This window comes from Salminus brasiliensis, chromosome 19 (assembly GCF_030463535.1).
Source record: "Salminus brasiliensis chromosome 19, fSalBra1.hap2, whole genome shotgun sequence".
Taxonomy (NCBI): Eukaryota; Metazoa; Chordata; class Actinopteri; order Characiformes; family Bryconidae; genus Salminus; species Salminus brasiliensis.
In genome coordinates, this window is record NC_132896.1 from 24,963,690 (window position 1) to 25,252,047 (window position 288,358).

A 288,358-nucleotide genomic window follows, 5' to 3' on the forward strand; every position below is an offset into this window, starting at 1 on the left:
TATAATAAAATCTACGATAAGTACTAAGCGCTTTTAAGTGTGCGCTGTTGAGAGTGAAAGACGCAGTCATGGGAGACAATTTAACTTACAGTACATGATTGAAATTGTGCTTGTAACTTGCTCCAGCCACGGTGCTGCTGTGATTTGATTAACAAATTTAATTATGTCAGACTCTTGCAGAGCGTCACACTGGCTGGGGCACAAATGTCTGTTCTGAAAATGTATGCAAAAGAATCATGGCAATTAAAATGCAAGAAGAATTACAGTGCATAAGGCATTTAAATCTACCAATTTTATCAAAAGTATCACAAGCCTGCAATTTTCTGACTATCTACATGCAGACGCACACCCAACAGAGTGACACTATCAGAGCTCTTGCCTAAAGCTGCAGAAACCACTTTGTGCTGAATTCTCTGTGGCAACGGTGAAGAACATTCATGTGTCTTGAACCAGAATAACTTTGAATTGCATCATCTGCACTGTACATGAAAAAAACTGTAAGAACTGGGATATTTTATATGCACAGCAAACAGAGAAGCAGCTATTTATGCACTGCCAGACTCATATGTTCTCTAAGAAATCAATAGTCATCCTTAATATCATACATCAGACCTCTTTCATAGGTTTTTAACATTGCAAAGCCAATAGATGGACATATCACTTAGGACAAAGTCATTATAGATTTATTTAAACATTCATATATGCTTTAGTGATTTATACTTACATGACCAAAAATACATTAGGGCTAAATATGTTTTGTGTATTTTTCAATTAGTTTTTAATTTGTTCCATGAATGGAAAAACAGGCTTATGTTACTTACACTTTTAAAAATGGAACAAAGTGTAACTAATGTGAACAAAACTAATGTGCCAAAAATGGCTCAACAGTCTAATGCACTACAACTATGGCCCAGGGTCGAAGCCTGAGCCATGCCACTTTGCCATCAGCGGCCGGAGACTGAAAGAGCACAATTGGCCGTGCTCTATCCCCTCATCACTTATAAGTGATGTTGGCCGGCACAGGTGTCTGTTAGCTGGTGCGGTGGAGCTGGGAACCTGTCCCTTTACATTAAGAGCATTGACTACCCAGTTCAAAAAGAGGTGGTGTCATTGCTAGTGATAGGGGGAGTTACAAATGGGTGGGTTAAATGGCAAAACCAAAAGAGAAAAAGAGAAAAAATCAACACATTGACAAACTGGTTGTAAAGGAACTCCCTGCAATTGTGAGCAAAAAATGTTTAGGGTTCCCTCATTTGAAAACTACTGCCATAAAAAAAACTGCCTAAGAAACAAACAATAAAATCAATAGATGGTTCTTTGAAGTGCATTTTATGCATTCCTTCATTCCTTTGAAGGTTTAAAGTAACTACACGTATTGTAAAGGTTCTAGACCAGTTTATAAGTTCTTCCTAAAAAAAAGGTTTTTGACTTCTTTTGGCACCTTTATTTTTTGGTGTGTAGTGTTGGACCAGTTAAGGGTTAAGTGACTACCTAAATGCTAAAGCCAACACTTATCATGTCAATATCTGATCAACTGCATTCAGAAGTATACATCTTCTGTGCAAAAGCATTTCAACAGTGATGGAATGTTGTTGTGCTCCAGCACAGTTAGATTACAAAAACTATAATGCAGGAGTTTAAACATGTGTGTGGTTTAAAACCTGAGGGGTTCATTCTCTTTTAAAGGCAGTACCCTCATTTTAGAGGCCTGTAAGTAAATTATAAGCAAATAAATGAACAAACAAAATCATATATTCATGTTTAGTACTTAGTAACAGGTTCCATTTCAATCAGTTCTTGCCTGATGTCTGCAAACCATAGATATCACCTGGAGGCTGGAATGTTCTGGCAGGTGTATAATGCAGCTATTTTCAGTTCCTGCTTGTTTCAAGAGGCTGATTAAGGTCTGCTGGGACAGAGTTAAATGGATGCTTAATGGGGTTCAGGTCGGGTGATTGATTTGGCCAGTCAGTCCCATTCCACTTCTTGGCTTTAAGTACATACAGTTGCATGAGAACATTTGAGCTTGGCCAAACTTTTTTTTTAAGTAGAAGTAGTAAACACAGCCTCTGTAGCTAATCCAAAACCTAAACCACAATATTTGTGGCAAATCCTATTCAGCACAGTTCCGCTGTCTTTCATAATATAAAAAAACAACACATTCCCTGACTCCTACAGCCTATAAGAAGAAGGTGTCTAACTTTTTTACAGTGCAGAATGTTATTAAGAATTGGCAGCTCAAGGGAACTGTGGAGTTTAAGATGACATCTGGAAGCTCCAGACAGTTCTCTCTTAGTCTCTTAGGCTGGTAAGAAATCAAAATCATAACCCTCACATGACTGGCAAGAACCTGCAGCAAGGTTGAGGTCAGTCAGGAGCAGTCAAAATTTAACTCTTTGGCCACAGTGGCCAAACACTGTCTTCAAATGTATGAGAAGGATCTATCAAATGGTGTTGATACCAGTGCTGTTGGCAATAGTAAAGAAAAGAATGAATTCCACAATACCAGAAACGGTTGGATGCAAATGTCAAGCCGTCTTTTGAATAGCTGAAACTGCAAAGAGGATGGCTTCAACAACAGGATAATGATCCAAAATATACCTCCTCCTCCTACCCGAGGAGAGTGCCTTCAAAGTCCCCTAACCTAAACAACGTAAAAATGAATAGTGAATGTGTGTGCATGCAAGCCTACCCAAGAAAATCTCTACTAAGAAGATAGAAACTGAAAAAAGAACTGAAAAATGTTTAGTTGCTACAAAAAAACATGTGCATGCTATGATTTCTACCAAAAGGAGTGTTCCTAAGTTATACTTTCATTTTTTTTTTATGTCAGGGAATATAGTAACTGTGCAAAAATATTATTACAATAGTGTTATATTGGATTGTCTACCGAGCTGTTTACCAGAAATCACGAAACGTGTCATTTGACCATGGGTTTCCAAACTTTTGCATACAATATACATGTAGTTGTTTTAGAATCATTTGTAAAGTCATTTGCATGCTACAATGTGATGCAACATACACCATACCACCAAATTTGAAGCATCTGTATGCATCTGAGCAGGTAAGATGCTTCTGTAGACTTCAACCTTAATTCATCCTTCTGCTGCTGTCAGTGGTGTTATCAGCAGTAACAAGCAGTCAGCCTGTTCCACTGGCAGCTGTCTTTTTTTTAATCATGATTCGTTTTTCTCCATATACCACTACTGTGGTCCTCCGGCTCTGCCACGTTGCTTCTTTGCTAAGCACATCAGTTTCCTGGACAAGGGATTAACCCTAGTCCTGGACTACAAAGCACTCTGAATGGAGGTTCTCCAATTAAAGGCAAACATAGTCCAGAACTATTGCCTATATCTTGGTTCAGGAAACCAGCCCTAATGTCAACGCCTAGAATCAACTCCAGCCCCTTTGTTAGCTCCCTTATAAATGAAGGATACAAAAAGACACATTTGACAAAAAAGGAACTGAGCGAGGAACTGTCCAATTACTTATGGCCCCATGAAATGGCTGTGTCAAGTTGCTGTGATTATTATATGTAATAAGCAGGTGTTTTACAGACATTGCTCTTATCCAAATTCAGAGTGCTTTAGCAACAAAAAAGGCCTATTACTCCACTGCAATGTAAACTCCTAAAAATAAAGGTGCCAAAACTGATTCTTTGGACTGATGCCACAAAAAAATAATTTGGCTTCTTAAGGAAGAAAAAGATCCCTTTTTGTTATTGAGTTGAGTTGGAAGGGTATCAAGGGTATCTTTAGACTCTATGCTATATTCATCACCTAGGGATTAGTAAACAGCGAAGCACTTGTGTAAGTCGCTCTGAATGCAAGTGTTTGCTAAATGCCATCAGTGTAAAAGAGATTTTAATTGGTTAAAAGGTTCTTCACACTCACACATCTCTTTAACAAACATGCTTCTTTATGGAACCAAAAGTGGTTATTGTATGGCATCCCTCAAATAACCTTTTGTAGCACCTTTGTTTCTGAGAGTGTGCTGGTAGTAGTGTAGCCAATGTGTGTTTGCTAGGTTTCAACACAGCATGTGGCGACCAATCACATGTACTCTTAAAGGTGCTAAAAATGTGGGTACTTTATGCGATGCCATACAAAAACAACATTTGGGTCATTGGTTCTTTAGAGAACCATGTTTGAGTAACAGTTCTGTAATCTTTTGTTTATGTTTTTTTGGGTTGCAGGTAGAACTCGTAAAATCTTTAGATTAAACCTTAAAGAGGACTTAAGAAGGATCTTTAGGGCAGGGGTCTGAAGCCTTTCTGCTGTTTGTTCTGAAGTGCACACAGACTTCATTTTAGCACAGCCCAGTATCTTTGCTTGTCAGTCGTATGGGAAAATGTGAAAACTCAAAATTTTAAGGCAACATTATGCACTAAGATATTTTGTGCTTGTTCAAACAATACTGGTTATTTTGTGCAGGCTGTTACATTTACATTTACATTTACGGCATTTAGCAGACGCTCTTATCCAGAGCGACTTACAAAGTGCTTTGCTATTTACCCAAGAAAACCTTAGCTAGTTAGAATAGGCTAATAATTCAAAAGATACCTCTAAGCTTAGACATTACTAAGGTAGGCAGGCAGAACTTCCTTTTTGTTGAAAAGTTGCAGTTGCAAGGCACTTAGCAGTCTTACAGCCTTCAGAACTGAGGTCAGGCAGTCGAGCACTAGATAAACTCCAACTGCATACCTGAGAGAATGTAGCCTGTGGGGAACGACTACACTCTGGCACCCTGTTGAAGGGGTGCCAATGGAAAGGTTTCATACACTGCATGTGGGAGCGCTGTTCAAAGCCCCTGGTGTGCAAGACTGAGTTCGTCCGTGTGCCTTGTGTAAACATAAACCAACCAGACATGTTGTGAAACACAACACTGCTTGAACAGGTAACACAGATAATCTTGTTGGCACAATATCAGGGTGAAGTCCAACAGCCTGACATGTTTTTGCTTGTTCATGCAAAGTAATTCTGATTTCCTTATCTCAGTGACTCAAAATCCTAAATCCTAAAGTGGCTTATTTATTTATTTACTTATTTAACCCAGTTTTACTCCTTCTCTTACTATACCTATATTTATCTCTGTTTTTTGTATTCAATTTAATTCAATTATGTATTAAGTAACTGTGTATTATTTATTTATTTATTTACACATGAGAATTTAGAACAAATACTAATGTGTACTATACTATTAGAAAAAACCCCAAAACACTACATGCCAGTTGTATCATTTTGTTTTTGTATGCTAGACATCACAAGCTTGAAAATGAGCAGGTATTAACAACACGATGCTCTTTCACTGGAGCACTAAACACAGTGTTCTTTGTGTATTCCATTCAATTAGGCCAAATAATAGCAGTGGCTAACTTAACTACTGCCTATACTTCTAGATACATGTAAGGCTGCAAGTGGCCAGTCATTTGCATTACTATTGTCTAGTCTGTTCCTTGGCTGGCTTGTTGTTAAATACTTACCTACTGCTACCATATAGCCTGACATCATTGATACTGAAAGCATTTAAAAGAATTGTGCTGGGGCATTATGTGAAATTTATTGTCTGTTGTGAATGATTAAATAAATTGAAAGTTACATTTATGTAGCGTCTTTCTAAAACCAAAGAACGATTTACAATCAAACTATTAATTGTCATGATCCACTGTTATAGATTTTAACCGCAGTGATAAAAACATACAAAATGATATGATAAAATAATATGCATGGTAAGACGGTGGGAATAATGGGCAGAAGAGGAGAATTTCAGTGCTACGAACACAACACAGAGATTTGAGTGATATATTTGTATACCATATCATATATTCGCCACCTGTGTGTTTGGCTGAAAAACTAAAATAACCTTACATTACAAGAAACATACATTACTGTTTTGTGGAGGAGAAACCAACACCAGAACGTCCCTATCCAGAGGATCCTGCTCTGTTATGCAGTTTTTCTGTCTTTACCTATTAGCCTCACAAACACCTGATAACGTCAGCATAACTGAGCCATTTCTCTGGGTAAGAAATGTTCTGGTGTTGGTTTCCTCTCCATGAAACGAAAAGAGCAGGCATTTGGACGTTTGGGTTTTAAATTTAGCGCCTTCAATCAAAGGAGCAGGTCCTCTTCTTTGGATATAGTGCACCGTAGCACTCCAATGTGTTGTGTTCGAAAGCTGGTTAAATAGCCTGCTGGCCTGTTGAGTTTGCACTGTGAGCTCCTTTATAATCATGCCCTCAGCAGTAGCCTGCTTCAGACTGCATTCACTTCAACCACGATACGACCACAAACCATTTGATAAGAAATGACTGGAAATTCTACAAAATACATGTTCATTTGTTTTTCTACTTATTTTTAAGGGGCAACACAGCAATATTTTACTGGTGCACATGCCCCAGTTAATTGGGACTAGAGACACCCCTGGGAATAGTTGTCAAACCTTTCTTCAGGGAACCCAAGATAGTCCAACCCAACTTAATACACATAATACATAATACATAGGCTTAAAGCAACATTGTGGACCGTCTGGGGAAGGATTTAAGAACCACTGCTTTAAAGGAAAAAAATGTGGTTCTTCTGTAGCACCGACCAAAGAACTACTTATATACTTATATTTGAAGATAAATACATATATGACTTTTGATGCATTTATTACACTTTATTAAACAAACCAGCATGAATAATTAGATCACATCTTAACTTGTTTGGGAGGACGTCTACATAATGAGTCACTATTCATCAGACTCCATTCTCATCTCCAGAACTCCACTAAAGTTCCCAGCACACCAACTCTGCAAGTTAAATAAGTAAGTGCTCAGTTTCCTATACAGGAACACACTGCATATCACTACGTATTGTCAGCACTTTATGATCTTGATGTACATGTATGGGACTGTTAGTTTACTAGTCTGCAGTTACGGCAGTGTCAGTACGGACTATACTGAAATCCACGGTAGGTGCTAAGCATTAACCATACTGAACCCTTTAGGCACACAGTTGAGAGTGGTAGTTTTCAGATTAGGGCAGGGGATTTCCTCTGACGGAAGAGAGGCTTCAAATAAGAACCTTTTCTTTGTCGAGGCGATGCTGTGCTGCGTTAATCAAGCAGAGCCCAGTAAAATGCAATATTCCTAATATTTTTGAGGGGAAACTTTGAGGTTCTCACTGCACCACCTGAGAGTCTAATCCAAAGGTTAATTACTTAGATTAGTCACAGCAACACAAGGGCCGGGTAATCTGCTTTGAGGGAGCTGGTTATACGTTTGTCCTGGTTTCTATTCTCGCCTTGTCTTTTGGTCAGCCTTTGAAGTCGCCACAGAGAGAAAGGAGAGAAATGAGCGAGAGCAGGCGCGAAAGAGACTGTGATCATCGCTGGGAGGAGAAGTGCGCTCAAGAGAGACAAGCAGGATAAAAACGTTTTACAGCTCCTGTCTCTTTCCATTCCTTACAGTTGGACTACATACATACAGCACATGGCAACATTATGATATAACCTTTTTCAGGACAAGAAAATGACAGATATAAATTCCACAAAACCAAGGAAAAAACAGCTTTTCTCCACAGACTTTCTCATGCCAAATAAATATGCACTGCTTTTTCTGTTCACTTTGGTTGTAGGTTATTAACTGAATGCTTTATTTCCTTTCTACAATGCATCTCTCAGATGAGATGATGAAAAACGTGCTTCCAGAGCGGTACGAGAGTAATACACAAATGAAAGATTAGCAAATTTAATTCATCACAAAGTACATCTTCTGTAATTGCGGTTTTATTCATGCTCAGTTAATGACATTTTGCTGCTAACCTTTTACAACACGTAATGCTTTCACATGAACTTCAAATGAGAGTATAGGTTTAAAATGATTAATAAGTCATTTCGATGAATGACTACATGTAGAGCACATGTGTGCTTGTAAAATACTATTGGCTGGAACCTACTGCTGAAGAGGGCGGGTAGTGAAAAATATTCATTTTAACAGAGTTCATATTTGTGCCTTAATAGTTCATATTTTGTACAATTCTGTCCTTAAGAGCTGAGGTAACAACTGCTGTGCAAAGCCACGGCTGTCCTGAGGGTGTACCTGAAAATGTCTCTCCTTCTACTTGGTTTATCTCGCTCTCTTTTTTTTCTCACACCCTTGTTTTCTCTTCGTGTTTGGTGTGCTGCTGCTAATGTGATTGATTTCAGTCATATTAATAGGGAATTCCACTGCTCTTTCTAAATTCCTGCTTAAGTCAGAGGTTGAGATGTAAACAAGGTTATTGGTGTAAAGCAGTTCACTGTAAAGAAATGTACTGACATTACAGCTGTGGTGATGGCAACCAGGGGTCTCAATATCTACAAAGCAAATGCAGATGTTTAAATATGCAAAACCAAAAGGGGTACATGCCTGATCATGAGAAAACAGTAATTAATCTGATAAACCAAGATTTCTTTTTGGACTATTGTCTATTGACTATTGACCTTGTCTCATAACCCAGGCAGCTTATTCATGACCACATTTGGTGAAAATGTTCTGTAAGGAAACTTCTGTAAGGAGACAACACCTGCTTCAGACATCTGATTCCATTCACCACCAACGTCAACAAGCCTGGCTTAAATGCAACACCTCACACTGAAACCTTCTCAATGACTTTGTTTACATCTTAATAAGTTACCTGTGCAGAAATTCAGTGAAATCCACTGCACTGAACATTTCTCACTTTACCAAAAATAAGCACGGATTTAAAGTGAGTTAGTAATCCAAATAAGGTTTGCTTACACAAGCATATTAAATTATGTGTTGGGTCCTTCTTATGACAAAACTGGAACGTGGTTGTACCATGACTTATGTGCACATGTGGTAAGAAACTAAATGATTTCTTTCAGAAAAAGCCTATCAAAGAGTCTGGCTGGAAACCAACCTCGGAAATTCAAGAAAAAAAGCGTAAAGAAAAACACATCGGTTCTGGTGTGATGCCCGACATCTCTGCTTTCAATACTGAACGCTCATGTCACTACTGATACATCTCATCAGCCTTTTCAGGCAAAGTCGTAATCCTTTTGTGTTGGTGCCTTCCTTGGGCTCCTTCTCTGAACCCACCTCTTTCCTTGCTGACCCGTTTTGGCAACAGAGCAAATTCCCTTCTCGTTTAACGCTATTTACTAGTTACACATACCATAAAAGAGTATAGCACAAGGTTAATTTCTTGCTAAAAACTGCCTAAAAATAATGAATATCAGTTACTCTTCTGGCTTCATAGTGACAGATGAAGATTATTTACATGCAGTCTCATTGCAGATTGAGAGTGACATGCCTGTCCGGTAAATAAAGAGAGATTTACTGTATGGCTCATACAGCTATCGTGTCTATGTGCTGGTTTCCTACTAATTTTGGTCCTCCCTCCAAAAAAAACCCAAACAAACAAATAAACAAACAACCCCCCGACACACTTTTCATAATGCCAAAATGCCACTCGGCCGAGGACGCGTCTTTTTCACTAGGGATGGACAACATTCCAGAAAGCTTAAAAAGATGTCCGGCTTTTTGGTTGACAGAAGGCAGAAGAGAGCCATCATACAGGGTAGAGCCGAAAGCCCTCTTCCGAGCCCTTTCAACTGGCCCTTTCATCACCTCGAACAGTTTTGTAGCAAAATGAACACCACAAAATAAACTCTACAGTACAACACTGTACTTCACGGAGGCCAGGAATTCTAGAGGTGGTTACACAAGAACTGGGAGCAGTCTCTGGTTGAGGGGAAGGCTGTGGTTCAGAAGGGGTGGTGAGCTTGAAGGGAGGGAGGGGAGTAGTTGACCACAGCAAGGGTTCTGCTGAGGGAAAGAGTCTGGATGGAGGTGTGTGGGGTGATGAATCTAGAAGCAACTACATCAACTACATCTCATCTCAGAGAGAGCGAGAGAGGAGGCAGGAGGCTGGGAGGAGGCGCAGGAACAGAGGTCTGAGCTCACTCACGGTAGAACACATATTCAGTGTAGCTGGTCCAAATCTTGTCGTCTGTCTGGTCGTGAGCGAAGGCGCAGGTCCCCGTCGAGTTGCAGGCCACCATATGGAAGCCGGCGTCAGCCAGCTTGTCGAAGGCCTGCTCGAGGAAAGTAAACTTCAGGTAGTAGCGGGAGGTGTAGCGCTCCGGGGGCCGGTCAGGGTCCCGGCTCTCATTTAGAGTCTCCCCAAAAACCTCCTTGGCCAGGGAGGTCTTGCCACACACCATAATCCGAGCCACTCGTCGAAACTTGGCGTCTGTTTGGCTGTCGCGGCCCAACGTGTAGGAGCCCCGGTAGCCGATGGTGATGAAGCCCGAGCGCTTGCCGTCACCACCGGACACTAGGCTGGAGCAAGCAGCTGCAGCTGCCCCCAGGTTGCGGGCAGTATCTGCGCTGGGTGACGACTCCTCTGGGTCACTCTGGCAACCCTCATCCCCCAGTGAGTTCTGCTTGCTAATCTTTGGGGCCAGCAGCTTGACCAGCTCCGGAAGGTTGAAGTACTCAGCTTCCCGCTGCAGTCTGCCCCGTTCTGGGAAATGGTCAGGCAGGACAAGCTGCTGGTCTCGCATATAGTCCAGGATATAGCGGAAGAGGAAGCCATCGCGGTCGACGAAGAAACGACCCTTGGTATCTCGAGCCAAGCCTTTCGGGCTTTTCTGGCTGAACATCTCCCACAACAGGGAGTCTGGCACGCTAGTAAGGGTAGAGTAGCGGGTTATGTACACCTGGCCCCCTACATTTAGTTCAATAATCTCTGGAAAGGAAAGGTCCTCAGGAACGCCGCTGGAGTTGTCAGGTAAAGCCATGGCTGAGGAGGCTGAGAGAGGAGGCTGAGAGGAGGCTGAGAGAGGAGGCTGAGAGAGGAGGCTGAGAGAGGAGGCTGAGAGGAGGCTGAGAGAGGAGGTGTGGGCTCCTGAAACAAAGCCAACTCCTTCAGGAGAGGAGTACGAAGCCTAAAAAGCCTCCCTCTTACACTCTGGTGACTAACTGGTACTGAATTTCACACAGAGCTGAGGAAAAGACCTATATTATGAGAAGTGTATCTGCCAGCCAGCAGGAGGATGGAGACCGAGTGTAGTCTCACACACACTCACACACACTGCCGCTTCACTTCACAAACGCAGTCAAGAGTCAGGGTTTAAACCGTCCATCAGGAAAGGGAGTTAGGAGAAGACGTTGAGAGCCCAAATCGTCTCTGCCGTTGTGGTCTTCAGCCCTGCTTCGCCGCTCTGACAGAAATCAGTCTACATTCTGCTCGAAGACTTTAGCAACTCCCGGTTCCTCGCTTCGAAATCACTCCGCGCTCATTTAACTATGTCCATCGCCGCGTTCAAACTTCGCTCCGGTTAAAGATAAGGACGAGGCTGGGATCAGTTTGGAAGAGAAACGTGAACGCCGAAGCCTCCGACTCTAGTCCTTCCATAACTGACGGGTCTGAGGCGACGGTCCTGCCCTCGCGAGCTCACGAGCTCTGCTTCGCGCTCACGCAGCTCCAACTGCCACAGCGTTCTATCCTCTAAGCCACGCCCACGCGCGCGCGACGTCACGGCCACGACGCTCCAGGTCCAAACGGTCCACCGGCCTTAACACGCTGTGAGGAGCCCCTCTCCAGGCTGAGACTGAGTGCAGTGTGAGCATGACATAGAACATGCTGTTCAGGAAAGCCCACAGAGCACAGTCCGAGTGTTTATACCGCAGCTAATGTCAACGAGCCAAATGACTGTCGATGAGAAATGAGTGTCTCCTCTGGGTCTACAAAATACCGCCAGTTAGCAGAATGTCTAAATACGGTGCGACACTGACACCTAGTGGAGGAAATCAGTAGTTAATAAGTTCGTTAATAAGGTGCACAGAGGATTGGGTAGTTGTAAACAGTCAGTCTGAGTGGTTTGACGTGAAATGGTTAAAGGTGGAAAATGTATCGACTGGAAGTGATCGGAATCAGGGGTGAGAAAATGATCTTATATGTAATATTATTATGGTAAGAGACACTCGACTCAGGCATAATTTTGGTTGCAGTTTTGGAGTGTTGGGATCCAGTTTTCTTAACGTTGCCAAAACATTAAACATTAAATTAGAAAAATAATCTTTGTTACATTATCTCAACTATACTTGCACATTCCACATTAACATTATCTTTAAATATATATTATATATATTATTATTATTATTAATTCCATTTTATTATATTCTAAGAAAATTCATTAAATGTTAAAAAAGACGTAGGTTCTCTAAAAGATCTTGCCAACCTTTATTTTAACAATCAAACATTTTTAAACAAGATTTTGTACACTTTAATAGTGCAGCCAGCAGCTCTCAGCGAAAAACCCGTTTTTTTAATGAACCATTAAATGTTTTAGTCTGTAGTTCTGTTCATTCTTCATAATCCTGTTTTCCATAAAAAAAACTTTCTTTAAATATATGTATGACTGATAATATTTGCTATGATATTTAAGATATTTAAGATTCAATAATGACACAACTCCCACTGCTAAATCAACTCTAACATAATAAAATAAAATGTTGTTGTTGAAATGAATAGTAGTAGTGCTGATGTTGTTTGTGTATTTACACATATATTGTCCTAACTAGGCCATACTGGGCAGCTAAAAGCCAAAGGTTTCACCAACCCACTCACATGTGATGGAGTTGCACTGCACGCATAACAAGTTTCAATAATGCTGATAAGCCCTACAGACCTTCTAGATTCAAGATGTTTAGTTCAAGGTCTGAAATATTATAAATGTGGAGCACAGAACAAGAATTCAATATATAGTGAGCAACTTACATTTTCCCAAATTTCACAGGTTTTTCTCCACCTCTCTGATGATAATAAGATAAGATAAGATAAGATAGTCCTTTATTAGTCCCGCAGGGGGGAAATTCACAGTGTAACAGCAGAAAGGGATAGCAGGACACTCAGTTACAAAAATTTAGATAAATAAATAATTTACACTATATACACACAATATAGATAAGAATTAAAAAAGCAATAAACAATATTATTTACAGTAAAAGACTCTTAATTGCACATGGGGGTGCGATATTGCACATAGTATTCCCTGAACATGAACATGTGTGTGTAGTTAAGTGTGTGTGTATGTGGTTAAGTGTGTGTGTATGTGGTCCGCTGGGAGCAGTGCTGGTTGTGTAGTCTGACGGCAGCAGGAAGGAAGGACCTGCGATACCGCTCCTTCACACACTTGGGGTGAAGCAGCCTGTCGCTAATAACAAGCAGAACGACCATCAGAGGTGGCAGAAGTACACCTCTGTCCCATACTCAGGTTTTGGGGCTTTGTTTCATGCACCTGTATGAGAATGCAGTTTTCTGGAAAAGATGGAAGTTATAAGGATTTTCTTTCACCACTATAATATTCATTTTATGGAATAATAAAGTAATTTAGCAATTAAAATAAAAAAATAAATAGTAACTGTTAAATAAATAGTTACTGTTGCTTCATACATATTGTGCCAAGTCTTAAACAAATAGTATTATTAATAATATTATTTATTACTATTAAATAACAACTGCCAAATTAAAAATACTCTATATGGACAATAGTATTGGGACACCTTCATTCTGTTTCAAAAGTTACAAAAAAGATTTTAACCTGCTTTTGTTGGAATGAAAAGTCTGTAAAACAAAAACACAACAGTGACAATATATTGCAGCAGTTACAGCAAAGATAAAAAAAAATGTATAACATACACACACACACACACACACACATTGTATACCTGCATACCCCGCAGGTAATTATAGCCCAATCATCCCTATGCAACACCATCTCCAGTCTGAAGTTACTATGCAAGGTGAGCTATTACTGGTCACACAATATGCTTATAAACTCACAGTCTTCAATCTTCAATACTGATAGCAATAATACTGTAAATAAAAGTATTTGCATGTTGTACCACCGATTTTCATACTTTGGACACAATTAATTCTCCAATATAGACAGAAAAAATAAAAAAATATCCAGCAATACCACTGTGTCTTACACACTTATACCGGCATCATCCATACACATCACCATACCATAATGAATGGATAGCATAGTACTGTGGCCAAAATCTTACCAATAATTATTGGAATGGGGGGGGGTAGTAAATTATACAGCAGCCATTGACTAATCAGTTATTGTATATATATTGGCTGGATAATATTTAGATAGTGTATCTGACGTTGCATCTTCCCCTAAAATTGACAGCTGAACACAATTGGCTTGTTACTACATTTATTCTATATTTATTCTAACAGATGAAGTAGTGTCAGGAGTTAGAACTGATATCCTGCCCATTTTCTCTGTCCCCTGGGGGGGGGGGGGACGACTTTCCCTGGACTTTCAAACCCCCGCCATAGAATGTAACACTTGAAAAGTATTTGGCTTGGATTAAATTTTTTTAAGAATAATTGACAGAACTTTCAAAGAATTAATGTCAAGAAATAGACCTGCCATGTTGACTCTGGCTAATCAACTCCTATTATACAAATCTCACATATTCTCACATATGCCTAATGGCACATTGCACCTATAAGTAATCTCATACTTGAGAATGATTTTTTTTTGTTTTTTTGTTTTGTTTGGAGAACTGACCCTTCAGATAACTGACTTTTCAAGTCGTCCACATTCAGCGGCTGTCTGAAACAGGACTGGAGCCTTGCAGCAACCTTGTGTTTGTCTGGCCTTTTAACACTGGGGCAAAGGATATCTGGTACATCTGGTATGTGCTAAATATGCTCACAGAACACCTCAGGCTTCTCTACCACAGGTCAAAAGGCTGCATATGTTAACAGCACAAAATGCTCATAGGAAGTGTACAATGTTGCATGTGTAAAGGGCAAACTGTCTCCGTTCAGTGGCTTCCAACTGAATCCAGGCCAGATCTGGTGTGAATGGACTGAAACTGAGAAGCTGGGAACTAATCTTCCTGATTTGGCTAGATGATAATCTGATCCCACTTTTTTCACAGAACCACAGAAAGAATTATTTTCATACATTTGCATTACCCCAAGAAACAGGGAGCTGCTGAATCGTGTCCATTTGTAACATACACAAATGTGTTACAACTGAAGGCAGGTTGTGCTCTTCCTGATACTGCTCAATGAAAAAATGCATCTGTACTCAGAGTTAGATCAGTGTTCTCTGATAAATGATTCAAATGCCAGTCCAAGGATTCAGAATCCATAATAACCAGAGTAATGTTTTGTGCACTAAATGAGTGCTTTAGCCAGGGCACCACATGTTCCACAGTGCAGATGAGTCTCATGTCTGTCTCCAATAAACTGTACAATACTTCTTCTTGGCTGCAAACATCTGTCAGAAAATCAAGACTGTCTGGCTTTGACATACCAAGGTGTCACTGTGATACCCCACAGCTGCACAGCATAGCTTAGCGTAGCCTATCGAGCAAAAATTATTATTTTTCTAACTAAATTATTATTAGTCTAGTGATCATGATAGCTGAAGAGGTTGTACCCATGGGGCCCTTCCCCCTACACAGTTCCTTTGGCTTCTGCAAGTCTTGACATGGCTTTTCAGCAATGTGGTATCTCAGACCATCACGCATGGCTGTCATCTGGCTGCCAACACAGTTAAAAAGTTTAACAATGCAAAGAGCAAGAGAAAAAAACAACAGGTAGAGATAAATGTAAATTGCAGAGAACAGGCCACTAAATCACTGTTTAAGGGAATGTCAGGGTTTAATATCGGTCTTGGTGATGGAGCTACTGGGGTACTGTACATTACATGTTAGGTATTTGAACATCTGCTTCCTGCTACCAAACTACAAATACTTCATGCCAGATTTCTCCTCAAAGCTAACAGTCTACCAAGTGCTGTTCTTAATGATTCAAAGTTCTGGGTGATGTTCTTCAAGAATCTTAAGAAGACCACACTCAAGACTGTCCACTACATTGTGTTTGACCTGAACTCCAGTGGTCCAATGTGCAAGCCTGTACTTTACGTCTGGACATCCAGAATTGTACTTGCACAAGCCTCCTGTAATTCCAGGATTACCATATTAGGCTTTACATGCAGACCACGGAAAGCTGACCCAGACTCCTGACCAAAAACACTTCTGAGTCAGCCCTCCCATTTTACTTGAGGGTGTGGGCTACACTAGCACATTTACAATTTACAATCAGGGCGGCCCCAAACTGCACTGGTAGAAGATCGGAACACTAAAGATTATAGACATCCCACACTATGGAATAAACCCTGATACTGGGAAATCTCTGTAGTTAAAGGTCAGACAAAAACTGTTAAGAGTTTATTCCATGCTAACCACCTCTGACACCACATTCTGAAAGTGTAGTCATTTTGCTTTGCTGACTAATATAGCTGTGCTAATGTGTTAAATCTCCACCCACACAAAAATCTTACCCTAGCTAGTAGGCCAGAAACCACAGCACACTGTCTTCCAGCTAACTGAGGCAAATAAATGGTCTTGGGAGTAACTCAACAGCTGATATCAAATATGCTCTCAACATTGCACGTAACTTAAAACCATGCTTATCCCTTGACAGTGCACACACTGGCTGGTTTACATCACTGCGATGCCCCATCGATGCATAGCATAGCTTAGTGTAGCCAACAATTTAGAACAAATAATTGTTTTGTAATTATTCTTGAGTCCTACCAGATAGCATGGTGCACAGTTAGCTAGCTGAAGACACTGTACCCGGTCGGCCCTTCTCCTTAAACAGTTCCTTTGGCGACATTCAAGTGGTGACATGGCTTTTCAGCACTGTGATAAAAAAAAAAAACCTTTTTATATCAGCTTATTTTTTTTTATATAATCGGTTTTGTTAAATAAAAACTATATAATGTTATTTTTAAATGAATATTTTAATGATATATTTTTTAATAGTTCAACTCACCCTGCCATGTGGAGACTTTAACCTGGCTAGCACTCTTGGATGCATGATTCAGAACAGTGTTTTATTAAATCCTTAAATGGTTCTTGGTCTGGTTAAATAATTCTTCAAATACAAGAATAACTTCCTGTAAATGGTTCTTCATAGGACCTTTAACAAATGGTCTGCTTTTCACTCTTGTTACAAGTCAAAGACCGCTTTGACTCTGTACTATGTAGAACATTTCAAGAGTGTTAGGCCTTTAAACAGTCAGCTTTATGAAGAACTTACACTATGACCCTGTTTACAGCTGGTCACTTGATGCCTCTTGAGTATCAGGATTATATCTAGGTCAAGTCACTCAAAGATGCATGTGTAAACTATTGGGTAATTTACCACAGGCTGACTAAGATAAAACTTGAAAGAGAGAGACAGAGAAAAGCACACTGAGGGAGTAAGAGTAACATCCCCTCCCCCTAACCAATACACCAAGACTTCTTCAAAAACATTATACCTTTACGAAAATGATATGTAAATCAAAGGTATCTACGATCAGTCATTAAAACTTAATACTAATGCTTAAACAGAAAACTACTGGATAGCATCTATCAGTATGACTGTGTCAGCAGTGTCAAGCATGTTCAGCTCCACTTTGGCATTTCCCACAGCTTAAAGATGAACACAATAAGTTCTTATCTAATGTCACCGTGTTCTTCTCAACAACCAGTCCTTGAGTGTCCGAGAATCTTTAAGTGTCTTAGAGTCTCTGAAACGGGGAAAGAGGGGAAATGAAAAAGGTGCCATACACTTCACTCAGATAGCTTTGTGTCTTAACGCCAGGACTGTTCGCAGAACAGCCAGGAGCTGAGGAGCAGCTTCTCTGCTCTTCAGGGCCACGTCGTCTCACAGCATTCAACAACAGAAAACACCCCGTCCTTCACAAGATTCCTGTATCAGCTTAAACAGCCTCCAAAGCTGCGTGCCCTTGTCATTGAGACCGAAGTAAACAGAGCTAAAGAGAGTGTATATTACATATCACATCGCTGCTGTCAGATGAAATACGTGTATCTCCATTTCTTTCTGTTTTTCAGTTTTCTCCGTCATTTGAACTCTGTAGTTGTTCTATACATTATATGAATAATTCTGGAAAAATAGACCAATAGAATTGCTTTAAATTACTTGGAATAAACTTTATAATTTAATAATTTACATTAAACTTAATAATTTACCTTAACTTTCATTCAGAGTTGAGAACATTTTTGCCTTCTCCTGTAAAGTCAAGTCAAGTTAAGTGGGTTTTATTGTCATTTCAACTACATTCACAGTACACAGTGAAACTCACCCTTTTGGAGATACATGTTTTTCACTGGACAGTGATGATGTGTAACAGGACAGTGACTCTTGTCTCCAACCTCTCCCATCAAAATGCACCTATGATGCATTAAAACGGATATATAAATCTGAACGCTCAAACCACTCAGGACCAGGAGGTGGTCTTAGATGCATTGTAGCTACTTGCTGTAGCAGTGTCCCAGTAAACACCTGTAATAATTGCCACACAATGACTGAATTTGCATTTTCTGTCCCACACAGCAATCATATTTCAGTCTGACTAACTGGAGATGCCTTTGACTACCTAGTGTAAATGCTTGTGGCTATCAGGATACAATCCAGATACTAGTTACATGAAATGAAATGGTCTATGAAACAAAAAGATCAAAAACTGTTACAAATCAAAAATAATGATATCAAGGTAAAGAACCAAAAGCAATGAAACAATGATTAAAACAAGACCATTAGCGATTAATAGATTTTGGTCTGCAACTGATATTGATCAAATGTCCATTTTAGTCAGTGGCTGGAATTTGCAAAGCGCAAAGTGAAATGATGTGTTCAGCACCAGACATGACATAAAATAGACATAAAATTCAACTTCATCAAGTTTGTTGCTTGTTCAATCTGTGTCGGCTGGCTTTGACATTTACATTTAAGGCATTTTGCAGACGCTCTTATCCAGAGCGACTTACAAAAGTGTTTCGCTATTTACCCAAGAAAAACCTCAGCTAGTTTGAATAGGCTAAAAATTCAAAGATACCTCTAAGTTTAGACACTACTAAACACAATAAGGTGACCATAATACTCTACTATTTGCCCAAGTACTCTGGGTGCGGATTGGCTTTTGTCCATTGCCATCAAGTACTGAGGGGCTGGCCCATTCTTGGCTTTATAGGCCAGTGTCAAGGTTTTGAATCTGATGCAGGAAGCAGCTACAGTAAGCCAGTAACATGGCTGAATTTAGGAACGTTGAAGACGACCCGTGCCGCTGCATTATGGATAAGTTGCAGGGGCCTGATGGTGCACAGAGGGAGACCAGCCAGAAGAGAGTTACAGTAATCAAGTCTCTAAGTGACGATAGACTGAACGAGCACCTGGGCGGCCTCTCTAGAGAGGAAGGGTCTAATTCTCCGGTGTTATACAGGAGAAATCTGCATGACCGAGTTACGTTTGCCACATGACTTGAGAACGATAACTGATCATCCCTGACTACACCAAGGCTTTGAGCTTTTGTAGATGGAGAGACCAGTGAGTTCTCAAAAAAAAGATGGCCAGATCATTTGGAAGTCCAGCAGTTCCCGGGATGTACAGCAGCTCCGTCTTGCTGGGGTTAAGTTTATATTATGTTATGAATTAACACAGAGACTCAAAAGCCCTCAGCTCTGGAAACACACTAGCACCAAACAAAGCATGGAAAACTTGCAGCCACACTGGCCCTTTGCAGATAAGATTTGTGACCCCTGATGTATTGCACTGTACCTTGTTTAAAAAGCAGTCTCAGAGACATTGGAAAACTGTACACTGTCTGCAGCACTCCAAACGCAAGACATCACAAGCATGGGAAATTGAAAACACACTGCTTTAGGTTCCAGATATGGACGAAAAAGAGAACTGAAAATGTTGAAACTTGTAACAACGTATCCACAGTGCATCAAACTCAAAGATTTTTCCCACAACATGGGCTCTTTAAAACCCAGAGAACCAAATGAAATATGAGAATATATGCTGCATACAGGATCACTGCTCCTATTACAGAAATAATCTACTAAATAGTGTGTCAGATATTGTGTACTGGTGGGAGAAATTCATGTATGCCTTTTCCTCCATTCAGTTCACTGTGTAGCAAGTACTATGTACAGACCTGGATTATCAAATTATCAGCCCCTTTGGCACAAAGGTGTAGTGGGCCCCTATGTTTTTTTTTTTTTTGTTTGTTTTTTGTGGTGTGGGTATCAGGATTCATGTTAATTCTAACCCTTTATGTTAATTCTAGCCTTTCTACCAAATAGTCAACACCTCTGTCATATGCACTGATCTATTCAGATCAAATGTGACCAAATGTTTTATCTATAAACAATCAACTTCCTCCTGGCTTTCCTATTAGCAAATCCCACATCACATCAAGCTCAGATTCAACACTTACCTCAGCCCACCTACTTATGCTGTGGAATGCAGTGGCCCTACACTTAATAAAAATGTTGTGAGTTTGCTTGTTGATTTTTCCCAATAAAGCCGGATGAGACACAGTATCAAACCATGCAGACCCCTTCTGTAACCTCACTGTTTGGCCCTTCACTTGGTTGCTGTGTGAAAATATACGTTCTGCAATAGCAGTGCCTTCCTATCTTCTTTTTTTCTTTTTTGCTTAGTGCCTCCACTTTTTTTACTCTGTGCTGTTAACGTATTTCACATTTTATCAAAGTTCACTATATAGCAAACACTATGCTCAGGCCTGGATCATCAAATTATTGGCCCCTTGGCACAAACGTGTGTAGCTTTCTACCGGGTTTGGAAGGCCAGTGACTCAATTACTCCATTTATGTTCAATTACTTGATTACTCCCCCATCACTATCACTGCCCCCAAAACTAGGAGGGTGAAGACTAGCACTCCTCCAACATGTCAGCCTCCGCCTTTTTTCAAACTATCGCTGATGCAGTATTGCTAGGTAGCCAGGGCACTTGGAGGAAAGCACGACTCCCCAGCTACGATGCGACAGCTAACAGATGCCTGTGCGGACCACCTCACAGTAGGAGTGTTGTGGGGGAAGAAAGTGCCCTCAACCCACCCTTAAGAAGGCAAGGCCAATTGTGCTCTCTCACACTCTACTTGCTGATGGCAAGCAGCACAACCCAGGACTCGAACCAGTGATGCTTGGATCATAGTGCCAGCTCCTTAGTCCACCAGTCCACTAGCTTTATTTACTGCCAAGTTGCTTGCATGGGCCCTCTAGTGTCCTGGGCCCCTGGGCACATGCCCATAAAACTCATGGGATAATCTGGGCCTGACTACCTGGTCAATAGAAATACAGCCCTACATTAATGTTTGTTTGTTTTTTTCCCACCATAAATATAGTAAGCAGCTACAAACTCACAGCAAAATTTCTGAAGAGTTGCGTATGAGGATAAGGTAGGAAAACAACAGTCATTTGGAAATGTGCTTCAATTTTCTGAGCAAAATACAAGCAAAAAAATATTAAAATCACTATGCAAATATATATATAGGAATATATATATATATATATGAAGCTGTGTTTTTATCTGTCATGCTTTTTGTCATAAATTCCATACCACTGGCTTTTGTGACGTGAGCTCTTTCCATTCAGAAAGGCTGCACCCTATTCTAGACATATACTATATCTTTAAATGTTTGTGGAACTTCTAATGAATGCATTCAGCCACATTAAGCTGTACTTGTTGACACAGATGTGACACTCATCTTGTCTAGTCCTTGTAGAGAAGTGTTGTCAATAGAATAGAACTCTTTGGAGCAGACAGACATGAGCCTGTTGGTACCATAATACCAGGCCTGGGCTAGATGGATATAAAGCCCCCAGCAATGAGCTGTGGAGCAGTGGAACTGTGTTCTCTGGAATGATGGTGCTCCTTCCAATACTTTTGGGATAAGGTGGAGATGTGATCGCCCAACATCCTGACCTTAGTAATGTTCTTGTGGCTGAATGAAATAAAATCCTCATAGCAAAACTCCAAAATCTAGTAAAAAGCCTTCCCTGGGCAGAATACCCTCGATTTCAGAAGAAACAATTAATGAGCAGGTGTCCCAATACATTTGTCCATATAGTGTAAAATATATACTTTTGTCTTTGTGGTCCAACTACCTCTGCTGTGCTGGTCTCACTTCACTCTTGTGTCTCATCACACAAGATATCTCATCACACCTTACAAACACTCTCCACCCCATACAAACACTCTCTGGACCCTGCACGTACTTGAACTGTGACCTCTGCTCAGTCACACTGCACCCACCTTCTCCCCATCACACTACACTTGAATTCACATCTTACCCCGTGTCTGTATGTAAATAGTAATGTAAACACTTCTGTTATATATTAACCTGTACATTGTATGTATGGTTTATGTATAGTGTGTGTATGGTGTATGTATAGTGTGTGTGTATACTGTACGTATGGTGTATGTATAGTGTGTACAGTGTATGTATGGTGTATTTATAGTGTATCTATAGTGTATATAGTGAGTGTATGTATGGTGTGTGTATAGTGTATGTATAGTGTATGTATGGTGTGTGTATAGTGTATGTATGGTGTATGTATAGCATATGTATAGTGTATGTATAGTGTAAGGTGTGTGTGTATATAGTGAATGTATAGTGTATGTATGGTGTGTGTATATGGTGAATGTATAGTGTATGTATGGTGTGTGTGTATATGGTGTATATATAGTGTATGTATGGTGTGTGTATATAGTGAATGTATAGTGTATGTATGGTGTGTGTGTATATGGTGAATGTATAGTGTATGTATGGTGTGTGTATATGGTGTATATATAGTGTATGTATGGTGTGTATGGTGTGTGTATATAGTGAATGTATAGTGTATGTATGGTGTGTGTGTGTATATGGTGTATATATAGTGTATGTATGGTGTGTATGGTGTGTGTATATAGTGAATGTATAGTGTATGTATGGTGTGTGTGTATATGGTGTATATATAGTGTATGTATGGTGTGTATATAGTGAATGTATAGTGTATGTATGGTGTGTATGGTGTGTGTATATAGTGAATGTATAGTGTATGTATGGTGTGTGTGTATATGGTGTATATATAGTGTATGTATGGTGTGTATATAGTGAATGTATAGTGTATGTATGGTGTGTATGGTGTGTGTATATAGTGAATGTATAGTGTATGTATGGTGTGTATGGTGTGTGTATATAATATATAGCTTTTTCCACTCACCTTCACACCTGTGTTAATATGATGTGTCAATACACCTTTAATTTGATTTGATTCGATTTAGATTTTTGACTTTTGCTTTGGGTCTTTTACTTTTTTGTTATTTTGATACTGTAAAAGATGGAAACAAGCGTCCTGTTGCATAAAACGTTAAAGAAATGTTTCATCTTTAATGTTACGCCTTTTGGAAATCAGGTCAAAATGTACTTGCTTAGTTTTTCACAGTAACAGAGATTTTGACCAGGTGTGCCCAAATGTTTTGCATGCCTCTGTATCACAAATGCCAGTGATATACAGTATGCATTGGCATTCGTGGCCTCACAGAAAAAAAAGGCTTTTTAAAGCCTAGTTTAGATATATGGAGTGCAGAGTGAACAGTACATTTTAAACATTAACAGTGTTTGTGTACTATATTAATTAATTTTTTAATGAGGACATTGATGTTTAATGATGAACTAATGAATAAACTGACATAAACTATTATGTGTAATAACCTTTCCCAGACTGAATAGCTCACTTCACGGCGTGTTGCGTCCTTGGAAGGGCGAGTTCGGTTCCTCCACATGTCTACAGAACTGTCCTTCCCCCGCAAGTGCCCTAAGTAGGCCTCGTATCCGCCACGTGGCGCGTGTTGACATTCCCCCTGCAAGTGACGAGGGTGACGTCAGCACGAGTGGCTAGCGTGTGATCTCGCGCGCCATCGGGAGACTCGTGAGACCAACTATGGCGGAAAGGTAGGGAAGACGTTCACCTAACGGGGGGAGTTCAACATCGGGCAACAACATTTCACCGACATAACCAAGCTCCTCGCGCTCGAAGGGAGGCTGCCTTTTTAGTGCAAAGACCATTTTGTCATCTTCCTTTGTCACGCGCGCCACGAGTCTCCGGAACGCGGGAAAAGATGCCTAACATCAAGATTTTTAGCGGGAGCTCCCACCAGGATCTGTCTCAGAGGATCGCGGACCGCCTCGGACTCGAGCTGGGGAAGGTGGTCACGAAAAAGTTCAGCAATCAAGAAACCTGGTAAGTTAAACGCGGAGTTCTCGAAACCTCGCCTGTTACTTTGTTGCGTTGGCTACAAGTACCGTCTCCCGAGTGCGGCTGAGTTTCCAGCGCCATCGGAACTTGTAGTTCAGATAGTGCGGTCAGTCACTCCACGTGGGCTGGCGGAGACTACAACTCCCAGAATGCAGCGGGTACCCAGCCCGCTGCCTCTGCCGCGTTCAGGGAGCAGGCAGCGTAGTAACATGTCTGGAAGCGAAACTGCTTCACCCAGCTAGTGGTTAAGAATCCGGCGTGTGGTTGTGGTTCTCCTCGGTGTTAGGCCTGCAACGCGTAACTGCTACCCTTTTTAAAGTTTTATCAGCCCGTTTATAGACCAAAGCTGCGTCCAAAACCGCATAGCCACTTCCAGACTACTGAATGCGCTGCTTGTATGGGGTCTTTAGCCACAGTATGGTAGATAGTGTGTGGTGTTGAACACTGCCCGAATCTGCTGAATCAGTTACTGTGCAGTTACTAGATCAGCTTTTCCGATAGAAATAACATTTAGCACGTCTCGTGGCTTAACATCTTCTAAAATTGAGCATCAGGAGTTCTGGGTTGTCTAACGGTTAATTTTCGTTAATAGTGTGGTAGGTGGTTTGTAACGTTTGGTGATGGATGGGCGCGTCCTGAATGTCAGGAGCAGGCGCTGAGGGTTTGAGGGACCCGAGGGACACTAGTTTAACTAAAGCCTCATCTGAGCTGATGAATCTGAGGCTATTGTGGTTGAAATGATCAGTTTGTGTAGTAGTAGTATGCTGTGGCAGCTGAATTGGTGAAATTGAAATTACAATTGACTACAACATTAGTCCCTTATGGAGCCTTAATATAGAAAAGACACAACGGTACAACCACCTGAGAAGTGTAAAAGTACCATGTCAAAGAAACGTAATACTTCAGGAGTGAGTAAACCTTTAAAACTGCAGTGGAACAGGAATCGTCTGGCCTTTAATTCATTCTTTCATATAATTCAGTTCATACTGAGCGGTTTGAGGTGAAAGGTTTATTGTAGAGGCTCTATTGTAAAGAGAAGTCAGGGATGCGACGTCCACAAGGCAAATAGAGACGCTTTATTTGCTATTCAAAACCACCTGTAAACCCACACGTCACGTCTGAGCTTTAGGTGTAATGTTGGTGGTAAAATAGTGCTGTGCTCTTGATCAAAGCTTTCTCAAAACGGCCAGGCCTTCAGCAGCTTATTCATAGGTTTCCTATAAGTGGAGGTGTTGGAGATTTCAGAGACATTAGGCTCTTCAGACTTCTGGTTCCGATCACCACCCCTGTGGCCAATTCGGACTCAATTAGTGGCCCTAGAATGAACCGTTTTACACCAAACCACTCTGAATGACTTTTACTATTGAACTATTTAATTAGGCAAAAACAGGGTGGCATGCAAGCTGAATTTTAGCAATAAAAATATAATAATAAAAAAAAAAACATTCATCATACTTGTAAATGTATCTGCCCAACTCTGCTAACCACTAAAAAGTGTATTGACCTGACTGGCTGACTTTTATTTGAGAACAATTACTTAATTATGCAATGAATTAATTATAAATATTTAAATATTATAAGTGTAGAGCACCACACCAATAGCCAGATAATAAGTAAGATATGTTAACTAGCGTTCACACAGCAGGTGAAAGTGGCCCAGTGTGCAAAGCAACACTTCTCCACGTGACATGTTCATCCAACACACACAGCCAACATCGGTCATTGCTTACGATTAATGATCCTTTTCCAAGAGGTGAAGATTTGCGAAGCTAACTGCTGACTTTACTTTGAAACTTGTTGGAGGACAAACAGTAAAACACACTCAATTGACTTAAATAAAACACACTCAATTGAGCATCCAGGACAAAGTAAGTATGATGGAGAGTTTTTGTGTTTATCTTTGGTAGATGAACAAACTGAGAACAGAACCTCCATTACTTTCACTTACTTACAGTGACGAAGAACGTTATGGTAACAAAGGCAAAAATAAACCCTCAGACTGTGCATCGTATACGTATTGGATTTCATTACCACATATTAAAGTAGCCCAAATTGGAATGTAGTGTTGTTGGGGTTTTTTACTGTTCACGCTACCATGTCGTAATGCAATCGATGCATAAAGAACAAGACCAGAAGTAGGCCACTTTTTCCTGCTATGTGATCGTTCGTTATATTCAAAAAGAGATGAACTATTAAACGACTTACCGCAATTATGCAGTTTAGCTTTGCTTGTTTTGAATAGTTGGCATTAAGAATTGCATTATATTTTGTTTTGTGCAGCTAACAAAGTAAAGCAGCAAAATTGGTGATTAGCTGCTTTTCTTGAGATATCCTTACTTTGTAGCTAACATTAGCTTGTACTCATAGATAATGATATGCTAATTATTCAAATGTCCAGAGTTACACATTTCTCTTGAGTGTAAAAATATAAACGCTTGTTCTGCAAAAATAAATGATAACGGTATCATTAGCTACCTAAATACAAAACAAATAATTGATTCTCTTGCTTTGTTGCAGTTCCCAGTTAAAGGTTGTAGAACTGCTGTTTTCTTGAGCCCCGTGATTGCCTAAACGTAACTAATCTGTTTAAGCTGAGGGGGTGGGGTCAAGTTGCACCATTGCAACTTTGCTGCTATGTGATAATTGTGATTAGATATTTAGTACTAGCTAATCAGTGTTTTGCATACAATTGTGACAAGACTATGTTGTTTCACTTTTTATTACATTGTCATCATGACCCATAAGCTTGGCCTTGTATGTCATTCTGTTTGGGCTACTGTTTGCCGTTGCAGTGTGGAGATTGGAGAGAGTGTCCGCGGTGAGGACGTATACATTGTCCAGAGTGGCTGTGGTGAGATCAATGACAACTTGATGGAGCTTCTGATTATGATCAACGCCTGCAAGATAGCATCCGCCTCCCGTGTCACTGCAGTAATCCCCTGTTTTCCTTATGCTCGCCAAGACAAAAAGGACAAGGTAAGGCTGGACGTGGATCTACCCAGTAGCTGCTGAGTCGTACCCTGGTTAACTATCCATTATTCCCAGAGTGTGAAGGTCATTGTATGCAGATTGATTCCTGAAATTCAGGAGGGCTGATTTGTCAGTTAATGATTAAGTTATGGATTTAGACATGGGGAGCTGGTCCTTAATCAACAAGGTCTGTTTTCTCTGATGAACAACATAGAACCAAAAGAATGCTGATTCAGGTCTCTTGTTTTTAGAGGCCTGGTCTTTGCTTGAAACTCACACGGTTATGTTTGGCAGGGTAAAGATTCTTACAAAGGGAGCACTGCTAGGACTTAAATAGCTTTTGGTGCTTCGCATCAGTGAAACTGTTTGTCCCTGTTGAGGTCAGCGTTGAGGCATTAGAAGTTGCTGTAATTGCAGTAAGCTATTTAGGAATGCGCCAGTGTGGGATGTTTTTCCACTTAAACGTCTACAGATGCTGGTCCCAATGCCAAAACGCAAAAAAGGTGATCCTGGAAACACAGATTTGAGACCTAACTTAAATTAACATTAATCCTGACTGTACACTGTTTTTGGTGCATGAACCAAAGAAGACGACAAGAAGTAGACCCACGGTGGTCCAGTGGATAGAGCACTGGGTTACTGATCACAGGGTTTGGGTTCAGTCTCTGGGTGCACCAAGCTGCCACTGTTGGGCCCTTTAGCAAGGCACTTAACCCTCTGTGCTTCGGGGTTCACTGTAGCATGGTTGACCCTGTGCTCTGACCCCGGCTTTCTAAGCTGGGATAAGAAAAGAAGAAAATATAATGATGTATAAATATATATAAATGTCAAGAAAGTGTCAGGAAATGTGGAATATGAACCCTTTCTTTTTAAAGATAACTGTCCACCATTATTGTAATTATTGGGGTCATGGAAGCATTTCTAGCATGGTGGTACATATAAACAATAAAAACTTGACTTTTATTCAGATGTGTGCATTTATCACGGCTTCTAATCAGACCTGTCATCAGTCATTTTTTTCTTTTTCCCTCTGCAGAGCCGAGCGCCCATCTCTGCTAAGCTTGTAGCCAACATGTTGTCGGTCTCTGGTGCAGATCATATCATTACCATGGACCTGCATGCCTCTCAGATACAGGTGAGTTTAATGAAGCCAGACTAAGTTGCCATTTAACTTTACTTATTTTACTATTTCCCCCCCTCATTCAGTGTGTCTGTTCAGTTTTCTGGTGGTTGTTCGCTGAACTTGGGGTGTTTTCAGGGTTTCTTTGACATTCCTGTGGACAACCTGTATGCAGAGCCTGCTGTGCTGAAGTGGATCAAGGAGAACATCCCTGAATGGAAGAACTGCACTATTGTCTCACCAGATGCTGGAGGAGCAAAGAGGTCTGCATGGGCTTGTTTTTAATGTGTTCTTATATGCAATTACTCTCAATCACAGAAGAGGGGCACACTAGTACAGGGTGTTTACCTTGCTACCCTGTAAGTGTTGTTTTGCTCGCTTTGACGTAACTCTCACCCTAAATGTGTTTTTCCATGGGCAGGGTCACTTCCATAGCAGACCGGCTGAATGTTGACTTTGCCCTCATTCACAAAGAGAGAAAAAAGGCTAATGAGGTGGATCGCATGGTCTTGGTGGGAGATGTGAAAGACCGCGTGGCCATCTTGGTCGACGACATGGCCGACACGTGTGGCACCATCTGCCATGCAGCTGACAAGTAATTCACATCTTATGTCCTGATGTGGTGTTCTGTGTGTTAATTGTTTGAGCAAACTTAATGTTGAATTATAATTATAAACTAATCTGGGAATTGTGGGATTACAGCTGCATCCTGTATTTTTCATCTATATATACTGTAGGCCAAAGGTTTTTGGACACCTCCGCATCCAGTGTTTCCGCTACAATCAAGAGTTTTAAAAGGAGTTTGTCCCTCTTTTGCTAAAGCCGTCTTTTTAGAGACTTTCTGCTAGATTTTGAAATGTTACTGTGAGAATCTTATTGCATTCAGCCAAAAGAGCATTAGCGAGGTCTGGTAATGTTGGCTAGAGAATGCAGTTCCACTGATCTATGGCCATGTGGTGTGGTGGGATTTGACTATGTGAACTTAGGCTCAGGTGTGGCTTCTCCAGAGTGTTACATTCTATTGACTGTGCTTTTCTATGCATTCGAACACACATCAGCTTTGGATTCACAACAGAATTAAATAATATGTAGCTGTGCATCCCTAAACATTGTAGTGTGTATTAATGATCCCAGATCCTAGGGTAGTTATGCTTTTCCTCCTTTCTCTTTTGTATTCTTCTAGGCTGATATCAGCAGGCGCCACCAAGGTTTACGCCATACTCACCCATGGCATCTTCTCCGGCCCCGCCATATCGCGTATCAACAATGCATGCTTTGAGGCCGTAGTTGTGACTAACACCATTCCACAAGAAGAGAAGATGAAGCATTGTCCTAAAATACAGGTCAGACACCAGTGTTCTTAATAGAAATAGAGATGCACATTTAAAGGGCTATTTACCCTAATATATTTGCAAGGTTTAAGTAATTCAAAGTTCTAAATGTCCAGTATTACTGTACCATAGACCGTTTAGTAATGAGGTGAATTTGTGGTGCTTAGAGGCTTTGGTTAGGTTTATTACCTAAAGTTATGGTTAACTTTATTGTAGAAGAGTATTTTATTACGTTAATGCTAAAAAGAATAATAAAGAACTAGCAAATGAGTACATTTGACCTGCAGGAGTAGGATAATTCCTTTTTTAAGATGGCCAGCCTGCAGAAGACTGCAACATGTAAAAGGCAAAACCATACCAGAATATATGAAAATACAGTTTACATATTGAGGGCAAATTTTTTTGTGTTTTATAGAGAGTGTTTTATAGAGAGTATAAGGATCACCACTCCTGATCCGAGGTCATTTAAGGGTCTTCATATTCTGCAACGAGAGAGAGAGAGAGAGAGAGAGAGAGAGAGAGAGAGAGAGAGAGAGAGAGAGAGAGAGTGAGAGAGAGAGTGAGAGAGAGAGTGAGAGTGAGAGTGAGAGTGTGAGTGAGAGTGTGTGAGTGAGAGAGAGAGAGAGAGAGAGAGAGAGAGAGTGAGAGTGAGAGTGAGAACAACCTCTCCTAGAAAGATTAAATCAAACATGGTCAGATGGTCAATAGTACAACAATTCAAGCTCTATCGGGGGGGGGGGGGCAGTATCTACCACTCTTGGGAGTCTACCCTTGATCTGAGCAACACACCACTGCTGGTCTCAAGTCCCTTATAAACCAGTAGGTCCCAATTTACTCCAGGTGCATCCTCTAATCACTATCGCCTACACCTATTCCACTAGTGGCCAGCAGAGGACATGCACAGAGTTGTGTATAGTTATGTAGTTATGAGTTATGTTTAAAGGTCATCGAATACCTAGTACTGAGGCACCACTGTATCAGATAAAATATTTAGTTGTAGTGTTATTGTAGATGATTGTAGCTGATTTTACATTAGACACCTAAACTGTACAACGCAGGTTGCCTCAAAATTACAGCTCTCTTTACCAATGATGAGCAAATCTGTGGTATTGCGAGCAATTCACCATAATGATGTTTTTCATTTCCCTTTTCATGCAGGTTATTGATATTTCCATGATCCTAGCTGAAGCTATTCGTCGGACCCACAACGGCGAATCTGTCTCCTATCTTTTCAGCCACGTTCCTTTGTAACCTTGCCTTCTTGGTGCTTGTCCATTTGCTTTGTTACCAAAAAGAGTGGGAGCCTGACCCCAGAATCCTCAGCAGTGGTGTCCTGCTGCAACCTCACGTTGTCCTACCCCAAAGGGAATCGACCTCCAGTGAAATCACAGCGCCGGTCATGCCACCCATGCCCTCCCTCCATTGGAGTGTTCATCTGTAGTTCAGGATTCTAGCAAGACTTTCTAAATTCTTTTCATTGAGGCTGAAACACCGGACTATGAGTTCCTGTCTCGCATCCACCTTTTTGTTACAGTACACCGACTGTGTAGATGACTTGTTACAGTTTAATTTATTGAGGCCTAATTTGTATCAGTGGCAGGAAAAAAGAGGTCTGAAGGTGGCATTGATGCCGGCAGCCTGTTTAAAGAATGTTTGTATCTGTGTTTTGTGTTTTGTTTTTTCTTTGGCATAGATTTTCGTCAATGCTGGGGATTGTAGCTCGGGGTCTCTGCAGGCTGGAGCTTCCTTGACAGAGTCTGTTTGCCATTTTTTTTTTTTCCCTTTTTTTTTTTTTTTTTTAATTTGTATGGCTTTTTTTCCCTGAAATCATTTAGTCACACTTTTCTTAGGATCCATCTTTTATATATGTTGATTTTCTTTGGTTGGATAATCCATTTCAAATTGTGTTCTTATTAAAGAATTGTGACAACAAGCAAGGAACTTTGCTTTGATGGTCTGTGTTAATCATTCAGTTTTGCAGCATTTACAAATATTTGTAGATCTCTGCTTATCCAACATTTTTAATGAATCAAGGAAGATTAATAGGGAGTTTGTCACCCTTTTGCAGCTGTAACTACTACTATTCCGGACAGTGGTGGCTCAGCGGCAAGAGCACTTAGCTATTGATGGCGGGGCTGTGGCTCGGCAAGCTGCCATTGGTGGGCCAAGCCCTTAACCCTGTCTTCTCCATGGGCGACGTGGCAATGGCTGCCACGCCTCTTGAGCGTGTGTTCTCACAGTCCTCTGTGTGTGGATTGAAGTTGGAAGCCAAATTTCATTTGTATGTCCAGTGTGCGACACAGAAGCAACAAGGAATTCAAACACCGAGCCCACCAAGCAACTTATACAATCGTTCTTTGATCATAATCGAGAAGAAATGTCACGTTTATTTGAGGTCATACCGTCCAGCGCTAGTTGGAACATTGCTGTGAGGATTTGATTGCATTTAGCAACACAAGCATAAGTGAAGAGGAAACTGGTGATTGAATGGTTAGCTGTGGATCACAAACAGCACCCCAGCTGATTGCTCTGCTCCACAGCCTAATTCTGAGAGACTATATTTCCCTCCAGCTGGCACAGGGCTTTGGTGACCTTATGCGTACGTGAACGTCCCTGTCCATTGATGGTGCTTTCCTTTAATATCAGGAAAATTATAACTCAGAAATGGGTGAGATGCTGTTGGATATACAATGTACCAGTATTTCAGCTATTATTAGTTGGACTTGGTTAGTCAGGAAACTACTTTATTCTTTAAAATAGACACCAGATGGTTGCCCTCTCACTACCAAGCATGGAACAGTGAGATAAACTCTGAATGAACTCAACAAATATATTACAACTTCTCCAGGTTTACCTAACATTACCTTGTCTTATTTTCAAGTACAGCCATACAGCTGCAAAAAGAGAACTCTTGGGAATTCTGTATGGATTACTAATGGAATGTGGTCTGATCATCATCCAATCATAGACGAATACAATCTAACTACACTAATACCACACAGTTGTACAGTTCATGTCCTTCACTGATCAAAATTAATTAACATCCACAGTGCCGGCTAGAAAAAGTAAGTGAACCTCTGAGTGAAGGACTTCTACAAGAGTTAATAGGTAAGCTCTGTTTTGATTGAATAAATGTAATTGGTGTGGGTTTCACACATGCTTTGCATTAAATAAAGACACACAAAGCCTGATTGCTGCTATTTATTTTCAAGAAAGATTGATAATGTGAACATTGCTTTGAGGCAACAGCTTTGACTCCATATACCTGGTCCTTATACCTTATACCTGGTCTTTTTATGCATCTTAAATATCAGGATTATATCTGCATAAGGCCAAACAAATTGTGATGCCAAACCAAATCCAAGTGTAAACACACCCAAGATCCATTTAAACCAGAGACAAATCCCTTCACTCAAACCACTTCAGGAGTTGATCAGAGATGCATTTGAACCACATGTTATAAAAGTGACTCATTCAGCAACCAAAGCTCCTCCCAGTACAACCAAAACACCAGTAATAATCGCTGTGCTGCAGTCAGATTGACTAATCGGAGATGCAATTTACTATGAAGTGTAAATGCATGTGGATAAAATCTTATCAGGATACAATCCAGATACTACAAGACAACGCCCTGATGAGGGCTGTGAATGCAAGGCATGCTGGAAATATTGATAAACTAAAACACATTTTTAGGGAGGAATGGTCCAAAAGTCATTATCCATGTTGTGTACATCTTATTTGCAGCTACAGAAAACATTTGGAGGAGGTGAAAGAGCAAGAGCAAGTGAAAGAGAAGATAATCAGACGGAAATTGCAGGGTCACTTTACAGAAATCGTTGGTTTAATTAGTGCAACGAAAGGTGAGGCGTATAACGGAATGACCAAATAGAAATGTGTGTAAAATCTAATGTAATCTAATCTAAATCTAGTGTTTTAATTGATATTTGAGACCACCAGGCAAGTCCCTTAAGAAGTGATGCTGGAAGGGCACACTGCCACAGAGAAGGCCGGTAAGAAAGGTACATGGGTTTAAATCTCTTTCTTTCTCTTAATGTAAATATATATATATATATATATATATATATATATATATATATATATATATATATATATATATATATATATTGTATATAAAACAACCCTGCAAACTGTATTTCATTTGGTTTGATGGGGCCAGTGATTTAACACATTTGCTTTAGGCTAGGATTGGCTAGTGGCTTTCAGGGAAAACGCTTGTCAGTAAGATAGGAACCTCTAGCCAATCCTAAAGCAAATACGGTGTGATCAACTAGCCAATCTTAATCGAGAGGGCGGGTTTTGAGGGGTTTGCCCATATTGGTCGATGCAGTAACGGCAGCGTCAGAGCGAGGCTGAAGAGAATCACAACACCGGTACATCCAAGATGGGCGAGTAGGGAAGTGAAAGAGAAGATAATCAGACGGAAATTGCAGGGTCACTTTACAGAAATCGTTGGTTTAATTTGTGCGACGAAAAGTGAGGCGTATAACGGAATGACCAAATAGAAATGTGCGTAAAATCTAATGTGTTTTAATTGATATTTGAGACCACCAGGCAAGTCCCTTAAGAAGTGATGCTGGAAGGGCACACTGCCACAGAGAAGGACGGAAGGAAAGGTACATGGGTTTAAATCTCTTTCTTTTTCTTTATATAAATATAAATCTATAATGCATTTGGTTTGATGGGCCAGTGATTTAACATATTTGCTTTAGAAATAATCAAAATATCCAGCAAAAGGTTTTTAGTTTCCTGTGATCAGGTATGCATGGGTTGTGTGTGTTCTTGTTTGTTGAACCATCCTCATGAACCATCCTCATGAATCATTTAACCACATACTGAACAGACACTTATTTTAATCATCTTTCCTTGTGAACCAGTGAGGGAAGAGAGATGGGGCGGAGTCCTGCAGACACTAATAGAGAGCAGGGTCGAAAGGATGCGGACCCTGCATCCTGGTTCCGCAGCTACATGCATGGTGGGACGTCCAGCCTCATCTCCACTCTGACCACAGTGGTGACTTTCCCCATCTACAAGACGGTGTTCCGTCAGCAGCTGCACAGCACCATGGTCCGTGAGGCGGTGGCCCAGCTGAACAAGGAAGGGCCATTGAAGTTGTACCGAGGTGTGGCACCACCCCTGCTGATGAGGACCCTCAATGGAACCCTCCTTTTTGGCCTTCAGGATACCTTCCTGCAACATCTGTCCTGGGCTAACCCGACCTTGCCTGGGAGGGTCCTTCCTGCCTTGGCCGGGCTTGGGACAGGTGTGGTTGAGGCTCTGATTTTTACCCCCTTCGAGCGTGTGCAGAACATACTGCAAAACAGCAACAATGACCGCAGTCTGCCCACCCTCAGGAGCATCCTGGTCCGGCTAAGGTCTGAAACCTTGGCTTATGGCTATTACCGATCCTTTCTGCCCATACTCGCCCGTAATGCCTTAGGGAACAGCCTTTACTTTGGTCTGAAGGATCCCATGTCCAGTGCCTTAAGGGAGCAGGGCCTTTCCCCCGTAGCATCCTCCTTTTTCTCAGGTGTGGCCAACTCCATGGTGATTAGTCTGACCCTGTACCCTCTGTCTGTGCTGGTGGCCAACATGCAGGCCCAGGTTGGAGGAGAGAAGCTGGGGCTATGGTCCAGTGGCCAGAGGCTGTGGAGTGCCAGGCAGCGACGGCTGACCCTACTATACCGCGGAGGCTCGCTGGTCATTCTCCGCTCCTGCATTACCTGGGGCATCACCACTGCCATATATGACCAGCTGGCAAGACGACCAAACTGATGGTAACGCTCCTCAACAGTAATGTTATCTGGGTTCAGGGATCAACCTGTGTTGTTGTATACCAAGTAATATATTTTTTTTTTTTGCAAATGAGTACTGCCCATTTATATTGCTAAAAACTTGACTAATACATCTGTATCACTGTAAAATGCATCACTAAATTGTGATGCCTTTGTGAGTATCATCACAAAAATCATTTTCTCAAGAACTAATCATCAGAAATGTACACCCTTGGAAAATATGGTTTACTGTATTGTTACATGTTTGTACTTCAGGTTAAGGAATACACTCAGGTGTGGAGTATTGGGTATTTGTCTTTTTTTGTTATGTGAAATAAATATGCATGGATGACAAGGTACTATAATATGGTATTAATAGCCTTAACGGGATTAGTCGAAATGTCTACTATTGCTCCCTTTACCTCAAACATAGTTGAACAGCCTAGGACATGTTTGGTGTGTTAAAGTCTACTGCTTTAGTTTTGCACTGGAGCTACAAGGCTAATGTAGCTAAAACACTTGTCATTAGTTTTAGCCATAGACCTCTTGTATCTCCAGTGCAAAACTAAAGATGTAAACATTAGAAACCAAACACAACTTGGCTGGTAAGCTTCATTTGCAGTAAAGGGGAAAGTGTGTATGTTTTTGGTAAGTTTCATTTGTGGCTTTAACATTTTACAGTTTATCGGTAGTGGCTTCCAGTGGACATCAGACAATACCTCTATATCTACCACTGTTCAGTAACTATATGAGTACCTCAGACTTCATCAGCGGACAAATGCAGTATAAATATCCTAGGTCATATGAATGCAGATATATGTGGATATGTGATGATGAAGCTTTGATTATGTTATAATGTTAAACAGAGAAGAACAGAAGAGAACGGCATGTATCTGTACCGTTCTGTATTGTACTGTGTGGCCATTTCATGGTGAATGAACCAAATAGAAATGGTCCATAAAGCTTTCTTTTTTACATTAACTTACATTAAAAAGTTACTAACACTTCTCCTCTATAGTTACAAATTTGGAGATACATTTTCTGACAGTGACAGTATGCCTTATGACTGATACCCTTATAGTGAAGAGTAACATAGCTTAATTGTTTTCATATGACTTTTAATATTATTAATATCTACTAACCCATTTTGATGCCCTGTACTATTAACTTCTGTTCTTATTGTGATATGTGTTATATGTATTTGTATTCTCATCCAATGCAGAATTCCATCATTTTATTTCCACTTGTTCTTGTTATTTTGCTATAGTTTGTTATTTTACATGGTTATTTATTTTACACAGTTTATGTGTTATGGTGCTCTGAGAATAAATAAATAGAACATTTTAAAATTATTATTATTATTATTATTGTTATTATTATTATTGTTGTTGTTGTTGTTGTTGTCTTTATCATATTACCACAGACAAAACGAAACCCCAGTATAGGGGGTATATAGGGATATAGGTACAGTAGCTCGCCGCATGGTGGTGCTGTTGCTCCGCCGCAATTCACCTGATCCGTCCTCCTAAAATTATAAAAGCACCAAAGCTGTTTCTTACATTTTTCTAGACTGATTATGGACTTTTTGTTTACAGTCTGTCTCAGTTGACCGAAACTCCTTCTCCTCCACCGTGCTGCAGGTACAGTACAAATGGAGGGTTCCTCTTATAGTAGTCCTGCAGTAACAAGAGGAACAGCGAGCTTCCCCAATGATCAACTCGGGGGCTTTAGGAGGACCAATGAGAGCGAGCCGCCCTCCTCCATGTTAGCGCGAGCAGGGCGTGATTTACTATTTAAACCGGCCGTCTTCCGCTGATTACACCACGGCTCCATAAAAAACGCACTTCGGGAAGGACTCACGGCGAGCACAGTACCAGGTAAGGCAGGTCGACCAAACCCCTAGCTAAATTCCTCTGCAGGTAACTTACATGCAGCTACCAGAGCCTTCTGCTGCTGCACCTTTCTTTTTTCTCAGACAGACTGGGGTACTGTGTAGTGGGAGAGTGATGGTAGGTAGGTTAGCTACCGCTATGCAGGTGCCCTGCCCAGTAGATTTACCTTAGGAGGAACATCTTCTGCATGTGTATATAACCCCAAACCTGCTTGGGAGGTGGCTGTGAGGACTGGTTTAGCTCCCAGCTGTGACGCCTGAAACTGTTAGTGGGCTAGTCTGTTAAAAATCACGTAAACTAAGACTAAACTGTGCCAGCTCGTTGGAAACTGAAAGCCAAAAAACTGGGCAGCATTCCTCTGTGCAGACTGGTACCAGTGCAGTTCCACCAGGCTCTGTTTTCAGTGCAATCTTTAACAGATCTGCTCTTCGTTTTAATGCATACATCTTCCTTCCACACTGGCAAAACTGCTTCTTTAAATGTGCTTTAAATGTATGTATTTCACACACACACACACACGCACGTGCATTTGTAACAAACATTGTAATGCATGCTTCATTAAGTGTATTATAAGTGTATTACCTCCTGTAAGCCAGTTTACCCTGATCTTTTTACTACAGGTAATTTGTCAGTGCCACCGTGCTGAGACTACAGGTCAGGTCTACGAAGGGAAGTGTTAACTAACTGCTCTGTGCTGTTAGGGTGGGGTGAGGCAGTGAGCTTTTTGGATGAATCAACACCTTGTATGTGCACTAAATACCTTACATGCTTCTTTAACAGGTCAGCCAATAGTAAGACCACTCAGTTACGGTGAGGATTGACAAATAGATTTCTTATTGGACTTATCTGTGCTTCAAAAGTACACTTGATCCATTGTGTTTGTCTCCACCTGCTCCACACCCAGCTCAGCTTGTGCAAGGGCACCTGCAGATAAGGAACTATTAGCGCTGTTGGGCTTTTCTTCCTGAAGAGTAAGATTAGAAAGATTGCATTTGCATCTAGCTGGCACACTGGTCCTGTTCAGCAGCACATCTGCATACAACAACAGAGGCCCTTTTGTGCAGGACCGTTGATGCGGAAGCAATATAGCCATGGAGTGTTGACTAGAAGTGGATGGAAAATGCCTAACACGGTTCAGTCATTTGACACATCAGGATCGAGACTGTGGACTGTGGTTTCGATGTGTCCCTGAGGATCATTTGAGAACCACTGTACTAATCAATAAGTCCCTTAATAATCATCACTCCTCCGGCCTTTCAGGTGAATTGTCATGGCCTGTGTTATGAGTGCATTGGCCATCCTCAGGAATTTCCACTAATCACTGATCTACACTTTATATAATCTTGATGAATCAGGTGCAGTTAGTTAACAATCCAGGCCTCAATTCAACAGTTACTTACAACTTTTATACAAAACTTTCACCATTTAGTCACAGTTGTCTAGATCTTCTAAGTTCTAGGGATGCACTGATATGAAAAGGCTGTTTATCTACATATCTGCCAAAACATGAACGCTTATAAAAGGCAGAAACTGGGACTGGTCAGCATTACAAACTTGTGTAACCTTAACATTTGTATGGTTACAATAGCATTAGCATAAAAAAATGACATGATACTGAACACTGGATAACTCTGCTCTAGCAGGTTACAACAAATGCATAATAAAATATCAGTTTGAAATATCATCCAAATCTACAGTTATTAATCTACCATTTTTAAAAAATGCAATTATAGGCGAACAACCATATGATTCATGTACATCCGTACAAGTACTATGCCACGACTGCAGCAACTGCAGCAACTCCCTTTCTTGTGAAACTTGTGGCGCGAAAGGATTTGGAAACTGTACTTCTGCTTTATTAGTGGGGCTCTTGCTTCAACTGCAGCCATTGACCATTATCTGCAGTCTTTGTCAATGACCCAATGAACCCAAAAACGAGGGGCAAACAATCTGCAAGGCGTCATTTGAATGTTTACATTTAAACTTCACTCCTTTCACTGATAGGAGGGTGTTATGTAATGTCAAGTTCACATTGGTGCTGGGTGGGGCAGCGCTACATGTCCCGACAGTCAGTGGAAAAGAGAGGAGGGGCGTGAAGTAACAGAGAAAAGGTGACTGGGTCTTGGAGGTAATGAAGAATGAAGTTCTCCTTGATCTAATCCGATTTACCACTCCAAATTGTCCTGATTGCATCTGTAGCTTTAACCCCAGAGCTAGCTGAGGAAGAACTGTTTATCCTGAAAACCAACAACCGCTGATCAAGGCCTGATCCTTGGAACTCTGCCACGATTCAATTAAATCCATCTCGCTCTTTCTTTCTCTCCCCCCAGAGCATCCAAAATGAGCGACAACCCAGTCAAACAGGAGGTCCAGAACTTCGACAAGAAGTGTCTAAAGAAGACCAACACGGCGGAGAAGAACACCCTTCCCACTAAGGAGGGTAAGCGAGTTTTGTAGCTTCCCATTGCATTCACCTGTGCCATTGTTCCAGCGTGGGAGCTGTGTCCACACACGCCTTTCTGTGAACTTTGTGGAGGAACACAAACAACAGATCGCAGGAGTAGATACGTGATTCATTTGGCTCGCACAAGACGTACTGAGAGTAAACAGTGGAAATGGCTGTTTGTCCTTGTTTCACCCGGAGCCAATCTGTGCCAAGAAAGCAAATCAGAATATAGAAAGGCATGTCCTTCGATTGTATTGTTGTGGAAGATCCCTCATATTGTTAGCGGCACGTAGCCAGCAGAAGATGTATCGTACAAGATTGTTTCAGACCAACGTTTGATGCTATTCTTGTCGCATGGTGATTATTTAATTCTCGGTAATAGTTCCTGTTAGCCTATTGGCCATATATTGACTTGTAGTTACAGTGTAACCTATTAATACTAGCAGACGCATTCCCAGCCAAAAGGAAGTACCTTAAGCGGAAAGAATTCCACCTGCTTGCAGGTGCCCAACTATTGTCCTCAAGTTTGCACATATGCATGACAGTTGTGATGACGGCAGTGTGGTAAATCTCCCGAGGGTTGCTGACTAACATCAAATGAAAGAGTCGCCTGCAGGAGAACTAACTTCATGACGCAAGCGGCTCTACTCCTCAAGAGTGCAGCGTGACATGTGTGATGTGACGGGGAGGACAACATAATAGTGATGTAGTACGGATGTGTCAATCACCGCTGCTGTGATGGAATTCACTGTAAATGATGCCTGGGCTTTTGAAAGTTAAAAAGCACATCGCCAAAACTTCCATAGGAGTCCATAAGGCTACTGGTAGCACTGTGTGACACAGAAAGTGCATTTTGAGGAGCATTATACCAGTTTTTGTTTGATGCATGGCAGGCTGTATTTATGATATTTGTGGAACAGAAGAATGAATAGAACTTGTCAGAACATCGACCACACTACCAGATTCTCACACAGCAACCAATTATAGAACAATCATTCAACAGACTTTCTGATGAGGTGGATTGAGATTCAGACTTGGTGTGTTGAAATTTTACTTACAATCACACAAGCCTAGGGCTGGCCAAAGTGCCACCAGGAAATTACCCCAACCCAGTTCCTTCACCCTGAACTTCTTGACCATCAGCTCACTATAAATAAGCATTATGCTTTGACCCAAGCGCTTGGGCACTTCTTGGCTTCACGTATAAAGTGTGTGACCAAAGCTGGACCAGAAGATTGACAAGAAATTCTCACGTTTGTGGATTTAGCAAGCTCCCCAACTTTCAACTCAAAGTGTTATATCCGATACTCAGTGTAGGCATGACCGGAAGCAGTGGGGTGACTTGAAGGTCTGCTCAGCTGCGATTAACCAAGCAGCTAACCTAGCAGTAAGCAAGCTATCTACCTCACCTGCCAGACACAGCAAAACTATAAAAGTAAAGATAACAACATGGTTTGCAGAAGGACTGACTGCGTATCATGCAGTCTCTCTTATCATACACAGATGATAACTTCTACTCAGAGGAACTTTTACATTTTAAATGAATTGGTTAATAATGATAAGATAAGGATTAAGCTTATTTAAATAACGGCTGTGGATATCACCCTACCAGTCGGTCAGACACAAACAGTTGCTATCATACAAAACATCCTCATTAATGGATCATTAATAGTGATTAATGGCCCAATAGAAATGCTTCGAAATGACTAATAATAATAATACAAATTTTAACATTGACTTTCATTGATTGTTGAGATGAACATTTTTATAGAATTAAAAATAGATGTGTGTAAGTGGCTAACCTACCATCTGAAACTTACACTAGTAAGTCATTTGCTCATGTCCGAAGAGAGAAAAATGTTAAATGGTCAAGCTGCTTGATGAGTGTCAAAGCCAAAGTTGGATTCAGGGTGCATTCGCATCTTCTTTCATGACCATGTTTGATTCAGGTCAATTGCACCAATGGGGGCAGTGGTAGCTCAGTGGTTAGAGCACCAGGCTATTTATGACAGGGTTGTGGGTTTGATGCCTGGGCTTGACAAGCTACCACTGTTGACTGAGCAGTGCCCTTAACCCTTTCCACTGCCCACCACCCTGAGCACATGTGCTTTGAACCTTTTTTTTTTAGGTTGGTCCATTTTGACAGGTCCATCAAAACCAAAAACCATGGTTCAGTTTGCAGGTTCCTTGTGGGAACATTTTTTTTCGATGGCCCGCACCAAACAAAGGAATACAACATCAGAGCATGCTTTTCTCACTGCACCTCAATGCTGTACTGTGCAGATAATCTGCTTGTTTTAATGTTCTAGTTTTCATTACTCTACTTATTGTGGTAGCCTACATTAAGCATATCTATTATTATGCAACATAAAACATCATAATGGATTATAATATACGTTATTTTCCCATCAAGAGTGTATTTAAGGGATAGATCTGGGTTTTATACAATGATAAACAAATGAAAGTTAATAAAATAAAAAATGAAGGATGTTTTCAGGCAGAAGTGGACGTAAGCCCTTGCCAAATTCCTGACCCATGCACATACACCCACATGTACAATTTGGTGCACTTTCGCCGAGCAGTGAGAAACCAAGCGAGCCAAATGAAATAAATACAGTGTCACATAAAACCAGAAAAGGTGTGGACCTTAGCAAACAAGCTGGGTGTGAAATTGGCCTTAGACAGGCAGAACTATTGTGCTTTCTTTCAATGTAATGGTGATGGAAGTAGAATTAATTCAGCAATCCTGAAAACAGTTCACTTCTTTTCATGTCAGGAGTTTCGTAGATTGAATGAAAGCTCTGAATGGCCTGAACTATTGACTGTTATAGTGATAGTTATGTAACCTATTGTCAAATGTCCTCTTTTACAGAACATGCAACTTCCAAAAGGTTGTCACATGCACTCATCATACTAGTGTTCATTCTGCATCTAGATCCAAACGCCTTTGTTGCCTTGAGCTCTTGTGAATTTTTAGAAAGATTTGGTTGTAGACCTTGTCAACAGTGCCTGTCTCTGTTGTTGCATCACCGTTGTTCTTACACGCGCTTCCCTTTTTTTCTGAACAGATATTGAGCAAGAGAAGAAGGCTACAGAGGCCAAAAAATGAAACCCATCCGCCACGGCTCCTGTGTCCTTCTCTTTCTCTCCCTCTCCCACCCTCCCCCCTCCCCACTTTCTTTACCCTCCTCCATTTTAAGAGATTTCACATGATCACCACCTTTACCTTCTGCATTTCTGAACCCCGTGTTTAAATCATATCACATCTCCCATGGCGCCACGGGCAAGGAGGCGTACCACTGAAGGGGCGGACGAGAGCAGTTGTAAAGCCATGCGTAATTGCAGCTATGGATATTATGAAACTTCTTATCTTGCATTCTTGAGAGTGGAGAAAGACGACATGGGAGCAGTTGAGCAGTCAAGCACAAGCACGATGTGCGTCACTCGTCACTAGCTGAGTAGATCTGCCAACCACGCCCATGTCAGTCTCTGTATCTGGTACCATTCTGGATGAGATGTTCTATAAATGATGTGTAAAATGATATTTTTGTTTTAAAAAAATAAACAATGTTTTAAAACATGTACCTGTGCCTCATTACTTCACATTCATATTATTTGTATCTGCGTGGCGCTACTGTCTAAGAACTGGCCCTATAATTGGGACAATGGGAGTCCAAGAGAGTATAAATGGCTTCTCTCTGTGTCTTTCATGCTAACAATCACTCCCCTCTATCACTCGATGCTAGCCAACACAAGTGTCTTGACATAAGAATATGCAAAATAATCAACAGAAATGGACTAAATTATGGAGAAAAAATCTACTTTTTTGAATTTTCAAAAAGTAGCTAATAATATGAAAACGAAATATTGATGATTTGGCACTTCTTAGTAAATATAACAATTTAAGCAATTTTCTATGCCTTAACCCATTTTAAAGCAAATAAAGGTCTTATCTCCTCTATTGCAGCACGAATACATGCAGTCAGTATAAGGAGGGCTACACCACCAAATACTAACAGAATGTGCTAAAAGTGCAAGCTGTGATATTTCTAAGAAAATGTTGACATCTAAACGACTATATGAGTGAAATCTTGGAACTTTACATAGAAATTAGAATTTTGTAGTATGGGTCCCCCACCTTTAGCTCTACTCACTGCGTGCACTGGGGCCCCATAAACTCCACAAGCTTGTACAAAAGCTTTTGGGTAGCAGATCAAATCCAGATGATCCACCTCATTTTAATTGCCAAAACATTTTAAATCATTCTGTTTCATTCTTCCAAGTTTACATGAATAAATACCAGATTTTGTAGATGCTTACTTGGAACTCACTGTACACTCTTAACAAAACGTGTTCTATATAGTAATGAGGTCTTTCATTCTTAACAATAGCAATATTTGCTGGTGGTATATAAAACAATTTCTTAGATTTAGATTTTTTTAACCTTATTAGAACTTTTTAAAAGGTGTTGTAAAGAACCATTTATCCAAATTGTTGAATTGAATCATTTACATATTCAGATGATTCTCCTAATCCTTTTTCTTTATAGAATCATTGCATTTACTAAAAATCCTTTAGAATTGAGGGGTGTGTAGAAAATGAATGCAGTTCTATCTTTCAGTTTCTTGATGATCAGTGAGGTAAATTTAATCCTTTACTTCTCCCATTGTGTAAATGTGCTGGTTGGTGCATTGCAATGTCTGTACATTTTAGAGCTGTAGGGCAGACAGGTGAAAATTCGACTTCATTTTGTGTGTCCTTAACTCACACTGCGGAAAAGGTTGATAAGACTGAGGCCTGTGCTTTGCACTCCTTCTCTTCCTGTCAGATTCTATACTAGGGTTATTAAAAGAGGTGGCTTGAGCCAAAGGGTGTGGTTAGAGTAAACTTTCACACCGAAAGCCTGACGTTTCCCAGCTTACAAGAGCTTTCTGGATAGGGGTTAAACCCAGCGTTGAATTAGGCACAAATGATTTAAAAAATAATAATAAATTCAACAACCTCAAAAATATATATTTAATGTTGGTTTATAGGCTAAAAACTTGTTCTGTTAAACCATTGAAACATATTATTCTTAAGACCTGGAACTGAATTAGGAACCATCCTGAACTAATAAGTGACTACTATGAAAACAGTATGCAAAACATTGGTTCACATTTACATGTTTTAGCTGAAGTGTAGTCCAAAGTCTAAAGTTTGATACTTTACGTTTTATAATAATAATAATAGTTTACACCCCTCCAACCCCCCATATCTATGCCTAGGTGTAACTATTAGTGACAATACTGTTTTGGGAATAATGCCAGCATATTAAATCCCTTTGTGGTGATATCATCACTCTTCCTTTCGGCTGTTTAAACTATATTTCAATACATACTTTTAACAATAGTTTGGAAAATAAAAGTTGAATCATTATGTAAACAAAACCTGCTCCTCATACCAAGCAAAACACTGCGAGGGACACAGCTGAGCAATGCAAAATGTACTTTGAGTATCAGCCAATAGCTGTTTTATGTAAACCAAACATTTGATTGTATTTTTTCTTACTTCACTGAAAAGTAACAGGAAGAAAAGTCAGGGCAAGACCTCTTCAAACTTACGCAAAGTTCATGTCTAAAGCTTAGACTGCTACAGCAAAATTATTCTACTGCAAAGATATTGCAAATTGTTCTTTCTGAAGGTGTCGAAGTTGACACACCTAGACAGCGACAAGTCTTTGCATGCAAAAATGATAGCCTTTGACATTCCCACACAGTAAAGACCTCTGTGTGCCTGCTCGAATAGTCTGGAGTTGCTTAAGTTGTTATATCAACTAGAATATGTCAGTGCATATTAGAGCATTTGGCATAGCCTGGAGGGAGCTGATGAAGATCATTCTGTAGGGAGACTAGCAAATAAACATGCACACACACACAAAAATACATCTGTGGGTGATGAAGAACGTATCCGGAGTGTTGTACCAACCAAGAATGTTTCGGAACAGTTGACTTGCTCAGGCATGATTGCAGTTAAGCATGTTTTTGCATGTAGGAAGAGTCTACAGAAATGCATTCTGAAGTGGTTTGATTTCAAGGAGGGAAGAAACTGTAAGACACGTTTAGTAAAGAGTAGCATTTATACAAATGTTTGAGAACCAAGGAGATTTGAAGGGTAATGGTTGAGATGCGATTTGGTGTAACATACTGCACTTGGAACTTGGCTTCCGCATTAGACCCATCCATGCATTGAACACACACACACACACACACACACACACACACACGCAGTGATCGTAAGCCTTGCTCAAGGGCCCAACAATGGCAGCCTGGGTATCAAACCCACAACCATGTCATCAATAGTCCGGAGCCCTAACCGCTGAGCCGCTGAACAGTGATGATTACAGGAGCACAATTCCTTTGTTTAGCAATTTGCTATCCAAATCAGGACTGTGTTCTGAATCTATATGTGTATAATGGGGCCCAAAGCATTGTGGACTATTTTTCCTTACAATGAGCTGCATGTACCCTTCCACCATCAATGTATTTGATCGCTAAGGCCTCACTAGTGGCCTCAGTGGCCATGGCTGTAGATAGTGTGGATCCACCTGTGTGATTTGAACATTTGGAATTGTTGAGAATTTCCAACCAAACTCTCTATGCGTTTGTTCACATCTTAATCGGCCCAGTGGCATAGACATGTATTAATAAATGTAGCTTATCCTAGCTGTAGCATATCTCCAAGAAGACAAAAACCTTGTTAACTGTCAATAGTCAATGTAAAAAGATTTTATTCAGGCATTTGGGGGAGAACATTCAGCTTTGAACATGACACAGCAGGCAGCTTTAATTCTACTGGTCCATCAAACCTGTCTGCTAATTGCTCTTCCCACAACATACAGTGCATCCCTCAAATTCTGCCTAAACAGTACTGTGACTGCAGTTTGTGTTAATCAACCTAAATTAGCCTCTCATACTGGGGGCAGGTGGCTGCCCTGCTTGTAAGGAACTACTCTCAAAATACACTACCTCCCTGTTATCATTACTCACTAAAAACAGAACTTCAATGTTTTGCTTTTCCATCCGTGCTTCTGATCACTTAACCATTGTGTTACACAATCTCAGTATAACATTTATTCTATCAAATGCAGAATTTTGCGACATTGTGAATAAACTTGGCTGCACCCAAAAGGCTAAAGGTACTTTCTTCTTGGAGTTTTCTGTTTCACCTCAAATAGTGCAGAAGTTACGAAATGTCCCTGCGGCACCATTTTAAGGTGGATCTTTAGCTTTGTGCCCTGAGGTTTGTGCACAGTTACATTTCCATTTAAATCAATCTTTTTTTTTTTTTTATTCTTTAAAGCAATATTTTATAGCACTTTTGACAAAAAGTCACAGTACCACCACATAAGACTGACTGTTATGCTTAGGCGTACTAATATAGTCATAGCAGTGGTGATAATTAGATAATTATGGTGGCTGGTTATTATTATTATTATTATTATTAGTATTACAACAACAAATCAGCAATTTCAAAATAAAATGTCACCACTTTATTAAACTGTTAAATAAAACATAAAAACACCACAGGATCTATGATCTGATCTTGCCTGCACAGTACAGTACAGTCTGCTGATTCCTGTTCTGAAGATGCCACAGATTCGAAGCTGTATAAAGGTCACATTCTAGAACTGGAGCTGCACACGTGCTCAAAGAACTAGGTGGACGGTTACAGATGGCCAGAACCTACTTTGCAAAAGGTTTAAAATTACAATTTTATCCATATTTTCATTACTAAAATGACTCAAGTTAAAAATGTCTCAGACGATGTGGTGTAATAGGTTTTAGGGAAGTCGCTTTTAGAGTCAGTAAATGCTTCAGACGCCTGTTTCCTATCACAACCACTGTGAACAGTTCTGACTCTGCCCCTGTTTAGAATTCCACACCAAACTCTCTATGCGTTTGTTCACATCTTAATCGGCCCAGTGGCATAGACATGTATTAATAAATGTAGCTTATCCTAGCTGTAGCATATCTCCAAGAAGATAAAAACCTTGTTAACTGTCAATAGTCAATGTAAAAAGATTTTATTCAGGCAGTCATTTTGGAGCATTTCTATTGGTCGATTCAACATGGACACTGGAACAGCTGCCAGATTCACATTATTTCAAAAAGTCCTGGTAAACATGAAGATACAGGGAATTTTCCAACAACAAAAGTGGCAGCATGCAGAGTGACTGCATCTTGAAACTTTGGCCTTATTGCAGAACGCACTCAGCAGCTCAGCCCACTGAAATATCTGAGCGTGCCTGGACAATGAAAATCCTTTGTATTTTTTTCCTATCTCATCTCGACAGCGTAGCTTTGAGTGCCTGCAAGACTGATCTGGAACCAGTTGTTTGGCCAGATAGCATCTGGGAGCTATGTGCACATAGAAGAACATGCCAAACTGCTACATTTTTTTTCTTCAGAACCATAGGAACTCTGAGATACACCATAGCTTGCATAGGTATCATAGGTAGAGGTTTGGTCGATTCTTGGGATGTTTTTTTTCTATGTATTGCTGTAGGATTTACACTGTTATATGATTTTATTAACAGACGAGAAATCCTGATGTTCACCTTGTAAATGAGAGTGCATGCCTAAAAAATGTAAACAGAGTCATAAGGTTACATAAGCAGGTTGAGCAGGAAGTATGCAGTGCTGTTTTGAACTGTCCATGCCTGTATTTAAATGTTTTTGTGCCCATGTTGCATTCTGTATCCTGAAGTTCTTTGTTAAAGTGAGCTGGGATAGCATTTTGAGCCATTTTAAAAAAAAAACTGCAGCAACCAAAGGGAAAAAAGACAATGAGGGTGGGAAGTGATGCAGCAGCAAGATGTTAGAACTGGCCCATAATTAAGACAAGCAGCAGAACTGCAGTTATTCAACTGGACAATAAAAGGAATAAAGTAAATGATTACAAAGTGTATAGTTTAGTCAAAAGTTTGAGTTCTGCATTACAGTTAACAGTAAATGTGCTGCAGTTAAAATTGAGACTTTTAGACTTTTAGACTTTTAAACCTATGATCTTCTGACAAACAGGCAGTTAGACAGTTGCGCCACTCCAGAGCTGTAAAACTATTTACATTTCTTTGTCTAAGAAAGAAGAGAAAAGCAAAAGATTTACTGAGAAGTAAATTTAACACTTAGGGTGACACAACAGCTAACCCTCTTAATGCAGCAAGGCTTATTACACACTAAGGCGTATTACTCAGTAACTACAGGGACTTCTGTATAAACTAGTAGGTCTGTTCTTTGGTTAAACAACTTTGTTTTAACACTTTCGGCCCGTTGGCAGGCCCTAGCCTTTTTAAGGGGTTAAGTGTGAAGGAATCAAAATATTATACACAAAATAGAAGCAATTTCAGCTGCAGCTCATTTAACTATGTTTTGGAGGCTCAACTCAATATGTATTGTTGACCAAACTGAGAAAGTTCAATCTAAAGAACTCAATCTAAAGAAAATTTTTGACAGCGTAATTGGTTTTAAAGAGTTTCCCCAAAACATCATCATTCCGTGATCTTTTGGGCTCTCTCTAATGTGTTTGAGCACCAACTTGTGTCAGACTGCGGCCTTTCGGGACTGACTGTGAATATTCCTCTTATATGGCATTGCCCCCGAAGGACAGTTTTGACTATTTTACAGTGCAGGCATGGCTCACAAACTCAGCATTTGGGTCGGTGAGCTCTGGCATTATCAGTTCTTGTAATTTTGAGGCTCCATCTGTTAGCCCTCTTTTTAGGAGAGTCTCTCTCACAGATTAAAAAGCCAGTAATTTTCCACAGTCATAGATCCTGGAAATGAATAGTGCTCACGTAGCGTTATTGGTGTCCAAAAAGAAGTAGATGGGTTTTCTCTCACAATGTGAGCAAAAGGACATATATGTTAACTTGACCTATTATACTCTTCACCTCTTTGAATGTATTTTCACAGCTAAATCAACACCCTGCCTACAGTGAAGTGTGGTGGTGGCTCAGTGGTGCTCTGGGGCTGCTTTGCCTCCTCTGGCACTGGACATCTACAGAGTGTGGAGGGCAAGATAGATTCAATCAAGTATCAGGAATTCCTAAGAGAAAACGTCATACCTTCTGTGAGGAAGCTGAAGCTTGGGTGTCATTGGACCTTCCAACAGGACAATGATCCCAAGCATACCTCAAAGTCCACCAAGGCTTGGTTTTAGAGGAAGTGAAGTGGCCATCACAGTAACCTAATTTGAACTTAGTAGACAATCTTTGGTGGGGTTTAAAGAAGCTGGGTGCAGCAAACACCTTAGAAGATTAAGTTAAGATTAGTTATGTTGAGCTGTTAAAAATGCTCTTGTTTGTTTAGTTTATTGCAAACAGCTGAAAGTTTGTACGTTTTGCTGATAGCCGTAATTTGCAATGGGGTAATTTGCAACTGTACTGTAAAACAGCAGTTTTAAGAGCAATATTTATATATATCTGTATATATAGATATGGTTTGCATAACATTTACATGACATCAGCAGTAGATATTACACTGGAGGTGGTTCATTCTCAGTGATTACTGAGATAAGAAGCACTAACATCAGCCTATTGTATAAAATGAAAGTGGGAGTGTCATGACAGTGCAAGTGTAAGAAACAGCTTATGTTGTACAGCACAGTGCAAATCAGTTTGTTCAGTTTGTTCTGAGCATTTTTGTTGATACTGTTGCCCCAGCACCCAACAGCATAGAGGACTGCACTTGCAGACCGGTGGAACATCCAAAGGAGTGTTGTGCACTTACTGAAAGACCTCTGCTTACCTAAGGGAGCACAGGTGGCTCGGGCCTTTTCCTAATACACTGCATGGGAACTCAATGCAAACACCCTAATACTTGTATGTACCAATCTGCTCCATGTCCACTCCATCTATGGTGACAGGAGCGGTTTGGACTTCGTAAAGTAAACCACCAACCTTAGTAACATTAGTAAGCCTGGTTGTGCAGATTTACACAGCTATCTGAACTCACCTTAGGGTTTGTTTACTTTTTTCCAATGAACAAGGTATTTCTAGTTTGACAAACAATACAAAGCTAAATCAAACATGAATTTTACATACACAGCAGATCTAATATTTGATATAAATCCAATGGGTGAAATGGTGAGGTCCATGCAGAGCTACAGTATGTATGGAAATGTTTCAAACTGCACTGCCAATGAGATGGGATGCTGTGAAGCAGCCACAGATGATCCTAAGTGCTCCAAACCTGATGCCAGGCATCAGCTAGAAGTGTACAAATACCACCAGTATTAGTTTATAGAGCAGTGGAACTGTAGAGCGATGGCGCTCGGTCCAATACCCTCCTTGTGGTTCTTGTGATCCATAACTATTCCTCAATCTGGACGTATAACAGCACAACAAAAGACGCTATTCCATGTGAATAGTTACAACAATGCACTATGCCTAGTCTGCAATAACTTAAACCTGCACAGTATCAAAGCTTAAATACATGTTAGCCATCCATCTTTATACATTTACCATTGGAAACTGAAAACTGGGGCTCTTGGTCGATTACACTGGCCTGGGTTCCAATCTGTTTCCAGTGTGTTAGCAGTGTTTGTCTCATTAAGCTGAACAGGACATGCGCTGTTTACTCTCTTCCACTTGCTATGCAAAAGGGAAACCATGCATGCAGTTCACCTCGTCATTTTAAATGTTACTGAAGAGAGGTTCAGATGGTTCAATGGTACTGCGGGTATTGTCACATTAAATACAGAGAAAAATCCTGAGTCTGCAAATGTGCAGTCAACTCGTATGAGGGTGGAACATAAGAGCTACTCATGAAATTATGCTTCACGCGTTAAGAAGATGGCTTTAATCTCACAGCCTATCATTCAAATGCACCTGGCAAAGCTTCTGCAACATGGGGGAGGCACTTACAAGCACAGACATGAGTAGTCCACACCTCTTGCACCCACATACATTCCAAGACACCAGACTCATCCAGTGCTATGGAGTTCATATTAAAGCGTTGGATGTTTAGAAGCACTCTAAACTCTTAATTCATTATTTCAACTAAGGCACAGCATTATTTCACTCAATAGTTTAACCCTACTTTAAAAGTAATTGGCCTTCTTCAGCTCTGTCTCTGGCCCCCCTCTGTTTTAGCATTGGCTGATCTTTCCGTGCTCCACCCACCAGTGTATTCTTTTGTAAGACCTGTTACAAGGTTGAACAAGCTTAAAAAGCAGTTGGCAAAACTACTTAATGAGACATTGTATCACATATGCATGCTAACAAGTCATAATTCATACATGTATAATGCATTTGTATACATGTGAAAGGGCATGTTAGGATAAAGCAAAGGAAATGTATTTGTTGTGTTATAAGTCTCATGTTAGCATAGTGGCACATTCGTCGTTTATTGTTTCCAGACTGCCTAGTTTGTGATTTTAGCTCAGTAAAGAAGCAGAAGTATTATACACCAGATATACACTCACCTAGCACTTAATTAAGTAAGACAAGCACACCTACACATTGATGCAATAATCTAATCAGTCAACCATGCTGCAGCAGTGCAGTGTGTTAAACCATGCAGATACGGGCCAGCAGCTTCAGATCAACTATCAGAATGGTGGAAATATGTGATCTCTGTGATTTTGGGCCTTTTGGCATGACCAGTGGTACCAGATGGGCTGGTTTGAGCATTTCTAGAACTGCTGATCTCTTTCGATTTTCAGCACAACAGTCTCCAGAGTTCATTCAGAGGGATGTGATAAAGAAAAAGTTCTGCAGACGGAAATGCCTTAATGAGCGAGATCAATAGAGAATGGCCAGACATGTCTGAGCTGACAGAAAGCCTATCTTAACCACTCTGTACAACTGTGGTGAGCAGAATAACATCTCAGAGTGCACATCAAACCTTGAGATGAATGGGTTACAGCAGCAGAACACCATGTCGTCTTCCACCTTTGTTAACCAAGAGCAGAAAGTTGAGGCTGCAATAGACACAGGCTAACAAAAACTGGACAGTTGGAGACTGAAAAAATCTGGTCTGGTCAGATGGATCTTTATTTCTGCTGAGGCGTACAGATGGTAGGTTCAGAACTTGACAGAACCTGTTAATATCAATCCCAAATCAAACATTGTTTGAATGCCAGTATTGCTGCTGACCATGTGCATCCCTTCATGGTCACATTCTGATGGCTACTTCCAGCATTATGATACATCATATCACATCAGTGTCTTTAACTGATTTTATGAACATGTGTACTGTTTTCTTTAGTGGCCTTCCCAGTCACTGGATCTGAAAACAACCTTTGGGATGGGGTAGAGCGCGTCTAGTGGAATGTTTTGAGAGCAAAAGGAGGGCCTACATAGTATTAGTATCATCTTCTTAATAAAGTGTTCTGTGAGTGTATACCCCGCTAATAAATAAACAAAAACAAACAAACAAAAAACACCATAATCCAGCATAGTGGATTATGCAACAGCCAACATATGCTGTGTTTTGAACACTGGTACGCTAGCTTGCATCAGAACAGCATAATCCAGTTCAGAGCATGGAATTCATGCAGGTCTTTGCTGTTTTTTTTTGTTTTTTGTTTTTTGGCCAATCTTATGATTGCCACCTTCAGGAAACACAGCCTACTACAAAATCAGCCATCTGCTACAGAGTAACTGAAGTAATATGAGCCACAATATAGCAGCTGAATGCAACACGGTGCTTTTTGTACTGGATTGTATTTCACTTGTATATATTTTTTTTCTATATTTTTGTGAATTATAAAAAGTGATAAAAGGTTTCTTGGGCTTCTGAAAAAAGGAAAACAAAATACATTGTAACGTTAGAGACACTACTCTTGCTGCAGAAAGAGGCATGGACTCTGCAAGACCCCTGAGGATCTCCAGTAGTATCTGGCACCCAAACATTTAGCAGCTTAAGTCCTCTTAGCTGTGAAGTAGTAGACAGACCTCTACAATGTATGCCATTAATCAGCCTCGAGTGCCCTTGCCCGTTCACCGGTTGTCCTTCCTTGGACCACTTTTGGTCGATCCCATCCACTGCATATGGGAGCAACCCATAAGACCTGCCTAATGTTATGGGGATGCTCTGATCCATCACCCATGCTCACTAGCCATTACCATTGGGCCCTTGTCAAAGATTTGAAGCTTGGCCATTTTTCCTGCCTCCAACACGTCCCCTTCTGGTCTGAACTGACTGTTCACTTGCTGCCTAATACTCTATGTATATCCCACCCCTTGACAGATAGCACTACCGCTGTAACGCAAAAATCAGCGTTGTGAACTTCACCTTCACCTGGTTTTAATGTTATGGCTAATCATTTTAAGAACAATAGCAGAAGGAAGGTGGCATAGGCCATTGCTGCCATCTGTCGTATAAACGGTGGTGTTGCAGCTTTGGAGGACCAACACAGGGCAAGTTCCTTGAAGTATCCAGCAGGCGGGGCTACGACTCCTGGCAAAGCCACCGGGCGACTGCAGTGGGCGGGAGCTCGAGTCTGATTGGCTCAACTGATGTCCGTCAAACTCTGCTCGATAACAAACTGGCTTGTTAGTGAGACGGGGGGGAAAAGCTAACTAGCCGACCAGCTGAAGGTTGCTACCCAGATTCTTGCATAGCAACGGGAGGTTGGCTGTTTTAACTGGAAACGTAGCTATTTATTTTTAAATGTCGGAGCTAGAGGGTCGTTGACTGAAGAACTGGGCGAAATTGGCTAGGTAAGGTGTTTGGCTGTAGCATTAGGTGTCTTATGCAGCTAACGAGCTAATTGTAAAAGCCATTGGACAACGCGGGTCACTTCTCCAGCACTGTCTGTTACATTAGCTAGCCTGGTTTTGTTTTGCTGCTTTCTAGCTAGCTATAGTTCTGACTTGGCGAGGAAATATTCATTCTTGTATAATAATAATAATAATAATTGTATAATGCTCTTAATAAAAATGGACTGTGGCATAGGGTATAATGTACATGAATTTTTCGTGTATTGCAGCGCTGCAACAAACATGTAGCTAGCGCTAGCTAAGGCTTATTTATAAACCGACCGCTAGCTAGCACTGTATTAAAAAAGACTTCAGCTCATCTGTGCCGGTGTACGCAGCTAATGGTAGCTAACTTTAAAAACGTAGCCGCACTCGTATTTAGTTAACGTTAAAATAATCTGCTCAGTAAAAAAGAGATTAACCCACGAAGGCGAGGTTGCCGCGACCGGCTTTTAGAAATGGAGCGTAATTTACGTTGCATTACGTTAATTATTCTGTATTCTCAGACGTGCGCGCAGACACGTGTTACGATGCCCAGTGTTTTTAATACAAAAAGGCGCCGCTGATCATCTGCAGAAACTGGTTGAAGCACCGCTCTTTTCACACAGTACACTTAGTAGATTATCTTCGCTGCTTTAACATTAGCTAGGTTTGTTAGACGATGGCTAGCTGGCATGCTGTCCAGAAGTTTGGTGATCAAAAGCTCTGGAAACGGAAATAGTAGCTAGCTAGACAGCAGCGTTAACCTATACGGAGAACGACACTGTTTAGTTTGCCTTTGCTAATATTCAGGATTTGCCTAGTAAGCAGGTTCATAGCTATTCTAACCCCAAAATGAATCCCTGAAGTTGGGGTCTTTTGAATTTCCCGGTCCACAGTGCAGCGGTTACATTGCATTTGTTTGATTGTACACTTGTATAATGTAGCTCTAGCTAAGTGCTCCACCATTATGGGTGGAACGGAAAATCTCTATCTGGCCTAAAACTGAGATAAAACATTACATTTCATTCTGTACCCTAAATCCATATCTAAGGTCGTGGCATTAACGGTCCAAGGTGACCATTATGGTTCCTGTCTTGCCCTAGACAGACCTCTACAAGGTGTCTGTCTGAGTCTGATGACTGCAGGATCTGTTTACCCTTTTATATTGCATTCAGTAAATTAGACGTGATGTCCAAAAAAGGTGGACTTTGCTTTTTCAGAGACTTTTTGACCCTGCCGTTCTTATGTGTACATGTAGTAATTGTGTGATCTGATCTTCACAAGGAATTGTGCCAAACTGTACACCCTCTTACGTCCATAGAACAGGAGAATGGTGGTTCCGGACAGCGGGAATGCGGTCCAGCAAGCAGACAATGGCAGTAGCAGTGGGCTTATGGCGAGCGCAGAACCAGGATTCGAGGCAGAGCAGGACATGGCTGGGGTGGAACTAGAGGAGGTGCGCAAGCTGCAGGAACTCGTGCGCCGGCTTGAGGTCCAGAACCAAAGCTTGCGTAACAGAGGAAGCAAACATCATCTCAGGGGCACCAACAGCAACCACCCAGCAGGCAGCAACATTAATGAAAGGACACTGTGTGAAGGGGTCACAAACTCTTCTGTCAGACCCGAGGATGGTGGCAGCCTCACAGGCAGAGACTTTGAGCTGTCCCCGCCTCCGCACAGCAGTAGCAGTGAAGATATGTCTCCACTACCCGAAGCAGTAAGGCTGGAAGGTGAAGAGGAGGAGCAAGGGCAGCGTGCAGCATTCTTGAGTCTTCCATGTGGCGCAGGGCCAGAGCAATCGCAAGAACACTCTCAGGCTAGTCCTTCTCCTGATAGCTATGATTCAGAGACGCTTGGTGGGAGCGATCCAGGCATGGACCAGTCCGCTCTGGACGAGGTTGACGTGCTTGACTTGGAGGACTGTGTTGAGACTGAAGACGAAGACAGCTGGTATGTATTTGTGTTTTAAATTTGCTATTTGATAAGCTGCACAAAATGAGCAGAGTTATATTATTGCAGTTTTTTTAACATGTGCTTTGCTGTCCCCTGCATGTGTTAGAGCTACACAATATATTGTTAAATGTCATCACCATTTTAACTCTTGCCATATTAAAATAGTCAGCGTTCTGAATTAGGTTGGTGAAATGGCATAAAAATAGATTTTAAAGTTTCATGATACACCATTACACTATTCATAAACATCTTAAGTTGTTATGAACAGAAAGAATCATTGTTTAAAAAAAAAAAGTAATAATCTATAAAAACTCTTAATATACATTTTACACTCCTCCAAAACTGAGTAATCAGGACTAATTATCTTCTCCCTGTATTAAAATTTGTAGCTGGTCAGTGTTCTGGAAGTACTATGAAAAGTTGAATGAAATGCTCGGAAATGCATGTTGTGGCTCATTGTGATGTTTTTTGTCACAATATCAATGCATATCGTTTTATTGTCTGGGCCTACGTTTAAAAATGTTGACAAACATGGCTTCCTAGCATGTGATTATACTAAGGAATATCACATGTTTCAGTTCTGCGAGTGGCTTTTCACATCTAGGTATTTTATCAATGAACAAAGGACAGAGTTTTGCAACTTCACCACTGAGACGCATGTGCAACCAGGTGGCAGAAACAGAAAGCGCTAAATGACAAAAGGTTATTGTGCAGTACACCAACCACATAGATGATGGATGGAAAATGTCAAATATGGGGTTCACATCCCTTTGCCAAAAACTGAACAAAGAAAAATAAATAAATAAAAAGTCAACTGACCCTACTCTGAAATTGTACTTGAGTCAACAAGAAACAAGCAGTGACTAAAGTGACGATCGCCTTTGCCAAGTATATACCCTGTAAACCCCATGTAAACGGGAAACCCATCTATTGAAAATGCTCCTGCTAGCTAGCTTTTAGCAATATTCACCATTGTATATTTAATACTACATAAGATGAGTTAATCATCTCTTCATATATATGCATGGACCTGCAGTAAAACCATCCTTTTTTAACATTAGGTTTATTTTCAGATGTTTGCTTTCAGAATTTGATGGTCTTTAATTACGTCCATTCTTCCCTCTACCAGCAAAATGTTCCCTGTGCCTTACAGTTCTATTTTACATAGATCTAAAGGACGTCCAAAATACATCAGGGTTGTTTGGATGTTCCTTTGAAAACATCTGAGGGTGAATTTTGTGGTAAGGATGCAGGATAGGTTTACTCCTGATGACTCTTCCACAGAGGTCATATTAGGGCAGGTGTCTCTGCCTAGTAGAACAGTGCACCCCTACACCAGTGTCTGGTACATCTTCCTGAAGGTCTTTTGCATCATATGAGCAGGTCTTTTAATTATTTTATGGCCTTTCAGTCCTTAATTTGATCTTTACTGATCAGACTCAACTTGATTGTTTCTGTTACCGGTCATTTCTTAATTACATTGCAAACTGACTGTCTTCTTTCCTGCCACTTTTGAATGCGACCGAATATGTTGCTTATAGCTGTTTGCCTTCAGTCAGCTTTTGAATTATTTTTGCTGATGAGCACTGCAGTGAAGAAATCAGAACATATAGAGTGGGGCTAGACTACATCGAGTTCTCATAAGCTGTCGGACCAAAGCTTGTGCTGAATTGGCTTTTTTCCTCTTCCGACTTTGTACTTGAACACAGTGTGTGTGTGTTTGGGGAAAGTATGATCATTGGCTGAGCTGTAATCCATGTTGCGGTTAACATAAAGAGTGTGTGGCAGTGGTCTGATTGCATGCCTCGCTGACCATTCGCTCTAAAAGAGGGAGCCTCGCTCTGTTTGCACGGCATGCCCAGGCAACGTCATTCTCTTAAGGCGTTGCTCTGTGTGACTGCCCAGCTGTGTCAGTGTGGGTGTGTGGCGAGGACCCTTCATGGCTGAGTTGACTTCACAGTGAGTAATCAGGCTGTGTGGTACTTCTTAGTGTTTTAAGGTAAAGGTGCACGTATTTGTCACTGTACAGCGAAATGCGTCCTCCGCATTTAACCCATCTGTGGTAGTGAACACACACACAAGTGAACTAGGGGCAGTGAGTGCACACACACACCCAGAGCGGTGGGCAGCCAACTCCAGCACCCGGGGAGCAGAGTGGGTAAAGGGCCTTGCTCAAGGGCCCAACAGTGGTAGCTTGCCGAGCCAGGGAATCGAACCCACAGCCCTGTTATCGATAGCCAGGCGCTCTAAACGCTGAACCGGCACTGCCTTGTTGCCGAGCGAACGCGCTACAACTGCGCCACCATGGCAGCACCGTGTTATTGTTGTGTTGTGTCTTCAATATCACTTTTTCAGTATGAATGGGGGGGAAAAAACCTTACATTTTCTTTCCTGATAGTGGTTGTTTTACTTTAGGGTATCAGCTGATACCAAGCACCAATCCATACTCTTAACTTTTATTTAATGCATGCTTGATTACCAAAAATGCATGATTTCCATCAGTAACGGAATGCAGCTTATCCATGTAATCCAGCTTTTGCATTTGGTTCTTAGTTGCCTAATATGTCCCTGGCTGCAGTGGCCCCATAGTTTAAGCTGGTTTGGGTGTTTTTTCCTTGCGTACAGGCCTAATTTGGATACAGGTAGCATATTGTCTTTCTGACGGCCAGTTAGCAGCTTATCCAAAGCTGGTCTGCCAAAGCAGCAATCGCTTGTTCTCCGTTTTGCATTAGTAGTCTGGCCATATGCAGTGCATGAGGTTAACATGACCACAACATTGTGTAATCTGTTTAAGGGCCTGGTGTAATCTGCTTTGGGCTGGCTGATTAAACTGCTTTGGCTAGACCTGGGCCACATGTGATACAGTGTGGGGTGTGGTGTTTATTTATTCTTCCACCAGAGGAATGGTGACCAAACTGAGAAGCAGTATGTGGGAGAACAGTACATTTGCAATGTCAAATAACAACATGCCTTGTTTGTGGTGGTATTTTGCATACTGGCAGTTCTCCTTCTGATTCCTGACTAAAGGCTAATGGAGACTGCCCCAAGAGTGGCAACACCATTGACCTACCTTTCAAACTAGATCTGTGACCTCAATGCTACAGTCTATATTATTGTTCCTCCCAGTGGGAGTCTAGTGCCTTTGTATGTCTCCAAAAGGGAGGAGGAACCCACCAGAGTAGCTCTTTGTCAGTACACACAGCATTCACCCACAGCCACAGCTTTTGAAGCATTTAATGAACTTGGCTCTCAGAACAGAGATGCAAATACGCACAAGCCACTTATTGATTCGCTCTGTATTTACATCAGAGAGACACTATGTATAAGGACCGCTTTCTGAGCTTTAGGATTAGTCATCTTCTGCTGAAGGGCATAATTCTTCAGCATGAGTGTTTAGGGGCTGGGTGGTGAGCCTAATGCATAGTGATAGCTAAGCAAATTCACAGCTCTTTAGAGGACTGTTTGGTAGGGTTAGGAAATGCAAGCTACCGGCATTTTGAGACTGATACCAAATGTTTCACTGCTAGATACCAAACAATACTAGAGCAAAAAAGCTATAAATCAGCAGTATGCTTCAACAGTTTACTGAGAAACATATTCTGAGGTTAATGTTCAATGTGCAGACCATCATAAAAAAAAAAATTCGCATCAGCAGCCAACTGAACAGTTTTTTTTGAGGCCCCCCGGCCCTCTTGTTTTGTGCACCCAAATATAGGTGGAGCTTTCCAACCTGTCAAAACAGACCAAATTAAAGACTTTCAATTGGTCCACACCAAACAAGGTTGCTGCGAAGCCACCTGTAGTCTAGGCTTAACCTTAATATGGGTCTGGGAAATTGGCTTCAAATGTTCATTGGATTTAATTGAACTCTTTTAGCTGATTCAAATAAAGAAGAGAGGATGAAATTGCAGCATTTGATATAAATAAAATTATAATATTAATACAATGATGTTTGCAGTATGAAATTCGATTCAATGTCCAATAGATATCAAGATATTAAATAAAAATACTTTGAGCTCTGCAGATCCATCAGAAAGTATTGGCTTATCTGCTGCTCTAAATAAGTGTGTGTATATGTAAAGACATTATGTGCATTGGGAACACTCCTTTAGGAATGACTTTTTCATTGTTCTGGTTCTGGCAGAATTTGCCTTGGGGACAAGGCTGTGACTGAGGTGTTTTTGTACTCAGAATATCCATATCTTGTGACAACACCAGTTTTCACTTTTATACCTCTCACTCCTACTGTGCAAGGTGCCAATCCCCAGAGGAAATGAATCGGAGTCTGTAACCGCAGCGCTAGCTCATTTTCCCACCAGTGGAAAATGCTGGGTTGTTGGTATGGCAACATTAGTAGTCTGTGTGTAAAGGCTGGTATCCTGGGCTGGCTGTTGGTTAACATGAGCATTCTTTCTCCACAAGTGAAAGCAAACTGGTTTTGGTCTTGATAAAAATAATTAAGGTGTGTTCTCATGCTCCGCCACCTTGTCACTCATGCATATCCTACAGCTCATAGTCAATTTTTAATGCTCTGTTGTGCCTAGACAAACTGGCTCAAACTAGTTCTGTTCCTGTCGTTGTCCGCAGGTTGTATGTGTCCCCAAAGAAGCAGGTGCTGGTGGCTCCAGGCCCGGAGTCTCCACTCAAATGGTGCAGGAAGGTGCTGGATCACCCAAGTCCAGAGACTGAGGTGGCCTGCAGGACACTCATCAGCCGTCTGGACCAAAGTATGTTATGTTGATAACAAAAGAAAGTTTGAACCCCAACTTGGTCGTCCATCATTACAAATCAAAAGAATGTTACTCATGTTTGGTCTGCAGTCTGTACTCAAAAAGGTAGGCATAGCATGAAGGTCCCAAGAAAGGGACAACTTGATGCAAGTGGTGTAGCCAAGCCACTATTCTCATCATATTGCATAGATTACTACACTTTGTGTGTTGTTATAGTATCACATGGCTTGTCCTACATTCTGGCACTGCCTGCGGAGCAGTGTACTTTAATGTTCAGCGACATTGTGTGTGCATCTGTGCGTTTATCCCAGATACACCTCAACCCAGCAGCTGAGCCCGTCCCAACAGTATTGCGCTAACACAGCACACAGAGGTGTGTGTGTGTATGTGTTCTTTCAGCCTTATTTGATCAGTGATGATCACATGCACCTGTTTACATACTCAAAGTTAATTGCATGATGAAACATTTGGTTAAAATTAGAGCTGCACTCCTATATATTTCTGTAGGCCAAACTGGCATAAACAAAACGATGGAAAAAAACAGTTGCCTAGATTTTTTTTTAATATTTTATTTTTATTTTTATGTATTTCTTTATTTTTAATAACATGAAACTAAATCCGAATGTAGAGGACAGGTGCAGCACAGATCTGCCAAAATATTCATATATTGACTGCGCTTATGTAAGCAACCAGAGGTCAAAGATGGGCTTAGATGATCCAGTCCTGATTTAAGTCTTAAAAAAGGAATGATATATCACAATTACAGAATCTTTATGCAAACACGTCTGTTAAGAAGGCAGTGGAGCAATAATGGACTCTGCACTGCAACAGCAGTCGCTGGTTTTACTCCTGGAGATCATCCTTCCTGGAGATAATATAATAATAATTGATAATCTAGTACATCAGAGGGCATTGATTAAATGATCTAGAGCATGTACTAGAACTTCCAGTCACCCAATTCACTGTGTCTGTAATTGTGTATCAACTGATCTTAAGAACAGTCAATCATGCATGTATATTAATTTATTATGATAAATAAGCGGAAATTTAGGATCTGTCCTAAAGCAACATATATCTTTATAACATATGTTTCTTTTTTTTTCTTTTTTTCTTTTTTTTTTTTTTTAAAGACTGCACTTTGAGAATATTAGCTTATGCTTTGAATTCTAAGATGTGTCGGTTTTAATGTAATGGAAATCAGTGCCTAGAGGATTTGGCATATAATGCTAATTCAAATACTTATTTTTATGCTAATCTTCCTGTTTTCTGTCTCATAGCCTCAAGGTGGAGGAACATGTACTGCAGCCCGTCTCAGAGCTCGGCAGGCTCATCAGCTGAGGCTGGTTCCTCGGGCGCCCCGCTGCTTTCTCCTGGGTACCACAAATCAACTAACAAATCCCTACTAACCTGTGGCAGCTCAGGTATGGCATGATGTTAACGCAAAGCTTCACTGGCTTCTATTTGACCTTGCATTGTACACACCGCCTCCCTCACTGTAAACATATCAGTACAAACTCATAAGTGCACACTTGCACACCAGACATTCGTGTGCTCTACAGTAACCTTGTGGGTGTCTGCCACAGCTACGCATTGTTTGTGAGGTGTTTGATTATTTAATCTTTAAGATGCTTGTGTGCAATTTGTGTGTCTCAACGTATGTGTACTTAATTTGTGTGTACTTAATGACTAATAAGATCAGGTGTCATGCATGGGGGGGTGTGGCAAATGTTTCTGCTGTCAACAAAATGAGCCACAGACCAACAAAAGTCCCTGACTAACATGATTACGAAGCAAATGCCATCCTGAACCATTCTGTTGGTGGTAACATTGTGTGATGGTGGTAACATTGTGTGAATTAGTACTAGGTGTGGGAATTGGAAATCAGTAAATTGGAGGAAAAACCTTCAGTGATCTTTTCTGTACAATAAATACATTTTGGCGAGCACTCTAAGTGGTACAGGTGGAGGTTTGTTAACGCTGCTGTTTGTGAATGTGACGTAATAAGTAACAGAGAAAGGATGATCTCCAACTCATCCCAAAAGTATAGACCCAAGTCCTGACCTCACTAACGCGCTTGTCGCTAAATGCCATCAAATACTTATAGCAATGCCTTTAGAATCTAGTGGAAATATGTCCTTGGGATTTTGTGCAAGCTAAGGGTTTGCTATTCAACCTGAAATTCTGTTTTCCCCAAGTATTAGTACATCATATCTAATCAGTGGTGGTTATTAATGTAACTACAATGGGTTATTTTGTGGTCCTGTAAGTACACCTAAAGTAAATGTTCAGATGCGCCTTGCAGTTTTACTGCTGGGTACAATATACTGGAGTTGTGATTCACACAGATATGGCAGTGGTGGACACTGCAGGCCAAGTTATGCGAGTTCATAGAGTAATGTTTACTTGTCTTTAGATTTTTTTCAATGAACACTAGCTAAGCCTTGCAGGGACTGCAAACCTGGGGCATTCTTTATGAAACATTTTTTTCAAAGGTTTTGTGTGTCTAGAGTTTATTTGTAATGAGCGTAATATAAAAGCACAAATTCAACATTCTGTGTGAGATTATACAAGCTTTTATTTTACTTCTGCAAGAAACAAAAATGTCAGAGCAGCCAAAATCATCCCATTATTAAAAGAAGCCTACATGAGTATATCTTTTTCTCAGTGTAAATGCGTTATACAAAAGTATGATAAAGATACAAGTGTGATCTAGATCTGTCTAGTTCCATGAATGGTTTTGGTGCAAACTATGCTTGCATCGTCATTACAGTTCATTAATGACAGTTCATTACAATATTTCAATTTAACCCTTTAATCAATTATAAATGTAAAATTATTCATTTAAAGTTTGCAGCAAATTATTGTATAATAATAATAATAATAATAATTGCAATCATTACGATAATTATAATTGCCCTTGATATCAGCTGAAATTTAAACACGGCAAACATTTAACACTGTGGTTTCTGCAACTGTGACAAATGACATTGGTGATTCTCATACTTTGCGTTATGGAGGACAAAAACACTAGATTTCTACTTTCATTTCTGATCACACCCTATTGCTCTGTCTAGTCTGTTTTTCCTAGCTTCATATGGTGGTGGCTGGTGTGGATGCCCATTTAGAGGTGAATTTGAGTGTAATTACAGGCCTGCTGTTCTTGTATGTTTTGTGATTGTAGGTTACATGGGCATGCAGTCTGCACTGAGCTCCCAGTCCTCCATTGACAGTGAGCTGAGCACATCAGATGACTCCATCTCCATGGGCTACAAACTGCAGGACTTGACCGACGTGCAGATAATGGCCCGGTTGCAAGAAGAGAGTGAGTGTGGACATCTCTTTTAGTTCAGGAAACTCCAGAACTTCTTGTTGCCATTTCCGTTACATGGCAAATGCAGTTTGTGTGGTTATACAAAGGTTTAGAAGCAGTCCCTAGATGAGCAACACTGTGCTTGCAAAGTTGTTGTGTAGTTCAAGTTATTATTTTAGTGACCTTTAAGTTATGTTAACGTAAAGCATATTGTCACACACAAAGCTTCTGTGTCTGTTTTTGACGTATATTACATTTGACCTGACTTAAATCTGTTAGTTGTTTTTGTTTATGTTGTCATACAGTTTATGTACTAAAGTTTCACACACAATAGACCAATAGAAATGTTCCAAACTGACTTGGAGTAAAATCTTTTTACTTCAGTTGATAATTGACTTCAGTTGAAAGTCAATAGGGTGTTTTGGGGTTTTTTCTTTCCCCTTCTCCTGTTAAGTTGCCATTTTGGGAATGCAAGGTTTTTGCGTTATATATTCATTAGATTTTTAGTGTCAAGTATGATTACTGAAGAATTGCTCACCGTACAGGTGATTTTATTTGCTTATTTACTTTTCATAACTCAGTTTAAGGCTTGAGTAGTCATTTTTAAGAATTTTAATTGGTGAGGTGATCTCTTTCATTATTCGGTAGCTATACTGGCGTCTAAGCTTCAGGTACAGATTGTGTCTTGGCTGTTTATCAGTGTTGGAGTAAGGGTTGGAATTGCGCATGTGTTTGTGTGTCCTATGGCCTTATATAGAGGAGTATGCTTGTGTGAGCATGTTGTTCATTTTCATGCCTAGGTTTGAGGCAGGACTACGCTTCCAGCTCTGCATCAGCCTCCCGTCGGAGTTCCACGGCCTCCCTGCAGTCCCTGAGACGGGGCACCCACAGCGATCAGGAGTTTGACTCCTACAGCCTAGAGGACGGCGAGGACGAGTGCTCATCTCTGCCCCAGCGCCTCCATCGCTACTCCCCTTCACCTCGCGCCTCGCCCCGCTGCCTGTCCCCCAGCACGCTTGCAGAATACAGTCGCCTGGCTGCACCTCGCACTCGCACACCCAGGCGCTGCCAAGGGCCCGGGGCAGAACTCTTCAAGTTCGCCAAGAGTGAGGGTAGGACATGATGTCATGTTCATATACAGCATGACCACAGAGTAGCCTTCGCTTGATGTTGCTACCATTTTAACATTTGTGTAACATTTTGCTGATGTTTTGCTTAATTATTAATAGATCAGTAGGAGGCTCATAGCCCCATGGCAGTAGATTGGCTAAAGTTATCTAACCTTAGCATCACTTATTTGTGCTTTGTGTGGTTAAGTGCTGTTTCTTTTTGGTTTGGTTGCTTTCCACACATTTGATTATAACCGTAGTAACTTCCTGGTTGTTTTGTAGTTTGCATAGACAGTGCGATGAATGATACAGACATGAGCATTAGCCAAAAAGCCATTTAGATGAAAAGAATAGAAGGCATAGCATTTTAATAAAGGTTTAACAGAGAACAATCCATACTATTACACAGAGAAAAGCCTTTATGAATAATATGTCTTTAGATGAGGAGTCTAGAAAGAACTTTGTTTGCAGAGCCCTGAGGCAGTGAGGCAGGGCTTTACACAGCTGAGAGGCTGCTGATTTTTATTTATTTATCTATTTATTTATTTATTATTATTATTATTATTATTCAAAACACACTATATGCATTTTAGTCCTGGAAAGACAGAACATGTGGTTTGTGTTGGACTAACGATTCACATCTGAGATTCTAGAGTTTAAGACATTCTTAAGCTAATCAGGTGCGTTTCTGTGAATACACTGAAAAGTAATAAGAATAATTTAGTAATTCTACATGAAACATGAAGCAGGAGTCCAGAGAATGTAATATTGGAGTGAAGTGATAATACTTTCGTCCCCTCATCAGTATCTTGGCTGCACAATTTTAAATATCCTGAAGCTTCTGGACATGCTTGGCTGAGACTCCAATAAGAAGTGCATTACAACTACCCTTCCTCTCTAGAGAGGCTGCCCAGGTGCTCATTCAGTCTCTTGTCACTTCAAGACTTGACTACTGTAACTCTCTTCTGGCTGGTCTCCCTTTGCGCACCATCAGGCCCCTGCAACTTATCCAAAATGCAGCGACACGGGTCGTCTTCAACGTTCCTAGATTCAGCCATTTCACTCTTCACTGGCTTCATGTAGCTGCTTCCCGCGTCAGATTCAAAACTCTGATGCTGGCCTACAAAGCCAAGAACGGACCAGCCCCTCCGTACTTGATGGCAATGGTCAAAAGCCGATCCGCACCGAGAGCCCTTCAAGCTTCAAGTACAGCTCTGCTTGACCCGCCATCCCTCAAGATCCACGGAAGACAAGCGTCCAGGCTTTTTTTTTTTTCTATCCTGGCACCATAGTGGTGGAACAAACTTCCCCTGGGTGTCCGAACGGCAGAGTCGCTCACTGTCTTCAAACGCAGACTGAAGGCCCTCCTCTTCAGAGAGTCTTTGGGCGAATATTAGAGTATTATGGTCACCTAATTGACTTGTGTTTAATAGTGTCAAAACTTCAGGTCTCGTTGAATTTTTGTCTATTCAAACTAGCTGAGGTTTTTCTTGGGTAAATAGCAAAGCACTTTTGTAAGTCGCTGTGGATGAGAGCGTCTGCTAAATGCTAAACTGTTAAATGTAAATGTAATCCTTCAGTCTGGATAATACTAAGGCATGGTCAAGCCCCTCCGCATCAGCCGTGTTAACGTAGGGCAGAGTTTAAAATGTATTAATTTATTGATTGATTGGCAATGGTCTTAAGTTTTACACATCCTTGATGCAAGCCTCAAAGTTCAGATAAGAGTCAAACCTCACACATAAACTGGAAACTGCTAGAAATAGGATGGCCTGGCCAGTAATGGTTAGATAAGATAAGGAACATTTTAGACTTTATGTGGAGTTCCTGTCAAAAGGGCCTGAGATTAATCTATGTTTAGCTCCAGGACATTGAATTAACATGCTAAGTTTAGACATTCAGTTCCAGATCAACATAAAAGACCTTTTTTTCCCAATTCAGTTGAACCTTTATATAAAATCAGAATGCATTGAGGGTTTTAGACTTTACATATACAATGTAGCCAAGGCGCTATACAAACATAAATAAATGCCATGTGTACTGATGGTACATTAAAGGGCAAGTATATAAATTGTAAAAAGACTGGGTCCAAGGACAGAATGTTAAATGCACAGAACTATCAGTTTTGATAGTTATAGCGATGTAGAATATCCACACATCTGTGGCACCTACATTTTTGTTCTTTGTTTTGGTTTGTGGGCTGTTGCATGTCTGGTATGCTTGAGATGCAGGGGTGAGCCACAGACCTAAGGTTCTTTGCTGTGGTTTAAGGTACAGCTTTGGTGTGTACTAGTTGCGTACCGAATTTGTGGTGTGTAGTATAGATGTCAAAATTGACTCAAAAATCTACAATGGACACTTGTAACCGGATGGTTTTTGAGTATGGTTTTGATGGACACCATTGTCCCACGGTGCATTTTGAACATTTTAAACCGTGGCGCACGATGATGCAAGTGCAGCGGTAAAGGCTACATGAGGAACACCTATGTTGGCATTGCAAAGATTCTTCACTTCCTCTTAGTACGAAATGGATTAGTAGGTTACTTTTTTGTGCACTAACTTTCCAAACTTACACCAAGTCTATACCTCATAGTATTGGTGTATAGTACGCACTTGGGACACCGACCCCTTTTTTGTGCCACTTCATGTTCACCAACAGTGTTTGAGGAAGTTTGGTCTTTATAGGTCTTTCCAAAACAAGTCAAAAAGTTTTAGGACGCATCATAAATCATAGAGTGAAATTGTACTACATTGACTTCACTTATTAGAGTGATTTTGGAAATAACTGACTACAGAAATGTTAATTACTCAATAAGCTAATAAGCACCATGCTAATTGAAATTCTGCAAGGAAAAAAGGTTAGGAAAATTTTGAATGCTGACATGTACTGTGTTGAGTTAACTGTGATCTTTTTCAGCTCACCAAATAGTCTTTGTCTTTGATGGAAAATAACTACTGTTTACTATGCATACACTTTCACTGAGTCACTTATCAGTAACGTATGACTTTTCAGGGATTCATTGTTTGGTAAAAATCAATTGGTGTAATCTGCATGCATTTTTAAGTGGCAGTATTTGTCATTCTAGCTTTGAGCAGTGGTGCTTGTAGAAAGTTATACAAGCTTATTTGTTCTGAGGGCTTTTGCAGATGTAGTTATAGTGCTGCATTGGATATGCTCACAGTATATAGACTAATCTACAAACTAAAAACTTCAAATCATGAGCTGAAACAGGTGGCAAAAAGAAGACCATACATTTTGTTTCATTCAGATTTAGTTGTGTGTCATTTGGCCCCATTTTAAGACTTGTTTTCTGTGTAAATTACGCTTTAAAATATATTTATCATATTTCCATTCTGCAGCTCACGGCACTCTAAACACAAAACAAAAATGTCTCCACACGCATATGTAGTGAACTGCATTAGGAATCCATGAATGCACACTAACCCATTTTGATTCATTGTCTTGGTCACTAACATCTTCTGTCTGTGAAACGAACAGCTACATCCGCTGTTACTGCTTTTCAGCTCTGGAAGCAGAAGGATGGATCAAATGGAACAGGCTGTGCATGTAGTGTTTTTCCTTTTGGACCATAAATGAGTAGTGACCTTACCAGAGTGTGTGTATGTGTATAAAAAGCAGACTTTGTGTGTGTGGATTTCAGAGGAGTTAAGGCACAGCATGCCTAACTTGGCCCCGCGCACCAGCCTTCGCTCCTTGGAGGCAGTCAGAAACAGCCGCAGCATGGAGGCTAACCTGCAGAGTTCAGGCAACCGCATGTCCCGTCTGCCCCAGTCCCCCACAGGTCGGTACCCCTGCACCCCGCTGCCTTACCCTCACCTGCTCTCACCCTTAGTCTTGCAGGTTAGGTGGATTACTCAGTACCCTCACCTCACTCCCTTGGAAACATCTGCACCCATGGTTTTAGCACCAGTGAGGACCGGTGAATTCCTGTCTTTGCAGCAAACTTCTCCGTGCTGGTGTAGCTCACGATTAGACTAGTGGGGGGAAGAAAAAACTTGGAGTAGGACTTTTTATAGACCTGTTATCCTGGAAAATAGGATGATGTCCTAGAATGAATTCTACTTCTGTTACCCCAAGTATCCACTCACTGGTCCCACCTTCCTCCTGTGAACCACACTCTGCTGTACAGCTTGTCTCTGAATAGGCTGACTCTGAAATCATGCTGACCTTGCAGTACGTTGCAGGAGTGTGGATTGTACTAAAGTGTGTGTGGTAAAGCTGAGGATGTGGTTACAGGCGATGCAGTGCCCTCTCGTGGTTCATTTTGAAACTGAATTGTGTTGAATGTAATTATCTTTCCATGCAGTCGTTTATAAACTGTTTTAATTGATGAATTGTTTAATTGGTCCATACTGTCTTGTTAAAACATTGTGTAATGGTCTTTAAGAATTAAAGCCCTAGTCAGCATTTTTAAATAAACTTTTATTATCCACAGACCAGTGAAGCACAGTGTACATCATGATTATTCTCTTTAGGTTTTAAAAAAGGACAAATGAAAAAACTGACTGGGGCTTTAAAACATTGCTGTTCACCTACAGTCATCCTTCTAAAACTGTTAGTAACTGCTTGCTCTCATAGGGGTATCCTCTAGCCGAATGAGAGGCAACGGCCAGTCACCCCTCTCATTACGGGCTCCTATGAAAGCTCTCAGCCCTGTGGGCTCCATGGCTGCAGCGCGACAGTCTGCAAAAGGGCTCCCTGGGGCTCAGGGAGGTAATGCGACAGGGTTGCGGAGAGTACAGTCACCAGGGCCTTCTAATGGAGGGGCTTACTCAGCATGCAGGACTGCTTCCATGGGACCTAAGCAAACTCCAGGCAGAGGAATGGCGCCTGGAACACCTTCCTCCAGAGGCAGGCTTGCCCAGACACCCAGGAGGTAACTAATTCTCACATGCACACTAGGAATGTACTTTTCAAGTTTTTATTTCCCAGAACTGATTCTGGTGACTGAATTGTGCTGATATCAGTACTCTGCTTTTAGAAACAAGCAAGTGTCTTAACAAAGCACAGTAACCTGGGAGAAGAAGCTCTCGCAAGTTTTTGTAGCCAACTTGTTGTTCAGTTTGTCAGCTCCGCTCAGCATCATCCACCAGTGGAAAGGAGCCACTGTCGACAAGATATTGTTTGGGTAGTAAACCCTTCATCAGTTGTCAATTTCTGACCACTTGACCTTTGGTTGACTGATCTGTCTCAACTCGGCAGTGACATTAGGAGGTCCCACGTGTCCTGAATAATCTGGAAATGTAGAGGCTTATTTTTCCACTGCAACTCCTGGAAAATAGAAGAGAACATTACAAAAATTCATGTTTACAGTATTACCCGTTTTTGCATGCCTTTGCTGTTTGTGACATCCTTTTTAAGGCCCTGTCAACACGCATCTAACCACATGAAAACAGCGTTTTTGGCCACAGGGTAGCTGTTGTGTGGACAGGAATAACTAAGCTTTATGAAATCACTGGCATCACAACACATGCACGTTTCTGGCTGAATCTCAAATAACCTCCTTACTCCCTATATAATGAACTATAGGCAGATAGCACTAGATTTAGCTGCCTAACTTGCAGCTTCTTTTTTTTCTATATATGTGTAGTTTAACCAGTGCCTGTGTGTAACCCCAATCCATACTGTGAGGCTTGTAATATGTTCATTGTACAGTATGTATGTTGACATGGAAAATGTTTTCCTAAACACAACCCTGTTATACTACTGCAGCAATGCTGCTGTGCTTGACACACTCCTATCAGAATAACGTGTCGCCATCATGCCAGTGTCACTGCAGTGCTAAGAATAGCATGACTGGTCAAGAACACATTTCTTCAGGACAAAACCTTTGAATCCTACATTTGCTGTTTTCACAAACTCTCTGTCCAGAGAATCAGCATTTCACAGAGTACCACAGTTTTTCTCTCTCTCTCTCTCACACACACACACACACACACACACACACACACACACACACACACACACACACACACACACACACAGTGTACAATCAGAGATTTTCCATTTCAGATGCATTCTCACTACAGGAAATGTTTTGTGTGGTTTCGGCAAGGAGTGGTGCCTGTGGTATGGCATGACCACTGAACCACTGAATTTTCGGACATTACTCAGACTTAGTACTAGGGGGCGTGCAGGATAAGTCCGGTACAAACTATGCGCACATTTGCGTTCACACATGGAGCTCCTCGGGATAATGTCAGAAACGTTTTAGGTTACCGTGCATATCTGAAAAGAGCTGTGATGGCAGCATAAGCCTTTCATGACAGTTGGCATAAACTACATGGACATTTTTAATGAGTACATGGACATTTTTTAATCAGTTGTGATGTTTTATGTTATGATTATCTGACTGTAGATGGAATAAGCTTGTACAGAGAAACTATAAGGGTTGATATTGGGTCTCTTGAAAGTCTCATGTAGGTGTCCTGCAGCCTTTTGAACACTGCACTTCAAGTTACTGAATTGTATAACCTCTGTGATTATGAAACTGTGCTAAATAAGGAAAGTTCATGTCCAACAGACCATTTAATAAGGTTGGCATCCATACTAACCCAGTCTATCCTAGCGATTCATCACTGATTTTAAATGCGCAATCTGAACCCCCATTCGTTTTTGCTATTTCTCCCGTCAAACATAGCAGGACGACTTAATGATAAATGTTATCAATTCCTTATTTTCCATCTTTTGACAGCAGGTCTCTGGGAATGACAAAGACGTGTGGCCCGATGGCAGACGATTCCTGGAAGGATGGCTGTTACTGAGGCTTCTACCATCTCCCCTTCTCTCTATACTAGGAAATCCCACTGACTCTGAAAACATGGCCGGGCAGAGGACACACTAAAGAACCAGAAAGGACACTTGCACACTATGTCCAGAAAGTTTTACCCCAGCATGAATCCTCTTACCCCACTGCCACACTAGCCGGAGGAAAGCTGATGCAAAAACTGCAAGATAACACAATTTGCTTCAACCAGACTGTAAAATAATAAGTTGTGAATTTATTTTTCTTTTTAAATCATCAATCTGAATTATTTTTATGACTGGAAACGCTGCTGGAAGAAATTAGGCATTTTAGTATATGTTGTCTTGTAATAATAACACAAGGAACATGTTACATTGTTTGTTTTAACTACTAGGTCTGGAATCAAATTCCTAGACTCCTTATTTCAAATAACTTGAAGTGAATGCTGTGTTTTTGTTCTTCCAGTAAGGAATAATTTAAACTTTACGGGGGGTGAACTTTCTAATTCACTTGGTGAGGGAAGTGTTGTACTCTGCCAAGAAGGATAATGGACTTGCTTTTTTTGAGGCACAACAATGCAATACACAAGATATCCTCTTCTTGGAAGAGGGAGGAAAAATGTTTGTAATAAAATTGAAGCCGTGTCTGTGCCAAGGTACTGCTGTAACAGTTGTTCCCTCTTAGTTAAAACATGTATGTGAACTTGATTCTGTGCTATTTTCACTACTCCCTGATGAGTATGTTGGAATAAAGATTTTTGAATGCCTGTAATATGATGGGGTAACTATGCAAAACACGCTAGAGATCACCTGAGTGTAAAACGTCAAAGGGCATGCCTCAGGAAATTGGGACCTCTAACTGTAATGGACTTCCAACAATTAACATTAAGGCCAGTTTGCTCATTGGAAGATTGACCAGATTGACCATAGCTGGAAATGACACAAGAGCAAGGCACGTTTGGGAAAAGATACAGTACGGATATAACAAATTCCATATTTAGAGTGTCCCAACAATTCACTTATGCTATTAAGTTGCACATTGAGTGGCTTGTAGCTGAACACAAACACCAGTGAGATGAAACTTCATTAAAAAAAATACCATTCATTTACCTTTAAGACAGTGTTCAACTTGGTTCTCAGGAACCCTCTGATTTCTGTTCCCACAAAGCACACAAAATGTGCACCATTTAGGACTCATGAAGACTGTTTTTAGAGGCATTACATTTACACGTTTAACTGTTTTATTCACCATTCATCAATTTCTGGTCTACATAATCAATGATTAAAATTCCTTCCAAATTGTATGAACTTGTACAGTATTTAATAATATGTTCCAGCATGCACCCAAAATGCTGCACAAGGAACTGTTATTTGTTTAATTATTTTAAAACCCCAGGGAGCAAAATCACAACTGTGTCAGCATCTCCTGATCTAGTCCTGTAGTCTAGTCCACACAGATGCAGTTCAGACTGCTGTGTGCATGAAGCGACTCCAGCAGCTTGCGCCTATGATTCTCTATGATGTGACGTAAATGGACAGGGCTCAGGCCGCGCGCATTGTCTCCCCCCTCCCCCCTCCGCTGTGAGCGCGCAGCCTGATTGGCCGAGCCAGGCCTGGAAAAAAACATTGCTCGGGGATTCAGAGAATGTACAGGCCGCAGCGGCGCAACCGTAGCAAAATAAAGCAAAACCGTGCAGCACATCGTCGCTAGCGCCGGAGTCCCGTCGAACACGCCCAAGGGAGTCTGCAGCCAGGTAAAAAAAACGTCTCCATCAATATCAGAATGGCATGAAAACTCGAGCCGCGGGCCCGCACGGCCTGCGCGGGCCTCGCCGAGCCTGGCGGGACGAAGCTCAGGGAGGAAAACGGGGGGGCTGGCCTACAGCTCGGAGAGCTCGAAACGAGCCGCCAACATGGCTCGCAAACGAGAAACGGGAGACTAAGAGGACTATGCGCGGGGAAACTTGCAGTGGAAATGCGTTGTGTGGAGTTTTAAGCCGACCGTTGAGCCGAGGAGCCGCCTTTCTTCTGCTTGGCTAACGCCGCTGATGCTAACTAGCGTTAACTAAGATGGCGGAACACAAGATGTCGGACACGGTCCGCTCCGCAGCTGCTTGGAAAACGGACAGCCTTCTCCTTCACTAACACTCGGGGCTCCTGGCTCGGCGTGTGATTTTAGCATCGCTGGTGACTTGGTTGTGGAAAAAGAAGAAAAAAACCCCAAAACCAATAATGTTAATATTTCGTTAACGCAACGGACCCGCTCGCGTCATAACGAGCTACGGCTTCGCGTTCAGCGCGCGCGCGCGCGCACGCGATGGCCATGATTCCAGCGATGTCCGACTCACGAACGAATCGTTCATTAGAACCGGCTCTTTTTTCAGTAAAACCGGCCGAGCCGAATCACAGTTGAATCGCCCTTTTTCTAACTAGCTATCTCTAGCGTCTGCCAAGTGCTTGTGCCCGTGTATTAGGATGAAGATTTCTAATCGGTTATGAGCGTCCTGTAGTTTTCTAGTGTATCATATGTTAAATACTTTACACGTTGTACTGTTTTCAGAACCACACCTCTTTGTGGACTGTGACGGATTTAGCTAGCTAGCTAACTTGCTGTTTTTGTTGTGTTTGGGTTTTATGCAGCGGTGGCTTACTCGCTCAACCTATTCGCGTTGTGTCTGCAGGAGAGGATAGATGAAGTTGACTTGGCTTGTGAATCAACAAGACGTTGAAGCTGATGCTCGATTTATTGAAATGAAGCCTCCAACGAATCGGTTCGTTCAACTGAATCGAGCCTTCTATGATTTGCGCAGCAAAGGGCTGTCTGTGGGAAGATACCGGCGCTGTCAGAGGAGGGGGAGAAAGGAGGGGCGAGATAAATAAACACACTAGCTGGTTTTCATTGATAATGACAGAAGGATTACATATCGCACAGCATTTATTTGACGCCTGAGATTTAGCTATAGCTACGTGATGCGAAATCGCCAGAAATGTGTTTTGGCGAGTTGGCAAACGTCCTGTCTTTATTATGGGAGGCGGAGACATTACGTCATTTTGGAAATTCCCTCCACAGCGTTTGAAACGGCTCTGTGGCGAGGAGTAAACACACTGCCTGACTGTTTGTATGTTTTATGTGATCTTAATTTCCACACACTCCACAGTTTTTTATTTTATTCCAGAGTATACCTTGTTTTCGTACAACGACAGTAGTAAAGACCACTGGTTCGCTTCTGATTAGATGCCTTGACTGCTGCTGCTACCTAAAACCTTCACAACCAAACACTTACATTCAGTTAAATACACACTGCTACCCTCAGGACTTCATAGATTTCAGCATTGTGTGCATAATGTATATGATGTCAAAACTGTATTCTTGTTGTTCGGTTGTTGTGCTATCTGGAGGATGGGTTTCTCTCAAGGTTTCTTCCTCTCGGTGTGTGTCACCCCTTGGTTTGCTCAAAAGAGAGCTTGTACCCGATCTCTGTAGAGCTGCTATATGAAAAGCACTATAGAAATAAATTTGTTAAATTTAGTTCATTTTAATTAAATGAATGCAATTTATTATAATTTGTCCTGCTCTCTCTTTCAGAAGATTTCCTCCCAGATGACACGAGTACAGTGTTGCTTAGTGTTTGACACTTGTACAAGAATTAAAACGGGCATCAAATGTGAAGGTATGTTGGCAGCTTATAAAAAGTGAAATACCTTTTACAGTCTTTTTAAAAATCATTTAATATAAATAATTAATCTTATATTACCAATCACAATGAAGTGAGAAATAATGTTTATGTATTGTGATGTTTTGCTCTTCTTTATCTTGGTGAATTTAGTGCCGTGAAAAGTCCATAAATAATGGATCAAGGAGGAGGGGTCTTGGAGCTTCACTCCCAGGACTTGAAAATGCCCCATACAATGATAATGCAAGACTTTGGTAAGGGAAGGCAGTGGAAAAATGTTTGCATTTTTTATGGCATATGATCAGATCAGAGTGTCAAACAACTGATGTTATGCTAATTATTTCTAATATTTTAGGGTAATGTTATTAACATGCAACCATAAAACCTTTGCAAAATGCATGATACGCTGCAGGTTTTAGGCAATCGTCTCCTTATATTTAGGCATATATATATATATATATATATATATATATATATAATCAAACGTTTTCTTCTTTTTGTTTTCCACAGTTGCGGGGATGGGCGGCATGGCACACATAGATGGTGAGCACATTGTGGTGTCTGTCCCTGAGGCGGTTTTGGTATCAGATGTGGTGACCGATGAGGGCATCCTGCTGGAGCACGGCCTGGAGGCTGAGGTGGTGGAAGGCCCCGACATCGGCCATGAAGACGTTATCACCACAGAGGGCGTAATCATGTCTGAGTCCATTCTGGGGTCCGAGGTAGCCATGGAGGAGGCTCTGGATGCAGAACACCACGTCCTCACCGCTGACCTGATTGAGGAGACTGTACCTGACCAGGTTTTTGTGGCCGACCTTATGTCCGGACATGAGGGCAGTCCTCTGGACCACGAGCTTGTGTCAGAGGAGGTGATGGTCACAGACACGGAGGCCGTCATACAGGCTCACGAGACCATGCCTTCCAGTGTTACCCTTAAGAACGATGAAGATGATGACGATGATGATGAAGATGGCAAGAGCACCTCAGAAGACTACCTCATGATCTCATGTTAGTGATTGCTAACCTTACACAGTGATGCCCGTCCATGCACCTGTGGATCTACTAATTTGCAAAGTTTGTCCAAGGTCTAATATTAAGGGACCTTACGTTAATTCAGTTGTTAAATTAGGGTGGGTGCTAATCTCCAACAACATCAAAATAATTCTCCTGGGGCAAAAGTATATATGACTGTTATGTTAAGCACATTGGCAGATGCATCTGGTTGTACAGTCAAATATTTATATACATATTTGTCCCCGTTTCTGCAGTGGATGATGTTGGGGAAAAGTTGGATATTGGTGACACACCTTTAAAGATCAGTGCAGATGTGGTTCAGGATGATGATGGATCCAAGGAGGATGAATTTGGCTCTGAGGTCATCAAAGTGTACATCTTTAAAGCAGAAGATGAAGATGTCGAAATAGGTGACTTTATTCAAATATTGGACATATCTGTAAGTGCACTGATGCTTTTTTTGGTGCTGTACTCAGTGGTCCACACACACACACACACACACACACACACACACACACATTTTAAACTACAAGGTGCTCTGAGTTTGCTTTGGAAATGTTTTTTTAATGGGTGTCATTTCTGATGTTTTTTGTAGGTGGAACAGAGGTGGTTGCCGAGAGTGATTTTCCCAATGGGCACGCAGTTTTGGAGCCAGCAAGCACGGGTCGAATGCCCAGAGAGAAGATGGTCTACATGGCAGTGAAGGACACCAGCCAAGGAGATGAGGACATCAGTGAGTTTAAGCGACAGCAGGGTAATGATGTAACCATAGAGCACTACTTAGAAAAACATAACCAATCATGTTTTTACACTGGTTCAGCATGCAGTGTTCTGTGATCTGGTTGGAGCGATCTTTCCGTTTCAGCAGCCTCATTGAACACAAGTGCATTTTAGGGTTGACTGAAACTGATCTATTGCTATTGTATTCAGCATCACTGTTAAATTAAAGCAGTTACATAGCAGTAAGTTTATACTTTATCACATGGTTCTGTCCATAGATATTGACGAGATGACTGACCAGGTGTATATGGAAGTAATTGTTGGGGAAGATGAAGCTCCTGTCATTCAGGAAGCACAGTTGGAGGACACACCATGTAATAAGAACTTTGTTCCTGTGGCATGGGCTGCTGCTTATGGTTTGTCATTTTTCCACTGATAGCATGCAGGCATTTGATTGGTACCATAAAATGATTCATGTTTGTTTCTGCAACAATTAAAAATGTAAAGATAAACACTTAAAAATCATTCCCTCACTTTTAATGCTCAGTGGAAGTGTTCTAACTGCTGTTCTTTTAATGGGTAGGTAACAATCTGGAGACTCGGTTGGAGAGTAAGAATGGTGCAGCCACTCCCTACCTGCAGATCACCGACAACATCAGTACAAGCCGAGCTCTCAAACAAAAAATCAAAAAGAAGAGGAAGGGAGAGACACGTCAGTGTCAGACTGGTACGGTTATTGAAGAAACTGTAGCTGTGGAAACGTATTTTTTTTTAAATTTATTTTAAATTTCTAAACATATAAAGAAATGTTTCTCTGTTTCAGCTGTAATTATCGGCCCAGATGGCCAGCCACTGACAGTCTACCCATGCCACATTTGTGGAAAGAAGTTCAAGTCACGGGGATTTCTAAAGCGTCACATGAAGAACCACCCGGACCACATGTTCAAGAAGAAGTACCAGTGCACAGACTGTGACTTCACCACCAACAAGAAAGTTAGTTTCCACAACCACCTGGAGAGCCACAAGCTCATCATCAAGAATGAGAAGATCCCTGAGTACACGGAGTACACGCGGCACTACCGTGAGGCTAGTCCCCTCAGCCCCAACAAGCTTATCCTGCGCGACAAGGAGCCCAAACTTCACAAGTGCAAATACTGTGAGTACGAGACAGCTGAGCAGGGTCTGCTCAATCGGCACTTGTTGGCTGTGCACAGCAAGAACTTTGCCCATGTGTGTGTGGAGTGTGCAAAGGGCTTCCGCCACCCGTCCGAGCTCAAGAAGCACATGAGGACGCACACAGGTGAGAAGCCCTACCACTGCCAGCACTGCGACTTCCGCTGCGCTGACCAGTCAAACCTAAAGACTCACATAAAGAGCAAACACGGCACCGACTTGCCGTTTAAGTGCGGCCACTGCCCGCAGGCTTTCGCAGACGACAAGGAACTGCAGAGGCACATGGACATCTTCCAGGGCCACAAGACTCACCAGTGCCCACACTGCGACCACAAAAGCACCAACTCCAGCGACCTGAAGCGGCACATCATCTCTGTGCACACCAAGGACTTCCCGCACAAGTGCGACGTGTGCGAGAAAGGCTTTCACAGGCCTTCGGAACTCAAGAAACACTCTGAGAGTCACAAGGGAAACAAGGTGCACCAGTGCCGGCACTGTGACTTTAAAATCTCGGACCCTTTTACGCTGAGCCGGCACATCCTTTCTGTTCACACCAAGGACCTGCCCTTTAAGTGCAAACGCTGCAAGCGTGGCTTCAGGCATCAGACCGAACTCAAGAAACACATGAAAACGCACAGTGGCCGCAAAGTCTACCAGTGCCAGTACTGTGAGTATAACACGGCGGACGCTTCGGGTTTCAAACGCCACGTCATATCTATTCACACTAAGGACTATCCGCACAGATGCGACTACTGCAAGAAGGGTTTCAGACGGCCCTCAGAAAAGAACCAGCACATAATGCGGCATCACAAAGAGACACTGATGTAACACTTAACTTCACCCCCTTTACCACCCCAAACAAATACACACTGAAACACACACCCACACAGCTCCACCTCATAACCAGAGCCCAAATTACACTGCAGAACATGAGGATGGAATAGGACCGCATAGCCTGCTAATATCAACTACATTACAACTGTTATTTACTCTTTTGTAAAGCATCTTCAAATAACCCATCAGAAGTAAAGCAAAGCAGGATTTGGTGTAAGTGAAATTATGACCAGAGTCACAGTTGTCATTTTATCATTGTCCAAGAATTTCTGCAAGGGTAAACTCTGATCAGCCGGGGTTTCTATTTTTGTATTATGCTCAGATGCTTATGAGTAAATAATGTCCTTAATGTTAATTGGCTAGGTGGTGTTTAAAATGTGCTCTAATTTGAAACAAAAGTCTAGTATGACACCTTAACAAGCCTCCCTGTAATCATTTTGATATGGGCAGTGTTGTAAGTCATTTTACCAACTGATGTGCCCGACTTTTACCCTAACATTTATTTTTAAAGATAATTTCAATCATGCTATCAGTTTCAGCAGGTCATCTGTGCTATTTAAGTGATATCCGTTAGCATCTTTACACGTGTGTTGCACATTTGTAAACATGCATATTTTTGTGCAAGAGGTTCGTCCTTGTTTCATGTTCACTTGGAGGTAGTCTCAAACACCAACCAGTAAATTTCCATTTCCCAGAGATTTCTATGCTGATGTATGCTGGGCTCTCAAACTTGGTCAACAATTAAACTCACTGTAGTTGGAAAGAAAATCAAACATTTTAGTTGTTACCTTTTGTGAATGCCACTACAAGACTTATTGTATATGTATAATCACGTGTAACGCGTAACTGGCAAACATGCACATATGGCCAACTCTTTCGACTTGCAGTCATGCCTTACCTGTATTGTATTTTTCTTGCACTGAATTCAGTAAATCAAACGTGATTATTTTTTTTACACATGTCTCAGTTGTGTGGTTCAGGTCTGCTTAGTGATGGGTGAAAAGTTAGCAAGCCTCTTTGTTTTTGGTTTCTTTTCCTCTTGAAGACATGATGACAATCCTGACATAAGCCCACTTCTGCAGTTCTGTTATCAGTGATGGTGTGGTGGCGAATGGCCAAATTGTCTTATTTCCTTGGCATATAGAAATATTCTATTACAATTCAATTTCACACCAACGTTGCCTGCCAGTTCCCAGTTCCAGTCCAGCAGACTCCATATGCTGCACTTTTGTCACAATTTGACACATCTCTCACACCTCAGTAGGTAAATATGAAGCTGTTTTTGAGCTGGGCCACACATCTTAGACCGAAACTCCTGAATTTGCATTACGATCCAATGTATCCAATGTGTCACTTACAGTTTTTGATGCTTGTAGCCCCTTTAATTAAATTGGGTATTAACTGAAACACTTCAGTAGCATTGCTTTAGTGGACCTACATACCATCACTGTCGCACAGAAACCTCCAGTTTTTACTTTTTGACATCATTTGAAGTTGCAGCTGATCTTTTACGCTTGATCAGAATCTAATGCTGAATTGACCAATACAAATGGTCTGTGAATTAATTGGATTCAAATCTTTTTGCATTGACTTCCATGGAAAGTTAAGGATTTTTTTTTCCTCTTCATTAATGTCATTTTGGAGAGTGAAGGATTTTTTTGTGCGACAGTGACTATTAAGTTTGTGTTGGTGCAATTATTAGGAGTGTAACGATACATTACATTACAAACATGTTCAGACTGGTTTGATTTTAAGTGTGTTTCCTATAAAACTTGCAGACTCAAATTTTGTAACGATGCTGTTGACGGGGACATGTCAGTGCCACTGCACTCACCCTGCTTGTGTCTCTTGGTACCACGGATGGGTGTAAACAATATGAAACAATGTTGGTGCTTTTAGAGGTTCTAATTTCTTCAGAACATTTCACATTGAACCACTGAATGAACTCTAACTTAGTCTTCATATTTCTGCAATTATATATTGAATTATGCAACCTGTTTAAGAACTTCATTGCCCTTTTATTTATTGATTTAATTATGCCATCTAATGCAAATGCTTTATTGACTGCCACCAGCCTGTTCAGTGTTCTGTTGCACTCCCAGGTAACTGCCTCCCCATCTCTACAAACCCAGTAATGCCAGTGAGTTTAGAAAGGGCATGTATTGTGACACCACTAATATTTAGGATTGTTTAAACTAAGGTTTCTTAATCTCTGTTCTTCCTGCAGTAGGACACAATTGATTGCTTCAGGACTGGGATTAACAACCACTGTCTTGGATAAAACATCCATTCTCTTTGCGACTGAAGTGAATTAACTGATGTAGAATTTATTTTCATTTCATTATGCGTGATAAATGGTCTTTCCATATGTTTGTTTTCCCCCTGTCAGATATTTTTTTGTTGTTGTTATACCAATGCACATTTGGCTGCTTAGAAATGTCTAGCATAAGGCAAATTTCACTTTTTTTATTTTTGGTATTCTGGATTTTTTTTTCTCATTTTTATAGTGAGGTTTTTAATGTGTATTCCCATCATTGTGGAAACGGGGGCCTCATTTGTCAGCAGTATATTACTGAAATACATTTTGCTATTAGCATACAATGCAACCATATAGAATTGACTCGGGAGCATTTCTACAACTTGCTGAGTTGATGTTTAAATGCATCTGCTGGCTGGAGACAGTTGTTACACAGTATTTTTACAAGAGATTCAGTGGCCACATTAACATGGGCTTGTGTTGCATTATCATTCTTCCTCACCACACAAAGAATACTGTTATGCAGACTTACCTCAACAGTCCAGGGTCCTTATTTTGATAGACAACAGCATTCTGCCGGTGAATTTTGACTGTTCTTACCTGTTTCATCTTCATCACTTTGAAACACCCTCTCCCCCCACCTGTTTTTTAGGTAACCTCTAATGAATTCTTGCCATATCAAATGGAACAATGTATGCTGTGACCAATTTCTTGACTGATAGTTAACATACTGCGGGCAAAACTTGGCTGAAAAAGTTGAACTTTAGTATTCTTTATTGCTTTTAAACATGACGTTGCACACAGACAGAAGACCACAGTGAGGGCAAACATATTGACAGAAACTCAAAACGACTTGGGATGACCACATATACATAAAAGGAAATGAATGAAAAACAGGGACAAACCACACTTTGCGATGCTACCAAAACCATAACATAAAATGTCCAAACTACTTTCTGACCCATGAGGAACTGTAGCATTATAATGTATTTTATAAAAATAAACATGTCCCATGCTGTATATTTATAATATACTCTTTAAAATATAGATACTATTTGTCTCTATGATACATTACTACTATAAATTATAGGATACAGTTGTGATATTTTCCTTTACAAAACAGTGAAGGATTTGGGTAAATCCTCACAATGCTAGTATTGAATATATTCTCAAAATGGTTTTAAGCTTCACAAATATCTCATATATCCTTTACAATGTTTGTACAAGTTAAATAGAGAAGAGTACATATTGGTGAGAAAATCCCACCTCGCAAACATTGGTTTTGTGATTCACTTCGACTTAAACAAGATCGTACGCCCATCCGTATCCATTAACAGTCATCCAGCAACATGTTGACTTGACAGTGTCCGCTTCTTATAAATCCAGAACAAAGGATTGGGGGGTTTACATGCAAAAACACCAGAACAATAGAGGGGTTATTACGATGATTGGTACTTGGGTTATTTCAGTCATGAATTGCAAGAGGAGGAGGAGACAGACGTTTTCAGACAGAAAACAGCCGTTGATTTTATTAAAATACATATAAAACTACTCTGTGGGTTTCTTTAATATTCTCTGGAGTGCACAATGGATGACAACACAAGAAAATTCAAGAAGAATGGGTTCAAATAAGATATAGAGGAGAAGCTTAGATACAGGGAAAGCTGAAACGTTGTTCGACATTAACGGTCTTTAGAAAAGCAAAACCTTTTGGCCATCGTTACATCTATACAAGTATACAAACAAGTTTAATTGTACCATAAAGCTCAGTGTGAAATGCAGTGTATGTGGATCTCATGGATTTCATTGTCACACTGTTCCCTGCTGAAACTTGCAGCTACCCAAGCTGTGGTCCTAAAATCATCTTGTGTATTTGTTTGTGAAAGTACACGGTTTTGTGCATTCCCAAGTTTCCTTTCCATCTTTTGTTTTGGTGTGAGGTCAAGCACATGTGATGTATTTCATGTTTGGGGGGGCAGGGTGAGTGCCTGAATGTATTTTGAATGAATTTACAGTAGTGACTATAGTGGATATCTGGATATCTGCTACATTGTCTGCCCTGAGCAGGTGTTCCATTCCACCACCCTAGTGAGTGGGCCCCAGTGTGTTCATAGGCGTCCTTTTCCAACGTGGCAATTTAGACTCTGGTGGGGATATATATATATATATATATATGTAAATATGTATATATGTCCAAACACTGACCGTAATATTGCAACAAGGGAGTACTCAATTTCATGTCACAAGAATCAAAACTGTACAAACAAGCACATCACCAAATAACCATCGCTTTCACTACCTACTTCACAGAATCTGCTACTTAACATTTTCTCTGCAGTAGTTTGCCCCAGGGCATGTATTTGAGATAATGTGTGACTCCTTTGTAATATTTGTTACAGTTTTTACATAATGTATGCTTACCCCAGATTTTTTTTTTTTTTTTTTTTTTTTTTTTTTTTGTAACATTCAATCATTTGAGTCTTTTGACAACGACAGTGAACCACATGTTACAGAGCTTTAGGTGTGCAGCTCTGTTGATCATCCATACTGCAGTGAGGTGAAGAATGGTTCTACTGGTCTCCCCGCTTGGCACAAACAAGTGCAAGGTAGTCAGAGGTCCTCTGCTAGGACAATAGAGCAACTTGGTGCTGGCACAACTTTGTAAACATGTAATGGACGTGTGTGTCGTTTTGGCTGACCGTGAACTATGGAAAGATCTGTTAAAATGTAAACAAAATGTTTAAGAAATGACTAAGAGTGTCATACAACATGACTCATGCTCTCAAATCCTCTTGTGCAAAAAAGAACGTTTTACTTGCTGGGCAAAGTCTTGATGGAGCGAGTAAGAGAGCCCATGTTGGTTGAGGTGGGGAGTTGTGGGCTTGCACTCTTTGTGGGCAAGCTGCTAGAGTGTCCCATTGCCTCCTCAGCAGCCCGGAGTAGCAGAGTGTAGTTCACTGCAACCTCTTCTACCTTCCGTAAGAGCTGTAGCCTTTGGGTTTCCGACCGTACACCCCGCACTAACCGAATGAACGTCTGAGTTAGGCTGCACAACACCTGGAAGCTGGCTGTGACAGCACTTAACATTCGCGAGGGGCTTTTCTCGACGCTTGCCACTCGTCTACACGATGCCCTGAACTCTTTAAAGCGGACCGCGAGTTCTTGCTTGTATTCGGCCAACCTCGCAGGAGGCATGCGAGGCTCACCTTCAATCTGGGGACTGTTGGCACACTGACGTAAAATAGTAAGCAGCTCATTGGCATCAAGTTGTGCGTTTAGAAAGCCATCAGGCAGGCAGAAAGTCTTTCCCTGCAGGGACTGCACTCGCGCCAAGCTCATCTCCAAGTTGCCACAGGCCCGCAGGTCAATCTCCTGAGTTTGTGGTTCCTCCTCCTCTTCCTCTTCCTCTCCACTGCAATCTTCAGCATCGAGGACCTGCAAAGTCTTGCTGACTACAGGCATAGCTCTTGAATCCAGTTGCATTCCAGGCAAGACCTGGAGAGGAATCGAATACGACAGCTCATCTTTCTCACTGCTCTCGTCCGCTGCCTCACACTTGCGATAACAGAAACAAAAGGAGCAACATTTTTCCCTATCCTCATTGTCTTCACTCGGTAAGCCAAGCAGAACTTCAGTGGCTCCCTCTCGACACTCGCGAAGAAGGTCTTCACCTTGGATGAAGAACACGCCCTTCTTCTTCGCGTCTTGAGTGTGAATGGGTTCCACTGGAGTTGGGAGTCTTAGTCCAGTAGCTCTGACTCTTTCCATCTCCTTTTCTAAGCTCTTTGTTTTGGTAGATTTGACCTCAGCATACAGGGGTGTGCTGTCATTGTTGTCAATCTCCCCTATACTATATCTCCGCTGTAGCTTTTTGTACTGTGGTGCACCAATGCATTCTGAGCGGGAGGTGCATGTAGGCAAACATGATGTAGGTGTATCTCTGGGTTCCCTCGACTCCAGACTTGTGGAGCGGATTCGTGTGGTTTTGATCTCCAAAGTCTGAGGTCGCTTAGCCGCCCCCTGAACGTGTGGGGATTTGAGTTTTGCGCTGGGACTTTGGGAGACGGTCCTTTCTCTTCCTCTCTGCTCCATTACAGAACCTACTGGAGTATCGGGGAGACGCATTCCTCTGCACATCCTCTTGCAGTCGCAACTGCGTCGCTGCTCTCGTGAGATGCCAGGGACTTTTTGTACTGGGCTTGTGCGCAGCTGGCAGGCACATGGAGTACCTGAGGGGATAGGAGAGGACCCCTGGGGCATGAACTCCCCCTGTGATGTTTTAGGCTTCAGCAGCTCCTCCAGGAATTCAAGTTCGTACTGCCTCACCTTCTGAAGTTGTGCACGCCGTTCATCTGTCTCCCGCCTCAGACGGGCAGGGAACGTGGCTGAAATCAGATTCCGAATGCTTAAAAATGGAGCGTTCCGCTGTGACTTGGCTTTGTTGTTTGCCTGCTTCTTATACTCGGCTCCAGGAATAGTCGCACCCTTTTCTCCACTGCTTAAAACATGTGTTGTATCCACTAGGACAGGCATGCTTTTAGAGCTTTTCTGTGGTTCGGTGGAGACTTTACTTTTGGAGCTCTCTGTCTTGGCCTCAGGTATGTCTTTCCGCTCTGTTTTCACAGGCATGACTGGGGAATACTTCGCTGGAGGAAGGACTTTAGGTTTAGGTAAATTTAGATCTGGGGTTCTAACTGCGCTGTCTTTGCTGCTGGCTAACTGCAGTCCTTTGGCACGGAGACGCTCATCATCAGTTGGAGATGATGAATGGAACACAACCACCTTTTGGGCCTGTGGGTCTTTTAGTCGCAGTTGTGGCCCGGGCTCTGGCCGAACTGGACAGGTGCAGAACAAGTCATCAGCTGGCAGTAGGGCCTTTAAACTAGAAGGCTTATTGGTCTCACTTGAGGCAGTCTCGGCATCTTGGCACATGTTTGTTGGCAAAATCTTGGCAGAAGCAGTTCTGTCCACAGGCAAGAGAATAGGTAAGGCTTTGTTGGTAATTTCTGGGGTTGAGGGTCCAGAAGTTTTCTCCTTATCTTTTTCAGAGGTATTAGGGCTCAGTTTACCCTCCTTAGAACATAGTGATCTCTCCTCGTTGCTGACCTCAGATGTTCCCTCTTGATCAGGAACTTTCAGCTCCTCAGTGGCTTGAAGGTCAAGCTCTGCAGAGCACTCTTTGGTGGGTTCTAATGCCGCTTTCTCTGCATCCTGGTCATTCTTTACTACATCCAGGGTCTTGCTTTGCTCCACGGGAGTTCCAGAGGGAGTGGCACCTTGACTGGAACTGACTTTCAAGGGCATAGTTTTAGTAAGAATCACAGGCTTTGGTGGGCAACCACCACGGATCTGACCCATGGAAAAAGCCCCTCCTCCGATTGCCTGTGTTGTGCAGCCAGGGATTGTCAAGGGAAAGTCGCGTCGGCTAAATATTCGCTCCTTGTTGATGTGGTGGGCCAAAAGGTAGGCCTGATTCTGATGCTGTTTCATGGCAGACACCATCTCTGACACATCTGTTAGCTCTGATGAGTTAGTCTCATGCCCAGAGTCGAGAGAAGACTCTGGAGTAATGGCTGCCAGAACAATCAACCCTGCGAGAGATGAGAAACACAATTAGAGTCCGTAAGTGTATTAGCAAATCTTAACACGAATATATGTCACCTTGCGTGTTTAGTGGTAGTGGTAAGGTGGTAGTAACTTCAGGTATAAATTCCTGCAGGTGATAGACGGGATTGGGAAGAGGTGGTACAGTGCAGTGAATGTTGTGTTGGATGTGTGGAAAAAGGAGGTGTGAAGGAAATAGCTGAATTTGCAGGTTTTTTGAAGCGTACGGTCATATGGGTCTACCAGCAGTGGCAAAAATACCAGTTGAATGAGACATTTACTGCACTGTACAACCTCTGGATATGAATCCCATTACACAACAAGCAGGATTTTATAGCCCAATCATCCCTGTGAAACACCATCTGAGCCTGAAGTTATTAACACCTTGAATATGTAAGGTTACCTCTTTTTATATACATACACACCAAACACAAAGAAAAGTAGCATGCATATTTATGCTGAAGTGATAAGAAGTAAACAATTTTTTGTATTAAAAAAAATAATGGTAATGGTAAAAGCAGATATGCTTTTTATTTGGTTATTTTAAAAAATGAACTCTAGTTGACTCCTTATATCTCTTTAGACAATAACTGTTCTTAGAAATTGTCAGCAGATGAACATTCCCTCTCTTCAAACCTTGTGTAACTCTCTAAATAGCTAGCTACAGATCTAAAGCTGAGGCCAAAGCAATGCCTCCGTATTAGAAGTACAAATGAGGGCGTGGATCTGTTTTCTACTGTAGTACAAATGTGGCATACAGTTGCACAAATGTCGTTGTATGGGTACATAGTATTATGGATTTTACTAATTATCAGCGAATTCTGGAAGCAAATGTAACGCAAGGAAATTGTAAATTATGCTACTAATTATGCTTTAGAGTGTACAGAAGTGTCTCTGGAGAACCCATGTAATTTAACTGGGGGGTGAGGGGGGCAAACGTTTCCATGAGCATACTCACAGAAACTGAAGCTAATTCTGGAATTGGCCTCAGAGTCCTCTAACCTAAACATTCTTGAAAATCTAAGGTTAGTAAAACTAAATTTTAAAAGGTACAGCTACAATAAAAGAGGGTGCTAAAGAGGCTGTCATTATGTACTAACTTTAAAAGTGTCCAAAATATAAATATCTGTACAGTCTACATTCCAGGGGCATTCCTGGACAACTTGTTGGAGTTTAGAAGGGCACAGCTATACCCTCTGCCTGCCTAATAATATTGCTAATAATAACAAGTTAATATGAATAATATTATATAATATTGTTAGTAATAAGTATCACTAGACATTATTTATTATATTACTTTAGTAATATTCCTGTTACACAAGCATGAAATAGTTGCTTTGCAGCATAAAACTACAGATGGAATTGGGATTATCTTTGCATTATGAGTTCATGTTAGCTAGATAACACAGGCTTGGAGCAGTTTACTGTTATATCGGCTATAATCACAATGCTCATTTTGCAAGCTTGTGTCATCAATGCCCCTTTTACTAGCTAGCTTAAATAAAACCTATGCTTACGTAAATTATGCCAATACTGGTTTAATTAATGCCTTTGCCTTACTGGTCTAATGTGTATTTTCGGTAGGTTATACAGTTATAAGAGGCTAAATACAAATAAAAAAAAAAACTAAATAAACTGTCTGTGACTGAAAGCATTAGCAGAGGCATAATGAGAGATGTTTACCTCTGTGATTTAAAAAAGGGATTATGTCTCCTTCTTTTCACTTCAAAAATCAACAAATTATTCAGTTTGGTTAGGGGCGTTTGGCAAGATGCATGGTGTAAATTAAAAAAAGTGTACAACAGGTGACGTCGAACTCATGCAAAAACATTGTCCCTGAATATGCAGATGCTGACTTTGTCATTATATTGAGCTGGAACTACATGATGTGTTGATAGCCACACCTCTGTAACAACCTGCTGTATTTAAAGCCCAGGACAGCTAATTGTAGTTTATTATTTAATCACATGTAAAACATTACTGTGTATTTTACACTATGTACTTAATGTACCAATTTAGCCTTTATTCGTCCTGTCTTTGCTTAACTTTCGCATGACCTTTAAACTATAAATACAATGAGAAGTTAGTGGACCTCTAGCACTTGTTAGGAAGTACTTGTTATGTCCACCTGCTGTCTGTGGAGTCTGCTGATGATGATGAGGATAATCTTCTGATGCAGCTAGTGCCTCTAGGGCCTGGAGAGTGGACACTAATGCATCATCTAGCTCCTGGGCATGGTCTCGCACTGTCCTGGTTGCCACATTATCAATCAGTGTCACTGGTACTTCCTCATGACTGTCAGCTGTAGATGCTGCAGCTGTGCTGGCAGCGGCTGCAGCAGCAGCAGCGGTGGCCGCAGCAGCTTTTCGGTTCTTTTTAGAGTCATCCTCATCAGAGCTGTTATCTCGAAACCCTGGGGGTGGTGCTGCTATAGCAGGAGGGGGAGGTTGCAGCTTCCCACCTCCCTCATCCGTCTCCTCATCCTCTTCGCTCCCAGGAGGGGGAAGGGCAATGAGATCAACAGCTCCTCCGTTGCGGGAGGAGCATGCATTTGTGCACTGTAGAACAAGCTTGCCAGACATTCCCTTCTCTGACGTCACTCCCACAGCCTTAAGTCTTGCTTTGCAAGAGTCACAGAAGAATCTCCCTGTACGCTGTGAGTTCTCCATGGTCTTGGCCCTGCCCCTGAAGCCTGAGCTCTCCTGATTGGCGCTTTCAGGTTCAGCCACTGACTCGGTGCTCTTAAGGGTGGGATCAGACTTGGTACGTGAGCGGTTCTGTCCCTGGGAGATCAGGTTCTCGTTAATATCCAGCTGCTCATCTGCCTGCATTTGGAGCTCTTGAAGCTGCTGCTGCTCTTTCAAATGGATATGACAGAGGCCAAGGTGTTGCGACGGTGGCGGTGCCGCCGGTGTCTTCGGTTGCACCTCTCTTGACGACCCCTCTCTCTCTTCTCGCCGACTGTTACTTGCCGCAGAGGCTCCAGAGCGGGAATGAGGGTGGGAGCTTCTGAAATCTGAAGGACAGAATCGTCAGAAGAGTTGAATAGACAGGAGGAGTCACATGGCAGATGGGTGTGAGTCCAGATGGCAAAAGCAGAGGCTGAGGGAGATCTCAGAGATGGAGGCTGAATAAAAGTCTTTTGCAATGTCATGAGATGTTGTGGCCATCCTCGTCGGTAGACCACAGTAGATGGTGACAGCATCCAATGTATGGTTGAATTGTATGGATTTAATGTTCGCAGGTCACAGAGAAATGAACAAATCCAAGAATGTCATTTCAGTTGGGAACAGAAAATGACTCAAACGTCCATGAGTTAACTCGATAATGAGGATGGAAGAATTAAGAACAGCAGGAAGAAATGAATGAGTCCCAGAGACCATGAAAAGCCTGATGCCTTTTGATGACTTGCTGATCATGAATGCAATTAACTTTCCTCATCATTAACACGGTCATCATGCACAAAAAATGGGAAACATCAGGCTGTTTCTCAATTGCCAGCATTGAATCTTCAACTCTGACATTCAGGGATGTTTTCAAACAGCACAATTAAATTGCAATGGAATAAGAAGGGTATGTGGGTGGGAACAAGTAATCTCAACTCAATGCGTTGCCCTTATTTTTCTTTAAAAACCAAGGAGGTGACTACTAACATACCTGCCTTGATCATATGAGACTGACCAGGTGTCCTGTAGTAGATAGTCCTTTTGGGATCCACAAAGAGCTTGTAATAGCCAGAAATCAAGCAGGCAAAGTTTGAGGCGTCTGGCCACTCCATCAACAAGACCAGGGGCTAAACAATTAAGCAACAAAGAAAGTCAATATACAGCATTTTCCATGACATTCTATGAAAACAACTACAATCACATTTGGTCAAATTTTTTCTACCTAATTCAAAAGGGCAATTACATACTCCCCCTGTCGCTAGCCCACAAACACTAGAAGAGAAGGAAGACTTCTCCGATACACGTGACCAACATCATACTGGGAGAGATGTGGGGAGGAAGTGCCCTCAATGCACCCCTGAGAGAGCAAGGCCAAGTGTACACTCTCTGACTCCTGCTGTTGATGGCAAGCAGCATGACCTGGGATTCAAACCAGCGATCCTCGGATTATAGTGGCAGCGCCCTGGTCTGCTGGGCCACTCAGAGAGATATTTGAGATTATTGATTAGTTGCTGTGTATCGTACCTTAGCTTCAAGGATAGCCACCTCGACACGGGCCACTCCCTGATGTTCCCGGAAAAGTTGGACCTTTGCTACGCGGCTGAACTCAGCCAAGACAGTTGTGAGGTTATTTTTAAGGTCGATCACATGACTGATTCCATGCCTGGGGCCCACCAGCAATGTAGTGGCTGTATGTTTCTCATCCTGTGGAAATAAGAGAGAGACATAGAGGGACACTTGATCTTGAGGCGGATTGAACTTACTGCAACTGTACCTGAAGCAATTCTTATTTCTTATATAAGTCAACATTACCAGTCCAACTGTGTGAAACAGCAATCCTCCAAATGGTGGAAGGTCATTTAGCACACGCATGTACTGTAACTTTCCTTGAAGAGGTGGCACCTGAAAAAGAAAAAAAGGGAAAAAAGTCTATCCAGTTTATCCAGCAGGGGGCAATGTGTTTCTACAGTGAGATCTACTCCTCTTCTCCTGGTTCTGTGCTCATGCATGGCTCTGCTTGACAATTAGATGTACCACATGTGCTTTTAGGATATCTGAAAAGATCTTGCAGTATCAAATAAATGCAAATATAGCTTTTGTCACATTCATAAGCATATTGTCTGGTCAGCCTAATTTTAACAGGCAGTATAAGTAGCTACATAGACAAAACCTTTCAAGATAATCACTGAAGAAGGTCATTTCAAGACTGAAAAAATGACTTTCGAACAGAATGCCTTTGAATTACATGTGCAGGCCTTGTTACATGTGATCAAACCAGTATGCAGCTGGGGGCCGAAGGTGAGTAATGCAGGTTTTTACAGATGTCTCCAGATTTGCTTGCTGCATGTATTATCAAAATCTGCTTTAATGGACACATCTGTGTGTAAAGTTACTGAATTTCAATGTTAACCATTTAACCAAACCTATTATACTGTTTATACTGCGTGTTTGAAGTAAAGCTTAACTACATATTCAGATTCCTGAAATCTGTCTGAGTAGCTTCGGGTGGATTGACTGAGGGCTTCACATCCACTGCTATAAATCCTGGGCTTTATCTGTACTTTATCAGGGTTGGGCAGGTGCAACCTAACATGGGGTAAAAAAGCCCAAAAGTAGCCTGAGCTTTTTATGTAGTCAAGAGATTCCAGTGGAACATATTTTTGGTCACCTTCTTATGTTTCCATAGTAACATTATATGCAAATTCTGACAGCAATCAGGCACATATTTCTTCAGATTCACCCTGAAGACTGTTTTTTGTACCAAAAGTAATTTTTTTTTCAGATATCATGTTATTTAGTTACTGTGTAACATGTTATTTAGTTACTCAGCTGTGTGTAGTTGGTTATTTCATCTCCCTCTTGGTGGCTGTGATACTGCAACTCACAGCCAGGCTAAAGTGAGGCCTCCATGCAGCAGGGTTAGTTACAGCTAAGCTTACCAAGGTAAAGAATGAGAGAAGTTTATATAAATTCAGGGGAACTTTTTGGTAATATATGTGTAATATATGTAATATATGTTTATTGTATGTAGATGAAAAGCTTGTGTCATTAAAATAACATTGAATTATATTAAATCAGGGGTTCTATTCACTGACTGGGCAAGAACACCATGCTACACCAATAAGAGTCCTCGAGAAAAACTCCTAACACTGCATTTACCTACAGTGGCTTGCAAAAGTATTGAACGTTTTCATATTTTGCCACCTTACAACCACAAACTTAAATGTACTTAATTCAAGTAGCACATAATTGTGAAGTGGAATGGAAATAATTCATAGTTGTCAAAATGTTAATCAAATAAAAAATCTGAAAAGTGTGACGTGTAAAGTATTCAGCCCCCTTTACTCTGATACCTCTAAATAAAATCCAGTGCAATCAAATGCCTTCAGAAGGCACTGTTCTGTGAAGGCCTCAGTGGTTTGTTTGAGAACACTAATGAACAAACAGCATCATGAAGACCAAGGAACTCACCAGACAAGGTCAGAGATAAAGTTGTGGAGAAGTTTAAAGCAGGGTTAGGTTACAAAACGTATACCAAGCTTTGAACATCCTAAAGAGCATTGTTCAATCCATCATCCAAAAATGGAAAAAGTATTTCACAACTGCAAACCTGCCAAGACATGGCTATCCACCCAAACTGACAGACAGCAAGGAGAGCATTGGTCAGAGAAGCAGCCAAGAGGCTAATGGTCACTCTGGAGAAGCTGCAGAAATCCACAGCTCAGGTGGAAGAATCTGTCCACAGGACAACGATAAGTTGTGCACTCCACAACCATGGCCTTTATGGAAGAGTGGCATGTTATTTAGTTACTCAGCTGTGTGTCGTTGGTTATTTAATTTCCCTCCTGGTGACTGTGATACAGCACTGTTTTGAAGCATGTAACCAAGTTACAGCCAGGCTAAAGTGAGGCCTCCATGCAGCAGGGTTAGTTACAGCTAAGCTTACCAAAGTACAGAATGAGAGAAGTTTATACAAATTCAGGGGACCTTTTTGGTAATCTATGTAATATATATATATATATATATATATATATATATATATATATATATATATATACCCTGAACACCATCCCCACTGTGAAACATGGTGGTGGCAGCATCATGCTGTGGGGATGCTTTTCTTCAGCAGGGACAGGGAAGCTGAGTTAGAGAGCAGAGTTGATGGGAAGATGGATAGAGCTAAATACAGTGCAATCCTGGAAGAAAACCTTTTGGAGGCTGCAAAAGACTTGAGACTGGGAAGGCGATTTACCTTCCAACAAGACAATGACCCTAAACATACAGCCAGAGCTACAGTGGAATGGTTTAGATCGAAGAATATTCATGTGTCATAATGGCCCAGTCAAATGGCACAGGCCTAAATCCCATTGAGCCTCTGTGGCAAGACATGCAAATTGCTGTTCACAGACACCTGGCTGAGCTTGAGCTATTTTGCAAAGAAGAATGGGCAAAAAATCTCAGTCTCTGATGTGCAAAGCTGGTAGAGTCATACCCTAAAAAAACTTGCAGCTGTTATAGCAGCCAAAGGTGGCTCTACAAAGTTTAGATGTAGGCTGAATACTTTTGCATGTCACACTTTTTAGTTTTTTATTTAATTCAAATTTTGAAAACCATGTATCAATTTTATTCCTCTTCACAATTATGTGTATTTGTGTTGGTCTATCACTTAAAATCTCAATAAAATACATTAAGGTTGTGGTTGTAAGGTGACAAAATGTGAAAGGTTCAAAGGGAATGAATTCAAGCCACAGGACCTATGTAACAAGTCGCTCTGAATAGACTGTGAAGTGATTAGTGTTTCAACTACATCCTCAATTTGTTGCAATGAACTACACCTACTAGTTTGCACTTACTCTGCTATTAGCCAAACGGTTCACAAATGGTTAGTGCTGGAAATGGAATTTACATTTACGTTTATAGTAAAGAGTTCCAGTTTCTTAGTTTTGTAACCTAACCCTGCTTCTTTCTATATTACATTCCACATGTGTTTACAAAAGGTATAAACATGCTGACTTGCAAAAAGATTTATAGGCAACCACATTTTCACATTAGGCCTATACCTTGTTGCCAGCAGGTGGGGGGTGTTGATATGTCTTCAGCAGCTGGGAAAGGGTCTTGCAGACATTCTTCTCCTTGACAGTTGGCAACAAGGTAAGAGGAAGGAAAGGTTCCAGACCCCATTCTTTCCTGGAAAGGTAAGACAGGTCTGCTGTCAAGGTTTTCATGGATGCCCTGGGTGATGTTATTAGAAATACTATGTTCAGTAATAGCCTGTGGCATACATATTTTTATATAAAAAAAGGACAGATTTGAATGTATAAAACCGTAGCCGCTGATTTACGCTTTTCACAAAACACAGAAGGCACATTATTTGATACCTTCTTGCAGAGCTTAGACTTCAACCCTAATCAACCCCAAACAATGGATCAAATCATTGTCCTTCAAAAGTGCTTGATTAGCTGAATGTGGTGTGTTAGATAAGGGCTGGAGGTGAAACCAGGGAAAGGGTTGATGACTACTCTGTGAGGTGGTATCTCTCATTCACAAAGAGTAGCTTCAGAACAGTAGACTTCGATTTTTGATGTGTTTCCTTAAAACCTTCAAAAACTTCAAAGACTTACTCCACGTGCTTGAGGGAGATCTTCTGATTTGGTCTTGCTATTGACACTGTGATGTAAATATGGAGGGCTGCCAACCTAAGTGTGACATCAGCTTTCCAGTCCATTCCAAATCGCTCTTTGATGACGTCATTGCGGCTCTGTTATATAAGAGACGCAGTACGAAAGGTCCATTTGGATGTTGTTTACATATTTCTACACTGATTGTTTCTCCTGACAAGCCCATAGCAGTCAAAAAATCTACCTGTATGTAGAGGTATTCAAACGCAGCAGGGTCCCTCCTTAATAAGTCAGCTGGGTCTTTGGGGAAGAAACATATCCGGAATAGACACTTCATCCCCTGGAAATAGGTTCTGTGCACCACCTGAAATAATAGAACGAAAGGAATTTCCTAGAACATAAAGACTACCTTATGAGACAGTAATAAAACTGTTGACTCCAGCATTTTTCAATTGCTCTGGCGGGGTATCCATGATATTTCTATAATTTAGCAGCTTCTTAAAGGTATATCTCTTTACTAGTTTGTCGATTTTAGCAACTTTTTGAGGAACTATTAAGACTAATTGAGATTGGAATTGTGATGTAAGTTTGTGTCCAATTTTGCGCCCAATTTGTCTTCTTAATTGAGGATGCTATCAAGGTGGCAGAGTGAAGGCTAGCATGTGCTTCTTTTGAGACCCATGAAACCAGCCACCACATTTTTTCTCAAACTGCTGCAACATTTTTGGACAGCTGCTGAATGTGTTTGGATGAAAATCTGTTTATGTCAGGAAAAAAAACACCTGTGTTGGCTACCATTACACTAAACGATGAGAGGGAGTGAGAGCCAGTTATGCTCAGGTGGTACCCCATTGTTCTCTCACATTTTTCCAGAATTTAGGGGGAATTTAACTGGAATTTCTGCTCAATATTTCTTCTCAATTTTGCTTGCTAGGTCATTGGACAGCTGAACGTGTTTGGAAGAGAATGCTAACTGACAATTTCTTTTACGTCAGCCAACAGGCACCTGTGTTGGCTAGCATCACACTTGGAACCCTAGTTTTCTCACATTTTCCTAGAATTTAGCAGGAATTTATCTGGAAAGTTGTTGTATTGTTTTCCCAATTTGTTACCTGTTAAACTTGTTAGCTAGGTCCTTTTTTTTTGTCTCAAAATGCTATCAAGCTGGGAAGGTGAAGGCTAGCATGTGCTTCTTTCGAAACATGTGAAACCACACACCACATTTTCTTAAACTGCTGCAACTTCATTGGAAAGCTGAATGTGTTTGGAGAGAATGCCAGTCTAACTGACAATCTTTTAGATCAGTGTCAGTTAACAGACACCTGTGTTGGCTAGTGTCACTCCTGAATGATGGGGGGTTGAGGGCCAGTTATGCTCACTTGGAACCCCAGAGTCTTCTCACATTTTTCCACAATTTTGCTGGAAATTAACTGGACTGTTGGATTTTACCCAATGTTTCTTTTAATTAGCTGGATAGGTCTTTCCTGTCACAAGATGCTATCAAGCTGGAAAGATAAAGGCTAACATGTCCTTTTTCAAGACCACCCAGCACAACTCCTCAAACTGGACATGCTGAACGTGTTTGGAAGAGAATGCCAATCTAACTGCCAATCTTTTTATGTCAGTTAACAGACACCTGTGTTGGCTAGCGTCACACTGAATGATGGGAGGGAATGAGGGCCAGTTATGCTCACTTGGAACCCCACAGATCCTGATCTCTTTACAAAAGGAGCTTTTACAATGCTTTTACAGTTCCGTCCACTTTGGAACCTCTAGCAAAAACCCTTCAACTTTGGGTAGAGTTTAGATTCCAACAACTGAGCTTTTAATGTGTCCACCGACAGTATAATAGCCCACCACTGCTCAGCTATTCTACAGTTAATTAGATGGCTGGACATTAATATTTGATCATGGCTTTCATCAAAAATCTCGTGTGAATATGAAGAATTTCATTTGTGGAGCACAAGAACAGACTCACATGCGAGAGAGGCTGGTTCTCCTGTAGCAGGTGCAGTCTCTGGTTCTGGTCCAGCCCTCCGGACTCCAGAACCAAGGCGAAATGCTCAATGTAGCGAAGAGACAGGCGGTCTTGGAGCGAGGACATCACGTCCTGTTGAAAGGGTAAGGAAGAAACAACAAGGCTTTTGGTATTCTTTAAGCCAGTGGTCCCCAACCCTGCCCCTAGAGTTCTACCTTCTTGCAGAGCTTGAGCTCCAACCTTAGTCAAAGCCCAACTGATGCATCAAATCATCGTCTTTAAAAGTGCTTGATTAGCTGAATGTGGTGTGTTGGATAAGGGCTATAGGTGAAACCAGGAAGAGGGTTGGTGACCACTACCTTAAGCAGTTTGACCTTTAATTATGACTGTGTTTTAAAAGTTGTGCTTAAGGCAATAGGTACTCACTTGTCATCTACCACATAAAGGACCTGACCATGCATGGCCTTGTAAGATATTCTGTATTTTAATGTAGTGGAAAAAGAGGGTGAAAGAGGCATGTATGCTTCGTAAACACGTTTGACATTTGCTCCACTGATGCAGCAGCGAAATCAATTGAATTAATGATTGGAGCTTGCCCGGGGCTTGCTCCTCTAGAAACACATATACAGGAGGCTTCTCAGAGCCTTTTGGCTATGCCTTAGGAAAAGGTCTTGGAATAATAATCAGGGAACCTCATTAATACTGGTATGCAGACGTTGTATACTCAGAACCCTGCTGGGGCTTAAGCACACTTAACGTGGCTTGTGGAGAGCATCATGGAGGTCTGTGGAGCCACACTGATATGAAGTGATCTGTTACATGGGTGTTTTGCTGATAATCCTGGAGGTGGGACATGGATTATTTAGTGAGGGCTACACAGACTCATTCACACTCAGTCTACAGACAAGGTGGCTGGAGCAGCTGCCTGCCTCTTGAATGGCCATAATCTGTTTTGGTAATATTGACCAAAGGCTAAGTGAGTGAGAATGCCATTGGGTACACACTGCAGGGGAGAATGGAGACAGAATAGGATTTTGCCTCACACAACTTCACATCCAAACATTTTCCTGCGTAGTTTATTTGGTCACGGTTAGCTGTAGAACGTGTGACATTTGGTTCAATGTTAATTTTGTTGCCCGAATTCCGTTAAATATCATCACATACAAGCTTTTGACTTTTACTAGGACTCATGCCACATTTGATCATCCTTCATTCAGAGCTAGACATCCATTCTGCAGAAAACAAAGAGCCTTTGGGAGCAAATGTGATTGATTTTGTGATCATCCATTGCACATACTGTAATTGACTTTAGCTGCTGGATACATTTCTTGATTTGCATTTTATTTTAATTTTGTCTGGCGTAATTAGCCAGACAGATGTGAGCCTTCTCGTTCTTGCTCACGCTTTTAGAGTACGAAAAGATCTTTGAAAAATCTAATAATGCAGCCTAATGAGTCTGCTATAAAATGTCGGTGTCCTCCTGGTGCCTGAGCTGAAAGACACTAATGGCCTTTCTCATCTACTTTCAGTTATGTATCATTGACAAGATTCGATTCCATTTAAATACTGGTAATTAATTGCATTAGTGCACCAGGAATCAGACTCATGACAAATTTAATGGCTTTGAGCTTTTGAGTTCAGAGACCAGGATTTTATGAACTGCAAATGCTGTGCTATTCATCACCCGTTATCTACGAAGCTCTGGCACATAAAGGCGTCTCATACCGACTCCAAAGGGAATAGCGGAGGGATCTGTGCTCATTTATTCTTACTACGCTCACTTTGTCTCTTTGTCTTTTTTGTCTGTCCAAAATGTCAGCCATGCTATGGTATCAATCATGACGCTCATGTTCTGATTGTAACAAAAGCAGGTTTGAGAAACATGTCCACCATGGGACATGGGAAAAAAAACGACACTCACCCTGACTGTGGTGCGGCTATCGAACGTGAAGGACTTGATCTGTCCGTTCTCCAGGAACACCTTCAACACATTTGGTATCAGTAGCAAGGAGTCGTCCTTAAGCATGGTCTGACGGAGAGCGAGAGAAAGAAAAGAGTAAAGAGATGCCTGCAGTCAGCGACTTTTGGACCCGAGGGTTATTGAAGACAGAATGAAACATCAGAGAAAGTGCTTTAAAGGTCCAGTAAGGAAATTAAATCAATTGCAAGGGGTGGGGTGGATACAAAAAGGGACATGAGCACTATAATTGGATGGAGAACTTAGGAATGAGGAGGGAGAAGTAGGCCTACATCCAGTCTGCAAACAATTCAAAGGACGAGGTCTCTTACAAACTCACGAGGCAAATGCCTTAATTGAACTAGAGAGCGCAGAATAGGGACAAAACTCTGCTTTAGGAGTCTTCAGGAGTACATTGTGGAACGATCAAAGAGCAGCTTATTCAATTTCTCCAGTGCATCCCTTTAATATGTATGTGCTGCCAGCACAATTGGACACTGGGGCTGAATTTGTTCACGTTGCAGAGCACGAGCTCGGCTCAAGGTTAACTCTGTTTCCACAACTTAAAAAAAATACAAATAAAAAAATCAGTTCAGCGCTTTATAACTTCTGTCATTTATCATTATCAAAATCTTAAATATTTAGATAACTGGTTCTTATAACCTACCTAGTGGAAGTGCTTTAATATTTTTATTTATGATGTTTTAAAGAAAGATTCCATGCTGCCAATATGGCTGAGTGCTGTCAGAAACTGGGAAATTGCACACAAGCAGGCAGTGAAGATGTGTTCTAGATAATAAACAGGTTTACGAGATGTGACATACCTGACGTGACCTTTCACCTTTATTCATGTTTTTAAATTCAGTTTTTAAAGCCTTTTTTATTTTAACAGTCCAACGCTCAGCTGAGTAATATTAAATCTCTTCTATTGATATTCCGCTGTGTATGTGGATGACTCAATGTCGCAGTTTTCTGATATCCTACAGATCTCCATGCTTAGTGTGCAGATTGTCCAACAAGCTCCCGAACAGAGCTGGAACCAAGTTGTATTTACTAGTTATCCATCTGGTAAATACAACCTTCAGATGAGCACTCAAACACAGCATAGTTCCCTTACAAATCACATGAAAGTGAGAATCAAACTACTTAACTGAATCTTAATGCTCCTAGTGACATATAGTCTTTTCATAAAATGCCAGATAAAGTGATTTGCTTATCCAGCGCAACAGTATTCCCTATATTGTATTCCTCAACTGCCGTGTTGAGGGTAAACTCAAATTCATTAACTGTACTTAATAGGACTTTCAAAGTTTATGCTTTGAAGCATGTGGAAATGTGTTACTGAAGTGCAGCATTTTAAGACTTAAAGAAGATTTCAGTAAACACCAGTTGTCATAGCGGCAGCATTTTCCATTTTTATGTCATTTCAGCTCAGCAAGTGTCGTGACAACTGACGGTAGTTGTAATAAATCTATAAATGTCTGTGTAGTTTTATGCCAGTTGTCTGGCATAAGATTTATGTAGGTATAATACTGGCCCCTTAACATTGTATTAATTATACTGCCTGCTATCTACATTTAATTCTGTCATGGTTATTTGTCCCCTATTGACATTACAGTATAACTTACCCCACTTTGCATTGACTCTCTGTTAAATCCCAGAAAAGGCCAGATGAAATACTCTTAGAATTTAATTATTACAATAATTAATTAAAAAATATTTTGGCAATGATTGTATTTTTGAGCCAAGATGTTACCATTACAACCGTTGTGAAATACTGAGTGATAGCACAGCTCATCAGTGGCTAGAGGCTAAAAGTGTGAAAACAGGAAAGTTCGTGTGTGGCTTCTTTCTGTAGTAGCTATTTGGCAACAAAGCCCAAACACTTTAAGTGCTGACAGTTCTTGTGTTAACATTGTGTTGACTGATGCTACAGGTCATGGGATGCACTTTCCTTTGAGTTTTCATTAATTCCGTTCCCATTAATATCTCACCACATTGATAACTTAGCATGTTTTCCAATATATATTATTAGTTAGAATCTTCTTTGCTGATCATTTACTTTTACTCTGTAATACAGGACCTCAACTGATGGCACCACACAATAACAAAACAACTATTTATATTACTATTCAAATTTCCAGAACTCAGAATATTTAGATCTTTTAATATGTGAATATATTATATTTTGCCAAAAGTCATGCAATGAATGGAGGTGTAATCAAGTGATCTGGTTCCTAATCACACTTTGGTGCTTTTGGACTTGAGAACATCAACATGAAGTGGTGGGCTCATTGAGAACAGAAAGACGAAGCGATATGATCATGAAGCCTGACCCCACTCCCTTTTTCTCCTTCTAATCCTCTAACAGAGGCGACATCTGGCAAGTCGGATGAAGCGGCCCCCCTGTTGGCCCTTTGCTGATCGCACGAGATGGATTGACATGATTAGGGGAGGCTCAGGTGAGGTGGTTTGATCTTTACCGATTTGGGCCCTCTAGGCCTGATCAGCAAGCTTCTTCTTCCAGGAGAGCTGCACGCCCCTCCCATCGTTCCTCTTTTTAAAATTGGTGTGGGCAGCACCCGAGGGTGTTGTGTTCACTCTTCCTTGCTCGCAAGGCAGATATGAGACTGTATAGGACATAACCCATGGAAGGAGATGTTAACATGGGTGCTGCCGACCCATGTGCAGCTAGAGGGGATGGCAGCTTTAGTGCTAATGAAAAGCTACAAATGAATGGACTTCTACAAACAGCATTAGCGGTTATTGGAAAGCTACAGGTTGTGGGCTGGGTGCATTTGCTTCTTTGGTCTGTATCTAATTACACTCGAACAGGCTCAGGCTGTGAGATTGTACCTGAACTGGCTGTATATTGGCTATATGGTTTTCACACCTTCCTTGTTTGACATGGACCAACTGAGTGTTTGATTTTATTTTAGTTCTGTTCATATATGAACATTTGCGGAAACTGTGCTTTATGACACATCTGAATGATGTCCTACACTAAATAAGGGTATTTTAACATCAGGGCATCCAGTTCTCTTCTTCTTGAAGCACATCAGTGCTGTACTGTGGATATAATCTGTCTGTTTTCAGGATGAGCTGTTGTAAAATAAACAGAACAATAAAAGAACAGCCACAAAATGCTTGTGATTTTGGCACATGGACTATGGGAGGTAGGTTTGATAAGTGTGGCAGGCACCATGGAACTCATTAAATATATATTCAAATAAATAATTCTAAAAAACTTCATGGAGGTATAAGTGAGTGTCACCGCTACATGTTTCATTGCAAATGATAAGGATGCAATGTTACTAAAACCCTAGCTTTGTAAATACGGTGCCTTTAGCACTTAATGTGGTCTAGAACCACCTACTTTGACAGAAAGAGCCTATTTACACCTAGCATTTGTGAACTTACGCTTCATACAGGATAGTCTCTGGATATACATACTGTATTATGTTTACACTTTCCACTAAAATGCATCCCTAGTGTTACCAGAGAGAGAGATCCGATTTACTTTCCCATGTAAATAGTATGTTGTACATGACTTCCTTTTTACTTCCTGTAACCGTCGGTTTCTCACCATACGGCTCTGGAAGACTGTGAATGGTTTTGAAGAATGGTGGGGGTTCCACAATGTGGTGAACCAATAAATGGTTTGCACATTAGAAAATGGACTATTACTCTGTAATATTCCCAAAATCCAGTACCAGTAAATAGTAAACAGTAATAATTAATAGCTTTTTTAACTTAACAGAAACGCCTTCAGTTTACACTTGAGTAATTTGTGTCCTAGAAGTGGTTCCTAGAAGGCTTTTCATGTGGTCAAGTGATCACACACTCACCAAATATGTGTGAATGCCAGATGTGCCAGGTGTACACCTCAAAGAGACTTACATTAAACTCAATTCAAAACAACCAATCCTGACCTGTTGTTTTGGTGTGGTGTGCAGAGGGCGGGTGATTAGGGACTTAAGTAGCGTTGGCTGGAGGGAAGGCTATGTGGACATACATATATCTGCATTAGCGCCATAGCCATGGAAACCAAAGTCGCTAAGCAACAACTCTAACACACCAGCAGATCATAGTGTTTACACACATGATGGCACATCTTCACAAAAATATAAATAAATGACATATTATTACTTTTGAAATGTTGTGTCAAATGTATTTATATATTGCAAATAAAATTCTCCTTCAAAACACAATGAGAAACAAGAATTGACATTTAAAAAACAAACTTATGTCTCATCACTGTTTAAAGTCTCTAATGTGAAAGATACCATGAATATATCTTGCTCTGAAAGACCAATTTTTTTTTCAGTGTCCAGTGCCAGCAGATGTTCGCTGTTGACTGAAATTTAGCCAACTGTTTCCTGTGGAAGTGACAGAAAACACTGCATAGAAGTGTGTATATGTGAACATGTGGAATTCTAAGCCAATTAGAATACTACTGAAAAAATACCAATAGTCATCACCAGCCTAGCAAATAATAGATGTTAGATGCTTTATTTATTAATAGGCATGCAGTTGCAAGAAAAAGCAAGTGAACATTTTGGAAGTATCTACATTTTATTTTAATATATATATTTAATATTATATTTAATTAAATGGTGCCTGATCAAACATGCCGGATGAAGTTAATCATAGACAATTGCAGTCTATAAGTACTGTTCATGCCTTTTATTGAGAACATTAAGCAAACATCCACAGTGCAGGCTAGAAAAAGTAAGTGAATTTTACCCTTGAATTTAATTTAGAATTCATCATATGAGCAGTTTCCTGTAGCTGAAAATAAGATTTGCACAACATTAAGGAGAAATTCTGAATTATGGACCATTCGTCCATGAAAACGTGATGTACTTCATCAGTATTTCTGGAATGCCTTGCTTTCACAGCCGTCTTTATGTCATGCCACAGCATCTTGATAAGCTCAGGACAGCCGTTCCAAAACATAATTCAATTCTCTTTTTTTTTTCTTTAGTTGATTTACTTGTGTGCTCTGGGTCATTGTCTTCTTGCATCATCCAGCATTGGATTTGGTGTGGGAAGAGCCTTTTCCTCCAAATAGTTTGCCTTTTGTCTCATTTGCCTCTGGAACATGTTCCATGTGGAACATCCAGGTCGTCCTGGGCAAACGTGATGGGCCGCAAAGTTTTTTTCTGAACAGCAGCAGCTTCCTTTGTGGTGTTCTTCTGTCAACACCAGCAACAGTCCTGATTTTTTCTATTTGTTGACATTTTTAATGCATATCCAGGTCTTTAGCAATATTTTTGGAGCCTTTTTTTGCTTCATGTACCACTATTACACATTGACACATTGGTCACACCAATCAATCTTTCTTGAGATGAACAGACTTATCAGTAACAAGGATTTATGTGACTTTATTAAATGGGCATAGCAAATGTGAAATCCACACTTCCAATCCCATCTCCTTAATTGAAAAAAAAATTGACCATTAGCTTTTGGAGAAGTCATTAACACAGAGGTTCACTCATTTTTTCTAGCCTGCACTGTGCATGTTTACTTAATGTACTCAATACATGAACAGTACCACTGTTGTACTGTTTGTGTGTTTTTTAGTTTCATTGAATTGTGTCTGTAATTGTGACTTGGATTGATGATCAGATGACATTTTAATTGTAATTAATGCTGAAATTCACTTTCACTTACTTTCTCTTTCAACTGTGCATATATGAGCACCTGAGGCTGTTACTACAGAAATTCAAACCCTGGTTCAGTCTTTAGCAAACAAACTAGGTGTGAAAACATCCCAAGACTTAGCTTTTGCCTGAAGTTACATTATTCATTATATTCATCCTTTGTACAATTTTCATATTAGATATTTGTGACACCACCTTCGTTGCTTGGTGTCAGTGTATTCTAATACCTCTCCCTGAACAACAAGACAAAGGGACTTAAGTCTTGTATGCAATTCATGAAGTGCACATCTGTCAATAGCTCCCAGTGTGGCTTCTGTGCCAAACTTTTCTGGTTTGAGTGACTCCAAGGAAACCTCTCAAGTCCACAGCCATCTATTCTTCTTTTTTTTTTCTTACATAACCTGTTTTTTCAACATTTACGACAAGCTGCGAGAGTTCACAGTTAAAGGAGCACTTCAGTGAGAGTAAGGGGAATTAAACAGAAGCTCAAAAGGTTCTGGGCTATTCCCCTTAGTTTCTTAGTATGGTGAAATGGGCCTACACTGAAAGGCAACTATCTGGGAGGGAATTCAGGCTTGGCCCCTTTGGGTAATGGACCAGCAATCTGATGCAATGAGATGAAGAGGGTAGGAAAAGTGAGGATTCGGTTTAGTCTGAGGGTCTGTAATGACAGCTACGTGACATCGTCAAAGTTGACAAAGGCCGTCCACTTGAATAAAATATTAGCACTTAGACTCGGCAGCAGAGATAATCCGCATGGGCCGCATGACCTTGTCATAACAAATCTCACCATTTACAATTTATAGCTGCTTGCTTGGCATTAGCAGAAGTTGGCAACTGCCCTTGCTTGCTCTGTTCCTTAAAAAAAATGAGCAGCTCTCATTTCAGACCCTAGCATAAGCATGTTACCACAGATGAGTCTGGGGGGAGGGAAAGGTGAGCATGCCAGGCAGCAGGACATACTGAGTCTGGGTCGCTGATGGACACTTGCTCAGAAAAGCGCACTTTTGGGGGATTGGTTCGCAGGCGAGCTTTCTTGGCTGCACTTATGAAGGCAGATTTAGGTGACTGGGGGAACAAAACAGAGAGAAAAGCAGTCAAAATCATTATTTGGTCATTATGTTTTCTGGTTGGACACATGCAAGCTGTAGACAGTTTCACTGGGGTCTGATTTGAGAGCAGTTGTGCAAACAGGCTCATGAAACAAACGAAGAAAGTTTGCCTACTTGATCAGTAATTCAGTTAGACTTCTAAATGAATGGGACATTTCGCTTTAAAGTTTCATTACATGCATGAAAGCAGACGGCTCAGTAATTAGGCAAACTTGGCAGAAAAAGAAGCGTGACATGCTATTGTACACAGAAGCGCTCTTTCTAAAATTACAGAGGCCTAAAAAGCCATTCGCCAAATAGTGTTTACAGACAGCATTTAGTATAGCAGAACAGAAGAGGCTGTTGAGGAGGCTGAAAAACAAATTGCATGGGAAGATAATAGATGAAATGGATATCATCACCTGTTGGGGCTGCAGCACAGTGAGAACAATAGAGTCCTTGCAACGTCTGCGGAGAGGAAGAAAAATGGAGGATGGGCAGTGAGACACAGCAAGTCAAAACAGACGTGTCTAATCTGAAGAAGACATGGTAGATCACCAAATACAGAAAGCAAAGTCAGTCATGCGTCCTGACACAAGGCCTTTCTACCATTGGCGACAGTAAAGGATGTTACCTTACAAGGTCTATGACTCTCTCCCTGGGTGCGTCGCTGACAGGCTCCTCGTTGATGGCTAGGATCTGATCTCCAGCAAAAAGCTTGCCGTCGGATGGCCCGTCTGAAATTCAGGAGCATACCAGAGGCATATATGTTTTTTTGAGCAGCTGGAGAAGTTAATTACTCATGTAATCAAACATGGTTATGCATTAATGTTATACCTAATGTTCATTATTTTACATATCATAGCAATCTAATAATACCAGACAATCTAATATGAGCTTGACTCTAAACAAGCTTGATTTGATTAAATGATTTCAAATGGCGACAGCAAACAAGCAAACAATCAAACAGTGGCCAGTTTTTCAGTAAATGAGACTGGTTGGCCTGGTGGACCAGATGCCTGTGTTATCCCAGTGGGTTGCAGAAGTCTGGTCCCCAGGTCCTGCTAGAGACACGCGTCCTACCCGCAGAGACAGAGCGTACAATGACAGGCCGTTCACTGCCGGCGATGAAGCCAAAGCCGTGGGTGGGATGGCGCTGGATGCAGACCTGTCGAGCTGTGCCAGGGGTCAGACTACCACTGTCCATACCATCCTGACTCTCCTCTAACATTGCAGGGCTGGGAGAAAACAGCACAAAAGATAACAGACAAACAATTCAGACAAGCATGAAAGTTTGTGAGTAACCCCCTCAAAAGTGTGTTGCCAGGTTGTTACCAGTTATATACAATCATGCTAACCAGTTCCTACTTTTACTGTAAGATATGTTCACATTTTGGCCAAACTTGCATGGGCTATGGATTGATAACAATTGAGAATTGAAAAAGGACCAGGCTTTGTTTTGGTCTTAAATAAGATTAGTTCAACCTCGTCTTACACAGAACCCATTTTATTCCATCTCATGTCACAGCTGGCTTTGTTTTGAATTTGAGAGGGCTTTGCTTTTGCCATTGCCTGCTTTATTAGGTGTGTCGATAAGCTTGTTTACCATGCATATTTTCCAAATGCTCCTCACCATTGTAAGTAGGACATGAGAGAATTGGGTGACGCTTCCTTGCATAATCTATTACACCCTCCTAACCCACTTTACATTCAATGAATGTTGATTAGGCAGCACACCTGTCGCATTCTTTTGGATGTCCATCCTGGACCTGGGCCATGCCCTGAGAGGAGAGGACAGGATGGGGCGAAGTCTCGCTGCAACAGGATTTCTCTGTTTCACACTCATTCACCTAAAGAAGGGCAGAGGAAAGAGAGGAGACAAACACAGCTTTACGTGAAGAGGTTCTGAAATGGCAGCTCACACAGATCACTGAGTAACCCCCCCAGTCATAATTGCGAGTCAACTTGTAGAACACTCCAGAACTCAGTTGGCTCATCTGCCAATATTTGCTCTCCCTGTTAGCCCTTGCGTGGTCATGTATTTTAATGGCTGTCTTATTTGCCACCCCATATATGGTTAAGTTAGGCAGTACAGTGACATTTTGCTTTCCTGTCTCTTGGCGAGAGACTCTGGCCATGTCATAATTCAGTGCCGCATAAATGCAGTGAGAGAAGCTGCTTGGAACAGGAAGCAGGGGGGAATGTCTGCACTACTTATGATGTGTTCCAGCACGCATTTGTCAAAAAAGCATTGCTATTTTTCAGGTACTGTTGTGAACCTGGACAACCGTCTAATGGCTGTGGTGATGGATAGGCTGCTAAGTGGTCTAAACAACAAAGCAGAGCTAGCTTAGCCTCCTCTTACTCCGAATAGACACAGCAAAACCTTTTGGCCTCTTTTGCGGCAGCAGTATGAAGAGTTTCTGTCATAACCAAAGGCAAACAGAGGGAACAGTTTGGTGCAGCAGTGGTGTGAATTAGGGCTGGCAAAAATAAAATTCACAATTCCACTGTTCATTAAATTCAATGGGACAAAATACACAATCAAATGCAGAAAATGTCCATTGGAAGGTCTAAAACTACAGTTGCACTCTTGTATAATTCAGGATAGTTAGTGGCACACAATGGCTAACAAACACACAGAAACGCATGCCATTGCTGTCCATAAATAAGAGAAAACAACAATCCATTTAGGCCATAATTACGTATTTAAATCTATATGGAATATGCAATATGCTTAACACTCCACAGCTCTTTAGCAACTCAGCCACTCTGAACAAAGCAATATGTTTAATTCAACAGGCAGAAATGCATTCTCAAAAGGGTTCTGTGACTTGTAACAATAACGGATCCCTATTTGGTACTGTATAAAAACACCTTTTAAAAGGTTCTAAAAAGAGCCATCTGTGAAAGCTTTCCACTGATGCAGAGAACCATTTAATCAGACAACCATTTAAGCATCCAAAGGGTCCTGAGATGTCATAGTTCTATATAGAACCATTGCCTCTGCTGAAGAATAACTGGTGCGGGAACATTGGGGTGGAGGGCACCCCAGCCACAAACCTGACCGACTTCCAGGCCTATCTCTGCAGTCCTTTACTGGTGAGGTCTTCTGTTTCACACTAGAGCTTTTTTTCTGGACCCAGGTCCACTTTCTTAGAGAGCACATTTGTACATTTGGTCAAGGGTGAAAGCTGTTTTTGAGCATGGTAGTGGTCCAGTGCACCGACCTCTGGTCCTCTTGAAATCGGTGGCCTGGGATTCGCTTACAGTGAACTCCGGTGTGGTCTGCTGCAAGTGTGGAAGCTATCTGCTCCTGGCACCATGTGTAAGGGTTGTGTGATTGGTTACTTTTTCATGTGACTACTTGGACTTATCGTTTGCATGGCTAAAAAATGCTCTAACCAACGAATCCATGGTGAAAAGCCATGAACACACACAAGCGCTTTTCCAAGTGTTTTTATCTAAGGGAAATAAGAAAAATCAATCAACAGCGAACCTGGGTCCTACTATTTTGCAAAAATGCGGGCCGAAAAGTGATGTTCTAAATTGTGCAATCGATCCATGGTTTGTATGCAATTCTTCTGTGTGAAAGCAAACCAGCGATAATGAGCCTCTTCCACACATACACTCCCAGACTTGTATTTGGGATAACGCGTGAAAGCGGACATATTCCAAAGTGCAAAAATAAAGCCACAAATAACTATATTCTAAAAGCAATCGAAACCAGAATGATCACAAACTAGAAGTAACACAGAGAAACATGGAGGATCAACATCTGCATTTAACTGTAGAGGTTCTGGACACAAATGAGAGAGGCGTGAGGTTTCCTTCTGCTCTAATAAAGCACTGAAAGATTTCTTGAGTTGTTAAAGAGTTGTTAAAGAGCGATAAAAAACAAAACTATGAGATCTTACAGTTTTTTGATGTTAATATTATTTAGCTGAGATTGATCCAAAAAGAGTAATGCCTCCTGTGAGACAATATTTTTGTGACTAGGAGAACTGAATGAGTTTTCAAGAAGATCTTAATAAGAACACCTCTTTACTCTGGTTAGACAAAGATAAGCTAAGAATATGAAACTACATCCAAAATCCAAATGATAAACTACACCAACATTACACTGACCCATGAACACAACATAAAGGCAGCATTACCACCACATAAGACACCACAGATGCAACAGTCCTTTTAAGTCAGGAAGTCAGAGAAGCCAAAGGTACATGCAATAAAATATACATATGTGCATAAAAATGACATGAAATTAAAGATAGATTTATAAAAAATATAGAAACTATATTGCGAACTAAATAGACATGAAATTAGCATTTCTTTAAAATCTTTGAGTCCTTTTGATGGAAATAGAAAACTGGAGATGCATCCTACAAATGATTCGATTTGACCAGTATTGACCAGCCGATATTTGATTTGGATATTATATGTGTTTGTTAAACTCCTGAAGACAGGAATATTTAGGTGACATTGTGCTACTGCACTAAAGTACCTACATTTGTTCATTTTATGCAAATGTTTGGGCATCTCAGTCCACAAAATAAGTCTTCAGAGACACAAACATAAATAGTGCCCAGGATTTAGGTAATGGATTTATTCCAAATTTTCTACATTTTCTATAACTGTGTTAGTTGCAGCATTGGCGGATGTGTGCATGCATAACATTAGATATTCAAAATTCCCATATTTGTGTATTGCTAATGAAAAAGCATTAGGCCAAATATCATGTTTATATATTTACATGTTGGTATTTTAAGTAAACATAAGTATATGTCACTTATAAAGAATGCAATGCTGCACACATTAATGCACAATCACTGTTTATTAACAGAATTAACATATTGGGGGAAAAATCAAACACAAAACAGGGCATGTTTTATTTGTTCCCAATACATTACAGAGATAGAATATACACTATAAAATGTGCAGAGCAAATTTATACAGAGCAATGAAATAAGCACCACATTTGTTTTTCAAAATACATGTAGGAAAGCCAGGTGCAGCATTTGATAAAAATAATTCTATTCCACATATTGCATCCTACAGAACATAATCCACCCAAATTCCTGTTTCTCTTTCAATCCAGCTATGCACTGCATCTAGAAACACACTGCACCTGAAAGCAGGCATCTGCACGCTTCACAGTGCGGTGCTGCTGCCTCAAGCTTGAGTTGTGGAGTAGAGAGAGCGAACCAAAGTGTCACGGAGGGCAAGTCATCCGTCAAGTGCCTGTGATGTCTGCGTGCCATTATGCATGTCAGTGCTCCTTAAAGCCTCAGGTGTGGTGTGGAGAGCAGGCAGGATTTGTGCCACTAACAACGAGACCCCATAAATATCTCTGAGAAGGAGAGTGGCCTCCAGTTATCTCTCCAGCCACAGCAATGATTCACTAGAACTGGGTGGTCAGACGGGGTTATGGCATGGTATTCAAGCTCATGAGGATTGAACGAAAAGGGTTTTAGATGTTCCAGTGTTAGTTTTGCGGAGCTTTGTTCGCTGAATTTAATCCGTTTTGACTGTTCCACCTTTTGATGTGCCGTGAAGTTTGGAGCTTGGTTAAATGTTGGAGGGGCCCAGTTATATTCGTTTTTTGGCAGTGAAGGTTGAAAAGCATAGTCACATTCATTGTGATGAATGTGTTTGTGTCACAGACTTATAATGATTTTTTAAAATTATTTTATTTATTTATTTATTTTTTTCCGGAGAACACCTAGACCAATTATTCAGACACAGTAACACAGGACATGTTTGGTGTTGCATTTCTGCAGTAGTGCCTGGAGAACTCTCCAACACAGAAGCTACTAGGAATGCTTCATTGTAGCAGTGGGCACTTCTGAAACAGCACACACCTGAAAGAATTCTGCATGGAGAAGTGGGACATTTTGTAGTTTGTGCTTGTAGTCCTGTGGAAAATGCCCAGAAGGTGGTCAGAATGCTTTTGAAAAATGTTCAGATTGGAACACTTAAGGTGCCAATGTTTTGTTATGGTTGCTATGGTTACAAAGTGTGCATGGATTTTTTGTTTTTTTTATGATGATAACAAAATGTGCTTTCTTTCAGAGACAGAGCTCATTTAAATCCTGTTAATGCAATTCCCCCCTAAAATAGTGCTACAAAAGGTTCTTTGATTAATACCTTAGAAGAACTACATTTTGCTTCCATAAAGAAACATTTTTGTAATAGAGATTTGACCTTTAAATTAATACATAACCTTCTCACTGTTCACACTCACACATCTCTATTACAAACATGATTCTTTACGGAACCAAAAAGTGGTTCTTCTATGGCATTAACTAAAGAACCATTTGTAGTACCTTTATTTTCAATAGTCTATATAGCTTAAAATTGACCTCAGATAGTAGTGATCCATGTAGTATGGAAAGAGGAAAAGGAGCAGTGTTCATACTGCAGCAGTATAGGTGTGTATGATTACATGTGTGTGAAGAACCATTAAAAGATCCAAAAAACCTTCTCTTGATGCAAAGGTTCTTTATCAATTTAAAGGTCAAATCTGGCATTCAATGTGTGTTTTGTTCCTTACTGGGTGTAGTGAAATGTGTCCAGTGTTAGTTAAGCTAAGTAGCAAACAAACAGTAAAAAGGCTGTTCCACTATTCTTCATTTTGCTCTTAAGCTCCATAAGGGTTTTCTCACATCCATTCACATTAATCCCCTCCCCAAATCCTACGAGTTACAATAACAAAGACATATGTTGGTAGCTGTTTACTTAGCTACATTGACCACATATCTTGGATTGTGGACAGGTTAAATAGATGATGCAATTAAGGCTGCGTTTGGAAAGCTGATGTTTAACTGGCTTTATTAGTTTACTGCTGCGCCACCTCGTGGCATGTTGTTGCTGATTCTGTAATTACACTAAATGTTACACAGAAACAGGACTGCACCATTGCAAGGCTAAAGCAATGTAAAACAAAACACTGTCTAATACAAAATGAATTTTCATGGATATATAACACATAAATACCATAATATAATACCTTTATAAATACCATGTTCCTAAAGTTTACTTTCAGGGATTTAGATTTTGATGTATTTGGGGGGGTTCTTAGGGTAAATCAGAAGGTCTTGGACCCCCCCCAGGACCTTTTGTATTTCACGCTCTTGTATTTCACATTTCTAGGTGTGAGTTACATAATCAAGCACACTGTAAATGCACTTTGGGCAAATACACACAATCCCTCTGAGAAAAGAGTGAAAACTTCACTCTGCATAGAAAGAAACCCGTGGTCAAGAACAAACTCCAGCATGAACGGCTGAAGTTGGAGACCGGCAGCTGGAGGACATGCAAGCCTCTTACCCAGATAAACAACAGTTCGACAATAAGCCGACCTTTGCAGTCAAGGAGACAGAGGAATGCTGTCAAGAAACCACATCCCAAGGGCACTGGCAAGCTAGAGTGTTGCCATGGCTACCGCTGCACAAGGCTTGACAGGGAGCGAGGTATGATGAAATGACCGCTCCAAATGATGACTTCAGTCTCTCTCACGGACACTGTGACCAGAGCATCACAGCCTGCTCGGCCTTTATCTAACCTGAAGAGACGAATTTGAACACCCCCCCCCCCCCCACCCCCAACCCCAAGGGTTGTAGAATGCCGCCAAGTCAAGACAGTCTTTTCAGCAAGTATGGGATAGAGATGATACGGGTCAAGATTTTCTCTCCAGCGTCTTTTACGTTTAGGCTTAAAGAGTGCTTGTCGTTTCTCCCTAAGACTTAAAATGCAGTCGTGCGATTAGGGATAGATTCTTCTTGGCGAGCTCTTCAGGGCTCTGTAAACAAAATCTTGTGCGACCAGATGCTTTCCAACTTCTTGGGAGCTGTCCTCCATTGAGGATTCTTTATCGACATTTTGTGTGAGTCATACAGCCCAATCACATATCTTCTTTAAAAAATAAAAAAAAAACAACTTTAAAAATTCCTGCCAGTTTCACTTTATCACATCTCTCAGTAAAGGCCAGTTTCAGAAAAAGCTTATCCTAAACAAATATGTCACACTAGACTTGCTTAAAAAAGGCAGCATATTTTCTGTACTCTGTCCTTGAAGATAGAATGTTACATCAACATGGACTGAATCTTTAAAAACCAATACAACTTTCATAGCATGCGTCACTTTCTGTCAGATGAAAAGTAAGGCATTTAGATATAACAGATCTATTCAAGAGGGAGAGCTTCAGAACTAACAGAGGTTCTTTCTAAGAACAGTGGAAGAACAGTGGATGTTCTAACAGTTTTAAGAATGGTGGAGATGTTTTCCATACTTGGTGTTGACCAAAGTTGATGTACAGTATGCACTATAGCAAATTTATGTCCATAGAGATTTTTTTAAGTCATCCTCTAGCTCCTTTATCAACCCATTGTGTTGGCTGGATATTTTTCATTGGAGGACAACTCTCAAATATTTAATTATAAAATCTTATATATATAAGCCTTATACTTGCTATATATATATATATATATATATATATATATATATATAAGATATTACACATAGTATATATCCTATACTATATGCATTATAATTGCTCAGATTTTGGTCTTTATACACCTATGTCAATGGAGTACCAATAAGATGGACTTACTAAGTTAGCTGACAAGATTAAATATTCACACCCTCAAATTGAAGTTGTTAACATTTAAACTTGCGTTTCAGAAACAATTTGACTTAGAATAATACGAAGATAAAGTTGGCTTCTTGTGCTAACCATAGACTAGAATCAGCTTTACAAAATCAGTAATCAGTATAATGACATGAAAACCTAAGACCCCCAGTGAGCAAGCCAAAGATGACAGTGGCATAGAAAAAAGCCTCAGAGCTGGAGATAGAAACCTTGGGAGGAACCAAGAGTCACAAGCGGGACTTTTCTGGATTCTGAAAATACTCTGAGACTCTGTCACATCTTAAGACAATGTCATCCGACTTGAGTTGTACAAAGATTGATAATCATGCAGGGTCACTATTTGCAAGACTAGATGATTTGAGATTATTCACCATCATGCTCCTGTTGGAAATTTACAAGCAGAGAAACTGTTGAAAAGTGGAACAGAAACAAAGGCAGTAGCTTGTAAAAAAAAGGCCCTCCAAAAAAACAAAAAGATGCCAGAGAAAATTGACAACATCCTGGTTAAATGAACAGGAACAGAAAAGTGTTACCTGTTTGGTGCTGGAGAGAGCTCACCGATTGGTTATTCACAATGTCCACGTCACAGTTTGCATGAGCCACGACTAAAAACGTGTGTTCTAAAAAACATCAACGTCAACACAAGAAAATCAGCTATCCTGACCACCTTACACCAAACGATCAAGATGCCGGTAGCTCGCTGCAACTCTAGCACTGAGACTCACTGGAGATTTCTCTGGGACATTGAAAACGCTTGAAAGGTTGATTGGTGTAAGGCTGCATTATTTGAATTGTGTGTATCACCTTTCACCTGAAGCTTCCAACTTAACAAGACAACTTAAGACTCATTACTTGGGCTGCATAGGACAATCCAGTTTATCCAGGATACTCACACTTCTAGACTGCACACCATATTGGACTGTTTTTAGATACTTGAATGCCTCAGCCTATTTGAATATGTTTGTTGACCCTTTATGGACACAATTTAAACTAATGGCACATTCCAGCATGATAATGCACCATGTCAGCAAAAGTTGTCTCAAACAGGTTTCATGAACACAACAATGAGTTCAGTGTTCTCAGTCACAGGGACATAAACCTACCATAAGTGGTCATGCACACCGTAGGCTCTTTGATGCTCCTGGAGGCCCCGCCTTAAAGATACTACAGGATGCCTTCAGAGGTCTTGTGGAGTTCATGTCTCAGATAATCAGATCTGTTGTGGTGGCACAAGGGGGACCTACTCAATATTAGGCAGGAGGTGCTAATGTTATAATACTTCCATATATACATACATGTGCATACAGCCTTCCAAGAAGATATTCTTGGTCAGTTTGCCAGTGTTCACTGTTTGACTTTAAAATGCCTTGAACTCAGTGTGGTTGGTTATACACAGATAGAAGACAAACACATAGATCTCATGCTTCATTAAGATTGTGGGATTTCTCTCACATTTCAGTATAACTCTCCATAAATCGTGTTATTTTCATGAACAAGGATGCATAATCACTAATCTCTCCAGAGCAACAAATCTCCTGTTGTGCATCATTGAGCACACGTTCGCATAAATAGGGAATATATCGTTGTACATAATGGATACACAGAAGCTGGTGCTGCCAGGTAGTTTCAGATGGTACAGTGTGTTTAACCCTGCAGTACACAGTTTGGCACCTTGTTGGGAGCTTAGGGAGCTGCATCACAACAGCAGTGGAACATCATTAATCGTGTCAACACTTAACAGAATTCCCTCTTTCTAATGGAATTGCTTCACTTTTTTTTGTCACCCATTGCAATCTTGCAAGCGGCAAAGTCATATATTTTCCCTCTCAGTACAAAACAGATGGAGTTTGTATTTAGCTTGGCTCTTTTTTGCCTCTAGCTATCTGCACAGGACAGATCCCTATCTCAGGCCGAAATTGGAATCCTATCACTGACTCGAATGTAAAGCCTCGAGAGCTCTGCACTGCCTCCTATCAGTGCCCACAAAACTCTTTCCAGTTCATTCTACACTGCCTGCAACACAAAAGCCCCCCCAAATCCTTCCTCTATAGGATCTCCCTCTCTGTATGCCCCATCCAGCAGAGTGAAAAGGCTTATGGTCTGGCTTTATTATTTATTTCACTATTTGTCTCTCAGCTTAGCATGAATATAAACATTACCTGTATCTATTTAAAAATGACAAGTTTAATTTTAGTTTAATTTATTTTTTTTTAATTTAATTTTGCTTTAGTATTCAGAATCACATATGTAATTATATAAGTTATGAAATTAATTACATTCAGAGGTGGACAAACACAGGTGGCCAAAAATTTTAATGCTTTAGGACAGTAGTGAAGTGCATAAGTGCAATATAGAACTACATATACTTCATTACTGTCTACCACTGTTGTCAATTCACATACAAGAGCAAAAATGTGAAGGACAGGGCCACGCAACAAGAACTATTAATCTGATTTAAAGTATTACAACTTACTCTTCTACTTTTGAACACAAATTAATATTAGTTGATTGTTAAGAATGTACAAGATACTGTGCAGCTTAAAGCTTAAGTGTTAAAGATCCAATCTAACAGCCAAACGTGAAAAATAACAGAACAGCAGTACGTAATCAGGACTGAAAGAAAGGTAAATAGGAAATGTATTCATTACTTAATTATTCATTAGTATTTGGATTTACAGTGTAGAAATTTGATCACTTTTGATAAATATAGCCCCAGACATTTAGGTGTCATATTCTAATTTGACACCTGATAGTTACACTAATTCTAGCCTGATTGTATGTATTGTCATATAGCTTATCAATTAGGCTAGCAGTGGTAGATTGGTTGGGGAAGTTACAGTAGTTATATCATGTATTTCTATAATGCATGCTGGGTACTGTAGGACGAGAGCACTAAACACTGATATGAAAATATCAAAAGATGAAAAAAAAAAAAAATTATTAAAACTAATGAGGGATATAATGCTGCGCCACAGAATACTGCAAACACAACATTTACTTACTGCTAGGTCTGTGTGCCTACTTAACATCGTTCTAGTTGACTCACAGAATGATACATTTTACATAGTTTTCCTTTATTTAATTTTTGCATATTTTAATATTTCTGTATACTGTATTACTCATTTACATTTATATGTTTTTGTGACACTTAAAATGGGCTAGTTATCTAATTTCTACAGGTTTAAATCTGTCCCCAGAAGACTTACAGTGCACACATATTTAGACATGTTGTTTGCATGTTGTAAAAAAAGTTACAAGTTAAACTTGATGTAAGCTGTACTTATTGGATGCACTGTGCATTTTACACTCTCATTCAGTAAGTGCATAATTGATTTACAAGCACAATAATTACACAATAATTAAAAAGTAATTATAATTACACATAAACTAAAAGAAGGGACTTGTGAAACTGCATGATCGCTGCATTGGAAACCATATCCACCTCTTCAATCTCTAAATTCAAAGGCAGTGCAAGAGAAAGTTTTGAATTTCTCAGCAGCGTTTCTGAAAATCTCAAAAATGTAGTCAAATAAATATAGCCAGTATCTAATGTTATGCTATATGTATATGACTATAATGACAGCAAAAACAAATGCATGGTGCATGTCCTTTATCAGACAGTTCATGGCTCAAATGTTGCCTCCATAAACATGATTTGTTTATTTTATAGAGGTGACACAATGATGTTTATACTGATCTAGGCCCAGTTCCCTAAAAGCTTTGTAGTATGAAGATCATATTAAGATTAACTGATAGAGAGAGTGTTTAATGTGATTCTCACTCTACATTTCAACAGTGATCTTTGATCTGAGTATTGAGCTATGGACTGAACAGCTCTCTTTTCTCTGTGCAACACTTTCTTTCTGAAAGAGTATTTTTCTCCCCCTTCTTTGTGGTTATTCTGCTGAATGTGCTGTAGCCTACTAGAATATTCACCCTTATTTGAGACACATTTACAGACAGTGTTATTATATGTTTTATATAGAGTCAAGGCTCCATTCCAATTTTCCTTCAATGCCTCCAGTTGCTGAGAGTAGAGTAGTTCAGCAGTCAGGAGGTATGCAAGTTTGTGTATGTGTGTGTGTGTGTGTGTAGGTAAAGTTGACAAGCATGTGTGCTTGCTTTGTTAATATGTGTGTGTTAGCTGACACACATGAGTATAATATCTTTATAGCCTTAAAAACCATATTGGAGGGGCCCCTTGAATTTGCCAAGCCACATGACCCTGTGTGGTGTAATCTGGGCCTGTTACATTATTAATAGAGGAAAGTAGATTACACAGCAGAGATGGTGGCCTGCTGAAGCCGTTTTAGTGAAACTGTTTATCTGAACATGTGTCTTTAAAAAGATAAGTGATCCAAAAGTAAGAAAGAGTAATCAGATTATATGACTTTAATATAGTAATGATTTGGATTAGGTTGGAGGTAGCTGAATCTCTAACAGAGCCAATTTTCGAAGTAAACCTCCCAGCCCTGCTAACAGCACGACCTGCTAACAGTTACAGTTCCATGATTCATAATTCTCATGTAAAGTCGCCGCAAGTATCACTCATCACAGTAGGTGATGTTATTGTTTGGTGGAAACACCGAGTTGTAGTTGGACCAGAAACACAGCCATGTGCCTGGCTCTATCAACAAGATGGCAGCCCTTCACCTTCTTCACTGTGCTGCACAAATTGCTCCCCTGCCATTGCCAGATGGCGTCCATTTAGCCAGAGCCGCTAAGTGAGTCCTTGCTTGCCTTCTGAAGCTGTCGCTTGCCTTTTAGCCGAATGGCAGCCTGAAAATGGATCGTGCCAGCTCTGAGAGGTGGCAGCTCAAAACATGTGATTGATGTTTTAGATGTAGGGAGTATAATTTGACTAGAAATTGCACAGCTCATGATAATGTTTGGCAGGGGAATAACAGTGGAGCTGCTGAGAACTTGTGACTCTGCATAAGCCTCATCAGGTTAAGCCTACTGTCAAGGTATTGACACTCTTCTGCTGTATTTTCTGCTGTATTTTTCATGTATTTTTTCATATACAGTGTCCTCCATAATGTTTGGGACACATGTTTTCTTGATGTACCTCTCTGCTCCACAGTCTATAATTTGAAAACAAACCAATCTGACATGAGTAACGTACACTGTCCAGAATCAAATCTAATTTAATACTTGCATACATTTCAGTTTCATCATGTAGAACTTTCAGAGCACCATAATGTTGGGGACATTTGGCTTCACATGTGTCTATGATTACTTAGGTGTGATGACTGGTTCCAGGTTTGGTTTTAGAGAGAACAAAGGCAGTAAAGCAAAATGTAGTCAGTTTAAAGGTCCTAGGTAAACGAGGCCATGAATCTGCTGACAAGCACCGTATTTATTCAAGTGAAAGAAAGATAACTGGCCAAGGCACCAGGTCATCTCAGGGTAACCACAAACCCATTCACTCACACTCACACCTAAAGGACAATTTAGCCTAGCCTATTCACATACCATGTGGGTTTTTAGGAGGTGTGAGGAAAACAAAGCTCCTGGAGGAAACCCTCCTGCACGAAGAGAACACACCAAACTTCTTTTAACAGTTCGACTGTATTCATATAATAAATCTGTGGGAGTCCATCGATTTTTTTTTTCACACACAGAAAGGGGTCCCTGGCTGCAAAATGCTTGAGAATCCCTGCTGTACTCTACTTGCACCTGTGACTAACAACACCTGTTCGTCTCTCAGTTTGATGTTTTGCCTGCTTTAAGTGGAAGCTGCCATCTTCTTTTATCATCACCTTTTTCAGAGGTGTATCAGTTGCTTCACTGGGTCCAGGCACCGCCAATAATTGAGAAACAATGATGACAAGTGCCAAAAGCAGTGAGATGATGTAGAATTAACTTGTTTTAATGTAACCCTGCTGCACTACCAAATTGTTTAATATTACTGACTCCAGACACAGCAAACTAAAACAAACCCCCAAATGTAGACTTTATTCAGTTCTTAATCCTAAGACCTGTTAAATTAATAAGCCACTTGAGGCTGGATGTTACAGTGATTGCACTACTGTTAAATGGTGCTACTCAGTAAGTTTATCAAACACAGAGAAAATATACCATCATAAAATGCACCAAATCATTTGGTTTATCAAAGCTAATAATACATAATGTGATGCCATGTTGGAGCTTATGTAAAACGATATTTGCTAGTGCAGACCATGCCCTGAGGTAGAATGGAAGGCGGAACTCTGGAGTATTTGGGTTTTGAGTCCTGGTTGACTATTTTCCTATGTTCAGAGCATTAAACCAGGTCCCGCCCTACACCATTGGTGTGGTAAGTAATGGAAGAAAAGGAGGAGATGGGGAGGAGGTGGCTGCGTAGTTTGTTTGACACATGGTTGGGCTAAGAAGTGGGGTCTACAACGTAATTTATATTTATATAAAATATACAATTGTATTTAATACTATATTTATATTGTTGCAGAGATTAACTGCAGTGTAATTTAAACAACAATCTGCTAAAATAAGCTGTGATTTATTTTAACCTCTTGAGACCCAGACTTTTGCTTGGTGTGCATTTTTTTATTTTTTCTATGTGGGATTAGTAGGACCTAACAAGTCACGACAAAGACAACTTAGTCTTTGTACAGAAAGAAATGTTCCTTTTTTGCAAAATGAGGCCAAAGGGTCAAAGTTTTACAAAATTAAGTATCATGGTGCAGAGAAGCAGAAATGTAATGTTCCCATATGAGGACACAGGGTCTCAAGAGAATAAGTAATATTAACCCTCTACTTTTAAAATCATCTGATTCTTTTAACCATAATGTATACTCAACCCAGAAGCTCCTTGTATGGGAGGTCTTTGTATAGAGTTATGGCAAAATACCATCCAGTTTATTTTTTTTGACTAAACTGGACATGTAGTAGCCTTGCCTTCAGAAATTGCCAAATTGCCAAATATGTGGATAGCATAGCAGCATTGTTTTTGAATGCCAGTGTATCATGATTCATTCGTATGCAAGACTTTAACCCCTTTCAGCAGTGTTCTGAATGTCTGCCATTTCTGCCATTTAATCTGTTTTTCTATATTATTTTAAAAGGTCATATTTGCCACTACTCCACATAAAAATGATAAATCATCGTACTGTAATTGTTGTGCTGTTGGCAGGGCTGGGTTACATTAAAAATATAGATTACAGATAAAGCTACAGATTACTGGTAAACTGGTAAAAAATTGTGTGAATGTTTAGGTGCATAAGTCTGGACAGGTTAGGGCAAAGCTGATGAGGCTGCATAGCTGGACATGCTGTGTTAGCACATTACAGGCCATGTTCCATGTACACATTTATCATCCAGTACTCACCGTGAAGAGCTAGCCACTAGCACAGCACTCATCTAAGAAAGACAAGCTGCAGCAGCATGCTGAGGCCCAGAGGTTATCTCTTTATAATGAATAGATCAATTACAGACAATGGAGCCGAGAGGGCAATCCAAGCTTCAGATTACTGCAAGTAGTGTCATCTTCATATCCTTCACACTTGGCTTTAATGAACTACACGTTCCTTGCTGTAATATCCTGATGACCTCTTTATATGAAACAGCTTATACAGTACGCTCTCCAGTGGAGCCATAAACTCAGCTAACAAGCATATACTTCAGTTCACAGTGGGAATAGGCATGCATGTCTGTAGGATGGCATACAAAGGTTTTGGGCAACCCTGGTCTGATAGCCATGAATAGTTAAGGAAGTAGTAGATGAATTGATCTCCAAAAGGCAAAACATTTTGTGCAAGATTAGTTTTGTCCTGTACAATTGTAGAGTGAAAAAAATAAAGAATCATGCAAATGTTTATGCAACCCAAGAAATTTGATCAAGGTTTCAGACCTCTTAATTAGCTTGTAAGGGCTATGGCTTGTTCATAAGCATTGTTAGAAAATGGCAAGTGATTCTAAAGCTTTATTAAACCTCTTCAAACCTTACAACCAGCAACAACCACCAACAAACAGCAGCCATGAGCCCCGCTATGCAGCTGCCAAGGACAAAATAAAAATAATTGATGAACACAACGCAGGAGAGGGCTATAAATAAAAAAAAAAAAGCATTTTCAGGTAGCATATTCATCAGTAGAAATCCTTTTTCTTGCATTCTTACCACATAAAAACAGTGGTGAAAGAACAAATCTGATGCCTTTCGAAAACATGATGAAGTTAAAATAGATCCTTTTGGCCACAATGAGCAAAGGTATGTTTAGAGAAAGAAATGTGCAGACATTTTGGGAATGCTGGCACTGGGAACATTTCACTGGTAGAGGGATGAATTAATTCAATTAAATTCTGCTAGGAAACATCACATGATCTGTAAAAATGCAGATGATAACCAGAACCAGGTGGCTTCTTTAGCAAGATTATGATTCTAAACACATCTCAAAATCCTTCATGGACTACCTCAAAAGAGCTAAAGGCTGAGAGGTTTTGGTTCTTCTGGTCTTCTGACCTTAACATCATCAAAAATCTGTGGATAGGCCTCAAAAGAGCAGAGCATGCAAGACATCAGAAGAATCTTACAGAACTAGAGGCATTTTGCATGGAAAAATGGGTGAACCCCCTCCCAAACCGAATTGAACGTCTGGCATAAAAAAAAATTACAAACTGTGATTATTGCTATTCTTAATTTTAAATCATAATCTTAATCCTTACCAAAAGTCTAACCCTAGTGAGAATCAACTGATCTTCTCCAGATTTCTTTATTTCCGATTCAGCTCAACGCAGCTCATTGTTAATGGACTGTCGCTAAAGCATTGCTCTGTTGCATGCAGCTGGACTAGATGACTTTGTTGATTTTAAAGTGATGGTTTGTTGTTGCTGCTTGGTCACAGTGCTTTGTGGCAGGACAGCGTATAAGTGGAAGTTAAGAATTTAACTTAATTTTGGGAGAAGGACCACACTCTAACCCCTCCCTCCTAGGTCTTCATCCCCTTTATATACCCACACCTCACAGTCTATCCCCATCCAAACAATCATCGCACTTACCTCCTCCCTGTCTCCTCCCTCTTCCTTGGACCACCACTCTAACGAGGGGCCAGGCTTCACATGTAGAACACAGAAGGCCGACCCAGACTCTTCACCAAAAAAACACTTTGGAGTCCCCCCCTCCGGACTGGCAAATTGGTTATAGTTCTTATAGTTCTTTTATAGGCCTGTTTAAGCTTACCTATGATTTTTTTTAACGTCTGGTGGTCGCTGATACTGGTCTGGTGGTCGCTGGTAAGATTTGTGCGGTCAAAACCTTTTAATGTAAAACATTTAAATTAATATTTTATTTTTAAATTAATATTATAATTTTAGGGGTATATTTTGGGGGTCCTGAAAAAAATCTTCTTCATTAAATTCTGCAATTATATATATTTTTTCATAGTTTTAATGGGCATCATGTCTTTGGTTTCCCCTAGATTTATTTTTTGGGCAAGATGGCAAAGCCTCTGTGCTCCTGACAACATATTGAGTATGAAAGTATAACGCGACAACCTTTATTCTGAGCTGTGAAAGGTGCTCAGACCAATAACACCCTAACAGCTGTGCAAATATGAAATTAAGCATTAGATCACAATGTGGCAGCATAGTGGGAGCTTGTGAAAACAGAGCTATTCTATCAATATTGTGAAACTGCAACATGTTTAAATAAAATGCAGTGTACATCTTCCAACGTATCTTGTTGTGTTTGCTAAATATTGCAGTATACTTTAATATTGAATATCAGAACAGCCTAATCCCAGTGTACAACCATGTATCAGTATGTAAGCAGTTTAATGACTCTGCTTCACTTAACAGCACAGGTTTCTGTAGGTTCAGGTCTTAGACGCTGTGATCTGTTAAGCCTGCATGTGTTAAGTACATTTTTTATTAACCTTTTAACCAGCCTATGCTCTGCCAGAGGGCTAATAGTGTTATTACAAGCGTCTATTACCAAAGGATAGTCCTACCAGTTAGTACAGAAGTCTCTGTGGCTACTGAGTAATATGCATTAAGGGGGTTAAACTGACCTGTAGGTGCTACAAAGAGAGTTTTTGCTACAGGAGAACCAGTTTTAACAATAGAGACGTGTGTGAAGAACCTTTTGAAGGTTTAAAGGTTCTTCACACTCACATCTCTTTAAAATCTCTCAAAAATGGTTCTTCTATGGCATCGCTTAAAGAACCCTTTGTAGCACATTCATTTTTGTATGTAAACTCCATCAGTTAAGCAACGGTCAACAGGCATTTGCCTTTAAGACCAACAACACCTGTTTCAAGTTTTGTTTTTTCAATCCCACCTTATTTCTATCAATTCATTTGCTTATAATTGAATATGATTTTAATGGCATTATTTTTTCAGATGAGGTCATTGAACTGCCATGCCTATTTTGAGAAATACCAATTTCCCCCCTGTCCTTTATACAAAATATGCAGTGGATTTCCTGCCAAGTCCCTAGTACTCTGACTCATCCAAGGCAATTATTAATGCAATTACGTTTCACCGCGACCTTCACCAGCAAAATAATAAAGCGACTCCCTGCAAGCACTTTCGCACTGAAAAGCTACTGTGGGCACCCAAACCTCACACACATGGATTTTACTAGTCTTCTTTTCTCACAGCTTGGTAAAATACAGAGATTGTTTATGGAGACGAAACTGATGTCTGATGGAACTGCATGTTGTGATGGTAGTGTGATTAGTTCTGTCCATCAGAAGCAGGAGAGTGGCTGCACTTTGCACCGTACTACTCAACCTGCCAGTTACATGGTTTGCCAGGCCAAAAATGTGCTGCATTTTAAAAAATAACCCTCACTCCTGCCACGAAGAGAGGAGAAACACAGTTATGCGGAAAGCGCGTTTGGATCTGTCACATTAGAAGGGGCATCTTGGGTTCTTGATGGAATCTCAGAGGAGGGGAAGAGGTCTCGATCCTCTTTAAAAGTGCCTGTTATTATTAACAACGGTAAATTTTAACAGTGAGTGCTAAATGTTATTGCAGAGAAGCATTTCATTTATATTCTTAGCCACTTGTCAGAGTTGTGGTTGATCCAGAGCCTAAATGGAAACACTGGGTGTGAGGCAGAAATACACATTGGAATGGCACCAGTCAAACACAGGGCAACACACACACAATTAGTGTAGGGGCAATTGGCCAGACCACCTACCGGCATGGATTTGGCAGGTAAGAGAACATGCCAAACTCCTTATAGACAGTGACTGAAGTGAGGCTCAAACCCACAACCCCAGGCCCCTCGAGCTGTGTGGCACACGCTACCTTTTGTCCTAAAAACTAAAAGACTGTCTACCGTTCAGTTTATTTTAATTTAATAGAGGCACCAATCCCAATACAAGCTGTAGGCTAGCTAGGTTTCAGTCAGTTTGCACTCAGCTACTTTAATTTGCACTCATTGCTGACACAGGTTGTGCAAATGCATACACACACACACACACACAGGTTGTCTAGTCTTTGTACAAAATTATTGCTCTAATAGAATAGGAATCTCTGGAGCAGTTCCCCAGAGTTGGGCTGTGGAGCAGTGGGACTGTGTTCTCTGGATTTCTGGGATGAGTTTGGGAAGTTTGGGAAGGAGAGGGGAATCAAATCTTTACAGCAATGCTACAAAATCTAGTAGAAAATCTTCAACGGACAAAAGACAGTTACTCTAACAAAAGCAGGATAAACTATACAGTGGGGAAAAAAGTATTTAGTCAGTCACCAATTGTGCAAGTTAAAAAAATGTGAGAGGCATGTAATTGACATCATAGGTAGACCTCAACTATGAGAGACAAAATGAGAAAAAAAATCTGAAAATCACATTGTCTGATTTTTAAAGAATTTATTTGCAAATAATGGTGGAAAATAAGTATTTGGTCACCTATAAACAAGCAAGATTTCTGCCTGTCACAGACCTGTAACTTCTTCTTTAAGAGGCTTCTCTGTCCTCCACTCATTACCTGTATTAATGGCACCTGTTTGAACTCAGTAATAGTATAACAGACACCTGCCCACAACCTCAAACAGTCACACTCCAAACTCCACTATGGTGAAGACCAAAGAACTGTCGAAGGACACCAGAAACAAAATTGTAGACCTGCACCAGGCTGGGAAGACTGAATCTGCAATAGGCAAGCAGCTTGGTGTAAAGAAATCTACTGTGGGAGCAATAATCAGAAAATGGGAGACCTACAAGACCATTGCTAATCTCCCTCGATCAGGGGCTCCACGCAAGATCTAAGCCCGCGGGGTCAAAATGATCACAACGGTGAGCAAAAATCCCAGAACCATACGGGGGGACCTAGTGAATGACCTGCAAAAAGCTTGGACCAACGTTACAAAGGCTACCGTCAGTAACACACTACGCCACCAGGGACTCAGATCTTGCAGTGCCAGACGTGTTCCCCTGCGTAAGCCAGTACATATCCGTGCGCGTCTGAAGTTTGCTAGAGAGTATTTGGATGTTCCAGAAAAGTATTGAGAGAATGTCTTATGGTCAGATGAAACCAAAGTAGAACTGTTTGGTACAAACACAACTCGTTGTGTTTGGAGGAGAGTGAGAGAAGCATTTCAAGGTCCTGGAGTGGCCTAGCCAGTCTCCAGATCTGAACCCCATAGAAAACCTTTGGAGGGAGTTGAAAGTCTGTGTTGCCTGCCGACAGCCCCAAAACATCACTGCTCTAGAGGAGATCTGCATGGAGGAATGGGCCAAGATACCAGCAACGGTGTGTGCCAACCTTGTGAAGACTTACAGAAAACGTTTGACCTCTGTCATTGCCAACAAAGGATATATAACAAAGTATTGAGATGAACTTTTGTTATTGACCAAATACTTATTTTCCACCATTATTTGCAAATAAATTCTTTAAAAATCAGACAATGTGATTTTCTGATTTTTTTTTTCTCATTTTGTCTCTCATAGTTGAGGTCTACCTATGATGTCAATTACAGGCCTCTCTCATCTTTTTAAGTGGGAGAACTTGCACAATTGGTGACTGACTCTTTGACATGAAGTAAAATGAGACAACACAGATACACTACACTAGTCTTTATGATAAGTGTAAGATGTGGAAGAAGATGATTTTGAAGAACTGCCTGCAGTGGTTTTGGAGCATTGGATTTCTGTTCTGTTTTGTTAATACCATTGATTTCAGAAGAAACTATGAATGAGCAGGTGTCCCAATACTTCTGTCCATATAGTGTAGCTTATCAACCTGGCTGCATAAAACTGGACATGATGACTGAGGACAGTAGCTAATGTTTGCTGTTGATGAATTGATGTGAGGGTTGTTGCAAGCTGCACATTGTCAATGCTATGATGCTTGTGTACGACTGGAATATTCTGAATTATATAAAATCGAAATCTTACTGTTTGATTGAGCAGTGGCGGCTCAGCGGTTAGAGCGCCGGGATATCGATAACAGGGTTGTGGGTTCGATTCCTGGGCTTGGCAAGCTGCCACTGTTGGGCTCTTGAGCAAGGCCCTTTACCCTCTCTGCTCCCCGGGCGCTGGAGTTGGCTGCCCACCGCTCTGGGTGTGTGTGTGTACTCACTGCCCCTAGCTCACTAGTGTGTGTGTGAGTGTGTGTTCACTACCACAGATGGGTTAAATGCGGAGGACCCATTTCGCTGTACAGTGCACGCTGTACAATGACAAATACGTGCACCTTTACCTTTGCTATCACTGAATGTACCAACAGAACAGATAGGGGTGACCAATGCACATTGTATACCAGAAGCCACACAGCACAGAAGTACAGCTGAGAGTTTCAGGGTTATTTTCGCACCAGTAGCTCACTGTGGGAGTGTATTTTCTACATGGCTAGAGACAAGTGGCATAGAAATTTGTGCACGTGTACACGATGTTGCAGTGCCTGCTGTGCAGATGGTTCAAAAGTCCACACTAATTAACACAGGAGCATACAGTTCTGCTTTAACACAGCTGTTTTCCGTGTTCTCACAGAGAAGAATGAGTAGGAGAGGCTTTGTACTTGTCTGGTCTTAAATAAGTACATTTCCAAATTCCCTTTACCTCAAGACAAGATTCGAGTCAAAATATTTGTTGAGACTGAGACAAGACCAGATTCAAGCACTACAGCACTACTAAGTGATATTGCCCATTCATTGACGCTTCAGGGAAGCCCCTTTTCACTTGTGTCTATGAACTGTCAAGCAGAAATGCATGAATACGCAGGAGGTGGTTTCATTCGCAAAGCACAATTGGATATAAAGGCTATTTAGACTAATTGCACCAATGCTTGTCTACATAAGCCTTGGATTGTATAGACCCCACGATTTCACATTGTTTGTGGAAGAGCTGGCAATCTAGTCACGGTGGGTTGCTTGCTGAAGCTGTGAAGCTTTTCAGGGCATTCTGTAAGCGTTTGATGGGCATGAAGATGAGCATGTAATGACAGCTTTAACACAGTCTGCCAGTCAGTAGATTTCGCTCACCATCTAGGCCAGAGCGAGCATTTGTTCAGGTTTCATGATGAGGGGTAATAATCGTGAGCATGTGACATAAGTCAACATAACCACTACCACCTGCTGTCTTTCTGTCTGTGTGTTCCCAAGACAGTGGCCTAATTTGCTGCAATTGGTTTGGTTAATGCCAAGAGAATAGCAGTCAATTTAAAAGGCTCAGCACAACTGCAGTACAGGGAATGTGCAGAAGTGTGGACCAGGAAGTAGTTTGTTTTCTCATCAAGTCTTGATGTGATACATACCATGTGTTCAATATTACATGTCACAAGTGCTAATGGACTGTTGTGACAACCTCTGGACAATGTCACAGCATTGCTCTTGAAATTCTTCAGAAGCAGTTCATTCACCATAAAGCCTGTAGCATCTCTGTCAAATGGATGGCAGGCAGCCAGTGGACCAGAAGCTCCTAACCCATGTACTTCATATAGCATGCTCACCCCAAAATACAACACTTTGTACCCTTTAACTAAACACAGGGTGCTTTGTGTGATGGTCAATCTTGAGGAACATTTAAAGAATGACTACGAGGGCCTTTGAGGTTTACGCTCGGCTGGTGAAAGATGTGTACACAGCTATAACGTGCACCTCAGGGAAATCAAAGACACATCCAGGCTTAAAGCTAAAAAGGTTGATGCTCAGAAAAGCGAGCCTGGGCAGGGTTGGCCAAACATGTTTGCCCTATCTCTGCAGGTCACTGGACATGATTCTGATGCAAGGGAACAAGGTCAAAAAAATGTGTCTATTCATATAATTGCTCAGCACATTCTTCGCCACAATATAATGCAAAATTAATGGGCCTGGTTGAGCAGTCTGGAAACAGAGCCTGTCACTGCTCTGTAAAGTGTAAATATTGACAAATGATATTGGATAAACATTGTGTTGAAACTGTTTGACCCTTTTTGCACTACCCAATTCAGACAATAAATAAAGCACAATAGCATAATGAATATGACTTCCCTATATTAAAAGTAATACACAGTACAAAGAAAATATCTGAGACTACCCTTGATTTATTTATTCTCCAGTCAAAACAGTCATTAAGTACAAGTTATTTCTTTTTTCTGCTCCATGAAAAAGTAGAAACCATAAATTACACAGGAGCCTACGTAAACAACTAAATTATTCAGTATTTAGTGAGTCCACTTCTTGGCTTTATTGAACTTTCCATTTATTTCAGGAGACTCTTCATCATCAGTTTTTCTGCAGAAATCAGCAGGGAGACTTTTCCACTCCTCCAAAATTCAGTCAGCTTCTCACCATTCAAGTAATCGCAATCCAGTCGTTTTATTAAAAAGGTGCCATTTCTACATTGCGATGAGCATGCGATTGCATGAGCAAATCTCTGTTGTCCAGTGAAAACTATGTATGTCAATTTTTTGTATGTATGTACGTTTATAATTTCCTCCATCATTTGAACCCTGTAGCAACTCGGTATACTGTGTAAATAATTTTAGGTGAATGGACCAATAGAAATGCTCTAAATTAATTTGAATAAACTCTCATTTCCATATTAACTTCCATTTAAAGCTAAAAGCATTTTTGCCACCATGTTTTTATTTAACAGCAACAAATACTTTAACATGAAATTTTTTTTTTTTTTTGGTTTTATCCAGACATGGGATTTATATTCACAACCAAATGTGACGGGGTGGTAATTTCATCCTAAAATGACCGCAGTTTTTCATGTGGTCAAGTTTCTGACCAAGCACACATGCCAATCAATTTGAAATCTAATATTCTTTGTATTAAAAGTGTAAAAATGTTTATTGTCACTGTCAAATGTCATTTGTACAATCAACAGTACATTATTGACAAAATATATTAGTGGAACAGGGTGGTAAACCTAACATTTTAACCAAACTATTTTGAATAATGGAAGATTGAATAATTTTATGTAAAAGAGGCACAAATATAATCATAAAGCGTTGCAGATGCAAATGGCACCCATTGAATCAAACACAATGATACTGATGTCTGGAATATAGGGTGGCTAGTCTATTGGTCTATCTGAGGACACCAACAGCTTCTTTGTTTGATTTGAAATTGTTATTTTCTGTTAGTTTCTATTTCTCAGCAAAGGGTTTCTTGATCAGCTCTATACCCTTTCAGACCCACAGCACTGAGTTGCTTCTTACAGTGGAAGGATGGACAGAAACATCTGTAATTGTCTTCAGATCCCAAGTGGGAGCTTGATAGTCTTATCTCTTGCACAGGTGAAAGACAGCAGGTGTAAGTGCTGTCTATCTAATAGGGGCAGCTTTGGGGGCCTACCAGGTTTGATACAGTTGTTAGAATTAAATTTTCTCTGTATATTTTAATAATTTAACTCTACTCTTGGAAACATCTGCTATTTCACTTTTTATGTTTCACTTTGGATTACCTTATTTCTAGCCTGCTCAGAAAAATATCCCGAAAAATAACGGCTAGTGGCTGTTTTCACTGAAAATTAGGTAAATGGCAGGTGTTTTCGATATATCATACTGATATTCTCTAGTTGAAAGTCAATTGAAATGCATCTAACCTCAGTCACAGATGGGCCTGTAAATATTGTTCCTGCTGAGTCCCAGATGATGTGGATGCCCAAAGATTCTGTTTCATTATTGTCCACTTTACCCCTACAGGAAGCTATGCTTTATTGGATTAAGGGGTGCTTCTGCACTAGTAAATCACATATATATGACAGATGGATGCAAATTACATAATCACCCCAGGGTGCGGATACAGTAGGTTCTCCTTATTAGAATAGTGATGAGAGAAGCATTGCGCACAGTGGTTTATGCCTGCCGCAGAGTCATACCCAACTGATGAACTAGCAAATTAAATGCAAAGTCGACAGATATTAACTCTTGATCTGTTGTAGCATCTCCATAGTCGAGGGTGGAGGACATACTTCCGAAGAGCACACTGGAAGTAGCCCCACGTTTGTCAGAAAGGACAGTGGGCTTTTGAAGAGAAGTGCAAAGAGTGCAAAGAGTTTGGATTGTGGAATAGGGACAAGCCACCAGGGCCCATGACTGTTATTGCCTATGATGAAAGTATGCTGTAGTTGTAAATGAATTATTTCTCACTTCTAGCTCACTGCAGCAAAGTGGACAATTTCTGTTTTGTTCTATTTCCACATTAAATTAGTGATTAATTTGTTTATCGATGTATAATACCTTAACATGGTATGACTACAACTATGTAGTTACGCATGTAGTTGTACATTTAAATATAGTATGATGAAAGAATAACGATTTTAGACTTCTAAGAATTAACATAATGTCTGTATAACCCTGTATACAAGCCTATGTTGTATAACCCAAATCTATCCTGCATATTGTTGCTGTCATGCAAACTCTTGTATCTCCTTTTTTGTCATTTTTTTAACCCCTCAAACAGCCTATGGCCCACCAGGTATTACAAACTTCTATTACCAAAGAATAGCCCGAGAGTAATAGCCAGTTTGTGCAGAATCCATGTAGTTAACAAATAATAGTGTATAATAAGCCTTTCTGTGTTAAGGGGTTAACTTATTAACACAATTTACAGGACAGTGATGATATACAGGACAGTGCCTTGCAAAGGTACATGGATTCCAAAGAACTATGTCTATTGGGTAAATATATACAATGTTCGCACACTGTTTGGGAGTGATTTTCATTTATTCTGGAGCAGATATGTTCTCAGTTGTTCCGCTTGGTTGGATGATGCTTGTGGATTGCTATTTTCAACTAGTTTTGAATTGTTTTGGACATAAGTGTTTTATCACTGTCTCGCTGAAAGATGAAATTTCTCCCAATGTTAAGTTTTACAGCAGACTTGCCTTGCTGCATCTCCCAATGTTTTGCACCATCAATTCTTCAATTCATACTTCAATTTCAACAAGATACCCAGATTTCCTGTATAGGGAATGCATTCCGCCACCACCACAATTCACTGTTTGGATGTGTTTATTATGGAATGGGCATTGTTAGATTTGCACATTTTTTATTTTATTTTGATTTGAACATTTTAGTTAGTTCAGTTTAGGTCTGTGTCATGTTCTGATGTGTTTTTTTCTGTTTTTTCATAACAGCTTTCATCTAACCACCCTCCCATGCAGGCCAGCTGTATGTAGAACTCTTTACTCCAGTCTAGTCTCAGCCACTGAACTCTGTAGCTTCTTCAAAGTTATCGTTGGCATCATTTTGGCTTTTGTGCTCTGGTGCTGAGTTTTGAGAGAAGGTCTTGTCTATCCAGGGCCTGGGTAGTATGATGCTGTTTCCTCACTGTTGAATAGAATAGAGCTAACATGAACAAGTGAGCATTAATTTAGGTATCCAACCGAACACTTTAACAGGACTCAACTGGATATCTAAATCTAAATGCTTTGTTTCTCATTTCTATAGAATGCTATTTTGTTTTCATTTTCACAGCTTTTCTTCAGAACAATAGTCTAACCAATAGTACTTTAAGAAAGGGGGTCTTTTATCCAAAAAAGATTAACTTTTTTTATGCAATGTGGGTAGAGACCTGTTGTTAGCCAATAAATTTCTCTCTAGGGCAATGCTTTTAATTTATGAAGCTTTTAAAGCACAGGGGTTCAATGTCTTGAAATTAATTTACCACCGAAATATTTTCTCACCAACATCACTTTAAATATATTTATTTTGAGGGCTAGTATTTTTAAATAAAATATCAAAGTGTCATTGATGAAATCTGATGACTTTTAAGGTGTCCGAATACTTTTGCAAAGCACTGTATATTGTTGTTATGAATTTACTATCAAATGGTGAGGAGAGCCGGGACGAATTCAGTTTCACTGGCAGAAGTTAAGATTTCCCTTGGCTGGGTGCCCCCACCGCCGCCCGCTTTGTTTAGAGCCCGGCCGTTCCTGCATGTGATAGCGTGATGGAAGCATTGGTGCAGAACAGATTGAAAAGATGCAGGCCCCTGCATAACGTCACAGCCAGTAACGGCAAGCCGGGGCCAGACTGAGAGTGACACGAGCCGCCTGACTCGCTTTCATGGCTCTCCTGCTTGGCGAAGGGGGCCAGTCATCCTTCACGATTGCCGGCAGACTCTTCCCCATCAGCCTTGACCTCGCACATGACTGGCAGGGAGCCTGCTGCTGACTGAGAATGTGAGGGCAAGTCGTAGTGACTGAGCTTCGAGGTGAGACACTGAGTTAGGCTGAAGTTGTAAGGTTAGGCTACCCTGGAAGGATGTGGAAGCCCAGTACTGCTGTGAGGGTGTGAGATACAGTATAATGGAACTCTCAGATTTATCACTGTGTCAGAAAACACTCTCGGCCTAACAGCACAATAGCACATTGCTATTTAACCCTGTTGATATTTCCAGTAACTACTTTTTGACCTATCCAAGCACAAATGCATTCCATTGTAACAACCATTCAGAATGTAAGCAGGTTTTACAGAATTTTTGCACAAATCAACCTAATCAGAAAAACTTCGACTGATAAACATTACGTTTACTTGTAAAAAGAAGGAAACCGACTGCTTTACTTATTATAAATAGTTAAACAAATCAAATATGTGAATTAAAATCAGGTTTACAAATAGATGTTAACTTAAAGCAGCAGTATGAGAGAATCATTTTTTCCCCGCTCCTGAGCGTCCTCTACAATCAGCAAGTAAAATTCACACTTTGAGACTCTTCTAAAAGACACTTTACACATTTCTGGACAAGCTGAGAGACATTGAACCATTACTGAAAGTGACAGAAGCACTTGGACTGATGTGGTAGAGTAATATTGCAGGATTTTACATACAGCGTTACACAGTTTTCTTGAGCATTGTCCTGCCTGTTTCATCAAAGTTACAAAGCACAGAAGTGGTGTGTTAAGCCTGGAATAGCAATAAAAAAATGCTACATAATGTTGCTTTAAATAAACTGTCCTGATTTTATGTCAACAAGCCCCTGTAAATAGTAAATGGATAACTATCTAATATTTTGTTACCGACAGTTTATTATTTCATTGTTCTGCTGTAACAATTATGACCATTCAATATATTCCATTCAACATCTTCCATCTTAAGACATACAGATTTTAGGCTGCTATACATTTGAAAATAGCAGACTAAAAATAGCACCATTACAACTGTATTTCTTTCAGTACAAATGACAGATGGATGTGGCTCAAATTCTTCAAATGTAAGGAAAACCACTTGCAGCTGGTTCTTTAAAAATGGTTCTATATAGCCTGGGAAAGAAATCCTTTTGCTTAGCATGTTTAAAAGGAATATGTACTGATGTTGCTAACAATGAATTGCAAATGATCACCAGTTAGCATAATGTTGTTTGAGTAAGGCCATAGCCTTATAAGCTTATAAGCCAAAATAAGCACATGGACTAAGAACACAAATATGACTCTGGTTATGCAGCGTAACACTGCTCACAATCCTTATTCTGCCTGCTTCACCAAAACTACATAGTGCAGTTAGCAGCGTGCTGAGCAGGAAGTAGCAACAATAGATGCTATTCTCCCTATTACAGGTTAGTGGATAATGATTTTAAACCTGTTATTTTAAGGTACAGGTGCTAGATCATACTACTTTAAGTGGTAGTTTCAGGGGCAGGTGAATGTGTAAATATACTACAATTAGGAAATATTGCAGATGATATCGAATACAGTGAAACTAGACTGTAAAACAAACTATTTATTTAGATCCACTTACATACATATGGCATTTTTTGCCCACTATGTACAGATTACAGCACTATTTGTGCAATATTTTGATTTGCTGTGGTTTTCAGTGGTCTTGATATGGCTTTAATTTAATGTAGCTAGTTCTGTCAATATGCTGTGTGGCACATTGTGGCACACTGATGAATGTGCCGCATGCTGGTGCCAGTGCACTTGACTGCATTACAAACATGGTTGGGCCTTCATTACATCACGAATGTTATTTTCAACAGTAAACCCTGTCTAACTTAATGTTAGTTCTTTCTTTTCTCCTCTTCCTGTCTTTCTTATTTCTTTCTCCCTCTTGTCGGGTTTAGGCGTCATCGTGTCTCCACTTCCTATATCCATCGTTTCAAATAAAAAAAGCCCTCTGTCTGAAGCAGCGGCGGCAGTAATTTTGCAAAATATATTTGATGGAAACACTGATTTGTAATACGTCAGTAAAGAGTCTCTCAACTAAAGAGCTCTAAAGAGTTCCTCTGTACTTCAGGACTGCTAGTTTATTGAAGAGTACAGACTCTAATCAGAAATCTGATGCTCCAAAACCATTGCAGACTGTTCCTTAAAATCAGCGAGGCATCCTTACACATCTTACACTTAAGTCATAAAAACCAGCGTAGTGTATCAGTGTTGTTGTCTTTTACTTTTACCTCATGTCAATGTGGTTTTATACGCTATATGGGCAAAAGTATTGGGACATGCATGCTCATTCATTATTTCTTCCGAAATCAATGATTTCTAAAAAGAGTTTATCCTGCTTTGGTTGTCTCTACTGTCTATGGAAGACTTTCTACTAGATTTTGGAGCACTGCTGTGAGAATTTAATTGCATTTAATGACAAGAATGTTAGCAAGGTCAGGATGTTGGATGATTGCTACCTCATCTCAACTCTCTAGCTCATCCCAAAAGTATTGGCTTGAGCTCCATCCTTCCAGAGAATTCCACTGCTCTACAGCTCAATGCTGGGGGGCTTTATACCCATCTAGCCCACACCTGGCATTAGGCATGGTGCTAATAGGTTCGTGTTTATCTGCTTCAGAGAGTCCTTTTCTATCTGCGACACTTCTCTACAGGGGCTAGAGACAAGCTGTGTGTGTTTATCTGTTTCAGCAATGGGTGCGACTTAAAGTAGTTAAATACATTCATTGGAAGGGCTGTCCACAAACATTTGGACGTACAGTGTAGCCTGCAAAACATTAATCTACATCATGCGCATCCACGGGCCATTTTAAAGTTGTCAGCAGCCAACGCCTCACTTCTTCAAGAAACATTGGTCAATATTGCTACCCACTGACTGTGACTACTTTTTGAGTTGATGATTATAGCACACGCGGTGCTGCATATCTTAGTTACGATTGGGGCCTCTTCTGTGAAGCTTGCGGCTTGGATTGGTGTTAGAGTGTCTGTTAGGTCCTGCATTCTTGAAACAGAAAAAACATGACTGCCAAGGTTATAAATGTGTGATGTTGCCTACCCAGGCGTTCCAGCATGGCAGAACATCAAAAACTCATTATTTAGAGGAACGTTTCATTCAGAATTCGAAGTACAGAAGTGAATGTTGCTAAAGCACCAGAAAACAAATCATACAGAAGAGAAATGTGAGGAGTGCCATGGTTATTCTTTAAGCATTTAAAGTCCCGTTTTTGATTGAATCATATGTACATTTTTGAGACAGTATTTGAAAGAGAGTTCTTGGGAATAATGACATACCCCACACATCCTTTCAGGTGTTTAGCTGTTTAACCCCTTAAAAAGCCAATGGCCCGCCGTCGGGCTAAAAGTGTTATTAGAGACTTCTGTTACCAAAGATTAGCAATACAGTGTCAGTGTTGTCACTTTGAGCTCATATTTTTTAGTTATTATTTTCAGTTATTATTATTATTATTAAGTGTTAAGTTATTATTTTTCTCCATACCATTTCTGCATTTTTCTACTATCATCATTTAAACACAGCAGCTGCTCTTATCATTGTGTGTACATTTTATGATGATCAGAAATGCTTCAAAATGACTTCATAGTAAAATATTAAAATAAAATTCAAACACAATCTCATTACATTTAATTTACAATAAACATTTTGTATTTGTTTATTTTCTGGACTTTAATAATATGAAAGGAAAATAGTAAGGTAGCAATATATAATGTTGCCAATGATCCAACATGTCACTATATTAATAATGTAATCCATGTATCCAAAATTGGAATCAAATAAAAAAAGTAAATTTGCCTCACATGACACTGCGCATCCTGTGATGTGACTGTTGCATATACTGTGCAGCCCTAGTTGTAACTGACATTTAAATTTGATAACATATTGTGACCAAGTGCGGTAGTAGTGCATTGAGATAAAAACAAAAAAGAAAAAAAAAAAAAAAACATATTTACCAGATGAGTGAGCTGCAGTTGTTTTCATTTTTAGAGAAATGTTCCAACCCACTAAGCTGAAATAGTCTCTGCACTGGATTTGACTATTGGCCTGTTTATGCCTAAAGGTCAGCTGTCTGAGCAGTTTAAGGAGTGTATTTTGATGGAAGCAGTCCAAACTGGTTGTTTATTAATAAGGATATTGATTCCATAATACGAAAACACCAATCACCCCAAAAGCAGCAGAGACAACATGTGCTACTTGGTTGCAAGTTTGGGCCTGATCAACCCCAGCTGGGTTGTCTGAGTGCCAAAACACCCTAAGACCCTAAGTTCATACCTGGCATTAACATGCATCCTGGGTGATCTGATCACAAGTGGCCAGCACGAAGTACTGGTTTGAACGGGTCTGGTTTTAATGTGTCTCATAGACACAGTGGAATTTGATCACTCCACACCACATTCAGAGGTGGTCAGAGACACATATGACCACATTATTCTTGTAGTGTGACCACCAAAGTGCGTCAATGCGTCTCAAACAGAAGAACACCACCTTCATCAACCATGTCACTGTCCCACCCGGGAAATTCGCCATACCTTCGAGACCACAGCATCTACAGCTGGCTGAGCATGCTACAATAACAAACTAACCAACTAACTGCTTAACTAAAAACTGCAAGCCTCTGCATCAAAACAAAAGCGGCGGGAGGCTGACAGCATTAAAGTGCACCATGCCCCTCCTTCAGCGAAAACAATGTGAGGAATCCAATCACAAGAGGCACAATTAAAATGCCAGGTGTAAACAGCTATGTGTTTTGCCAGCCATTTGTAATCAGATCACCCAAGATGCATATTAATACCAGGTGTAAATGGGACCCAAGACCCTGGCTGATCCCTTAAAATGTCACCAAGTGCATCTTGAAAATTGTTATTAAGCACTATGTGTAATTAACATTAGTTATATTAATTAACATCACTCATATTATACACATACTCAACAATATACATATTTCATGCCCTACATTAAGGCTTAATTAAGGCTAAATGAAATGCACTACTAGGCTTGGGTGCTAATGTAAAGACAAACCATTATCAACTAAGCCTTAATCAGTACTATTGGGATCTGAATTCACTGACACAATATAATCATATTCTAATGTTATTAAATGACAGTATATATTGTGAAAAGATGGCTCATTGGCATCTTTCTTTTGGACAACATTGTGCTCTTAACTGGAGAGCAGATCTCGCATACCAGAGTTTCGTTGTTTCATTTGTGTGTACCCCATAATTGTCTACCAGACTGAAAAGCTATGTTGCAAGTGCCATTCTAAAGGCCATTTTCACACCAGGCGCACATTATGTGCTGGAATCATTTCTCAGTGCTTGTTATTTTATCTGACACACGTGTTGCTAGCAGAAAGTATGCGACACACGAGTTTTGCTGAAAGCGGTTTTTATTTGTCTTGCATGGAACACAAGCTACAAGTGACTTTTATGATCCATGCATTGCTTAAACAATTTTTTATTTAGGCAAAATTACAGCACTGCTTTTTAATTACAGACCTCACTGCTATCTGCATATTTAGATTTGGTTAGCTAGTTAGCTGTTAAAAATATCCGTTGGCAATGGGAAATATGAATAAATACATACGCACGTATGTTCAGATGCTTATTGGCCAAGATTATACATCGTCGATGTCTATTGAGGTATCTCCAAAATGGTGACTTTACAGGAGAAGGCAAAAATGGTCTTAACTTTGAATGGATGTTAATGCAAAATATTTTTTTTTTATTCTAAATGATTTAGAACATTTCTATTGGTATTTTCATCCAGAATGATTTATGTAGAAGTAGCTACAGGGTTCATACACTGGAGAAAACTAAAATCGGACAAAAATGGGGATGGTTTTCAGTGGAAAGCAGCGATATACACGACCAGTCAAATGTTTGGACACACTTCTCATTCAATCTTTTTTCTTTATATTAATTATTTTATATCTTGTCGATTAATACTAAAGACATCCAAACTATGACAGAACACATGGAATTAAGCAGTACTCCCAGGCTATGTGAGGGCTATCTGATCAAGAAGGAGAGTGATGGAGTGCTGCCTCAGATAAAGGTAAAGGTGCACGTATTTGTCACTGTACAGCGTACACTGTACAGTGAAATGTGTCCTCCGCATTTAACCCATCTGGTAGTGAACACACACTCACACACACACATGTGTTAGGGGCAGTGAGTACACACACACCTACTCCAGCACCCGGGGAGCAGAGAGGGTAAAGGGCCTTGCTTAAGGGCCCAACAGTGGCAGCTTGCCGAGCCCGGGAATCGAACCCACAACCCTGTTATCGATATCCCAATATGACTTGGCCTCCACAATCACCTGACCTAAATGCAATTAAGATGGTTTGGGAGGACTGGTTGGTTGGACTGCAGAATGAAGGAAAAGCAGCCAACAAGTGCTCAGCACCTCTGGGAACTCTTTCAAGACTGTTGGAAAACCACTCCAGGTGCTTGAGAGAATACCAAGAGTGTGTAAAGTTTTCATCAACATATGGAATTTGTTTACTACATAATGCCACATGTCTATAATATCAGTCAAAAATAGAAACAACAAAAAAAAATGAGCGGTGTGTCCAAACTTTTGACTGGTACTTTATAATCATGCAAACACTGCATTTTGTGGCCTCAAAACTATTAGAAATCCTGTGTGCAGCATGCGTACATGGTACACCCAGCACAGCTTTACCGGATTTACAGTGTCTGGTGTTTTATGGATGTAGCTAATTAGTTGCTGACTTTCTGTCTTTTCTATTCTAAACAAAGGGTTAAATAAAGCAGAAACAACAACCAAGGGAAGCCTGGGTTGCACGTTTGTCAGGGAGGGTCAGCCTCCATACTCACATGCTGTCTCTGAAGAGCTGGTTTATGGTGGTTAGAATGTGCGCACACGCCGAGTCACGGTGTGACCTGCACTGCAGTGTAATTTCAGGTCGTCTCTCAGTACATTACGAAGCACTACGTGAGCCGTGCCGCGCTTTGTGCCACAACCTCCCCCCTCCTCAGCCTTCCAGCTCAGACAGGCAACCTCGGAGACAGCCTCGCGTACCATTGCACCACAGAGGGGTGATGGATGGCCTTTTTCAGCAGCCTTATCTGGGCTGTGTGTTTTCTGTCCGTGTGCTGAGAATACCAAGTGCCTGGCCTGCCAGTGTGCAATTATCTGGCAGGCTGAGCAGGCCAAGCTTGCAGAGGCTGGCCCTAGCCTCCGTCTGCATACACACACACACACACACACACACACATACATACACCCTCACACGCCAGCGTATGCTGACGCTAATGAAGGTGAGTGTGCGTTAGTCACATCCACACCAGCTACCTTGCCTCCCCCTGAAAATGGCATGGGCATAGCATCTCATTAGTGCATTTAGCGGTCGACTAACGGAGAAGCGCGAGGCGGTTGGTTTCGCGCCACGTCGCTGAGGCCGAGGGACTTATGATCTCTCTCTCTCTTTGCTCTCAGGCTGAGAGGGTTATCGCGCACACACAATGCCCAGGCAAGGAATCAATGGGAGCAGTTTAAGACGCAATGATGATGCACTAATCACCAGATGCGATTGTTCAGCAGGCCAGCGGGATATGCCATGGCCATGCAGAATTATTTTGGATAGGCCGAGAAATCCACCTGTTGAAACAGAGAGAAGCTACAAGTTTTTCTACTGTACATAGGTGGTGCTGTATATCCCACTGTGTTTATCGCTCGCTAAACATTCTTCAAGTGGAGAGGCACTTTTCATGGAACACACACAGAATGCTAGCATGGACAGTTGAAAGAACAAACCTTTGGAAGGACAAACGAACGAAATAAGGAAGAAGTAAACACTGCTTAAAAATGTCTGGACATGGTCCCAATATTGTAATGAGCACATCTGACTGACAACCCTCTGTCCAACAGTCCTAACCTGCAACAGAGCAGAATTAAACACAACAGCTACCGAAACCTTGAGAAATAGGTGCAGCAAGCTATTCTACATAGGTGGTGCTGTAGATCCCACTGTGTTTATCACGCTCTAATATGTTTTTCACATGAAGAAGGTAAGATTTACTTGCTAGCTTTTGGTTATGCTAGATGGGGTAGTGTTGTAATTCTAACTAATGATCACTATATCTAGCATGAAATGCTAATGCTAGCTATCCAGTGAAAAATGAATTGTCTTTATGATAAAAATCTATCAAAATGCATTCACACTTGGTATTCAAATGCGTTCAGACTGAAAAAACAATTGCTGTGTGGGATGAAATATGCAAATTTGCTTGTTGTGCAACAATTATTACAGGTGTTTTCATTGTACTGGGAGAGGTGTTGGCTGTTGAATGTGTCTTGGAGAGTGGATGTGTTTACACTGCTAACATGTGGCTCAAATGTCTCTCGGACCACCTCCTGAAGGGGTTTGAGTGATCAGATTAATATCTAGTTTAAATGCGTCTTGGGTGCGTTTACACTTCCATTTGTTGCTTGGCCTTATCCAGATATAATCCTGATATTTAAGAAAAATAAAGTGACCCGGTGTAAACAATGCCTTTGAGATCTTTTGCCCAGTGTCTGGGGGAACATATTGCACCACTATGTCTGTAGTCGATGTATAGCTCCCTCCCAAACACAAAAGTGATCTTATTGAGAATCATCAACCAGCAACAAGATAATAATAACCAGGATATGACATCTTTGTCAATTTGTTGAGAAAGTAATTTAAATTGAGTAAATACATTTAATTGTCTAATTGTTTACATTGTACCAACAGCTTGTACATTATGCATAGAATATCATTGCTAACAGTATGGGCTGAATCTGGAGCAGCCCCATATGACCCAGAAGATACCACGATCAATGCCAAACTAGAAGAAAATAAAGCCATTAAGTGCAAATTTGTATTCAACATGGTAAAAGCATGCATTAATTAACACATTACAGATTATGCACTTGACTGACTTGACTTTTAATTGGCTTAAAATACAGTATGTCTCATGTGAATATCATCACAGCACGACAATGTGACATAAATACATTAATAATGTGTTGGATTTGAATAAAATTTATATAAATAAGGTCTTTTTTAATACATTGTGAAAATATTTAATAAATGCACTGCTTTCCGTATGAGTCATATACCTTAGGCCTCCTTTTCCAGACACAGGCTACAGAGTACAGTCTGTTGATATTCTAGTCAGTTGACATTCTCATAAACCCAGCCGAAGAGAAATTACAGCTCACTTTTAGCAAGATGCTTTTGTCTGAGGAAGAGAATTTAAATTGCTAATGCTGGTATCAATTTGCAGACTAATATGGCTGACTATTTTAAAATGCCGCCGCTTCATAACAACCGAGCATTCGCTCATTCCTTTGTATACTTATCTTAAATTGCCACGTTTTATTGTGCCCTTGACATTAAAATCTGTCTTAAAGTTAAAGCACCACTTCTTAACTTCGGAGGAACAAAGTGGCAAGTGGTTGCTGGGTCTGCTTTCAAGCTTTAAGAAGATGAGCGGCATGTAGGCCCACTCAGTGTCTGAGAACTGCAGATTAGAAGACCTTTCGCCCATGATGCTAATAACAATATCATTTACTGCCTTATATTTTGATCCATTATTGATGGAACAGAGGTGAACAGCACACATACTGTTGATAAGGTGTTGTATTCTGAAGATAAAGAAGATATTTCAAGGTCACCACAAGTCTCACAAGATCCCCCCTTTCTCCATACTGCTTAGCAACTTTGCTTACTTTGTTTTACTTCAACTTAAAGTCCATATTTCATTTCCCTTAATACCATTTGATAAGGTTCAACTTTGTTGGGCAAGTTTCACCTCATTATCCCAGTCCAGACTCATGAACGCTGTCTGATGGCATAAAAGTAAAAATGAAAGGGGGGAAAAAGAATCTAACTGTTCATCAGATATCTCTTTATTCTCTTGTAATGATAGCAGTGATGGTCCTGAGGCTTTTCTCCGTTGCTTAATATGTCTGCCATCTGAGCCTTCAGTGCGAGGGAAATGAGTGAACGCTTGGCTACCCTCAACACTTTAATACATTTAATGCACAGGATGAAGGTATATGGGGTCTATTATCTCCTTGATAGGGCTAACACATCTCACATGAACTGAAAGAAGCATCTCCTTGCAGCATGGCTAGAACATCTCAGCTTCTTTCCTTATTTCTGTGATTTTAAACAATGTGTACCCTTTATAAAGCATTATCTGCAGCTACAAGATGGCCTTGGGAGATTTTACGTAAATGGCGCCATGCTTGTGGAAAGTGGACAACTCTCTCAGCAGGATATCAGGAACAGCACACTGGATGAAGGGACATTTTAATCAGCATGAAAGCGTGATGCATTCTTTTGCATTTCTGTAGCCATTTCAGTGAACAAGTAAGGCATTTTTTTTCAAGATTTGTGCTTCCTGAGATGCTAAAAAGCTCCATACTAGTTGCTAGCCGACAGCACTGTCAGCAGGCTATCCACAAGCCTATGACAGATGAAGAGAAAATCTTAACTGGTGTGTAGAATACACTCTGGGAACATGCTGGACTATGTTAAGGAGTGGGTGGCCAAATGAGTAAGAGACAGACTTGTCAGCTCCCATGCGCCATGTTCTGTTTGAGCGTAAGTCCTGAACATAGTAATCTATATTCCTAATGATCTTGGAACAGTAGTCAAAATTGCCTTAAGCACTCGCTAAATGATGAAGGAGATGTTACAGAAGAGAACAAGAATCAAAGAGATGCAGAGAGAGTTCGCTGGTTTGTGCTAGCTGTCGTACAGGGACTTCTGCTGAATCCCTGCTCTAGGAAATTGAATCACAAACAAAATCTGGTGTTGCTCTTTGCTGTGTTACAACAATGTCGTTCCTCAGGCATATCAAGGGAAGCTGGAAGATTCAGAAAGAAAAAAAAATAGCTTGGACTCAAGTTGCTTGGCATGAAGTCAGACCTATTTCACAATTGGACATTGCTGGAGTGCTGCCTATATACAGTATGTGTATACATTTCTTTGGATGCTAGAGATGTGTAAGGGTATGTGTAAGTACTCCTTTCACCATTGTGGTTCCAGTATACTTACACTGAGACCATTCTTTGGGTATTTGTTACATTCCATTATAGTGAGAGAAAGAGATAATCAACAGTTTAGTAAAACACTGAATTGGACTGTAACTGGATGGTAAAATGGGAATTTTTGCTACTTAAAATACTTATGTGACTATGAAACACTCGTAAATCCTGTTAGTTGTCCAACTTGTTATTCAGCCAATTTCCACTGGTTATGTTTGACTAACAAAATATGTTATAAATGTATTCTTATTTTTTTAGAGGTAATTCTTCTATAGACACCAGTGCTGGCACTCTATGTGCAATACTATCCCAAATCTGTAGGGCACTGTATCCATATGAATATGCTGTATATGAAATAGCTTAGGGTAGTTTATCATCCCTCTGTCCTGGAAGACCCCAATATTCCACAGTTCAGTGTTGTCTTAGCCTAGAGACATTACATTAAACTCAGGCACTGACGAAATTCTTCATGACTCGGGTTGTGTCAGAGGATGGGAAAGATCAAACTGCAGCACTGAAAAGTCCCAGGACTACACATAAGGAGCTATGTTCTAATTCTTTGAATATGGCTCAGATCTATCAGATATTGAACATGAACCGAATATGTTCTGACATGTTTTGTGGCCTGTGCCATTGTTCTCGTAACCATTATCTGACAGCCGGTGCTCAGAGGTGCATGGGAACGGCTGGCACGACGATGGAGCGAAAATAAGGAGAGCAGAGCCCAAGCTCTTGGGCATTCGGATGTGCTGGGAGGTGTTGTGACAAGAAGAATCTCAGCAGAGGCCGGGCTGCGGCGGCTGATTTGCAACACACCACCCTACACCCCCCACAATGCAACTGCAACTCCTTCATTAGCCTGCGAGTGCAGAGATAATTAACAGCTCTGGTTTGTGAAAAATGTAAAATGCATTTATCAGCAGGGCCTTGTTCACCCCCTCCCTTTCCTTCCTGTCAGCCTCTTTACATTCTTAAAAATAAAGGTACCACTTAAAGGTGCTCCTTTTTGTGATTACATTTTTCATTATTCTAGTCAATAGCAATTACACAGCTGAGAAAGTAGTTCTGATTGGCGTATTCACACCAAACTGTACCCTTGTAGTGTAGTAGTAGTGTAGACTAGTCTCAACACTGCAAATTAATAGTTTCTTGATCAGGTCTCAAAATTAGTTTGACTCAGTCTTGTCTCATGGAAAGGACTTCATATACTGCACTGTAATTGACTAATTGGAGAAAAAACATGTCTCTTCTTGATCCGTATCTGATCAATGAATAGGCTTGATTGGCTACAGCCTGACATCAAGTTTTGGGCAGACTGGACAGAGAAATATCGTTTAATCTTGTGATTTTCTTTCAAAGGTCAGAATGCAGAGTTTAATTAAAACAGATTAATTAGCTAATTTATTTATTTTTGTATTATTTTTCAGTTTATTTATTTGTTTTTTTTTTCAGTATATTTATTTGTTTGTCAGTCATGTATAATACATGTATAATGAATTCCAAACCAATTTCTTTTTTATTATTTTATAATTTCTTTATTTTATTTTTATTATCTTTTTTTATTTTAATCTATTCTTGGACTTGGTTTTGGCTGGGACTTGACTATTAAAAAGTCTCAATTCTATCTTGCCTCTAATGGCGTTGACTACGTCACTTAGTCGAATGGGATTGACTACAACATGTGGCCAGTGTTCGATAATGCAGAGAACTAATTGTATATCTTTAGAGCCCGAACTCTCTCATACTACAAGTAAAGCTGAGGCTTCATGTTCATGTTCCTAGCTGGTTCCTTGGTTGGTGTTCAGAAGAACACTGCCACCAGTATTTTTTTTTGGTTAGAATGTTTTTATAATGAAAAAAATACTCAATAGTGTTACTGTTATGGTAACAGTGTGTTTGTCACATGAGATATGTGTTCTCTCTCCATATGAGCAAAAACCTACAGGTAGTAGAGCATAGTGTGAATACGGCCTAACGAAAAAAAAAGTGATCAGACAAACACCAGTGAAGTACTACAAACTGTAATCCCACACAAACACACAAGTGTTTCCGGAAGCATTTCTGAAAGGAAACATAAAAAAGTTTGTGCTTGTGCACATACATTTACGTGTCTGGGGAGCCTATGAACCCACAAACTGTGAAATAAGGCAACACTATCAGACATGGGGCTGCCCATGTCTAAAAATGTGAATCGAATGATTCTAAAAAGATGTTTTTATTTTGCTCCCTTCAGGCAAGAGAGAGAGAGAGAGAGAGAGATGAACTCAAGGTGCAGTAAATGTTACCTTGCTACTGCAAACAGGGACAAAATAAAATGAATTTAAAATTAGTGTAGTCAAGAAGGGGAGTGAAGGGAAATGAAAGGGGTGAAGAGTGGCAAAGCAAGTAGTGGCGCATCATTATGTAAAGGAACAGGCACTGAAATACACTGTTTTACACAGGGCTGTTTAGAAAGGGTTTCAAAAATGGGTCACAGATATTTAATTAAGATGTATTAACTTGGGGACAAAGGGGTATTGTATGCCACCCCTCACAGAGATCTAAATGCCCGGCATAAAGCTTGGACACAGGTCTGTTGGTGTGGGCAGCAGGGTGAGAAGTTTCATTTGCTGTCGAATCTTTTGAAGGAGCGAAAAAGCTGCCTGCTGTTGCTAAGCCCAGGGTGTGAAGCACGGCTAACGGAAAGATTGTGTTTTCAGAGGTCATCTTCTCAGCAGGCATCTACTCAGCTCCAAAGAAGTGGCTTGAACACAGTTGTTATGTACGAGTCCTAATGCATGCAAAATGGCCTGTTGACGCCTCCAGCCAAACCCTCTTACAGAAACATTCACTTTTCCTGCTCCAAGAATGCATACGGGATACTGGCTTGGGTCCCAGCTCATTAGAACCAATTCCAGTCCAGTTCAGTTAAGTTCTACTTAAGTGTGCACATAGCAGTGATAAAATCAACATGACAGTATGACAGTAGCAGTGTTCACATGCAGACCAGTGCTTCGATATTGGCTGCTGGTCTATTGATTTTGTGCAGCACAGTTCAACAGTCAAAAGTTGGTTTTGTTGCGCTAAGCTTAGCCTGATTAAAACATGCAGTCCAGGTGCTATTATCCAGATTACTCAAGATAGATTTGATGATTAGAACAGCCCACACTGTTTTTAGTTGTAAGGAGCATGATGACAGCTTTTAGACACCAAAATAAATGTTCCGTTTCTGTACATTTTTTATGTCCTTACCTACTTCCACTTAGCACTCAGATCTTCGTCGTATCCAAGTGGCCACTCATGAAGAACAAGCGGAGTAAGAACAAGGAATAGATTTTTCAATCAGAACGCACTCAAACACGAGTAAAGTGCCACACTTATTTGGCGAGATGGAGATGTCACCCATGTTAATCACTGTTAATCACAACAAGAAATAGGTAATGTTATATTACATTTGGTGCATTTACCATTATAAGTAGTAGTTTACCCTTCTAAAATTAGGCTATGCTTGTGTGCATGCAAACTGGATAACTAGGGTGTTAGTCTTTAGCTACTATAAACATCTTGGTTTGCTGCAGTTCTCCAGGCTGCAGGCTAAGAAATTAGTCAGGCTATTGGTTGCATGTAAATCTGCAGTCACGTTCATTATACTTGTTTGTTGAGTTGCACATTTAAATGAAGATCACTGCTGTGTGTCCCCCACCAAAGGTCCTATGGCGATCCCTTTGCACTGATGGACAGGGTACAAAGGACAACAGATACATTTAGTAACTGTAAACCAACAAAGTACCCCCTAAGTATTGGAACAGTGACACATTTTTCTTCCATTTTGATATTATTTGATATTGATATTTGGTATTTCATATACTTGAAATGAAGCAATGAAGATGCTATAAGTGAGGACAAACAAACATTACAAACAAATTGACTGTTTAAGAGCCCTTTTTCTTTACATAGTCACTCAGTTGTCACAGACTTGAAAGGCATTGGACTGATGAGCAGTTTTATGGCAGGTGCACTGCAACCTCATTAATTCATGATAATCAAGGAAATAAAAGGTCTGGAGTTGATTCTAAGCTCTGAATTAGAATTTGCTGGCTGTTCATAGGAATACGAAGTGAAGGAGGCCATCATTAGGCTGGAAAACAAATCACACCAAACTGAGAGATGAATGTTAGGGGTGGCCAAATCAACAATTTGGTCCATTTTTTAACAGAAGGGATGCTTTGGTGAACTCTGAAACAGCAGAATGTAGCTAAAGTAGATGTATGTAGAACCCTCAAACAGAAAAGCCAGGTTAGACTACTAGACAACATAAAAAAAACTGCAGAATTCTGGAACAAAAGTGTATCAGCAGATGAAACCAAGATGAAGTATGGAGCAGGAAATGACAAGCATATATGGCTGCCAATTGAACTGGGTCACTGGTGTTTATTAATGTGACAGGAGTAGCAGTATTAATTCTGATGTGTATAGAGTTATGCATTCTGGTCCTATTCAGTCAAATGCTGTCCAACTGATGACCAGTATTTGACAGTACAGATGGATAATAACCCAAAACATACAGTGAAAGCAACCAAAGAGCTTCCTAAGGCACAGAAAATGAAATATTCCTAAATGTCAGCCACCTGTCCTCAACCCAAATGAGTAGGTTTTCTCTTACTGAGGATAAAACTGAAGGCAAAAAGACTCACAAACAATCAGCAACTGAAGGCGGCTGCAGTAAAGGCCTTGCAAAGCATCTCAGGGGAGGAAACATTTGGTGATGTCCATGGGTTCCAGACTTCAAGCTGTCTTTGACTGCAAAGCATTTGCAACCAAATTAAATTAGAAATTGAGGGACTATGTAACAAATGACTGTAATTTCTAAACAGTTATGTAATATTTTTGAGAAACCCTTTGAATAAAAGACTAAACCATATTCTGATTGCTTCATCAATCAAATCCATTGAGGTGGTGTACAGAGAAAACACTACAAAAATTGTGTCACTATCCAATTAAGTACGGACCTGACAGTATATGGCAGGTGTTCCTGAGAAAAATGTCAAAGGTGTTCCAAGAGGTGTTTCCGTTATTTTACACAACCCCTGTATGCGTCAAGTTCTCTGGCCAGATTCCACCCCCACTATGTCTATATCACTCTGTCTCATCTTCATTGTTTCTTCTTAGCTCTACGCTCGATTTGTCTCGCTCCACCTTGCCTCCGCCTTCTCAATTAGTGTTTTCACCTGTTTGTAGTTAATATCTTGTCAGCCTCTGTCAGAGATGTTCACCAGTTGCTTCATGCGAGTCTTGAGCCTTTAGGTGTGACTCTGAGTGGAGTCTCAAGTCTGTTGCACACCAGATGCAATGCAATGATGCGCAGAAGTGGAGTTCAAATTGAGTTCCAGCTCAAGTTCAAGATGGTTTGTGGTTGTCTTTAAACAAATCTGTGACTAGCGGCACTTGGTTCTGGGTATTTCACCACTTAGTTGATCAGCTTCTCCTCATCCATCACCCACAAGGGAGTTTCTTCTGGGCAACACATGACATCAATAAGCTGTACAGAGCCGCCTACTTCAAGTGAAAAGTTTCTTTTAAAACATGGGAATTGTTGCATTTAATGTGAATTTCAAATCACATCAAGTCATATATATATATATTTAATATTATATATATTTATATATAATATATATATAATTTATATATTAATATATATTATATATTATATATATTTATATATATATATATATATAATATATATATAAAATATTTAATTTTTGTGGTCTCGTCTTTGGTGTTAATTGAATATAATAATAAATAAATCTTGTGTGTCACGCTGAGGACTTGAATAGTTCTGAGTCCTTGAGCAACACTGCATGTTGATGCACTGTGCTGGTGCCAGAGTGCGTACCAATGGTTTTAATTCTTTGCATGAAGTCCGCCCAATGTGTGATGACCATTATGGGTGTAAGTACAAGTTAAGTCTGAAGTTTATGGGCTGCACATCTTTACTAGATCCTTTTTGTTTAGTTTTGTTCGTATTATTAGTTGCAACCACCCCATTATACATAAGCAACTCCTACTCAAAGACTGTCAGGTTGGACATGGCTTCAAATAATGAACTTTTTATTATAGAAAAACCTTCAGTTTACATAGCTATTAATGCCTGTAACGCTATAGCTAGTCGTATAGGAATTTGCCCTTCAACTTGTTAGAAGTTCAGCTGTGTTAGCTGACAACATGAACTTTTTACTTTGGCCTTTTTTTTTAATGCAGTCTGAAAGACAGAACTGAAGCACTAAGGACCTCAGTGCCTGAGGAGCAATTGGGGTTTGAGTAACCTTGCTCAGGCGTACCTCAGCCATTGATGCCAGTCCTGGGGATTGAACCAGCAACCTTCTAGTCCCAAGTCTACTTCTCTAACATTTAGGCCACAGCTGCCATACTACAATTAGACAATATAGTTTGTATAGCTAGTATAGCTTGTAACACTATCTTAAAGGGATTTGATCTGTAACTGTTAGCTGACAACTTCAGCTTTCTACTTTGGACTCTTTTCTGATTTTTTTTTTCATTCAAAATGTAGTGCTTTGTCTCAAGTTCCCATCTCTAGTCTCTGTGTATAAGTAGCACTTTAGTATTATCTTTTGTCTTTGCCAAGTCTCAAGTGTTTGCCACCATGTGTTTTTGCTGTGTTGTATTTGCTGTTTCTTTTTCTTGTTTTAGTTCTGCTGCCCTGTTCACCATCACCTTTGTTCTTGCTTATTATTAGTATTACTTCAGTATTCTGTTCTGTTTCTAAAGAAGTGAGCACTTACATCCAGTCACCTCCAGCCCTAGTCTTTGTTCTGGTTGGGTATGAAAGCTCTACGTTTGATTTATGAGAATTCTCGAGATGTTCTGCTAGCAGTATGACAGATTACCTGTTTCTGTGAACATTAATTCATGAAATGGCATTTTTATGGATGCTGGATTGTAGAACATAGAAATATTGGTATGATGATTGTACAGGAAGTGAAATTTATCCTATTATCCAATCATTAAAAAGTGTTGCATTTAGGGCAGCTCATCTGTCAGCCACCCTGCCCCCTGTCCATCTATAGAACAGGGCCACCAAAGGACCAATGCTCATTAGAAATTATTTGGATTGTGGGCCATTCCCAGTAGTGGCACGGTAACGTATGTATGTTGCACTCTTAAAAATATAAAAGACGATTTAAAAATGCTGTCAAAAAGACAAGGTTCCATTACATAAATGACAGAAAAAACACTTTAGAATGCCTAAAGGACTTTTTAAGAGATCTTTGGAAGTGTGTTTAACGAATGTAAAGGGCAGAACTATGTTCTTTGCTTTTATAGCAAAGTGGAGCAGAAACACTTTTGGTTCCTAAAAAATCTTTCAAAATATTCAATCACTTTTTTTTTCAAAAAGGTTTTTCCATAGTTTTTCAATGGCACTACTCAAAACCCTTTTGTGGCGTATTGCAAATGTTTTCCTATAAATTGCACCTATTGTGGTATGCATCCCCAAAGTACCTATAAATTAATAGCTAGGCAGGTAAAAGATAACCTGATTTTCAAAATATCCAAACGTAAAGATGGTGCAATTCTTTATATTTTAAGCAAGGTAACTTTATTTCCATTCTTTCCAGTTTCAAACCAACAAAGAAGCTTAACAGATGAAAGTCTGCGCCTTTTACCCCAAACATACCTTTGCTCATTGCAGCCAATAAGTTCTCTTATAAAGCTTTGAAATGTGCATAACCTGGCCATTCCTAATGATGCTGAAGCTGAACAAGCTGAAGCCCTAACAAGCTAATCACAAGGTCTGTGATTAAAAACAAAAAGTCTTTTGGGGGGCTCAAACCTTTGCATGATGCTCCTTTACATTTTTTTGCCCTTCAATTTTGCAAAACAAAAATAATACACTAATGTTGCTGAAAACAGCCTTTTGAATATTAATTAATACTATTCTCTTGAGTATTCATATCTGCAGTAATTATGACCAAAGTGTGCATGCCACTGCATATGGTATGTTTACCCACCTGATAACATAGCCAGTAAGTGTAGGTACAACACCAGCATTCCTGTGTATGTACTGTACTGAACATATTTTTCTTGCTTTGTGTGTTCAGTCTTTTGAACAGCACACACATGCAGTTATCTGTCACCTCTCCAGCTCAGCAGCTCATAAAGTGTATTCTCTTTGTTCTGTGTTTTTGGGACACACTTATTTGAATACTTTCTTTTTGAATCCCAAGACATGACTGCGGGGGCAGTGCACTTAAACACACGCATCCTCCTCCCCAAACGCATTTCTATGTATGAGGACTGAGATTAATAGGCAGATGCTCTATGCTGATCTGCTGGACATCTGGCAGGAGTTTCTATCAGGCCTTATATTATACCGTGCTCCTTATTTCCGATCACACAGAAAGGACTGAACGGCTGCACCTGTGAGCAGGTTGCTACACGTAGAGTATAAATTAAATGAAATGAAATTATGTACATACCTTACTTTAACAGCCAGGGGCAACTCTGTGCTTTTCATTGACACTGTGGCAGCAGCGCCATTTGCAAAAATCCTTACTCATTAAGGACCAAGACGCTTGTGAGCGCTTATTTAAATCAATTAAACTGGAGTGGGTTGCCATATCCCCTGTTTTCACTTTCTGAGATTTTTTTAATGGAAAATTTGGATCTGTGCAAATTAGTTGTGGTGGCAGACTGGCCTAAAGAGTGGAAGAAGTGTATGCATAAATGTGTGTGTGAGTCAGAATGGAGAGGTGTATATCCTTAATTAAGAAATAGCATGAGACATCAGCCATCATCACCCACAACCCCCATCACCGTTCTAGAGGAAAGCTTATTTCATGCATCACTGAATCTCTCTCTCTCTTTCTTTCTCTCTCTCTCATGCACTCTCTCTCTCACCCTCTAGAACTGTTGACACCTTCAATTACTAGGAGCATAAACGCTGGATAAAATTAGCTTTTTTTTATTCTTGCAGCACTATGAGAAAATATACAATATAATATAATATAATATAATATAATATAATATAATATAATATATGTCATGTGAAATAGTTGACACACATGAAAAGGTTTTTTTAACAATATTGGGAAATGAAGGTAATGAAATAATACTGAGGATATGAATTTGACAAATAATGCCCTAATAGTTGGTATTTTCCTCTTTGGCTGAAATAATCTCTAACAACTTTAACATTTCTTTTTACCACCTGCTGGTCTCTTACATCAATCAGGAGAAAGCTTTTCTCATTCCTCCATGCAGAATTCTTTCAGCTATGTGATGTTTTAGAAGATCACCCCAAAATCACCCCACAGCTCTGGGCTCTGACTTGGCCATTCTTTCTCTCTCCATGTCTTTTTTGACACATTTTTTAATAGATTTACTGGAGTGTTTAAGATCATTGTCATGTTGCATGGTCTACATCCACTTCAGCTTCAGTTTTTGGACACATAGTCACATTAAATATATTAAAAATAGGGGCAGTGGTGGCTCAGCTGTTAGAGCTTCAGGCTATTGATGACAGGGTTATGGGTTTGATACCTGGGCTCGGCAAGCTGCCTCTGTTGGGCCCTTGAACAAGGCCCTTCACCCTCACTGCTCCCCGGGGCGCCACAGCAGTGGCTGCCCACCGCTCCGGGCATGTGTGCTCACTGTTCACTGTGTGTGTTTTACTGGTGTGTATGTGTGTGTTCCCTTCATGGATGGGATAAAAGCGAAAGCCACATTCCATCTGTGTTTGTCACAAATGGTCAATGTGGTTGTTTAATGTTAAACAACCACACACAACGTTTCATGGGGTGTCCTAACTGTTATATTGTGTTATGATACATTGTGAGGTGCCATAAATCATCCCAAAAAGTAGTACAAATATTTAGGTAATTCAACAAAACATCATGTTTATAGTTTCTATACATCTCTTTTTTTCAATGGTTTTTCTGCGTCATTTGAGCAGATTTCTTTTGCATTGTGTGAACATTTCTTGATGAATGAACTAATAGAAATGCTCAAAGTGACTAGGAATGTACACTCTTTACATTAAGCTACATTAAAAGTTACAAACACTTTTGCCTTCTTCTGTAAAATGAGTTTTTTGCCTTGTTTAGACAACAAGCTGCTTAAAATTACAGGACCTCAAATAAAAACACTTTCATGCATCCCTGCACTTATAATTAAACAGGCTGTTTTTGTCATGATGCCTTTACAACTGATTTATGCAAATAGATTCTGTTTTGATCGACTGTACTGTACTGTGGCTCATTCAAAAAGCCGCCCTGGTTGGACACAAAATTGCACTGGCAGAGCCAAGCTGCTGCAGCCAATCAGGTGAATATATATGTAAATGCTTTGGTTTCTGTGATACCACAAAAACAATGGGATGCAAAACAGCAGCTTTATGGACTGGACAGACTGGGGAGTAAATGGCTTGTTTTGAAAAGTAAGCAATGTTTACACACTGCATCCCATTCATTTACTTCAAAAATAAGAAAGAAAATGGATCCCCCTTTATATTAAGTGTCTGTAAAAACGGTGTAATTACATCTTAACAATCCATTCCAAAACATACTGTTTCTCCAGTTACAGATGGATTGCAGTAGTACAGTTTGTGTAAAGACAATGTATATCAAATTTAGTTTGACTCCTGTATTAACACTAGTTTATCTTGGTAGATGTATCAACATCTGTAATTGCTTTGTAACAGTGAACACATCATCAGTAGTTAAACTGTTTTTGCATGGATTGTTAATGTGTAACCAAAAGGTGTGCCCGAAACACCACTTTGACTACGAAGACCACTGAGGAACATTGAACTTATTGTCGTGTTTATGAAACCAGTTTGAGATAACATTCGGCATTATCATGCTGGGAGTACCCATTAGAAGATGGGTAAACTGGGGCCATGAAGGGATGACCATGGTCAGCAACAATATCTATAAAGGCTGCTTTATTCAAGTAATAATTGATTGGTATTAACAGATTCAAAGTGCAGCAAGAAAACATTCCCCGCACCAATACACTACCTCCACAAGTCTGGATGGTTGGCACAAGGTACGTACGGTCCATGGATTCATGCTATTGGCACCAAAATCTGACCCTACCATTTTTGTGCCTCAGCAGAAATAGTGTGTATAATATATTAATTATTTTATATAGCAGGTACTTTTATTTTCTGTATTCATTTTTGGCTTGTGGGGTTGTGCTAGACTTGATTTTCAGGTTGAATGCTTTTGGAGAAGATGTGATATTCTAAAATGTACATATACTGCTGGTTTAGAAACTGTATAATTGAGTCTGAGCTCTTAGTTATGTGTAGTGCATCACAATTTGACTGATTATTAGGGTTTTGACATCAAGGTCTGGGCTAATACTTTTTTTTACATTGTATACATTTGATCTAGTTAGTTTTGGTTCCATGTTGTGCGTGCACTAAAAGCCATGTGGTCTGTGTCTCCCTATACTTAACATTGATTGTTTTGTAGAGGGGCACGTTTCAGCGGGTTGCCTGCACTGAAAAAATAAATGAACAGATTTAGTATTTAGTATAGTATTAGTATAGTATTAGTGGCCTACATGTTAAAGTTAACTTGGGACCAGAAGGTCACCGGTTTGATCCACTGGACCAGCGGGAAGCATCCTGCGGTATCAACCTGTGTAGTAGCAATCAAGTGCATTTCCAATTCTATTCAGAATACATCTGAATGTTTAGGGAAGCATTAATATTGATTGTATTAATGAAATATTAATGAAATTGTTACATTAATCCATGACATTGTGCAAAGAGCTATTTGAAGCACTTCTGTTTTTAAGAGTGTGCATGTAATTTGAAGAGGGGGCCCAAACTTTTGCATCCTATTGTATCTCAGTATTCCTGAGCTATTTTAAGGGTCGATCGAACTTGGTTTACCAAAAGCATCTTAACGCAAATATGATTCTTGAAGGGTTGAATCAAACGGAGTACTCTCTCTTTCTACCAGTTTCTACAAGATACTAAGAGGCTTTTGGGAAACTGGGTCCTGAATGGTCTAGCGTACATGTCGTGGATATGCTCTGCATAACAAGCTCTGCATTGTAAGGCAGTTGGTAAAATAATAATAAATAATAAAATGACAACAATGAGGAATAAGATTATACTGATAAATGATGCTGAATAAATATAGCAGGGCGTAAAGTATTCTGCAGTTGGTTGTCTGGAGTCGGTAGTAGCTTATGCTATGATGCATGAATGGCTAAGCACATTTGTTTCTTTTTAACTTCATTCACTTAATTCATTTTTGAACATCTGGTGTAAATGAGGCATACCCACCTTACCCATATTTGTATGATATATTTGCGTTTGCAAAAGACATAAAAATGAAATCATGAGATCACATTAGCCCATGGCTAATCCACTGCTGGTCTGGAAGGCAAATACTGGAAGCGATACAGTACTCTGTGATGCCAAATGCATCTGTATGCCTAGGAATCCTCTGCAGCTGTAGGGTACCCATACAGCATAAGTGTACAGCATCAGGCCAGGAGTCCAATTTATAGGTCATGTTATAAGCATCTATTCAATGCCTTCCATTGTTTGTTTGTTTTTTCACAACGTACAGTACACTGCCATAAAGCAACCTTGCGGATGTCTTGGATGTTCAGGATGTTTAGAATGTTTAGGCAGCCATTTGTGAGCAAGCCAGAGGCTAAACGGGGAAGAACAAACCAAAACATGTGTGACTTACCTTTGCCTACAGGTATACCTAACATAAGAACGAATACATTTGATGAACTTTGCGATTGTTCATGCTTTGAACAGACATCAGGTATAGCATATATTTTTCGAACAGGATTTTATCATCAATATATGGCCAATTGTTTATAGATATATGTATTTAATCTACTTTAGCAACGGTACAATACAGTGTATATGTAGTGGTGCATATGTAAAATGGCTGTAATACAATGCAATTAGGAAACAAAATATCAGCTGCATTACATTTCTATAGGGTGTAAAATGTAAATAAACTGCTGTGACATCACTGTGACACTACTATGACACTACAGTGACATCACAGTTACACTACTGTGACACCACAGTGACACTATTGTGACATCATAGTTACACTACTGTGACATCACAGTTACCCAACTGATATCACAATTACACTACTGTGACATCACTGATACACTACTGTGACATCACTGATACACTACTGTGACATCACTGTGACACTACTGTGACTTAACTGATACCATAAAAACAATGGGATGCAAAACAGCAGCTTTATGGACAGCATAAGTGTACAGCATCAGGCCAGGAGTCCAATTTATAGGTCATGTTATAAGCATCTATTCAATGCCTTCCATTGTTTGTTTGTTTTTTCACAACGTACAGTACACTGCCATAAAGCAACCTTGCGGATGTCTTGGATGTTCAGGATGTTTAGAATGTTTAGGCAGCCATTTGTGAGCAAGCCAGAGGCTAAACGGGGAAGAACAAACCAAAACATGTGTGACTTACCTTTGCCTACAGGTATACCTAACATAAGAACGAATACATTTGATGAACTTTGCGATTGTTCATGCTTTGAACAGACATCAGGTATAGCATATATTTTTCGAACAGGATTTTATCATCAATATATGGCCAATTGTTTATAGATATATGTATTTAATCTACTTTAGCAACGGTACAATACAGTGTATATGTAGTGGTGCATATGTAAAATGGCTGTAATACAATGCAATTAGGAAACAAAATATCAGCTGCATTACATTTCTATAGGGTGCCAAAGCCGTATCTATATTTCCTACACACTGAGCACAACTCAGGGAACTGCAGTCAATCAAATAGGTTTAATATAAATGTGCTGCAACATTAGCATCAAACAAAAAGCAACAACTACTCTTCAGCAGATATGCAATGACTGCTGGATAAATATTCCTGCAAAGTCATTGTTCACTACAAAGTTTGTGGTTAGTGATTTGGAACCACCCCTAAAATGGCTGAATACCATGTGCGGTCCATTTCACAGGGACATACTAGGGTGATTGGAATAAGCATGTTGTCTGTATTTGGTATTGATTTGAAGTGGGTTAATGGTTGCTTTAAATGGCATCTCATTACTAAGAATGATGTTAGTGGAAAGAAAAAAATAAGTAATGAACATTTACGTTAAGGTATTTTTTTAATGTGTTATGTATGTCTGTATTGGATCACACGCAAATTAGCTTGTTTAGTTTTCCAGTTGGCTTAAAATGTTTTTACATCCCAGCTACAAGGCTTCCCGGGTTGGCTTCCAAAATGGCTTGGATCTTTCCACGACCGTCTGCCATAGCAGATATACATTTGTTATGATATTTGATATTGATATGGCTGTTACAGCATTGATACACTACTGTGACATCACAGTTACACTACTGTGACATCACAGTTACACTACTGTGACATCACTGTAACACTACTGACATCACAATGGCACATCTGTCACATCACTGTGACACTACTGTGACATCACAGTTACACTACTGTGACATCACTGATACTACTGTGACATAACTGTGACATCACAATTACACTTCTGTGACATCACTGAAACACTACTGTGACTCACAGTTACACTACTGTGACATCACAATTACACTTCTGTGACATCACTGTTATACTGCTGTTACACCATTGATACAATACTGTGACATCACTGATACACTACTGTGACATCACTGTGACACTACTGTGACATCACTGTGACACTACTATGACACTACAGTGACATCACAGTTACACTACTGTGACAACACAGTGACACTATTGTGACAGCACTGATACACTACTGTGACATCACAGTTACCCAACTGATATCACAATTACACTACTGTGACATCACTGTTATACTGCTGTTACACCATTGATACACTACTGTGACATCACAATTGCACTACTGTGACATCATAGTTAAACTGCTGTTACACCATTGATACACTACTGTGACATCACTGTGACATCACTGAGACACTACTGTGACAGCACTGATACACTACTGTGACATCACAATTGCACTACTGTGACAACACTGTTATACTGCTGTTAAACCATTGATACACTATTGTGACATCACTGTGACATCACAATTACACTACTTTGACATCACTTTGATACTACTGTGAATTCACAGTTTCACTACTGTGACATCACTATGACACTACTGTGACATCACATTTACACTACTGTGACGTCACACTTACACAACTGTGACGTCACAGTTACAGTACTGTGACATCATAGTTACACTACTGTGACAACACAGTGACACTATTGTGACAGCACTGATACACTACTGTGACATAACAGTTACCCAACTGATACCCAACACATTTACACTACTGTGACGTCACACTTACACTACTGTGACACCACACTTACACTACTGTGACGTCACACTTACACAACTGTGACGTCACAGTTACAGTACTGTGACATCATAGTTACACTACTGTGACAACACAGTGACACTATTGTGACAGCACTGATACACTACTGTGACATCACAGTTACCCAACTGATATCACAATTACACTACTGTGACATCACTGTTATACTGCTGTTACACCATTGATACACTACTGTGACATGACTGATACACTACTGTGACAACACAGTGACACTATTGTGACATTATAGTTACACTACTGTGACAACACAATTGCACTACTGTGACATCACTGTTATACTGCAGTTACATCACTGTTGTACTGCTGTTACACCATTGATACACTATTGTGACACCACTGTGACACTACTGTGACAACACAATTGCACTACTGTGACATCACTGTTGTACTGCGGTTACATCACCATTGTACTGCTGTTACACCATTAATACACTATTGTGACATCACTGTGACACTACTGTGACATCACAATTGCACAACTGTGACATCACTGTTATACTGCTGCTACACCCTTGATACACTATTGTGACATCACAATCACACTACTGTGACATCACTATGACACTACTGTGACATCACTATGACACTACTGTGACTTCACAGTGACACTATTGTGACATCATATTTACACTACTGTGACATCACTGTGACACTATTATGACATCATAGTTGCACTACTGTGACATCATAGTTACACTACTGTGACAACACAATTACACTACTGTGACATCTCTATGACACTACTGTGACATCATAGTTACACTACTGTGACATCACAATTGCACTACTGTGACATCATGGTTAAACTGCTGTTACACCATTGATACACTACTGTGACATCACTGTGACATCACTGAGACACTACTGTGACAGCACAGTTACACTACTGTGACATCACAGTTACCCAACTGTGACATCACAGTTACACTACTGTGACATCACAATTGCACTACTGTGACATCACTGTTATACTGCTGTTAAACCATTGATACACTATTGTGACATCACTGTGACATCACAATTACATTACTGTGACATCACAATTATACTACTTTGCCATCACTTTGACACTACTGTGAATTCACAGTTTCACTACTGTGACATCACTATGACACTACTGTGACGTCACAGTTACAGTACTGTGACATCATAGTTACACTATTGTGACAATACAGTGACACTATTGTGACATTATAGTTACACTACTGTGACATCACTGTGGCACTACTGTGACATCATAGTTACACTACTGTGACATCACAATTGCACTACTGTGACATCACGGTTAAACTGTTGTTACACCATTGATACACTACTGTGACATCACTGTGACATCACTGAGACACTACTGTGGCATCACAGTTACACTACTGTGACATCACAGTTACACTACTGTGACATCACAGTTATCCAACTGTGACATCACAGTTACACTACTGTGACATCACAAATGCACTACTGTGACATCACTGTTATACTGCTGTTATACCATTGATACACTATTGTGACATCACTGTGACATCACTGAGACACTACTGTGGCATCACAGTTACACTACTGTGACATCACAGTTACACTACTGTGACATCACAGTTATCCAACTGTGACATCACAGTTACACTACTGTGACATCACAAATGCACTACTGTGACATCACTGTTATACTGCTGTTATACCATTGATACACTATTGTGACATCACTGTGACATCAAAGTTACATTACTGTGACATCACAATTACACTACTTTGCCATCACTTTAAAACTACTGTGAATTCAGTTTCACTACTGTGACATCACTATGACACTACTGTGACATCACAGTTACACTACTGTGACAGCACTGATACACTACTGTGACATCACTGATACACTACTGTGACATCACTGTGACACTACTGTGACATAACTGTGACATAACTGTGACACTGCAGTGACATCACAGTTACACTACTGTGACATCACAATTGCACTACTGTGACATCACGGTTAAACTGTTGTTACACCATTGATACACTACTGTGACATCACTGTGACATCACTGAGACACTACTGTGGCATCACAGTTACACTACTTTGACAGCACTGATACACTTCTGTGACCTCACAGTTACCCAACTGTGACATCACAGTTACACTACTGTGACAACACAATCAAACTACTGTGACATCACTGTGACACTACTGTGACATCATAGTTACACTACTGTGACATCACAATTGCACTACTGTGACATCACAGTTATACTGCTGTGACATCACAGTTACACTGCTGTGACATCACTATGACACTACTGTGACATCACTGATACACTACTGTGACATCACTGTGACTCTACTGTGACACTACTGTGACATTACAGTTACACTACTGTGGCATCACAATTGCACTACTGTGACATCACTGTTATACTGCTGTTAAACCATTGATACACTATTGTGACATCACTGTGACATCAAAGTTACATTACTGTGACATCACAATTACACTACTTTGACATCACTATGACACTACTGTGAATTCACAGTTTGACTACTGTGACATCACAGTGACACTACTGTGACATCACAGACAGGTTTTTCTGCACCTGTTTTTGTGCTTTTTTTTCCTACATGGGTGCGAAAAAAATTCTAAAAACGGAAGTGCCCGAAAACAGGTGCGGGGAAAAAATTCCCGAAAACGGGTGCGTAAAGAAATTTCACGTTGCGTCCGGGAGTTGGCGGATGCTTTAGTCCAGGTCTGGGAGGAGATCCCTCAGGAGACCATCCACCACCTCAATGCCCAGGCGTTGTAGGGAGGTCATACACAATACTGAAAGTCTGGAAGTTGTTCTTGCCATTCATGATGAATGGACCAATTAAGTTAAGTTGCCATGAGATATTACTTTTTTGCATGACAGCAACAAAATCTTACTTTTCATGTATCATGACATAATATATTATTGAATCTGTTTAGTTTAGTGTATTCAGTTTCCGGTGATCATTCTTTTTTCTTTTTTCAGTATTCTGTCCAACTCTGGGGATAAACTTGTGAAGATCTTAAGGCAAGCACTGAAGAAACATGTCCTTTGTTATTGATAAAAGAAAAGCTCTAAAAAAGACCTTATTTTCTTGATCCATGCCTCAAGCTGGCTTTGTGAACAGACCTTCTGTAGTGTAGAAGTGAAAAACATTTCTGAAAACTTTACCAGGAATGAGGACGAAAGATCGCATATCTCATTCAGCGGGCTTACCGGAAACCCTCTGGATAAACTGTTTGGCTGCATGGATCAACAGAGCAGAGACCCTAAAGAATCTCTTGCTGTCAAACTGTGTCTCGCTCCAAGCTCCAGTGTCTGCCCGCAGATTGTCCGGTACAGTTCTCGCTACGTCAGTCTCGGGTAAGCTATGTGACATTAAACCCTCGAGCCACATCAACTTCTCTGTTTGTTAGTCACTGGTATTGGCTTCAGTTTACAGCATGGTTCTAAGTCCTGGTCCTGGAGCATCAATGCTTTGTGACTTTTTACAGTTTCACTTGCTCCCAAATCACCTTATACAACAAATGAACTACACAAGCCCTTCCTAAAGGAACCTGGGTGGGCTACAGCAGGGAAAACACAGCAACAATGCAGAATAGTGATTCTTCAGACCCATCCTGCTAAAGAAAAAACAGCATGAATAAGATAGCTGGTCACCAGCATGAAGCAGCATGTGTTGATGGTCAAACGGCTCCATACCATCACTACACCAGCAAAACCTAGCATTTGTTGTGTTCTGAACATGGATATGCTGGTCAGCCTGCACCAGTATAAACCAACATAAACCTAATGCTAAATCATTTGATGCTTTGAAGCATCAATATCTAATAAGCAGACTTGCAGACAATGTGTAAATCACCATGCAAGGTCATTTCAAGTGAGTCCAAGTCGAGTCTCTAGTCTGTGGGGTGCAATTTCAGTTGAATCTCGAGCCTCTGGGGTGCGAGTCCGAGTGGAGTCGAGGGTCTCTGCAGTGTGAGACCTTTCATTATATTATATGTCTGAAGGACAGAACTGAAGCACTAGGTGCAGTAGGTGTTCAACTTCACAAGTCTGTAGCTTGTATACCAAATATGTTAGCTTGAAGCTAAAGTTTTAAGAAAGATCTATAACTTCAGATAGATCAGATAGATAAATGATCAACTTCAGATAGCTGATAATTTTAGCTAGATGATCTGATCATTTGAGATAGATTATCTGATCACTTGATCTAAATTATCTGATAATTTGACCTAGATTATCTGATAATTTGACCTAGATTATCTGATCATTTGAACTAAATTATCTGATAATTTCATAGATAACCACATTCTAGCCAAAATACAAAAGTGGCAAGTAATGAAGGTATTAGTACTGTGTTACAGTAAATTTTTGAAGTCTATTTTACTTGAGTATTTTTGTCACTTGCAGATTTTTACTTCTACTTACTACATTTCAACAGGAAAATTGGGATTTTCACAAAACAAGCACGTTACTTTAAAATTGTTATTCGACTTTTTAATTCAGTCAGTTTTACTTTTGCTTTGACTATTTTATATGATGAACCATGCAGACAGATAACCTTTAACTCATTTGAGTAAGTTCTGTAAGTACATACTGAAACCATTTCAGAGGTGTGTAGTCGAGGCTGCTCTATCAGATATTTATCATTTTTTCCATTGTGATACTTAGTGTTGTCAGTTAGTGATGTGATAAAGGCTCTGGTTTTCAGTGGTCTAAGAAGCAGATTTCTGGCTTTGACAGAGGTAAACATTTACCATTTACATTTTCTGGATAAACTGTATCTTTACCATCAGTCTCTTAAAACCAGTTAGTAACAGAAACAGTTGCTCTGAGCTTAGAAGGTTAAACAGGAGAGGAGGGTATTTTAGATGGGTGGCATCATTTAATATTTTGCTAGTTTAAAAATTACTTAACTGAGATGTCAAAAGAGACACAAAAACTATAATAATAATAATAATAATAATAACAATAATAATAATAAACTAAGTGAAAAGACTGCAGTGGTGGCTCAGCGTTTAGAACTCTGGGTTTGATACCCAGGCTTGGCAAGCTGCCACTGTTGGACCCTTCAGCAAGGCCCTTCACCCTCTCGGCTCCCCGTGTGCTGCGGCGAAGGTTGCCCACTGCTCCGGGCATGTGTGCCCACTGTCCACTGTGTTTAACTGGTGTGTATGTGTGTGTTCACTGCACGGATGCGATAAAAGTCGAAGCCAAATTCCATCTATGTCCGTCACAAAGGGTAAATATGCTTGTCTTTTCACTTACCATCAATGCGATGAATACGAAACTGCCAAATGTAGTAATATTACATATTTTACATAACAAATATTACATAACAGTAATGCTATAGTTATATTTACATTAGTTAAAAAAAAGAGATTAAAATGTCATTTGCATGATACAGATGATTTTGCAGTTCTAGCATAAATTGCTATTTAGTGGTTGAGGGAAAAATTACATTTTTAAAAATTGAAAAAAAGAACCATTTTTTCCCTTTAAGTACATTTAGGAGTGTGTACTTTTATACTTTCACTTAAATGTAAACCATCCTACAACTTTTACCAAAGTACTTTTATACTGGAGAAATTATACTTTTACTTAAGCATGGGACTTTTACCACCCTTGCCAAAAGCTTGTTTTGTCTATTTCTTCTAAGCACCACATATACTGCATGTAGCTTTTATGTTCTGTCCACCAGACAGAAGGTCTGTCCATTAAAATAAAGAGTACAGGAGAATATGACTGTGTGTGATGATAGCAAAACTGTCAGGCACAGACGTACTTTTAAATAAAAGATTTCATTCGTTTACAATGTCGGCTGTCTTAATATCAAATCTTATTGTAGCTTTATGTAAGAAAGCATGAATTCTCTTAACTGTAATGAATGTTACTATATTACCTCTATTCCTAGTAATTTATTTTAGTCCAACTGTAAATGAGCATAAATAAAAACAACATACTGAAATAAGCAATTATAGGATTGTAATTATAGGTAATTATTGGATAAACCTTATAAATCTTATAAAAAGTATGTTGCATGAATATAGCAGAGAAACTGCTGCATATATTGTATATAATGCTCGGCAGCAGAATATGCTATGAAGCATGACTAGTTTTGTGCATCTTTATGTGTTGAATAATTAATTTTTCCGAACATCTGGTGTAAATGATGTAAAAGCCGTAACCATATTTGTATGAATTTGTTTTGTTTGTTTAGCAAAAATACAAAAATGAATCACAAGATCACATTACCCCCATGGCTAATCCACTGCTGGTCTGAAAGACAAATACTGGAGTGTGTCCAGTACTCTGTGATGCCAAGTGCATCTGTATGCCCATGAATTCTATGCTGTTGTTAAGCACCTATACTGCATAAGTGGCCATGTGTTTATGCCATACTATTACTTGCCGTCAGCTAAACTTGAATGTCATTTGAATTTAATATATTTTTTTCCACTGTGCGTATTTTACCACAAAGCAGCTTTAAAAATTTTTAGGTCCCAAGCCGTTTGTGAGCAAGCCAGAAGCTAAACTGGAAAGGAAAAAGGAAACATGTGCAATTTACTTTCGCCGAGAGGTATGCCTAACCTAGGAACAAATTAGTTTGCTGAACATTTGCACTCATTTTAAATAGACATGCTTTCATTACACTTAGGTAGATAGAATGTGGCTCTCATTAGTTTTGGGTCTCTGATATTTTTTAATTGCCCTCTTAAACTTAGCCACAGCAAATGCAAACAAATGCTCCCTTTACATATAGATTAGTCTTTCACATTACTGACTCATCTTTCTGTCAGGATTACCATAATTAAACCACATTAGGGACAAGCATGAATTGCCCATTTAAGACCCTGCCTCAGCATTTAAATAAAGTCAGGAATATGCCAGGCCAAAACCTTAATTTTGTTTCAGAGGTGACTTTAAACATGTTCTTTTGCTTTGGCAATTGTCTTGTTACATAATCCATATGCGCTTGAGCATCAGATAACAAACTGATTCTCCTGCAGGATCTTTTAGTACAGAGCAGAATTCATAGTTCAGTTAAAGACTATGGTTACATGAAAAGATTTCTGACTATTCAATTAAATGTATTCAGATTATAGATTAAGACTGGGGTGTTAATATGTATACTGTACTCGACAGTCTAATGAAAATCTCAGAAAATCTCTTTACGTGTAGAGTACCACTTAGAGTACATGTTACCATGACCATGAGCATCACGTGACTCCAGTCAGAGTTAAAGGAGCAGCAGTACGTTACCTATTTTTTTTAGCTAGTGTTTTAAGCAATGACTTCAAAGCAATGGCAGATTCAGGAATACATACTTCACATTTACTTATTTTATATTTACAGGTCATGTCCTGCAACATTTTGAGCCACATATGAGCTGGATGCCAGTCCCACCACATGCCGCATGACAAGAAACCTCTGGATGAAAGGGTGCAGTAAAAACTGGTAGGAGAGAGTGGGACTGAAGGAATTCATAGATTTTAAGTGGAAGCAAAATTTCCATATGACATGCCACACATTTATGATTTAATATGACTAGATGAAAGATCATCTTGTCCCTGCAGAACATGCTGCAAGAACCCCTATTCCAGTAATACAGCGTGTTGATGTTGCCTTGTACAAGATAGGCTCTTGCGTCAGGTACGGTGTTATCATGCGCAGAACGTGCTTCACCTCTCCGAATGGGAATGTAATCGGATACAGGTGTTTATATATGATTATATTTCAATTTAACAGATTATTTAAAAAGATTACTCACCTTGTTCAATCAGATAGAAATTGTATTTGGAATGATGGCCTTAATCGGATGTCAATTGCCATTGTGGTGTATACATGAACATAATTACCTAATCCACGAAGCAGCAAAATATCCCCACACCATCAGACTATCACCACCACTGCTGGCACAATGTTTTTTTTTATTATGGAATGCTGTGTTTATGTCTGTTTCTTCTGTTAAATTTAGTAATAATGAAAAATGTAAGAAATTCGTAAAAGGTGAATGCTTTTCCACAGACAGTACATTTCTTATTTTCAGAATACTATATCATGTAGTTCCCACAATAATTCTGAAATAGACAGGTTGAGGTAGTGTTGGACTGCATATTGCATATGCCCTCAGGTCTGTTTACTTCCTACACACAACCCTACTTGTTCATGGCTTCTCATTTTTAAACATACCAACAACGGAAAAAGGGATCTTTGGTGATTTCTTTAGCAAAACTCTACATGAAAGCTTGTAAACAATATTCAAGTACAAGCACACAAAGTTGCTGTAAACAAGATCAGCCATCATTTGTGGTTTTCTGTGGTGTATTTTTCTTCCTTCTTTATTTTAACAGGGAGACAGAAAGTAGTGATGTGGGAAGTTGCTAAAGCTCAAAATAACAATGACACCTAAGTACATCTACAGTATGTATGTAAGAAACCTGTGAATACAAAACCGTTTTAATTTCATATGGGGGGGGGGGGGGTGTAGGGTCTTCTTGTTTACTTTGGGAGTCATAGTTGGAATACTGTGTTGAAACTAACTCTGCCATGTGAAGGTTGTACTGTGGCCTGGATAGATATCACTGAGATGTGTATATGCTTCACACCAGTACTTACTTACAGCCCTCAATTAAAAAAACAGTTGCATTATAAGGTACCACAGTCTTTAGGGCAAACTCTAAGAACCAGATAGCTGTGAAAAGTCATGGATGATGATGGAATGTATGGAAATATGGTCAGAAACAATATACGTTTTTTGTGTTATTCTGTCCTTGTGTTCTTGCCTGATATCATCTTCCAGTGCCCAAGTTGCATTGTCAATAACAAATGATTAATGAATGGGTAAAGTTCTGGATATGTTCTATCTCTGCCCTGAAAACCTAAATTCAGAAAAAAAGGTGTTGGTAACTTGCTGGCGAGAACAAATGGAAATACAAAGCATTCATTAAGAATTTAGTGCTGATGCATTGGCAGAAGACGCTGGTTCTGGTATTTTAAATAAACAGTGCCGCTAAGTTGCTGGTGGAATATGAATAAATAGTGCACCTGGTTCTGCTTTTAAAAAATGGGGTAATTTAATATATTTTTATATTAAATTAATTTATTTTTTATTATAATCTTAGTTAATTTAATACAAACAACAATTATTTATACTGTTATGACATGAGGCTTGTAGACCATCCTGTTGCAGCCTTAGATAAGCTGGTTAGCATTGGACTAACATTTGGGCTCATTGTATTGTGCAATAGCAAGTACACAGCATTCTTTTTTTTATTCTTGGTATTAGGAAACAACCCATGTTGTACTCCAAACTGTTCAAAGCAGCATTATGTGAGAACTGGTATTTCTTGTTCCTGGGCTCCAGTTACAGTAGAGAAGTGTAATTTGCGCTTTGAGACACTTGTTTTACACATGCATTTCTGAACAAACTAAGAGATACAGATACCAGCATTGAAAGTGAAAGAAAAATGTGGACAGTAGAGTAATATTACAGGATTTTACACAAATATGATTCGTTACGTAGTTCGTATAAGCGCTGTCTGAGCCTGCGCACTGAGCCTGGAGTAGTCCTGATAGAAAACCTATTCTTCATATTACAGGTCAGTGGAGCATCACAATGATTTTGAAGCTGTTACGTTAAGGTAAAAATGCTACATACTACTGCTTTAACTGTAGAAAAAAAATCATTTATATTTCACTCCACATTAGGTTGTCTCCTCTACTCTGTGCTAAAATTCTAAGCCCTATTCAGACAGCATTAAATTCATATGGGGTCCTGGGGTAAGTATCTCTTTCACAGGTGCTCCTCTGTGATTTTATTTCCGTCTGGACCGGTGTCTGTGTTTTTCTTGCTCCCCCTCTGAGAAAATTACAGTCTGACGTACCTAATGTTTTTCATGGAACTCAGCAGTGGTATGATAATTTTAGTCCCATCCAGATACACCTCTTCATGATTTTCCAGACAGATGTTGCCTCACAGTGACAAAAAAACACTGTTTGCATATGCATCAGTGATCTTCTGCTACATATTAAACATGTGTGAAATGAAAATGGATGTTTCATGCATTTACTTGCTCTGGGTGGCAGAACTCCATGGACAAATACTCGCGTTATTAAGAAGTACAAACTGAGACTTCATGTTGCAAATGAAGTTTTGGTAATGTGGACATGAAGTCTTATTCAACCATTTTTTTTTTATAATTGGTTAAACCTGGAACTCTTTTAGTAATATTCCTGTTTCTAAAACAACCCTACTCTAACATAATATACATGCTTACAGACATGTCTTTTTGAACATCCAGGCTTTAGCATGGACTATCTGTTATAATTTGGAGAAATTACACAGACACCTTGTGCTGCGGTCAAATCCCTCACAGATTACATTGCAGAGCCTTCCAGGGTAAAACTAGTCCAGATTGAATATGGCTCAACACTCACCTAATAAAGGGCTTTACATAATGAGCTGAATCAAGTGTTAGAGTAGTGAAAACATAGCAATATGCTCTGCATGGGATACTTGTGGTTGGAAACCACCGTGATTGCCTTGTAAATAGCTTGTTACTTAAGAGAAATTAGTGAGCAAATGTATACTTTCAAGTGTGCTACACTATCTCTGCGAATGCAGACTTTTTAGATATCTTTGTCATCTGGAAATTCCTGAGTGAATTTGACCTATCTGCACTAACTGGTGTATTAGTTACCAAGCAGAGCATGGTCTGCAAACAGACTTCAAAAAATGAACTTAATGGTGTAGTACATCACTTTTATTCTGCAGATAGCTTTCTGTTGTGGTCCATTGCAACGGTCAAATAAATAATGTGGAATGTCAGGATGCTTTGATCTACCATTGGAACCATTGTTTCTAGCCACAGCTTGTTGGCCTTATTACTGGTGCTTTGAAGTAGAGGTGTATCAGCTGAGTGTGGGTTATTCTCTTTACTATGGAAATGGTTGTTGACAGTGGTAGGCCTGCCCACAGCCACCCAGCAATACAAATATTGGATCGTAATGAAAATGTTTTGCAATACAGGGCCTGAATCTTGTATTTAAACTCTGCACTGTAGTAAAATTCTTAATTAACTGTACTTAATTTAATTTTGTGAGAGCTGTAACAGGTAAGAGTTTGAAACATTTTCCATTCAGAATTACGGGATCAAGCCAAGCAAACTACCCCATTGGTTTCTAGATTACCCCATTGGAATCTAGATTACCAACTAATCACTTTTGACCAGTTTTGTAAGAACATCTTCACTCCAGGCTTTCTGGACATTCTAGATGTGCCAAAAAAAAAAACTTTGGCAGCACTGTGCCATGACTCTTTACTGAGAAAGCCACAGCTAAACAGCTTAAGGTATGGATAAGGTAAAATACACTATATGGACAAAGGTGTTGGGACACCTACAATATAATTACAGGAGCTTGTATGACAGCTAAATCTATAGGCATTAATGAGGTTTTGGTCCCCCTCTTCTGGGAAGGCTTTCCACCAGATTTTAGAGTGTCTCTGTAAGAATGTATGCCTATTTATCCAGAAGAGCTTATGTAAAGTCAGGGCTCTGTCTTCCATGGTTCTTCCACACCTAACTCACCCAACCATGCCTTCCCCAAACTGTTTTCACAAAGTTGGAGGCATCCAAAATGTTTGGTTTGGTCTGTTGAATGGTCTATAGGCCATCCCATGAAAACCAACCCCACAGCATTATCCCTCCTCCACCAAACTTCACAGTTGGCACATTGCAGTCAGGCAGATAGTGTTCTCCTGGCATTTGCCAAACCCAGGCTCGTCCATCAGACTGTCAGATAAAGAAGCATGATTAGTTACTCCACAGAAAATATTTCCAGGGTCCAGTGGCGATGTGTTTTACACCACTTCATCCTATGCTTGGCATTGTGCTTGGTGATGTACGGCTTACATGCAGCTGCTTGGTCATGTAAACCCATGCCAGGAAGCTCCTGGTGCACAGTTTTTGTGTTGATGTTAATGCCAGAGGAGGTTTGGAACTCTGCAGTTATTGAGTCAGCAGAGCTTTGGAGAGTTTTATGCACTATGTGCCTCAGCACTGGACGATCCTGCTCTGTAACTTTACGTAGTCTGCTACTTTATGGCGGAGTTGCCATGGTTACTAAAAGCTCCCACTTTTCAGAATACCACTCACAGTTGATCATGGAATACCTGGGAGGTAAGAAATATCACGAACTGACTTGTTGCAATGGTGGAATCCTATTACAGTACCATGCTGAAATTCAGTTGAGCTCTTCAGAATGACCCATTCTTTCACTAATGTGTCTAAAGGCAAATTGCATTGCTAAGTGCTTAATTTTATACACCTAAGGCAATAAGACTGAATGAACCACTTCAATTCAATGATTAAGAGATGTGTCCAAAAACTTTCGTCCATATAGTGTCATACTGTCTTAGGCATGGACTAATAAATTGTATACCGACAAGTGTATACTGACAACTCATAATAATGTTTCTCGCAGGTAGCAGGGCAGTCATGTTCACCTTAGAACTTCTGAACCTCAGAAGCTCTGATGACTTCCCCTGACCTTTAAGATCCATTCTCTCTCTGAGGCCACTGGAGAGTATTCTCAAAGCCTCAAACTCAAACACACACACACAGGCTCCACCATGATCAGTGCTGCTCTACTGTGTTTGGTCTAATCCCTATTTTCTGGGCAAGATTAAATGGCGCAAAAGAAAAGCCCAGATGTAAATAATGGATTCACTATCATGTGTAAGGAAAACACAGTAATTAATCTGGGTGGCGAGTCCCTAGCAATGACAGATTGTCTCATTAGGGACTACGGCGTGTCAGAGTGTGCGTGTTTGCTGCCGATTATATCCTCAGACAGGGTTTGTGAAGACAGCTGTTCAAGTCAAGCCCAAAAGTACCTTGCACTTTGGTGTGAACCTGTGATTGCGTAGGAAGTCAACAGTTGCTAAAAATAAGATGCAATATGGCTGGAATGGCAGACCACGGAAAAATGTCAATTCCAAACATGGTGTTATGTTGTTGCAGGATTTTAAGGTTAAAAAGGCATCAGAAAGCTTTAGGAGCTTTGGATTTAGCAATAAACATTACTTATAGCATCCTTTATTCTCCTCTATTCTCAGCAACTGCACCTACCTCTGCAATTGGCCTTCTTTGGAGATTTCACATTTCAGCTAGAGATCTACAGTAACTGTTTAACCCTTTTCAGGCAGCTTCTACAGATACATTGCAAAGGGTAAGAAGAGTTTGCAAGCACTGCAGTTTAGCATTAGAGTTTACTGTGTTGAATTCTGTGTCCTGCGTTAAACCATAAATGCCTACTTCTACTTCAAACCCCTGAAACCAAAAAGAAAGAGAAAGGTTTCATTGCATATATTACCCTTGTTTATTTATTTGCTATGACAACAAGCGTAAATTAAGATGAATCGAGTGAAATGCTTTTAAGGCTGAGAAAGCTTGAGACGGAATAATGCACATCAATAAACACCCATTCAGTCATTGCGTAAGCAGTCAAATTACTGTGCAAATGCACTTTGAGAAAAAAAAAGGAAAACTCCTCTGCATATATTCCAAACAGCTTCTCAGCCTCTCCCCTCCCCTGCTTACTCTCTCTCTCTCTCTCTCGCTCTATTTTTTTTATCAGAACATCAGAGCCAGGCACAGTCACCGCAAATCTGTCAGCACATCAGACTTTGGCTGCCTCGGGGGAACCGAAGCTGAATGTCAAAGCTTAGCGCACCTCTGTGCTGGGACGTGCATGGAGCCAGCCTGAAAAAGGCGCATAAAGAGTTCTGGAGATGGTCCCTCCTCTGGAGGCCCAAGATGAGAGTGTTTCCTGCGGCTGATGAGGTCTGCTGCAGTGAAAGCTGTGAATGTGGTCTTGTGCAGACCCTGATATCCTATTATAATGGGTCACGTTTGTGCAAGTGCATGACCAACAGGGACTGCAGGGAGAATCCCAGCTGAATGTATAAGAATCCCAGAGGGAATACGCTATACTGGTTTTGATCACTTAAATGCTCTTCCCGGGTGGTTGAAGTTCGCCTTTGACTGGCGGCTTTCGTGGAGTGCTGCCTGAACACCTCTGAACATTTTGGCACGAAGCGAGACCTGCGGGAAATTGTTCATAGAACATCACTGGAAAGGTGTGGGCGTCCTGGTGAACAAAATCCCTCTTCATGTTCTGCGAGAGAATCAATCCTTTGCTCTTACCAACAACTGTAAGCATGCAACCACAGTGGGAAGCAGCTGGCTAATGTATCTGGGCATGCACCAGAGTGTTTACATCTGATCCAGGCATGTTTTTTGGATTGGGTGTCAGCTATTTTAATTCCAATCCAGTCAAGGCCACCTACAGACATTGTTTCTCAGCCAGCAACAATAAGGTGGTAAATAAAAGTGTTTAAAGTCTGCTGTGTGAAACTATTTTACAGTGGAACATGAAAACTGGTCCATTTTATTTGTACAAAAACAAAGATTGGACTGGATCGGCATTGGCTGATACTCAACATTAAGATACTCGGATCAGATTGGATCAGGGGGCAATAACCTGATTAACTCTAAATCTTTCAATGATGGGATTTCTTGCAGGAGTGCACTCATCAGTGAAGTATTGACAGACATCTCTGCAAACCTAGGTGGCCTCTGCCATTCAGCTTTAGCATTCTGCCCGTACTCCCTGCTCTAATAAAGCATTCCTGATGCGAGGAACCTGGTGAGCCTTTCACAGTGTTAACTCCTCCGGCGTCCGCTACAGGCACTTGAGGTACACTTTGCTCTGAAAGACATTATGCATGGAAGTCTGAAATCCCTCTAAAGAAGTGCAGCTGGTGGCACTCCTCAGGCTCACGCAAATAAGGAGCTGTTTTTGGAGGGAGGGAAAAGCTTGCCGTGGGATGTAATGGTCCGCCACTGAGCATTTGGAAGGAAATGAATTGGTGTTTGTTTCTACGAGTGACAAATCTGTCCTTTTAAGCTGGCAATCTATGGCTGATTAAAGATGCAAAAAAGGGGCTTGATGCATCGGGGAAGCAGAGATGGCCGACAGCAACAGACACTGATTCCTCGGAGCGTTCCCCTTATTTTTGTCTGTTGGAGCAAAGAGCACATGCTGCTAGATGACCGTGTTCATTTCGACATGCCTATCCACTAATCTTAACAAACAATGTCCCCTAGAGAGCTGATGCTACTTTTCATCTATTCAGACCCCTCTCAGGCTTTTATAGCTGAGGATATGGTGCCATGACCTGAGGATGAAGAGGTCTGGCCCTCAGCAAAGCAACATGAAACAGTTGAGCTTCTGCTTGGAAAAGTACGCTACTATAAATTTCCGAGGCCTGATCCAGTGTGCTCGGCTAGGAGTGACTCATTTTTAATGCACCGTGTGAAGTGAGAAGTGGTGGCAAAAGAGAGCATGTAGAGCAGAAGAATGAAATGCAGTGGCATTCTTACGCTTTTGAGTAATCCGACGTCTGACCAAAGATAAAGTGTGGGGATGCTGAAGCATGCACATGCTGTCTCATTGCTACAGATCAATATATCCTTCAACATGGCTCACAAAGTGAAGGTGATGTATCTTAAGACTTACAGTTTCTCAGGGATCTGGGCAACAGATGGCTTGTAGATATTTCCTGATCTTTTTTCCCACAAAACCTCTGTGCACACAGAGAGGGCCGCTGCGAAAAGACACAAAAGACATTTCCTTTTAGGGCTTGAAATCAAGCTTCCTAATCAAACCTAGACAACCGGGGAATTAATTAGTTGAAGCAAACATGATCTGATGGGCACTCAGTCATTAGGTACTGCAACAAATTTCAGAGAGTTCATAATGAGGTAATGCGTCAGGGGACATCAACAAGTTTGGTATTTATAAATACAGGCTCAGTTTAAGCAGATAGCTGCTAATTTCTGACATGCAAGCAGAAAATTAATTCAATTTGTTCCAGTCGCATAACCAAGCGTCAAGGTCCGCCAATGATCTGGTAATTGTGCGGTGCAAAGGTTGACGAGGTGTCTTTTGCCACAATGATCTATTTGTTGATCAAAATGATCTGAGATGTAATTAGAAACAATACTGTTTAAAATGTTGGTTATAGTTCTTTTCCTTTTTGCCTGCTGAGAGACCACTTCTTTTGGTTCTTACCATGAAAGAGCCTGACAGCATTCAGACCAACAATATCTCATACAATTCATACATATACTACTAAAGTGCACCCCTAGACATTTGTAACATATGAACAAAGACATTTGTACATATATTTTACAATTTACAAGGAGCTCCTGTCCACTGGTGGTGCTGTTTTGCCAAAAACAGTCAAAGAAGAACTGAGAAAATAGCGGCACCACAGCAATCTGCTTTTCTCTGTTAAGGAGCTTCTAAATAGGGATTATTGGATGGAAACTTCTACAGAAACATGTAAGCGCCTCACGTTCCACTATGATTAAGGTTAGGGTAAGGGTTAGGTTATTTTTAGCCTACACTTAGGTTAAAATTAGGCTTAGGTCTTGAAGGTTGTAAAAAATAAAACATATTCTTAAATTGTACTGAAATAGTTATGTGCTTTAATTATATTATTTTGAAAACACTAATTTGTACCAAACCAGTACAAACAAGTAATTAAAATTATATTTAGTTAAATTTAATATATACTAAGAATACTGGTATGTTATCTTCAACACTTTTTTTTAATACAGTTTCCGTATATTGCAGCTCCCGACTGAAAAGCACTTAAAAAGTGTGCTTAAATGTTTCTTGAAATACCACTGCTGTGCAAGTAAGTGCTGTGCTCTTCACAATAAAGTTTTAGTATCCTAAATTATATACTTACTTAAGTACTTCAGTGTACTTAAATACATGCCTATTGTAGTATATGTCATATACATCTAATTTGCAAGTAGTATCATTTCTAATACTATATATCATTATATAATAATAATAATAATAATAATAATACACATATATCATTGTCACAAATGAATTACTTTCTCAGAAATGGCAACTTTACTTAAGAAGGATAAAAACCTCAACACATTTTATAAAAGTATAGATTTGTCATAAAAAAAAACACATTTACTAATTATATATTTTATAAAAAAAACATCATTAGTACCTCATTAATACCCGCACAGACAAATAAAGTATACTTTTTCAAAATACAACAATACAACAATATCTACAGAAATTACACTTCAAAAATCAAAGTGCTTCAGATGTTTCTTTGGAACTGGAACTGGTAAAAGTGTGTGAAGAACCTTCAAATTGGTAAAGAACCTTTACTTAAAGTGAAGATACTTTAGACCTTAACCCCTAAAACACCTATTGCTCATTGGCAGGCCAAAAATGTTATTACATTATTCTTTTGTTACCAAAGAATAGCCCCACCAGTTTGTACATAAATCCCTGTAGTTACTGAATAATACATCTTATTGTGTAATAAACTTTTCTGCGTTAAGGGGTTAAAAGGTTCTTCACACTCACACATCTCTTTTACAAAAACGTCTTTTTAACAGAGGACCCCATGAGCTTTAAAGAGAATATAGATTCTGTCAGTCATTTGTCAGATTCTTGGATGAATTACATGCACAACATGCATGTGTGTAGTCAGCTTGCGTTCACACATGTCAAACTACATTATCCGAAAGTTAGCCACTTGCATGAAGGCTTAGCTCTGCCACATTCCCGCGCAGCCGTGCCATGTCATATATAGCACTGAAAAGCAAACAGGATCTGAAAAGCTTGTTTTCCTTCTTCTAGAACATCCAAATTTATCAGCGCCCTTGGAACTAAAAAGAGCATTCCCATAGATAGGCATGTTTTCTGAGCTCACGCAGGGTAACACAATCCTGAGACCCATTTGTAAAATCATTTTTCTCAAAATCAGCTTTTCTCTGCATTCAGAACCAAACATCTCAGCTTCTAAAGAACACACTTTCATGAAATTTTACATGGTCATTCCTAATCTTAAGGGACATTACAGAAGGGTTTGTATGTAATACATGGATATAGGGTTTATGCTAGGTTTCCTACCTCAAATGACCTAAAAACATTTCCTAATAACAATTTTAGGCTTGATTAATGCTCTAGTGAGATGTGCTAAGTTACAGGCTTTAGGCTTTTGTAGCTCAAAGACTAAAACATACAGATAAATCCCCCATATATACCTTCACTGGAAAAGGAACTGTGGATCGACCAGACTTGTGCTACAGTCAGCAACTACCTGGATGTAAACATGTGAAATCAGCAACTTATGAGACCCTTTTCCATTAACAGGTTTACCTACTGAAGAAGCCATTCAGTGCTTGCATTAGCTGATATCTAGTAGCATGTACTCTTGCTGACACCAATAATGCTAGAGATGGAAAAAATTATTGGCTGTGTATCAGGATCTACCAACTTTCAAAATATGTGATTGAAATATGCGGCCAATGTTGTTCTGATTATTTTAGATGAAAATCTGAGAGCCGATCAGATCATATTTGTGAGATAAGTATTACAGCAGCCCTGTGAGAAGCTCCTGGTCACAGGACGCTACAGTTCCTCGTTCAACCACTAAAGAGTTTGCACACGACTGAAACAGCCCATTAGAGATAGTGTTGAACTCCGCTCCATGTGCGCATAGGTGTAATGGCTCAGCTCTGTCAGTCCTTTTTTTTTTGTTGTTGTTGTTGTAACATATCTGACTTGACCTCACATTATTGTAGATTGTGTTAAACTACCATGCCTCGTGGAGGAAGCAAAGACTTTTAACACCACTAACCCGATAATTCTCTCAGGAATACATCAGTCAACCCAGTAACGTTATAGTGACTAAGTTATCAGAACACAGCAGAGCTAACAAACACCGCTAACCACACAAAACAGCAAACAGTGCAGACTACACTTAACCACCACCAAAAGCACAGCAGCAACAGTCGGGAAGCTAAAGGAATAGCATCCAAAGTGATGGAATTTTAAGCACTGGATAAGCAGCCCTTTTCGGTTCTGTTTCTACACAGGAATTCATGGCTCTCTCAGCTGGTGCTCAGAGTCTGACAGTTTTAAATATGGTTGATTCCAAAAAGTAAAGTACATTTCATCTTGAGAGACGGGGATGCAGGGACATTACTGAAGCCCTGTGCGATGACGCATGTAGCATCCAGCCCTGCCCTTGATCGTTGCCGGTGATCGACTGATCGTACTGACAGACGTCAAAAACACTGATCGGTCCATCTTCATGTAGAACCCAATAACACCCAAAGAAAAAGCACTTGCAACACTCTCATATGACTCTCATACATAACCAGTGTGTGATTCCTTAGAGTGGAGCTGTGTCACGCTTGAAGCTCAGATAACAATCTAATGAAGTCCGACAGCGAGGAAGCCTCCCTTTCACATCAGTCTTTCTAATGTGACAATGCAGGCTTCAGCGGGTTTTTTTCCCTCAGAAAGAGATGACACACTGCATCAATGGTGCGTATATATTAATTATCGCGAAAGGAGAAGCAAAATCCCAGTCTTAGGGGAGCAGAGTGGATGCTTTATTAGCCTCTGTGTTCCCACGGCCAGGCAGATTGCATTGCGGCCAAGGAAACTGATCAGCGTCTGATGAAGATTAGGGCTTGTTGGCGTGACACTCCCCAGGCACCCATTTGTAAAGCAGGAGCTTGGATGTGCACCTTCATGTTGCTGAGAATTAGAAGTGATGTGGTGGGGGAAAATGTGGGGGGTGGGCAGTCACATATACTCTCTGTCAGCTCTTTGGGCTCTAAACCAGTGAGAGGTGAAAGAAAACAATCTCCGGCCACTAATGGAAAAAAAGAGATTCTTTTTAGGTGGCACACACATCCATCCAGGGCACTGTTGTATTGAAGACTGTCGCATGTGGCAGCAAGTTCAAGAGAGGCTGTGTTAAAAAAAAAAAAAACATACTTGTAGAAAAGCCCACTGATGTGTGCATGAACAGTACATCATGTTTTTGTTGTGTGAGCGTGTTAGCCTAACAATTTCTATGGATAGGGCCTCGTCTTGCCCTCAAAGCAGCCTGTTCTTTGTGCCATAGATTCCACAAGATGTTAAAAACATTCTTTTGAGATTCTGCTCCATGTTGACATGATTGCATCACACAATTCCTGCAGACTTTTCAGAAACAATTTCATGCTGTGAATCACCCATTGTACCACATTTCAAAGGTGGATTCAGATCCTGAGACTGGGAAGGTCCTGAGAAACACTGAACTCATTGTCACGTTCATGAAACCAGTTTAAGTCAACTTTTGCTTTGTGACATGGTGCTTTATCTTATGGGAAGAGGATTAGAAGATGGGTTAATTGTGGCCATGCAGGGATGTATGTGGTCAGCGACAATACTCAAATAGGGATTTATGGGAGGATCGATTGGTATTAATGGGCCCAAAGTGTGCCAAAGAAAACATTCCCCACATCATTACACAACCTCCAATAGCCTGGACTGTTGACACAAGGAAGGATTCATGCTATTGCCACCATATTTTGATTCTACTATCTGTGTGCCTCAAAATCAAGATTCATCAGACAAGACTATATTTTTCCAGTCTTGAAGTGTCATGTTTTGGTAAGCCTGTGCCCACTGCAGCCTCAGCTTTTTGTGCCATTTTCCATTGACCTCTGTATATAATGGACCTGTAAGGTTAGCGAACTTCATGAAGTACTCAGTAAGCAGAAGTATTTCTGATAAAGTGGGGGGTGAGTGTATTTTTTTAAAACCATTTTTAAATTATTCAGTGGTTTTGCAAGTTACAGTGGAAATTTTCAAGTATGAACGAATATTCATGTGTCTTCAGTGAAGCCTCCCCTTGAACCACAGCATAAAAAAGGTACTATTGAACTTTGAGTGCCAATCTATCTGCTGGCTTTATGTGATCCAGGGTAAGTTCTCTTTCACTCAAAGGATGTTTTATACTGATTCATAGTGCTATGGCCTGAGATTTCTTTTTTTTAGATTGCATACTCGAAAATGCTTCCAAACGATAAGGCGGGATGGAAAAGATAAGGCCCAGTATTGGGCTATAAATAAAAATGGAAAAATATGAAAAAGATAAGCATTTATCCTTCCCTCTATTTTATCCGCTTGCAGACAGCACACAGCGCTCTTAATAATTCAGCTGTCTGGCTCTGAAGCGCTGGAATGTCTAAAAATTGGACTATACACTTATGGGCAATTTTGGTAACCAACTGGTGATGCACAAGTCCAAAAGAACACAGTTGGTTCAAAAGCCAAATTAGAAAGTGATTATCCAAATACTCTATTGTTGTTGCATTTAGCCTGGAAAACAATGAGTGGCAATCGTACAGCATTAATTAAGCTCTGGTGAGAAATCCCATTTTCCTTGTTATTGTTTAAATAAAATACCATGATCTTCTGTGGGAATGAATAATCTCCTGTTCACTGGAATGTAGAATTCTCAAAACACATGGTCTCAAAACAAGTTGCTGTGCTGCATTTATTAACCCTGTAATCAAGCCAAACCCCTTCATAATGCGGCCACTGTTACTTTGATATTTAAAGGATTAGTCCAGCAAAACAATACATCTATTGGAGTAAGTGATAAATTTCTAATAATTATTTATCATTTACTCCAGACGAAGTCCATCAGCCAAGACATGTTTAATATTTGACGTGTGCTTTTGAAGTGTACAACAGGAAACGCTAAGCAAATGATGCTAAGAAACATCAGGGTTTGAAAGTCACCAATTTAATTATAGTAAATCAATGGGAAAATGTCCTTTATTTGCTTTACTATTTCTCAAATACCAATTTTAGCAAGTTTAAAAGCAAGAACAATTTAGTAAAATGGCATGAATATATATAAAAATGAACGTTTTAAAGCTAAAATTGGAACTACATTATCATCCACTTAACAGTCCACCTTCTGGTTTGAACTGTTCCACACCACAAATTGTGATAAAGTGGTTCTGGTTGCTCCACATAGCTGACCCCCCCCCCCAACCCCCCCATCCCCCACACACACACACACACAAACACACCCTCTACTATGCAAAGATATAGTCTTTGTGGAAAGTCTTACAATATTCTAAACCACATAATGTTTTTCCTGCAGGTTCAGAGCATGTATTTACAGGTAAAAGAGTTGATGACAGTCTAGGTCCAGTGTTTGGTAGCAGTGTCAGCCAAGGATATTCTACACTAGAATTAGAATTAAACTTTAGAGACAACACAAGAGACAAAAGGAGTGAGGATGGTCACTTAAGAGGATGAATTAATAAATGAATCCATCACTGACTGAGATGATCTCCACTGTAGGATTTTTAGACACTGTCTAACTGTAGATTATGGAATGGTCTTCTTCAAGAACAGACCTCATATTGAGATAACTATCAAGATAAGGCTGATTGGTATATACACAGATATACACATGTACTATTTCGAAGTGTTACAATTGCTTATTAGTGTAAATAAATTAAAATATATCAACGATAACAATATTTTAGGCTATATTAGAGCCCAATGAAAATAATATGTAAATGTTATTAATCTTCTTGAGACATAATAGTGAGTAAACAAACAAGTTCCAAACATTATCATTGCTTTCAGATATTCCTAGGGGGTACAGTTTTTGTTATTACATTTTTTGCAGCCTATAAAATTCTAGTTACGCCATGGAGAAGAAATACTGTGTCAAAATCTTTCACAGTAAAACAAACGTAGACGTAACAGGACATATCAGTTAACATATTCAAGTAAAAGTAAATGTTGTACTAGATAATTTAACCCCTGAATTTTCTCGGAACCACCAGTGGTCCTGGATTTTATTGCCCACTGTTATGACTTAGAAACAACTCAGTTAGTTTGTGTTGCTTCACATGTAGTTACTGGTATTCTTTCATTTGTAATAACTACACAGAGCAAGGGGTTTGAAAGCATGTGATGTGAGGATGTGTGATGCAGAGGTGTGTGATCAGCAGTACTAGTTCTTAAACAAAGACAAATTAGCATAGTGACTGGCAGTAACATTTAGGAACACATTGGAAGTACACTTATATATATATATATATATATATATATATATATATATATATATATATATATATATATTATATTATAATTTCCATAACACAATTTCCATGAAGAAATCCTCCAAATTAGTACAGTAACAAGGTACAATTACGGTGCAAATAAAGGTAAGTATTATTTTTTACCATGGTAAAGAACATGATATTATAAGGGCACAATGAACATATGAATAAGAACTTTTCACACTTCAGTTGCCTCTTATTGTTAGTCTGAAGGAAATTCATAATGCATCCATAATCCATCACAATCTGTTCCTAATGTATGCACATGTTCACTTAGAAATGATCACAGTAAAAAATATATATATATTTTTTTTAAGACCTGGTAGGCCAACAAAACTGCTCCATCAGATAAACAGCACTTTCAGCTTTCATCTTTGAGAGACAGGAGAAGATCAAGCTCCACTCTCACTTCAGATCTGGAACAGTCCACAGGTGTTTCTGTCCACTGTGAGAACACAACACTGTGGGTCTGAAAAGATGTGGAGCTGATCAAGAAGCCCTTACAGACCTGAACATCTTTCACTGTGTTTGAGATGCCTTCGATGATGTGATGCACGAAAAGCTCGTAAAACTTTTAAGACTAAAATTTGGGGGTGGGAAAAAATCTCCTTGCTGAATTCTGCAGAGTAAGATTTTCTAAAAAATGAAAGAAGTAGTTAAAGGTAAAGGGTGGATGCCTAAATACCTAAATACTGCAAACTTGGAAGTTGCATTCAGTTGCTGAGGCCTCTATGGAATTACCTGTGAAGTACATGGTCCACTGTTTTACTGTCACTGGAAAATGAAGAACTAAATAAATAAAAGGTGATGTACTTGCTAGTGTACATTATATATAGACTATAATTTTACTGTACACTCTTAAATACTAACATTACAAATGGAGTTATAAAATAACTATCCTTCTTCCAATCAGATGTCCTGTAAACTCCATCTCTGGCTTGTTCAGGTGTTCCTGATGAAGTTTTTAGGCTTTTAACTCTATCATATCTCATATTAGTCTTAGCTTCACTTATCAGAGGGGGTCTGGCCATCTGATAGCAGAAGCCACCCTAACCTGATAACCAGATAGCAGAAGAGTTATTTAAGCAATGCCATAGAAGAACCACTTTTGGGTGAAGAACCTTGATAAAGAAGAGCCTTTTACATCAAGTGAAGGTTCTTAAAACTTCTCAAAGGTTCTTCACTCTCACACATCTCTTCAGAAATGGTTCCTCCAGGATGGAATAGTGGTTCTACTATAACTCTTTGTAGCACCTTAATTAAAGTATAATTTTACCTGCTGTCAATCATAAGCCTCGGCTGTTGCAGTAAAACTGTATTCATGACCATGCCTTTGTTCGCTACAACTCAGTGGGCTTTTTTCTATTGTGGCTTGCATGATGCTGTTGGTACACAGTGCAACCCGTTTTTTTATAGACTGGTGTCCTGCTGATCAACATCACCTATGTGGCTCCACCAGCTACAGGCATTCAGTGAAGCCTGTTTGGAAACAAACGATGTAATTGCACGATGTAAGTGCACGATGTGAGATGAAGACCTTCATGTGTTTTGAAATGGAAGTCAATTCCATATGCCCACATTCGATAAGTGCTCCGTTTGCAAAATAACACCAGAACCGCTCTAGCTCAGGCATGTTGCCTGCATGCAGCATAGAACAGCAGAGCTCAAACATTTTAAATGCTTGACGGTTCTTGAAAAAAGGATAAAGGTGCACGTATTCGTCACTGTACAGTGTGGACTGTACAGCGAAATGTGTCCTCCGCATTTAACCCATCTGGTAGTGAACACACACTCACAAGTGTTAGGGGCAGTGAGTACACACACACAGCGGTGGGCAGCCAACTCCAGCGCCCGGGGAGCAGAGAGGGTAAAGGGCCTTGCTCAAGGGCCCAACAGTGGCAGCTTGCCGAGCCCGGGAATCGAACCCACAACCCTGTTATCGATATCCCGGCGCTCTAACCGCTGAGCCACCACTGCCACCACTGCATTGAAGCTGCAATCAGTACAGCTATTCTTAGAGGCAGGCCATAATTACGGTGTGTTACCTGTACCCAGCTCGAACGAAGTCTAAGAACACATTGATCAGCTCCCATTACTCTCACCACCTACAGTATTGACATGACTTACTAGCATACCCAGCCCTGATCTGGCCAATCCTGTTGTCGATCAATGTCTGGTCACACTTTGGTAAACGGAATGCTGCAGCTTGGCATTTCATGCCTTGTCTCCATAACAGTCTTTGAGGCTCATCCTAGTTTGGGAGACAGCTTCCTCTCTTTTTCTGACAGTCGCTACGGCCTGGGTTAAAGCCGAATATTCTGCGGTCAGGCCATGCACTTATTCTTTCAAAGTGCATCTTCTTAGCCAAGACACATATTGATCTTGGGAGTTGTGATAGAAATGATGGAAGCAGAGAGGCGGTGAGGGGTGCTTGAAAAGGGCAGACATTTTCTGCTCTCTGGACACATACTTTCACAGAGGCATTGATTTGCAGATGCATGCAGATAAAGCCACAGCCCAAAGCCGTGGCATGTCTGTGAGAGGCATGCTGCAGAACCCCAGTGGAAAAATGGAGGGGGTGTCGATTTTAGCCCTGCAGCTCAAGTATTATTATACCAGTAACCCAGGAACATGTCAATGCACGGACAGTGTTCAGTAAACCCCATAAAGTCCACTGCTTGTAGGCACTGCAAACAAGAAACATTCACCAAAGGAGCTTTTTTTTTACCACTTTTTGACTCAAACATGGGCCTAGCAGCTGAAGGTTGAAGCGAACTCTTGCTGAATCTGTAAAATTGATTTTGGGATTTGGGCTCGCTGGCAAAGTCCCGTCAGGGTGCTAAATACGATATCTTTATCTCTGAGTGGAATGATGCCTCTACCTCTGCATTTACACATGTTTAATCTGCAGATACCTCTCACACACACACACACACACACACACACATATATATATATATATATACAGCCATAAGCAATAAGCTGGATTAATATATGTATGTGGCATTTATAAACAGACATTTTGGCCCTTCTTTACAGTTCCACAGTACCACAAGTTCACTATTCCAGAGTATATGCTTTCCCTTCATCAAAACAAGGGTTTGCACTGTGCTTATGAATATCAAATAACCAAATGTCCAGATTTAATTGAATTACCTTTTTTTATCATTATATTGATAATGTACAACCAAATTGTTGGAAAATTTGCATATCAAAGCTTGGCAGGGTCAGTCATTGCTCAAGGGTCTGACAGTGTTAGCCTAGAGGAGACATGTATAGATCCCACAACTTTGTCATTAATAACCAAGTACTCTAACCACCAATAAACAGTGTCTCATAAATCATAAATATTTGCTTGTGATGGCAATGGCATTGATATGGGTGATACTTCTTTACTAACTAGGATGCATCAATACGCTTTAGTCCATCACACTCCAAATGTTATGTGGTCACTTCAGATAAGATCACCAAGATCACCCAAGATGCATGTTAATGGAAGGTGTGAACAGCATGCCATGAATGGCCTCTGGCATCACCAGGGATTGGATGGATGGCTGTGGCATTACCGGGAATTGAATTTGCGACCTCCTGGTGATAAGGACAACAATCTTCTATTGGAAGTGGTTGTTTTCATCCACTTTCCTTTGCCCTGCCCCCTTCACTTCCTTACACAAGTGGATTTTCTTATATTTTAGAAATATCTAATGTGGTTATTTTTAGATGCACACAAAAAAGAAATGTGCACAGCAGTTAAGCACATCAGCCCAATGCATAGCCTGATCATCCTTAAGCAATGCCATCTGCAGGAGGTTGAAGTTGCTACCATCCTAAACACGGTGACGGTGAATTTTTTTAGACAGTACTGTACATTCGTGTAGCATGTTTTTGGACTATGTCTGTTGGTCCATTTGTTTTGGTGTTAAAAAGCTGGTGTTAAATATATTTTGCATATCATCACTGCCAAAAACCTTGTATTTCCATTTTTTTTCCATTTTTCATGTTTTGACATAATGTGAATGTGCCAGCTGTTAAGATTATTCCATTAAAAGTTATGAAGGTTTTTTTCATTCTCCTGTAAAATTGCCACAAGGTTTGTACATGACAGCGACAACATCCTATTCAGATGTGGTGTGACTGTGATACAATAATGGAACACAAACACTGGAGTTAAGTGAATAGAGCTGGAGGTCTTTGCTGCTTTTAAAATTGGAGCCTGGCGTCTAACGCTAACTTTCTCTTTAATGAACCTATTTGGAAAGCACTTGAAAGTTCTAGGGAATTCTCTCAGGACAGAGAGATGATGAGATCTTGGCTGTATCTTGAGAGTGAGAGAGCGAGAGATGAGGCACCATAGTGAAAACGCATGGCAAAAAATACAAACCCACTCAAAGAGTGGCATGGGAATCCTTCAGTGAGAGCGGATTTAAAAGGCTCTCCCCTCCGATGCTTAAGCCCTTCGATGCGTTGTGCCAAGTAACAAGAAGTAACCAATATGCTCTCACTTAAATTAGATTATGCTTCGATTTTGCAAACACATTCTTTTCACATTCATGTGCAGCATAAACTGAGGCCACATGCTGCTAACACATAGTCTAAGGCAGAAGAGCAAGTTTCCATCAGAGAATTTGGTAGATCTTTGTGAAAACCTGTGTAGACAAGAAATGACAACAGCAAATCTAGGAGAGAGCGGTGCAAAGCATTGTGCTTCCTAGTGCTGAAGCTTAATTAGATTGTCCCTTTGTGGAGAGGCTGATTTTACGGAGATAGCGAGAGGTATTTGGAGGGTTTTAATTGGTGTGTTCTCACGGTGCTCCGCTAATGTGCAAAAAGCTAAAACATTTGATCTGTTAAATGGCACACGGACATGGTACACGGCTCCTCCAGCTCTCTCCCCTGCCATTAAAAAAGTCAAAGTGATGTGATCTAATTCCTTTCCTAAGGGTTTAAAAAATACCTAGAGCCTGCAGGGTTACTTCACAGCCCAGCAGTTAATTAACAATTTTAGGTTATCTGCTATCGGCACGGCTCATCTGGCTCTGGGAGGTGTAAATCAGATCGGGATTGTGTGAAATTTTGCCACCTCAAATTATAGGCTGTGGAGATGCCCAGGGGATGCCGTCCCCCTGCAAAATAATTAACTCAATAAGTGACATCCTGCAAAGCTACGAGCTCCATGTGCTTGCAAACCACTGCGCTTGACTGGTCTCAGCAGAAATTCATAAGATCAGCCCTGAGATAAAGCAGGCATTTGATTCATGTGAATCATTCATTTCTTATCTTTAGTTCATATTCATTTTGTGTCATTCATTTCTTATCACCTGCTTGTGTTGATTTACGAATGAAAAAAAGGATCCTTTATAAGCAGTTCCAGTCAGTGCTGGTAATGATGTCTTGCATGATCATCTATACTTTTAAAGAGCTAGAAATGAATGTAATGAAAGATACAGAACAGATATGAACACATATATGTGTGTTTCTTGCATTTAAGACCCATCACACAACACCACAAGATTTACCTGTCAAGATAAACCACACTTGGTTAAAAGCTTGCTCAGGTTCATCTGCCACTTGTTAGACCCTTTCAGACCTCACAGTGGCCTCCAGAATCTTAAAGATAATCCTATCTATGATAGCATGTAATTCTATATGGACTAAGCAGCTAATTAGTTATAGGCGCTGCTATATTAATCTCCAAATAATCCAACAGTCCTACATTAACTATGTTGCTAATCAGACCTATCCATGGATTCACTGTACAATGTACAGTGACAAATACATGGACCTTTACCTAGAAATAAAATGCTTTATCTGAACTGATCTGCGAACTAGACCTAATGGCAGCTTTATTAATCTTTATTAAACACTGTACCAATATAAACTGCCCTTCTAACCAGGTCTCATATCTAAAATGACCCCTGTAGTTCTATATGAACAGAGCAGCTGACTAGACCAAACCACAATGTGTATAATAATAATTCTCCAAAATAATCCCATAACCCAAAGGTTCAATACAGACTGATCAGCTAACCAGACCAAACCACAGTTGTATTAATCCCCGAAATAATCCTATATTCCCATGGTTTTAGAAGAACTGATCAGATAATGAGTACTAACCACAGCCTTATTAATTTCCAGAACAATCCTATAGCTCTATATGGATTCATCCGCTAACTAGACCTAACCACACCTTTATTCATCTCCTAAATAGTCCACTGTATCTATATGAGCTGAACTGCTAAATAGACCAATCACAGCCTTATTAATCTCTAAAATAATCCCATGGTTTCTATGAGCAGATAATGAGCAAATAACCAACCCTAACTACACCTCCATCTCTAAAACAAAGAGATCAGCTACTGATCTCCACGTGCACAATTAAAATATTCATATATATCTACATAAACTGAGCTGTTAACTAGACCAAACCACCTATTCATCTCCAAATTAATAAATCTGGAACAAAATCTGAAATGTACAATTTTGTGTAATGCGCTACGCTTCACACAGTGTTGGGCCTTTGTACATTCACCTTTCACAAAATGAAATAACATCATAAAATCTGTAGGATCTGCACAAAACGTCTGTGTGAATTTCCACTAATATATGACAGCAGTCACACAGAGATGCACTCTATGTCCATAAGCATCCAGGCACCTCTTCTAATTAGTGAATTCTGCAGCTTTAAGGTGCACTCATTGCTGACACAGCTGATTCCTTGTGCACATATAGCTTGAATAATCTTCCTAGAAAAACACTGCCAATAGCAGTAGAGTGGTGGGGCAACACTGAATACATTTAAGATGAGTTGCACTGGTGTTTATGATCTAGAAGTAATAACATAACATACATTATATGTCCACATGTATGTGGACACCCCTTTCTAATGAATGCATTCAGCAACTTTATTTAGTACCTATTGCTGACACAGATGTCCTAATGCACACATATGGCTTGCTTAGTACCCGCAAAGAAGTATTGTTAATAGAATAGAAGACTCTCTGCAGCAGATTACCTACTGGCACCATTCCCAATGCCAGGCATGGGCTAGAGGGGTATAACGCCCCTCCAGCATTGATCTGTGTAGCATTGGAACTGTGTTTGCCGAATGCTCTCTTCAATACTTCTGGGATGAGTTAGGTAGTTAAGGATGAGGGGTGTGGGGGGGGAGGGTGTTCATCCAACATCCTGACCTCACTAACGCCCTTGTCTCTGTATGCAATTAAATCCTGGAGCAATGTTCCAAAATCTAATAGAAAGCCGTCCATTTGCAGTAAAGATAGCCCCAACAAAAGCATGAGAAATTCCTTTTTCATACCCCTGATTATGAAAGAAACCATGAATGAGCAGGTGTCCCAATACATTTGTCCATATAGTGTATGTACATAATTTATTTTGTTGCTGAATGTCATCAGATATTCACAACAATGTTTCAACATCTAGTGTAAAGCTTTCCCAGAATAGTAGAATCTGTCACTGCACCTAAATTGGGACAGTTTCCTATAATTAGCACTCTTCAAATTTCAGAGTAAACACTGGCTCAGCACGTACACGAAGGGACCACCACATCTTTGAAATCTGCTGTTCATCATAGGGCTCAAGATGTTTTAGGGAAGAACTGCCTAGTGAGCTGACAAATGCCTATGACTGGTCTTTAGTGTTCAAGATTGACAGGAGTGAGGTGCTAAGCCATGTCTCGCATCCTGAGAGTGGCTAGGTCAAGCTGCAAAGGTATCATAATCATCATGGTCTCAGGTCCCTGCAATGTGAGGCAACCCTTTCAGCAAAGTTACACCAGACTGGAGCCCTCATAATAAGTCCAGTTCTGAATGAAGTTACTGTATGAATGGGAATTGACCACAGAAGATAATTTTCAGTCTTGGCCTCAGGATAATCTGTGTCTGGAAAGCCAGCCTACCACATGTCATTTCTAATCTAATTATACACTGACATATTTGCAAGCATTTTTCTCAGTAAGCCTTTCTTTTTTCTGTGTGGGCACCAGTTATTTTATTAAAGTGCTCGCTACATTTGCTATACATTAAATCACTCCACTAAACGTTTCATGTTTATACACCAATAACATCCTGGAAGATCTACTCTTCTGCAGACCTCACCTGATCCATCTAATGACTGCATTCAGAAGTGATCGATTACCATAACAAGGTGTGTCAGATTTGGGTTTGAAACTTGTAGAAGAATGTTGATCTTCAGAAGGTCCAGAGTGGGTGACAGCTGATGTAAGGTGTGTATCAAACGTTCCGGTTCATTATCCATGTTTTTTAAAAATAAAAAACGTACAGTTGAAGAGTGCACTGTGATCCTCACACCATGCTTTTTTAAAAGCAAATCCCAGTTTTCAGAGCTGTTCCTAAAGCTTGCAGACAATATATCCAGCAGGCTGCTGGAAACAGAGGTTGCACAACCCTTTGTGATATTATTAGCCTCCCCCTCATTCGAATTGTGATATGGGCTCAAATTCTGAGGGTATTGAAAACACAAGAGATTTCTGAAGTGCAATAGTAAACCTACATAGTGAAGGTGTGAACCCCTCTAAATGCAGTTCAAGCTTGGGCAATTTACTGAGGTCAGAATCAGAATCAGAATCAGAAAGAATTTTACTTGGTGAGAGCAAGACAAGTATGACATTTAACAGGCACACATACGATTAACAAGTATTACACTAAGAAAGAAAAGTACACTAAACAATAAAAAGAATAAAGAAAAATATGTTTAAAAAATAACAGGGAGCTACGAGAGATGTAAAAATCTATACTGTACAGGTATGAATGCTAGGTATCCATTTGAAGCCATATAGACACAAACTATTATAAACTGAAAGTTACAGATGACATAAACATCTACAGAAAATTAACATCTGTAAAGCTGTGCAAATAATCATAGTGCAAATAAGCAACATGCTATGTAGCAGTACTGTCCAGTTTGGTTCAGAGAAATTTAGAAGCTCAGTTCAGTTATAGATTAGGGTGTAAAGTGTCCACTGCGGTTAAGGAGCGCTATAGCTCTGGGGAAAAAGCTGTTAGCATGTCGTGTTGTGCTGGTTTTTATGGTCCTGAGTCTTCTACCAGAGGGGAGTGTATGGAAGAGGTGATGCTCAGGATGAGAGGGGTCATCCGTAATAAGCCAGTGCGCTTCCTCACCCTACATTCAATGATCCTGATCCTCTCTGCTGTGCTGTTGATGCACTGGGGTTTGGCTTGTTCTTGGGAGGTGGAGGAACCAAACCAGATGGTTATGGATGATGTGAGGATGGACTCGCTGATGGCTGTGTAGAACTGGATCTTCAGGGTCTGCGGCAGGTTGAATTTCTCAAGCTGTCTAAAGAAGAACATTCTTTGCTGTGCTTACTTAGAGATGGAGACTATGTTCCTCTGTGTTTAGGTCTCTGGATATGGTGGTGCCCAGGAACTTAAGTGACTGGGGTAGGGAGGGTGGGTTGCGTTACGACCCACATTTTAGACCTTAGAGGGTTAGGTGTCTTGCTCAAGGGCACCTCCACTGTGACTGTTCAGTCTCCCAACCCAATACTTTCTGCCAGCCCACAGGATCGAATCAGCAGTCTTTTAGTCCCAAACCTGCCTCTTTAACCTTTAGACCAAGGCAAGGTAGGGAGGGTGGATTGCGTTGGAAATCTATCTCTAGAGTCTTCTCTGTGTTTAGCGGCAGGTAGTTGTTGCTGCACCAGGAGACTAATTGCTTCACTTCTTTTCTGTAGGCAGATTTGGCCCCATTGGCTATGAGGCCCACCAGAGTTGAGTCACCTGCAAATGTCAGGATCTTTATGGCTGATTCCTTGGAGACACAGTCCTTGGTGTAGAGGCTGAAGAGAAGAGGTGAGAGAACACAACCTTGTGGTACTCCAGTACTAAACATCCGTGGGTCTGAAATGTGTTTCCCCAGCTGCACCTGCTGTCTCCTTTTTGTCAGGAAATCTACAATCCACTGACAAAGTCCGGCACTGACAGCTGGGACAGTCTGGCTTGAACAGAATGCTTTGCTATTCATTATCAATGGATCATTGCTCAGCAGAAATCACTTTCAATGCTTTGAGTTGAAAACAGCAACCAAATCAGTTCCCCTGAAGTGTGTCAATAAAATGCCTATTTATTAATTCTAAGATGGATTTCAGTCGTCTGTGGACTAAATTGTTCTTTGTCAAAGCTGTATGTATTATTAATGCGCCCATTTATGGCTGATAATACTTTTATGGATGCTACATTAATGATTGATGATGATAACTGGGATGCCTTTGAAGTCTGAATGCCACTATGGCATCAGAACATAACAGCAACCCTTATTATAAATATTTCTAAAGGTAAGTTCTTTAACGAACTACAAAAACAAACAAATGTTGCCATGGAAAGCTTCAGTTTTCACTCTGGTTTTGCAACTTTAAGAGGGCGTGGGTTTTGTGACGGCAGCTAGGTTACTTTGTGTGCACTTTGCCGCTGTGCTCCTGAGTGTGTCCCAGTGAAAGCATAGAGGAGGACAAGTTAAATGCACTCAAGCAAATCGCAATACTTCACTGAAGGTCAAAGCTTTCATTTTCGTTTGGTTTTGTGATGGAGATGCGCTAGAAGAGCATTGTTGGGCCTGATTGATGCATCTCTATGAACAGCACAGACAATGCTGTTAGAAGTGCCAGGGTTTGAACTAGGCTTTGTGACAACTTTATAAGCAAGGCTGACCAGCGGTGCACATTTTTTTAGTGACACTTGCATTTTTTCTCTGCTTTAAATCTTCCTGTAGCCTCAAGGGAGACCCATTTCATGGGAAAACAAACATTATTTCAAATTAAAAGAAATTGATGAAGTACGTAAACATTGTTGATCTATTATAAACCTCTTATATGCATACAAAATAATTTAGCTCAAACTGGTGGGGCTATTCTCTGGTAATAGAACACTTTCGGGCCATTTTTGGGGGGCTTTTTAAGGCGTTAACCCATCTATTGCAGTGAACACCCACCCACGCATGGAGTGGTAGGTAGCCGCCTCAGCACCCAGGGAGCAATTAGGGGGTTAGGTGTCTTGCTCAAGGACACCTCTGCTGTGACTGTCAGTCCACAGGATCAAACTGGCAACCTTCCAGGCCCAAACCTGCTTCTTTAACCTTTAGGCCATGCCAAGTTTCAAAACATATCTTTCACTCTCCAATCCATATAACGCAGTAAATAAAACCTAAGTTGCAAAAACATCCCATTTTGAATTCTTTGTGTATGTGATGTCATGAAAATCAACATATTTAAACACACCTCAGATTCCTACGACAGCCAAACTTTGCTCATTGGTACTGAAAGTTAAAAGGAGTGTTGCCATCTTGCTATTTGAATGAGGCACAATTGAGGGCAGGCATTCAGAACAGAGGTCATTTAAACCCACACAAATGTGATAAGTGGACCTTGAGTCATGCACTGTCACCAAAATATGCACTTACTGGCTGTAATCTTGACATCACAGTATTTACTGGTAACGTCTCTTATTTACATGTAAGCCTTTCTGGCAGTGGCAGAGGTATATTCACAGTTATTCCACCATATGTTTTCCACCCTTTATTTCACCATCAAGTAATGCAGGGTTGAGTTGAAGTGAGCTATTTCTTATTTCTTTTTCTCTACAGCACTGCAGATTTGTGTTTAACCACTGGTTTCCAAAATAATGACTAATTTACTCTTTTATATAGATTTTTATTACACCTTAAGGATTATTAATCAGTACTTACATGCAAAGCATGAGCAATGAGTTGTTCCTCATTTATAGTTGTAGTGATTGTTTGTGGGCATATTTAACATCAACAACAATCTAAATGAACTAATTTTCTTTCCAAACACATGCACAGCCATTTTATGAAATATTTTTGATCTGAGTGATTTTATCATGTATCTAATGTGAACCATTTCAGTACATAGGTGCGGTGTTCTGTGTTTTTTGTTACTGTGCCTGTTTAAATAGAATTAAAGATGGTGTTTTATCTATACTGGCTATTGTAACATCTGAAGCATCCCTCTAAGCATCCCTGTTAGCATCTCCACAGCCTACTAGAACAACCTGTACTAACATAGAGCATGAGATACTTCCAAGCTTTTATACATTCTCTGCTGCTCTTTGTGTTTTACTCAGTGGAAAATACCAGGCTGAAGAAAGCTTTCCATTACAGCAGGTAAGGCAACTTTAATATACCTGCTGCACCATTAAAGGTGTAACTGGAAATTGGAATTAGATACTTCAGGCTCATGTCAGAAACTGACTTCTGCTAGAAATGTGCTGGGACACATATAGTAAAGGCTATAAGAACCATGCTTATATGGTAGGTTATCTGTGGAAATGTACACTTTTCTGAACATTCTGTCTGAAATGCAGCACATCCAGGCTTCTGTTAGGACTGTGTATTGCATTGGTGTGTTCATTTGGCAGCAAAAAGCGAGCTTTGGTGGGAAACGCATATTAATTATATAAATCTTTGTTGCTTGTTACCATAAAACCATCAGCAAGTTAAGAAATGTGGCTGAAAAATGTGTAATTGGTGCATCACTAGTGTTTGTGTAGTTTCTGTTTAATGGGGCAGTGGTAGCTTAGGGGTAAGAGTGCTGGATTAGTGAATACAGGGTTGTAGGTTTGATGATTGGGTTTGCTAAGATGCCACTTTTGTGCCCTTGAGTAAGGTACTTTACCCTCTCGACTCCAAGGGTGCTGTAGCACAGCTGACCCAGCCACATAGTGATGCTAATGCCACAATGCTGGGTGACCCTGGCACACTGCTTATGCTGTGTGAAGTAGACATGCTATCACTACGAACTTTGACACACACATTAATGCCACAGTATGTATTTGCTCCTCGTCCATTTACGATTATATTACAATCAAGAAGACAAAACTTACCTAAGATTAGATCTCATTTTAGCAGCACACACACTTGTTAGCTTTGTGGGACAATGTAGTCCTCAGGCCATCAGTAAGAGAAAATGTATTTTCAAGGCAAACAAGAGGCAGATCCTTGCACATCTGCTTTTTAACAAGATCTGTCAGTCAGTCAGTTAGTCACTTAGCCAGTCAGTAAGCGGAATTGCCTGTTCTAGGCCGGACCGCTTTGCAAAAACACAACTCACCTCAAAAGTGATTCAAAGGACATTTAAAAGATTATGTCCAAAACCCCTGTTGCTGAATTAAATAAGCGAATGGTGATGTTCTCAGTTTATAATAACTGTTTTTGTGTGTTGTATATTACATACACATTGTATACTTTTGTTTCTTAATACAGTAACACAGGGCTGCTTCTAAACATCTGGGGCCTAAAATGACATCCAACCTGCAGGTGACACAGAAAACCATGATATTTCCTGAATAATAAAAGAAAAAAAAATTGCCTCCAAGTTGGATGTTTAGAAGCAGCCCTGCATATAGAAACATGGCAATGATATCCCTGGCTTTGTCTAACTATATGTATAGTTTTATCCAGGTAGCTCATGTCCATTTTATTCAAACTGACATTTTATCGCAGATTACTGCGACTAGCTGGACCATTTTCCCTATTTTGACAGAAGCAGCAAAGTATTTCAGCAAGCATGCCAGTCAAACACTCGTCTCATTTCCTCCATAGGAAAGTGAGCAATGCCAAGAGCTCACACACTCATTTGTGTATGGAAAACCAGGGAGCCATTTTGTCCATGCATGCTAGTCCTCAAAAAGCTCTCCCAAGGATGCCAATGGGAGACAGGCCTCAGGCTTTGCTGTTGCTTTTAGCATTCTGCTTAAAAATGTATTCCAGCAGCTGTGCACTTATTACTGTCTAACTACAGAGCAGCATGAAATTCTGATGACACAGAAATCTCATATGCAACCATACCAATCCCTGCGATCAGAGTCCCAGCACTTCATTCAGATTTAGTCCAATACAAATGCATGAGCTTGAATTACATGCAGTTGACGAATCAGCAAATATGAAACTGGTAAACATTATTTTCCTTCCCTCTCAGCAATTTTAACATCGACCACATCTGTGGACGTTTAGACAGAACTCAATATAGCCCCAACAGCATGGTGCTGAGTACTACTCCTACATAAAAAGAATATTAAATTATGGCCATATATGCACATATGATACAGAATCAGGCATATGCAGTCAGGTCATAAGTATGTGGACAGTGACAATATCCGACATAAAACTAGTGATAAGATCCGATTTTAGGACAGTCACTTTAAAGGACAATGAACCAACAGTTAAAGGTGCTGTATATGATTTCAATCCAATACAATTTTATAGCGAACCATGAGGAAACATTTGCTGAATTTTATAAATAAAATATAATTATAAATATAAATATATATTTTATTTATAAAATTCAGCAAATGTTTCCTCGCAGTTTGCTAGCTCTCCAGTATGTTTGCATGCTGGGAAGAAGTCCAGTGTTCACACGCTGCCCCGGCTCCAGCCACACAATGCTATTTCAGCCAATCAGCAAGAGGGGGCGGTCGGGCTTGTGTACAGGACGGAGGAAAAGAAGGGAAGAGGGAGACTGTGTATCTGGTACTTTCTAGCTACATGTTGATCTAAAATCATTGTCAATAAGGGATGGCCAAGATCCAGCCAAAAAGGCAAAGATCTGACAAACAAAAGCTGAACAAAGTTTTTCGATTAGGCGAGGGTAAAGACACGTGGAGGCATTTGGGCGGTGGAGAGACCTCTGAATGCTGAAAGGCATTGAAAGAGACAAGGATGTTGCTTTTCTCCTTCAATTGTAGCAGCAATTGTAGCAACTGTTTGCTAATACTAGCCTAGCTTAAGCTAATTACTTGCCATGGCGTTGCTCTCTCTCTTACTGTATAAACCTATACACCCTACACTTTTCCTTGTTTTTAAACTAGCACTGAATGGAGCATCCAGAACCGAACACTAATGCTAATACACAAATGCTATAGAAATCTAAATCACAGCACATTCATCCACTATAAAACAGTTATTTCACAACAGTGGTGGACAAACAACAACAGATATCAGCCCACACACACACAATGTAGCTTCACTGCAGTGTTGTAATGGAGCTGGGAGCTGACTGGTCAGGGAGGAGAGTCAGACTGGATTATAAGATATTAAACACAGTGATTTTAAGAAAAGTCTTTACTAATCTAAATACATCAGTCCTGAATGTCTCATAAAAGAAACTGATATAATTACTACTACTACTATTACTACTGATTTTACTTCAGTAGTAATCAGCAGCTCATCTACTATGTAGCTGTATTGTTTATACCAACACAAAGATTGTATTACATCGGTATCGGCTAATACCCAGCATTAAGAGACTTGGATTTGAACAGGGGGCAAAAAAAAAGAGGTAACAGCTGGTGTGTACACTTGATGATAGGTGAGGATGGTGGTGGTGGTGGGTAAAATAACCAAAATCACTGGTTAATACTGATTATGACTGGTTGACATAGATGCGCTCTCCCCCTTGGTCATAAATGTCAGCCAAATGTGAGGAAGAATGAGCGATCCTCGCCTCACAACTTACAGGATTTAAAGGATCTGCTGCAAATGCCTTGGTGTGTGTGTAAACATGCAGTGCAGTCATGTCAGCTGTCTGCTTTACTATGTTTCCAGTGCTCATTCAGGACTACATTCAGGAATAAAGTATTTATTTCCAAGTAATCACAAGTGTACCAATCTCAAAACACCATTCCCTCCAACGTTTATTTCAGATTTATGGGAAACAGTGAATGACTGTTACTACCAAAAGGAATTTCTAGTGCATCCTCTTGTTTTAGTGTAGATTATATGAGACTATAAATATGAAATGCATTACTGTCTAACTTTCTCCACTGCTGTGAAGCCATTCTGTAGCAGACCATTCTCTGCTAAGAAAGTCTTTTTAGTCTTTCACCACTAAAGAAAATCGAGTACTAAATGTCCTCTAAAATGGCTAACAAGTAATAATAATAATAATAATAATAATAATGAATAAATTAATTCAGGTCAAAACATAACGCTTTGACATTTTTGGTGTGGGACACCAAAACAACATTTGTCTTAATCTGTAATTTCTCAAAGGACAGAGCAACACTTTTAGGAGGTCATTCCATCCCTTCTTTTAATAAGTGTCTTCTTCGAGAGATTATAATAGGAATCTGAATGAGTGATGACCTCGAAATACTATACTACAGAGTGCCGTAACACAGTTCCTACACTGATTTTATGTAGATATGTAGGTAAATTATAATTTATTAACATTAACTGTCAAAGCCTGATTTACTTATATTGCAAGAGACTGGCTATAAGCTGTTAACCAATGACTTCTTTGGCCTACATAACATAATTTTTCAGTTTTAATGTTTTTTCCACCTTCACTTTAGGTATAGAAGAGTACACTTTAGGTACATACATCATGACCTTACCCTGCTTGGCATTCACTCCCAGTGGAGTGTGGAGGCTGTGCTGCACTAGGCCGACTACAGTGGAAAGAGTGGAATCTCCTGTTTTGCAGCAGTTGTAGACGTGTGCCTATTTCTAGAGCTGTATCCAACTCAGAATTTTGTCAGCCGAATCATAGGTTTTTTTTCCCCACACGGCAACATATTTTTGAGCATTTAAAAATCAGTAAAAGAGACGCTGCATATGGGGAAAAATCCAAATCTACAAGGATTTGCGGAATATTAAGACAGGCAGGATGCATGTGCGTTTCAAATATACAAGCTCTTATAGCTTTATTTTAAAATCCCCCCTATAATTTAGATCCGCTCCTCCTAACCCCTTGTGTTTTTCCCTCCTCTCTTTTTTCTCTCTCTTTGCCATGTATTGAGATACCCAGTTCCAACTGTTCCATCCCAGTACTGCATGACCTGGCTCTCCACTACCCTGCAGCCCACTGTCCTGCTCTGGCTCTTGCATTTACTCATCTTTGCCTCACTGCATGATTATGCTTGTGACTGTTTATCTGCATGGACTTTATCATCTCACCTCTTTTATGGCTTGATTGCACATTTTCCGTTTTTCTCTTAATTCAATTTTGTTGTATTGTTGTCTTTGTTCTTGTTTTGCTTATTATTGTTATTATCCGGTGTCGGGAGTTTTTCCTTGCCACTGTTGCCACTGGCTTGCTCAAAAGAGGCTCGGACCCGGATCTCTGTAAAGCTGCTTTGTGACAGCATTTGTTGTGAAAATTTTTTTTGATTTAATTTGATTTAATTTTAAAATAAAGACTAAAGAAAAAAATCCCCCATCTCATAGCTGCTTGAAAAATACATTAGCTCCAAAATGAGAACTTTACAGGGAAAAGAATAAAAGCTTACATTTTCAAAATTAATGTAAAAGTTGTTAAAAGTTAAAGATATATTATTTTGAAAGGTTTATATGTTGAAACATCCAGCTAAAACAAATAGCTAAGCTTGGTTTGCTGGTGTTTGCTATGCTGTTATGCTGGGCAGTGTAAAGGGCTGCTGCCTTTTTAAATTATGCAAGAAACTAAAAAATGGAGTATTTGAAAAGGTTCCACTATGTTAGAGAGGATTTGTCTTATAAACTGATGCTAAGTAATACTATTAGTACTAGCTACAGTATTACACAGAAACACACCTGCACACTGGTTTAGGACCAGAAAGCAGGAGTTAGACAACACCTGCTAACCATACTGCAGTCCTAGCTCATTTACATGGATTCAATGGCTATTTTCTTACATTCAGATGTTTCTTTGCATCTTTTGCTTCTTTTAAAGCTGAGAAAGGGTTTACTACTAGAAAGTCTAATTTACTTTGGACAATGATAATATTTTTCTTTTGCTTGTAAAATTCTCGTCCAGTTCTTTAGCACATGTGAGCTCCATATGAGTCATTAAAAAACAGAGGAAAAAGTCACATCAACATCAACGGCAGCAGAATTTCACAAACACAGGCTGGCTGACTGGATTAGAAACAGACAGGGTAAGAATAACTAAAACTGTAATCTAATTACTTACTTTTTCATTGTAACTTAATCCTGATTATGTAGCTAACACTGCTACCCAACCTCAGCTTGCAGAATTTACAGTCATGTTTTGCAAAGAACAGAAAGAAATGAAAAACATGTCATGTTATGAGCTGATTTGCATTTTATGTACGACATACCTATCAGATTTCAATCTTGTTAACCAGAAACAGATTAGACTGCCATGTATTGATATGTGGACAAAAGCATGGATACGTGGGACACTTTTATCCCAAAATGTGGGCTACACACCTAATGTAGTTACCACCTATAACTACATTTGCTTCACATTGCGCCTTAGGGGTTACGCATGGGCCCCATCCAGGTTGTATACAGGGACCTAGATGAAACTCATGCTTTATTAATTTGGACAATAACAATGAGGCCCATTTGGGGAACCAAGTTAGGGTCCCAGTAACAAAGTATATACAAACCCACTCAGAGCATATGCCCACCTGGAACCCACCTGGAACCCATATAGCCCACATTCCACCCATGTGAGCCCCACATGAGTATGTTGGCTGGGGTGCTAGGAAGACAACATAAAGCCAAATAAATAAATATGAATAAATAAATGTAACCTGTAGAAAATAAAGAGAAGTTGTGCTCCATGTGCAGATATATATATATATATATATATATATATATATATATATATATATATATATATATATAAATTATTATATATTAGCCTCCCAAAGGGAAAACATTTTGAACAAACTGCAGGTAAATGCTAATTTGTATATTTATACAATATATATATATATATATATATATATATATATATATATATATATATATATATATATATATATATATTATACAATATATCAGTTGCGAAATATGACTGCCCACATTTTCAGGACTCATTTACAATTTAAACCTACATTAGGCTACATTTTATTACATGTCATTTCATTACATTTTATTTAATTGCATTATGCTCATTATACATTATTGCTAGCAATCTGGATTAAATATTTTGTTTCCATTAGAGCGTATCCAGCACTTCTGAAATATTCCTATTCTCATTCTATGGCTAGAAGAGAGATGGCTAATATAGAATGCAAAATGTCCTCCTTTCTTATCTGCAGAATAATAAATCTAAGCAAAGGGTGGAGCAGGGTGGGGGTTGATGAAAAAAAGTGTGTGTGAGGGTTACGAACAAATTATCCCCCGCTTGCTCAGCATTCTCTCAGTCTTCATACATCACCCTTGCAGAGGCTCTGACTCCGCCATTAAACTGCCCTGTAAAACCAGCACAGGCCTCATAGGTTGCTTGCTGCAAAAAACACACACATACATAAGCAGCACTAAACCGCGCAGAAAACACTTTTAAGTGTACTTTAGTGAACATCATTACAAACCATAACAATTCAAGCCAAAAATGGCTCGGTATAATAATGGCATGAGTCATTTTTTAAGACATAGCCAGGTTGGGAGATTACACAGACTAATGCCTGTGTTAAATCCAACTGCACTGCTTCTTGAATGGAACAGGTTGCAGGGTAGTTCCACAGTACTGGTGCAGTGTTTACAGGATGCAGAATGAAGCAGAATATCATAGCGGGCTCTACTAGTTGCCTCGGCGTGAGATCATTGATTTGTGCCGTTTCAGGGTCCCTAGCGAGTAATTGCTTTCTGTACTGTAGATGGCCTTATTAAAAGGACGCTTCTTGCATATCCTGCTTCACTGGAAGTCTATCCAAAGCCTCAGTGATGCACTGTCTCCCGGTCTGACACAAGAGTAACTGTTCTATGACTGTAGTATGAGCACAGTCAGTTTAGTAGGTGTAAATATCTTTTGTTCCCTGTTCATTGGTCAAACTACCTTATTGCCAACTACTTGTTTGATAGGCTCAGTCGGCTCAAAAGCAGTGACTTGTCTATTAGGAATAAAATGTATGCAACAACATGGGCCAACATGGGCCAACCAACGCACTCAGAGCAAAGCGCATCGACAAGCAGACGCTAGTGTTGGCTAGCTAACAATATCGTAACTACATGCAATGCAGTGCAAACTGGCTGAGTTTTTCTTAAGTTATAACTGGAACTGGAATCCCTGGTGGTCTGAGGAGTTTAAGAGGTTAAGCAGAAAAGTAACCAGGTACGAGGTTGCCAGGTAGTTTTAATGGGTAAAAGTATGTCCTAATCAGGACAGCACCGAACCTTCAACTCCCATGTTTCCATCAGTGTCATTTTTAAGCAGAAAGGTAGTTGTGTGTTTGCTGAGAAATGTACCTATATGCCCCAAATGATCCAGAAAGACCTTTAAATTAGTGAGTTTAGCTACTGCTGTCTTGTTATCCGTTGTGCTATCCGATGTCAACCAGAGGAGGATGTGCTCCAATTCTGAATCTGGGATTCTCTCAAAAGTTTTTCCTATTGCTCTTAAGGAGTTTTTCCTTGCCAGTGTCGGCATTGGCTCAGAACCACAATATAAATGAATTTGAACTGAATTGAAATGGAGCTCCATCCAGAATATAGCTTCTGGTATGTAATTACACAAATGTGACTTGTAACTACCAGTAACTAGCAGTGAATAGATGGAACCTGTTGGGAATTTAGATACATAGTCTTGGGATTCGCCATTGTGTTACCTGAATTAGTTACCTAGTTCTTTAGGGTTTTTATGTTTCGCTTAACTGGTCAATATATTGAACTTGAGGAACAGGAAAAGGAAGCATTACTATTTCAAAATGAGGTGTAAGTATTTAGAATCTTATGAAAATCCAAAATAATGTTTTAATTGATTGACATTGACATTATGTTGTGTTCCTGTAGTGTATTAAGCCTTATGTGGTGTCTGGTCTTATTGTTTTTGAAATGTAGTGCCTATAGGCCTTCTATGGTATTTGGTGTTATGGTATGGATTGTTCAAATTAGAAAGCTCAGGGCCCAACAGGACTTATTCTTCCTCTCAATTCCAGACCAATGAGAATAGTTTTAAACAAGGGACATACATACCTTATGTATGTTTTTCATGCTATCAAAGCTCATCCACTGAAAGGTTCTTTAGAGAACCAAAAGTGGTTTAATATGTTTGATTATTGTTCCAAATAAACCTGGTATCTTTAAAAGAGCATAAATAGCAGTAGCTAAGTAGCAGAAATAACTTTAAAGTGTAATTGAAACTAAGGTTATAAATGTGTGTAGGCAGATGATTCAGTCTCAAGCTTGATCTTAAGCCCTTCCTGACTTTCTGTACTTAATTCCATTAGGGATTATTCATGTTGGGGAATGCCCAAGTGTCATTTGTAATGAGGGAGCATCTACTGTTATGGTTGGTATTGTTGTAGTTAGGACCACTAGAGCAGAATTCACTGTATTGTGTAGGCCTGCTATGGTCTATTTCTGCTATGTTAACAGCATTGTACAATGCATCCGCTATCTGGTGTGGCTCTAATTGAGAATGTAGAGAGTTGAGCTGTTAAGCACATTTATTTGTAAACCCTTAAATATCACATGTAGATAAAGGACTGATTTATTCCGTTTGAATGGGTTGTTGGACAGAAGTTCAGTGTCTGTTAACATTGCCTGAGACGATTTTTGAGTCCGCCTCATCTCATGACCGAGACAAGACTGAGTCCAAATGAGGTTGAGAGTGAGATGAGAAGCAAAAAAAACGTAGAAACCATTTTCACTGATTATCAGTGGTTATAAATAAAAGACTGATCCACGATGACCCATTCCAGGATCTGCAGTGACACTGCAGGCCTTGGCATGTTACCATATCTTTCTATTTGCCACATGAAATATGACAACTCATCTTCGCAGTAATTAATGCTGTTGGCATTTCACAGACATGTTCGTTGACTTTTCTCTTGCTGTAAAAACCAATAAACAAAAAGACAGGCAGAAAGTTCTGAAAACAATGACCTTCCTTTATCCTGCACCTATTACTAAAGTCTCCAAAACAGCTGTGTGGAAATGTTACACTCTGATGGTTTTAAGCACCAGGTGAAAACCTGCGGCTGTGGCCGTCAGTGCATGGTAAATGAGGAGCAGTTGGCAGTGGCTGCAGCGGTTGCCGTGCCCAGTCGGTGTCAAGCTGACTGACGCAAGCACCGAGGGATAACCCGTACCAAGGTAGCAGACACCAACAGCTGCCGGAGCTAATGGGGGTGGAGGAGGCAGAGATTAAACGCGCCTGTGAAGTTTTTCAGCTCCTCAGAACAGCCTCTTTGTAACCAGATGTCTCACCCGTCTTATCTCGGGGGGAAATGAGAGAGACTTTTTGAAATTTGAAAACAAATAAGGTGTCAAGAGCAGAGAAGCTCTAACACACTTCAAACAACCTGGCAGCAACCTAAAAATAGCTTTTTGATTAACTTGGTGAGCCTCACATTTTTACTGGGTGATCAAATTCTACAGTCTGATGGTTGGATTTGAAATGTTTCCACCTAATGAAGGTACACCAGCAAAAAACAGGACTTTCTCATGCTTCAAGAAATAATTGCTGATGTATACTAACAGGGCAGCCATAGCCTGAAGGTTGGAGAAGTATGACGGCAGTATGACTGGAAGTTGGCTGATTTGATCCCCTGATGTGATAGAACACGACTGAAGTCCCCTGACCAAGTCACCTAACTCCCAACTGCTCCCTGAGCTATGCATCTAGGGCTGCCCAATGATATAGGCATGTGTGCCCACTGTCCCTTTTAGGGCACGTATGGATTAAAGATGGATGTCAATTTCTTTGTGCCATTCCTGAAAGTTCTGTCTACAGTAGATATATAAATGTATATTTATGTGTCCTATATGGTGCATCTATGAAAGCTATATATATATAATGTGTGTGTGTCTTACGTAACAGAGACTAAAAGGTGCATGTACTATAAAAATATTCTCTTCTCATTTCCGCCTTTCAGCACATCATTGCTTGGAAGACTGCTCCATATATTAAAATTAAGAAGAATGATTTTGATTAATTTTCCAAACCCAGATTGATCCTACTGTAATATCCTAGACCTTAGTTAGGCTTTAAATCTACAGCTTTAGCAACAGGCTGAAAGAACAACTCATCAATAGTCCAGTGTTAAAAAAGTGTGCAAACCAGAAAAATTGTACCTACTCCATATGATACCATATACTCTGATACCATCTCAGGGGTTGCACCTGTTTCCACTTTTTTTCTCATGTACTCTTAAACAGAAGGTTCCACCGAAAGGTTTCACAATGTATTCTTTGAGTGAACCACAGAAGAACTGCTGTTGGTTCCCTGGAGAATTCTGTTCCAGACAGTTTAGTTTTTCTCATTTTTCTAGAAAATAGTATGTTATATAACAGTTTTAGTGTTTACCCTGTTCCTAACATACCTGGTCCAGCTATTTGGCTAATGTACAAACCCTTACTGGAGCAGGAACGACTCAAATTTGCAGTGCAGGGTGTCCTCCAGGAGCCGGGTTGGGAACCACCATCATATAGCATCAGAAACTGCTAATCGACTTTACTGGTGATGTAATGAGTTAGACCAGGGGTATGATTCAATGCTATATTCTACATACTGAAGTAGTCTAGTACTAATACTCAACTTTGCATGTAGTCAGCAATTTAAAGGCCAGTTTTCACATTGAACTGGAGGAATTATAAATAATAAAATAAAATGTTCTTTTCTTATTTCAAGTAAAATTGAAAAATGAAACAGAAAAATAAAGTTCTTAATAACTTATCTCGTTGTGCTGCTTGACAATACTGCTTTTAATAATTGACACATTCTCAGAACATATGAGAGATACTGGTGTAGAACTGCCCAGGGGATGAGTAATATTAACATGTATACGTCTGTCCATACTTTATTAAAAGCCCAATTTTCACTGTCCTCTTTTCTCTTTTTAAAGCTGCCATGTAAATGAACTTTCCCCTCTTTCTTTTCTGACTGTGGTCTCTCGCCTCTTTGAGTCGCATCACTCATTATAATGCACAGATCTGATTGGCTGGTTACTGTCTTTTGATACTTTTGATTTGTCTATTTCCATATCGAGGGGGGATCCTCCACTCACGGTGTAACCAGCAGACTGATCGGTTCTTTTTGTTAAAGGAGACTTTGTCCGTAAACAGACGCCAGTGGCCGGTCTCCTTATTTATAGTGTATCTGGTTTCATTGGCTGCTATACATGAACCGTAAAGGCTAGAAAAGTTACGTCAGTTAAAACGAACGCTCCATGAAAATGAAATAGTTCTCAATAGTTCATTGGTTATAGGTCCAGATCTAGATTTGACAGCGCTGAGGTCTGGATCGGGGTCGTGGTCCGCCTTTTCAGATGTGCCAGGCTCGGACTGGGCAAACATATGGTCCATACAAGGGTATGCTACAATATTTTCAGAACTATCTGGTAAGGTGGGTCAGTGACTCACATTGCCTCTAGCCCGGTGACTCCTTTTACATCCCCACCAATCACCTGTATGTGCTCTTATGGACCAGATATTGCATAGAATGATTATTTCTACCTGATTCTGCTCCACTGGTCTATCTTACCCTGTTCTCCTCTAATCAATCTCATTTTCATCTTAATATTTTAAATACTAAACAAGGTTAGCATGCAGTGTTAGAGGCCCTTATGAGCCAATTGGTTCTAGGTCTCGAGAGTGGATTATATTTGTTGTGCTCAGGGTTATTATTGTGAACAAAAACTTTCAGAAATGAAAAAAATGGCACTTAACATTGAAATAACCATGCCATGAATACATCATGACAGCTCAGCAGAGCTTATCTTATACTGTGCTACTTTAGCACTGCTAACAGCAAACCACAATTCTATAGTTCAGAGATGACAGTCAATACTTTAATAGAACGTCTTGCCAGTGTACTATATTTAGCAGTGCTCTCCACAGGGCCAGCCCAAACCTTAATCGGGCCCTAAGCAGATTTTTATTTGAGAGATATTGCGCAATACACAGAACCGCCTGGCCCTTTATGGACCACCTAGGCGGCACATATTTGCCTTTACCCAACAGTGGCAGCAGCCTCTTTTTAAGGTAAGCAAGGTATTTATGCTGATTGACCCGCTTAGCTTTTGACCAGCATAACTTGAGTTTGATGGTTTAGCTGGTATATTAGCATGGACACTTTGACTAAGTTGGTTGAGAAGTCTGGTCATGCTGGTTATACTGGTGGATCAGTGTGGTCACGCTGATCAACCACCTTGGTCATGCTGATTATACTGGTGAACCTTCTTTGTCATACTAGTGAACCACCTTGTTCATGCTGGTCAAACTAGTCAACCACCTTTGTTATGCTGGTCGACCAGCTTGGTCAAGCTAGGCATACTTGTCAGCCACCTTGGTCATGCGAGTCAACCAGCTTGCACCTGTTGGTTGACTAGAATGATCAGGTTTGTATACCAGCTAAACTATTAAAAATGATTAAAAAAAAATAAACACACCCTTTACTGGTGAAGAGCTAAGATGGTCCATCTTAACCAGCCTGACCTGTTTGAGCAGGCCAGGTTGTTTTTTTCATCAGAGTGGAGCTCAAGAAGCACTTTTCCACTGCAGTGAAATAATGTCTGTTATTAAGTAACTGAAAGTGTTTTTAGCCAGTAGATTGATCCATTTTTGAAGCTGTCTTCACTGATGATGTAGTGTTTAAAAACAGAGCACTTGTGATGTCTCCCCTTGCCTGCATATGCTGTATGACGCTAGGTTGACCTGTCCTGACCTGCTCAGTTGTCTTGACGGATGTGGGAATAAGACAGTTCCCCAGAGCTGTAGGTCTGACAGTGACAAGAGGCCCACACAGGCACACACACATACATCCAGCTGAAAGTTGGAAAATATATATATTTTTTCTCATAACATCTGAGTAATTTAGTGGTTTTGATGCACATAGTCATTCAGAGTGGTTCATGGTGGGATGGTTTAGTGTAGAAAAATGAGTCTGGTTTTTTGGTCATATTTTTAATGGTACCCTTGAGCATCTATCTACAGATGCTCAAATTGTTTAAAATCTATTTGTGGAATCTCACTTGATTCTCAAATGGTTTACTGGCAGGGCTAAAAATAGTATTAGTTTTAGGTTTTGATAGCTCTTAAAGATTGCTTTTGCTAGTTAGGACCACGCTCTTGAGTATGAAATATGAAGGCAAGCTCAGAGGACATTTGGGCTGGAGTTGGAGGTGGCTTTGTGATGGGCCGTGAAGCCAAACGTATCAATCCCCCTGTATCCCCCCGTAATGAGTCTGATCGTCTGATGATGTAATGACCTGTTCATCATGAAGGTGATGGTAATGAAGGGAATGATATATAGAGCGAAAGGAATGAGGATATAGAGTCTGAGTGTGGTCCTTCTCCCAAAATGATGTCACAACACCACAGCTCAAAGAACCATTTGGGTGCTTAAATAGTTATTTTCCTGGTCAAAGCATTCTTCACATTGCTGGAAAATCTTTTGTAGTTGGGCTCATGTACATGTCAAATCCTTTTTCAGTACTATGTAGGACCCGTTCGCTCAGACTTTCCTGGAAAGAGTTTGGCATAGTGTATAAATACTGTTTAAAGCACATCATCCAATCCTCCATCAGTGCAGTCTAATTAGGGAAACTAAATTGCAAAAACATCCAACATTTACATATATCTGAAGGTTATTTTCACCCACTCGTGGTGGACGTTATAGAAAAGAGCTGTATAGCCACAATACAGGGCAGGCAATTGAACAAAGAGGTTGTTGATGTATATTTGTCCTAAAACTGCAGTAACAAAAACAGCCTGTTTAATTCTAGAGGATAAACAGTTTGGGAAAACATGTATTAATGTAAATCATGAACTCTATAAATGCAGGATATGGGCTCTTTGAAGAGATGGGTGTCAGTTATATTTCTGTAATGGATGAACCTAATAAGAATCACAGCCTTTCTATTTTTAGTCCCTCCATTTCATGGGACCACAAATAATTGGACAATTGGCTGCTTTGTTGTTTCTTGGTCATTGCATCATTCATGCACAGTAGAGCTAATCAAAGGGCTGGGGTTGATTCTAAATGTGGCATTTGCATCTCTGGACTGTTCCTATTGTGTCTTGACGTAAGGACCAACTGTCGGTGCCGGTAAGACAGGCCATCATGAGGCTGAAATATTCTGAATAAATTGATCATAGACGCAGCCAGAACATTAGGTGTGTCACAGTCTTTTTGGTACATAAGCAGCAAGAACCCACTGGTGGGTTTGGCAATATTAAACAGCCTGACAGACATTGCAGAACAGTAGCAGTGGATCACTGAGAAATGCTTTCAATCAAGAAGAAACAGAAAACACACCATTATTGTACATCTGTGAGTGCAGACTTTAGACTGTAATCTATGACAAAGCGTTTGCAAGAAGGTTGCAGAAGGAACCATCCTGAATTTTCACCATTTGTATGCGATTGGTTGCATCAAGGCCTCAAAGTTCATAATAACCAATCTTTCTTGAGAAGAATAGATTTGTCAGTAAACAGGCTTTGTGTGCCTTTATTTAATAGGCAAAGCACCTCTGAAGCCCACACTTCCAATCTCATCTACTTCATTGCCAATTAGCTCTTGAAGAAGTCATTACCACAGAGGTTCGCTTACTTTTTCTAGCCTGCACTGGGGATGTTTACCCAGTGTGCTCAAAAAACAAATACAAACAGTACCGTTGGTTTGTGTGTTATTAGTTTAGCTAGATTGTGTTTAATTGAGACTTGGATAATGATCAGACCACCAATTATGATTACAATTAGTAATCATCACAAACACTTTTTCTTACATAGAGCATAATTATATGCATAAATGTATTTGTGCATGCACATATACAAAGTGTCACTATATATGTGAGTATACTGATATACTGTATATTTACAGCATTTGACAGATGCATTTAAGTGACTTCAAAAAAGTATTGGTATTACAATTACCTCACATACTTTCTATTAATATTTTTGCATATTTTGCATATGAACAAATACAAATATTTGTTAGAAATGTTACTGCTTCAACACCACACATATATATATATATATATATATATATATATATTGCACACATATATGAGTAATCACACATTTTTCATCTGTATAGGTTTGACTTCGTTACATTTTGATAAGCTTTGAACCTCATAGCTGGCGAGCGTATCATGTTGGTATCAGATTAATGGCGCCTGCATTTTCTAGTCCTCATGCTTCTCCATCTTCATTTCTTTTCCCATTATTTGTGAGCTGCACTGAATGCCTTGTGGGGAGACCTTCAGTTTTGAAGCTCTATTGTACTGTGAGCAAAGCGTCTGCCTGTAATCCCACGGGGCGCTCTCATTGCTGGCTAAGGGACAATTTTCAAACCCAGCACGAAGTCCTAATGTACCCTTGAGTCAGCTATCACAATTCCAGTGTTTTCCTAATCCAGCCTTAAGCATTAACCGCATGCAACATCGGTTCTAATACCCTGCGCAGTTTTTCACCGTCGCCCCAAAGGGCCCTTTAGCACAATGCCCTTTTTGAGTGTAACTAAAAATGTAGGATCATCTCGTTGGCTCTGTACCCAAACGAATGAACCAGTGGGCTCTCTGGGCTCAGAGTTTCAGGCTGAGATAAGTATTTCATAAGTGAATGTGATGTAGGCTTGTGGTCAGCTTCACCGCAGGCTTTCAGCCACGAAGCTCTTGGTGAAGTGCACTCTGTGATCAAGTCAACCCAACCTGGATTAACTGCACGCTGGGGGCTCAAAGTTGTGGTCTTATGGTGCATAAACCCCATCAATTATGCACTATCAAATTGGCAGACTGAATCAACGACTCTCCCCTATTTCTATACTTCAGGTTTCAAGGCATCCATCAATGGAGTAACTCTGTTAATGGCCGCTAATGTAATTAGCGGAGTGGGCGTTCTGAAAGGGGCTCCCGAACACTTTTGTGAGCTTGTCGGGCGGTAAGGTGAGCGGCGGCCTGGCGTTGCGTAACCGAGTGTCCCACAGCCATATGTGTGTGAGCGAAATATAACCCTTCCCCCTCTTTCCACCCCTCCTTCTCTGGAGTCTTTCATGTGAGTAGGAGATCTTTCAAAGACGCGCAGCTGGACTGCAGTACTCAGGCTCAATCGCTCACTGAGGGGATTACATGAACAATGGGCTTGAGGAGTTAATGGCTCCTGGCAGGAGCCCGAATGAATCAAAAGTCCTTTCCGAATGAATTATACCGTTGCCAGTTATTGAATGTAGCCAGATAGCAAATGTCTGCGGTGCCTTGCGCTTGCTTAGTGTGGAGAATATGGCCGCCGTGCTGCTCCTTTGACTCAGACTGCGTTTTTTTGCTTGGGTCAGTTGAGCTGAACTGTAATTAATATCTGCAAATACACAGGTGAGTCTGTGGCACTGCATTTTGCTAATGCCGTTAGTTCGCTTTGTAACTGAAAATGTTCAGAAAGCAGACTGTTGCACAGCTGTTGTTGTAGGGGGCAGGAAAGCTTTCTCAGTGGCTCAGAGGCGTTGTTACAAACATAATCTGTCTGATGGTGTATTCTATTTCTGTAGTGGTAACAGAGAATTTGACAAGAGGCAGACTGGAGGAGGGACTTTCGTAAAGCTGCTTTAGAAACACCACCAAGACAAGAAGAACCAGAAGAATGAATGTTGATTGCTAACTGTGTTACACATGTACAACAGCACAAATAAGTTCTGTTGACTAAAAATCAAGACTGAACCAAAAATGTTAATAAGAGGTATATGAAAAGCTAGTCTGTGTATAGTCCTGTTTACATGCACTTCAGCATAGTCTGACTTTAATGATGATGCACTTTTTATCTGTTCACTGTTTTTCACCTTTTTACCTTTACCTGCATTACTTCTACAATGCTACTGCAGCAGCAGCATTACTACTATAGTTAAAAATACTACAGATATTATTTCCTTTTGATTACAGCTTTTTACTGTAACTACACAGAATAAAATAGCCATATTACAATCTTTTATAGTCAGATTAATATGGTCATATTGCACAGTAGTTTTACTGTTATTAACTGTCAAAGTGAAAAATGTATGCAGCTGGTAGCCAATACATGTCTGTAATTTAACAGTGAAATAATTGACGGTATGTCTAAATCTTTCTGGAATGGCCTGGCTAATATCATGCCTAGACCATGTTTTAATCACACTAAACTTAATTCACCTTAGTCAGACCTTAGTCAGACTAATGCCAATTTATGAGCAACAGGATAAGAAATGTGTCACCTGTCACCTCCAAAAGAACATACATATGTACATAATACATATGTAAATAGTAAATATGTAGGCTATAGGCTATGTCACACAGAAGCGTTGTCCCTATACACTGTTAAAAGTATGAGATCCTTGAGGAACTTTTGGATGTTCTTCAGTTTGAAACTGTGTAGGACCCTTTTAAAGTGCTTTGAGGAACCTTCACAGAACCTTTTTTCTTATAAAAACATTTTAGGTTAATCAAAGCACCATAAGAGATCCCTTCACAGATAAAAAAAAGAACCTCTTAATGTTTCTCAAGGATCTTATTCTTTTAAGAGTGTACACCATACAACACCTGGGGTTTGCCACATACAGAACGGCCTGAAGTCTTTGTGCCATGAATGGCAAAACAAAATGTGAGAAAAAACACAAAAAAGTCCTTTTCCCCAGGGTATGACAGAACATCTACATACATGTATTAATATAACCTGATGTTATTTTATTGATTGTTTTCCATAAAAGGTAAAAATCGTCAAACCTCACACAACGTCAATCCCATCTGAATAGGGCTTTAGGTTAATATTGAACAAGTGTGCAAGTGAACTATTGAATTTAGTGATTTTCACGAAATGGTTAAAAATGATTTGTCTTGTCCTGTACAATATGTTTGACAAAATGGAATGACATTTAAACATTTGATGATGATAAAATTCTTAAACTTTGCATACTTCAGTTTTACATGTAAAGGTATTCAAAACGCATTGCTCTTGGAGGATCACAGATACACACACAAAATGAAGAAAAAAAAAACAGAAAGTGTGTATTAGTATTTTGCAGGTCCACCTCTGGTCTTTGATGATGGTATGTGATCTAAATTAACTGCTTCACACTTGTTCTTCACTGCTGTCCACATCCAAAAAGTGGTTGGATTCTTCTCCACAAATTTCTCAACACAGTCCGACAAGCTCTCAATCTGGTCACTCTGTTGGTCATGAAATCACCTGAACCTCCTCAAATCTTCACCCATACAATCACTTGATGAGCGATACGGAACCATTGCATTACCTTGTTGGCCTATCGACTAATTTTCTTGGGGTTCTCCAGCAAAAAACACTAACACACTCTTCAAACACATCCAAACCTAAACCTCAGCGAATATCTTTTGTACATACGAATAATTCTTTTTAACTGCCAGTGCATGCTGATGTGTTTTTACATCTACATCTTACTTAAAGTGAAGAACTATATTTGCTTCATTCAAATATGTGCAGAGTTGACAGTGTGTACAATGTTCACCACTGCATTAAATGAATGCATTTCTGCCATAAGTATGTTAGTTGACAGATAAAAATTCCTTAAAAATGTCTCTGTGTACTAGGGACTTCAAAAAAGGCATGTCAGTTTTGTGTTTACTGTCAGCTTCCATCTAAACACACACTCAAAAGCATACAATTCCCGGTACTCTGAGGATCGGAAGGGGAAAACATTTCGCTTGTGCCAGAAGCTTGGAGTATTTATCAACCCCTGTGTCACCTTTAAAAATTCAAATGAGCACTCTTAACAGAAAGCAGCCATCCACCAGCGCACAATCACTCGGAGGCAGCTGCGGATCTTCATTTAGAAACAGAGTGCTTCGGGGAAAATGTGGAGGGCTGTGTACGAGGCCGCTACCTGGGCAGCAGTGAAGCGTCATTGTTCCAGGCACAATTAGCTTGATTAAAGCAGTAGGAGTTGGTATTGATGCTTGAATTCATGGAATAGTCGCAGTGTTGTGCTCAAAGGTCATCCTTCCAAGATTCCTAGATAGTTTGTGACCTGCACATACAGTACTAGGAAATGGGATAGAACCTTTATATTATGTGGACTTTAGGAGGTCCTTAACATTCATAGAAAATCTGATTTAACAACCGAGATGTGGTTATTCGTATTGAGATCGCTCCAAAGAACCTCTTTTAAGCATGTGGTGAAAATCCCTTTGAAAATCACTGCACATCTTGGATCTGCAGGCAGGTTGAGCCCAGGATGTAGAGTGAGTCTGCCCTTGCGACTTGCAATTTGTCCCAGATACCCAATATGTTAAGGCTATGTGACATCTAATTAAATTCACAGCTGACGGTCAGTTCCTTCCTGCCCCTTATGAAGATCCCAATCTCAAAGCCAGTACATGAGACCAATTTTGCCGATAGTGTTCCAGCCCTCACCGTCCGCCTTCATTTGCAGTCATTTAGCTTCTAGCTACACTAGAAATTATGAACTGCTCTAATGAATGTTTCCCAGACACTATCATCGCCCTGTCCTTATTAAGCAATGGAATTCTTCTTTTCGTGTTCACATAATTAGACTTTTACTTGGTGCCATGTAAACTTTCAGATTTCTATTTTCTAAGAGAAACTGCAGACCATTTTTCCTCCCAGACACTATTTACATTCAAGGAGCGCTCAGGGAACAGAGAACACCACAAATGATTTAAAGTAAATGGAGGTTTCACAGCAGCATCTTGGAGGCTACACCAGGCTACTCCGAGGCAGATCATAGTTTTCAGATAGTTCATAAAAATGAACACTTTTCGATAAATTTCAGGAAGAATGTTGTGAAAGATATAGAGCATGCCTGGTAAACATATTCCCAACTGCAGTGTCAGCAATAACCAAAGGCTAGGAGCAAAGATGCTCCAATATTCAACATTTTTGCCTCTTCAAACACAAGGTAATCAATGCTATTGAATGTCACGGCTGCAACTGATTATTTCTAAATGCAAAAATATTAACCCTTTCACAATTACATTTGTGGGTCTTGAACCTTTAGCTTTGGACATTACGCAACAAAAAGCTTTAATTCTACAAATTCATCAAATCTGTCCACTTTCCATAACACACAACACATGCGTAATTCGCAGGAATTTTCTGTTGACTGTTACAGGTGGCTACAACTAAACTGTGTGTTAAAGTGTGTTAATAATAAATTAGTCAACTTTGAAGTGAATTTTTTTTTAAGTTGCTGGATAAGAGATATTTTTGCTGTAGTTGCAGGTCCAGACTCATCACACTTATACATTTTTAAATTCAATTGCTGACACTCATAATCTTTTTGTCCTTGTAAGGACAAAAAACTATCAGATACATAAATTGATCAGTTACTGAGCGAGGAGACAATGTCGACATTTGATGTTGATTTATTAGGACTATTTTTGTGGTAAATATTCGACATGGTTCCACACCACTGTGACTTGGATACTACAACACTAGGTTCTTCTGATTATCTTAAACTTGTGAATTGTTTGCCAACATCATTTTTGTAAAAAAAAAAAAAATGCTGTAATAACCTGAGGGCCTAACACCATATGACTTAATTAAATAGATAATGCATGTAATTCGTTTATGGGCCTGTTTAATAGAGGCAAACCCTGAATTTCATGGATCTCCTTCCAGAGTATGCAGCAGCCACCACAGCACATGCAGCAGGTGAATACAATCCAGTCAAAGAGAAAACGTAGATGACAGCATGAAACCTTAAGATTTATCGTCCAATAATGGGGCCCTGTTGTCAAAGCCTTTATTAATTATATGGACAATATATCATAGATATTTGTACACTGAAATGCTTGTGGCAAAGCTCAGGTAATTAAACATGAAGAGAAAAACAACACAACAAAAATAAAAATAAAAAACTAAACAAACCATTAAGAGTTAAGAAATACAGAAATATAAATAATAAAACCTTAATAAATATTGATATCCATTGCCAAGCATGAGATTATTACAGGAGATTCATGAATATAGCTACTAACTAATAGCGGTTCACTGGCAAATGTGCTGCCATGGGATTTATCCAACAATTTGTCATATTATTAATATTAATATTTTTAAACCAAATTTAACTGTGATATATTAAGAATATATAAATAGGATTTTTGAATATGTATGGAATTTTTTATGACATTTGTACATACATTGTTTTTACTTGTACTTTATTATTTTTATCCACCAGGCATATTTTGTATAGTACTGGGCTATCTAGATCAGTGGTTCCTAAACTAGTCTAACCTTAAGATAGTCCAGACTTTTGCTCCAACCAAACACATGATGGACTGTCAGGGCTTTCCTGAGGACTTCCTTGAGAACCACTTATCTAGATTACCTAATGTTTCAGCAAATATAATTGTTATGTAATTGTAATTGAAATTGTTACTTTAATTACATGTTTACTTAATGAAAGTTACTTTTTTGTCATTACAATTTGATTGAATATCATCAATAAGGAATCAAGGCCAGATCTCTTGCTTAACTGTGCCACTATGACTGATAATGGTAAGTCTCTTATTGTTTTTGGGGACAGAAATATAAACAATGATAAGGAGTTTATGAATTAATTGAGAAATAGTCTAATGTGGTAATCAGAACAGATTACACCTTTAAAGCAGCAGTATGTGAGAGTTAGTATTTCTTGCTCCTGGGCTTCTCCTGCAGTCAGGAAGTGGAACTTCAATGCTATGAGCCACCCTTCAAGAAGGACACAAATATTAATTTCTGGACAAGCTGGGTGATGCAGAATCATATGACTCGGGTTATGCAGTTATGCATTTCTAATGAGCGCTGTCCTGCCCACTTTACCAGAGTTACATAGTGTAGCAGCTTGCCTGATGAGCCTGAAGAAGCAACAATATAGGCATTATTCTCCTTATTGCAACTCAGTGGAGCATCACAATGATTAAAGCTGTTATTTTAATTATACTATCAGTAATGCATTTTATAACTAATATTACACCCAATACTGACAGTAATGCTGTGATATTGCAAGAATGAAATAAACCAAGCCAAACAAACAGCAAATTTATCAGCATGTGATCCTTACAGCTTTCCGACAAATGATTCATTTCTTTCTCTTATTTCGTACTTATTTTACTGAACTTTGTTTTTTTGTTTTTTTCTTTCCAAACTGTGTCTCGGTATGATGTGCGCTCGCACCTGCCACAGCCCTAGCCTATTACCATTGATCATTTTAATGAAGAGAATTAGCCCCGCAAAGAGATGCTTTTTTTTTAATGGCATCGAACTACAGCAGCAGAATGCTCATTATGCTGCATTTGTACAATCTCCCATGCGCTTGTTTTTCATTAGGCTAAGCAGACCCGACACAACCTCTGAATCTGAAAGTACCGTTCCCCCTTGCATTTGAATAAAAATATCAAAGCGCACACGAGTGCCTGCAGACATTTTTTGTAAACTTCAAAAAAAAATGGGTGGACCCTTTTTGTTGCCCCTCATGAATAGGTCTACCGTATTTAGTTCTTATTAACATCATTTTGAATGTTTAAATATAAATAGCCTGCTGCTATTAAAATATGAATAGCCTGCTGCTTCATTGATAATATCACTGAAGCTTGATCATTAATGTTTATTTGATTATCGTGGAATTCCATGGAAAGACCACCTCGTATTCTGTATAAGTGTATAAGCTCCTGCTAAAGCAGTTTTAAGTGCAATGGAAAAAAACAAAACACTTTTTGCTTGTTGCCACTGACAGAAATAGTATGGGGGCAGCACATTACACCACCAATAATGTACTAATGCATTAAATGAGTATTAATCATATCCAACATAATCACTAAGTAATGGAAAATCAATGTGGTTGTGTGGGAGAAGCTGTATACAGCAGATACTGTATTCTGTTTCTGCAAAAACAGAATATTGAGAATATTGTTGTTGTTTAGTTAAATAAAACCTAGCAGTGTCTGTGTGATTAGCTAAGAAATGCAAGAAAGCTGCTACTGATCACAAATCAGTATTGTAATCTTGGGGCCCATTTACAAATGTCCTTCATGTTTTTTATTACCTCCCTGAGGTCCACTTATAATATCTGTGTGGGTTTATGTAACAAAAACATTCCTCATTTTATTATTCTTTTTCTGATTGTCCTGTTTTGGCTCATGTCAGTTTGTTTTAAAACTTGTTTAAAATTCTAACTTCCTGTTGTTTATTTCTTGGTCTAAATGAAATCTCACATTTTCCATGTTGTTTCAGGCTTTTTGCCCCTAAAACATATGTATGGAGATTATGTGGAAAAAGTAATAACTCCCTTCCTCATTTTAGTTTGCATATTTGCTGCAGTGTATGAGACTTCTTGAAGATCCTTAAATAGAATATTTAAATTTTCTTACTTTGTAGACAGTATGTTTGGTGATTCTGTAGAACCTTTTTTTTATTAGGAATTTCTTTCTAATTTTACCCCACTTTCCACCCAATTGCCTATTTGCTTCCAACACTAGGAGGGTGAAGACTAGCACATGTCTCCTCCAACACATGTGTTGGATATTAATGTTTGTGTATAAGAGTGTATATGTAGAAGAGTATATGTGTATAACTTTAACCTTAGGCTAGAACAGCATTTGCAGTTTATGCTTTTTTGACAGGATCTGGCGCCTGGAACAGAGTTATCATCAGGCCTGTAAGGCTATAGGTTAAAGGTCAAATGCCAGTAGGCAATGACCCATTAGTAAGCTGACCATTGGGTTGAACAACAAAAGAATACACCAACTTTGCACATTCGAACTAGCAATCTTCAGATCACAGTGGCAGTGCCTTAGTCCACTGGACCACTCGGAGCCCTGATGCTGTGGAACCACAGAAATGTTTTTACCCTCTTCATGCTTTGATTGAGGTCTAGCATGATTGGTAAAAGAAAATTGCAACGAATGTGATGGTAAACTTCAAAAGAAGTCTGGAGGGGGCTTTTTCACAGTTCTGTAAACTAAAAGCTTTCATCTGGTCTTTAGAAAATGTAATTACTGAGTGAAACTTTCCTTTTGCTTCAGAAGCCCTGGGATGTTTTATACGTAAATTGCAGGTTAATGGACTGATGCTTATGCGACTTAATATATACTATATGTTCATCAAGAAAGCAGTTCTACTGTGAAGAAAGTAGAGGTCAGTACAGGCATCTAGATGAATCTTGGCCTTACTGGAATCTTCGGAATGAACAAGTCAGCGGCGGTGCTGCTTCTGCTAACAATTTGTTTTGAGAAGCATGAAGAATGGCATGCCTGTGGCACCTACAGAACTTTGAGAAAGAATTGATTCTCAGATTGTCATGACTGAGGCATTTAAATCATTTGTAGAGAGAGAAATGCACACTTGATTCCTTACTGAAACCCATTTTTAACAGTCTAAAGCTCCTGTTGGTGCACTTTAGAGGTGCCCGCCCTCTTTGCAGTGTTAATAATGTGTTAATTACTGCTTAACTACTGGCTTAATTACTGGTTTGTGCCTCACAGCTCTTAATGAATACAGTTTCTTGGTGTAGTACCCAACAAATTGGAAACTGGGTTTTCCAATGTAACATATCCAAAGTATTATCAGACTGAGTAAATGCCCATTCGTTACATCCTTCACTATGACCCTTTCTGCTATCACAGTTCATTTTATGGCTTAGTCATGATCTAAGCTAGTTATTAAAAGCAATTACAATACAAGGTGAACTTTGATGTGCACAGTATTACAGCCACGCTTTCGCCACATCTAATGCTATTTTATTTACATCAGTACCATGACATTAATTAAAAGTCGGTGTGAGAAGCACAATAACATCATTAGTATTTAATGAACTTTCATTAAACCCATATTAGCAGACTGGGCCTAACGTTAACATTTATTTGAAGAGCCTACATCCTGGAAAATTCCCGTTGCTGAAATAAAAGAGCTGTAGTGTGGCATAAAATATAAAAAAATCAGCCAGTCCGTTCAGTCCATAAACATTAACTAAGCTGCTGAAATAGCCCATTAAAACACTTGATGTAATCTCTTGTGATGTCATAAAAAAGCAACACATTTACACACATCATCCTCATTCTGCAGCAGGTAAGGCCTGTCCATTCACTTTAAGGTTATGAGCACCTACACACTCATTTTTGAATAAAATAAACCAAAGGAAAATGTTTGTAACCATACAGGGTTGCGGTTCTTCCAGGTTGATATCTTGATTTCAGATTTTTCAGCTTCCAAATGCAGAAGTTCTGCTGTAGTGCTGAACCCAGTGAGAAAAAAGTGAAAAAGTTCAGTATCAGTAACAAACAGTTTATGCAACTGTAGCCTCCAGTTTATATGAGCATCCAGTTTATCCACCTGTCTCAGTTTTGTATTATTTACTCATAAAACCAATGAAAATGTTCTGTTTTTCACAATATCCTGTTTAAATAATTTTTCAATAACTCTCCAAGCTGGTACAAAATCTTGTGATATCAATTCAGCACCACTGGTGTTTCCCATCCAGAAGTGAGCTTAAGGTTATTATAACACAGCGCTTATTTCTATGGGACAAAGAGTGGTGGAAAATAGCTACGTAAACTTTATGAATGGGAGATTTGCTCTATCCAATTGCAAGAATAGACAAACTTTTAGCAGCTATAAGATTAGCATGTTCAATCAAATTCTGTCAAAACCACAAAAACTTTAGAACAAACCACTGATGATTTTATTCAATTTTTTATGTCATTTTTATGTCATGTGCTAGATATACTTTATGTTTGAGGAGCAATTTCTAAAAATACAATGTGTCTTTTGGCCTAAACGATTTATAATACAATTACATATATATCTAATGTCTGACCCATTTTCTATTTGATTGCTTTAAAGCAATCAAATAGAAACTCTCCAGCAGCAGTGTGCACATTAATTACACCAGCCACAACATGGTTCTAATACACTGCTGATATTTTCAAATGATTTTCTTCCTGAATAGGTTGCATTATGTAACAGCTTTTGAATTACAGCTCAGGTTTCCAGTCTCTGCCAGCATTTAGCATTTCTCCTCTTTGCAGTTTTGAGAGTGGAGCTAAAACAGCACTTGCAGTTTGTGCACTAATGATGGGTCATGAATGTCACTTGTTCCTCGCTTTGCGTTTCATTACAAATGAACTTAAAGTTCTATTCCATCTGCAATCAATGGTTCTACGCCGAATCCTAACAGCCTTGAAGGCATGTTGTTTTCGAGGCCTGCTGTTTCAGAGCCACAAATTATTCATGTTAATCATAATGAAAATTGCGTGACGCTCAGCAATGTATGTGACCCGCAGCCATTTCCGCATGACAGGGGCCGGCACTCATAAAATGCCATCCGCTAGCCTCGGCCGATGAGGACCTAATGCATGCTATGACTCACCACTCTCAAAAATACCAGAGGAGCTCTAGGTCAGATGCCGAGTTGCCTTGGACTTAAAATTCTTCCAGTCTGTTCTTGTACAAGTCAGGAGGTGGTGGCCTAATAGCTACCTGGCCTGTAACTTTCCAGTAAGTCACCCAGGGACATAAACGGATTGACGACAGGCTTTAACGTGTGTTTTTTTTTTTTTTTTTTTTGCTAGATATCAAATAAAAAAGATTATGAGTATGCATTCAGTACACTTGTGGAGGCAACTTTTGGGATGTTGCTTTTTTATTATTTGAGCAGGATTAATCATTTCTTCATACAAGCAACCTACACACCTCTGCTACAGATGAAAATGCCAACTTTGTTTCTAGCTCCTACTGAGAATGAGTAATTCAGCCGAAAGCGGCACACCTGCAACGGTTACAATTTACCCCATAGGTGACTAAAGGGGCTAGTGGTAACTGGTGCTACAAAGTCTGGCAAATCAGTGCAACATGCAGTTCATTCGTAATGGTTTTTGTGATGGCTTGCATGAGAAGAGCCTTCAAACATAAATGTGAATATGAATATCTACACCCAAATAAGTCAATATGATTAGGGGTTAGGGCAAATGTATATTTGCTAGTGCTGACAACACTGTGAGAAGGAATGGGAAGGGAAGGTGAATATGTTTGATATGGAGCCAACAGGTTGGCTTTCCTGTGGTGTGCACATGAAGGGGACGGGGTGGAGGTGGGTATGAGTTTTTTTCGACAGGGCCAGGAGGAGAAGTTTAGAGCATTGTCCTCATCCCTAAAATTAAGTAATGTCATAACTTCACTTTGACCACAAAGTTTAGGAACTAATCAGCAATAAAATGTATGTTTATTAGTATAAATCCATAATACATGTTTGTTCACTATATATTTTTTATTATTAATAGTTTTTTTATTTTTATTGGAGATCAGGCAGATTCTACTTTGTGCTAGGAATCCAGTCTTCCCTCTGCTATGTGGAGGCAGAAATGATAGATGACAAGGTTAAAAGGAAAGAAATGAGGAGGTGGAGGGTTGTGCAGGCTTGTTGTAGACATGTGAACAAGGTAGAGATGGAATTCATAGGATGTTAGAGAAGAGATTAGAGAGGAAGGGCTTCAGGCATGATCCTCCTCCCAAAATGTAATTATTTCATGTTTCATAATCTCTTAACACGTCTGTGTTTGGACAACATTTAAAGTTAATGTTTATTAAAATAATATTGTTCTCTATTAATCAAAATATTGTGTATTTTAATTCTGCAGTTATGTTTCTTTGTGCTTTTTGTTTCAGTTAATCAGTTTATGTATATTTCAAGTAAAGGGCAAACAGACAGTGTTCAAGTGCCATGTTGTATAAAGTACACTATAACGTTTCGGAAACTCTTAAGAGCTATAAAACCATTAAGTGCTTTAACACCATTAAGCACTAATCTTAATAACTTAAAATAAGCCTTTTAAAGAGCTAGAGTTGGGTCAACCGTGTAATAAGTCACTAAATTTTTTTAATTTGCTATGTTTGATTTTTAGACTTCCTGAGAGCTGTGTGAATTTATAAGAAGGCTATGGAGTTCCCTCATTGTTTATCTGAGAAACCATAGCTGTAAAATCGTGTTAAAACTAACTAAAACTAAACCCTGGTTTATATGCACAACCAGGGGCGCTGCCAGGGATTTTGGGCCTCATGAAAAGATATGATCACACAACTCCAATAATTCTTCCATAATACTCAGTTAATACATTTAGGGCCCCTGTCAGGCCCTGTCAGTTACAGGCCCTTAGAATCATCCTAAATCTCAGCCCCCACCCTTTGCACACAACTCACTGATCTTCTTTCTCTTTGCTAATGCTGTACTTAGTGAATGTGAATTATTTTTTTACCATTTCTGAATCTAAGTCTACATGTAAACTGATCTTCAGTGGCTCAATAATAGCAGTTGCATAGCTCCCAACATAGCCTGTTTATGATAATCTATGTCCCTGAACAACCGAGAGACCAGAAGATTATAGGGATCATCTTCAACATTTGTTCCCTCAGGCCAACTGCAAACGATATAAAGGAAACAACAACAACATTCTGTGTTTATTGAGTGTTTCAGGCTTCAGGGCTGTTGGATTTTCTTTGGAAAGGACTGTGTAGTCTTTTTATGAGCGCACTCATCCTGCTAAAGATTTGATCCACTGTCGCTTCAGAAGCAGTAGTTCAGACGAACAATTCTTCAGTTCTAAAGATCTGAACAGTTGCATAAAAAATGTGGAAAGTCAAATTTTAAGACAGTACTGTCATGCATACGTCAACTTAACCCCTTAAAAAAAGCCTATGGTCCGCCAGCGGGCCACAAACTTTACTACAAACTTCTAATACCGAAGAATAGCCACACCAGTTCCTATAGAAGTCCCTGTAGTTGCTGAGTATGCCTTGGAGTGTTAAGGGGGTTAAAACATGAAGACTGTGAAGACAAGCCAGATTAAGGTATACACAAGGTGGCACTCAGTACAGCAAATACTTAATACCTACAAACATATTTACAGTGAGATAATGTCCAGTGTGTATTATAACCTGGATTCTTGCTACAGGCTGGGTGAAGCAACGAGGGGGGAAAAAATGATCAAGCTCAATCGACAGAATCATTAGCATGATGCTACACTAATGCGTGATGGTAATTTTCTCGGGGTGATTCATTGACATTTCCAAGCGCTTCATAGAGACATTTTGTTGAAATGCGTAATCCTGTGACTAGGTCTACTTTAAAAGCTTTCATACGTGGGTTGTAAAGGTTTTCGCCAGGCACTTCTCAAATAACTCTCATTTTCCAGCTAATGTCATCTCTTGCACATTACAATATGAGTCATGCTTCAGAGTTCTAATCTACAGCTGCAGTAGCTAATCTTAAGAGTTCCATAACATTAAAAAAACAGTTTCACTCAGAAGCAGTTGATTGACACTCGCATTGGGTCTCCAAATCCAAGAATTACACTCTCCATGCTCTAATATGAGCTCTTATGTACTGTATAAATATCAAATATAAAGATGTCTCATGCAGTATTAAACGCATTATACATCTAAATGAATTCAGCCCAGTGCCCAGTGCTGACACAAGAGATCGACTGCAGACAGACACACTGCTTGTATAATCTCCATAGAATAGCACTGTCAGCCACACGGGTAACTGTGTCCAGTGGTAAACATCAGTTAGAGGGGTATGTATATACATAGAGGGGTACTGCATAGAAACAATGGGGCTGAGGAGCAGTGGAACTGTGTTCTCTGGAGTGATGGTGCAACATTAAATATATTTGGAATTAGCTGAAGTAGTGTTAATGATCCAGAACTAACCATCTAACATCATCTAACATCTAGCACCTGGCATACCGAATGCTCTTGTGGTACACATGCATTAGCTTGCATCATGCTAAGTGATAGAAAACAGAGAGCCCAGCCAGATGCAGTAATGCCCTCTAGGACTCTCTGCCACGGTTGACTGGTAGGTTGACAACCTATATAATATGGCCAATGCTTAGACATTTGCACCCAGCCTTTTTAATTTTTGCTGAGAATCACAGAGAGTGTTAACTTTGGACTTTCTGGTTTGGATGGTAAAGTAATAGTCTGTCTCTCCTTCTCTCCTCTGACTCTTACTCTTTTTCTCGCTCATCTGTTCAACAAACCAGCCGTTTAGGTACTTGAGACTGTTTTTTCTGGAGTTTTTTGTTTGTTGTACCATCGAGTAGCCAAGGTTTCTGAAATGTGAACAAGAGAACTCCCAGACCAACATGAAAGCCCAGAGGGAAAAAATACGGTCAAGTGACTGGTGCACTTGAGACTTGAACAGTGCAATTACTGCTGATGGAAAAAAGGAGGACTATATATGCCCCAGTGCCCATAGTTTGTGCCCAAGGAGTCAGTGACCTTGCATCGCTATAACTCGGTAAAAGGATATTAAATGAGGCGAAGAAGCAGAAGGAGAACGATGGACTGTGTGTGTGTGATGGACTAATGTTACACACTGCAGGGTCTTGCTGATGTAGTTAAGGAATAGTTAAGAAGTGTGTGCCAACTACCTTAATGCAAAGAAGAGTAGGGGCAGTTACTGAAGCAAAAGGTTATTAACTGCCTATTAATATCCCTAATTCTGATAGGATTATTGAATGTGCAGGTATGTATACAGTCAGGTCCATAAATATTTGAACAGGGTCACAGTGTGTGGAATTTTGCCTTTGTACATCACCTCATTGCAAATAAAATGAATAATACTCACTTCCGAGCAGAGTGCATAGCCCTGTACACCTCAGAAATGATCCTGCTACTTCTGTCAGCAGTCATTTCATTAGTAAACACCAAGGACCTTGTTCTGTTGGCAACTAGACATGTCCATGCAAACAGAGCCTCCACTATATTTGAGAGACCTCTTAAATTAGGCAAATTTTCTACATTTCAATTGCATCTCGATTGCTTCAAAGCCACTGAGGTGGATTATGTCATTACAGAAATGTGGTCACTGTCCATATACTTATGGACCTGACTGTACATTTTGACATAAAGAGTTGGTTTCCCAGAAAATAATTAGGTATTGTTTTTTGGCTACATTTTCCTTTCGATAGGTAATCTCCTTGTAGAATTGCGGACTGGTCTCAATCCCTGTCCGTGGAACTGTCTAATAGTGTATATTTGTTGATTATTGATTCAGATAGAACGGTAGTTTTCATATGTGCGCCTGTAAAGGTATATCAACAAAAGCCCTGTCTAGCATGTCTCCAAACATCTCAAAAGAGGTCCAGACTGTATCTTTGGCCCTGAGCAGAAAGCTCAAACAGAGCTGTCAAACTTTAAGAGAGCTTGAAGAGTAAATGGAGGTAGCGACTCAGTAGAAGGCCCTGAAGTAGAGGCACTGACAGATGATAGTGAGCAGTGGGCCAGATTTGCTCATGGAAACTCTTAAGACTGAACCATACAAATGATGCCACAGGACCAAAGTCACAACGGGAATCATCAGGGATCAGAGACAGCAGCTGCGATAAGGCAGGAAATAAATTGACATGCACACGTGCGGCAGGCGCAAACAGGAACTCTCATTTATCAAGATGTGTGCTTAATGCAGTGTCATGCGATGCTTCCCTCTAGTAGATGGCAGAGATTTTTTTTTTCTTCCTAATGGCAGTGAGAAAAACACTGGTGTGATAAGTCACCATTCCATTCCCGCAGCTGTCTCACGTGTGCTCCGTGAAGACTTCATCTTTCATCTCCAAGATGGCATCGCCACAAGGCTGTTTAGCATTTATGACCACGCAGCTAGCTCTGAAGGTAAACAAATCACGGATATGACATTACATAAGTTCTAGCAGAGCTTTGAGGTCTTGTGGATGAAGATAATTGCATTTCTTCCTACCAGGGAGCCGACGCTATATCTCATATGGATAAAGCGTAGTGCAGTGACACAGGCTGTGTGCATACGAAGTATCTATTTTGGAATCACATATTTCTGAATGTCAATAGACTAATTGCTGTACTCAGCTAAATGAAGGAGTCTGAGAACATGGTGCTCGCTGGCTCCAAAGTGCTACGTGAGCGGCAGCGTAAATAGCCTGCCTGAGTGAATCCTTGCAGACTGGATTTCTCAGCAGTCATATGGTGTGGGCACACTCTTCATCTGAACTAGTATAACCTGTGCCCCCATTAAAACAACTGGAACTAGACCTTTGCATATAGTGGAAAATAATACAGATGTGAACCATAATGAATGAAATAGGGCTTCTGTTTATTTATTTATTCATTTATTTTAGGGATGTTGCTCATATGTCCAGGTATGTTTTTGTATACCTGCAAATCACACATTTTCTGAAGCCCAGGGATGCAGGAAGGTGTTTTGAGTGGTGTGTGCTTTTATGTAAGTGATGTACACACTTTAACTTACACACATTTGCATACTTTTAATTTATTGGTTTATAACATGCTGTAATGTGATGAGACACCAATATATGCATATAACGCATTATACTTGTCAAATCTCAAAAGGATTGGTACTGCTGTAACCAACTGGTGTCACTCCCACAGTCAAGCAACATGATGAAGGCTTTTTTAAGGATAATATGTTTAAGTCTATGTAGAACCATGCCAGCTCAAAGAACCATTTGGGTGGAAAACCAGATTAGGGCAAAACCTTTTGCTGATAGTTTTATATAGAACCACTACAGAACAGTTCTAGATTTGGAATATCATTCCAAAACAAAGAACTACATGCAGAATGATCTTGTAGGCCCACATATCAAATTTCCACAAATTTCAAAAAGATCCTTAGAGGACAAATAAGCAATATAAATCACATACATTCCACATAATAGCTAATGACCAAAGACAACACTGAGCTACACTGTATGGACAAAAGTATTAGGACACCTGCTCATTCATTACTTCTTCTGAAATCAAGGATTTGTTAATACAGCTGTTGGTGTAAGTGTCTCTACTGTCCTCTGGAAGGATTTGTAATAGATTTTGGAGCATTGCTGTGAGGATTGGTTTGCATTCAGCAATGGGAACGTTAGTGAGGCCACAATGCGGGATGGAAAGTATTGTATGGAGCACCATCATTCCAGAGAACACAGTTCCACTACACTCCAAATCAATGCTCGGGGTCTTTTTACCCCTCCAGCTCATGCTATGCTATCATTAGGCAGGGTTCCAATAGGTTCATCTGCTCGAGAAAGTCCTGGCAATGTGTGCATCAGTAATAGGTGTAACTTAAAGTACCTGAATGCAGTGTCCACAAACATTCGGACATGCATATTGTGTGTGCAAAAATACTGCAATTTAGTGGGAGAAATCCCACCATGTTTCTGTTACCAAGTCCTTAAACCTGTAAACAAAAGGTGAAATGGCCAGACTGAAACACTGTGGCTGGTGCTGCTGTGGCTTGATGTAGTAATTTGGGTGATTTGTGTGGTCCCGTCACCACTCTTCACAATGGCCACGGTTTCATTACAAGTTAACACATTGGCTTCATGCTTCTATCAGGCAGAAGCAATGAGCGTTTTTCACAGTCGTACTAGGTATAAACATCGAGTCATGTGGGCAATCCTGCACTAGGGTGCACAGGGGTATGAACCAATTAGTTCATACATTAGTCAAATATTTTTTATGAACACTCGCTGCGAAATCAAAGCAGATCCTACAAGTTTAGTTGGATCTCTCATCAGATTTACTCTGTCCGCCATAAAATTCATTTAGGCCCGGCCCCTGACTGGAGTCCACCTGCTGAGTACCCCTGGCTTAGAGAGCTGGCCAAAACTAATCTGCAACTCTTTATACAGTTTTGGACTCATAACGTCTAGCTAGCAGTTGGCAACAGAAGCTGTTCAGTCTGCTTAAACTCAAGCAGGGCATGGATACTGCAGGTTGTGTAAATATTTCATAATAAAACATCACAGAAAATGACAAACTCTTTCCTTTTTACTCTTTTCAGACACTTACATTTTCATTATTTTTAGCATTTGCTAAATCTCAGAATTTAGGATTGCTGGATTTCTGGTTGGAAATCAGGATTGTCGGTAAAACAGCTGATTTTAATTTTTTTAAATGACAAAAGGAAACTGTACAGGAGAGAAGATACTGCTATGTGAAATGTACATGCTGTACTCTCCCCAAAAAGGCCATTGTGGCTAACCATGTACGAACCATGTATATATATATATATATATAGTCCCTCACCTGCAGAGAAGTATTGTCAATAGATGCACATAAACAGGAGCCTATTGGCACCATGCTTAATACCAAGCATGGGCTAAATCCCCCCAGCATCGAGCTGTGGAGCAGTGGAACTGTGTTCTCTGGTTCTATTATATAAATATCTATTAATCTCTGGCTTTATACATTTCTCAGTAGTTTAATTTTATTGATTTGTTTTGTATTGTATTTTTTATTTATTTTTATATAAATATAAACCACCTACAATCTCCAGGGTAAGGAAGTGTAGACAGTCAGAGCTACAAACTCAGACAGTGGAGTAAAAGGAGAAATCCATTAAATTCTGTTGAAATATTAAATAAATATGTCTATATGTTTTTTTTCTCCACATCCTCTCCTTTTTATCTCTCGAAAAACTGATTAAAGATTTAGCTAGATTTCTGTATGTTGAGAGTAGCGCTTGATGGCTTTGGGTAGACTTCACTGGCCCTCATTCTGCTCTTCCCTTCATCCACCCCCCCCCCCCCCCCCCCAGCATTTCCTATTTGTGGCCCTTTTACTTTTTGTCCTTTTGTGATGACAAGTTTACAGCTTTGAGAATATGGCTCCATGAATTTGGCTGTAGTGGGAAATCAGGGGGAGTCATTCAGAAGTCTGCTTGTTACGCAACACCCGTAACATACAGTCTGGCATGCATATTCATATATGATTAGCACTTTATAACAGTTGGGATTAGTAGAGGCGTTGTCTGTTTGGCTTGTTAATTTAACAGTAGCATGCTGATCCATATACACATACACATACACAAGCACTCACACACACTGACTGTACATGAAAATGTGTGGAGGTGAGTCATCGTGCCTCAGGGGCTTAGCTGCAAACAGTCTTATGCTGAGAGTGATGGTGATTGAGACAGGGTCGTTAAGGGTGCTATAGTTAATAGTCTAATTAGCTTTATGGCTCTTGGCGATATTTTTGCACATCTTCATTTGAGAGATGCAATCCATTCAGTGTGGTGTGGCCCCATTGTCGCACTAATAAGCAGCAAACAGGGTCTGAGTAAGCTCTTGACACTGGCTGCCGTTGCCAGTTGGGTTATAAATGTCCAGTTCTTCAGGTCTTGGACAATGCTGACATGAAAAGAAACCTTTATTATTGGACCCTCAAGTTCCCCTCGAGCACACTTTGGTTTGGAGTGTGCTCTGGAGTGCTTCCACAGCATGACCACGGCTCTATTTGCCTCACATCCTCAACCTTAGACAGTCCTTGCTGAACGGTGGTGAAATTGCAGCGAAGAGTGTGAGAGCACATTAAGGAAATGTCATGCTGAGCACAATTACTGTCCTAATGAATCAATTTGGGGAGCAGGGAAGATAGTTGTAATCCATTAAGCTATAAACTTTCACAAGTTCAGCACTAAAAAATGACCATAATAGTGAAAATTCATAGTCTGGCCTAACAACCCAGACAGACACTGAATTTTTCAATACAGGCCCTGACCACCACATTTGCCATTCCAAACATCTCAACAGGGAATCCACCTTTCCAAAGCTTCATTTGGGCAATGGGAACTGAATTAGCATGTGCAGAGATAATATTTACACAGCATTATTTTTTTCGCTCATTCCCACCCAGCCCGGGTGAACACTGTAAGTGTGTTTTTCTTCACAAAAGCTCATCTTTAGAGATCCACACTGTGTGATACGCAGCCTCGAGGAAAAGGTGACCCTGCTGCTGGAGTTGGAGATGAGGTGCGTGTGTGGATTAGAGCAAGCGAGTGAGTGAGCGGCTAAGCTGTAGCGCAGCCTTGACGAGGGAACGGCGGAAAGGGAGTGTGTGGCGGCGGTGCGCTGCAAGTGGCTGCTCTTTGCCTCTGGTGAGAGCTGTAGTGCTCTGGCAGTGAGTAGGTGGACTCTCATCCCGAGCTTCTTCTCAGAGCACTGTATCTGCGTTTTCATCTACCCTGCGATGAGTTACAAAGGGTTTCCATGGGAACTAAATGGAAATCACTCAAAAAAAAAAAAAAAGAAAAAGAAAAAAAATTTCAGGGAAGCGTGATGTAGTCAGGGATGTGGTTGGTCCATAATAAGCTGACAGCTAGAGGGCTCGCTAGCAGATGGACGTGGCCGAGTTTGTCATGAGCCATTAGTGCTGGAACAAGCTCGCCACATGATCTGCATCACTGTGGTAACCTGTGGTGAACTGCCCACTTTACAGCATTTCACTGATTTCAGTCCATTGGTTGTTACTATTTAAAGTTCTGGTTTAGACCCTTTAACTGTAAGGACCTGCAGGAGAGTCTGGCTCTAATTTCAGACTCACATATCTGCACATAGTGGTTATATACAACTATGTAACTGAGGAAGTTGTAGTGCTATATTCCACTGTATAATGCACAGTGTGTACATATACATACAGTACTGTGCATTTTGGGCACCTGTGTACATTATTAAAAAGCATTCATCTCTGCAATAACTGTGTTTTTGCGTGTAAAACGTAACAGGAGGTACTCTTTTTGAAGAGCAAGGCTTGGTTCTAGATTTCTCCATTCCATCACCAGTTCACTTGACTGAACATAATTAAGCACTGATTTACCAAACCTGGTGTCGGATGATGACTGTTAATAATACTAGACTCCCATTAAGAGAGCTTTAGAAATAAAATGAAAAACATCTCCAAAATGGTGATTTTACAGGAGAAGGCAAAAACGTCCGTAACTTTGAATGGATGTCAATGAAAAAAGGATTCCAAACCATTTAGAGCATTGTTATTGGCCAGTTCATCCAGAATTTCTTACACAGTGTACGCATCAGCAACAGTCATTCACAGTCATTCACAGTCAATCATTTGAGTAAATACCACAACACTTCTTATATATACCACAACACACACAATCACACACACACACACACACACACACACACACACACACACACATATATATATATATATATATATATATATATATATTAGAAATGTAACATCTGTATAAATATATATATACTTATGTAGGTATAGTGGTTATATAGTGGCATAGAGGGGTTGTTGTAAAATCTATAGTCTAGGCACTGAATAGGGGGATTAAGACCAACTAGGATAGGGCCTGTGACTGACATGGGCCCATAAAACTACATAAAGTACTACTGAGTATCTTGGCAGAATTGTTAGAGTTTTGGGGCTCAGTGTAATATCTTTTCATGGGGCCCAAAATCTCTGGCAGCGTTCCTGTTCATAGTAGTTTCTGGAAAATATGCCCTAAAATCAGTAACTGAATAATAAGCCTGGAGTTTAGGGCATTTCTAAGCCAAGTTCATATTGGTTTCCATTCATTCCAGTCATTCGCTCCACTGATCACCTACACCTAGGATATTGCTGAAGCATCTGATTCAGTTTTGGCAGTACACTCTTAAAATTAAAGGTGTCAATAAGTGTTCTTTGGAGTGATGCCAGGGATCAGAGGTATCCAGTTCCATTCCTGAAGGGTTGGTGATTTCCTTGACCTAACATGCCTCATGAGTTCATCAGCCGGATTTAGTAGGTGTATTGAGCAAAAAGAGATCACAACATTGTGCTGCAACCAGTCCTGTTGTACTGTCATTCAATATCACTGCCATGGAAGAACCTCTTTTGCTTCCCTACAGAACTTTTTGCTGGATGCTTTGTTAAAGAACTATCTTTGTAAAGAAATATGAAGTGTGTGAAGGTTTTTATCCATTTTTTTTACTCTCAAACCATTTAGGCCCTTCATTTATATGAGTGTATATATATAAAACAATCATCTATACCAAGTTGATAAAATAAAATGCAAGTGTGAAGCTTTCTGCTGGAATGCCTGGAGGATAAGCTAACTGCTTTTCATGGAAGAAAGGGTAAGATTGAGAAGAAAAGCAGCAGGTCTGCTGTGTGGATGATTAGAAGCAGCGGCATGGAACAGCAGCAGTTAACCACTAGGCTGGAGTGTCCTGGAGGCTGGAATAGATGCAGGCCTTGTTTCCATCATTTAGATGCCCCACCAACGCAATTGGCGAAATCGGCTAGTTTGATCAAGCACAGGGCATATTTTTTTGTAATGGGTTTTTATATGCCACTGCAGTGCCGTTCACGCCTGCCAACTGCCTTTACTGCATTTGCATTAACTTGCAAGTCGGGACTGCAATCGACTGGAGCACAACAACATTGCATGGCGGAAATCGCCTGCCTCTGATTGATACGACCATCCCGTTCCAGTCGACCAGAGAAACACTTTGAACATTTGCATAGCAAAATATAGAACACAATGCTCTTTCTTTCATCTGGCATTTCCACAAAGTAAATTCAATCTGAAAGACATCCCTGGGAATTATGGATTGTGTATGTTGGTCACCAGTCACTACTGGTACACTGACTGAATGAACAGCATCAGATTTCATATTATGATTTCTAATTTATTTGATTTATGGTCAGTCAGAATATAGTTTGGAGATACTCTCCTAGTGTTTTTGGGAAGATGGCGTCCAATATCATATATATATATATAACATAACATAGATCAATCTTTTGGCCCGAACACAGAGAGCTTGTATATGGCAAAACAATGCCTTTCATGCTTTCAGTCTTCCTCAGACTCCTTCGGCATATTAAGCTGAAAAGATGGAGTCATGTTACTATTTTTAGTCTAGCCTCTGACCTCCCTTTGGCCATGTGGTGCCCAATCAGCACGGAGAATGTGTCGGGGCTGATAGCTATCTCTACTGGGGGCCATCTCCTGATGGGAAAAAAAGCATTAAGCCAAGCCGATTGTGTCTTCTCATCACTGTCTGTAGAATGCAGCAGGATGCAACCTGGGCAGGTCTGGGTACTAAAGGCCCCTCTGAAACATATGCCAACCTCTGATCTGTATTCATCTCAATTATGGATTTTCTGCTGTAGGTTTTACCCAAAGCTCCACAGTGGCTATATGTTCCCTCTAAAGCAGTGAACGTGTTTAGGTCCATGTCATACCTGAGTGATGTATCTTCTGTTCAACCATGGTGGACAGTTAATCTCTTCAAGGCTCTCTATCTCCTCTCAAGTTTCAGGTTTGAAATCCCCTTTGGTACTGCCTGTTGCTGCCATACACATCCTTTTCAGTGGAGAACAACTGCATTATGTGGATGGATGACATTGGTTTACATTGGAGAACTTGTTTGGATGCACAAGGGGACCGAGCTCCACTTTGCTGAGTGCCATTCATCTTGATAACCAGCTACAACAGTGGTTGTGAGCCCCGAAGAAGCTCTGACAAGGTTAATAAAATCAGGACAGGCCATGGTGAGTTGCTCATAGAACCCATACAACCTTGAGTGATAATCCACAAAACAGGACAGTCTGTAGATTTCAAATGAAAAGGAGAGCATGTCCACATGTCTATACTTCAAGGTAGTATAATAAGAAGCTTAATTCACCATGTGCTTTATCATACTCTCCATGGCATTTCATTCCAACAGCTAGCAACTGAGCGCTTTACCTTTTTACTAAGTTCATCATGTTAATCTAAATTAGTCATGAGGTATGACAGAATATCCCCAATGGCGAAGACCTGACATAGTCGTTGTTGCCATGTGCATGTATTTGTTCTTGATTGATTTTCCATATTCAATGACTTTATGAATCAGTTTGTAGATGGATGGTGAATGCAGGTAAACAGAAATGAGAGATTACTCCTGATGGATAGATGGAAATGAGTTAGAGACTGGTTCCCATCATGGTTGCAATAGATTACCTGTATGCACCTCCGTGTTTTCTTTTCTCTGGCACTGAACCTGTAGAATTTCCTCTAGACTCTCTTTTGCAGTTACTCCCCTTTCCACCCCCTGCGGCTCCTTTACAACCCAAGCCCATTTGCAACTTAACATTCCCCTAACCCATTTCTGGAACTGCTTATCTGTTTCAGATTTCTCATTTCCAGTCATTCTCAGGTCACAATTCCAAAAAAGCAGGGAACATTTTTTCCGCCACTTGTTTTGAAGGAGTGGTTCATTAGGGAGGTCTACAGGCTCTCTTAATTAAGAATCATGACTTCTCTCCATTCTGGGAACCCTTATGGAATTCGTTACAGGTATCCATTCAAGCATGTTGAAGCACATTTAAGAACAGTTAACTTGTCATTTCACTGCAGTCAACTTGCTCATCTTTTACAGTGCATTTACAGTACATTGTTTAGCAACAAGCACCAACCCTTAGCTTGACTGAAATCTAATCAGGAGGGAGCCAAGGGACTGGACTGGGCACTCTGCAGCGGAATGCAGCCTTGTCTGATTGGAGCTTTCTAGAGGTTAAAACTGTTGAGTCAGGAACCAGTAAAGAAGTCTTACCTTGGTTGCTGCTTGCTTCAGTATCCATCAGCTGATATGAGCCCAAGGGATCATAGCCTCCTATTCGGGCAGCCGGTGAGTGAGTTTAGCGGCTAGGCAGGTGGGTGGCTTGGTGGTACGGGGGTGGGATCACAGACAGCTCCTAGTGGGCAACCCCATCGAGGGTTTCCAGAGTGCTCCCGTTTACCCAGGTCATTCCAGCTGGCCCCCAGTGGACACACCGACTCACAGGCTGCGGGAAGCGACAGTGTTGAAACCTCCTACATCTCTGGTGGGAGCCTGCCGATAAGGTGCTGGTACACAGCCACTGGCTGCAACTTTACCCCCTTGTTTTTTTTCCGTCCTCGCCGTGCCTGCATGCGTTTCCTTGCTTCTTCCTTCCAGTGAGATCCGGCGAGTGTGGCTGCAGCGCAGAGATGAGAGCGAGGAGAGAGAGAAAGAGCGAGGCAGAAAGGGGAGGGGGAGAGCAAGATGGGAGGGATGGATAGAAAGAGGGAGGGTGCAAGGGATACACGGGGAGAGGGAGGGAGTAAGAGAAAGAGGGACGTTTCATCTGTCGGCATCAATCGGAGAAGAAATGAAGGGGAGGGTCTGTGGAGGGACTGCGTGTCAGTCATGTTCACATAGAGAGCAAGAAAGCTGTGTACATCGGTCTTCAATGTAGGTGTATAAGTGTGTTAGGGTAAACATCCATGCTTATGTTTATGTGTTAATAGATATTGTGGATTTGATGGAATGAAGGTAACATTGCTTTGACATCCCAAAACACAGGCTTCCCTAGGTGCTTGCTATCACGAACACGAGGGAAGTACTAAAGCAAGGAACAGATTTGTATCTCCACTGTACCTTGCAAACATTAACATTAAATGCTGAGAAAATGATCAGAGGGCATGTTCCCCGCAGGCTCTTCCTGAAAGCCTCCAAGCGGGAGGTTCATTTTGAAAACGTTTTGTGGTCAGTCAAATAATGAGACAAGAAACGACTGCTCCATTGAACACACTAAGATCAAGGACTACTTCTTTCATCTGCCTATGAAGAAATGATCTCTCCCCAGCTATGTGATAATGATGACCAAGCTTCGCGAGGCAATGTGGTTTCATTTGTTTGCCTAGGACATAAACTAAACCCAGCAGAGAGAAAGAGAATGGAAGAGGGCGAGAGAAGAAAATGGCAAAAAGTTGTGAAGAGTAAGGAGGATTGCTTGAGTGAGAGAGACTGGCAAAGTGACAGGGAGTGAAAGAGATAGAGACTGAACCAGATCCAGGCATACAGCTTATGTCGCCTAGGCTGATGAAGGACTGGGGACATTTACAGGGAGTAAGGGGCAGCATACTAAACAGCTCCCTCGACTCTACCAGTGAATGAAACCACTCTGCTGTCAATCCAATCATTTGCCTTCCCAGGTTGGGTGAATTGTTGCCAGGGTGAATCTTCCTGGAGAGCCTTGTTTACAGATGGCCTCATATGTAGGCTGGAATGTGATGGGTGCTTGTGTTTTGCAGTACTGCAGACCTGCAGAGCATGAGGTGACCTCTCAGCTCTTTGACTTAGGCGTTAGCCTGTTCCAGCAGCTAAAAGGCTTGCTTTTACCATGTCAAGCCTCATTCCTTTCTCCATTTTGACAGCTTTCAGAACATGCACTGTAATGTGCTTCCTCCCACGACTCTAGGCCTTAGGTAGCGTAAGCTTGTGGTAGAATATGAGATTCCCCTTCATCTCCCTCGATCTAATCAAAACTTCTTAATAGTATTTCTTAGTATTTTTTAAATTCAGTATTAGCTCAATATTTTTTAAAACATTCAATATGGCTTAAGAGGAACACGTCTGGCTGAATGTAGCTCAGAGTGCCTTGGATGGTTACACCAGAAAGAAAAACAAAGGAAAATGAGGAAAGTTGAACAAGGCTATTGAAAACACATCTGAGTAATTAGGCATGAGAGAGGTAGTTAGAAGCGAGTTTGATGTCTGCTGATGCTGAACAGATGCTCTAATGCTTTCACACAGCTCTGGAAGTCAGGGATGGTATCGATCTAGACAGGTATGGGTTCAGTCTGATGAATCAGAGGCACACAGGCACAGTGCTAAAACACGGCCTTGCCAGCAGCCACTGGGAGACTGGGGTGCTTTGGTTATCTACTTTGATCAGATGATCAAATGCACAAGGTCTACACTACCCTACAGCCAGCTTACATTTTTCTGTGATATTGGTTATGGATTGTATTGTCAGTTTTAAAATAAACTGTCAGTAGGAAATTCATACAGTGTTGCTCGGAATGCTCCTGATGGCTTTCTAATTTAAAACAAAGTTGTCCTGACATGAGATGCTCTAAAAGCTTTGAGATTAATAATTACTTTCTATAAAAGTATTAATTATTGATAACCAACATATTCCAATCTTGTGCTCCAGATGGTCCCAATTTTTTAGTTTATTGGTGCATCTGAAACACTTAAACAAAGCAGACAGGAGGCGCCTAGGGGACTATCCACTTAACACTGACAACCATGTGCACTGTAAAAGGCGGTTTGTCCATTCAACCTAAAAATACTTTCTGCCTCTCAAAAAAAACTTTTTTTGTGATGGAAAATATCAACAGATTTATTACTGAATAAATTTATCTTAAGCATCTGAGAAATGGATTTTTCTAATGACATTTGAGTGAGTCATGTGAACACTGCTAATTAAGGTAATTAATTCTGAAAAAACTAATGCATATATAAAGCAACAGTTAAACTAGTGGTAAACTGGTGAAAACATCACGCACAGTGTTAGTGATATAAAGCACCAAAAGCCATGAGTGCTAATAGCATCCCCTTGTGGAGAATATTCTTTTTGCTAAATGTGAGTAACTGAGTGAGTGAATGCTTTACAAGTCAGGTCAATGAGGTGATTTACATACTAAAGGGCAAATCCACTGAAGTGACTTGATGCAAATCTGCACAGTTGTAACTAGTGATGTCAGGATTGGGGCTGATTCAGGCATATTTTGATGAATCGGGTATGGGCTTTTTTAATCCCAATCCAGTTCTGGTCTTTTTCCGACAATGCTGCCCCAAGCAGGAGCATTCTCAGAAGGTAAATAAAAGAGTTTAGACTCTGCAGTGTGGAACTATTTAACAGTGAAACATGAAAACAGACCATGATATCTGAAACTTTCACTTAAACGCTCTGTTTTAACGACGAGAGAACAGTACGATTTTACTTTGTTTTTAAAGCACTGAATAGTGCATTCAGAACTGAGTGGAGGCTAATGCTAATGCTAATGCTAATACACACATACAATAGAAAACCCAAATCACACCACCTCAGTAGTCAACAAAAAACAACAGCTATCAGCCCAGAGTGTGTACCACTACACACACACACAGACACACACTCACAAAGTGATTTGTGCAGTGTTTTAAAGTGACCCCTGGTCTCTGTAGCAAACCACTGAAAAATTGCAGCTACTTTATGCTGAACAACTTACAAGTAGTAAGACTTGAGTACTTGTGGTGTGTGCAAAAGACTACCTAGACTACTCAGTCAGTCCTTAGTAAAACCCTCCTCTGGCAGTTATCCCTATTCTTTTTCAGGAATATCCATCAACTCTTTCTTATGGAATGCTTCTCCATAGTTCTGAGATGTTCCTGAGCATCTGAGATGTCTTCCATGTACATCATGTTTAATCTATCTACAGATGTTCATCAGTGATAGATAAACGACAGCTGGCCTTTCTTGAAGTAGGCAATGGTGAATTTTGAGGTATGTTTTGGATCATTTTCCTGTTGTCAGCCTCTTCCCGTATTCATTTTATTGACTGACTGTGTCACTTTTGTTTCCACAGTTTGCTTATGTTTATTAATAATAGTAATACATTAGTAATACGTTTTTATACATATTTTAATCAGGTCAAAATCAATGCATTTATTTCATTCCATGTTGCTACTAGCTGTCTTGGACTTGCTAATTATATCTAGGAATATAAAATGTGTTTAAACCAGCACTGAAGAGTGCCCTCAGAACCGAGTAGAGGCTAACCCTAATGCTAAAGCATACACATTATAGAAACCCAAGTCATAGCACATTCACCTCATCAGTAGTCGACAACAGAAACAACAACAGAAATCAGCCTGAAATCAGAGTGTGTAGTTGAATATGTTTGGGATTATTGTTGAAACATCTAGCTCCTGACCCTGTCTGGAACTTTGCAGCTCTGTGTTCGCTCCTATCATTTTTTTGAGCTTATTTTCTTTGTCTGTGTAAATATTTTCTGCCATGTCCTCAAGGATTTTACGAAGTCTTGCTAGTGTTAACGTCTTTGAACTGTGATTCATATTTCTGGTCCTATGTTTCATAGATCTGCGGATCGGTATGAGCCTGTATGAGCCCTGTCCACATTCTGAATTCCTAGAAAGTTCTCTAGGGAATATGCTTTGTTTTTATTGTGCTTGTTTATGTCAAGGATCCTTCTACAATGCTTCTTCCGGAGAGAACTGCTCCCCCAAGAAAGATAAAGTCTACTATATGGTGTCACAGTGCACTGGGGGAACATGTACTTCATACTTCATGTGTCTCAGGTTTAGCCAGTTAGCTGGAGATGATCTCTCCAAATCACAAGTGATGGGCAAATCACAAGTCAGTGGTTGGATGGGATTCCGATCTCCTCAAGCTCAGTCTTCTGCCTGTGGTCACTTCAGCCTTCTCAGTGATGTTCTTTTCGTGCTATGCCAGCTTTCAAGGATTCTCCAGTTATGGCAGTGTCTGTTCCCCCTACTAAAACACCCTCTGCCTCTCAAGTGCTTGCAGTGGCCCCAGCAACTTCAGTACTTGTGGTGGCAAATATTTCCTCAGGATTCACCTCAGCTGTTCCCTGGCTGCCTCTTACACCTCTGATGTTTTCAGATTGCCATCTCCAATGTGATTTTCCAGCAAGTCTCTGATATGCTGTCTTTGTCCATATTCCCAGTGGTGTCCTGCAGTTGTTCTTGAGGTCATGGAGTATACAATGCCTGTAAGCTCAAACAGCTGTGTTCCTTGTGTTATAATACAACTAGGGATGGCCCAATCAAATTTATTTGCCACCGATCCGATGCGAGTGCTCTAATGCTGGCTGTTAGCTGATACTGACCCGATCTTTGTGTTTCTATAAATAATACAGCCCACAATTTAGGTCAGGCATGCAGTTATTTAACACTAGTAAACACTAGTGAAATCACCTACCATATCCTACAATCCAGTCTGACCATTCAGCTCAAAATTTCTTTAAAACACTGCAGTCAAATCACTTTATATATTGGTTCACACTTTGAACTTAACCAAAGAATGGTTTGCTGTGTCACGTTACCAATACGCTCTGAGCTAAACTAAGCTCAAATAAGTCTTACCTAAGCTTTCCATTCCACCTTGCCACATGCCACTCTTGACCTCACTTCGTTGAACAACACAAAAAGAGCTTTATTTTAACTGAAAAGTACGACGACATTACCAGTTAGCTGCCAAAACAAAGCTTCTAATGCTAACTCTCCATTCCACCTTAAATAGTGCGGCATTTATTGTGTTATTTATTGTGTTATTTATTGTACATTTCAACACCAGAACAGAACTGCTGCGATATTTAAGGTGAAATATTCAAGTAAGAGGACAACTTTAGTTTTTTGGCTGCTAACTGGTAATGTAGCGCATTTATTAGTTTAAATAAAGCTCTGTTAAGTTTTATTCATTGAAATAAGGTCACAAATGAACTAAAAATGAAATGTTTAGGGTGGTTTTAAAATTTCTCACTGTGGCAGGCAGCAGCTGAAATAATGTCTGTTAATGGCATATAGAGGACGCCAGAGGACACTCTGCTACAATTAAGCCAAAGATCAGAAGTGAATTGGGCTTTAAAAGCTGATACCTGATCCATGAAAACATGCTCGGGTTGCCCCCAACACTTAAAACATAACGTAACATGGATTGAACTTGGGCATCCCTAAATAAAACCATATTTCACCAGATAGTTTCAACATCTGTAGATAATCTATAGTATGCACTTAGGCTGCATACTTAGGCTTAGTATGAACTTCTATATATCTATATATCTATATTCTATATCACATATACCCATTTTATGGTTAATATTCAGTTGGAACATTCAATTCTATTCAATTCTACATGATTCATCTTGCTGTTATTAGAGAAATAAGTTTGTTTTAATTAAGATCTACTGATCAATAACCAAAATTGTTGCAAATGAGCCTATACAGAGTTTCGGAATGAGATTCACAAAATGTCACTGTTGTTGAAGTGTAAAGGAATTATCTTGTGCATGGTACCCAATGGGGTCAAAATTAGTTTACTTACATATCCCAAGTTTCTTTTTAGCTGATTGTTTCCTATGATTCAACCCCAGTCATAAAATTCTCAATTCAATACTATGTATGCCAAGTTTTAAGCTGCTTGGTAACCTCCAGTAAACTCCATGAGTCATGAGATGTAGTATTGTGGGCAAGAGTAGCTAATGTACTGTCCAAATGCTCATTTACACAATTGTTTTGCTCTTTGTTGAGAGATGAATTTTGCTGAATTAAGAGAAACACATTTGGAGTGGACCCAATGCTGGAGTGGATAATCAGGAGAGTGAGAAGAATTCCTGGTGGGCCGGTAACACTTTGGGTCAGTTACTGTGGGCTAAACCCACGCACATAAACACAAGAACAAACAGGCAATCTGTTAAACTCCACCAAGTCTATATTTTTAGTAATTTAGTGAGGAATTTAAGGAACCGTTTTCTTCTAAAAACCTTTTGTTGAAGGTTCTTCAAAGCACCTTAAGAGGTTCCTCCACAGTTTCAAATTGAAGAACATCCAAAGGTTCCTCCATGAGTACAGTGTAGGATTAAGCTTACATGAGGTCCTGTGATAAAATCCTCCTAGTAGAATTCTGGTGATGAAATGACAGATGCTTGTAACTAGTCTCTCTTTACTTGGTCTGGGTGGTAGAATTTCACCTCCACCTCTCTGCACTGGGAGAAAAACAGAAAGAGAAAGAAAGTCAAGTTCTGCAGCAAAAAAAGCAAAGCCCACAGACAAAAACATATGTATTGAACAAATATAAGACCAAAAACATAATGAACAGTATGGTATTTAAATTTATGAAGCTCATTTGATGTCAGTACTCTGTATTACTCTGCAGAACTGTGATCATTTTTGCCAGCATTGTCAGTAATGCTTTTTAGTTCATGCCCTTTTACTTGTTATGTTTTTTTTTTTGTTTTTTTTTGCTGCAGCTGTACAGGGACACATCAAAATCTTGACATTTATCTCAAGCACCTTTATCGCTACCCTCAAAGAGCATGAATAGTTTTTAAGTTCCCCAGTCTCAGTCAAATGTTTTGTATTTCAGAGTATTTCAGGAGTTGTGCTGGACCTAGAACTATGTGACTGTGGGCCACTGAATGTTGAAATGCATACAGTGATCAAAAATTGACAGGCAATACAAAAGCCACATGCAGATGTAGTGTGGATGCGTCCTTCAATTTCACTATGACATGCTATAGGCATGCTTAACCTCTCCAGTTTAAGGTGGAATTTGAAGTTTTCTTTCAGTTATATAAACACATTGCAATGCAACATTCATCTTTAACTTTAAAAAGGGTGATAATAAGCACATTTATTGAACTTTCTTTATACTTCATATATCCAACATTTATCTAAATAAATGTGAAAATGATCTCATCCAATTTTCTATCCAGGTCCATTCTAAATGCTTTAATGTTGAAACTGGGTTTGGGCCTCATACAGTTGATCAGATCAGACCAGGGTACCTATAATCACATCACCATGTGTGATGCAATCCTACTTTTATTGAAAATATGGTAAATCCTACAAAATTGCTTGTCCTGCAGTATTTTTATTGCTGTCCAGATGCAAGAGTTTCATTATTGAGGAGGTGTGTAAAATGTGTTACAGACACCCTAAACTAATCCAATTCAAAGAGACCTAATATATTCCACTATTCTCATTATTCTGAAATACTAAATCATGATATGATTTCAGCAATGCACAAACCCACAGCGCATGCCAGTTGGCAGCTATGCAAACCTATGCAAACAACAAACAGAAATAAAATAATATTCTAGAGGCAAGGCACCCCACCGCTTCAGCAAGCCTTCACAGACTGTGTGCGATGCGCCATTTAAATAGCAATCTGCCAAAGTCAAACGGCACTCGCTGATTGGTTTATTGCACATCATGCCCCAAACACATCCATGAATAATTAAGAGACTTAGTACATGCATTTTGCATGTTTCGAGTCACGCAAGACATACTTTTCCTGTTATTATGACAGCAACAACACACTGACGCCCTAAATCAAGCTGTAAGGTTGACGGTTGATGTCTTACCTAAAGATTGTTAAAATTGGGCCGTGAGTCATCCTTTTGAGAAACTGTCAAAATTTATTTTGAAATGCTAAGTTATAATTTTGTGTTCATTTTTATTATTTTGAGATACTTTCCCAATGATTTGAGATGATTTCCAAAGGTTTTGCTCCAGTAGCTAATAGTCACTACCAGAGACTAAAAATAGCTCTGCATTTTAAGTGTTTGTGGAGGTTCATGCTCCTGCTTCTATTTAAAGATGGGCTTAAAAGAATTTTTTTTCCTGATTAATGAAAAATAAGTGCTGACCTTTTCAGTGTGCTGTAGTTTAGCAGACCTCCTGGCAGACCTCCGAAAGGAAGGTATCTCTATTGGCTCACTTGAGATGTCACATAATTGGTCGTCCACGTATGTAGAAGATGAGGTTGGCCTCTGGGACCCTATCTAGTTGGCTGCCAAATTATCCTGTATTCTTCCTATTCAGTGACACCTTTTAGTCAGAGAATCTCACCGGCAACCAAGTCTCCTCTATGCTCACCAGTCAAAGTCATCTCCCTCCCTCATGTTCATTACAGCATGATTAGACTGCCTGTTTGATCAGCACCACAGGAGACGCTATGGCTTGCTACTGTAGTAAAAATGTCTCGAAACTGAACCAGGCATCTTTGAGTAGAGGTCAAGCCAAGTCAAGACTTTAATCTTAGCTTCTCTGACATTTCCTTAGTCAATTGTGGATCATCTTGTAGGCCTACAGTAAGTAAGTGATTTCAGGTTCAAGATGTATCTAAGAAGAAACTGGAAATGTATGCACATTATCAGTTCCATTTTTATTCCAATATTTATGAGTTAAAAACCATGGCATAAGGGTTTGATGATGTGAGAGGAGACTATAAGAGGGCGGGAACTCTAAGAGAACTCTAAGAGGGGCTGAGTTTAGGCAGCTTGAGCTTTTAAGCTAGAAGGCCCCTATCTAATTAGTGGAACTAGGACTGAGCAATTTGACTGAGTTTAAAAGTGGATATGGGGTGATGGTTGAGTGTGGACACATCATGTAACACAGAAGGTAATGATGGGAATTTATAGATAGTTAGATTGAGAGGAGAAGGAGCTTCAAGCATGTTCCTTTTCCCAGTTTTTTAATTTATTCAATTAGTCCAAAAATTCAATTTCTGTATGAAGTTTGTAGGACAGTTCTAAAATAAAGCACACTTGAAAGTAATATAAATGCAAGTGGAAAACCGCATGTGTTTGTACTGATAAAGTTTCTTTTTTCTTTTTTGGATGTTTTGTTCTAGGCAAAACGTTGAGCTGTGTTGGATATTAATTCTGTAATTAACACTCTACATTCTCATTTACTTTATTAGAAAGTATTTGACTTGAAAGAAACTGACACTTTGAATTTACATTATTTAAATGCAGTGCAAATAATCAAATATGTTACATAAACACATTTTTTTTTTAAGTTCAGTAGTTTCACCACAAATTCTTTCATGTAGCATTTTATTTTAATTTGCAACCAAATTAACCAAATTGCACTCAATGTTCAGAGTGCAATTTGTGCAGTGTGACATTCTCTAGTTTTATCTTGGAAGTTATTTTCTATGCCTCTTTGTTTCTGACTTTTACTGGTACTGTATGTGGCTTTGAAGGGGGCCAGCTGGGCCAACTAGACTGATAATGTTCATAAGTGTGCTGTTATTCTTTCAGTGGAAGTGAGACAAAATGGGTGACCTACAGACATCTTTGTAATAAGCTGTCTGAGGAAAGAAAAGAGTGCTCTCTCTTTATCTTGCTCGCGTTCTCATATAAATATATGAGATATATATATATATATATATATATATATATATATAGTATAGTTATAGTTCCTTGGAAAACGCTGTGGTAAATTAACTTCCTTTTTGCAGATTCTTTGCAGATTTTTGATCCATGATCTGATCCTGAAGTGTTCAAGCAGAGTCAGTTTTAAACAAGAGAGGCTACTCACCTTCACTATATATTGATATACATAAACTGATAATATATTATCATTAATTAAAATGAGTTTCTCCTGCATTTCTTGGAGTAACTGCCCAGGGATGGCAACAAGAGCGTTAGTGAGGTCAGGAGTAGTATGGAATGGTCACCACCCTACCTCCCCCAGCTCATCACAAAAATATTGGATAGAGCACCATTATTTCAGAGAACACAGTTCCACTGCTCCACAGCTCAATGATGTGGGGCTTCATACCCCTCTAGCCCATTAAGTTGATGTCTATTTGCTCCAGAGAGTCCTATTCTATTGCCAGTACTTCTCTACAGAGACTAGATAAGCTGAGTTTCAATTCAGTTCAGCTTTGTGATTGTACTAATACAGGGTTGTACAGTACAGCGAAACACTGGGAATAGGTAAGACATAAAATAGTGCAAGGACAATAGACAAAACACGAGACAGGATGCACAGACAATAAGTACAAAGACAATAAATACAGAAATATATAAATACAAATATGTGCATGCAAATTCAACTGATACTGTTTTGAAATCAGGAAAATTTGCATATCAACCATAGCAAAAGTGAATGAGTAGCCTCCGTTTAAAACGGACTCTACTTGAACACTTCCCTGAGCTCTACAGATAATGTCCTGTATCAAATATCTGCAAAGAATTTGCAAAAAGCAAGGTCATTTTTAACAGTGGGCTCACAAAAATGTGAAAATATATATTATGGTTTAAAAAATACTCTGGCAGCTAACATAAATAACAATAACAACAATATAAAAAATATTTTACTTCTTGATGATTCTACTTTAATGCTTACTGAAATCAATCAGTAAGCATTAAAGAAGGCCAAGAAATCAATCTTGAAAGGATGGTTTGAACCTAACCTTTCTTTATCTCAGTTATTGTGTAGATATTTTCTGGACATTCTTATTTTAGAACGGGCAACTGCCAGATTCCACAATGCCAAGGCAGCAACGATTTGTTTTTGGGCTGAGGCCATTAACTATGTTAAGACTCTGTAATCATAATTGCTTTTGTAGAATGTGTATTAATGTATGATGTACGTGTATGTATGTGGATGCCCCCCCCCCATCCTTCTGTGGTGTGGATGAGTATTTGCTATTAAAATGAAAAAAAAGTTATTAACAAAAAAAACAAAAAAAAAACAATGTAAAAATATTTTCCACCCTAAATTCTGTTTACAGCTTGAGGAACATTTGCACTTGTAGTGATAAATATACAGCACATGTTTACAGGCTGTTTCATTCAAACTCATGCATGACTTAATGCTTTCTGTGCTTGGTTGGACTACATCCTAAACCCAATAAATTGCATGGGTTATTGCATTAGAGCACTAATTGAATTAAGATGCATCATACTCAGTATTCTGTTTACCTTTTATCCCTTTTGTCTTATGACTAAACAAAACCTCAATCTTTGCTGGTTTTGACATCATTTAAATAATTGCAAGTTAGCCTTAAAATGTCATGAAAAATAGACCAACAGAAATGTTCTAACATTACTTCTTATACAAATTACTTCTAAAATAATATTTTTCATTTACTTCCATTGAAAAGTTGTGAAGGTGCCAGATTGGAGATATCAGGTTTTTGCATGACAGCAACATAGAGCATATTGTACTTCAGTAACACTTTCTTTTACTCTAGATAACTGTGTGGTGCCAGCTTGAATTCCTTTTGGTTCAGATAAGGGTGAGTTCCAAGACAGTTTAGCTAAATTCAACCGAAATGCCAAACAGCTTCTGGCTGTGTTGTGTAATTAATTTGGGTACAATGATAGATTGTAAGTAGCCACACAGTTTATCTAAACCACACTGAAACTCCCAACAGGTATTAGTTCTTAAGCTGACAAAGAATGCAGTAAAATACCTTATAAAACAATTAGCAGGAACAAGGTGAAAAGTACAAACACATACTAAATGTTATTGTAATGTCATGTAATTAGGAAGGAAAAAGGTATGAAAACAAAAACAAAAAACAGTGGAAAAAAGCAAATAGTCCCCAAATAGAACCCTCAAAATCATTGTTTTTTTATTGCTATAATGTTTAAATGCAAAATCATTATGTGCGTGTATTGCAGAACTCCCCACAGGTTTCCTCCAGGTACTCCAGTTTCCTCCGCCCTCCCAAATGACATTCTTGACATTATTGACACCTCCAAAGTTTACATTAACCCAGCGAAAACACAAAAGCTGCATCAGTAGAATATGGTGTATTTAATATTGTTTAACAATATGTTTAGTCATATGTTATTTAGTATATTTATTAAATTGTTTGAGACAAGCAGCACATCTCCTCCAAAATCTCCAGACTCTGCTAGTAATCAGTAATGGGTAATAAGTTGCTACACGAATCAAGTCTTGTAACCATGGCTTTTTCTGAGCCAGTGTCCAGAAAAGGGTAACTTAACGTTTGTGGTAACTTCAGTTACTTCAAAGCTAAAGCATGTGGTGAAGTAAACCAGCCAATCATATTCCTACTCATTTAAATCCTCAATAAATGCATCCATGAACAGAAGGGTGTATGAATGAATTGTACTAACTATGTAGTTATCTATGTAGCAATTGTGTATTTACATTTAAATATATTATATACAAATCATGAACAATTTATTAAAGACAATTATTATATTATATGACAAATTTATTTACCTTATAATGCATATTTCTAATAAAAAAAAAAGAAAAAATATATATAATACGCAGCAGCCACAGCAGGAACCAAACAAAATGTTCACTAGAAGCTCTTAAAATTGTCCTCATCATTATTTTCAAAATGTCATCACCACTTTAAAACACTGATGCACCAAAAATCCATTACATGGGTTAAAAAGGCAAAACCTTCACCTTCTAAAACGAATGATAAGTTCAGTTCTGTTAGTCAGAGTTGTCCATATTATTATCCAGGGCTTCCTTCTTCCAGCCATTGTGTTGAGCACTCTCCAGCTACTGACATGCAAAGGTAGCTAAAAATAGCCCTCTGATTCCAGCCAGTCAATACTCAGGATGCAGACATCCGTGGACTATAACTGAATAGCAACCACGAACAGAAGGGTTTGCAATCAAATCAAGGTTCTTTGCGCAAACCGTATTAGATTACTGTTTATTAGACATGACGGATATGTCTGGGGTGGACACTGCTCATGTGCAGGCTCATTACTGGAGGAAATGTCCACCACCAGATTGGTGTGTCTTGCTTGTTATTGAACAAACTGTGACCACAATCTTTATTGTATTACTCCTTTTTACTTTGTAATTACTAACATAGATCAGTTAAATCAGGCATTGTATGAGGCCAGTTATTTTATTTGTTTTTATATCAGTAGATATGGGGCATGAATTATGAATTTGCAGTCATTAAAGGCCTGAGGTGATGTTTGTTTATCCACAAAACTGATTTTCATCCGCTGGAAATCGCTCCCTAATTTCATTAGGGGTTAATCTAATGTGTAAGATCTTCAGTCATGGATTTATGTCTATGTTTGTACTTCAAGTCAACATCAAAATCTAAAGGCATATTTAATCTAAAGGCATACTTAATGTAACATATTTCCATGTGAAACAGGACACTTGTGCAGGAAATAATTGTAAATGGGATGTGATTTTATCTGTTGTTATTGGATTCCCTGTTATCAATGTTGATGTGGCCCAAACCTGGAACACATTCAACATTTATAGCAGTCCATGTACCACAGTATTATTAATAATATAGCTGTCTGTTACAGCTGTGAGAAGACAGCAAGTCATGCACTAACAATGGATGAACTGACCAATGCCTCGATCTTTAGTTTAAGATCTAGATTTCTATTTTAAAATTTCCAGCAACTGCATCTGGTTCATTTCTGGTCCATCATTCCATGTGGCATGTGGGCCAGTACTAAACACAGAATGCCTTAACTAATGGAACTCAAGTTATTGTAGATGTCAGGGTTGTGAAAAGCAAGGAAAAGAGTGGGGACATTTATGTAGTATCAGAAATACAAGAGTAAGTGTAGATGGGTTTTGTATCAAAAATTAGCCCGATAATTATTTGAGGGGGAAGAAAAACATGCTTTGATAAATTTATTTGATATGAGTTGCTGCCTACCACTGGTGCACTGTGAACCAAACGCCAAAAAGCATGTACAGGTGGACAACCTTTTCCAGGTTCTAAAGTTTTGACAGATCTAAATTGGCTGTGTGTACCTGGATACCACACAGAAAATGTCTGTGATTTTGTGTTAATCATTTGCATTTCAAGAATTCAAAAATTCTCTGAAAGCCTAAAGGGCCCTTGGGGAATAGTCAACAGTGTACACTGTACTTTTAATGGCATTCATTTTAATTGCTGGGTTTCATTTAGATTCAGGGCCCTATTTTAGCGATGTTTAGGCGTGTCACACCACACAGCTTGATTTAGGGTGTTAGTGTGTAGTTGCTTTAGCACGTCAAGAAAAGTGTGCCTTGCACGGCTCGAAGCGTCTTTTAATTATTTATATATAAACCAATTAGTGCATCACTTGCCATTCCCTTTAAGAGACAGGTGTGGTCTGACTTTGGTGGATTGTTGTTTCAATGGCTCATTGCCATATAGACTAAATAGACTGTTGGCAGGGTGTAAGATAGCAATGAGCATCATGCCGTGCCTTTGCACATGGTGTAAGATAGGGCCCTTTTATGGTTAATTCCCTTTAAAGTTTAGTAAAATATTAAAAATATAATTCATAAAAAGTCAACTTCAAACCACAGCTTGGTTGTCTCAGCAGTCAAGTATTGTGCTACTATGTTCATTTTCATTTGTGTTGTCTTTTGACCACCAAAATCTCCTTAATAAACTTTTCACGTTAATTAAGTGATTCAAATATTACAGAAAGTAAACCACCGACTCCTTTCTGCCTTTCATGATCGCTGTACATCAACAGGGTCAAAAGATTGTCTTGTATATGTATAGGTGGTTAGTGTGGCCATCACTCCATTTCCGGGGTTAAATCTAAGGTTTACATGGTCAAATGAGCTTGTTAGCTGGCTAACTTAGCTCATTTTAGTTCCAGGTAAGCTAAGAAATTGGCTTAAGCAGCAAAATGAAATCTATGATGATCTTAATGTAAAATAACTTAATTGTTAAGTCTTAGATAAGTAATGTAAGCAAATGGTCACCCCTCTAGCAGGATTCTTACTTAAGTGGTTATCTGTGGCTCCTTTCAGGTATGTTTTTTTTCCTGCCAGTCACCCTCGGCTTGCTCATTAGGGCCTGGGCATAGATTTCTGTATGCTATGTGACAGAGTCTGTGTAAAAAAAGTGCTAGGCAGATAACATTGTCTTGACCTGACTTAATATTTTGGCCTTGGCAAATGCAATGAGAAGAAATAACACAACAGGTGACACCAAGGCAAAATCCGCTAAAGGGAACTGATGTTTCTTGACCTTTCTCACTATGATTCACCTCTTGACAGAAATACTTTCTCTGAAATGCTTCCTCAGGGTGTTGTTGCACTCAGTTTCAGTCAGATGAACTTTGTCTGGTGGGTGCTAAAATCCCCAGCTGATTTAATCACCATGACAAGGAATGACAGGTCAGTTTAATGAGCACATCACAATGCAAATCTAATGTCTCCATAGTGGGGTGACTAAATGGAGCATCATGGTGGCTGGCATGTTTCATGACAGTATCAGTGAAATCAGAAGGCATTTTTTTTAACCCTTTGGTGCTGGTGTCATGCTGTAGTATAGTGGGTATTAACACTGTCTTTCCCATAACAGACTAGGATTTCATTCTTCATTCAAGCACCATGCTACACCAAAAGGCCTTGGGTAACATTCAGCATTTAATGCTAAATTTGCCTACCTGTGTAGTTAAACAAATGACAATGGAACAAATGTCAATGGAAAGACACCAAAAAATAAGCTGACAATGAATACATTAAATAAATTATTTCTGGAGGTAAGTTACAGGTTTACATAAAATGGGCAAGACATTATTAAAGAACATCTAAATTAATTAAATCTATTAATTCAGATCCAAAGAAAATTTAATTTCAATGAAAGTCAGGTCATTTGTATCAAACTATTTACATTTTATTTAATCAGTGTTTGAATTGTACTGTCTGTTTATAGCAACCTTATTCCTTTTCACCAAATGGAGATGGGAGGCCTAACTGGAGCAATATTTTGTGTAGTGAACATTTCTGATCCACTATCTTTCCTCAATTTCCTTTATCTGGATTCTTTCAATTTTTTCTTTATCTGCTAAACTCAGGTTTTCTTTTTTTTAACATATACACATTTTACACATGAAGTGCAAAATACAAACTCAAGGAAATGAAATAACACTACTCTACTTATATTTTAAGGTTCTGCATTTTGAAAACAGAAACAAAACTGGTGATGTGTCACATTTTGACACAAAATATGAATCCAAAAATAAACACAGGCAGAACAGCAGAACAATTAACAGGAACAAAATCAAACACACATAGCAACAATGAGCAAGGATTCAAACTTGCCATAAAGCACACACAACAACAGACCAAGCAATGCTGCAACACAGGGCAAGCACACCTGAGGAGAATAACAAAAGGGGAGGACTTCAAAAGAGGCACAGGTGTGTACACTAAAGACATGGAGGGGCTTGGGCAGAGACAAGGACCAAACAAACAGAGCCATGTGTTAAAATGCACATGGCAGACCACAGCAAAACACTTACATGAAGACCAGGAAGAGCATACATAAGAGCAAGGCAGGGACACATGTTAGAGGATGTAAGCATATATAACTGCATTATATGGGAGGACACATACACATTTTTTTTTTACCTTTAATTATTCTTTTGTAAATGTTTACTCTGAAGATCCATGTTTTTGAACTGTAGGGAACAACTACAGCAAACCTGACAAACCTGACTTGAGGTTATGTCAGACATAACCTCAAGATTTACTGTAAATTCTGCATCCCAGTAGTTCCCAGTAGAAAATTCCTCCCCTCTCTGCTGTCCTTGATTCTGCCTGATCTGTAGCTCATGGTCTCAGTAAATACATTGGCCAAGCTCAGGTGTGTTTACGATGTTTGTACTATGTCTCCAGCATTTTAACTGTAATAGTTTCAACCATTGTTGTAGGAAACACTTGCGCCACAACTGCATCATTCCAACTAATGTAGTAAGCAACAATGCTTTTGGGAAACACACCCCTGACTAGCTAATGGATCCGCATTGATAGGAAAGGATGTTTCAGTAAAGCGAAACCATTGGTAACAGCCTCTACATTTCTGGGTGCACCTCAGTATTGCTCCATCCCTCCGGAGAATGTAGTTGCACCGCTCTGCATCCCAGGAGTGGAAAGCTTTCCACCCCTCTAGCTGAAACTTGGCATTGAGAATATGTGGAAGGTTATACAGGTGCAGTTTGTCATGTGCACAAAGTTGTTACTGATTAGAAAGACCTTATTAAACCATGAATTTCAGCATGTTTGTAAATAAACATGCTAAAGAAGAGTGATGTTGAGATTCTCTAAAGAACATTTCAGTGGACGATTCTTAATGAAACATTTTAAATAAATGTGTAAATGTGTGTGTTTTTTTTTTATTTATTTTTTTTACTAAAGTTACAGAACTTTTATATTAAAGTTCAAGGAGTGGAGAGAGTTGGAGAGAACAGTAGGGTAGATGAGTCATGCTTTTTCTCAGGGTGTTTTAATTTCTTGTAGAGCCACCATGGACAGTAGACATTAATCACTGAAAGGATCTCATAAGTCTTGCTTTCAGTATTTGAGTTACAGTTCTGTCCCATGTTTGGTTCTAGACAGTGTGTCTTTAACAGAGTAGAGCCATGTATCCTCCAACCTCAGAAGCAGATTTAACATGGATTTTTCTTCATTTAGCAGCCCTGATGGGTACAGGCCAATGGAGGACAGGATGAATAGGTGCATCCATATCTGCCCTGACCCTTCTATTATCTACCCAGCTGCGACCGGCTTACTGTCATCTCCAGTTTCTGCTCAAAGCTGTCAGGTTTCTCTCTCCTATTATCTTCCACCCCACCAGCCTGTACCACCCAGGGTATGGGGCAGATGCTGAGGCCTTTTCTTGCGTCCATTCCATTGTTCAACATGCAGCGGCCAGGCCAGGACCTTGTAAAGCAGCTCATTAATTTCTTCATCCTTCAGCCAGGCCTTGCATTCTGGCTGCAAGACACAGTCAGCGTTTAAGGCACTCGGCCAGCAAATGCCCCTGCTCTGTCTCTCTAATGGGCTCGGCTGGGACTGGCCAGTTGAGATTAAATTCTGGTCACAGTCAAGATTAGATTCTGGTTGCACCACTATTAATTACCCCCCCCCCCCCAAAAAAAAAAGAAAAAAAAAAAAGAAAAGCTCTCCTGCAGCAAAGTGTACTCAAACTATTCAACATGCGCCAAGTGACGGTCATGATGATGCTAGTATTCATCAGAGGCAGAGACAGATTTTTAGCAGGGGTCTGGTTTCAGCTTAAACCCGGTTAATGCATAAACAGAATTGGAAATTAACCTTAGCTTGGCATAAACACTGCACTGCTAATTTCCTTGCTAAACAGAGTCATATGTGTTTTACTTTCAGATCTTTAAAGCCACTTACTTTGCATAATAAGAAATGAGCTAGTAATACTCTGTGATTGCTTTTTCCAGTAGCAATCACAGCTGAACCTCAGGGGAAAGCACTGTGCATTGAATAGTTATAACTACAGCTATCTAGATAGGTTGATATAGAAATGATATTATACTCTAACACATATGTCTTAGCATGTCTATGGGGCTGTAATTAAAGTGATGGGCATATTTGTCAATGTTTTCTTTATAATAACAATAATGTAGATTATATTCTATATCTGTTCTAGTTCTATTATAACGCCTTCAGTATAATGTTACTAGATGCATTTAAGTGTTTTGGATTGTATTCTTGTTCTATTTCTAGTTTACAGTGACTGTTCTTTAATACTTTAGTTCATGTCTAGAATTACCCTAACTGGGCAAGTCAATCGACTGAATGCTGAATGGGTCAACTGCAAAGAATCCTGAAATGCATTTCTTAGGTTAAGGCCTATTGGAAAGTACATGTCTGGCCTCAGTGTTGAGTGTTTGCTCTGACTGCAGAAATGGGGCACCTTATGAGCAGTATTAAAAAATAAGTCAGGTGGAATGTTCAGGCAGCTTTACAGGCAATCCCACTGTTGACTACAATAAGAATATCATTTTTTAATTCCTCGCCCTTCAATATGGCAGTTGATTTAAAAAGTCAGTTTATAAGACCTGTGGAAAGATTGCCTCCTTTGCACAGTCAACTGATACAGATATTGATCATTGAACTCAATAATAATCTCAAACAAGCAGAAATCTGTATGTGTGTGTTTGTATTAATTTGTCCTAAGTGCTGTGCTGTGTGTTGGATGATTGCACAGCCTGCTTTCCAAGCTCTTCAATCCTAATATTTGTAGTACACCTGTACACAGCAGACCTTACACGATATACTGTTCCCACCTCTCAACACTGTCAAATGTAACTCTGCATTTACCACCAGTTCTTTTTTCTTTTTCATAGCACACATTGTGTAAGATCAAGTCAAGTCAAGTCAAGGTTTATTTGTCATTTGCACAATATGTCAGGACATCCATGCATTGAAATGGGTAATGCTCTGGTCACTCTACAGTGGGATATCACTCATATTCAGAACTAAATATACTAAATATACATAGATGTGCTAGATGTGATATTCTGAACAACCAGCAAAGTTTTAATGATGCAATTACAATGTCAGAATGTTGAATATGGCGAATCAATAAACATGCAAGTGCAAAGTTGCAGTTTGAATAGCAGCAGTCTGTAAACAGCAAAAGTTATAATGACATAGTAGACTGTTTAAATGTCAAGGTTATGTTGGCTGATAACCACAAATAACACAATCCAAAAAACAGCTGAGCCCATTATTAGCTGTTAGTATTATGACAATGTAAACCCTGCCAACACTGGAGAAACAAACTTTGATTTTAGTGTAAACACAGGAATGGAAGGCAGTGAAGGCTAAAAGAAACCTGACTCTCCTGGATTAATGGTCAGACTGGTCTGGTAGATTCAGCCTTCAGCTGCAGCCTACAAGCATTGTATCATAAAGAAAAGAACAAAGGAAAACTATTAAAATGATAATTAAAAAGGATTATTTTAAGTAATGATTTAGAAATGAGCTTGGTCTGTTTTAATATAGCGCACACAATCAAAAACAAAAATAACTAAATATTAGAATCAAATAATATTACCACAATTCACTATTTTCCTGTATGTTCTTTCTCTTTAAAAGCAGAGATGTGGCCTACCTTCATTTCATTGCCTATTTTCTGTTACAGTTGACAGCACAACATGGACAACATGGATATTGACTCATTAACCAAAGTCTTACCATGTACAGCACAATATGAATAGTTAAAGGCTTGTATGCTTCTGTTTTCTTTACTATGGTGAACTTTATTTATCTAGCGCACTAATTAGGTAGATAGTACCACAAGCTTGGAACACACATGACCAGTGCAACCAATATTAGCATGCAGATGTATGCACAGTGTCGTTGGGATAAAGCTGCTGAAAAAGGGGTGGTAAAATACACAAGGATACAAAATCGCAGCATCTGTGGGTTCATCCTTAAAGAATGGAATGCACTGCTATGCAAAGATTGCAAGGTTGATGGGCTCCATCAAGTAGTCCACCAAGTCTTTTGCAACAGATTTTAGGTGCAAATAGGGTGAACTATACCTGAAGAAGCATGTAAGCTACACACAAACATGGGCATTCCACATATTTTGTACACTTTTCAACTAGCAGTGGCCAGTTTTGAAAGGACTTTTCTTTCGTTCTTAAAACTAGGAATAACCACTGAGATTGTCTCGAAGGTATTTCTGTTTGGAGACATCCTTTTGATAACTTCCTGCACCAGTCATCAAAAACATAAAAAATGTGTTCTTCAGAAAAGTCCAAACAAAAACTTTGTCAGATTCGTAATGTGTTTTTAAACTGCAGAATTGTTTGCAGCTATTATATTAACGCATAATGCTGGATCCCATACGTCCTCGAAAATTGGGCCCTTAAACCCTAGATTTGTAATTCTGTTATTAATTCCAAAAGCAGAAATTACTATATGGTATTTGGTAACTGTTTAGCATATTTTTATGGAGTCCTACAGGGTTCTTTTTAGGGCATATGAAAGTGATGTTAATTATAACATTAATCGTGAGGGTAAATAACTGGAGAATGGGCCTATGTACAGGGATTCAGGAGGTAAACAAATCCCAAATAAGAAAACATTGGTGGATGTTGTGAAAAAGTGGGTTTCAAGAAGATATTTCATCACAAGAATGGTTGCTGAATAAGGCCCATTGTTATTGTTTCTTAAAGCCAGAGGGAAATTATGATAATGTATGTATGAATGATTTGGTGGGAATGAACATTTGTTTACACCACTAATGTATGTCTTTGCCTCACTAAAGAACAAAGGTGCTTCAAATGGTTAGAAGATTTTTTCTAAACATGAAAAGGTTCTTCACACTCACACATCTCTAAAAACTTGGAACTAAAAGTGGCATTACTCTATTTGAAGAACGTTCATATGTACTTAATGGAAAGAATTCTTTATACAGAGAATGAAACCAAGTAAAGATGAGAGCAGTGCAGGCGGGAGACAATGCAAGTGAAAGACAGAGAAAATTAACTTGATGACAGGATGGTTGGCAATTTTATATTTTGGCTTTTAAATTGGCTCATAAGCATGGTGGAATTATTTGGCTGTCCTATGCATGATTACGTTAATGTGATTTGCAACAGCCTTATTAAATTGAATGTTCATCTATTGCAGCAGTAGTGCCTAGATGGAGTCATATGCCTCAAAGATGTGCAGAAATAATATTATTTATTTCTTTATTTTTATTATTTGAGTAGAATTATGTGTGTAGAATTGTATAGTGAGAATAATGTCAATTGTTTACACAATTCTATTTCTGTTTGAAGATCGATTCATGGTTGATCATTTTCATTTCTTTTTAACCCTTGTGTAGCTTTAACATTCTGTATACTCCCCTTGGGTCAAAAATGGCCCAAAGACAATCTATGTAACATGTTGGTGAACAGCTTTCATGAAAGTATGAACAAAGGCAATGTTCTGCTGTCTCGAATGTTGGGGCCACTCTAGAAAAAGTCAAATATTAAGCTGAAAAAATATCATTTAGGCAGGTTTCTCTGCAGGTAAACATGGTGGCTAAGATAGATAACAAAAGGATTAGGCTCTGCAAATACAAGCAAACTGCACTTAGTAGGCCACATCAACTCATATTTTATACTTTGCAGTCTTGTATACAGCACTGTGCCAGTATTAATATTAAGCCCAGTATTGACTTTGTGATCTGTATAATTGGTCATTTAAATGTCATTCAGAGTGGTTTAATGGTGCAATTGAATGCATATATTCAGTATTTTCAATAGCTTTTTTGATGTCTACATAGAAGCTCACAGAAAGATGTATACTAACATGTTACATAGATTGTCTTCAGGCCATTTTTGCCCCTTAGGACAAGAGGGGTATATAGAATTGCATAGCATAACATACTTTTTAGCATTTTAACAAGAACATTGTGTTTCTTTTTTTACCAGCAAGTGTTGATATCCTCATAGTGTGACTGGCCTACCTGAAGAGATGGTAAAGCTGAATGGCTAAGTTACGTTTGCAGTGATGTGCATGCACATATTGTGAAAGACTGTCTCAGAAAACTAATGTTAAGAATAGCACTAGCTCAGGAAATGATCAGTTAAATACGCAGCCATCTTGGACTAGGACAAGAATGTTTTTGGGGTCTGGGAAACATTTTTTGGTTAGATGAGATTTTTATTGTCATGAATATGGATCATGGAAGGTTCACAGTATGTCACAAATGTAGTGAACTCTCATTATTCAACTATGGCAATTTTTTACACCATGTTTACATTCTGTGCCACCTTTATTGTGAAATAATGCTTTGTAGAGAAACATTGAAGTTTTTAAAATGATGGTGATTAAAATCAAGTGGAATGCAAATCAATCGCAAACTGGCTCCAAATGACACATAGCGCTTGGAATCCAAATGAGAAAACAAAGCCACTGAAACTCATCAAATCCACACAGTTCACAAAAACCAATGTCTGTAAAGCAAAATTAGTTATTTTGTAAGTTGGTATATAAAACCACCAATGAAGTGTTTAAATGTGATATTGAAGATGAAATGACTAAATATGAGAAAATATGCTTTGCTTTTGGGGCTATTTTGCATTTCAATTTGCATTAAAAAAGTATTTTACAAGACCACTTTAAAAGCATTTTAAAAATATGCTTTAAGCCAAACCTTCTCAAAACTATCAGAAGATAATACCCCAGGCAATGGGCAGCAGATAACTATTTTATGTAATAACTCTCTAATTCTAACTCATTCATTCTAATATAATATTATATTTATATTATATTATATGAATATAATATTATATTAGCAGGCAATCATAGATCTAATCTTTCTTTCCCCTGGTAGGGCATCTAACATCAGTCATTGGTTTTCAGTGGTTAAATCTAAGTGCTTCTGTCTAATATTAGACTCACTTCTATTTATTTATTCATTTTCCATTACTGCAAATCCACTACCTATTTCTTTATTTCATACTTTTTCTGCTATTTCTTTTGCAATCTGGGGGTCGACCAGAGGAGGATAGGATCCCCTTTTGAGTCCCAAGTTCCTTTCAAGGTTTCTGCCTCTTGATATGAGGGAGTTATTTTTGCCACCGTTGTCTTTGGCTTGCTCACTTGCTCACTTAAAAGTTAAAAAGTGCTAAATAAATAAGCTTGAACTTGAATCTGCTTAGAAGCCCAATGTCTTTCCTCAGTATTGTTCAACAGGTCTGTTTCTGAGCTGGGTCACAGAAAGTAGTTTCCCCAAATGTCATTGTGTTGTGCTAAATCCTTTAATGAGCTGAAATCAGAGTGACTGCCCACCAGCACCAGGAAAGATCACCGATCTTTATAGCCTCAAGGTAGACAGTTCTATCATTGTAAGGTTGTTTATTCTCTAGTGTTTTTTTTTCTGTTGCTAAGACTTCTTCTTGTCTTTAGAAAATGCCACAAGGAGTTTGTTAGCATGAAGGAGCAGATTTGCTTTCCAGACTCGCAGACTTTTGTTACATTTGTATTCTTTGAAGAGAGCTGCGGTGAAAACATTTTTCCCCAAGTCCTTTCAGCATACATGCGTATTGAGCCATTGTGAGTTAAACATTCTGCTAGAAAGAGAATATGCTGGAACCAAGGCTCTGTGCAGATATGCAGACAGAGACTACACCTATTCAAGACCTCTCTCATCTTTTCTGTTAAGAGATCAGAGCAGTGTTATGCTTATGGATAATTAGAGAAATGCCCTTTCTCAGCTCCTCAGCTGCTTGCAATTTTTAGTCAGTGGTGTAGGTGTATTCAAATCCATTACTACAAATAAATTATGAAGTGCAGGGGCAGAGAAGGGCGCAACATAACCCATTTTGACTTTTGCTAGCCCACACCTTTTTAATCACAGTGAGTCTGGAGTCTGCCTCACAGCGTGTAAGAGAATATCACATTGGACACTCCATTCTGCTCCATTGGACATAGGGAGAACATACCAAACTCCTCACAGAGTCAAAGAGAACAGAGTGAGGATCAAATTCACAACCGCAAGCCCCTGAAGCTGTACAGCATACACACTACCTGCTGCCTCTAGTTCACAATAATACAAATAATTAGATTTTCAACTTAAACAGAGAGTGAAAGAGTATGTAAAAGGCTGCCCAGTGATGCCACATTGGCGGCAGTTCGAAAAGAGACAGTAGCTGGGTCCTTACCCTCCTAGTTTTGGAAGCATTGCTAATGCTAGGTTGGCTCCATGAACAGGTGGGTTAAAAGGGATTAAAACAACCAACAAAATGAAGGAAAAATAGATAAATAAACATCATTATTTATATTATTTACTGCATGTTGCAGTGTAGTATACTACCGGTATATATATACAGAAAGTTGAGGACCAAAGGTAATATTCAGAGTCTATGAATTTAAAACATCCACCCAAACGACCATCCGCCTGCTTTTTTGCGGGGGAAACCAACACCAGAACAACCTTACCCAGAGAAGTGGCTTGATTATGGAGCTCCAGTGAAGCAGGTGAGGTAGGTTCTTGTCAGGATCTCAGCTGGGTGGGTTTGCCTTAGGCTGACATCTTACCTGATAGCCTGAAAAGCACCCAGCTCGTCCACTTCACTGGGGCTTCATTATCGAGTTTCTCCTCCACAAAATAAGAGTAATAGCAAACCTATGTATGTTTGGATGGCTGTTTTACACCTTTAAAACCACAGACACAGGCCCTCTTCTTCTTTGGATATGGTGCCCCAACACTCCAATATATAGTGTTGTGTTAGAAAACTAGTTAGCATAAAGTATATTCATTTTATATTAAAGCATATTAAAAGCATGTCATACTTGTTTCCGCAGAGTACTGTGTGGTACGCTGTGGTGGTGCACTTGTACTACATGTAGTACATCTGTTTTGACATATTCTGAAAACCTGATCCTGATATCCAGGTCGTATGTGTCCGGTAGGCATACTGGCCTTAGCAGAGCACTACTGTGTGCCCAGAAGCGAATAGCCACGCTGTGAAGTGCATTTGTTTTTCATCTGTCCGTTTGATTTTTTGCATTTGGCTGTCATGTCCCTGAACTGGCTTGCGTAACCACAGCCAGGGTACATTTCACTCTCAGAAAGCCAATCATGAATAAGTCAGCGTTGTCAAACAGGTTTATATGTTCATTTATTAAACAGACCACCTCATGCTCTTACTCTTTCATAGTGCTTTCACTGTAGCGAATGTGGGAAGAAATGTGGACAGGGTCAGTGCAGAAGGTTGTTTGTGGGTCTCTGAAACAACTCTGTGCTGAAAGGATTCACCTGACTTCACTTTGGATTTTAGCGCGAGAATGTCACTTTGCCTTAGCGTTTCTCTGCTCAGCCAACGGTTAAAAATTAGTTGGCTTGGCTGGAAAAAAACCTCCATCTGCAAGGTTCCATTTGTCACTACAAAGGTGAGAGCCCAGATGGAGAATCGAGTGTGACTCACAGTTCCAAAATATTGACTTACAACTTACAACTCAGAATTCTGAAGCTTCTGACTCATTACCTCGCCCGGGCTCATTATCTTATGACTCAGGCTTATGCTCAGACTCATTTTCCAGATTAATACAGATGGTCCTCTTTCAAAGGGGAATTCTATCAATTTTTCTTACTTTTTGCAGAATTAAAATTTTGAGATCAAATCAAGGTGGTTTGATGTGAAATTATTGGTTGAAGTCATTGAAGTTCAAAAGATTCCCATACTTTTTCTGACAAATATATTTAATGTATTTAACATTTGCTTAATAAATACATTTAAAACTATCTGTGTCATTTGTTGTATTTGGTTCTTTTTTCTAGCTTTGATGAGGCCAAATGTATGCAGAAATATATACATTTGTGAAGAGTTTAACTTTCTAGTGGCACTGTACACCATGTATTCCACCTTTCATCTGCTTTGAATTTGATCTCCAAATTTGAAATATGATTAATCCTGGATTTGAATTTGTATTATAACTTAATTTCTTAATAAGTTCTTTATGTCCATGCTAAGCATTGGGGCTGTCAGTATCATGGTTGGGGGTGTTTTGCTGCCCAGGTCCAGGATTTTTTGCTGGACCCATGCATTCTGGTACCATGGTAACAAGTTCTACAGGGTAATGTCATGGTATCTGTTCATGACCAAAGGCTTAACTGTAGGTGGGTTGTGCAGCAAGACAGTGGTCCCTAAACACACAAATACGTTTGCACAGAAATTAAAGCATTTTGGAATGGTAATGCCCTGAGGCCAGACCTTTATCTAACAGAAATGTGAAATGACCTAAAAAGAGCAGTTCATGCATGGAAGCCCACCAACATCACTAAATTGCTGCAGTTTAGAAAGAAGGAATGAGCCACAATTCCTCCAACCAATTGTCCAGGAATGATTATGAGTTACTGGGAACATTGTTTAAAGTTATTAATTGTCAAGGGGGTCACAGGTCACACGGTGTAAGAAATATGATAGGAGTGGTTGCACAATTTACACGCTGCTGTCACCTCCCACCACCCAGCAAAACTGGGTCCTTATCTCATTGTAGGTATTAGATGAAGATCCAGACACATTTTAGGTCAATTTGTTTTTCCTGAAATATAAAATTTGTACAGGGGTTACAAACCTTGCAGTGGCATTGTACACCACAATTTCTACCGTTCTGTAAAGTTATCTACCTTGAAATCTCTACTTCTGAAATTAATTCTGGAAATGACTTAAAAAAAATACAGATACAATTAGAATCCTTTTTTTTTAAACTGCAACTAACACAACATCTTTGGATATTACACAGATTCTCAGACTGGCTAACGTTGGTCTAAGTAATGGGGAGAAAGAGGTAGGTCATCCTACGTATGTTGAGAGACCAAGGCCAGTAATTTTTGTTCTAGGACCCCTGGTCACGAATGGCTGTGGCATCGTCAGGGATTGAACTTGTAATCTTCTGATGACAGAAAGTTGTTACATTTTATGTTACATTTTAAATGGTGCAATCATGGTGAAAACATTTTGTACACTAGTGTATGTATTATGCCTGTGTTTTTTCATGTAACCATTGCTGAACCATGTGTGGTTTTAGTTTAGCATCACAGGGCTGTAATTCCAGTGATCTATGGAGTGGATCATCATTTAGTGTTGACAATGAAAAGCCCTGCAGTCAAGCTTTTTGATCTCGTGAGCGACTCGTCCTCAAGCATTTAGACACAGAAGGGTTCCATTTGATTTAGGTCACTTTCGATAATTAAATCAGAAGTTCCAACATGCTTAATCAGATCAAACAGCATTCTGTCACATCTTAATGAAGTGTGGCTCATACCATCATGTCCCAATTATTTTTGCAGTGATTACATTTCTCAAAATAACATGACAGGAGGTTTAGTTGTGAAATGCATTTCCCATAACTATTCCCCATGGTTAAGAATGCTGTTTTAAAGCTGAAATAAAACTTTTATTTATTCTTGTGTATTTTGCTTATATATTAAATTAGATAAGATCTCGTTTAGATTAGACCTAGCCCATAAATTGATTGTTTATTTATAATTTTACAAGCAAACCTCTTTTAGATTCAGCAAACAAATGTTAGCCTGACTCAAAATGGCTTAAGTGCTTTCATGCCTACCATATTTGGTTTGGACCTTCCGACTGTTTAGTTTGTTCCCGAAACAAAGTAACAGGTGTCGAAGGTAACTCTAACACCATATTGACTCAAGGACCAGAATTTAGTCCAAACTAAGGAAATCGGATATGGAATCTTAGTTTGCATAAACTTAACCATGGCTTTGTTTGTTTGCAGTGTGAAAACAATTTTGGATGGTTCGGACTTTCAGACAAATCACAGGATGTTAGGGCATACTATCATCACCTTATACAATAGAAGAATCTGGAAACGATGAACTGAGTTTGAAGTTGAAGGTGCTTCTGGTATAACTTTCATAATATTAGCAGTATATTGGCAACTATTATTCTTTTTTGAAAAGGAATACTGGCTGAATTGACAACACACCAACATCAGATGCACACCTTTTTACAAACCAACCAGTGTCAAGTATAGGGACATGCAACTCATGTAGGTAAGGATGACAGGACGTAGATATGTCATGCATGAGTTCTAAAGTGCACTTGGGAAATTAAAAAGTTTGAACAAAAACATGAATCTTGGTTCGGACATTGATCTGGACTTTCACATGTGAAAATAACCTTACGTACTAGATGGCAGACCCAAAAGATGGTTGGTTGACATGTACAGCACCTACAGTCACAATGGGACAATCACATTACACTTTGTTTAGAGTAGATTATCCAATAGTCACTGAGTCATAAAATGGATTCTTGAAAATGGCATTTGAGAAGGTAAACAAGAAAACAAATAAACCTTAGAATCATTGGAAGTAATTACCTGAGAAAAAGGGCTATGATTTGCAGTTAAGTGAAGAGCTCATGAAGCGGATAGAACAATTACAGTTGCACTTCTTTGTACAATAATCAAAACAAATGTTGCATAATTGTAATGCATACACGGAGTGTACAAACTATTGTATAGGTACAGATATAGGTACACACGCATAGGTCGGTTTACAATTACTGTCTGTAGCTAATCTGCACCCACTCCAGTGGACTACTTCTGCCTAGATACATTCTGGACATCTGCTCATTCACAGTTAAAAAAAGGTTCATCCTGCTTTGTTGGAGTAACTGTCTAAACTGTCCTGGGAATTCTTTCTGCTAGATTTTGAAGCACTGATGTGAGGATTTGATTGCATTTAGCAGGAGCTCCCCAACTCCCCAACTCATCTCAAAAGTATTGGAGGGAGCACCATCGTTCCTGCTGCACAACTCAATCCTGGGAGGTTGATACCCCTGGCATTAGATATGGTGGCAATAGGTTAATGTTTATCTGCTTCACAGAGTCATATTCTATTTACAGTACTTCTCTACAAGGACTAGACAAACTGTTTGTGTGCATTTATTAGCAGGGGTGTCTGTATAGTGTACTTTTCGAGTGGAAGACCATTTTCAAAACACTCGTTATACTAGAAATGTCAGTGTGCGTTGCCAGGATCATCGCTAGGCTATTTGTAAGAGAGCTTTAGCACCTTCGCAAATGTTCATTAGCCCCCCCCACCCCAAATGTACATTATTACTTCAAACAATAATACAGTTTTCTTATTCAGCACTATTCAGTAGTGACATCACATTTCCATAACTTCAAAAATATATTGATATAGCATAGATCTCTAGTTACACCCCTGTGTGTTGTGCTGGTATGGAGTGTATCAAGCACAATACTTTTACTGGTATACACTGGTATACAACTGACTGGGTGGTGGGCTATTCTTGCCCGAGTAGTGACAATGAAATGCTGCTGGTACACTCATAACAGCACAGCACATGCACACTTGCCACAACCATGTCATCGGCAGTGCTATGCTGAGACTGGGCCATCATCTGAATCATATGTTCATATGTTTACAACAGAAGCTAACACTGTTAGAGTTTACTGAGCTATGTTAGTATAGCACAGTGGATCCCAATAAGTGGGGGTCCATTAAAGAATGAATTCATCTTTGTCTGTGTATTCCATTAGCCAGCTGCACAATTATGCAGATACCTCCCTTCCTTGATACAGATGACTGATGACTGAGTATGATTTTTTTTACTCTAGCGCATGACAAACCCGAGTTTCTTCCGATTATTAGGCATTATTGTTTGTATTTGTATGTGTTGGAGAAGAAAGTGATTTTACTCCAGTTCCTTATGCATTGCACACACTTAGGTGAAACTGATGACCCCAGAGTAGATGTGTTATTTGCTTGCATCACTGAGATTGACATAGCCAGGGCTACACAAAACTTCATAAAGAACAAAATGCTGCTGCTAACAGCTATAAATGATATATACATACATACTTCTCACTCATTGTCATTGTTGTCTTCCCTCACATGACTAGCTCTGCTGGGTGGCTGGAAGTCCACCAAAAGGAAGGTCCTAATGGGCTTATGGGCTCTGAACACAATGGCCCGGGGGTTGCAAGTTCAAATCCTGTGCCGTGCCACTTTGCCATCAGCAGCTAGAGCCTAACAGAGCATACTTGCTCAGAGTAGTAGAGGGCGCTCTCTCCTCTCGTCACTCTTAAGAGATGTTGGCTGGTTCTTGCATCTGATTGGTGTGGCGGGGCTGGGGACCCGATGTTTTTCTCTGAGTTTGTTTGCTGCCCAGCAATGCCACATCAGCTGCAATTTGAAAAGAGGTGGTGGCTGGCTTATATGGGAGGAGTCCTTGTTAAGTCCTTGCTGCCCTAGTGTTGGGAGCATTGCTAGTGCTAGGGGAATTACGAACAGGTAGGTTGTCAATCATTGCTGACCTCAAACCTGCAAACCGTGCCTTCAGACAGCCCCGCTTGTGCACACTAATCACTAAGTTCAAGTCTGTGGCAAACCTGAGTTAAATCCAGAAGCCCAACCAAGGACTCCCTAGAGGCGCAACACTGCTGGCAGCATTGTGTAGCGTAGCCAAAAGCCTACATCTGTTTTATGAACATGTAGCTTCTAATTTTCAAACTAAAGTGTCTAACTAAACTAAAGTTTATATTAAGATCTAAGGTTATCATCATGGTTTTTGGAGCTGACAGCAGCATGTAAATTGTGTAACCATTCCAATCTAAGGCATTTTTTACAGGCAAATTTTGCAGACGTCCTGTACTAAAAATTACATTACTCCACCTCTGCATGTAAAACTTAAGACATTAACATTGTAATGGTATACAATGGTATGTAATGGTATTTAAGCAAAGCATGTATATAGAGGGTATCTAATGGTATATACTGAAGAAGGGAAAATGTGAACAAGGAGAGAGAAAAACTCTGCAAAGAGCTATTTGTTGTGAAGATGACGGTTTGTTACGAGACAGAGGCGGAGGATGATGTTTTCTATATACTTGCAGGACATTTTAATACACAAAACAAAACAAGCACTAGGATTACTAAATAAAACACCACAAGACTCACACAGAGACAGGCCAAACTGGAAACTTAAACTACTTAAACTACAAGCACTTAAACTACTAAACAGGCCAAACCAACAAACAGGAACACAGGAACATGCGTTCAAAACATGAACACAGGAAAGTGCACACAAGCACAAGCACAGACAAAGGAAGGCTGAAACAAAGGGGTACTTATACAAAGACTAACAGGGGACTCACAAGGAACACCTAGGACCAACAAGAGGGCATGGCTACCAAAGAGACACTGGTGGAAACACAAATGGACAGGTGTGGCTAGGGCAGACAAGACACAAACAGAGACCAAACAAAGGCAGACATGACAACAGGGACAGGCATGACAGAAGAACATTCTTTAGGTTTAAAAAAATGTTCTTTAACAATTTAATGGTTCCTTACACTTACAGAAAGTTCAAGATAGTTCTTTATAGACTATTTTATGGTATCACTCAAAGAACCCTTTGTAGTCACTTTGTTTTTTTAGAGTAAAGCCATAGAAAAAGCAGAGCTACAGAGCAGCTACAGAGCAACCAAAACAGACTGCACTTTTTTCTCTGAATATCTGAATATATTGTTGAATCAATCCAGTGTTCAAGGTTTTACAGTGATGTGTTTATAAAATGTGTGACAGTTCTAAATCTTCTGCTAATAGCAGTGACAGAAGCAGAAATGTAGGCCTCCTATTTCTAAGATGCTTGACTCAACAGTGCAGAAGTTTGTTTATGTCTTAGCTTAACCAGCCAGTGTCAGAAGCATATTATCCATCAGTATGTTAGTAGGCTGCTGCCATGACATTGCTTGTAGCATTAAAACACTGGACTGCTCGTTTACTGTCTTTCCTTTCTCCACCAACTCGAATGATAGTGATAGTATGACATTTTATTGTGCATTTTGCACACACATTACACTAGACAGCATGCTGTCGTTTATATACTCTGTATGTGTATATACAGTATATGGCATATTATGTTGTTTCTGTATACCATACTATTTTGCGCTGTGCCAGTCTTCTTATAATTTAAGCTTTTATTGTGTGTGATACATTGGAAGCTGACATTCATCATGTTATCAGCTGTGAAACAGATCATTTTCAGTCATAAAGATGCTATTAGTGAAATAAAAAGACCACAGATTGACCTAAACTCAATTGTGACACTGCCATATCTCACCACACCATTTAATTAACTACATATTAAAAAAATATTACCCCAGACAGCAAGTAAGGAGCCTTTGTTAATAAGCGCAGCGATTAATGCAGGGTAATTTCACCAACAGTTTACAACTCGCCAAATGTCTGGAAATGTGCACTGACTACTTATCACATACAGTGTCTCCAAGCAGGGAGCACAACTGCCTTACAGTATGTGAACCCTAATTAGCTGCAGAGATCTGACAAAGTGACATTTATGGGGATCTCACAATGTGATGTTTAAAATCGCTAGTTAAAGAGCTGCTGGTAGTAGAGTAACAACCACAGCTGAGTCTGAACTCCAATCCAAATAGCAGATGTCTCATAAAAATGAGTTTTTGTACATAGTGTAAGTTGCTAACTTAACATTATCCCCTTAAAAATAAAGGTTCTGCAATTTCCTAGCACTACACTACCATTTCACTGTTGTGTCAAGCATGATCCACTACCTATTTGCACACATATGCAGGCTAGGGGTATCAAATTTAGAACTAAACCATTATTACAAAATTTTACTCAGTATAAAAACATGCATAGGGTATGTTTTTGTATGAGGTTGCTGATTTGGGTAAAATCAATCTGACCGAGCTAAGATCAACTTGACCAAGCTGGTCATACTAGTTGTCCAAGTATGACTAGCTTGGACAATTTGGACATGGTTGAGCTGATTGATCAGTATGACCATGCTGGTCGACCAGCATGTACAGGGTGACTAAGCCGGTGGACCAGCATGACCTGCATGACCAAGCATGACCAAAAACACACACAGAATACACTATGCTGGTTAGAGCTATTTAACACACTAGCTTACCAGTTTGGGGTGTGTTCGCCAGGATAACCAGCTTTTCAACCACCTTGACCATCTGAAAACCAAGTACCAGTAAAAGCTGTTTTTTTTTTCATTCTAAGCATAATTACTAAGGATTCCTCTCTTACTCGGATCCTTTCTAAACTATAATGATCCTTTTCATTTACTAATTCCCTGGAGTCTATAATTGTGCCAGTGTAATAATAATAAAAAAAATATATAATAATAATAATAAGTAAAAATATATATTTTATTAATTCATTATTTTTATGATGATGATGATGATGAGTATTATTATTATTATTATTATTATTATTATTTATATTCATTATTTACTTTTTTTCCAAAAAGCAATTATGTACAGTACTTTATATTTTATTTTAGTCAAAACAGCGAAATTATTAAAGATGGCAAATATTGAAATATAAATATTGAAAGGTGCCAAAGGTTTATTGCATATTCATTGAGATTTATTGAGTAATTTAAGCAATGTAAGTGTTTCTTTGAGGTATAAATAGTAAGTATATGACCTTGATTGGGATGCTTGGATGATCAGATGTCATGTAGCAAGCCGATTTACAACTCTTTTATTGTTCCTAACAATGAAACAAGTTTTATAGAGGGTGTGTGAAAAAAAAACAGATTGTAGCTGCTTAGCTTTTAGCCTTGCTCGCACTCACATCCCCGTGTTTGGCTTTCTTAAATAAAATATATATAAACTGAAAATATAAACTGATACTTTCCCTTCTGATGTATGTATCCTACATTTTGGTTCAGCTGAGGTAGAGCTGTTTTGAGGGAGCGGATATTGGAGAGAAGAGATCCCTTTTTGATCTTTTTCGAGTTTTAATTCACTTACTGCAGACACTGGCAGAAGAAAAGCTGTAGTTATGCATCCTGGTTCATCTAGCAACGCATTTTCCTATAACTAGCAGTAACTGGTCCAGTATCAACAACACCTTGTTCTCCCGAAGTCACCATTGTATTTTATTGATTTGCCAGCTTTATCCAGGGCTTTTTTTTGGGGGTGCGTAAAAATATAACAGGTATTTGCGGTTCACACTATGTCAGTTCCATTTACCAAACTCTCATTATTTAACTGTGCCATTACTAAATAGAGTTGGCACTCTACACTCTACAAAATGGGGACCTACAGAAGGTTAAAGATGTGACAGTTGTTTGGGTCTTCTTAAGGTTCCTCACACTCATGGTCATTCTTTATGGAACCAAAAGTGTTTTTTTTCTATGGCATTACTCAAAGAACCATTTGTAGCACCATTATTTTTAAGAGTATCGGGCAACTTTAGGTGGTTTTTCTTATTGAAGTGTCAGGAAAAAGGAAAGCATGTGGAAACATAGAAGCCTTGACAACTAAATCCAATATTAACTGTTTCATTATTTAGTGCATCCACTTTATCTACTTCCACTATTATTAGACAACGGATGGTTTTTCTGCTGCAAAGTTTAGTCTTAGAAGTTGGAATGCTTTCTGCTATTAATCAAGTAACTCACAAACTCACAAACACATTCTATGATGTTAAAATCTGTTGTGGGTGTCCGGATGGTCAGTCTTTTGTTCTGAGAACAGCAGCAGCTTCTTTATTTCATTTGCAAATGTTCTCTTTTTGTCTGTCTCCTTTTTCTCAGAGCTTCTTGATCAGCTCCACATTGTTTCAGTGTTTAGAAGTTTTTCCACAGTGGATGAACAGACAGAAAACTGTGAAGTTCTACAGATCTGAAGCAAGAGTGAAGCTTTACTCTAGTTTTGGAAGCTCCTCAGTTTTTTAGATGCTGTCATTTAACAATCCTCTTTCTTTTGCAATTAGATTTCCTCAAATTAAATATCCATTGAATAATAGATAACGTACTTGATGATCATTTTTGACTGGAAATTAAATACATGAAGGCTGGTCTTCAATTATAAACAGAACTACAGTTTCCCTCTTGGGATCAATGAATTATTTCTGATTCTGATTCTGATTCTAAAAAACAGGAGGACGATAATGATCAGCACATGACTTTTTGTGGGTTATAGATGGTTTGGTAACTTTTATCAAAAATGTTTAAATAGTTCTAATCAGAGGAGGACGGGTCGGGTCCCCTTTGTAAGTCTTGGTTCTTCCCAAGGTTTCTTCCTCCAGCTAAGAGGGAGTTTTTCCTTGCCACTGTCACCGTTGGCTTGCTCACTGGGGGTCTTGGATCCTTTATGTATTTTAACATTATTTCTTTTTTGTCTCTGTCTTTTACTAATTACTAATTATGTAAAGCTGCTTTATGACAACAACAATTGTAAAAAGCGCTATACAAATAAATCTGACTTGACTTGACTTGACTTGTCATGACGGAAGTTATATGAGCATCTGCTGTTTTTAACAGATTTGGAGGGACTCCAGTCATGAATTTGCTTTCACAAGATTGATAACAGTCCTAAAAGTCTAATTGCAGCAACACTGAATCTATGTGTGAGTATCGAAAGCCGGGGAATATTCAGAATAAAGCCAGGGAAATCATTAAATCAGCAACTTATTGGTCAGTTTTTACTGCAACAAAGTCTTATGAATATCAACAATCCTATTAAAATGCTTCGCAGGTACACATTCACCATGTTTTTTAAAAATAAAGCCAGAGTTAATGTTGAGGTTTGCTCAGTTCTGTCCAGTGCTGGAAATGGCACAGTGTTGTAATGTGAAAATGTCCAAGTCTTGCCTCCTGGCGTGGAAATGAAGACATTCACTGTGGAGTGCTTTTAGCACTGCTTTGAGTTCAAATAATACAATATCACACAATGAATGTGGGTATCATATGTTTTACATCCAAACAATTTTATCCAGTATTTGATATATATTATTCAATTGGACAAATAATGATTGACATGTCCCCAGGCTAAGCACAACAATCAAGCTAAGCTTTACGTAAGCTAAGCTTTACATTGCTGTATTTGCCATTACACATTTTAATATGATATCCAATAAAATTAGTCTGATGAATAAAGGACTGTACAACAACTGTCTTACTGTGCTATTAGAAATATCATGTGTACATATGAATGTACTTGTCTGCATTTAATCAGTTCTGTTGTTTCAGTGTTTTTCTCACAATGGTTTGACATGCTGTTGCCTTTTTTATTATTTAATTGACCAACATGTATATTGTTTTATCTCTCAAGTATACCTGTATTAAACAACTACAAAGGCATTTTTATTACTAATTAAATGTTTCCACAGATACTTTGTGTGCTTCTCAAGTTTTCTATAGGTACTTCTTAGAACTGCCTAAATGATACAGATACTACCAAGAGATTTTTAATGGTCAATTATACAGAATATTTTTGCAGCATTCCCACAATAAATTGATATATTTTTTGTGGTTTTTGTCTACCCAATGTACAAATTGGTGCTGATTCAATGAACATTTGTTGATCTACTTGGCTATTTTATTCAGCAAGATGGCAAGAGATGGCATCCTTTGTCTGCCAAATATACTGGTGTCTGTGTGGTTGTTTGAACATTCAGCATTTCTGCGCTGAAAAAAGCTGCGTCAAATAAGCAGTGATCCAACTGGAAGGTTTTATGACTTCTGAAACACAAACCACTGCAGCATTTTGCCTCAGCCTTACCTTCAAACCTTGCTCATTAAAGATCCTTTAAAAGCAGCCTCTCAAAAATTTTGACTCGCCTTGCTGCATCTGCCATTTCGAAAAAAAGGTTCCTTGTGAAGTATAGTCAAGGAGGACCTCATGAAAAATGAAAAAGTCTTGTTTATTTTCCCAGCATCTATGCTGTCCTGTTTACTTTCGGCTTTACGTAGCGGGTGTTTACCCAAGCGTTAAAATCCAGACCTACGACTTATTCCATACACAACAAGATGTGACTTTTAATCAGCCTTGCTCGTCAACCGGTTGGTCAAAGGCGATCAGGGTCTTCAGTAGATCATCCACAGAATTCTTGTGCTCAAATGGATGCTGTATTAGCCTGACAACTTTGATTTGCTCTGCCGGAACCAATACTTTCTCAAGCAAGTAGTTGTGGTACTTTCTAAACTGCAACCTAGGCTTACGCCACCCCTGAAGGGAAATCTGGTAGCTTCTGCCGTGAATAGTCGCATCCAAGCATCTGCAAGCTGCTGATGTTCACAGCTTCTTGTTAGTGGCTGGGGAGCGCTGCTAGCCTGTCTATATTATCAGCGCTGACACCTGGCCCAGGCATTCAGCTCCCAGACAACCACTTCACAGGCATGCTGGGCTAACATGCCTGAGCCACAGTGATTTGTTAAGTTCTTAAAGCATTTGCCTTTTAATTGACATCCACCCAGACTCTTTAGAAAGATTACTGAATTTGCAGTGCATCTTGTGCTTGATTAGACATGATTTTTTTCTGCAGCTTATTTAATTTTATTCAGTTCTACATGCTGAGCATGGTCACAAAATGTCTTAAATTCAATTTAAGATTAGGTACATTTACTCCAAACTTGGGTTTTTTTAAGCTAGTCCATTACCTAGAAGATCTTAGGTACTTAGGTCAAGTTAAGTCAAGTCAAGATGCTTTTATTGTCATTCCATCTGAGTACAAATACACAGGTATGTAATATGCAATGACATATAGGTATATGCAGTCAGCTTGTAACATACATGAACACATTAGTTAGTAAGGTAGAAGAGACCCATTCTAATGTATACAGTATTTAGCAGTAAGTAATCTGATAGGTCTGCACGTAGACACATGGTGGGAGCATCAATAGAGATGAGTATGAAGGGTGTCATAGCTCAGTCCTTGTGTGTAGAGAAGTCTGACGGTTTGGGGTTAGAAGCTGTTGCAGAGTCTGGCAGTGATGGCTCGGATTCTCTTATCTTCTGCCAGACCGCAGCAGTAGGAAGAGTCTGTGTGAGAGGTGGGTGGGGCTGTCCACAATGCTGGTGGCTTTGCAGATGCTGCCCATGGTGTACATGTCCATGATGGAGGGGAGAGAAACCCGGATGATCATGTCCGCTTTCCTCACTATTCGCTTTAGGGTCTTGCTGTCAGAGACAGAGCAATTTCCAAACCAGACAGTGATGCAGCTGCTCAGGATGCTCTCCACAGTCCCTCTATAGAACAAAACCGAAGTATGCATTGATTGGTAAGTTGTCGACGAGAACAAACATAAATAGCCAGAATTTAGTGCTGACGTGATAGCAAAAGACACTGAATTCTCTTATTAAAAGAAAAAAAACCTGTGCAAATCAGTAGGTGTCAGTAAGGCACTTTGCATTGTTCTGTCAACCATCATTAGCCCAAAAGAAGAAGAATACGAATAAACGGTGCACCTGGTTCTGTTTGGATGACTTTTTATGATTTTGGATGATTAACAGCTGGGCTCATTATATTGCGCAATATGAGGTGCACAGCATATCAACTCAATAGGCGTCCTCTGTCCTTTGTTGTGGCCTAGCGAATTCATTCTTGCAAGGTATCTTGTCAAGAACATTAGATCATTACTTAATTATGAAGTAGCAGCTTATGTCTCTTATAAACTAATAAAAATACATTTAATACATGAACAATTCAATATTAGGTATTGGCATTTAAAAATTAAAATTTCCTATAAACTACCATTCCTATACAGTGTTACTGAAATGCAAATAAAGACATTTAAGACATTTATTTCTTAGTACAACCCAGTTTACATTGCAGTCTCTGTAATTACTGGCTCTCACATTATATTCACCTTCACAATAACTGTAGTTACAGTTAATAATCCTTGTAATAACAATGGCATATTTAGTGTTACAGAAAGGGAATACAGTAAAGTGACATACATAAATACACCTGTGTATTAATTACACATGTACAAGTGTATCTTAATATCTGTAGCAGAATATTTTATCTCATTAAATTACACATGCATAATTTTTCCTTTATTTCTACTCCTATACAATTGTGTATTTAAAAACTGAAGTTGTGTATTTACATATACTGCATACATATACATATAACTGCTATTACAAGGATTGTTAATGTGCAACTTCACAGGTATTAGAACCACTTCGAGCCAATGCAGTTGTTCTTCTCACATATCTCACATATCTAAAAAATAAACAAAACACACGTGTGTACAAGAGTATAAATGGTGATTATATCATGTTACACAACAGTTTTCATATTACCAGCATTATTGGACACTTCTAAACATCTAAGATTAAAAATAAAAACTGATCTAAGGGTCAATTTTGAAAGCTCCAACCCCTTTATATTTGGCTCACCATACGCATTCCTCACATTGATTCTTGTGGCCACAACTCACTCTGCAGTTCCCACTCAGGTCCCTCCTTGCAGCTAGGGGGAAACCATTGATCCTGGGCATTTTAATTTAACCCTGCAGCCATGGCATCACAGCTTTTCACACGTCAGTCTAGCTTTTCACAGCGGCCAATGCACTAAATTTTAATGCTCATGTGATGGAATCCCGGTGCCTAGATCAGCACTTATCAAGTGCTTTTTTTTTTGCCAAGGTTATAACTCCATTCTTTCAAGCACAAATGGATCTGGCACAAACCTCTGTTTTTCGTAGAACAGAGTCTTTCAGTGTACTCCCTGAGCAAATTCCCCAGTATGTGTCTTGCATTATTGGACATCTTCAATGTCACTGGGTGAGTGGGAAAGATTTTGAAAGCTACACATACTCTCCTCCAGCTGTTACCGAGTCAAAGACTGCACATTTCAATTTGTTGTTGCGAAACGTACGGGCAGACCTGCAGTATTCCCATCTGGCCCATTTGCTGCACATCCTATGTCATCTTAAACCTTTAGCCATGCTCCATTTACTGAATATATGGCTCTTCGCAACATGAAATGCTTGTGCAACTCTTGCAACCTAGTCACATTCCCTGCACTTGGACTATCTCTTGTCAGGTCTTTTATTTATTTATTTGTTTTTGTACCTCAAACCACTTCATGGTTGAATATGCTATTTAATAAAGGATCTTGGGGTATTTAAACATTTGATGTTTAATTTGTGCTGCAGTGTTCGAACGGTAATATTGAATCTGTACTTGTTATTACCTGGTCATATTTGTTACTTTCTAATAGTTATTTACAGTCAGCAGTGCAGTGCTGCATAATTAAATAAGACAGTGGTTAATAGTGGTGTAACAATGCACCGACACATTGATGTGATGGAGGTGGTTCCACTGCTCTGATTTTGGAATGTTGGAACTGATTGTAATTGATGACATGCAATTTTCTTACCAAATTGTGCACTAGGGTGTAACACGATACCATTATCTGTATCTGCTTAGTGCTCAAAATAACTGTATTCTGTATCTATTTGAACTGGAAGTAGGTGTGGCCTAAACCAGGCCTTCATGTTGTACATCTAACGAGTCCTTTAAGCAATGTTTTGTTAACTGCTTTTATTAACACTCTTGTGTATTATTAACATTCTGTATACTCCCCTTGACCTAAGGGTCCAAAATCACCCCAAAACAATCTATTTTCCCTGGTGGTGAACAGCTTTTCTGAATGAGCTTTCACTTTCTATAATATTAGGGTCACTCTTAGACATTTAAATAAATGAATAAATATCATTAAGGGGGTTTGTCTGCTGTTAAACATAATGGTGGGTCATTTTTGACCCTAAAATGAATTCATGAAGAAACAAATGCGTGGTATTTCTCACGCCAATCTCAAGGTCAAGTTTGGAGTGGAATGGGATTAAAGGTCAAGGTAAGTTTATTTAGAAAACGCTTTAAATAAGTCACAAAATGGCTTTTATGAAGCTCTGACTTTGAATCCCCAGGATCGAGGCAACAGTGGCAAGGAAAAACTCGAGATGAAGAAACCTCCAGAGGAAGACTTGAAAGTGGAACTCATTTTCCTTGGGTCAACATAGCAAAACCAATAAAACAACAAAAGTATGAAATGAAATGAGCAATGGATACATTATATATAGTTATAAAAAATGAAGAAATAGAAGTGAGTCTAATATTAGATAGAAGTCCTCAGATGTAACTAGTGTATGAATATGTAAAGAACTCGATATAAATACTTTATGTTAGTAGTAATGGCTTTAGTAAGAGTCTGTGCTGGCATCAGTCATATTGAATGAGTAGGCGTATATATATATGGGGTGCGTTGTAGTTCTATAATTACAGACTGTAGTCCAACTGTTTCTCTGCCTCTTTTCACCCTGTTATTATATATAGCTATACCCTAACCATTATTTGGGTGGTGGGTTACGCTCAGCCCTGCAGTGACATTGACACTCCTACCTAGTTGGTCCACCTTGTAGGTGTACAGTCAGAAACAGAAGCTCATCTGTTGCTGCACAGTTTGTGCTGGTTTTCCTCTCGTCAGTCCTTCATCAGTGCTCACTGGATACTGTTGAATGGATATTTCTGGTTGGTGGACTATTCTCAGTCTAGCAGAGGAGAGCATACTGAGGTGCTTAAAAATTGCTCTGTCTGATCCACTCGTACCAGTGCAACACTAACACACCACAGATGTCAGTGTCACTGCAGTGCTGAGAATTGAGCCACCACCCAAAAAATACCTGCTCTGTTGTGGTCCTGTGTGGTGTTGACCATTGAAAAACAGGGTGATAGGAGGCTAACAAAGTATGCAGAGAAACAAATGGACTACAGTCTGTACATATGGAACTGCATAGTGCTTTTATGTGACATAGATAAATTAGTCAATGAGTGTAGAAAAAGATATATAGATTAGCTAAAATATATATTTTATGGTTTTCTAGATATAGATTAAGCAAAAGCATGAATTAAGAAAAAAATTGGTGATTCAAAACTTACTGTGAAAGCGTTCCAATAAAAGCCCTATTACTGTACTCTATCAAATCGGCTGTCTTCTTTTCCATGTAAGAAAACCTAGTACATTCAAATCATTCAACCAATTCTTCTTCAGACACAGAAAATACAGCCAATCCTAAAGGCATCTGGAAGCAACCGTGTCACATTTTACGACACAGGAAAAATATAAGACCACATGATTGCGTCAAGGCCTACGTCAAGAGATTATATTGCCATCACTCCAAGCAGGGCTCTCTAAGTGACCAGACTTGCTTCTAACAGGTCAGTATCCCACCCTGGTGATTGACTGTGGCAGACTGCAGCGCAATAAAAAGTTAGACCTGGTGGTGTGTGTCTGTGTCAAGGGATCGGCCATGCGATTCACAAATGGAGTGGCTTAACTGGAGGGTCTCACTGCATTAGATCCACAAATGAATAATATTAAACTGGCATTAAGGCTGGGGGAAAGGCACGCCAGGTTGTTTACTGCTGCCTACTCATGTCTTCCCAGACTGCCATTAATCTTGAGCAATCATGCAAGACTCTAGCCATGTCAGTCTACACCCATTCAAAATATGCTGTTGAAAACACATTACAGTATATTTTATTCTCAAGTTTGTAATAGAGTGCCACTTCATGTGTGAAGTGAAATCTATTCTATTTTCACAAGGACAACCAACAAGACTTCCAGGCACAAGATTTTTTTCATACACTATTTCTGTTCAATTATATAAAACCTTAATCGAAGGCCATTCATCAACATTTGTGTGTGGAGATGGGTTCCTTTGTTGAATCTATATCTGAAGGTCAAATCTGTAAAACTATTATGCTTTGATGATTGTACCTGTAAGAGGAGTAACCGACTCTGAAACTGATGTTATACATTTAGTGATGGTGATTACAGTGTTGGATATTGTGACAGATATAGTTTTGTCAAGGTTTTGTAGCAGGGTCAAGTTAAGTGTTACTAATTACTGGGATGAACTTGAAAATCCATGGTATTGCTGTCACAGAGTGGTGCATGCAGTTGTACAAAGAATACACGGTACCTGGTGAGCTATAGACCATTATGTGGCCAGAGTGACCAGAGACCTTTTGAGTAAGTCTGTTCACTCTGCAACCATCTGTGCAATGCAATCATTAATTATTTTGTAGCATTTGGCTCAATAATGCACAAAAATGTGATGTATTAGCTTGTTCCGGCTTCTGGGGGGCCTTCTCTGCTCGCGGCGTAACCAGCAAGCTGCTTGGCTCATTTTGTTTATAGGCCAAACTTTATGTATAACCCACGCCATGTTGAGCGCCCCATTCATATTTCAACCAGTGGATAAGCCTTGTTTATAATGTCTCCGATCTAACCCAGAGTCTGTTAGCTGTTAACAAGTACAAATTCAGATTTGCAGTGGAACTGCAGTGGATTTACGAGTATCGCTATGGTAACAGTAGTTTTGCAGTCTCTAACCCATATATCTCTAATCACATATATGCTCTCCTGATGTCCATGTGGGCTTCCTCTGGGTACTCTGGTTTCCTCCTGCACATGGTAAGTGAATTGGTCCCTAGGTGTGAGTGTGTGAGTGAACAGGTGTGTGTGTGGTACCCTGCGATGGACTGTCCAGGGCGTATTTCTGTCCGGGGAGGCTCTGGACCCACTGCAACCTTGACCAGGAGGAAACAGGTGAGAAGATGAATGGCTGGATGGATTAAGTGATAAGTTTTAATAAATTTTAAAAGAAGTCTCAGATGGTCTTTGCACTTTTGAGTATCAATACACCCCCCACTAATTACTCTAAAATATTCCCTAAGAATCAGCCTGTAGTTGCAAAAACACTCATAAAAATTTTAGGCATATACCATCAATAAAGACAAAAAAGTAGAGGAAATGAGAGAGAGAGAGAAAGAACATGAAACCATGAGAAGATCTGTCCAAGTCTTTCCGTCATTACCAGTATCTCTCTGTAAAAGTTTAACTTTTTCAGCAAGAGCCAGGCTGATTTCTCATTTCCTTCAATCTTGTCTTGACTTTTCCCAAAACTTAAACTGATTTTGTCAACTAGTGACCAATCAGAAGCAACATCATGCTAGATGTATTTCCCAAACTGTGCCAACAGAATCTAAAGCATCTCAGCTCCAGAAACTGAGAACACTTGAACAGGCCTTTAAAATGCAGACATTGATAACTGCTGTTCATTTGTGATGAGGTCAGAGCAAGCTTCTCCAGAGGAACAAGACTTTTGCAGAGCAAACTTTCACAGACCCACATGTGGAAACTACTTTCTGCATTCATATTCAAATAAATATTTAAAAAAGACCTGTCAACGTATCCGTTCTCTCGAATGAATTTACTTGTGAATGACAAATAACCCTTAACAAATACCTCTACCCCTTGCTGCATCTAACAAACCAAAGTCTCTTTAGTTAGTAGAGTAATCAATCAACAAGCAAGTTAGCATTTCAAATATTTAATTAGCTTTCTCTTCATTTCTCATTCCCTTTGTCATTTCATGAAGCATCTAGGGTCTTAATTTTAGCTATTGTAAAATACTACAGGAAATGATGAAAACTAGCTCCAATGGCACAGCTGATGCATGCTCAGTGACGCCAAGTCCATGTAGATTTTACACACCACTTCAACAACATATGCAAAAAACACCCTACATCACCCACCAAACTACACCTGCACATTCACACACAAATACCCTTCGCCACCCAACCCCAGTCTATGTAATCCACAACAACTGACTAGATTTTTCAGATACTTCTGATAGTTCTTTCACAGCTGCCCTTAGTCCACAGCCCCTGAATACAAATTCATCCAGTAAAGACATGACAGATTTCTCCACAAAACCCCTAACGCCTATTCCTACTGGTCTAATATATGCCTGCCACCCACACTCTCTCACCTCACCACCACATCTGCATACTTCACCTACCTTCCTTTCATAAGCCCCACCGTCTTCAAATGGAACTGCTCTATTAAAGAACATCAAATCTGGCCTCAATGCAATGTAAAACCTGTACTTTAAAGCCTACATCTGTCAACAGCCACACTGCACTCTTTCTCCTGTACCCTCACACACAAACCTAATTGCCATGCTGCCACTAACAATTGTTAACCTCTTATCAAGCTTCTTTCCAAATATACCTGCTAAAGACCTAAGTACCAGATGAGGCCTCCACATGTAGCAACCCTAACCTAAACTAACTTTACATGTTGATAAAATGTGTTTCAGCGTCCCATTGGATCTTCACCTACCCACTGCCAGAGTTATTAAACAGACGCTCAAATATAAATTCAGGAAAATTTCATTGTTACAGTGTTTTACTTTAGCCTGTGTTACCCTCCAAATGTAGTTTTTAGTGTAAGAAAAGTAAAATGCCAAGCTGGAGCAAACTACCCAATTAGGCACAGTTTTTCCAATTGTATCTTAAACAGCAATCAGGCACAGGAGACAAACAGTGTGGCAGAGCATTTCACCTAGCCTTTGTTCTATATGATGTATATGTATGTATGTATATATGACTTGCAATAGGATTGTCTTAATAGAAGGGCTTAATAGTGATTAGTGATATCCTGATCAGGATGATATCATCAGTTTAAATGTATAAGTCCTGATTATGCCACAAATATTCAAGACACATTTCTGGAGACATTTTTTTAGTATATGCAATTGAGTTGACTGCACCTTCATTGTTACATTCTTTATGCAGACTGATCCAAACAAATGGAACTGTGACCTCCACTCTCTGCACCTTCAGTTCTCATTCTACACTTAGCCAAAGACAAATAACCTTTTTTTTTTAACCGCATCGAGTTCTTTTCAACTTTCCAAAATTGGGTTCTGAAAATGCCCAGTACTCACGCTCAGTCTAACTGGATAGGTGACTTCATGTTTGTTATCAAATTGACGGACTGGCTGATACTATCTTACTCCTGCTCTATGGGCTGCATGCTGGAGATGTGGCTGATCAAATGAAATGGAGAGGATGGAGATCCTGAATCCATAGTGTGCACATGACAATGTGACTGAAAGCCTTGATGTAATAGTGCTTCTTTTCAGCAGAATTGTTGCGGACTGGCCCACCATTAAAAATCTCCCCTTGACTTGTTCTCAATTAATTGCAAATCTTCTAAATTGTAGCTTGCCTCCTGTGGTTCAGAGCTGCCAGCTCCTAGAAATTAGACATGTCTATTATCTGCACTTCAAATGGCTGACATTTTCTCAGAGAACAATGTTTCAGTTTTTTTCATCGTATTTTTTCAACACAACAATCGCTCACTAAGAGACACGTATCTGAAAGAGCAATGGTAGACCAGTCAGGAGAATGACATTGATTGGAATGATCCAAATGGGTTAAGGCTTGATGCCGTAAATCAGTTGTGGGAACTGCTTCATAGAGATAGCACAATGACAAAGATATTATTGGGAGAGTTGCTTGCTTATTTTAATGTAGTTACATTGTAGTTGCACAGTTACATTGGCTACCTGTCAGCTACACATTTAGCTTCACACATGAATTAATAATTAATTAGTCTCACAGCCCTCCAGCTTAGTTGAAAATCTGTCCCCGCCTCCTCATTCCATACTGTCTGCCCAAAGTGTCTCTTTTCTTGCAATACTTTGTTAAGCAACTCCTAGATTAAGAAAGGCATTATGTAAACAAAACATATTATAATTATTTAGATCTGTATTTTCATCAATTTGAAGCAGGGGTGGGCAACGGGGGCATAGTCCAGCACAGTTTTTGTGCTGATTTTCCTGCTCTAACAGGCCTACTAAACCTAGTAGTTAACCTCTTAAAGAGTCTTTGGCTTGCCGACAGGACAAAATAATTATTACAAACTTTCCTTCTCAAAGAATAGCCCCACCAGTTTATACAGAAGTCCCTGCTGATACTAAGTAATACACTTTGGTGTGCAATACGGTGAGATTATATCAGGTAAAGCAAAAGAACTGTGAAGCAATCCAGCCCCCCAGGACCAGAATTGCCCATCCCTGATTTAAAGCATTTAAGAACGCATTCTAAACTTGGTCTACAAAGTGTCTGCTTTTCTCTAGTGTGAAATAATGAAAGCATTTGCAAGCACAGGATCATGTCAGACTTCATACAATACTGTATAAGCATGGTTTAAAACATTCATCAGGGTCAGGGTCGCAGTGGGTCTTGAGCCCTCCTGCAACTACTGGGCACATGGCAGTAATACCCGCTGGACAGGGCACCAGTCAATTGCAGGGTACCGCACACACATACACTCACACCTGAGCATAGCCAATTCACAGATCATGTGGGCTTTTAGGAGGTAAGGAAAGGAGAAACCCACATGGATGCAGGGAGAACACAGCAAACCCCTCACAGACAGTAATACTGCAGTGCTGTCCTGCTCTGGTAATCCTCACATTGATTTATCCAAACCACTCAAGATAATGCATAGCTGTGCATACAGCTGCTTAACCCACATGGACACTCACATTAACACTGAACATGCATCCCACACTCACTCACATTCTCATAACTCATGGCTTGCTGTCACATTAGCCATAGCTCTTCATTATCTTACTCTTTCTGGCCAGCTATTTGTTGTGCTTGGTGCATGGTGTCGACCAGAGGAGGATAGTTTTCCCTTTGTGAGTCTTTGTCAAACCCACTACCCCAGGCCCCGAAGCACTATGTGGCACATAACTACCTGCTGCACCACCAAGACACCCACCATGACTCCTTCTGCTTGCATCATATCTGTCCTTATTAGAGGACATCAGTTAAAAATGAATACAGTAATGTATCGGGTAGACCAAATTGTGAGGTTCTTAAGTGAGGACGCAGGATCTCATGAGACAAGTTGCATGTCAACTTAGTAGTGCATATATCCAATACCTTGTTTATTGTCTTCTTAAATTTATGTAATTATTTATAGAATTTTTTTCACGGAAACAAGCTTTGTTCTTCAACCTAGTTCCAAAGATCTCAAATACTTTCTTCAACATAAGGAATTGATGTTACATTGTATTATAGTTATGTTTACATGCATCTGTTTTGTGGTGATGCTGTTTTCACAAGCAGAAACAAATGGTTTTAAATAATGTTAAATAATGAAAAAAGTAAACAATCTACATCACATAAAAAAGCCACGTTAAGTTCATAAACAATAAATAAGCATAAATAATACTGGGCTCAGCTGCCACAAAGTGAAATCAAACTTTTTTATTTCCTTTTTTTTCTTTTTTTTTATTTGAAAACAGAATTTGTCTTCTGTTCTTTACAGTGTGTTATTCTTTTTGACAAATCAACCCACAAAATGATTCTTAAAAATGATTTAAGAAAATAATATTTTTTGACATTGTCTTCCAATTGAAGTTAAAATGTGCTTTTCTTTCTCCTGCAATACTGCTTTATTTGTAGATATGGCCCTGTCTTCCTTTTACATATAAAATTTAATCACAATTCTTTACCCCTACCCTCTGATATCTCTCCTCTGTCCTTTTTGGCCTCTTTGTTTTTGCTGATTGCGATACACAAAAGGAAGCTTCTTAGATAGGTGTAAACATGCTGCCCCTAATGTCTCATAACTTCCAAGTGGGTGTCAATATGAGCAATCTGATAGCAAGCTTTTCGCCTCCCGTCACGCTCCCTTTCACACAAAGCTGTTTGCTGATGATAGTGACCGCTCGATAGCTGAGCTAATGCCCATGTCAATCAAGAAGGCTTGCGTTTTGTTTCACATGGAAAGTGCCTATTCTTCGCTGGCCTGCAGTACTCCCCTTTCTCTGTAGAATACATTGATCACAAACAACACTGACTGGGACGCATACCCTGCTTCTACAGAGGGATGGACCTCCTTTGAAAATGTGCAATGGTTTAGAACCTTTGACACCTTCATATCCTTCTGGGAGGAGATGTGTTTTTTGGTCAATACGTTTTTTAATAGGAGGGCTGCATAATTCATTGCTTTGCTTCTGCAGTTAGTGCGCTTTAACTCATAGGAGAAGGAGGGTACCGGGCTGGTTCGGCATGAATGATTAGGTCATTAGCTGAGATAATAGAGCTGGCCTGTAATGATCTTAAGGGTGCGATAACACATTACACTGTAAAAAGAAGTTAAAGGATTGGACTGCAGAATAATCTCTCAAACCTAATTTGTCGTGGTAGATCAACTTGTGTTCCCTTCAACTCCAGATGGCTTCCAACAATTGTCCCAGCATGTACACATTGTCTAAAAACTACAGCAAAACTGATGAAGTCCCAGTGTTGTACATGCCACTATTGGTTGAGGTTGGTTACACTGAACTTCTGAGAACGATTCACCACCTAAATAGTATCTGGTCATTGGTGGTCCTGTAGAGGTCGCTTAATATTGATGGAAGGGTAGAAGGGGGCTGGAGAATGTAGTGTAGCAACAGATGGGCTACATTCAGTAACTGTAAATTACTACAAAATCCACCTATATGGTGTATTTATGGGTCACAGTAACAGTAACAGTAGATCATGTATACACCCTCAAAATCAGGGGATTGAGAACAAGTGTGAGGAGGCAGGGCTTAATGAGGAGCAGGAAAGGGAAGAATAGAGCCAAACAGATGCTGCATTGACATTTGGAAAGTTGTCATCCACCCCTACATAATAAAGGAAAAAATAATCAAAGCTTAGTGACAGATGCAGTAAAAAATAACAACAATAATAATGATGCACAGAGTGTGTCTGTCAAAATGATTCAGAATTCACACCTAAATAATTTTAATCACCTAACATTAATTTTAGGGCAAATAAACACACAGTGAGAGGTAGGCAGGCAAAAGTACAGCCTTAGCACAGTACAGTATTAGTTGTAATGCAGGACAACTATGTAATTAGTTGTTATAACTAAGCTTTCTGCTTCAGAAGCACTCTAACACATTCTGTGTCAACTCAGACTCATTTAAAAACCTATATGTGTCTTATAATTTTTTGTTTGACTTATGTCAATTTGATCATTTAAATATTTGCTCTTCCACTTTGTGAACAAAGGTAAATTTGCCAGTGGCG

At 39.7% G+C, this 288,358-nt stretch overlaps 7 protein-coding genes and 1 long non-coding RNA gene across 17 annotated transcripts; 5 read left to right on the plus strand and 3 right to left on the minus strand.

Moving 5' to 3' along the window:
• Positions 1–5,534: 5,534 nt before the first annotated feature.
• kctd12b (potassium channel tetramerisation domain containing 12b) lies at positions 5,535–11,665 on the minus strand. Its single transcript, XM_072663077.1, has one exon. The coding sequence runs from the start codon at positions 10,789–10,791 to the stop codon at positions 9,949–9,951; it is 843 nt and encodes a 280-aa protein (XP_072519178.1). The 5' UTR covers positions 10,792–11,665; the 3' UTR covers positions 5,535–9,948.
• A 12,144-nt stretch (positions 11,666–23,809) lies between these two features.
• Positions 23,810–31,499, plus strand: prps1b (phosphoribosyl pyrophosphate synthetase 1B). Its single transcript, XM_072662900.1, has 7 exons — positions 23,810–24,134; positions 26,942–27,125; positions 28,156–28,254; positions 28,378–28,502; positions 28,661–28,834; positions 29,423–29,582; positions 30,729–31,499. The coding sequence occupies exons 1-7, from the start codon at positions 24,013–24,015 to the stop codon at positions 30,819–30,821; spliced, it is 957 nt and encodes a 318-aa protein (XP_072519001.1). The 5' UTR covers positions 23,810–24,012; the 3' UTR covers positions 30,822–31,499.
• A 2,452-nt stretch (positions 31,500–33,951) lies between these two features.
• Positions 33,952–36,517, plus strand: LOC140540555 (solute carrier family 25 member 53-like). Its single transcript, XM_072662901.1, has 2 exons — positions 33,952–34,204; positions 34,466–36,517. Exon 2 carries the CDS (start codon positions 34,479–34,481, stop codon positions 35,361–35,363), a length of 885 nt encoding a protein of 294 aa, XP_072519002.1. The 5' UTR covers positions 33,952–34,204; positions 34,466–34,478; the 3' UTR covers positions 35,364–36,517.
• Positions 36,518–37,129: 612 nt separating this feature from the next.
• tmsb1 (thymosin beta 1) lies at positions 37,130–43,282 on the plus strand. The gene is made up of 3 exons (XM_072662902.1): positions 37,130–37,239; positions 39,585–39,694; positions 42,769–43,282. The coding sequence occupies exons 2-3, from the start codon at positions 39,595–39,597 to the stop codon at positions 42,807–42,809; spliced, it is 141 nt and encodes a 46-aa protein (XP_072519003.1). The 5' UTR covers positions 37,130–37,239; positions 39,585–39,594; the 3' UTR covers positions 42,810–43,282.
• A 10,964-nt stretch (positions 43,283–54,246) lies between these two features.
• LOC140540910 (SLAIN motif-containing protein-like) lies at positions 54,247–73,057 on the plus strand. 2 transcript variants are annotated; one of them, XM_072663374.1, is made up of 9 exons: positions 54,247–54,404; positions 55,747–56,375; positions 60,966–61,105; positions 62,386–62,529; positions 64,290–64,430; positions 65,219–65,530; positions 69,190–69,330; positions 70,128–70,425; positions 72,244–73,057. In XM_072663374.1, exons 2-9 carry the CDS (start codon positions 55,756–55,758, stop codon positions 72,311–72,313), a joined length of 1,866 nt encoding a protein of 621 aa, XP_072519475.1. In that variant the 5' UTR covers positions 54,247–54,404; positions 55,747–55,755; the 3' UTR covers positions 72,314–73,057. The 2 variants fall into 2 exon arrangements, with proteins under 2 accessions (XP_072519475.1, XP_072519476.1); XM_072663375.1 differs by having other exon boundaries at positions 72,247–73,057.
• LOC140540912 (uncharacterized) lies at positions 69,957–74,614 on the minus strand. Its single transcript, XR_011977895.1, has 2 exons — positions 73,404–74,614; positions 69,957–70,820 (listed from the first exon to the last, which is right to left on the minus strand). It is a non-coding gene; the product is annotated as an uncharacterized lncRNA (long non-coding RNA).
• Positions 73,883–80,663, plus strand: znf711 (zinc finger protein 711). Of its 4 annotated transcripts, none has more exons than XM_072663370.1 (9): positions 73,883–74,047; positions 75,880–75,964; positions 76,121–76,221; positions 76,478–76,975; positions 77,236–77,391; positions 77,577–77,735; positions 77,980–78,117; positions 78,285–78,428; positions 78,525–80,663. In XM_072663370.1, the coding sequence occupies exons 3-9, from the start codon at positions 76,143–76,145 to the stop codon at positions 79,700–79,702; spliced, it is 2,352 nt and encodes a 783-aa protein (XP_072519471.1). In that variant the 5' UTR covers positions 73,883–74,047; positions 75,880–75,964; positions 76,121–76,142; the 3' UTR covers positions 79,703–80,663. The 4 variants fall into 4 exon arrangements, with proteins under 4 accessions (XP_072519471.1, XP_072519474.1, XP_072519472.1 ...); XM_072663373.1 differs by having other exon boundaries at positions 77,577–77,714; XM_072663371.1 differs by having other exon boundaries at positions 75,883–75,964.
• A 2,082-nt stretch (positions 80,664–82,745) lies between these two features.
• frmpd3 (FERM and PDZ domain containing 3) lies at positions 82,746–237,979 on the minus strand. 6 transcript variants are annotated; one of them, XM_072663367.1, is made up of 17 exons: positions 237,566–237,979; positions 176,827–176,914; positions 108,283–108,395; positions 107,629–107,783; positions 107,180–107,282; positions 106,968–107,013; positions 106,418–106,522; positions 99,753–99,860; positions 97,832–97,963; positions 96,098–96,217; positions 95,857–95,993; positions 95,296–95,422; positions 92,048–92,137; positions 91,760–91,939; positions 91,251–91,362; positions 89,662–90,585; positions 82,746–87,556 (listed from the first exon to the last, which is right to left on the minus strand). In XM_072663367.1, exons 3-17 carry the CDS (start codon positions 108,321–108,323, stop codon positions 84,777–84,779), a joined length of 5,160 nt encoding a protein of 1,719 aa, XP_072519468.1. In that variant the 5' UTR covers positions 108,324–108,395; positions 176,827–176,914; positions 237,566–237,979; the 3' UTR covers positions 82,746–84,776. The 6 variants fall into 6 exon arrangements, with proteins under 6 accessions (XP_072519468.1, XP_072519469.1, XP_072519465.1 ...); XM_072663368.1 differs by having other exon boundaries at positions 89,698–90,585; positions 91,227–91,362; XM_072663364.1 differs by having other exon boundaries at positions 91,227–91,362.
• Positions 237,980–288,358: the final 50,379 nt, after the last annotated feature.

Excerpts from the sequence above, each read along its gene's own strand:
- frmpd3 (XM_072663365.1), bottom strand. The coding sequence starts at position 108,323 with ATGGCCCAGGTCCAGGATGGACATCCAAAAGAATGCGACAG. Across the intron at positions 95,423-95,856 it reads ATCTCCCTCAAGCACGTGGA|GAAAGAATGGGGTCTGGAAC; the intron begins GTAAGTCTTTGA and ends TTACCTTTCCAG. Across the intron at positions 91,363-91,759 it reads TGGCTATCCTTGAAGCTAAG|CCCCTGGTCTTGTTGATGGA; the intron begins GTACGATACACA and ends TTAATTGTTTAG.
- znf711 (XM_072663370.1), top strand. The coding sequence starts at position 76,143 with ATGGATCAAGGAGGAGGGGTCTTGGAGCTTCACTCCCAGGACTTGAAA. Across the intron at positions 76,976-77,235 it reads AGACTACCTCATGATCTCAT|TGGATGATGTTGGGGAAAAG; the intron begins GTTAGTGATTGC and ends CCGTTTCTGCAG. Across the intron at positions 78,429-78,524 it reads GACACGTCAGTGTCAGACTG|CTGTAATTATCGGCCCAGAT; the intron begins GTACGGTTATTG and ends TCTCTGTTTCAG.
- kctd12b (XM_072663077.1), bottom strand. The coding sequence starts at position 10,791 with ATGGCTTTACCTGACAACTCCAGCGGCGTTCCTGAGGACCTTTCCTTT.
- prps1b (XM_072662900.1), top strand. The coding sequence starts at position 24,013 with ATGCCTAACATCAAGATTTTTAGCGGGAGCTCCCACCAGGATCTGTCT. Across the intron at positions 24,135-26,941 it reads TTCAGCAATCAAGAAACCTG|TGTGGAGATTGGAGAGAGTG; the intron begins GTAAGTTAAACG and ends TTGCCGTTGCAG. Across the intron at positions 28,503-28,660 it reads GATGCTGGAGGAGCAAAGAG|GGTCACTTCCATAGCAGACC; the intron begins GTCTGCATGGGC and ends TTCCATGGGCAG.
- LOC140540555 (XM_072662901.1), top strand. The coding sequence starts at position 34,479 with ATGGGGCGGAGTCCTGCAGACACTAATAGAGAGCAGGGTCGAAAGGAT.
- tmsb1 (XM_072662902.1), top strand. The coding sequence starts at position 39,595 with ATGAGCGACAACCCAGTCAAACAGGAGGTCCAGAACTTCGACAAGAAG. Across the intron at positions 39,695-42,768 it reads CACCCTTCCCACTAAGGAGG|ATATTGAGCAAGAGAAGAAG; the intron begins GTAAGCGAGTTT and ends TTTTCTGAACAG.
- LOC140540910 (XM_072663374.1), top strand. The coding sequence starts at position 55,756 with ATGGTGGTTCCGGACAGCGGGAATGCGGTCCAGCAAGCAGACAATGGC. Across the intron at positions 64,431-65,218 it reads GGCCCGGTTGCAAGAAGAGA|GTTTGAGGCAGGACTACGCT; the intron begins GTGAGTGTGGAC and ends TTTCATGCCTAG. Across the intron at positions 69,331-70,127 it reads TCTGCCCCAGTCCCCCACAG|GGGTATCCTCTAGCCGAATG; the intron begins GTCGGTACCCCT and ends TTGCTCTCATAG.